Source organism: Alosa pseudoharengus, unplaced genomic scaffold (genome assembly GCF_046254945.1).
Source record: "Alosa pseudoharengus isolate Yale_2024_CS ecotype anadromous, Long Island Sound unplaced genomic scaffold, YU_APseudo_1.1 YU_APseudo_1.1_scf_1, whole genome shotgun sequence".
In the NCBI taxonomy this organism is placed as follows: Eukaryota; Metazoa; Chordata; class Actinopteri; order Clupeiformes; family Clupeidae; genus Alosa; species Alosa pseudoharengus.
This window is the reverse complement of record NW_027468564.1, coordinates 1,357,501-1,582,500: the sequence shown is the minus strand read 5'-3', so window position 1 is coordinate 1,582,500 and position 225,000 is coordinate 1,357,501. Positions and strand designations below refer to the sequence as shown.

Below are 225,000 nucleotides of genomic sequence, written 5' to 3'. Positions count from 1 at the left end.
TATCAGTGCAGGGTCCAGTGTTGGGCACTATGTTCAGTGCAGGGTCCAGTGTTGGGCACTATGTTCAGTGCAGTGTCCAGTGTTGGGCACTATGTTCTGTGGGGCCCCTATCAGTGCAGGGTCCAGTATTGGGCACTATGTTCAGTGCAGGGTCCAGTGTTGGGCACTATGTTCAGTGCAGTGTCCAGTGTTGGGCACTATGTTCTGTGGGGACCCTATCAGTGCAGGGTCCAGTGTTGGGCACTATGTTCAGTGCAGGGTCCAGTGTTGGGCACTATGTTCAGTGCAGTGTCCAGTGTTGGGCACTATGTTCTGTGGGGACCCTATCAGTGCAGGGTCCAGTGTTGGGCACTATGTTCAGTGCAGGGTCCAGTGTTGGGCACTATGTTCTCTGAGGGCCCCTGTCAGTGCAGGGTCCAGTGTTGGGCACTATGTTCTCTGGGGGCCCCTATCAGTGTAGGGCCCTTGGAATCCTCCCAGCCTTCCCCCAACTTATGGTGTCCCTGCCTCCAAGTAAGCAGAATAGAGGAGAGAGCAGCCTGACACTTTACTGGGTACGTTTGGAGTGCTACTAGCCAGATCTCTACTCTAGATCTGATCGATAAGGTGAAGGCACACACACACACACACACACACATAAACACACCCACAAACACCCACCACCACCCACCGCCACATGCACAAACACACACACACACACACACACACACACACATATACACACACACACACACACACACACACACACACACACACACACATAAACACACCCACAAACACCCACCACCACATGCACAAACACACACACACACACACACACACACACACACACCCACACACACACACACACACACACACACATCAGTTTCCGGTTGATAGAAGTACAGGATGAGCTTGGCAGAGCTCTCACAGTCTGCCTGGTAGAAGCAGAACAGCACAAGCAGACTAAACTCCAACGCAAACACAGAACTCAGAATGGAGACTGCAGTGTGTGTGAGTGGATTTCTCCTGCTGGTCTTCATCACTGGCGTCCACCTCAGTCCAGATCCTGAACTCAGGTCGTTTGGGGTTGAAGGAGGCCGTTGTGAGTTCTTGTCCTCCTCCCTGATGGAACACTGGGTGGAACACTCCGTACTGTACAGGGTGTCTGCAGATAGAGATCTACTGCTGGCCAACTGCTCACAACCAGACAGACCAGCGCTAGAGGGATATGATGTGGGCTGTCACAGAAGGAAGGTTTATCTGCTGAATCACCTCAGTCTGTCCCAGAGTGGAGAGTACAGGGTTGAAGGCTGGAGAGAAGGAGACGTCATAGAACGCATCAGTTACCGTCTCACTGTCTGTGCAGAAGGTGATAAAAAGCCATCTGAGGTCAGATTAAAGTACGACGACAGTGCTGTGCTGTGTGTGCTGGACTCTACTCTGGGGAACGGCAGTAGCCTGCAGCTGTACCGGTCTGAACTCGGCACGACTCTGGTCCTGGACACCAGCTCCTCACTGGAGCCACTCGTGGAGGATCTGAGGGGCAGACTGCAGGTGGACCTCAACAACTCTCAGGTCACACTGTCTGGGGTTAGAGAAGCCGACTCTAAAAAGGCCATTGTTGAGTTCCTCTGTGTGGCATGGAGAGGAGCTCAGTGCCAAAGTTTTAGCAAAAGGACGCTGAGGATATTTCCTAAAAATGTCTTTGCTCATGAGAGGGAGAATGTGACTCTTTCTTGCATTTCAAGAGGAGAGCCCCCCGGCCAAGTGGGCTGGTCCACTCCCTCTGGGGATGTCCAGCTCACCAGTGACCAGACCCACCGACAGGAAGTGATGTACATGCTCAACGGCAGCCAGACTGGGGACTACTCCCTCATCATTCCCTCTGTGTCACTCCAACACTCTGGGGGGTATGTATGTGCGGGCCGTGACCTCTTTATAAAGAAAATGTACCTCTATGTTTGTACCATAGTCTCCCCCGTGGATGTGATATTTTCTGATGCTGAGAGTGTCTATCTGGAAGTTACTCCACACTTGAAATTTTCAGATGGGAAAGGGATACAGTGGTACCGTCAGAAAGTTCTGGAACCAAAGGTTCTGATTCTAGACTCTTTTTATAAATCTGAACTTTTGCCTGAGGATCTGAGGGGCAGAGTGTCTGTATTCAATATACGTACTAATCACTCTCTGGCCATATCCAACCTCACAGCAGAGGACAGAGGGCTGTACACATGGAGAGTCTATGGAGAGGAAGAGGATGGTGATGGATATGATGATGAAGATGAGTATGAGGGTGAGGATGGCTTTGTTTGTTCTGAGGGAGAGATCCGCCTTGTGTACAGGGATCCGTTTGGGGTGCACTCTCCTTTCTACAGAGCGTACGCTCCACTGATGGGCTGTGTGCTGCTGGGGCTGGTCACTGCTGTGATCTGGTTCAAGCTGAGGAGCAGAAGAGGAGAGCAGACCTCTGGACGTCAGAGCAGAGAGGGTCAGCAGAGTGGAGATGAAGACGTCTATGATGACGTGGAGATGGCTGAACTCAGCGCCTGAACTCAACACGCTTCTCTCTCCTGTGTCTGCTGTACATGGTGTAGTAAGATCATTAGTGTACAGTATGCTGTATTGTCATATATTAAAAGTGTGGAAATATTAAAACAGAGTCTGGAAATAGTTTTAGGAAAGCTTTTATGATTTTCAAAATGTTTTGAAAAGTATCTAGACATCTGTGTTGTTGCTAAGGCTCTAATTGGATAATTTCTCTTCTAAATAAGTGTAACCACCTGCTGTAAGTTAGCGTACATACTGATCATGTGATATTCATGACGGCTTGTATTTGAAATACCCGTCTGTTTTATTTATTATTTTTGTGTGAATTCTGAAGTTTTTTACACTCAAGATATTACAGAATTACATAATTTAGTGTGTCCCAGTTTTCTGCTAACAATAAAGTTTTTCTTTTAATTTGCCATGTTGAAATTGGGTATTTTTTACATTCTGAAGTCTAGAGGAAAATTAATCAGTGTGTTAGCATGTGTGATTGTGTTTATGTTTGTTTGTGTGTGTGTGTGTGTGATAGATAGAGAGATAGAGAGAGAGAGAGAAAACAAAGTTCAGCAATTGAAGAGAAAAAACAAACTCTGTGTCTGTAGAAGAAAAGAAAAGTGCCTCCTCGGAGAGAAAGGAGAGTCCTTAACTACCCACAATGCAATGCTCCAGAGGTGCTCTGTCGTGTGCTAATTCTGTCCCTGCACCAACAGAAAAAGGCTGGAAGGGGGCTCAGCAGATCATTGCAATAAAAGATGGTTTCAATTCATCAGTTAATTGGTTATATTCCCAATACACACAATTTCACTCACAACTTTTCTGCTTCCATCACGACTGGATATGCAGTGACTCTGGTTTGCCTGTAGAGGGAGCCAGAGTCCACATGAAGAGTCAGTGCAGCTCTGCACAGTAGTTCCCATTACAGGATTTGACCTCTGACCTGGAGTCAGGAAGTATTAGTGACTCATAATAAAGATGAACAGGAAAGTATTTATGGAGACTGGAGTCAGATCAGATGAAGTTTCATATTTTTGTAACTTTTATGTATTTTCAGTCGGTTCCAACACTGCAGATTAAGACAGATTTTTTTTGGCAGACTGATTCATTCATATATGAGGTATTTTTTTCTTCTAAGTTCATCTTACATATTCATCATGTGAAATTCACAGCTTGCATTTGACTGCTATTTTTATGAAGATAGATTAATTGTGTATTCTGACCTTTTGTACACATTACATTTGTAGAATTGTTTAGTGTGTTCCAGTTTACATGCCAACGGTAAGGTTTTGTTTTCCCTTGGAAAAGTGGAGACAAAAGCAAGACAGAGAGAGAGAGAGAGAGAGAGAGAGAGAACAAAGTACAGCTGTTGAAGAGAGAAAACAAACTGTGTGTCTGCAGGAGAGAAGAAAAATGCCTCCTAAGAAAGAGAGGGGAGTCCCTTAACTACCCACAATCCCCTGTTCCAGGAACAATCTGTCATGTGATTGGATAGGAAATGTAGATTCCTGATTGGCTAACCAAACCTGGACATCACCATTGGCTATTCAACCGGAAAGCACCAGAATAGTCTCAAAAAGATTTGTAACTCTAGGACAGGTTTTGTTTCATAGAGCAAAATATTTGTAACTGTTGGATGACTTGTAGCTGTAAAACCAATCCATACCGGTAGAATAGATTTTAAGTGTAGTGCCTATTTGTAAGATTAACAATTTCCTGTACATTTTTACAGTTACAAATAATTTCTGCAGTTTCAATACACGATACCCACATACGAAACATATGAGTCTGTTCTAATTCCATACTCTGGCTGCCATGCCAACAGGCCTTGCTCTTTGGCATTGCGGTCAAGCTGACATCAGAGACTTTCTAATGAGGAGACACAGCACTCAAAAAATCCTCCATAGAAATGCATGGGGTTAGTTTGTGACGTAGTTGTCTACACATATCCCACCCCTTCCGCGGCAAAACGTTGACATGTGAATACATTGAGCCAATCATGTGGTGTGTTGTGAATGCATTGAGCCAATCATGCGGTGTGTTGTGAATACATTGAGACAATCATGTGGTGTATTGTGAAGACATTGTGTCAATCATGTGTTGTGATCTCGCATCTGGAGTAAGGTTGGTGTCTTGAGGCCTTCCGCACGCACATTTCTGTCAAAATAGATGCCCGATAAGTGTCCAAAAAGCGTTGCAATATTGCCGCCGAGTGGAGGGACTTGCCTAAAAGGACTTTGCTGACATTGCTGGTACCTTGGAGACTAGGTGGGGTCACTGCTCTCTCTCTCTTTTCTACATACACCCACACACACGTAACCACTGTTAATTTCTCTCTGGAATGAATGCAGTTACTCTAGTCAGCCTGTAGGGGGAGCCAGAGTCCACAGTCAGTGGAGCTCTGCACAGTAATTCCCATTGCAGGATTTGACCTCTGACCAGGAGTCAGCTGGTATTACAGTTTTGTTTACAACTGCTTACACACACTTTCAAATCTCTGTGTTGTTGTTTTCAAAAACTAAAATTGCTCACTCAAAATACAAAATGCCTCACACCACCTGCAAAATGAAACACTGCATTCAGATGTTATAAACTCCTAAAGCAAGCATTGTAAACACTTTTGCCTTAAGATTATAATTTTGGACACACAGTACCATATAGCCTACTCACTGTTGCTCTGAAACTAAATCTCGGAGGTCTTTCATAAGCTTCTATGTATATTTCCATTCACCGTAACGAGAGGAAGGAACAGTGAGTTTCCCCCAATAATGTGCTGTTCTAGAGTATTCTACAGTGAGTTTCTCCCAATAATGTGCTGTTCTAGAGTATTCTACAGTGAGTTTCCCCCAATAATGTGCTGTTCTAGAGTATTCTGCAGTGAGTTTCCCCCAATAATGTGCTGTTCTAGAGTATTCTACAGCATACACAACAAACAGCTACAGTAGTTGGACAGAAACTAAACACACGTTTGAAAAGCTGATTTGAAAGAAATTGCTGTGTGTGAGTGTGTGTGTGTGTGTGTGAGAGAGAGAGCAAGAGAGATTGAGTGAGTGAGAAAGTGAGTGTGTGTGTGTGAGAGAGAGAGAGAGAAAGAGAGAGTGAGTAAGTGAGAAAGTCTGTGTGTGTGTGTGTGTGTGTGTGTGTGTGTGTGTGTGTGTGTGTGTGTGTGTGTGTGTATCTGTGTCTGTTGGTAACGGGGGACAGTTGGGTGCGTATCTATTCATAAAAGCAGTGATTGGATGGTGATCAGCAAAGTAATGAGTGTTACATGTGAGGAGGGAGTATGAGGCTGGTGAATATGTTTTGCATTTTGAGAGTGTGTGTGTGTGTGTGTGTGTGTGTGTGTGTAAACAGTATGTGTGTGTGTGACACACACACAGACAGACACACTTGTCTTTCACTTTCAGTAATAGTGAAGCAAAATAACAAGTGTTTGGGTGGAAACTTGGGTGGAAATGTACACATGGCAAATGTTCCACAAGTCACATAACAGATAAAGCTCCACTACCCAGAATCCCCTGAAGTGACGCACAGTCATTGAAAATTAAAAACACACTCAGAAGAAATGTACAATTATTTGCCTGCTTGATTGGTGGTTATGTTGCAGATCAGATCATAAACAAAGCAACGAAGAGGAATGACCGAAGAATTTGTTGGTAGAGAAACCATCATTGTGGAGTGTGGAGGGGTACACATGTACGCACAACCTCACTCATCCTCCTCGTCCTCCTCCACCTCTAATCTCCCCCTCTCACCCTCACTCTTCCTCCTCTTCCTCCTCATCCTCTAATCTTCCCCCCTCAACCTCATCTTCCTCCTCCTCTAATCTTCCTCCTCCTTCCTCATCCTCATCCTCCTGGCAGCCACATAACTGTAGTGTTCCGTTTGCAGAGCATCTGCTGCAACAATTAGCTTCCACTGTAATCAATTGAACTGGCTATACCAGATATAGCGGTGTGTATATTTTAGTAAAACAAATTAGACCTCATGGTCTCATAAAACCATTTCACAAACAGAGCGCTTCAGTTGTGGACCCGGTGTAGTCTGGGCCTACTGAGCTGAGGTCAGTGCTGTGTGTGTGTGTGTGTGGGACTTTATCCAATACCACTAGAGAAGAGAGTAATAGTAGTCTGGGCCTAAGACTCTAAACAAGCCATATGAACAGATCTTGTTGGTAGACCAAGCATCTCAAACATAGAACAGAGATTTGAGATTTGTCTTGTAATTAGTGTGACCCTAATGTTGAAGCCGGTTGTCATAACTGAATCAGGAGTGTGCAGGTAGCCCATACTGTGCTGAGGTCAGTGTTGTGTGTGTCTGTGGGAGTTTATCCAATAACACTAGAGGAGAGAGACTGAATCCAGATCAGCATGGCGCCTCATTTAGTCTATCTGGTATCAGAATATGCTGCCAGTGAGATCTGTGCTCATGATAAGAGTCAAGGAGGAGATGACAGCATCATCAAGTCTGTAAATCAGTTACTAAGCAACACTGGAACACTGGGCTCCATTTGAAAGCCTTCAACAACAGGGTCTGGCGTCAGATTGCTACTCATGTACTGTATGCAGTTAACAAATCATACAGGGATCTTAATATTTGAGTGTGTTAATAGACTAATATGTTCACTTAAGCAAACTATGCTTAACTTATGGTAACTTCTTGAATTTCCCCTGGGGATCAATAAAGTATCTATCTATCTAACTTGACTAAATATTAAATAACATGAACTTAATGTTAAGGTTCAATGTTTTATATGTACAGAGAGCTTGAAACATTAAATATTTTTCAGCTGTGATTCAATTCTAGACTTAGAGAGCATGTTACACTTCAGTTCAGGCTTAATGATTCTCTAGTGCTGATTTCCAGTAAGTTCCTTTACAGCTCTTGGACATGAGCCATCGACCTTTGATTCAGCATCAGCCATATTTGAGCTGACAAAACAGGGAGAGGATGGACTTCGGGGTTTGGGGGGCCTTGCAGGCAAACTAGTGGCATGGATATGTACATGTTTCATAATATGCCTCTTAGAAAAGGTTTCGTTATTTGATAGAAATAAGGAAACCAAAATGGTTTCAAATAGAACACCTTTTATGAGTTCAATGTTCAATGTAGTTTTATGGGCCTTTTTTCTTTTGTAATGGTTCTATGTGGAACAGTTTGAAGTTTGTTCCTCAGAGCCTCACCTTGCATGTTGGGCCAGATGTCTATTATTTATTGTCATTTTTGTTGTGCATGTGCATACTCATTGCAAGCAGAGCACTGACCCACATAGTCCTTGATTTCACCTTGCATGTTGGGCCAGAAAAGGGTCTGGCGAGCTCGTCCGTAGCTCGTGACATTCAGGTAGTCGGCCTGATTTATTTGTTTGCGTCTGCTCCTACGTGGCTCCAGTGAATGCGGTGCAGCATTTCAGGACACAGCTTCTCAGGGATGATGACCCGGAGTTGGTCACTTTTGAGTGCAGGTGCCCCAGCCTGTCGCGCCACTGCTGGGGCCGGAGTCGGTCACTTTTTTGAGGGTCTGAAGGTGTTCATCCTTCTCTGTGTGTTGCCTGATTTGGGCTAAGCACTGGCTTGTAACATTCAGATAGTCAGCTTGATTTATTTGTTCGGCGTCCAAATGGTCCACACTGCTCCTGCTGTACATCGCATACAGAATGATGTTTGTATGGCTGGTCTGTGCTGTGTGAAGATGCTGGTCTGTGCTGTGTGGAGGTGCTGGTCTGTGCTGTGTGGAGATGCTGGTCTGTGCTGGTCTGTGCTGTGTGGAGATGCTGGTCTGTGCTGTGTGGAGGTGCTGGTCTGTGCTGTGTGGAGATGCTGGTCTGTGCTGTGTGGAGATGCTGGTCTGTGCTGTGTGGAGATGCTGGTCTGTGCTGTGTGGAGGTGCTGGTCTGTGCTGTGTGGAGGTGCTGGTGTGTGTGGAGGTGCTGGTCTGTGCTGTGTGGAGATGCTGGTCTGTGCTGTGTGGAGGTGCTGGTCTGTGCTGTGTGGAGGTGCTGGTCTGTGCTGTGTGGAGGTGCTGGTTGTACTAGCTCTGCTCAGTACATCTCTGAGTCTGGTTTGTACAGCACATTCAGGCAGTGTCCTTGTAGAGTGAGATGCATGCTTTGCGGTTGCTTTGGAGCACTGAGGAGTGGCTTATTGAAGATGGCAATGAGTGGTTTATGGTCTGTCTCAGCAGTCACATCCCCTCTGCCTTAGAGATAGCAGCGGAAGCGTTGACAAGCGAAAAGCATGCTTAAGCTCTCATTCTGAATTTGTGCATCATTTTGCTCTGACGATGTGAGTGGACAGCGTCGCATTGGACAGTGACTGTTGACAGGACAGGACTGGCATCGCTGACACTAGACCTTTCATTTCTGTGATGACAGTGTCATATTAAAGTGATGGTTCGGAGTGAATTTCACCCTAGGGTCATTTGCACGATGACCACGAGCCAAACACACCCCCAGAAGCTTTTTTTTCCCTTGCACAATTCCGGGTTGAAATAATCAGAATCTTAGAAATGAAATCATGTATGCAGTCAGACTGCTGCAGGCGGCTACATGAAGTCGAATCCCCCTAATAATTCCTTTTAGACAGCTTTCTGAAGTTGTGTTGCTGTAGGCCTATGATTGTTTACAGTCAAAAGTATTGTGAGGGAATGCAGAAGGGGCTCTAAAATCAATTCCCACCTTAAAAATGCTACATTCCCATCATGGTCCTTCTGGGGCTCCATAGTTATTTATATTAACGTCCCAATGCATCTCCTCACATGTACACTTTTCATGCCAAGTGCATTCTGGGAAATGCGGTTCACATAGCAACAAACTTACCCTGATTGACCTTGACCAGAGACTTTCTAATGACGAGACACAAAGAATATCCTATAGAAATGTATGGGTTTAGTTTGTAACGCAAACATGGCAGTCGTCTACACATATTCCGCCCCATGCGCCACCAAAAGTTGACATGTGAATACATCATGCCAATCATGTGCTGTGATCTCTCAGCTGGAGTGAGGTTGGTGTGTCATGATGATTCGTGAAGCATTGTGCACACGCAGTTGTACCCGAAATAGATGCCCGATAATTTCTCAAAAAGCGTTGCAATATGGCCGCCTGGAGGGACTTGCCTAAAACGACTTTGCCCGAAACAATTGGGCCAGACTACCAAACACAGCACCCAAGATTTCACTACTGGACTGTACTGAAGAACTTTTAAATTAAGCAACCTTTTTTAAGGTTAATTGTGTAAAATCCCCCCTCCTACCTACTCTACACCTATGTCATGTATTGTGGGTTGGTACTGTGTCTTTAAGGAAACAATTTCAACACTGAAGGATGGGCTTTAGTGCTGTGTGAAGTTATCTAAGCTGTAAAACCTTTTATAACAGCCTCTTGCAGGAACACTAAGTTCACTCTGTAACAGGTATCAGCCAGTACAGGTGGAATATATCTTCGGTGGTCAAAAAGATCTCAAGGTGAGTGCCTTTAATTATAATATATATATAATTAAATATATATAAAGAATCTGATATGCTTTAATGACAAAATTAAAAAGGTTTGTTCATTGTAATTTATGCATAAAAAACAGATGCTCTTAACAAAAGCATATAGTGAAGGTACAGTATGTACACAAAATCTTACACTTAGACAACTTTATGAATGGTAACCAGTGACAGAAAATAATATTTTGTAGCTGCTTGCTTGTCTCAAGGGTTGAATGGTGTCCTTGAGCTGATTTCCTGCGTATCCAATGTCATGTGACCCCGTACTGGAACATGCTCCTAACAGAGAAGCTTCACCGGGCACGTAACTGAAGTGTTCCATTTGCGTAATGGCTGCTGCAACATTTGTCTTGATTTGTCTTGTAATTATTGCCACCCTAATGGTGACGCCGGTTGTCACAACTATCAGGGCTGTGCAGGTAGACCATACTGTGCTGAAGTCAGTGCTGTGTGTCTGTTGGAGTTTATCTGGTAGCACCAGAGGAGAGAGGCTGACTCCAGATCTGCATGGTGCCTTATTTAGTCTCTCTGGTATCAGCATATTCTGCCAGTGAGTTTTGTGCTCATGATAAGTCAAGGAGGAGATCAGGTGCTTGTAGAGAACAGCTTGACCAAGTCTGTAAATCAGTTACTAAGCTCCACTGGAACACTGTGCTCCATTTGAAAGCCATCAACAACAGGGTCTGGCGTCAGATTCCTACTCATATGTATGTAGTTCTCAAATCATACAGAGATCTTAATATTGGAGTGTGTCAATAATATGTTCACTTAAGCAAACTATGCTTCTTGTAACTTGACTAAATAACATGAACTTAAACATTATGTGCAATGTTTTATGTGTATAGAGAGCTTGAAACATTAAATATTTTTCAGCTGTGATTCAATTCTAGACTTAGAGAGCATGTTACACTTTAGTTCAGGCTTAATGGTTCCCTAGTGCTGATTTCCAGTAAGTTCCTTTACAGCTGTTGGACATGAGCCACCGACCTTTGATTCAGCATCAGCCATATTTGATCATGGTTAGACAAGAAAACAACAACTCCAGCATTTGAGTATTTCCTCTTAGCTATAATTATAAGTATATACTCTTTTGATCCTGTGAGGGAAATTTGGTCTCTACATTTATCCCAATCCATGAATTAGTGAAACACACTCAGCACACAGTGAACACACACACTAATCCCGGCGCAGTGAGCTGCCTGCAACAACAGCAGCGCTCGGGGAGCAGTGAGGGCTTAGGTGCCTTGCTCAAGGGCACTTCAGCTGTTCCTACTGGTCGGGGCTCGAACCGGCAACCCTCCAGTTATAAGTCCGAATCGCTAACCAGTAGGCCACGGCTGCCCCCACAACACGGCTGTAAACACACTGCCAATTTTATGTATCTTGTCTGTGCACATTTTCTACCAGTCTTAGACAGTTCTTTATCATTCCCGACTTATATTTTGATTGAGCTGTCAAAACAGGGAGAGAATGGATGTGTTTAATGCTTAACCTGTTGAGGAGTGAATTATTTTCCTGGTTCCTTCTAGAATTCTACGCAAACAATCTATAGTTTCATTGTTCCTTATACAGTCTATGGGGAAAATCTCTGAGGGTAATTGTGACATCATAATGTGGAACTCTCGGTTTGAGAACAATCTAATCACATATTTGTGACCGTACTCCTCAACAGGTTAATGTTTGGGGGCCTTGCAGGCAAACTAGTGGCATATATTATTGTTGAAAAACATGGATATGTACATGTTTCATAATATGCCTCTTAGAAAAGGTTCTGTTATTTGATACAAATAAGACACCCAAAATGGTTTCCAATAGAACATATTTTATGAGGAACTATATAAGGCGCCTTTTTTCTTTTGTAATGGTTCTATGTGGAACCATTTAAAGTTTGTTCCTCGAATGCCACAGCCCCAGTCCACATCTTAAAGAGATTACATATCAATACTTTCTGAAATGTAATCTTAAAATAAAACACATCACTAAGTGGCAGTGACACTAAAGGCTTTATACTGTTGCTGTCATGTCTGTTGTAATTATTTGTTGGTGCCACAAACCATCAAGTAGATGACCACCCACAACACCTTAATCCTGCATAGGGCTAAAGTATTGGTTGTGCTGGAGGCAGGGACAGATGTACACACATTTAGATGTGCAGTGTTGACAGTGTGAATATTTTTTTTTTGCTTTACAAATATTAGTCCTATTTGTACAGCTTTTATATTCATAGTATAAGGTCCAAGAATCCTCACCTTATATGGCAAAATCAACTCCATCCCAGGAGGAAGTACACAGACACATAGTGCAAGTAAGCATTGAGTGCCCATGCAGCATTGTGACACCTCCAAGTGGGCAGGTCAATGTTAATTGAGAACATAGAACCCAGAAAGGAGGTATGTGTTCCCGCTAAAAAGTCATGTCAAGAATGGTCTCATCCTTAATGGAAATCCTGACAATACTATTTTTCTGTGATGACAACATCTTGTAAAACAAACTCCTTATTATTGAGAATTATTTGACTTTTAACATTTTGGAAACTTGTGCAGTTGCATGTCACCGCAGTGTCTGGCTTTAAATGTAGGCTAGTTGTGTCCATGTAGTAAAGTGACAGGGAGGGTGGGGTGCGGGTGTCTTTCAAGGACTCAGATTACTGTGAATAATAATGTTAAAATGTTGTCACAAAATTATGGTATTAGGTATCCTTGCCTAATATAAGTGGACATACTGAAAAGATTATGCTTTTTACACTGTAAAAAAAGTTGCCCTTGTTGTTATCTTAACCCTTAAAACTCAGCCGGCACGGCAAATTCTTTTCAAATATACACAGGAGAGATGTTACATGTAAATTCCTCGTGCTATAGGTCGGATTTCACACAGTGGCCAATCTACAACCAAGCCTACCGTCAAAACCAAGATCACTAACCAATCACAAATCACTAACAAAAACATCACCAACAGAACAGGCTTCAAGAACATTTCACTGGGGTTATCAAGCAGACACCCTTCTTCATAGGTATTTCAATGAATTAGGCCCACAACACCTCAGCAGTGATCACAGCTCAACTGTTTTTAACTGTTCCTCACGGATGAGAATTACATTGGCCGCTCAAGGGTTGAACGTGTATTGAACGATAGACAGACTGGTGAAGCAATTTTTTTTATTACGAGAAACCATGATTAATCTGACTCCATCGAATTAAGAACTCAAATTAAGATACTGGCACCAAAATAATAGGTCTGCATAACCCAAATTTACAAGAACTAAACACTAAGGCCATCACACATATTGCTTATGCAATATCCCTGGACATTACTCAACCACTACTTCTCACCCCTACCCTCTGGCAGGAGGTTTAGAAACATAAGGTGCAATAAAGCCCGCTCCAGCAAAAGCCTAATCCCCTCAGCCATCTAAATACTCGTAAATATATATAAATATATGTTTTTTCCCATGAACCCCCAATAATATAAATGTCTGTGTCAAATGTCTTGACTCTATGGTGTATGAAATATGTCTATATTATGCCTTATGTATTATGTATAGAATGTCTGTCATTCCTATGTCTGTGACCAGGTAGGATGAAAAGCGGTATGGAAAATGTGAACAAGAATTTCCCTAATGGGACAACTAATAAAATAACTAACTAACTAATTGGTGGGTGAATTAACAATTTATTAACCAGTAAACCATAAAGGTTAATGTGACCAATATCACTTAAGTTGAATGTAAGTAAAACTCTGTTTTAAAACTCTGTAAACATACTGGAACAAAGGAACAAAGTAAGCTTAACCAAACAACAAACAACAAACTAAAATGTAAACTTAACAACTTAAGTTAGAATGTCAAATACATCAAATAAAACAATTCAAACATAAAGTAAAATACAGACCACCCAAAAGCAGGGGCACTTGCAGGAATGGATGCACACCCACCTACAGACCCCTCAGATACCAACTATCTGTATTTGTCTGTATGACAGGTGAACGTCATGGCTTTGGACATTCTGCACCTGCTCATTACAACTCTGGATGACTTGGGGTCTGAAGACCTGAAGCGGTTCAGGACGTACCTGTCTGAGAGTACGGTGGAGGAGTTAAAGCCCATCCCCAAAGGAAAGCTGGAGGACAAGAATTCTACTGAGGTTGCCTCTATGATGAAGGAGGCCTATGGGGAGGAAGGCTCAGTGAAAATTACTCGGACCATCCTGAGGAAGATGAACCTCAATGACCTTGCAGTCAAACTAGAAGAGAGGTAGATATACACAACTCTCTCTCTCACACACACACACACACACACACCTGTACCTGTTATAATGACTGTGTGTGTGTGTTTGTGTGTGTGAGAGAGAGAGATAGTCTAAGAGGGGGTGTTTTGTAACATTAACTGGGTCACATTCATTCTATTAAAGGTCAGCGATTGCAGGCCCAAACATAAATGATCACATTCATCTAATCTTTCCTAACGATCCGCTAGCTCGCAGGCCTTCAAAAAAACGTGTCTCTGTAGGCAGCCTAGGCTCTGAGATCTGCACACAAAAACAATTGCTACCAACAAGTGTTGCCAACCGCTCGAAGGCAAAATAAAGTGTTTCAACTAATAACCAACTAGATCAGTGGTCCCCAAACTACGGCCCGCCACCTCATTTTGGGTGGCCCCCCAAAACATGTCTGTGGTATATAGCAACCGGCCCGCACGGGAGTACGACATCGTCAAACTATAACCTGCGCAATTTCCCCCATTTATTCTCTATGGCGAGTCTTAACAGTACACATGTAATACTCTTTTTGTCCACTGGTGGTTGTTTTGGCGCTGTTTCGCATTTGCCATCAAAAACGGAATGAAATGTAGGCCTATCTGCAAACAATGTAAGAGGCCTATGCTGACTGCATCAGTGCTCAAAGTATTCTAAAAGTTTATCAATGAATTGTTAATAACTAACTAACTTATATTCAAGTCATTTTCTGGGACTTTCTGGGATAATTATTTTTATTTGTTCAAATGTTCATACAATGTTCACAAGTTCAGGTGAGTGAAAGTTAGAATGGTGGTCATTTCAGACCACTTCAGCACTTCATAAAATTCTCATAGTTTGAGAACTTTACATTTTCAGAGTTCAGAGTTCACACATTTTTTAATTAAATATACTTTTGGGACTACCTGCTAATACTTTTAGGAATGCAAAAGTCTTTTTATTAGTATTATTTAATTTAAGTTACATTTTACACTGATATGGCATGATGGCAATATAAACACAGCTAACAATGGTATTACATTGCAATAGCCTATAGATTAAATGTAATGGAATATTCAACTAAGGTAGACTGCTGTTGTTCACAGCACTAAGCTATTTATGGTTACTGATATACTCCGAGTCTCTGGCCCTCTCTTACAGCCAGGCATAGTAAGCTGGCCCTCGGAAGAAAAAGTTTGGGGACCACTGAACTAGATGCACGTTTAGGAGAGTTTCATTTGCAGAGGGAGGGAGAGGGAGTAGCAAGCTAGCTCTCTGTTTTGTTTGAATGTCAACAGAAGTGACGTTACCTCACCATCGCTGATACTACCTTTAATGTTGATTTGATGCATAGTTTCTTTTTTGTTTGCAGACCACAGACACAGACACCTCCATCTCCAGTGCCCATGAAAAATGATGAGTCCATGCCTGATCCTCTTACCTTCAAACAAAACTGTAATAAGGTTTGTGAAACCGCATGTTACACATGTCGTGGATCTTAAATGGTGGGGGAGTTGCACATGTAAACAACACCTTATTCAGAATTTTGTCTTCAGAATATGCAGTCTTTTGACAAATACAACTCGATAAGTTGCAGGCTTTTCAAATAGTCTTCAACACATTCTTTAGTGCATGTTGTATAGTCTCCTGTAGTGTTTTGAGACCTCCCAGATTAGATTAGACTAGATTCAACTTTATTGGCATTGTGCAGAGTACAAATATAAAGACAACGAAATGCAGTTTGCATCTAACCAGAAATGCAAAAAAGCAGAAAAGTGCAATGTGATATACAGAGTATCGACAGGTGGTGCATAGACAGAACAGAATATATAGTGCAGTGTAGACAGTAGTATACAGGTGGTTTACAGTAATATAAATTAAATATAAATATGTGAAGTGTATTAGCAGTAACCTTATAAGAGCAGAATATGAATATGGCCATGTAGTATGAACAACATGTACAGATATGTGCAGCGTAGTAACCTGCACATAGGCTACTGTAACAATAAACTTACCCTGACTGACCTTGCTCGGAACTGACGGATTTATGAACACAATTGGGCCAGACTACTGAACACAGCACACATGATTTTACTAGGAACTTTACATACAGTTCTCCCTTCTACCTAGTCCATGCCTATCCCATGTACTGTGTCTTTTAGGAAACAATCTCAACACTTAACCCGATGAAGTGCGATGAAACATTACATCTACCCCCGGTTACTGTGTTGCGCAACTCTAAACCTCCTGCCGGCTGCTGCATGGCGTAGCATTTTGTATTCGTCATCCTTTTCATGATTCATGCAGCATAGAACTGTCATTGGTTCAAATACACATGAGGCGGGTCTTGTTGATTTGTTAAAGACCATGTGACCACCTAAATGTACTGTGGTTCGCTGAAAATCACGTCAATCAATCAGACATACATGTGCATTTTGTTTGGAGAGACGCGAGCAAGAAAATTACAACAACAGAGGAGGATTTTGACAGCGAGGGCAGTGACATTGAGTTGGAAGACAGTGAGGAGTTTGAGTTTGATAGGGAGGAGGTGGTAGAGGATGGTTATGATGAAAACATGCTGGATGATCCTTTGGAAAGAGCACAGAAGTGGGATTTGTGGGATTGTGGCATATTAATTTATATTTTTTTTGTTCTTCCCCATATGATTTTGAGAATTTTTAGAAATATGTGTTGGTATGTTAGTGCTAAGGTAGCATGTTTTAATAAAACCTGTGATTCTTACCTTTACAATACTTCATTTCATTTTTCTATGTGCTACAGAGGCTTAGATATTAAGGTTTTGGTAGACGTTGACAATTCTTAGTATTTTTTCAGAAAACCAGAACCAGAAAGGATATAGAATATGTAGCAGGGCAAGAATGAACCGAAGGCAGGAATGCAGTGAAAACCCGACAACACGGGTGTGTTTATTTTTTTGTTCAACACTGTGGTAGCTTGGTGGGTGCAAGTGAAGGCCCCTCGTCGTGGTCCGGTGCGTGGGGAGAAGGTTCTTGGGGAAATCAGCCAGGCAGGCAAGGTGCAGATGAGGGGCTCACCACTGTGGAAATAAAGGGAGACTGGAGGTCACCACTGTACACAAGCTTCGGCCAGTCGGGGCTCCAGTCGTCCGTGTGTAGCCCTCCTTTGCACAAAAGGCTGACAAATAGAGGAAGGGTAAGTCTTATGTAAGGTTAAAGATTAATTATAAATACTCACTGGGACCAGCAGGATCAGAATTTCTAGGAACGCCTACAGAGCCAGGTGTACCAAACAATATTACCAGATAGAACACTCAACACAGTAGTTTATCTTTGGAAGGGCAGTAAACCACTTCCTTTTAATATAAAAGATGTATGTAGTTAAACTATGAAAATAAATAATTAAAGCAAAAATAAAAGAAGTATTACCCGGGTAACAAAATAATAAACAAAATGGTAAAAAGATATCTAAATTCCTAAATCTACAATTCAGAGGTTCTAATTCTACAGTTCAAAGTTCAAAGATTTCTTATTCTACAGTTCAAAGTTTTCTTATTCTACAGTTCAAAGTTTTCTTATTCTACAGTTCAAAGTTCAAAGGTTACTTGTTCTACAGATCATTGTTCAAAGAGTCTTCTTTCTTCGCATGGAATTCTTCACAGGTTCATGGGAGGCTCGCCATCAAACTCAATCAAATCCATGCAAAGATAAAAAACCTGACCAATGCGGGATCAAGCGTCGTATATGGGCGAAGACAGGTCGCCGGGTTGCTCAGACAGAGGTCAAAGTACCAAATAGATGCAAATAAAGTTTCTCATGTTGTTTAAAGTAGTTAATTTCGTAAGATGTTAAGTTCATGGATGATCCTGGGCTGTTCGCTTCAAAGTTGTTCAAAGTTAAATAATGGTGGTCGAGGTAAATGTAGTAGCTTTCACCACCTCGACTGTCTTCTGTATCGTTCAAGGAAGAAGTGGGCTCCGGTTCTAACGTCTCGCATAAGACTATCAGCTCACGCGATAGACTTATTTTCAAAAGAAAATATTAAGAAATACATTTCTAAAAATGTTTAAAATATTAAAAATAATTATAATATGGACGTTTGTGGTTTATCTAGTTGCAGATACATTTTAGAAGTGTTTTTTTGCAGTCCTTCTACCTGCTCTGATGTCATGCCTATTCACTACTGTTTAATAGGCTGACTAACCAGGGTTACACGTGGGTCGTCTTTTTTAGGCGCCTCCTGTGGAAAACAGATATGGGAGTGAGGGTTAGAAAATCCAGAACTCACATCTCCTCGACGGCGCTGCTCCTTTTGTGCTTGGACAAACGAGGTCAAATGCGATGCAGGTGTGGGTGGCTGATGATTGGCTGCCAGCCGTGCCTCGTTGAAGCTGTTTGCGTTGGCCATGTGCTTCTGTTGACAAACCCCGTGGTTTTAGCCGTGCATGCCCACCAGAGGGTGCTGAAGCGACTCTTGGTGGTGTGAGCCCGGCATGACACCCGTAAAAGTCCTGGCAGGAAGCATGCATAAGGATGTAGATCCAGGAATGCACTAATATTTTGTTCGTAGTCCAGTTTGCAACAATTATAAGTTAACACTAAGTTGTAAACACTTCGGGAAAAAAATATAAAAAACTGGATATACCAAAAAACGTTGATGTAATCGCTTCCTGCCAGGACTTTTACGGGCTTTTCCCAAATCACGGAAGAAACGTTGACGCAGCGGTATAGTAGCAGATAATCAGGCAAGTGTTATTTAAATAAACTCCTTAAAACTCCTGGTGCACTTACAAACCTTCTAATGCCTCGTTACTGGACTAAAGGTCATAGTTGTACTACTGTAAAAGTTTCGTACCATTCAGGGCGTTATTAGTGGGGTAATTTACGAGATAAATGTGTGTTCCATTACGACTGCAGAACGTCATTAGTTTCTGACAGGGCTACTCGACCATAGCCTGGGTGCCATTCCGAACTTAGTCATTGAGTATGACTACTCAGGCTAACTCGACCAGGGTTCATCAGGGTCATGGTGCAAAGGACCCTAGGGTGAAATTACTCCAAACCATCGCTTTAAAGAAACACGCCACCCAATGTCAGTAGTAATATATGTTCTTACCTTAACTTTCACGAGTTGAGTCATACCTCTCCCGTGTCCGTACGTGCACTCAAACGCTCTGGTGCGCGGCTGGACTGTGTTAGCATGTTGCTATGCTAGCGGGCTTTGACGGCAACTAAGCGTAGAAGTAATCAAAAACATCCACGTTTTACCGACTTAAATACAGTTGCACGAGTAGTTGATAGAAATGCTACGGCCACGTAACATGAAACGTGGCGATTTTCCAAGCGAATAAACCGGAGAACTACAATGTGTGGCGCAATAGCACTTGGGAGTACTTCGACCTAGCGTAGTAGTATTGTTAACACCTAATTGTAGATCCTATCCACCACAGAGTTTAGAATCCATGCTGGATCGACCCTCAGCCTCTCCCTCCCCTCTGAGCGAGAATAGGCACACACACTAGAGATGCGCTGATGGGCTATTATTTCAACCATAACCGCATAGCAAAACTTATCATCCATCAGCCATCCATCAGCATCAAAGTTTTTTAACCATTTTTCGAAACGGCACCCGCCCACCATCCGCTGGTTGTTTTAATGTAGGCTATATGGGTGATGCAGCGCTGCTGACGTGAGGCTAGAAAGCCCTTGCCTGTTCTAGGAAGACTGATCCAATGCAGCAAATATATTGAAAGGCTAAAGTCGTACATTGGCTATGTTGTAGTCTATCCCCAGAATATCAGCAGCAAACTCAGTCTCTGTCTCGCAAAACAGTCTCCAAATAAAACGCACATCGGCCTGTTGCCTATACTGCCAGCTTGTGACAATATATCGTCCAAAATGCTTGATTGCATTGCATTCTACACATTTTTAGTTACATTTTCATGTATCACATCAGCATTTTTGTTCAGTGAATCTTTTGTAAACTGCTTTAAAATGAATTGCGCTGTCTGTCTGAAAAAGACGCGCTCGTGCAGTCAAAATGAATGGGAGTCTTCAGAACAGGCTTTCAGTCACCCTGACATAACAGTGTGTAAAGTAGCCTATAATGTGAATGACTTGTTATTTTATCAAGGATTTCTTTCTTTTTGCAAAAAATAAAGTACAATAGGCATTAATTAGTAGGCCAGGAGCGTGTTGAAATTATGTGGCAAATTGCGTTTTTTATTACAATGATAAAATTGTAAAAGGACGTGACCGAAGCTGAGGCAAGCCAGGCAATAGGCCTATAGGCCCGACGGTAATTGTAAAGCAATTTACAAAAGATTCACTGAACAAAAATGCTGATGTGGTACATGAAAATGTAGCTAAAAATGTGGAGAATGCAATGCAATCAAGCATTTTGGACGATATATTGTCACAAGCTGGCAGTATAGGCAACAGGCCGATGTGCGTTTTATTTGGAGACTGTTTTGCGAGACAGAGACTGAGTTTGCTGCTGATATTCTGGGGATAGACTACAACATAGCCAATGTACGACTTTAGCCTTTCAATATATTTGCTGCATTGGATCAGTCTTCCTAGAACAGGCAAGGGCTTTCTAGCCTCACGTCAGCAGCGCTGCATCACCCATATAGCCTACATTAAAACAACCAGCGGATGGTGGGCGGGTGCCGTTTCGAAAATTGGTCAAAAAACTTTGATGCTGATGGATGATAAGTTTTGCTATGCGGTTATGGTTGAAATAATAGCCCATCAGCGCATCTCTAGTGTGTGTGCCTATTCTCGCTCAGAGGGGAAGGAGAGGCTGAGGGTCGATCCAGCATGGATTCTAAACTCTGTGGTGGATAGGATCTACAATTAGGTGTTAACAATACTACTACGCTAGGTCGAAGTACTCCCAAGTGCTATTGCGCCACACATTGTAGTTCTCCGGTTTATTCGCTTGGAAAATCGCCACGTTTCATGTTGCGTGGCCGTAGCATTTCTATCAACTACTCGTGCAACTGTATTTAAGTCGGTAAAACGTGGATGTTTTTGATTACTTCTACGCTTAGTTGCCGTCAAAGCCCGCTAGCATAGCAACATGCTAACACAGTCCAGCCGCGCACCAGAGCGTTTGAGTGCACGTACGGACACGGGAGAGGTATGACTCAACTCGTGAAAGTTAAGGTAAGAACATATATTACTACTGACATTGGGTGGCGTGTTCCTTTAAGTGTCTTCTAAAATAATTGTCTAACAGTTGCAATATTGCTAAGTTGGCTTGCTGAAAATTGTATAAAATGTGGAGTAACTTGTGCCCACAATATCTTCACACCAAACCACATCAGAGTGTTCCTTTAACAAGCTAGAACAGGGGTGGGCAAACTGCGGCCCGCAGGCCGGATCAGGCGAGCCATTTATTTAGGTTATGCTACTCGCTATTTTTTTTTCTTGCGATAGAGACGGCGTTGGTTAGCTTTACTGCAAACTTCTTTTCACTCTTCTTAGAGAATGTTGAAAATGTCAATGTCAAAATGATGTTGATTACAATGTCAATGTCAAAACAATGTCTTTGTTGTCTCCTTTGCAGCAGATCTAACTTGAACGTTATGCTACTCCGCGTCTGAGCGCTCACGAGAGGGAGACAGTGACAGGTTTCAGCTGGCTTGTCATTGTTGATAATTGATATCTCCTTCTTATAAGAAATTTTAAAAAGGAAATCATGAAGGCAACAGTAGTTCCCAATACTGAGCATTTATAAACTGTGAGAGGGCACAACTAACTTGAACGTTATGCACAGCCATAGGTAGCTACAGCACTAGCCATAGCGGAGCTGGCAGAAGATCATTGAGAACTAAACGTGAATTGTTCCTAAAGCGACGGTGCACAATTTATAAATTTGTTAAACAATATCAAATTAGCAGTATTTTTTGAGCAATTAATATTTTAAAACAAAATTACTTTTGATACTAAATGATAGGCTATAAAAAATGTTATGATTTTTGCCAATTTTCAGAACCCAATGTGGCCCTTGAGCCAAAAGGTTTGCCCACCCCTGAGCTAGAACTACAATAGTGATAAAGACTAAATGGGTACTGTGGCAAACTGTCTAGACCCCTCAGAGACCAACTATCTGTATTTGTCTGTATGTCAGATGAGCATCATGGCTGTGAACGCTCTGGAACTGCTGTGCGAAACTCTGGATGAGTTAGAGAGTGAAGACCTGAAGCGGTTCAGGACGTACCTGTCTGAGAGGACGGTGGAGGAGTTAAAGCCCATCCCCAAAGGAAACCTGGAGGACAAGTGTGCTACAGATGTTGCCTCTATTATGAAGGATGCCTATGGTGGGGAAGGCTCAGTGAAAATGACTCTGACCATCCTGAGGAAGATGAACCTCAACGACCTTGCAGACAAACTAGAAGAGAGGTAGATATACACAAGTCTTACACACACACATGTGCGCACGCACAAACACACACACACACACACACACACACAACTGTATTAATCCAGTACTCTCATTGTTGGTGACTTTAACATCCATATATGCTGTCCCACTAAACCAATGAGTTCATAAATGAGAGAGTCTTTTAACCTAATTCAGTCAGTGTCTGGTCCAACTCATCAAAGGGGCCATACCTAAGACCTTGTTCTCTCCTCTGGTTTTGATGTGGCCAATCTCACCATCTCTGATATTGCTATATCAGATCATCACATGATTGAGTTTGAGTCCAGTCTTCGATTCCCGCCCCGTGGTCCTTTCCGGATCCCACCCCGACTCTCTCTCCCACTCACTTCCTGTCTTTCTCCACTGTCCTGTCTAATTAAAGGCATAAAAAGCACCAAAAAATATACTTTAAAAAAAAAAGCCGACGGTTAATCAGCTGTGTTCTAATTAAGCAATAAGCCTCGAGAGGCCGTAGGTTACACTGATTCTACAACAGCTAAGGGGCGTTGTTAGGCACGACGCGCTAGCGGAATCAGTGTAACCTACGGCCTTGAGTGGCTTATTGCTTTTCTAAAACTGTTACTATAAATACCTGGCAAAGTTTCATAAAGTAAAGGCACAGCAACTAGAAATATACAGTAACGGGTTATTCCTAGATAATCATTCTTCCGCCAAGAAATATATTTCCTCTATCTGAATGGTTGCCAAGCAACGTTGAGATGCAGCTACTATCAAGTTATGGTAGCGCAGTAATATAGAACGAAATGCAGTCAGGGTGTATGTTTATGCTGGATTTTACAACGGCATCAAACGTGATTGAGCCAATCACAATCAAGGACCGGAACTATCAGTTTTAGAAAGAATGTTTGATTCAAGTTCAGCGTGTTTTGTTGCGAACTATTTGTCTCTCAGCAAAAGACATAATGAAACGGTAACAAATAGTCTGTGTAGGCTAAACAGTCATATCGTGGGGAGTTTAATGTTTCGTTTTGGCAAGTAGCCGTGTAATAAGCGTGTCGGGGTCCGGTTCACCCTGTCGCGACTTATTTGACCGGCGTTCCGGATAATGACCCGATAATGACCGGCTTTCTATACATTATCCCTTACTTGAATTTTTGTTTTCCTGTTTACTCTATTTTACCTGTTTTACTCCATTTTATATCATATTTATATTTAAATTTTATCTATTTTATTGATCTAATATTTTTTTTAAACTCATGTAATATTGTTTTTCTTCTTACTTATTTTATACATTACTTTAGTCAGACCTGTGTATTTCTGGGCCCCTTTCTATATTTTAACTGTTTTGCCCAACCTCTCGCGCCACGTAAAGCACTTTGGGTCAACTCCTGTATTTTTTAAATGTGCTATATCAATAAAGGTGACTTGACTTGACCCGTGACTTGACTTTTAGCGGCCCTTTGGTGGGGAAGGACCCAACACACATTTACAGTAAAATTAATTATTATTAGGCTACTACACGTCTCCCCTGCCCACATGAGAGTTCATCAGGGCCATGCCACTCATGCCACTGGAGGAGGGGCCGCTCATTTACTCCCCTAAATTATTGCAGATATAGACTTGGTTGCGACTTCCAAACAGAGCTACTTCGTGGGAAACTGTGATTGAGGGGCCGCGAGGGCGGAGCAAATGAACTTTGGAAACAATAGCAGAAATAAATACATTTAAGCTCACAAAATGTTAACTACACACCGGGGAATTCTCCCAAAGCTCCCGATTAGCCTCTCTAGGCCTGAACACACACACAGACAAACACACACACACACACACACACTTTACACAACATTATTTCCCCAGTACTCTTATGAATATTCTGTTGTATGTATTTAAGTGAATAATTTACACGCATTTATAATTAATTTGCATTGTCTTGTTTAAGTGAATAATTTACAGTAAATGCATTTATAATGAACTTGCATTGTCTTCTTGTCATGTTTCTCCAGGGCAGAGTCAGCAGAGAGAGATGGTGAGACTTTAACACATTCTACACCTTCCTGTACCTCATGTGTGAGGACTTTTCACTGAGTGCACTCGAATGAAACTCTTTGCTTTTTGGATGAGAGGGAGCAATTGTTCACACTGTTGAGAAGGAATATTTTCAAAACGTCTTCCGTTACAGAATGCAGAATGCATAGCCAAAAATGTAATTTGTAACGTATTCCATTACGTTACTCAATCTGAGTAACATATTCTGAATACTTGGATTACTTTCGCATTGAATTGCATTTTGTAGATAGATAGATAGATAGATAGATACTTTATTGATCCCCAAGGCCGGGGAAATTCAAGAGGAATGTGGAATGTAGGAATGCGGCATCAAATCCTGCTTACTAAACAGGCCTGTTCTGGTGTGTTCTTCTGTTCCAAATGGCTGAAGTGTTAGGCCCACATAGGAGACTGTAAAGTCAACTAAGCTACCTGATACAACTGTAAAATAGCAAGGTGACAGCAGTACAGCGACTAGGCTAATAAAAAAAAAAAAAAAAAAAACTTAGGCTACTTTAAGTGGCGTAGTCAGAAATTATAATTAAGGTGTGCCTGTGAGATTTTAGGTGGCAACACTATACTGTATATCAGTGCTCTCAAAATTAACGTGATTCCGTAATGACAATCAAAAACCGCATGTTAAAATATGCTAGGCCTACTCACAAGAATAACTCTTCAGAGGCTGGACCACAATTCATTTTAAAACTTAAATGTAGATCTGATTAGAAATAAAAAGCCATAAAGCTATTTTAAGTTAGAATAAAAAAACTCAGAATGCAGTGCCTATTTAAGAGATGGGGTTTATTGTAAGTCTAAATCAACACGTGAACTAGGCTTTGTTTATTGATTAGCAAACTGTGTAACCGATTGGCCGAAGTAAGCTAATACTTGGGAAAATATCCTTTGAACAGACATCAGGAACCACAATCAGTGAGGAACAGGAGTTACCTCCACTTACTTTACTCCTAATTTGCTGTGTAAACAGTCATTTCGGCACGTCCATAATGCCCTCTGGCTGCGTTTTGACGGGTGCAGTGTGAGGCTAGTGCAAGACAGCAGAGCTTGGATTTAAGCATGGAAACAATTTCATCATAGATTGCTTTCAGGAGCTTCTGGGAAATGCATGGAGTTGCCTTAATTTATTTAGATAGTGAATAGACTTATGAAACAGAGAAGTATCGTCATGTAATCCATTGATTTCAACAATGTAACTGTATTCGAAATACCAACTGTAAGAGTATGGTCGAAATCGCGTCGGCCGGTGAAACACTTGCATTGGAGGAAAAAGACCAGATGCAAATGAAACATGGGGACACGTCCTCACTTTAAAGAGAGAACAGGCCCACAGCGCCTCTCACGTGTGTGTTGGGCCGTTCTCCTGTTGATCGCGTGTCTGAACAATAGACACGCTGGTGAAGAGTTAATTGGTAACTGTTATTATTATAAACTTGTTTAATCTGACTCCATTTAATTAATAATTTGTATCTCGAATCAATTACCAAGTAACTAGTTTATCAGCTATGGAAGAGCATGGCATGGCATACTACGACTCTACGAGAATTGAAGTATACTATTGGTAAGCAAATTAAACTATTTATTTGGCACTAAGCCTAAGGTAAATGTGACCAATATCACTTCAGTTAAATGTAAAAGTAAACTCACATAGTCTACTGTAACAAAGTAAAGTAACAAAGTAGCAAACAAAGCTTATGAAAACAAACTTAAGCTTAACAAAATAAGCTAAGAATAGCAGATACACCAGATGAAACAGTATACCAAATTCATGAAACTACAAACCCATATAAAATTATAGAAAGATAGAGGGAACGAAAGGAAGAGAGAGGAAGATAGAAAGAAAGAGGGAGAAAGACAGTGAGGGGGAGAGGGAGCAGGCAGAGCCTGGCCAATCTAAGCAGGATCAAGAGAAGAGAGCGAGCTGAGAATATCCTTTTATCAATGACTTGGGCCACCCCTGACTCATCAGGGCCTCTGTTATCTGAGAGAGATGGGTGTGGCCCAGGTGTTATCATACCTTTAGACTACAGTGCAGTTCTTAGTCTACAACTATGTACAGATACATTAAATTGTAATGGAACCATAATCAGACTATTGCCCACATTACAACTATTAATTCAAGACCAAACATGAATGTATTATTCACAACACACATTTACAGAGATTTCAAAGGTAATCATCAAGTTTCCACTGTATGTAGAGAGGAGAAAAGAGGTTGCTTGGCAAGCGGCTGGGGAGTGGCCATGGCCAGCTAAGAGAGCAACAAGTACCCACACATATGTAAATTGACTGCAAAAGGCTTTCTTTAGAAATGCAAAAGGTTTGACAAAAGGCTGGTCCTTACACAACTATTATATATTATTATATATATTATAATTTGTAACTGAATATGTAGCGCCGGTAAAATGTATTCCGTTACTCCCCAACACTGATTGTTCAAGACTCAAATAAGGAAGATGGTTAGACTTTTAAAAACAAACTAATGAAATATGTACGGAATAATTATGATGCAGTAATAATGAATCATAATTATGATCATTATGGACATTGATTTAAGTTTTTCCATGAAACTTCTCATCTTAAATTAAAATATACACAGTTTGAAAGTGAGCACATACAGTAAATGTATAGGTCATGCAAAAATATGTGTGAATTATTCTAGCTGAGTACAGTGGATTGATTTTTTATTGCGCTTCTTTTTTTTGGTAGATGCCATTCTGCAGGAAGTCATAGCAAAACACAAAAAGTGGATGATTGAGAAGTTTGGTGAGATTCATGAGTGTATTGAGGATGGGAAGAACAAAACACTCCTGAGTAAGATCTACACAGAGCTCTACATTACAAAGGGAGAGATTGAAGGCGTCAACACTCAACATGAGATTCACAGGTTTGAAACACAATCAAAATTCCAAAGGGCAAATGAAGACAAAATCAACTGTATTGACATCTTTAAGTGTTTACTGGATAATGAGAAAATCCGAACTGTGATGACCACAGGCATTACTGGCATCGGAAAATCTGTATGCGTGCAGAAGTTCATTCTGGACTGGGCAGAAGGAAGGGCCCATCAGGATGTTGATTTCATATTTGCACTTCCATTCCGTCAGTTAAACTTGAAGCAAACAGAGTCATACACTCTTCTCAAACTCCTCCTTGACTTTCATCTGGAACTGGATGAAAAGGTCATACATCCACAAATGCTCAAAAAGTCGAAGATCATATTGATCTTTGATGGTCTGGATGAGAGCAAACTCTCCCTGAATGTAGAACAGAGCAAAGCCATACATGATCCCTTGAAGACTGCATCAGTGGATGTGTTGATAGCCAACCTCATCAAAGGCAATCTACTGCCTAAAGCGCTTATTTGGTTAACCTCCCGACCAGCTGCTGTCAAACAGATCCCTCGTAAGTACATAGACAGGTGGACAGAAGTACAAGGGTTCGATGACCAACAGAAGGATGAATACTTCAAGAAGAAGATTGAGAATGCAACTGAAGCCAACAAAGTCATCGCTGACATTAAAAGGTCAAAGAGCCTCTACATCATGTGCTACATCCCTGTCTTCTGCTGGATCTTAGTCACTGTGCTTCGGAAAAAGATCAGTCAAGCCAGCACTTTTCACTGCCCTGAAACATTGACCGAGGTCTATATATATTTTCTGCTCACTGAAACAAACAGGAAGGGCCAAAGATATGACGAAGTCCTTGAACAAGATGATGCAAAACGCCTGGAGTCTAACAGAAAGGTTATTTTAAAATTATGTGAACTAGCATATAAAGAACTGCTGAATGGTAATATCCTGTTTTCTGAAGTCAGTTTGAAAGAGTGTAACATCAAAAAAAGTGACATTTCATTATTATCTAGCATGTGCTCCGAGTTCTTCAAGAGTGAGGCTGGAGTCGACCAGCATAAAGTCTACTGCTTTGTGCATCTGAGCATTCAGGAGTTTCTGGCTGCTTTGTTTGTGTTTCACTCCTTTGTGAATAAGAACAAAGAAGCCCTTAGACAATTTAGCTCACAAGAATCTGTCTTTAGACGTCTGATTAGGCTATTTAAGGGCTCGGGAGCCATGGCTGAGTTTTTAAGAACTGCAATAGATAAATCCATGCAGAAGGAAGATGGACATCTGGACCTTTTCCTCCGCTTCCTCTTGGGCATCTCACTTGAGTCCAACCAGAAACTCCTACAAGGCCTTCTGACATGCATGGAGAGCAGTTCAGACAGTCTTAAGGAAACAGCCAAGTATATCAAAAGAATTCTGAGTAAGAACACAAAAGTCCCTGAAAGATGCATGAATCTGTTGCTTTGTTTATTGGAGATGAAGGACAACTCCCTTCATCAGGAGATTCAGCAGTACATAGACTCGGGAGAAGAGCTCTCAACTGCCCAATGTTCAAGTCTGGCCTACATGCTTCTGGTGTCAAAGGAAACACTGGATGAGTTTGACCTGGCTAAGTACAAGACATCAAGTGAGGGTCGTAAGAGACTGCTTATAGTAGTGAAGGCTTGTAGGAAAGCACGGTGAGTAACAATAGCAGCTCTGTCATGCATTTGAATCTGAATTATAATAAACAGAGCAACAAAATAGTAACTGTAGGCCACTTAATACAGGTGTTGTATTGAGGGGTATACTGGTGATGTAATATCTCATTACATTTAGATAAATAGCAATAATCAATCTGCTACATGTGTTATGTTACTGCAGATTGGTTGGTTGTGAGCTTGAAGATGATTTCTGTGAGGCCCTAACATCTGTTCTTCAGTCAGAAAACTCCCAGTTGAAAGAGCTGAACCTGAGTACTAATCCTCTGAGGGATTCTGTATTGAGGTTGCTGTCTGTTGGGCTGAAGCATACTAACTGCAAGCTGGAAACACTGAGGTTAGTGATGTGGTTACAATATGATGAGGTCCACAAAATAATAACTGTAGGCTACTTAACACTGGCATTGTATTGGAGGGAATAGTGGTGATGTAATATCTAGTTACCCTGACTTACCTTTTATCTGTCTGATGTGTGAGTCACTCACTGCTGCTCCAGACAGTGCCGCCGTCCCACCACACACTGTGCGTAGGGCACCAAAGGACAGAGGGGGCACCCAAATTTAGCCAATTGTGACCCTGCAAGGCAAAACCGGTCGTCTTGCGCACAGTGCTATTTTGAGAAAATCCACGATAAACAAACGTACAGGTTAAAATGTTTAATTTCACATTTTTGCATAATTCAACAGTATACAGTCTACACTTTCATATTGTGAACAAATTTCACGGATAAACATACGTTTTGACTGTTAAACCCTGACTTTATTTAGGTGAAGATTAAACACATTAGCAGTCATTCCATTTGTCCACGCCGCTATAAGGTTTTACGGTAGAACTAAAATGTAGCCTACTCATTAGGCTTCTGGTTAGGCTACTCAATGTGCAAGCTCTCTATCGTTCTTGGCAGATGTAATCGAATATGGATGTGAAAGACTAGCCTTTCAGGGCACGGACGGTCAAAAGCACAAACTTTTAGAAATATCCTGGCGTCATTTTATGGACCAGGAGAAGTTTTCCATTGACGTAGCAGTATCACATTTTAAAAGTGGGCCTATAGCCTACACAATCTGTGTACATATGTAACAAGGTGGACCTTAAGTGTGTTGCAGGTGGCCCAAATAAATGGATCGGAACAGAGCGCTTTGGTCAATAATTGTTGCTTTTTATTTCTCTTTAACTGCTCCAGGGGGGGAAAGGAGACTTGGTCAGGGAGAATGTCAGAACAGAAACAAACAATAATAACTCAATAAACTTGGGGATAACACACAGACAAGGACACAGGGAAAATAACTGGGTACAGCTGTGACTGTCTTTTAAGCACTAGTTAGCAAAATACCATACGCAGTCGCTCGACTAGGAGGGAACAAAACTGTGCTCACACGCACCCACAAGTGCCACTACACTGCAATCATCAGGAGTGAGTAATCAATCACACTAAAGAACTCATGAAATGGTTTGAAACCCACACTGGCCACTAGGGCATATACTAAGAAGCCTACTGCTATACAGGCATTGGCTATCTAGCAGAATGTTACAATCGGTCACAGCTAGGAGGGGCAAAGAGACAAGAGGAAACAAAAAAAAATAATAAAAAACTCAAACCAATAAAAGGGAGAAAAATCAGGAGGGGAACATTAACTGAGGCAGCCCTCGAGCAGGTGGTTAAGAGGGCTGCTCAAAAACACTGGCCGACTAGGCCAGTGCCGACAGGGTAGGAGAGGGGAAAAGCAGAAAACGAACAAACTGGGGATGAACAACCAACTAACTCACCCTGACCATAAACCAACCTAGCGCTACTACTTGGCGTTGGAAGGCACAATAATGGGCTAAGGACAGAGCAGGTCACCACTAGGGGCATACAAACAAAAAAAAACACAAACTAAATTTAATCAGGGGAAAACAGTGGTCAGGCTGTCATGCTGACAGCCAGCTGTGATCTATAGCAAACAAGAAAACAAGATTTTACTAATAACATACATCATCTTCAATTATCACAAACATGCTACATAAGTCATAATTTTACAGTTATCAATACAAATAACTTTTAATCAGTACAAAATCTTAAAATATAAACAACATACAAATACACATATTTTTAAATCCATGTAGCAACTAGGGATGTGACGCTCGAAGCTGACGTTTCGAAACGTCGAGCTTCCGAAACGCAAGTGTTTCGAACAGTGTTTCGAAGTGTGGTTCAAAACGCCCATGTCACGTGACCATGGCTTAGTGAGGCTTCGTGGTGTTTCAATTTGGTTTGGACAGGTGGCACACTTGCCGCGCGAGCCAATTACCCGAGTAAACTTTGATCTAAATTACAAAGTCCCAGAATGCTTAAAAGTCATTCAAACACATCCTATATTTGTGGGTTTTTTGTGAGGAGAGAGATTGAGAGATATAGAGACAGACATATAGAGATATAGCGCATTCTTGTGATTGATAGGTTAGTGATATAGATTAATTGACAGGCTAGAGACAGACAGTGAGCGATAGTTTAGATAGATATAGTCTAGTGGCGTTAATATTTAGATAGTAGCAGAAGTAAAAAAAATATATGACTGATGCCTTTATTTCAAGAACAGCTGACCCTTTGAAATACTGGCAGGAGAGGAGAGTGGTTTATCCAAACCTAACTGTGATGGCAAAAAAATATTTGTGCATGCCAGCAACAAGTGTGCCTTGTGAAAAAAATTTCCAAGGCTGGGGAGGTTTATTCAAAAACAAGAAACAGATTAAATGCCAAGACGGCAGAACAACTGTTATTCCTAAATAAAAATGTATGTTGACATACAAAAAATGTGTTGTTTATTTTCCCCGTGTTGTACCTGATTAGTCTAACCTGCTTCACATGTATCCTTTATTTCCCTACAACAGTGGTCGCCAACCCGTCGATCGCGATCGACCAGTAGATCTTTAGGACTTGCCCAGTAGATCCCGAGAATAACAGGACAATTAAAAACAGTCACCAAATTCCCACATGTTCGCCAACATTTACAGGGCGTAGCCTACATTTCAGCGTGGGATAGGATAGCGCATGATTTATTCAAGACCTAGCCATCATAATGCGAGAAATTCCTGCATACATTTACAGTGCTGTCTGATAACGTTAATCTAATAATGGAGCAGCGTAAATGCGGGACCGGACGAACCAACTTCTGACTTGAACCGAACGTAACCCCATGCAGACACACACACAGCACCATTTTGCAGTTTTTCTCTCTCTCTCTCTCTCAACAGGACATGTCACCGCTGAAGTCAAATTATGTTAGGTGCTTCTATATCAACTGCTAACTGAAATAAAAAACAAAAAGTTCAGCGATCAGGAATTTGTTCTCCATTTGAAGAATGTAATCGATTGCGGACGTGCACAGACACGGAGTGCATTGTAGGCCTATAGGCTTAGGTTACTTTCACTTTCTAGAGTACGCATTAATTACGTGAAAGATGCTTCATACCAAAACAGCGATCAAACATCAAATTTATCATGACGTATTGTCACAAACACTTACTCCAATTAGAAAATCATGTAAGTAAAGACTATGTTAAAGTGTTGTTATCTCATTGACGCCTGTATAAGGGGGTGGAGGATGTGATATTTTTGACCTGATACATTTGCCTAAATAAAAGGCCTTAAATTGGAAGTATTTTAGCAAAATGCTGATTTATCTTGCCTTTGTTCAGGGCGAGGTTGGGGATCTTGGGCTCAAAAAGGTTGGTGACCACTGCCCTACAACATGTTCCCAAAAAAAACCCTGGGCCATAAGCATATACATTTTAAAACCATTGTAGCATTTTCCTCTCCAGCATATTCCAAAGGATAATGTACTATGAAACTGAAATAACAAAACATCTAACTGGCAGATATAAAAATGTTCTAGTCACTGAACGCATACTAGTCTGAAATTTCTAAGCACCAGCAGGGAGTCGAACACCGGCCGCTCCGGCCAAATGCAAGTGTGTTAACCACTGAACCACGTGGCTGTGGACAAAATCTTGCGTTCCATGTTGGCTATTTATATTCTTCGTCTGAAGCAGTTGTGCTTCACGGTCAAAATGTGATGTTAGCAAAACTGGCCACTAGATGTCACCATGGAGTTACGTGTCAGATTGTTTCGAAACCTTGACACATTCCGGCGCAATTGCTTCGAACGTTTCGTTGTTTCACAAAGCCTCGTTCTGCCCATCCCTAGCAACCCCAATCATTATTGCATGGTTAACTGGCAGTACAAGTAAGCCATTGCTGCCTTGGCCTTGTTTGTGCTATGGGCAAGAGGCCCGAGGAGTCAGAGTGGAGGAGGGAGGGCGCGTCAGCTATAAATGGAGAAAAAGGAATATTGAGCCAATGTACAGGGCATGGCTAACGTAAAGGCAGGGCCTGGTTACGGCAAGACAGAACAACAGCTGTAGACGTCATTGCTGCAAACACTCAACTATGCTACTTGCTAGGCTCATTAGCATGCATCGCCTACCTTGATGAACATGGGTAGCCTACTAGTCAAATGTCGGGTGAAATAAGGCAGGATTCCAGGGAGCTTTCGTCACACTGCAGTGAGAATGGGCCATACGGAACAGCACAATCAGCCAACATCCTTAAAGGAACACGCCACCCAATGTCAGTAGTAATATATGTTCTTACCTTAACTTTCACAAGTTGAGTCATACCTCTCCCGTGTCGGTACGTGCGCTCAAACGCTCTGGTGCGCGGCTGGACTGTGTTAGCATGTTGCTATGCTAGCGGGCTTTGACGGTTACTAAGCGTAGAAGTAATCAAAAACATCCACGTTTTCCTGACTTAAATACAGTTGCACGAGTAGTTGATAGAAATGCTACGGCCATGCAAAATGAAACGTGGCGATTTTCCAAGCGAATAAACCGGAGAACTACAATGTGTGGCGCAATAGCACTTGGGAGTACTTCGACCTAGCGTAGTAGTATTGTTAACACCTAATTGTAGATCCTATCCACCACAGAGTTTAGAATCCATGCTGGATCGACCCTCAGCCTCTCCCTCCCCTCTGAGCGAGAGAGAGGCACACACACTAGAGATGCGCTGATGGGCTATTATTTCAACCATAACTGCATAGCAAAACTTATCATCCATCAGCCTGATGGATGATGCAGCGCTGCTGACGTGAGGCTAGAAAGCCCTTGCCTGTTCTAGAAAGACTGATCTAATGCAGCAAATATATTAAAAGGCTAAAGTCGTACATTGGCTATGTTGTAGTCTATCCCCAGAATATCAGCAGCAAACTCAGTCTCTGTCTCGCAAAACAGTCTCCAAATAAAACGCACATCGGCCTGTTGCCTATTCTGCCAGCTTGTGACAATATATCGTCCAAAATGCTTGATTGCATTGCATTCTCCACATTTTTAGCTAAATTTTCATGTACCACATCAGCATTTTTGTTCAGTGAATCTTTTGTAAATTGCTTTACAATTACCGTTGGGCCTATACGCCTATTGCCTGGCTTGCCTCAGCTTCGGTCACGTCCTTTTACAATGTTATCATTGTAATAAAAAACGCAATTTGCCACATCATTTCAACATGCTCCTGGCCTACTAATGAATGCCTATTGTACTTTATTTTTTGCAAAAAGAAAGAAATCCTTGATAAAATAACAAGTCATTCACATTATAGGCTACTTTGTTATGTCAGGGTGACTGACAAGCCTGTTCTGAAGACTCCCATTCATTTTGACTGTCTTTCAGACAGACAGCGCAATTCATTTTTATAGCAGGCCATCGGACAAATATGACGCCTCGATATTAAAGAAACTCCGACTCCATTCATTCTGAAAGTCCACCGCACAACAGTGCAATGTGCATGTTCACATTTTTAGTAACAACCGCCAAACTTGCTTGCTTGCCTTACACATCTAAGTTTTCCGACTATTTTTCTTACCTTCTTTTTCCGCTGTGGATGTTATTGAGTTTGTAGCTCTTACGTTCTGAACATCTCGCACTGCCATCGCCCGATGTCATTTCTGAGTCATATCACTCTGTCTCTCTTTTAAATGCCTATTCCCTGAATGGTAGGCTACAATTATGTGTTTTATATATAGGCTAATATCGAAACAAAATAACCCAGGCAGTCTCATCTAGGATAGCCTATAACACAGGTTGAAGTCAACGTCAAGTTGGTTCTATTTAGGGAGGTGAATGTGTGTAAACATCTGTAGATGACTCAGAAATGACATCGGAAGACAAGGAGTGAATAGCCTAGTGGCAAGAGGCAAGCCGAAGGCTGGTGACAAGGGCCCGACGCTATTGTAAAGCAATTTACAAAAGATTCACTGAACAAAAATGCTGATGTGGTACATGAAAATTTAGCTAAAAATGTGGAGAATGCAATGCAATCAAGCATTTTGGACGATATATTGTCACAAGCTGGCAGAATAGGCAACAGGCCTATGTGCGTTTTATTTGGAGACTGTTTTGCGAGACAGAGACTGAGTTTGCTGCTGATATTCTGGGGATAGGCTACAACATAGCCAATGTACGCCTTTTAATATATTTGCTGCATTAGATCAGTCTTTCTAGAACAGGCAAGGGCTTTCTAGCCTCACGTCAGCAGCGCTGCATCACCCATATAGCCTACATTAAAACAACCAACGGATGGTGTGCGGGTGCAGTTTTGAAAATTGGTCAACAAACTTTGGTGCTGATGGATGGCTGATGGATGATAAGGTTTGCTATGCAGTTATGGTTGAAATAATAGCCCATCAGCGCATCTCTAGTGTGTGTGCCTCTCTCTCGCTCAGAGGGGAGGGAGAGGCTGAGGGTCGATCCAGCATGGATTCTAAACTCTGTGGTGGATAGGATCTACAATTAGGTGTTAACAATACTACTACGCTAGGTCGAAGTACTCCCAAGTGCTTTTGCGCCACACATTGTAGTTCTCCGGTTTATTCGCTTGGAAAATCGCCATGTTTCATGTTGCGTGGCCGTAGCATTTCTATCAACTACTCGTGCAACTGTATTTAAGTCGGGAAAACGTGGATGTTTTTGATTACTTCTACGCTTAGTAACCGTCAAAGCCCGCTAGCATAGCAACATGCTAACACAGTCCAGCCGCGCACCAGAGCGTTTGAGTGCACGTACCGACATGGGAGAGGTATGACTCAACTCGTGAAAGTTAAGGTAAGAACATATATTACTACTGACATTGGGTGGCGTGTTCCTTTAAAAACCACCATAAAGCTAAACAGTATGCGTCATCCCCCCCCTTACCGTCACTAACCAAGCAGCCCAAGGTTTGTTTGTTGGTTAGCAAGAGAAACAAACATAGCTAAAGCCCACCGACTACGATACTGCAGTTCAAGGTGAATCACAACCGCATACGTTAGCATAGTATAAAAGTCCACCTACCGATGCCCAGCGTGAAATAAGCACAAGAAAACGCTCCTGTCCTCCAGAGTAGCCTACTGCCAGCGACGGCAACTTTCATCCTACGAGCCTCACAGAACACTATTATATTTCCAAGGAGTGATGTGCCCATTGGTTCAGTGTCATGTCCACAGGTGGGCACAATTAGTGTGCGCCTAATCAGTAGGCGTGCTCACACATAGAATATCTTCTCCCCTTACTTCCCCAAACTATGTTTCACTCTTCCTCGAGAACGTTTAGGCCTACAATGGGGTCATTCCAAATGAACAGAAATATTGCATGACTGTAGATGTTATATGATGGATGCTATGTGTCCCAGATATCTCTTTTGACTATATCTTCAAGCAGAACCACATCAGATCTTTTACATTGCTAGATATAAAATGCATGTTGTAGTGAATTATTAACAAGTAGAAATATGTCTGTAATCGAAATGTATGATTTATGACACGTTAAAAATGGAAAAAATAATTTCACATTTACACTACCACTTAGAAATGTCCTTTCCACTACTGTAACATTGTGTATAATATTGTGGTACAGACTCAATGCTCTTAAAGTGACAAAGCACCATTTATAAGTCAAACAGGATTTCTTCAGAAATAATGTTTAAAACACACAGCAAATTATTAGGCTTTTTATTTTTACTTTAGGTGTTTGAGTTATCATTTGTTGGCACAGGCTCCAGATTTCTCAACCGCGATTTTCATGAGTTTGAAAATGCTCCCTCCTCTTCTGTTATGTAGCCAAGATAGCGTCTCTTGAGGGCGAAGTGTCTCATGCATAAGCGGAGGGAGCGGGGGGGCAGGGGGGCGGTCGCTCCGGGCCCACGACCGCAAAGGGGGCCCACTTTTGGCCAAATCTATCTTGATTAATTGTTATATTTACCGATGCTTATTTGTACTGATTGCTGGGGGGAAATAATAATGAAAAATGTTAGGCCTACTAAAGATGGCACTGGTCCGTAGAGTGCGCTCACAATGGGAGTTCGTCTGTCATGCTGCAAATTAAATAGCCCGCACTCTCCCTCTCGCTACACTGTTGCGTTTTAAAAGCGAAACTGATGCCACAACCGGTCTGGGTTTGCCGAAGTAGCCTATGCTACAGGCTGCATTTATTACAGAAAATCAGCGACATAGCATGTAGGTCTAGTCTACACTGTGCCTAGAGACAGGAGCATAGGTCTAAGCTTGCCGCGACAACAGCAGTCACTATCAGGCGCGCCAGCAGGAATGAATGGTAAGCGCACCATCTACAGTACCCCTCCGCGTGCAACAAAACATTGAAAGGCTTAAAAATATATGTCCGTTTCCCGGTTTCGTTCGTGCATTGGTCACCTAAAAAGTAGCCTAGTACAAAATCCATATGCAACGCCTAATAACGACCTATTCATTTGGACAACTTTATACGGCCCTATAAAGGGTAAAGCTACCTTTAGGGGCCGTGCACACGACGCCGGTTTTTGTGAAACCGGTGAGGTTTTGTTAACGGTTACGCCTTGCATGTACACGACGCCGGCAGTTTAGGAGACTGAAACCGATAGCTTTTGAAACCGGCTTCCGAAGTGGGAACTTCTGAAACCGCCGGCTAGACCGTGCCGTGTAGACGTGTGAAGCCGGTGTTGCACCAAATTCTGTGACCTATCGAAATTTGTGACTCTAGAGGGCGCTGTTTTATTGGAGTCTATGAATGTACTGAGCTGTACTGACACACTGACAATTCTGGCACATAACTGGCAATTCTGTTATGTGTATAATTCTTCTAATAAACTTTGTACATTTTTGAAACATGGAACATTGACTGGGTGTGGGTGTATTATTCTAGAGTAGAGCTAAAGCCTACCCCTCACCACTCCTGTGAACAGATGGACAGGACAGGTCACATATTATGATAGGCTACTGTCAAATTATGTCACTGTAACTGCAGAAAAAAATGCTGTGGAGGTCACTAACTGTCTCCTTAAGTTTGTATATCAGTTTGAGGTGCCAAAAAGTAAATTAACAGACAATGACAAGGAGTTTGTCAATAATGTAAATAAAGTGTTTGCTGATGTCAATGACAATGTACAATATCAGTCCATTTCTGCAGAGTTATAGTGGGGTAACATAATTTGACAGTAGGCTTATCAACATATGTGACCTGTCCTGCTGAAGTCCACCTCTTCGCTGGAGTGGTGGGGTAGGCTTTAGCTCTACTCTATAGAGATAGTATAGAGAGGAAGATACACAGGCAGGCCTGTGGAGTAATACACCCACACCCAGACAATGTTCCATGTTTCAAAAATGTACAAAGTTTATTAGAAGAATTATACACATAACCGAATTGCCAGTTATGTGCCAGAATTGTCAGTGTGTCAGTACAGCTCAGTACATTCATAGGGCTGTATTTTGGGTCACCAGCGCATGGCGTAATACTCGTTATTCACCCGCGGAAAGTTGAATTCGGTATTTTGCACGTTTATTTTTTAAGCATTGCGCCCAGGGGTGTGGCAATTAACAACCTAGGGAGGGGACTCGCGCATTGTCTGAAAATCGCTATCATACACCACCTAAACCTGGTCAGAAGTCAATGGCGAGTTGTTCATATGCTATTTTAAGAGCGCATGTCAACAGTCATATTGGCAGGTGCACGCACCATCCTTCTATCATTCATGAACGCACACCAGCGCACGTCCATACAAAGCATTACAAATTGCACGATTACAATGGAACACATAATTAGAATAAAGATATTACGAAATACTGTACATCTCATAATTAGTAGTTATTCACCATCATTTGCAAATTGGTAATGACTGTTAAAAGTGATTAGGGGAGAGGCGAGAGACACGTATGGAGCACAGCTGAAGACGCACTGTCACGAAGCAACTCCTCTGCAGGATAAATGTTGTTTTATTCAGTCATTTGAGCAACATTAGGGTAAGTGTTGCTTTTTCCAGCCTATGTTTTCGATGGTAACCCATTGTCAGTCAATAGTGAAAGTAACTGCATATAACTGTCTTGTTGTTGACTGACTCCTTGGTGAAGTTAGTTTCACTTTGCCAATGAGTTCAAATAATAGACGAGTGCAAATGCGTGAAGGCTATGCTAGATTTTAGTAAAGCATGGTTTAAGAATGACTATTCTATACGATCTAGCAAGCAGCCTCCTTCAAATGCGCCGTTGAATGCCAAAATACCGATGCATTTATTTGACATATCGCGCGTTGCGCCGTTAAAGGGAATGACAGATGTCATTCTCATTGGTTTAAAATGATGTTACGCCCCAAACACACCCATATGACTGATTAAAAGACCTAGGAACACCTTGTTACGCCATGCGCTCCACTTTTGAGAACGAAACCCCTCCCAATGTGAACTGGACATCCTACTAAATTTGAATAGACTTTTGACGAGTGACGATGCACTTTAGAATGTCATGATAGGGCCCATAGACTCCAATAAAACAGCGCCCTCTAGAGTCACAAAATTCGACAGGTCACAGAATTTGGTGCAACACCGGCAATCCTATGACGACATAGCCAGCCCCACCCCTAACCCAGCCAAGGCACTCGACCTGACATGTACTTGTCAAAACAAACCGAACCATTTATTTATCATATTAAAATGTTTTTCTTTCCCCTGTCATGATTTATATGCACAATGTAGCCTATCAGCCTTTAATGGCTAAGTTAGAAGCACACGTTAGCTTAACCTAGTTAAACATTAGCTTACTGCATGTTAGTGTTTTCTCCAGTGGTGCTCAGACCTAATGCAATGCGTATTTGAAATTTCACATAGCAGTCACATACCTTGAAAATGAACTTTATTAGTTTAACAGTTGAATTGAAAACCGAATTGTCTGTAGTCTCCTTATTTCATGCGACTGCTTAACCAGAGCACTTATTAGACATTCTCTGGCTTAACAAACTGTTTAAACAATGTTTTCTTCTACGCGATTCACGCGAAAATATCGTGAAGCTTCTGCACAGCGGCGCCATCGACTGGTCTGGCATATGCACTACAGCACATTTAGCCGGTTACACCTCTGTGTGTACACGCCAGGTTTTTTCTTGCCGGATTCGTTAAAGGTGTGAAAGCAGTAAGAGAAAATCCACCCGGCGGTGTCGTGTAAACGGCCTCTTAGTTTTGTTCTAGTTTACCGTTGTGTATGGCTTTAAACAGCGTTCGCGCTTTAACATCAGTAAACATTATTCAGTATAATCCAGATGTAATGCTAACGTTTTGACAAGCATTTTGCCTACCTTGTTCATCTGAAATAACTCTAGTTTTGCTGCCTCCATCCTTTGCTACCTCCACCCTTTCATTGTTTCCAAAAAACGTTTTATATCCATGATAGCCTTGAAGTCTTGAGTTAGTGAATTAGCTTAACATTGTGTGTTGATAACAGGCAACCATAGTAAAAGAAAGCAACAAGTTGCCTAGCCCACATCTTCTGTAATTGCTGCGTGCGTTTGTTAGGCTATTATTCCATTTCCTGCTCAAACAAAAGGTGCGTAGCCTACATTAAAGTTTATTTTGACAACGCGTGTTTACAAATTTTAAAGAAAATTGTAAATAGCCTATTGTCGAGCAGTTAATGTGATACTGCACAGTTGTGAAGCAGTTGGGAAGTTATGGTGGGCTAACTTTGTGTGAACACACACAGGGGAAATTCTCTCTCTTTGAGTTGCCTGATGGTACGCACAGTGCGTACGGCCATAGGCCTAAACCTGCAGGCGCGCCTGATCACTACAGTTCGCATCGTTGCAGGCCTAAGCTGCCCCGATGCACAGACTAAACGGTAGGCTAGGTCATCAGGACATAAACAAAATGCCTCAGCCTCTAATAAGCACAATATGGAGTAGACTAAATAAAAACATGATGTTGGGATAAACACCGACAGTATAGGGGCCCACTAAAGATCGTCGCACCCCCTATAGTGAACCATTAGCTCCGCCCCTGGTCTCATGTTCCACACTCTGCCGTTATGAGTGCACCATTTGGGGACTAGCAGGGCACTTTGTGTTGTCGGAATTTTCAAATTTCAAATTTCAGAAGTACGCCATCTGAGACACAGCTCAGTCCAGTGTCTTATTTGCTGTTGTTAAATTACGGTCACCACACCAACTCCTACAGATGGAGGCATCAGCACCTGTTTTTTGTGAACATGAAAAGACATAACGTTTTGTAGAATTATACACCTTGCCACATTCTGAAGTTCAGCTTTTGTCTATCAGACTGCAGTTTCCATTGCAAACTGCAGACCTAAAAATTTAAATGAAAGTGATACCCTTTTTCACATTTGGTATCCATTCGCCTTGCATAGTATTTTGTCATTGTAAGATCAAACTAACAATTTTAAAAAGTGGGTGGATGTTTTGTAAGAATTATATAGAATATAACTTATATTTTAACTTTTAAATGCATCAATCTGGTGCACTTTTAAAAATAAATTCAGAGGTCAGACTTGCTTATTTTTATGGAAATATTTGTGCTGTAGCCTAAGCTATTTTGCACTTCAGAATTATAACCATGCATACACAGGTGGAATAGTTATGGTGATATTGCAATAAGTATTTGACCTACCAGGTTGACACTTCAGCGTGAAAAATACTCAATAATACTCAAAGCATACCTGAAGCCGGGGAAATGCGGGGGGAATGCGCCTGGGATGGCTTCTGAAGTAGCATCGCAAATGAGAGAAAATTTAGAAAATTCCACAGACAGGGGGTGCTCTTGAACCCTCTCACCGTCTCTGAAAGCATAACCGTGGCTCAACAGGTAGATCTATAGGCTAAACTCATTTTTCAGGCATCTGACCGACTGGGTTGACACTTCAGCGTGAGAAATCGTGGGTGTGGCGTGTGAGTGTGTGAAACTAATCAAATGCGTGTGTCTCACGGCCAATGCGTGAGAGTTGGCAGCTATGACAATATGTGTGATACCATGAGAGGTTTTTCTTTGAAGCAGGCAGGATGTAGGGCAGAAAACAGCCAAAAGTTTTATTTTAGAGCAGAATAGTCCAACACAAAACATTCAATCTAACTTGTAAGATTTCCATGTAGCAAACTAAATATAACTTCACAAAGTCCAGAAAATTAGGATTTATAAAGTCTGTCTCCCTCTACAAACATCTGTGTTCCACTGTATTCCTCTGGGCTCTTCCATGCGCTCTCTGTTCTCTGCTCCCTTTGTTCTCCGTCCAGTGGTAGCTCCTGAAAAAATTCTCAGGGATTTTTTCCGATAACGATTAAGGTGGCCCATTCAATGAGTATGTTAAGCAAGACAATATCAATTTGTTGCTATATGATTAAGTCATACAGTGATGCCTCTTGTGTCCACTAGATGACAACACACAACATAAAGATTTCCCCTCTAGCTACATAAGTTACAGGTGGAAAGTGTTGGATTCCCTGGTTGTTGCGTTGTGTTTTAGTTCTAATGCCTGCATTGAAGATGGTCAATAAAGCTTGACGGCTGGATCAGGATCGGCGATTAGATGATGATTTATTGTATTTGGTAAAACAATGAATAACAGAACACAGGCTAAGTCTCGAACAGTAAAACTGCGCAAAGTCTAACAGTAGTGGTTATTAGAAGCTACTTGAGCTTTCCAACAGAAGATGCTCCTTGAGTCGCTTCCTTGATCCGTCTCAGAGTCAAAACCTAAGACAAAGCCTGTTATATAAAACATACAAACATAAATCATGTCAATGTGGCAGGTGCCAACCAGTGTATAAAACCGGCTCTGACCAGATGGAAATACTAGCCCGAACAGAACAATACGCTCCTTTAGCCCATGTTATCACTGATGTTCCTCGAATGTTCCTAAACACAGGGCCGTATGGCTTTCTTGATGGTAAATAGACACAGGCCTAAGACAAAGTTATGTACAATGGTATGAACCTCAACCCGTTGTATACTACACACAGAACTAACATATGAACACATCAGAATACAGTGAGAACACCCAGATTTCTACAAAAGCTATGTAAGAAATGTTCTTTTCTTATGTAAGAAAAAATGACATGGCTCCACAATGAATTATTCCACTTATTCATTACTTACATTCATCCAATGTTATGTGATGTAAAAATGGTATTTATTGACTGATCTTGAAAGTATTGGCTTACAAAAGCAAAATAAGTTTTCAGAGTGGTATATAGATAAACAAATAATCCAGGGTGTTATTTTACATTCCTCAACGCTATAATAATCTGCATTTCCATAAACAAATGACAAATGACATGTAATGGTATTTGGTATTTGTAGAGATTGCAGGATCAGCAAAAGCTTTTACCACCTTTACAACATTTCAAAGGTAGTACAGCCTAATAATCTTTTGGAGTAAAGGGAAGTGCACACTTTAACCAATAAATAGTAACAGCATGTCAATAACAAGTAGACACATTGTTGAGAGGAGTGGATCTTTACAACTACAATTTAGATTAGATTAGATTAGACTATAGTCTTTATTGTCATTGCCACTTTTTACAAAGGTATAACGAGATTGAAAGTGCTGTCCACTCATGAGGTATACATAAGAACAATACATAGTTTAAAAATACACATATATAAGAATATAAAAAGAATATAAACATATATTGTGCTGGTTATGACCAGGAATGGTTCTGTACAGATTTCACTAGGTAAAGACTATATACATCATTATACTGGTGATTAAAAAGTTGTACAGATTACACTGGTAAAACATTTGCTGAATGGGTTAAGGGCCAAGAACAGACTATTTCAAATTTGAAGAGTTAAGGGCCATGATGCCTTCGGATAGAAACTATTTTTTAGACGGTTTGTCCTGGTTTTCATTGTTCTGTATGTCCTGCCTGAGCTGCAAGAGCTGTAAGTGACAATGACCTGGGTGTGAAAGGTCTTTTGAAATGTCTATTGCCTTCCTGCGGCATCTGGAGGTGTAGATCTCTTCCAGCGTGGGGAGGGGGCAGCCTATGGTCTTCTCTGCTGCCCTGACGACCCTGTGAAGCGCCTTCCTCTCTGAGGATGTGCAGCTACCGTACCAAACACACAGTCCATACATGAGCACACTCTCTATGGAGCAGTGATAGAAGGCGAGAAGCAGATTCTGGGGGAGACCGCTCTTCCTGAGAGTTCTCAGAAAATACAGTCTCTGCTGCGCATTCTTCAGCAGCTCCTTGGTGTTGGCGCACCATGTCAGGTCGTCCTCCTGGTCAATGCCCAAAAACCTGAACCCTCTCCACACAGGCCCCGCCGATGAAGAGTGGTTGAATGTCAGACTTGTTCTTTCTAAAGTCAATAACCAGCTCCTTTGTTTTTGTGGTGTTGAGGAGCAGGTTGTTGACTGAGCACCACTCTGCCAGCCGCTCCACCTCGTCCCTGTATGCTAGCTCACCCACCTTGGCCGAGATGAGTCCAACTAACGTCGTGTCATCTGCGAACTTTACAATCTTGTTGCTGATGTGGGTGGAAACACAGTCATAAGTATAAAGAGTGTAGAGTGCTAAGCACGCAGCCCTGTGGCGAGCCGGTGCTGAGGCTGAGAACAGTGGAGGTGTTGGAACCCAGCCTGACCCTCTGGGAGCGGCCTGTTAAAAAGTCCAATATCCAACTGCAGGTGAGTGGTGGGAGCCCAAGGTCCGCCAGCTTGGACACCAGACGTTGTGGAAGGATGGTGTTGAACGCCGAGCTGAAGTCCACAAAGAGCATTCTTACATAGCTCCCTTGTTGTTCCAGGTGGGTCAGCGCGGCATGAAGTGCTGTGGAAACAGCATCCTTTGTAGATCTCTTTGCTTTGTAAGCAAATTGAAAGGGGTCCAGGCCAGCTGGCAGGCAGGAGATGATATGACTCTGCAGCAGTTTCTCAAAGCACTTCATGATGACTGGTGTAAGTGCCACTGGGCGGTAGTCGTTTAGGGTGGTAATGCAGGTTTTTTTCGGTAGTGGGACAATTTCTGGAATTTAGGATATCACCAATGTGCTACTTAGTAAAATCAAAATAAAGTTGTCCCAAATAAGTGAATGAACAAGTGAGGCTTGACGTAGTGTAGTTTGTGCATCTTGATTTTACACATTGAAGACCAAACCAGAATGATGAGGTGCTGCTAAGTTTAAATAGAGAATTCTGACATGAATTACTTTCTTCAAAAAGGCCTCATGGTTGAATTGTAACCATGTGTAAATATTGTAAATTGTAAATATGAGCTTTTGATAGAGGCTACTGAAAACATTGATGCAAGTTTGAAAATGTAGGTAAAGCATTTGAAAATGTAGGCAAACACAGCTATTTGTATGGCTTTGTAAATACGAACAACCATATTCTGGTTAATTGTATAGACTTGTGAAAATGAACAACCATATATTGGTCAGGATAATTTGTTATACAGTTAAGTAATTTTAGGCCAGAGGGCAACACCAAAATCACTTACCAAGACATCCGCTGTGCAGATCTTTCTCCTCTGTGTGTGAGAGACTCCTGTTGGAACGATGCGATGAAGTTGCACGAGACTTTAGAAAAGAGCATGTGTGGCCTGCAGTCCGCAATGCATGTGTCCTGCGTGAGTATCAATCTTTATGATGCTCCACGCACCTGGCGCAGATATGGGAACAGGTATATCCACTATACGGACCTATTGCGGACTTGACAACACCCGCCCCATGTGTGTTCTTAACCTATCTGCGTGAGTATCAATCTTTATGAGGCTCCACACACCAGACACAGATATGGTAATAAGTATATCTACTATACAGACCTATTGCGGACTTGACAACACCCGCCCCATGTGTGTTCTTAACCTATCTGCGTGAGTATCAATCTTGATGATGCTCCACGCAGCTGGCGCAGATATGGGAACATGTGTAGCCTACCCATTATACGGACCTATTGCGGACTTGACAACATCCGCCCCAGACTTAAATGCTGTCTGTGATGCCAGTGGCAGTACCTTTCAAACATATCTGTTTGCAGTAAGGTAGCACTCACAAGGTGGCCAGTGAAAAAGAACCTTGCTTTGGCGTGAGCCAGGATAGTGTTGCAGACCTCTTCAGACAGCCTCTTCTCCTCTTCTCTCAAAGCCGTTCTGGGTCTTGTGGCTCCTGTTGCTTCTTGCAGCTGCTGTTGAGAGGAGTCCCTGAAGGCAAACAGACCAATGTGTTTGTTGGGCTATGTACAGTACTGTAGTCTATGTGATGCACAGGTATACACAATTTATCCACTTAAAAAGTACAAAGATTTCATATCCACTTAAAATGGGCAGGGATGCATTTGTGTTGCCTGGATGTTCAACACGGTATACAGTATACACAGTATATAAAGCAAACTAGATTACACCACTGGCCCTATATTATGAGAAGAATGCAATTTCTAACACAAATGCAGTCTCCTTTCATGCATACATTTTCACATGACAAAGCTCTGCTTTTGGAACGATTGAATAATATTTAATCTTACCTTAAATGGCCTTTCACTGCTTGTGAAGTGTCGAGGGCACGTTTGATGAAGACAGCATTGATGTCCTTCTGGAGCTTCTGGTATAAAGAATACTGACGTATAGGGAATGATTTTGTGAAAAAGCCACAGGAGAAAAATTAAATATTCACCATGTAGCATCCTCACGTAGCCATATAACAGAGCACCTCGAGTGCTTCAGATGGAAGTACTTCTCTAAAGAAAGGTACATTTACTACAAAAAATCACAAAACGTCAAATCAGACATTTGGCAGTCTTTTTCGGTTGTTCATGATGGAGAGGGGAATCCACTACATTTTGCCTGTTGCGATAAATGTTAAAAGGTGTTAACATGCAACGGACACAAATCTGGGACATCAGTCCTGAAGCGTCATGTACGCACAGTCTTGAAAGGACAAAGATTGTTGGAGTTCAAGGGAAACAACTTGAAAGTGTCAAGTGCTCTAAAGGCGAAGGCAATAGACAAATGTGTGGACTTTGTTTCTGCTGGCTTCTGTCCATATGGCAGCATTGCTGGTGAGGGATTCATTCAGTTGACACAACACTTAGTTGACACGGCAGCCACAATAGGCAGATATGATGTGGGAGATATTCTGCCTCATCCAACAACTGTGCCACGCCATGTAGATGACAGGGCACACAGATTTAGAAGGGCTGATTTTGAGAACTGAGACAATTGTGAAATATGGATGTGCTGTGACAACTGATATTTGGACAGAAACATATGGTAACACTTTACTTGGCGGGTGAGTTCATAACACATTCATAGCAGCTGCTTGCTTACGATGAGACTCAGGCTGCGCAATCGGCACCCGCTACCTTATTTGGGTTTTGGGTTGCCAGGTTTTAGCCTATGACAAAACGGTTGAAATTGAAACTAAGTGATCGTGTATGTATAGGGTGTATTTCATACACAATCTGGCAACTTGGGAGATGTCAGACTAATAGAAAAAAATGAATGGATCAATGATTTTAAAATGAAGTCTGATGACCATGCAAATTACGGGAGTTTTCCGGGAGAAATAACAAAACGGGAGGGTGCTGGGAGATTACCTTGAAATACGGGAGAACCCGGGAAAAACAAGAGTGTTGACAGGTATGCTCAACATTCATACAAAACCTTTCATGAATGTGGAAGACAGAACGACGAGAACATGTCAAAATAAAAGTCCAAAGTCGCAAAGCAGCATTGCCGTTTTTGGTCCAAACCTCTTACCTGATCACATCACATCTGAGTCAATTGGCTACTCCAGTGCCAAAAAGACAGAACATGGTCAAGCAAATCATTTTTGCTTCATAAAAATGCATTTGTTTTATGATGTAACCTTTGCAGATGATTTCTCATCTTTTGCTACTGGGAATGTCCAACCGTTCCAGGTTACACAAATACGGGTCAGCTGAATGTAGGCTAGTTTACCTCCCAGTGTTAAACTCAGTGATTACGAATACTTCACAACTTGTATAGTAAAGTGGCATTCAATGTAGACTTCATAAGATATTCATGAAATATTTACAAAGGCTGGAGAGATTAAATTAATGGTATCCAGGTTACACAAATACAATATTGGACTTTTATTTTGACAAGTTGTCATCGTTATGTCTTCCACATTCATGAAAGGTTTGGTATGAATGTTGAGTCATGTCTCATGAAACAGTCATGAATGCTTTATGTGCAGTTTATGACAACTGTTATGAATGTGTTATGAACTCACCCGTCAAGTAAAGTGTTACCAAACATATAAACACACTAATTTAGATTAACATAAATTCAAAATGGCTCCTACAATATGTGACTGAAGCTGTGAAAGTGCTGATTGAGGACTTGGGGTTTGATGTTCAAGCTGAGGAATATTTGGAGCCACCTCCACCTAAAAAGGTGACATTTTGTGATTTCGAAGAATGGGAAGATGTACTGTAGGTGCTACGGGTACTGACTCACAGATGTCTTTAGATTCGAGATAAGAGGACTATTTGAAAGTCAAAGATATCCTCCTGTGGTGGAAGAAATATTCCTATAAATTTCCCACACTTTCCAAACTGGCACGCCATGTACTATGTGTCCCAGCCTCCAGCGCACCGTCCGAACTTTCAGCATTTGTGGTCGCATACTGGCGCAAAGACGCAGTGTGCTGTTTCTTTTACCTTTATTTTGATCATTTTCATTTAGACATGCTGGTAGCATCCTGCTGAGTTTTTTTTTAAAAGGTATAGGCCTAGGTTATTTTCAGTTTAACACCTGCACTGAGGCTCAAAGCCCAAATAGTTTTTTAGTCTAAATGTTTTACGAATGTTCATGGCTAGCCTATAATGTGACCAGAGGTAGCCTAATTGAATAGATATTATATTTCTATTTTTGGTTATATTAGCCTACTATTGTGAATATCATGCTGTTCGTAATATGGGGCTGTTTCGTGTTTTGTGATCACATTTTAAATGTTTAAATGTTCTAGGCTAACCCCACCATCCCACCCAAAAACCAAGCCAGCCTCAGCATCCATCCTTGCAGTAGAATCTCTAAGTTGAGACCTTGCTTCAGCCATTTTCCGTAGCTCTCTGGGCCATTCAGCTTGCCCACTCTCTCCCTCTCTCTTGACATTCGCCGCAGAGAAGAAGCTTTCCATGACAATTTGTTCAATTTGCTCAGCTCAGTCAATGTTCAGTCACATAAGCAGTAGCAGAGTAGCCTTCCAAGCTAACTAAACTGTGACACACAAGAACACACAATGCTCACATCAATAACACACAGGTCGTTACAGTATTATTTCAATTGAACTATTTCCATGTTCCACATTTTATAGATATGGCATGATGGCAATATAAAATAAACACAGCTAACAATGGTATTAGATTGCAATAGCCGATAAAATATGATTAATTAAATAATACATAAATCTTGCCTGTGCCTGTCGAGAGATGGATGCCAACCATGGCAGCCTTGACAGGGACTACAAGGAGGTGGACATTGTGTGGACACCCAAACAACAGACCTCAACTAAAGTAGACAGCTCACAGCACTAAGCTATTTACGGTTACTGATACTCCGAGTCTCTGGCCCTCTCTTAAAGCCAGGCATAGTGAACTGGCCCTCTGAAGAAAAAGTTTGGGGAACACTGATGTAGCGGTTCTTGCTCACCTCATTGTTGTGGCGACGGACAGCTAGCCTGTATCCCTCATCCAGTTGATAGATAGATAAAAACTTTACATCTTTGGCACTCTGGGGACATAAAAACACAGCAAACAGACAAAATAAGTTAAGTTGTATAGTTACAGTTATAGATGAATCTATAAATACTAGTGCAGTTCTCGGTACTGAACATTCTCATCATCACCCTGGCTGGGTGGTGCACGAGTAAGTGGGGAGGGGGTTATTTTAGTGTGCCTTGGTTCAGGATAGAACAAATTACTTCTTGTACCTATTTTTTCTGCCCATTGGGACCATCAATCTTCTGCAAGATGGCAGTAGCTGAAAAGATGAAGTAGCTGAAAGTAGGAAGGGCTGTTGGCGTCCTGTAGGCAGGCAACAAGGGCCATGTCATCTGCATATTAGATGCATAGAGTAATTGTTGTTGTAGTTGACCTCATTGGTATATACTGTATGGAGAACAGAAGAGGGAACAGGACACACCCTTGTGGGACCCCGGTGTTTAGGACAAGACAGTTAGAGATGGTATTGTTCATACGGATGTGCTGGGGCCTTCCCCTCAGAAACTCCCTAATCCATAGAATGAGACTATGGTTGACATTCAGGGCACTCAGCAGAAGAAGGGGCTGAAGTATTGAATGCTGAGGAGAAGTTCATAAAAAGTACACAGTTGTATCGGCCTTCCAAAGGTTCTTAAAAATCCAACTTAAGGCCGTGGATCGAGTGAGCAGGTGGTCCCCTTTGCATGCACTTCCGGCATTTTCTTAATGAAACATTATATCCATTTATTGGTAAAAAAGATGAACAAAAATGGCTTGATAATTCCAGTAATATTCTAAATTAAACGAAAGTTAACTGCTTTCCAATCCAGCATGAAATGTTACAAAAAGTGAGACAAGTGGTCAAAATTTGCATTGCCTGTTTCCTAACCAAAACCAAAGGCCCAGTTGCACATATATTACATATTACCGTAAAACTAAGAGTAAACAGGCACACACATTCAAATCCATACCAAATAACATATACATTCAAAACCATTAAACAATAATTATAGAATAACTTAAGTGCTGTTATTCAGAGCCTGATTATGCCTATTAGGGTCAAAAATAACAAAATGGCTATGACAACGGTTGTATGTTTGGCCATGTCTAAGTGACTGAGTGAGAGTGGCATCCTCCGCACTTTCATCAGCTTTATAAGCAAACTGCATGATGTCCATGAGCTCAGACTTTTGCAGTTTTAGTTCTCTGCACACTAGACGCTCCAAGCACTTGCATAATGAAGAGGTGAGAGCAATGGGTCTGAAGTCATTGAGTGACTTGCGTGGGGCGTGTTGTTTTAGGCACTGGGACAATGGTCGCCATTTTCCAGGCCTGAGGGACAAAACTGATGCTGAGGAACAGCTGGAATAGCTGGGTGAAGATGGGACCCAGTTGAGTGGCACACTCTTTCAGTACCCTTCCCTTAAGGCCATCTGGTCCAGGGGCCTTGCGGGGGTTAACACGCTGGAGGACTGAAGCCACATCCCTTCCCCTCAGTGTCACAGGCATAGCTCTCATCCCCTCACAGGCAAAATCACATTTGGCACTAAAGTCATGTTTCTCAAACCTAGAATAAAAGACATTCAGATCGTTTGAGAAACTGACAGGGTCTTCATACTGAGGTGTTACTTTATGATTCCTTCCATTCATAGTGTTAAGTCCTCTCCAGGCATCTCTTGCATTCCCATTCCTTAATTTCCCCTCAACCCTGTCTTTATGGTTAAACTCCTCAATTCTTTCTGTAGTTCTTTTACTTTTTGCTGATCTTCCCTTAAAAGGTTTTTTTTTCTGGTTTAAGTTTTGTTTTTATACCTTTACTAACCCATGGTTTATTATTGGGATAGATTATGACCCTTTTTGGAGGATCCTCACAGCAAAGTTGAAGCACTTCAGTATGTACTCTAACAGAAACCTCGACCTGCTGTCTGGATTGCCATGTATTCATTTTTCAGACGTTGTGTTATAAGTGAGGATACATGAAATTGTATTCATTAGCCATTAGCTCCTACGGCATGTTCTCCACACAGAACAGTACAATCTGATGATGGGAGAGTCTCCTCCTCTAGCACATCATTGTCTTACTTTTCAGCCAGAAGCTACCTATCCAACATGTCCATGCCATTGTGGTCCTTGGTCATGTTCGCCAATTACCTGGAGCTCATCAGCAGTCGGCTGCTTCCACCCTAGTTGTGCATATTTCTCTCCCTCAATCTAAAATAACGCAAGCAAAAAACACAAGCCTGACAGTGAATAGGTTGTTTAGTTTTATACATCACTTGCACATAATTTTAATCACACCAAACATGACTCTTTACACTAAAAGTAGTGTCACTGGAGGAGAGGTAACTTAAGTGTCAGAGCTCACTACTAAGTGTCATTCCTTTGGCTTAACCAGCTAGCTTACAAGCAAACATTGAATCATTAGGAAGGAGATAATGACATAATACATCTAGACCAGTGGTTCACAAATGGGGGTATACGCGTACCCCTGGGGGTACGTGAAGGCACTCCAGGGGGTACGTGAGATTTTAAAATATACATAATTTGCAAAATATACAATCATTTGCAATAAATTTAGTCATGGATTATTAAAATTTAAAATGTTCAAAATATTTTTTTTCCAAATGTTTGAATTTTGTAGGCCTATGTGTTTATCAGTTCCAAAGTTGAATAAATTAGACAATGATGGCACAGTGCTCTGTTTTAAGTCTTTTTTTCTCAACTAAAAATGTTTTGCGCTGGTTAGGGGGTACTTGGCTGAAAAAATATTTAACAGGGGGTACATCACTGAAAAAAGGTTGAGAACCACTGATCTAGACAGTGTTTGTAGATAACCCACCCACTATTTACGTCAGTGTCATTTGTTTATTTATCATAGTGGTGGTTGCTAGTCATTATATTATATTATATTATATTATATTATATTATATTATATTATATTATTACGGTTTCTATCATTTTCCTTCTTTCGTATCTGGCACGAGCGATACACATTCAGTTTGTCATGCCTACGTCACTTTTGGAATATATACTGCAGCGCGCAGCCGTTGAAGTTATTTCTGAAATATTTTTTTACAAGAGCGAACCACACCGACTCTGCTCTGCCTCATTTTGCTGTTGAGACGTTAAGAAAATTCTTGAATCTTCTCGTCAGGTAGGCCATGAACTGTTATTCCTGTCCTTTCAAAAAATATTATTATATTCAGTACGTCTTAATTATTGGGTTAATCAATTATGAGTTATTTAGGGGAAACTGGGGAAAGGACGTTGGAGCTTACGGTTGACAGCTCAACGTTTCGGGTAGAAGCTAACGTTAACGATATTGTTATGCTATGCCGACTGTCTAGCTAACCACAACGGTGTTAACTTTAACGTTAGACTGGTGAAATCCATGTCAGGGGAATGAGAATGGACATAACGGTGTTTTTTCCCCCATCATTCATTTGAAGTTTTTGTTTTTAATGGTATGTAACGCCCGTTTGCGTCTGTGAATGTTGTCCAATGTTAGTGTTTCACAAAGTAGTTCAACAAGAGTAAACCGCTCTGATATGCCTCCTCGTAGTTGAATCTTTTCGCCAGCTTTGAGTAGTTTTGTGTCTGCTAGATCTGCTGTTTTTAAGTTTGGTGCCCAACGACCAGTGTTGGGAGTAATGCGTTACAAAAGTAATGTAATTACTGTAATATATTGCTGTTTGCGGTAACGCGGTAATGTAAGGCATTACAAAAAAAAAATTGGGTAATATTTACTCGGTACAAACTTCAGTAACGCGCGTTACAATGCAGTTTAACCCAAAATTAGGTGCTTGTTTTGTTTTGATACATATTCGCAAACACCACGCGAGAACAACAGAGGAGAAAAAATCCGCGCAAAATAGTACAACGTTATCTCCTGATACTGGTTGAATATGACTGGCTGCAGCAGACTCGCAGGCGGACTCTATTTGCTGGATGGACATAAGCCTACGCTCATTATTTTCAGCTTGTCAGAGACAAGGCTATGAAGAACATAATAGTTAGTGCACTTTGTGTGCGAAACCGAAAGATCTCTCAGCTCGCGAAATAGCACAAGTAAATTAATGAAACATCTAAAGTAGTGCCACGCTAATCTTTTTGATTCTTGATAAAGCACAAACTATGCTGTTGTGCATGGCAGCTTTGTGCTGTGAACTTGAATTGAAGAGAATAAAGGGATAGAAATGCAGAAAAAGATTGTGTAGCCTGGCAGTGCCACCGCTCCCACCACGCACATCACGCACTTTGCGTTGGGCACCAAAGGACAGAGTGGGCACCCAAATGTAACCAATGAATAGTAGCTTTACTGCAAACTGCGTTTCACTTTTCATCAATAACGTTTACAATGTCAAAATGCACTAACACGATGTTACATGCAAGTTTGATACCTTTTGGGTTCTCTCAATCACCACGTAGTACTAGAATTGGTGGGTCTTCAATCATTCGTTTTCCAAGCATTTAGGCTACATGAAGCACATGATATGCTGAGTCGACTGAAACGCATTCCATTCAGGTGGATACCAGGCTCATAATTCACTTGTATTCACGAAATGTGAAGCAACATGTCATATACTTCCATTTCCAAAGCAATGAAGGTTGCTTAAAACAACTTAACATTGTGCATATTATTGTTAATATTGTGCTATCAATGTAACTCAAACAAATAAGGCTTGTAAACAAGAGCTAGCAAAAGGGCATTATGACAACGTAAAGATCAATGCTCTTAAAGTGACAGTGCACCATTTATAAGTAAAACTTCAGAAATTAATGTTTAAAAATACACAGTAATGGTCTGTAAATAATAGGCCTTTTATTTTACTTTAGGTGTTTAAGTTATCATTTAAATGTCACTCACTCAAAGCCACTCACTTAGGGCACCGAAATGGCCAGCAGGCCACCATCTTGACATGTCTTTATTAAAGGAACCGTATGTAAAAAATGTATTTCAATTAATCATAAAATTGCCCTGATATGTCACTAGACATTAAGAAATCATGTTCATTTCAAATACTTATATCACTGACAACAGTAGTCTGGCCAGGATATTGTCATTTAAAAAGTGAAGTTGCAGCCCTCAACTGATGTTGATGTTGTCATGTTGTGTTTTGGCCTAATGCGCCACCCTCCACCTATCTACTAATCACAAAGTCAGTAGTGTTTCGTCATCCGGTTGCCAACTCTGCCAGTCAGAGGGGAGGGGAAGGGGATACACCGCTCTACAGTAATTTGAAAGTGATTGTAGTACCCGTTTTGGCCACAATCTTACATACGGTTCCTTTAAGCTTTGATTTACAATATAGTAGGCTCTCTATTGATTTTAATGAGTAGGCCTAGGCCTTAAAGTTACAGTATTTCTATCACAATTTACCAGACTTTGACCTTTTGTCGGTTTTTAACAAAATTCTGACTATGATTGTTCCTTGTATTGCATTATGAGCACTGCGCCTATTGCATTCTACTGTTGCCTTAAGCCTAGCTCAGTTATTATGCTATACCACATCTCCCTCCATTGGAAGAGCAAGCTGCATTGAGTGTAATAAACTGCATTTAGAATGGCAAATCCATATTTCTAGATATTTTGGTGAAAGTAACTTAAAAGTAATGCAATAGTAGTGTAATGCCTTACAATTCAGAGACAGTAATATTATAATGTAACAAATTACTTTGAAATGACAGTAATAAGTAATGCATAGTACATTACGATTTTGAAGTAACTTGCCCAACACTGCCAACGACCGACTTGTGGGGATCCAGCGGCTGCTTTCGCCAACGGCTTGTGTGTGTGTATGCGGCTCGAGCACCGAACGTTTGTGTTTCTAAACAGTTAGCTAAATTTGAACGATTTGGTTCCATTGATTACAATGGAACATTCCATTGTAATCGGTATTGCCAGAGAATGTCTAATAAGACAGCCCGTAGACGGGCTCTGGTATTGGTTTATTACCTTCGTCAAGCCCACGTCCAACTTGTATGTTTACGTAGACTTTGCGAGTGTTTGCAGACGTTTGCCAAAAACTTGTTTACCTATTTGAACCCACCTTAAGACAGATCGTGTCTACACACAGTGTCAGCGGCTACAGAGGGGGGGTTTACAGGGACTTGCAACAGGATATTGGATTAATCCAATTTAATTCATCCTAACCAAATAAAATGGACAATGTGTAAGAAAATATAAAGTATATTAAGAAAAGAGAACGAGAGAGAGAGAATGTGTATAGGTTATAATATTAAAATAATTTAATTTAACAAGTCTTCCCTGAAATCTAATATACAATATGTAGGCCTTCATGAACTCATATCTTAGCTCCTGGGCAACTAAACTCTTTGAGGTAGATAAAGAAAATAGATTAACAACAATTAAATATGGCCATTACAATAAATAAATAATGGTATGTAACAAAATACATAGCTGCAGCGACAACATGTGGGGGAATCTACTAAATCAAAGTAAGTTTATTCTCTGAACAGCTGCCGACTCGAGTATGGCGACAGTAGCGATCTGATCTGATGGTGTGTTCTTGATTTTTATTTATTTATTTATCAGGGCACTGTGTAAACAGAATATCGTCCATTTATTCATGTTATCTTTTGTTGTGTCCTTATGCAGGCTTGCTGACTGTAAACTCACAGATAAATCTTGTGAGATTGTGGCTTCAGTTCTACAGTCACCAAACTCCCTACAACAGCTAGACCTGAGTGACAATGACCTGGGGGATTCTGGAATTCAGCTTCTCTCTAAGGGACTGTCCAGCTCCAATTGCAAAATACACACATTAAGGTGGGTGCAGACATTTTTTGTCTTAAATTTCATAATTAGTTAAAAGAACTAGTGCTGGGCGGTATGACGAAAAATGTATATCACGGTATTTTTCTAAATTCTTACGGTTTCACGGTATATGACGGTATTTTTTTTTCCATGAATAATCAGATGTTCACAGCATTTTCTACAGGTTGAGAGAGGAATTGCTGCAGTACATTGACTAAGGATGGCCTATTTTACTGTCATGATGTAGAATAACGCCACACTAGTGGTAATGCAGTTTAGCATGGCCCCAGAAAATGATGCTGTTTACAAGCCACTCATGATTCTAATGAAGAATCTAATCAGAATGCAAAGACAATTGCAGTCAAAATACAGAACTTTTACTGTGCAAATTTCACAAACATCTTTTAGCCTATAAAACCAATACAAAAAGTAGTGCAACTTTATACTTTTTTGAAAATTATATAATTTAAAATTAAACCTCTCTGCTAATATGCTTACTCTGTCAAATAGGCCTATCAGAAACATGCCTTATTGTTAGGGGTAGGCTAACGTTAACTTCATGTGGATGTCTTGTTAGCCTGCCATGAGCTTCGGTTCGGTTCGCTAGGCAAAACATTAACAAAAAAGTTCGTTTTGGTGCACTGATGACAGTCAGGATCATTTCTAACTAGCCAGCTAGTATTGCTCAGTGCATGTCTATAACATGCTTTACTTGCTACCTGGATAATTTCAGCGAATATTCTTAAGGTGAGATGAATGATAAGCTCATTAAACTTCACTGTGTTCGGTGGGTTGCTAACTAACGACATCACCTATTAGCCAGCTAGCTACAGCTGTTGAACAATCTCAATAGAATTTTCGTGACGGTAAATCCCTTTCAATGCAGTATCCCTTAACGTTTTTCCTTAACTAAAGAAACAATTTAAGGTATTCTGTGCAACACCCTTAAATAAACCTCTTATCTAAGGAGAAATTAAGCCTTAAGGGTCATACTTCAGGGGAAAAACGTCAGGTGTTTTGTGTTTACCCTCACTATGCCTGCAGTGGCATCATGCGTGCGTGTGAAAAAAGTCCCGTCTGAAACACTGTCGCGCGGCGCAGCGTTCCAAACGTTGTGTAATCAAATACACCGGTATGGCGGTATATTAAAAATTCATATCATAACGAAAATATACACTGGTATACGGTGTGAACCGGTATTCCGCCCAGCACTAAAAAGAACCAGCAGAAAAAGCAGCAATTAACATCCCACCTTGCTTATTACTTGTTTATTTGTCTTAAAATGTCTGTTTGATGTCTGTGAACTGATAAAATCTGAGTGGCGTTGGTAGCACATATCACCATGGCTTTTATTTGGCCTTGTGCTGCAGGTAATCACAGCCATGGAAATATCTGCCACCGACACCAATCTGACTTGTGCCATATTGCTTTCATTTTTCATTCATCCTCCACCCTAAAACGTTGTTCCAATCTTTCTATAGTTCCAACGCAACACTTCACTAGACAGCCAAGTTCAGTGAGAAGGCTATATGTGCTTGAGCACACAGTAATTGGCAGAGCCTACTTTCTTGTCTATATTATAACATATCATGTCATATGCTAAAATGAACATTTACCCTAATCTATTTACTCTATTTTCTCACTCAATAGCTGTCAAATGTGGTCGTTGTTCTCTAACTTTGAATGAATGGAGTGTTCACATTGGACAATTCAGTGCAAAAATAGGAGTAACAATGAAAAGGACAATCTCTCTCTCTCTCTCTCAGGCTCTCTGATTGTCTCATCTCAGAGAAGGGTTGTGGTTTTCTGGCTGCAGCTCTGACATCAAACTCCTGTCATCTACAACAGCTCGATCTGAGCTACAATTATCCTGGAGAATCAGAACTGAAGCTGTTATCTGCTAGACTGGAGGGTCCTGTCTGTAAACTGACGATACTTAAGTATGTTCAGAAAGAAACCCCAGTGAATAGCCCATAGTTATGTATGTACTGTGTAGTACTGTACTGTATGTAGTAGTCTATTTTCAAATGTATATTGTAATAGCTGCTCTACACTGAAGTATATTTGTTATCTCTTTGATGCAGCATCCAATAATGCAAATATTTAGAGGTGCGTTCAAATTCGTAAACATTTAGGAACCTTTTGCAAAGTTTTCTTTGAGTCCTCCACGCACATTTGTGAACACTCTAAGGGATCTAGACTAAAGGTTACTGTTAAAATGGAATCTTTACACCAAATAGTTTTGAATCTAACTGTTCAGAGAAAGCATATTTTATATACGATAACACATTAATTTCTGTGGGATAATAAATCACCCTCTATTTCACAGGTGGCACAAACAGAAAAAAACAGCAGTGGTTGACATCAGTCAAAATGGTACGTGTGTGTGACATTTTGTTTTTCTTACAGAACTGACCATTCTTCTGTAGGCAGAGCTCGACCACGTTTGCTGAGATGTAAGTTGTTTATTCAGTATTTGTGATCCTTCACATTCACATGTTTTAGCTTGAATTTCTAATAGGTGTGTGTGTGTGTGTGTGTGTGTGTGTGTGTGTGTGTGTGTGTGTGTTGGTAGGGTGTGTAGTGAGGAGTTTGTGTTGGTAGGGTGTGTAGTGAGGAGTGTGTTGTGTGTGTGTGTTGGTAGGGTGTGAGGAGTGTCTTGTGTGTGTGTGTGTGTGTGTGTGTGTGCGCGCGCCTGTGTAAGGGTAGGGTGTGTAGTGAGGAGTGTGTTGTGTGTGTGTGTTGGTAGGGTGTGTTGTGTGTGTGTGTTGTTAGGAGGAGGAGTGTGTTGTGTGTGTGTGTGTTGGTAAGGTTTGTAGTGAGGAGTGTGTTGTGTGTGTGTATTGGTAGGGTGTGGTGTGTGTGTGTGTTGGGAGGGTGTATAGTGAGGAGTGTGTTGTGTGTGTGTTGGTAGGGTGTGTAGTGAGGAATGTGTTGTGTGTGTGTGTGTGTTGGTAGGGTGTGTAGTGAGTAGTGTGTTGTGTGTGTGTGTGTTTTGGTAGGGTGTGTAGTGAGTAGTGTGTGTGTGTGTATTGGTAGGGTGTGTAGTGAGGAGTGTGTTGTGTGTGTATTGGTAGGGTGTGTAGTGAGGAATGTGCTGTGTGTGTGTGTGTGTGTGTGTGTTGGTAGGGTGTGTAGTGAGGAGTGTGTTGTGTGTGTGTTGGTAGGGTGTGTAGTGAGGAGTGTGTTGTGTGTGTGTGTGTGTTGTTAGGGTGAGGAGTGTGTTGTGTGTGTGTTGGTAGGGTTTGTAGTGAGGAGTGTGTTGTGTGTGTGTGTGTGTATTGTTAGGGTGATGAGTGTGCTGTGTGTGTGTGTTGGTAGGGTGTGTAGTGAGGAGTGTGTTGTGTGTGTGTGTTGGTAGGGTGTGTAGTGAGGAGTGTGTGTGTGTGTGTGTTGGTAGGGTGTGTAGTGAGGAGTGTGTGTGTGTTGGCAGGGTGTGTAGTGAGGAGTGTGTTGTGTGTGTGTGTGTGTTGGTAGGGTGTGCAGTGAGGAGTGTGTTGTGTGTGTGTGTGTTTTGGTAGGGTGTGTAGTGAGGAGTGTGTTGTGTGTGTGTGTTGGTAGGGTGTGTAGTGAGGAGTGTGTTCTCTGTGTGTGTGTGTGTGTGTGTGTGTGTGTGTGTGTTGGTAGGGTGTGTAGTGAGGAATGTGTTGTGTGTGTGTGTGTGTGTGTGTTGGTAGGGTGTGTAGTGAGGAATGTGTTGTGTGTGTGTGTGTTGGTAGGGTGTGTAGTGAGGAGTGGGTTGTGTGTGTGTTGATAAAGTGTGTGGTGAGGAATGTGTTGTGTGTGTGTGTGTGTTGGTAGGGTGTGTAGTGAGGAGTGTGTTCTGTGTGTGTGTGTGTGTGTGTTGGTAGGGTGTGTAGTGAGGAGTGTGTTCTGTGTGTGTGTTGGTAGGGTGTGTAGTGAGGAGTGTGTTCTGTGTGTGTGTGTGTGTGTGTGTTGGTAGGGTGTGTAGTGAGGAGTGTGTTGTGTGTGCGTGTGTGTGTTGGTAGGGTGTGTGTGTGTTGGTAGGGTGTGTAGTGAGGAGTGTGTTGTGTGTGTGTATTGGTAGGGTGTGTTGTGAGGATTGTGTGTGTGTGCGTGAGTTTGTAGGAGCGTAGTGAGGAGTGTGTTTGTAGGGTGTGTTGTCAGGAATATGTTGTGTGTGTGTGTGTTGGTAGGGTGTGTAGTGAGGAGTGTGTTGTGTGTGTGTGTGTGTGTGTGTGTCATGAGGAGTGTGTTGTGTGTGTGTGTGTAGTGAGGAGTGTGTTGTGTGTGTGTATTGGTAGGGTGTTTAGTGAGTAGTGTGTGTGTGTATAGTGAGGAGTGTGTTCTGTGTGTGTGTAGTGAGGAGTGTGTGTGTGGGTGTTCTCATTTTCTCCCCTCACCTGTTGCACATATCTGGTGTGTGTGTGTTGATTTTGTGTACGTGTGTGTTTGTGTTGACGTGGTGTGTTTGTGTGTGTGTGTTGATTTTGTATGTGTGTGTGTTTGTGTTGACATGGTGTGTGTGTGTGTGTGTGTGTGTGTGTGTTCTCATGTTCTCTCCTCTTGTCTGCAGATGCCTGTGATCTCACACTGGACCCAAACACAGCAGACAGACGTCTCTCTCTCTCTGAGGGGAACAGAAAGGTGACACGTGTGAGAGAGAAGCAGCCGTATCCTGAACACCCAGAGAGATTTGACTCCAGGTTTCCTCAGGTGTTGTGTAGAGAGGGTCTGACTGGACGCTGCTACTGGGAGGCTGAGTGGAGTGGAGATTACGGAGTTCGTATATCTGTGGCCTATAAAAGCATCAAGAGGAAAGGGAGGAGTTATGACGTCACAATGGGACTGAATGCCAAGTCCTGGAGTCTGAGCTGCTCTGATCACAGATACTCTGTCAGGCACAATAAGAAACGCACTGACATACCTGCCCACTCCTCCCGCTCCAGAACAGTAGGAGTTTACCTGGACTGGCCGGCCGGCACTCTGTCCTTCTACAGCGTCTCCACTAACACACTCACCCACCTGCACACGTTCCACTCCACATTCACTGAGCCCCTCTATCCAGGGTTTGTGGTTTGGGGTGAGGTGTCCCTGCGCAAGATCACATGAGCTCGTCCTCCAACCGGTACGTCCACATGTCACCCTTTCTCTCTACTCCCCCTCTCTTCTCTTCCCCTCCCTTCTCTTCTTCTCTTCATCTCTCTCTCTTATCCCTTACTCTCTACCTCTTTTTCTGACCCTTCATTTTCTCTGTCTCCTCCCTTTTCCCTCTTCCACTCATTCTCTCTCCCTCACCCCCCTCCTCCCTTTCTCTTCTTATCTCTCTATTTTTCATCCATCACCTGTTTAGGGCTGATCCATTTTCAGATTTGTGTGTGTGTGTAAGAGAGAAACTGTCTATTTCGCAGACTTCATCATCACCCTCTTTCAACACTTTTCTCTTTCTCTCTTCCCCTCTTCTCTTCCTTCTCTCTTTCTGTATAAATGAGGCCATTTCACCAACTGCAAAATTAAGACACAAATTCATCAACACAAGACACTCCGTAACATTCCGCAGTAGCCACGTAACCGTAGCAACATCCAACTTAAATTGCAACATTCCGCAGTAGCCATGTAACCGTAGCAACATTCATTCTCTGTGGCCCTGGCAGTTGAGCATGCTGCAGGAACACCAGAGTCACACACTCCTGTTCATACACATGTGTAATGCTGAGATGCTATTGAGATTATATTATAGTATTTATTTATATTCATTAGGCTATTGATTGAATTGACATTGGTGTTTATTATTGCCATTTTCCTTAATGTAGTCTTACCAACTTTTTAAATTGTTTACTGTTAAATTTTTACAAAATAAATTACAAAGCTATTGTAGTGTTGTAATGTGAATGTCGTTTTGGACAAAAAATGCATCTGCTAAATACCATAACCATATTGATATTTATTCAATGTATAGGCTACTGTTTGGGTGATACTATAGAAATGCTGATGTTGATTTCTACATATTCTGCACTTTTCCTAAAATGAATGTGTGGATCATAAGAATGTTTCAGCAACAACATGATGTGTTCTGTTCTCCCTAAAGTTTAGTTATTTGCTGAATTTCTTTGAAAATTATTTGCTGGTCTGGGGTTGTCAGTGTTTCTATATGTGTTCACACAGAACTATAAAACATGCTTGTTTTTCTGACTTGAAATATGTAAATAAAATGTGTTTCTGACTTTAAAATGTCTCTAAATAAAAAATCTGAAAGGACACGATGAACCTGTTGTCATTTCTTTGTTTCATTGTTTTCTGCCATAACAAAATATTATGAGTATGTGATCTCTTTCCTGTAGTTCATGACATGCATTAACCACCAAGGTCATCTCTCCATTCAGTGCAACACTGTACCAGATGCGTACATTGCAGTTGTATAATAACAGGTCACATTTCCATACTGTAGCCTGCAGGTAGATGAGTGAGGGCAGATGTGAGTTTGTCTCCAGAGAGACTCTTCAGGCATTCAGCAACTAGTCTGGTCTGAAAGCACACGGCCACTTAGGGGATACGACTCCTTGGGGGCAGCATTGCTGGGGATAACAGTGCTCCTGCTGCAGGGAGCTGGAGAGGCCTAGCAGGTACACATGGGAGGGGATCCCATGGATGAGGGGGGAGGGGTGGGATTGCTCTCGGCGTTGTGGCCTAGGTTCTCTTCACACTGCTTACGGTACAAATACGGTTCTGATGGGGGAACAGTGTTACCTCATGCAGAAACCAGGGGCATTGGTAGGTCATAAGGTTGCTGTGTTTCGGGTGTAGGGTAGTGGCACTATACTGGATGGTATATCGGTCAGAATATAGGACGAAGGAGAGATGGGTCTTAACTCTGTATTGTTCCAGCATTGATATTCAGAATTGCCAATATAGTATACACACAGTCTGAAATAATAAAAACAAAATACGACTTAGATTCTAATTACTTACAGTAATATTTCTGCAGCTCATTATACATAAATGCATCACTATTATGCTCATCAAGCTGAAATCATAGGCAGGGGCGGACCTGCCATTAGGCATGGTCAGGCAATTGCCTGGGGCCTCGGCCACCAGGGGGCCTCGTCATCCCCATATCGTTTTTTTTTTAAATAAATGATCACCGTATCCAAACAACATATTCAAATCCATAATAAAAATTGAAAAAAATATTCCTGTCATAGCAGCAACTAGCTAGTCTGAACGAGGTCTTGGTGAGGTGTGGAGTTGAGCGATTGACAGCAGCCATGAAACGTTTCCAGAATGGAAGTGATAAACGAAAAAGAAAAAGGGAGGAGGAAGAATTTAGAAAGAAATTGCCTAAATTAACCAACTTCTTCCAGTCGAAGAATTCTTCAACGGAAGAAAGTAATTTGGACAGTGATGCAACAACATCTGCAACATCTGCTGAGCTGGGTGGGCTAACTAATGCTAGCTGCAGCAGCTGTGGCACCGATGCACCACCACCGGCAACTTGCACTACATATTCTTCTACTGATGATGATGATGATTATGATGTTGATCTAAGTGAAACAGTCGTGAGGAACAAGATCACTGTCACTGCCGAAGTCCGCACTGGTGCTGTTGGTGCTGCTACGGACACCATTTCAGTAGCAGAAGCTTTGGGTAGCCTACAACGAAACCAGTAACGTGAGTAGCCCTAACACGATACCTAGCACTACAGTTATCAGTGACGACCCTGCATTATGGCAAGACACCGTAAGACAGTGTTTTTCAACCACTGTGCCGGGGCACACTAGTGTGCCGTGAGACATCATCAGGTGTGCCGCAGAAAATTACCCAAATGTCACTCACTGGTCCAGAAAAGTAACTGTTGCATCAAAGAATTTAACCACATGCTCTCATTGATTGTATGATTGCACTATTTGTGGTATGCAGGCATTGTACAACGGGGGCCCCATATCCAGTATTCACAGAATCATCACACATCCAGTTCATAACAACAATTAAATTAGATATAGTCACCTACAAATGAAACAGAGGGCGCTTGTTTTATTGAGCAGGTCTTGCATAGAAGCCATAATAAGGCCATATCTGTGTATTATTTGAAATTTTAGGCTATGGTATGTTTATTTTTTCTTCACGCAGGATGTTAGTGTGCCGTGGGACATTTTAAGTGTCAAAAGTGTGCCGTGGCACAAAAAAGGTTGAAAAACACTGCCGTAAGAGATGCAGAGCGGGTTGAAATCGTTAAAAAAAGGCCCCGTGCAAATTAATAACTTTGAATTCCCCAAAAATGCAGATAAACCACCCAGAAGATTCACGGTTGAACATTATTACATGACAATGAAAAATGGAGAAAAAATAAACAGAAAATGGCTAGTTTATTCGGTCAGTGCATACGCTGTTCATTGTTTTGGATGTCGGCTTTTTGGAAGATCGAACACCTCATTTAGTTCGCACGCACACACTCATTCTCACTCTCTCTCTCTCCCTCTCTTCTACACATAGCCTACATGGACAGACTCTCATACAGTAGCCTACATAGCTACATAGAGTATATTCACACACAGAGACCCCAAAGCCCTAGCCTACACACTCTCTCTCTCTCACACACACACAGACAGACACACACACACCATTTATAATTGTAATACTTAGGCTACTTTCAAATGTTTTTACAACTGTTTCTTGATTGTCATCTATGGCAAAACATATTTGTTGTATTTGAGTATGCCTCAGCGTCCCATTATTACAGAATAAAGTGTGTTTTAGTTTTAGGGTTGTGGTGTGTGTGTGTGTGTGTGTGTGTGTGGGAGGGGGGGGGGGGGGGGCTCGGAATCCTTTGCCTTGGGCCTCAAAGTGTCCAGGTCCGCCCCTGATCATAGGCTTGAAACACGTACAATAACACTAATTCCCTTCCAGAACTGTAGAACTTTTGTTTGTGACTACAATTATTCCATGGTCAATGTTGCCATCTAGCGGCGTAAAACGGTACTGCGTAATGACGGTAGCACATAGGAGATGCTACGTTCTTACAGCAGTAGAAACGCAGGTGGTAAACACATGAAATATTACAATCTCATAGAACAATTACACTATATTACTTCAAGGAAACTATAGCAAAAGCAAGTTTAACTATGTTAGAAAACCTCTTGCACCAGTGTGGATTAACACGATTTAAACATCATACGAACTTACTTTTCGTCAATGACTCGACTTGATTCCCATTTGTTTTTCTCGGACCGGGGGGGGGGGGGGTCCATGTTCCGTGTTGTGCATGCATTACTTGAAAAGAACTAGCTCCAGTTATGTATGAACAGTGAAGGTAACGAACTCTTAAACATGTGAAAAACGTGAACTTGAAGAAGTGAAAATTGAACAATATGAACTATGAAAATTGAACAACTTGAAGCTACATCTATCATGTGTGAACATGCTTAACAAAATATGGTAACAAAACATGGGAACTAAACGTGCATTACGAATATAATCAGTGGGAGCCCTGTGCTTGTTTCCCTGCAACAAGGTTCCATCTGGGGGTGATGGAAGACAGTGACACCCTCAGTGTGTTTGAAATGTCCAGTCGATTGCGCAATTTGGTCTTAGTTGCAGTCATTGCCGAAAACCTGGCACAGATACGTGGTGGGAAATGGTAGCAACGTTTTCAGCGCTTTTACGGCTATCTCGGGATATTCTGCTTTGGTTTTCATCCAAAAACCCGCCAGAGAGATTTCCTCATACACACTCTTAAGATCACCGTCATTTGCAATTTCGATCAACTGCTCTTCCTCCTGCGCTGACAAGTTCTATTCGGGATATTGACAAATGGGTTGCAGACCCACTCATTGGTTTGCCTTGGATCTTTGGAGGATGGGAAGTAACGCTCAAACTCATTTGAAAGCGCAACAAGGTGATGAGAAAGGGCCCTGCCTCAGTCTCTCCCAAAACCCCCACTACTGTTTGGAACATATCAAATACACCCCGATCCACTCGTCGTACCCACAAATCAAGCTTGGCTTTAAATGCAGCGACTTTATCTGCCAGTTTAAAGACAGTCGTCATTCTCCCCTGCAGTGACAGGTTGAGGTCATTAAGCAACCCGAATATGTCACACAGGTAAGCGAGTTTTGACACCCAGCCCTCATCACTAAAATATGCAGCTAACGGTGACATTTTTTCTGTAAGAAATCTCTGCAGCGGCTCTCGCAACTCAAACACTCTGGCCAGTGACCTGCAACCAACCAACTTGGATAGCGTACCACGGTGACCCATTCACCCTCTCTAACAACTGTGCCTCAATATCCTCTTGTTATATCTCAACTTTACTTATGAATTAAGGAGATATTGCAGAATTTAATCTTAATAATATGGACCACACAAAGACACGTCTGTTGCTTACTGAGCACGAATTTAATGAACTCCACCTCATCCGCTCTAGCCATAATATCCCTGGACATTCTGATAGGGTGTGTTACACATGGACATGACATCCCCCCTTTTCTTAGAATTAAACTCTTTCAGTTACAGAAAATAAAACTCAAGATCACAATTCACATTTCCGGAATTCTTAAATCGTATACTTTCTGGACAGCCAGATCTGTAACATAACATCTTCACAAATGAACATGTGCTTAGGTTATCAGCATCACTTCAATGCTTAGTGAACATAGTATTGCTCTCATTTAAGAAATCTTCCATATCATGAACTGCAATATTTTCTTCTATTGCTAGAAATCAAACACATTCTGTATCTTACATACAGGTTACACATCAAGAACAATGTGAAAACTCCTTTTTTTTTTTAATCATTTGAGAATAAAATCAGACAACCCCTTGGGTATTTGTTTGACTCTTTGCGGCCTGGATGACGTGTGTGTTTGTATCTGAGTGTCTATGTCCTTTTTGGTTTGTGGGCTCTGTGTGTCTGTGTCAGTGGTGTGTGTGTGTTCCTCTAACGCCTCGCTGGTTCCGGCATCATCCTCGACTTCCTGTATTTCCCCCTTTTCTTGGAATGTCCCTCAAGTAGTACGTGTTGGCAACAATACCTCAAGCAGCATCACACTGAGCACAGGGGCCCCCCAAGGCTGCGTGCTCAGTCCGCTGCTCTTCACCCTGCTGACGCATGACTGCACTGCAACCTACAGCAACAATCACATAGTGAAATTTGCTGACGACACAACTCTGGTGGGTCTCATCACCAAGGGCGACGAGACTCAATACAGGTTGGAGGTCGACCATCTGACCACGTGGTGCAGGGACAACAACCTCCTGCTGAACGTCAGCAAGACCAAAGAGATTGTTGTTGACTACCGGAGAGCTCACACCTAACACCTGCCACTGACCATCGACGGTGCTGTGGTGGAGAGAGCGAGCAGCACCAAATTCCTGTGGGTGCACATCAGTGAAGACCTCTCCTGGACCACCAACACTGCATCACTGGCGAAGAGAGCTCAGCGCCGCCTGTACTTCCTGCGGAAACTCAGGCGAGCAAGTGCTCCACCAGCTATCATGACCACATTCTACCGAGGCACCATTGAGAGCATCCTTTCCAGCTGTATCGCTGTGTGGGGCGGAAGCTGTACTGAATACAACAGGAAAGCCCTGCAGCGCATACAGTGGGTCCCCGTTAAAAATTGACACTTCATTCACGATCATGGTGAATGGTGAAATGTAAGTACAACTGCAGCTGCTTGGGGGCAGCAGAGAAACGCACTGAAAACTCGGCCAATCACAGCCCTTGCTGTGGTCTGGCCGACCGTGGAACTCCACAGCGGACTATGCGTTTTTAGCAGCCCCTGCAACATGCTAGTCCACTGTAGCCTAAGCCTTGTACATAATGTTAAACATAGTTTTGGATTCAGTGGCAAGATTTCTTGATTGTACAGTGTCTGTCTCTCAGTAATGTTTTAAAATGAGAGCTTCGTCAGCTGGCAGTAGGCTACTTTGTCGGTAGTCATGAGAAGTTCGCTTGCTAACAGAACATAAAAATGCTGCCCAGAAACCTTGTGAATAGTTCTGACACTAACGAGGTTGAAATATAGCTTTTGCCTACAGCATCTCCTTAACAGTAGCCTAATGTTAACAAAATGACAGCATTCATATGACAAAGGAAAACGAATCCGGTCACTCAAGACTGTGCCGCAGCTGTGGGGCAGAAGACGCTTGGTGGCCGTCCACAACGTTATAAACTTAACCTAAATAGTCGGCTGCTGTAAGCTACAATCGGATTTTATTGTATACCCCTGTTGTCTCAATGATAATAACATCTCATTTCCTGTAGTGAACACAGCTGGAAGGATTATTGGTGCTTCACTCCCCTCCCTGAAGGACATTTACACCACCCACCTCACCCGCAAGGCGACCAAAATTGTGAGTGATGCAAGTCACCCCGCTCACAATCTGTTTGATCTACTGCCCTCTGGGAAGAGGTACAGAAGCCTGCGCTCCCGCACTACCAGACTCACCAACAGCTTCATCCACCGAGCTGTTAGGATGCTGAACTCTCTCCCTCCTCTCCCCCCTCCACCCTCAGCTACATAACATCCTGGACATTGGTCCCACAATGGCCGCCTGCACTACTCCACTTGCACACTTGTACACTTTGCAACTTGTTGTTGTGGTCCTGAAAACACAACACTTCTGCTGCTCTTACATAACTTGCACCACTATGCCACTTTCTTTCTTACTTAGGTCAAACAGAACTACCTCAGCCTTTTACTGGCCTGACTTTGCACTAGTACTTTATTGACTGTCTATGCACAATTTCAACCAAATTTTGCTGCTCTTATTTTTTCATTATATGTGCCCTCTTATTTACTTATTTACTTACTTTTTTGTTTACTTGAATGTTATGTTTGTCTGTGGACTTAAATTGGTAAAATATGTCTTGTCTTCACCGTGGGATAGTGAGAAACGTAATTTCGATCTCTTTGTATGTCTGGAACATGTGAAGAAATTGACAATAAAGCTGACTTTGACTTTGACTTTGTTTAAGTCCATTCCCTTCGTACTTCTTGACAAAAGTGTTATTTCTTGCATACCTCGCTCCAGTTGGCGATTCCACAACCACCTTGTTTCCTGTCTTGCTAATGATTTTGTGTGGTGTTGCATTGAATGTGGTGGAGAATTTGTCAGTCTTGTCTTGTCTCAGGAGCACTGTGTCGCCAACACTGACCTCGGATAGCTGTGCACCTCTGCGAGTGTCTGCATACAGCTTGCTCTTTGTCTTTTGCTCTGTGTCACGATCACATACTTCCTGATCAGTATGCACTTCAATCAGTTCAGGCAGCTTTCCTCTTACTTTCCGATTGAAAAGCAGTTCAGCAGGGCTTTTACCTGTTGTTGGATGGATGATGCTCCTATAGACTGACACATACTTTCTCAGTTCTTTCTTCCAGTCCAATCCATCTGATTGCGCAATCCTGATCCTTTTCATGAGTGAAGCGTTCTGACGCTCAACCTCTCCATTGGCCTGAGCATATCTTGGAGTGGTTTTCAAGTGTGTTATGCCATTTTCTTCACACTGGCCCACTGGTTAGCACTCTGGACTTGTAACCGGGGGGTTGCCGGTTCGAGCCCCGACCAGTGGGCCGCGGCTGAAGTGCCCTTGAGCAAGGCACCTAACCCCTCACTGCTCCCCGAGCGCCGCTGTTGATGCAGGCAGCTCACTGCGCCGGGATTAGTGTGTGCTTCACCTCACTGTGTGTACACTGTGTGCTGTGTGTTTCACTAATTCACCGATTGGGTTAAATGCAGAGACCAAATTTCCCTCACGGGATCAAAAAAGTATATATACTTATACTATATACGTGACTGGCAATCCGTGTCTGCTGAAGATTGACTCCAGACTGTCGATAACTTTCTCTGCTGTGGTGGTGGTCATAACATCATATTCATAATATCGACTAAAGTAATCTACTACCACCAGAATCGAGTGATTGGACGGGAGAGGTCCCAGTAGGTCAACTGCGACGTCCCGCCAGGGTCCATCAGGTAGCGGTGTGGGCCTCAGTGGTTCAGGTGGGTCAGGTCTAGCAACTATTTGACATCCGTGGCAGGCTTTGCAATGTCTTTCAGCTGCTCTGTCCACACCCGGCCACCACACTTTAGTCCTTAGATGTTGCTTTGTTCCCACTATGCCCAAATGACCTTCGTGACCTTCTTGCTAGTGCAAGTGCACGTGTTCGCAAGGCCTGGGGCAGCACTATACGCGTGTCTCTCAGAACAAGATATCCTATTTTGCACAGCTCGTTTGCAACGACAGCATATGGTTTGCATTTCTCAAAATTTCCAGTATCTATGGCTTTGCGCACCTCTTGGAGCTCTTGATCAGTGGCAGATGCTTCCTCCACTTCTCGAGTGGTGAGTGCCTGTGGAGTTGCGTTCACTGCCACAAATCTTATGTACTTCTCAGCCCCGTGCACATGTTTTGCCTGTTCCCCCGTGTTTGGCAGAAGTCTTGATAGCGAGTCAGCGATATTGCTTTTTCCTGCTATGTGTACTACTTTGAACTGGTATGGCTGTAGGCGAAGAACCCACCGCTCTATTCGTGCACATGGTTTTGAGTGGGGACCGTATATTACTTCCAGTGGCTTATGATCTGTGACTAGGTCAAACTGTCGCCCGTACAGGTATGGATGTAGTCTCTCACAGGCCCATACTAGACCTAGTGCCTCTCTCTCTGTCTGGGAGTATCTCCGTTCGCAATCGGTTAGGCTACGGCTTACATAGCACACAGGGACTTTAATTCCTTTCTGGTTCTGCACTAAGACTGCCCCTAGCCCCACAGGGCTTGCATCAGCTATTACCTGGGTTGGTGCCTCTTTGTCGAAGTAAGCAAGGGTGGTTGCTTTTGCAAGTGCTGCTTTGAGAGCGCTGAATGCTTGTTTTTGTTCTGGCCCAAAATCGAAAGGTATGTCTTTCCTGGTCAGGCGCCTCAGTGGCTCTGACAGAGTTGCAAACTGTGGGATAAACCGGCTGCTGTATCCAACGAGCCCAAGGAAGCTATGCACCTCTGTGGCGGTCTCCGGCTCCCTTGCTTCTGTCACAGCTCGCACCCTCTCCTCTGTTGGACCAATGCCCTTTTCTGATAGCAGAAGGTCAAGGTCAAGGTCAAGGTAACTTTATTGTCCCCGAGGGGCAATTAATTGCACAGCCAGCAGACAGACATAAGGACAGACACACAACAATACGTAACAATACAACAATACATAACAACACAACAATACATAACAACAACAATACATAACAACACAACAATACATAACAACACAACAATACATAACAACAACAATACATAACAACACAACAATACATAACAACAACAATACATAACAACACAACAATCCATAACACAACAATACATAACAACAACAATACATAACACAACAATACATAACAACAACAATACATAACAACACAACAATACATAACAACAACAATACATAACACAACAATACATAACAACAACAATACATAACACAACAATACATAACAACAACAATACATAACAACACAACAATACATAACAACAACAATACATAACAACACAACAATACATAACACAACAATACATAACAATACAACAATACATAACAACAACAATACATAACACAACAATACATAACAATACAACAATACATAACAATACAACAATACATAACAACAACAATACATAACAACACAACAATACATAACAATACAACAATACATAACAATACAACAATACATAACAACAACAATACATAACAACACAACAATACATAACAATACAACAATACATAACAACACAACAATACATAACAACACAACAATACATAACACAACAATACGTAACAACACAACAATACATAACAATACAACAATACATAACAACAACAATACATAACACAACAATACGTAACAACACAACAATACATAACAACAACAATACATAACAATACAACAATACATAACAATACAACAATACATAACAACACAACAATACATAACAACACAACAATACATAACAACAACAATACATAACAACAACAATACATAACAATACAACAATACATAACACAACAATACATAACAACACAACAATACAACAATACAACAATACATAACAACAACAATACATAACAATACAACAATACATAACAACACAACAATACATAACAACAACAATACATAACAACAACAATACATAACACAACAATACATAACAACAACAATACATAACAATACAACAATACATAACAACAACAATACATAACAATACAACAATACATAACAATACAACAATACATAACACAACAATACATAACAACAACAATACATAACACAACAATACATAACAACAACAATACATAACACAACAATACATAACAACACAACAATACGTAACACACAAATGCCCATGAAAATCAGTCTGTTCATGTTGAATTGGCACTTTTCCGGATTCAGTGTTAATCCTGTGTCCCTGAGTCTTTCCATGACTGCGTGCAGCCGTCTGTTGTGAGTGTCTTGGTCAGGTGCGTGTATGATCACGTCATCAGATATGTTCTCTACTCCTTCAATACCAGCTAATGCGTTGGCTATCTCGTGCTGATACTGTTCGCTGGCTGATGACACACCAAACAAGAGTCTTTTGTACCTGTACACTCCGTTATGCACGGCAAATGTGGTGATGTCACGTGAATCGGGAGTCAGTTCAAGTTGATGGTATCCCCATTTTAAATCTAACTTGCTGAATACAATTGAGCCGTTCATGCCCTGAAGTAGCTCATCCACCGTGGGGATTGGAAAGCGTTCCCTCACTATGGCTTCATTGGCCCGCCTCATATCCAAGCAAAGTCGTACATCATTCCCAGGTTTTGGGACAATCACAACCGGGTTCACCCACGGGGTGGGTCCGTCCACCGGCTCAATGATGTTCAAGTCCACCAATTCTTTGATTCTGGACTCTACAGGCCCCCTGAGGTGGAATGGAATGCGCCTGAGTGGCTGGGCTACTGGTTTCACCTCTGGGTTAATGTGTAGACTGACCGGTCTTGTTTTCAGTTTCCCGACTCCACTGAACACTTCGGGCTACTGCTGCTGGAGTGCTTGTTTAATGTCTGTAATAGCAGCAATGTTGGCACCTATTCTTAAAACCCCCAGTTTCATTGCTGTCTCCTTCCCCAGCAGTGGTTCACCACTTCCCCTGATTACGATGAACTCGAGCTTGTTCTTTCTTTTTTCCTATGGACACCTCACACATGAATGCCCCCTTGACTGCTAATGGCTGATTAGAAGAATATGAGTAGAGTTTCCTCTCTGTTTTAGGAACATAGGAGTGGCACTTAATGTTTTCTGTTTTCAATTTTTCCCATGCATTTTCTCCCATAACATTACTTGTTGCCCCAGAGTCAATCAGCATTTTAATATTCACTCCCCCGACACAAAAGTTAAGTCTCTCTGGCATATGGTTGTTTTCAATGGCAAATGCAAAGTCCTCACGAACATCTACATTGTTCACATTTAGTCTCGGTTTCCCGCTCTTAGTGCGGCATACTTTTGCAAAGTGATCTTTCCCCTGGCACTTGTGGCACGTTTGCCCTCGTGCAGGGCATTTTGGATCACGGCCAATATGATCAGTATTCCCACATCTGTAGCATTTTCCATCATTTTTATTGTCTCTGTTCGGTTTACCTTTTGCGTTTCCATATCCATGCTTTCCCTTTTTTTTCTTTTAGTGCAATCCGGTTAACAGTGTCCGTGGAATGTTTAGCTGACGCACCCGCCATGTCCGCCATCTGTTTGTCGATGCACTCACAACGGGCAGCTATATCCAGTGTAGATGCTAGCGTCAATCCACGACCCTCTTCTAAAAGTTTCCTTCTCACATAGTCCGACGTTCCTTTGCTTAATATTGCATCCCTTATTTGATTGTCAGAATCACCCCAGGAACCACAGTCTCTCACAGCTTGTCTAAGGCGTGTAGCAAATTGCTGCACTTTCTCACCTGGCTTCTGGTGCAGTTTTTGAAAAAAAATGCGTGCCTTGCTAGCGCTGTGTTGACTTTAGGTACGAAGTATGCGTTCAAAGCATCCACTGCCGTGCCATATTGGGTTGCCTCACCCGTGTCCGGTAGAGTCGAAAAAAATGTCCTGTACGTCTGGTCCAGCGAGATGGAGAAGCATCATGTGAATCCTCGGTTACACTCGATCCACACACACCATGTCAACACACACACACACACACACACTAAACACACACACACACACAACTTCTCCTTTGCTTCCTCGTCACTTCCACAACCATGTGACGGCGCTCCAACTCCTCAGTCATACTGTCAATAAGGAAAAAAAGATATGTGAATATGGCAAATGAACTGAAGTATGAAAAAACTCAAACTCAAACTGTGATGGAAGAAAAGACAGATTTGATTTTGGAAGCATGGTGTGAAGGCCTTTCTACACACACTCACACAGCATCACAGAGCTATCAACCAGAATAATAGGAGGACCATTAATCCTCGGTTATGATGAGCCCCTTGCCATCCGCATACAGTTCAAACGACGTTAGCCATCGCTTCCATCTGGAGCCTAGCGTGGCTGGCTCGGTGTAGCATGCAAAATGCTGAATCCCGGATTTCTCCATACTAACTAGCTAAACTGTAATTTTTAACTAACTAACAGAAATGAATCCTCGTCGCCAATGTTATATCTCAACTTTACTTATGAATTAAGGAGATATTGCAGAATTTAATCTTAATAATATGGACCACACAAAGACACGTCTGTTGCTTACTGAGCACGGATTTAATGAACTCCACCTCATCCGCTCTACCCATAATATCCCTGAACATTCTGATAGGGTGTGTTACACATGGACATGACACCCCTGACATATCAATTCGCCTATGGACAGTGCTTGCAGAAAGCGGTACCTGAGCTATTTTTTTTAGCTGCAGCCTCCCCAAGGAGTTCATTGCACATGCCTTTACCAGCAGGCAGAATTAACTCTTCCCCAATAGTAAAGGGCTTCTTAGATTTACCAATCCGACTAGCCACTATGAGGCTTTTAGCGCAGCCACGTTCACCGATGTGGTTGCTTTACGCACTAGTTTTTTGTCCTTCTTGCTCGCGTTTCTTACGCTCAAAGAACTCAAGGGGTTTGTCTTTAAGTGTAGGATGCTTGGACTCTAGATGTCGAATTAGCTTTGATGGTTTCATTGCTTCGTTTGACAACTTATCACCAAATACCACACATAAAGGACTTGGTGCATGCGAGTACCGGTCTCTGCAAAACCATATTTTAAATATGACTCGTCATATTTCGCATTGAATGACCCCTTCTTTTTCTTTAAGGTATCTGGCTCACCATCGTCAGTGGGTATTATTGCGAATGTGACATTATTGCGAATTAAATTGAGTTTATTTAGTTTGCATGCATTTTTGCACCAGTGTGGATTAACACGATTTAAACATCATACGAACTTACTTTTCGTCAATGACTCGACACTCTGAATGGTAACTGGATTACTCAGGACAACTTCTGGTAAGTAGCCTAGGCCTAACTTTATATTTCTTGGAGCACGCCGAATTTGCACGTCTTGTTCCACGTGAGGGCGCTCGTCCACGAGGGCAGAATGACTGGAGGTCTATGGAGCTGTACCCCTCAAAATCCACTTTTCTCGGGATATAATTTTTTTGTCTAGTAATTTGAATATTGCATTTGAAAGGGGAGGCAAAGAAAATACACCCTATTGAGTATATATTTTTAAAGTTACTTAATTTTTCTTAAAAGCCTTTCAAAAGTGTCAATGATGTCATTTATTAGCACAATGCTAGCGTGTTATAGGAATCAATCAACTTTTATTTCCAGACTCATGGTCCAATAAATACACATACCAACACAAACAACAGCACATACACAAACAACAGCACGTACACAAACAACAGCACATACACAAACAACAGCACATACCAACACAAACAACAGCACATACACAAACAACAGCACATACCAATACAAACAACAGCACATACACAAACAACAGCACATACACAAACAACAATTAAAAAAGGCAATGATAAAGCTTTTGGTTACAGTTAAAGCTTTCCCTGCCAGGTAAAAAGATGGAAAGACTAAATCCTTATCTTCTTTTTGCTTTTGTAGTTAACATGAAATTTGACACCATACTCAGTACATATGTTCAGCATCTCTTGAAACCCAGCACTGCTAGGAGAAAAATAAATCATCGGCATACATTTATTATTGCCGACCATGCATTCCCCCACTTGACCTGCATGCTCTGGTTAGCATACCAATATGCCAGGATCCTAATTATGCTATTGGGCACACCTCTTTGACTGATCTTAATGAACAACTTAAAATGATTGACTCCTTTGATGCATCAATAAAACAAAACTGAAGAATTCTGTCTTCTTTACATTTCAACCACTTCCTTCCTTCCTACATAGATCAGTACCATGCTTAGACTGGTTGTCTGTGGTATCAATATAGAAACTTAGTCTATCTAATAAAACTACTTCCAGGACTTTGGATAACACACTGGCTAAAGCGATTGGTCTATAGTTATCCAAGCTCCCCACCTTGTCTGCTTTGTCCTTGACGACAGTTGCCAAGGTAACAGACAACATGGAGTGCGGCAATAGACCATGAGTCATAAAGCCTGTAAAGCAGGTTGCAAGCAAGCGGCAACATTCTAATTTGAACAATGAAGCCTACCCGGAAATGCGAAAAATTGCAATACATCGAAAATCCGCTAGGGGCAGGTCCCAAAAGGGAGCAAATGTCCATAGACCCCCATGTTAAAATGTCCGTTTTCACAGCATAAATTCATACTTTTACAGGTTGGTCCCATGGACTTTTATTGTATTTGTTGGTAGTTCCCGAGTGCCTGACAACTGTGAGGGGGGTGAATTTTTTTCTAACTCGTTAGTTTAGATCGCATCTAGATATTAAATGTATGAATAATTAAGGGCGTGGTTAACTTGATTGACGGCTGGTGTCGAGGCAGCAGACGACGTCACTAGCTGAGTGGAGGAAACTCCGAAATTATGTCTTGGCTGTGATCCAACACACCACATTCTTTCTGAAAATGTTTATTCAAATCTGTCATAAAATGGGTTGCTATTAACTGAAGCCCACTAACCGACACTTTAAGAAGACTTCGCTCCAGTTTTTCAGGTAAGTGACATTCCACTACTATTTCACGTAGATGTTAGCATTATAGCATCCATGTTATTGGGCACTGTAGTGCTAGGCTACGTTAGCGTCAAATCATTTCAAATAAGTTTCAAATATGTCGAAAATGATGACCGAATGGCTGAAGCACACACATACATTTAGTTAACTTGAATAAAGTTAACGTTAGTGAAAACCGATTGTGCTCCCGTTGTGAGTTAGCTTAACGTTTGCCATACTAGCCAGGTGTTTGAGTCAATGATCAGACAGCTGTAACGTTAAGCACGTTAGTTCACAAACATACTGGGGTAACAAAGCATGTGTTCTCGTCAAAAAAACTTTTGTAAATACTCTCTGTGTGAATGCTTAGTCCGTTGTCAATTTATATAGTCTTTGGGTTGTCACATTTAAGATAGAAAAGCGTTCGTTCAGATGATAACTTCAGCCGAAGCATTAGCTAACGTTAGTGGAGGTAAAATTGTGAACCACTATGAACCATTGACTATACGTTGAACATGGAGCTGATAACGAGCGATAACGTTAGCTAGTCACCATAACTGTTGTTAGTTATAACTGACGTCTGAAACTCTTATTGATGCCGTTTATTTGTGAAACACAAATTTGAAACAACACTTCTTGTCTATGCAAAGTTTCCCTGTAGGTGATCCAGACAGGCTGGGTGCTGGAGAGGGCTCTGGACTCCTAACTTCACTTCTCGTCTGTGCAGTCGACTCAGAAGCATCACTTCAGTACTGATTCCGTGGTACTTTTTTCATACATTTAAATGGAGCAACCTACTGGATTCAATAGGCCTAGTTGTCTATTCCAGACATGGTTAGCATACTGAACAAACATGAATGCATTTCAGACATTTAGAGTGGCCTTTTATTGTGAGCAGTCGGGGGCACATCTGTGCAATAATTATCATGACCTCTTTTGATAAGTCACACATGGAAAGTAGCCTTTAAATCAGCAGGTTTTGGTTGGATACAGATTGGATAATTAAAGAATATGGCATCAGTGACTGGCTATTGTTTGACTGGACCTTGGCCTAACTATTAATAACTACCTCAATGGGGTGTAGATATGAGCTTACACTGTTCCACTGAAAACATTAAAATACAAGAAATGGATGTTCTACAGAACTTTGAATACACCAAATTTGGTTTTGCTTATTGCCTGCATAAACAGGACATTTGTTGAATACGCCGGTCCTGTCCCCATTCAGCTAAGTGTTCTGTGAGTTTGTTCATTATACATATTGGGAGTATTTTTTAGCTTAATTTGTGAGCACTTGTTCATAGTTTGCACTAAGTTCAAAGATGTGACATATACCAATATTTCTGTTTTCAGATCTGGAACATCTTGAAATCCTACCAGATGGGGCACAAGTCATTGAGCAGTGGCAGCTTCTGACTTCAAAGACTTTGTTCACCAGCAGACCCCTTGATTACCTTTATTTACAGCATTTGCATCTGTCAGTCTTTAAAGTGATCTAATATGTATTGACTATGTACTAGCTTAGTACATATTAGTTTTTGTTATTTTAGTTTTGCAAATTCAGTGGTTACCTGTAATGCTCAAGATATACAAGTAAAAAATCACCTTTACTTCTGCATCTGGGTCTTCAATTCAACCTACCGACTGAAGCTGACAGATTTGTATAAATGTTTTTTGAGAGCACAGGCAAATTGGTTTGATAGATAGATAGATAGATAGATAGATAGATACTTTATTGATCTCCAAGGGGAAATTCAAGGTCTCAGTAGCATACAGACATCACACACAACATGCACTTACAGCAGAAATGGTAAATATAAGTATAAACATATAACAAAACTCCACTGTACAATACAGTTGAAGATAAGAAAAACTAACAAAACTAAATACTGGCATGAGTTTTAATGTAATTCACAGTTCAGAAAAGTTCCATAAACATTTCCAAGTTTAAGTGTAGTGCCATTAACAGTAAGTTTGCTTTCTGATATTTAAAGAACAGAAATGGGTTTGGCATAAGTAAAGGGTAGGTGTAACATTCATCAATAGACATAAAGTTAAATGTACTGTATAGTCTCAATGGGTTCAATATCACCACACCCCAGCCAAAGCACTTCACCTGGACCTCTAGTCCCAGGTTAAGAGCCCATGGACCTCCTTGCCGCCTCCTCCCCATGGTGAACTGCAAAAACAGAAAGGTAAACATTTTATTAGTCATACCTACTTACAAAATGATACAATAATGCAAACCAACACCACTTGTTGTAATCAACAAAAGTACAATGCTGTAGTACTATTGTGCGATTTGAAATAGATCTTAAGTGACAAAGTACACTAATATTGGCATTGTTATGCCAAACACCGGACACTAAGGGACTGTACGATATTTACCGGGGGGGGAGGGCCGGTCGTCAGGGGGGGGAGGGCCTAAGAGAATTTTTTAAGCCTTAGGGGAAGGCCCAGGAGAATTTTTTTGGCCTGGGGGGAGGGCCGAGGAAAATTATTTTTTCCTGATACATGATATTTTTTCCCCCTGATCAATGATCCGTTTTCGATATTTTAAAAGGTTTGTAGGCCAAAACATGATTCACGTCTCTTTGACAGAGTGGGCGAGTCCAAAAAGTCGCAACCCTACCTGAATCTCCCACAACTCCCCTCGTAAGCTTGCAGGTCACCCGCGGTTATGGGTCATAAACCAAATATTTTAATGATATTCGGGTCATTTGCTGGCGGGTCAGTTAAAATTAATTAAATATATATTTTCTACAAATAGGCCTACTTAAAATATCACGAGAAGGCTAGCATCAATACAGTAAAGCATCAATACAGTAGGCTAAGTCAACAGTAAAGAAGCTGAAGACGCGAGTTAAAATAATAAAGACACTCTTCAGGAAAAGCGATATAGGCTATGGGAAATATTGGGAAACGTTCTTAAAGAAGATGACAGTAGTACAAGTTATGGTCTATGTAGGCCTACTTCTTGCGAAGCCATTTAAAAGTATGACAGCCGAAACGGGCAGCCTGCAGGAATAAATCTTATGGCACAGACTACACAGCCATATCTACCGGTATGTATAGGTTCGCGCATGCATAAAAGCTTAGTTCGTTGTGTTTGTGACTTTAAACAGTGGATGTGCTTTAGTAAAGCTTTGTGCTTCATTCAGCATTTTAAACCAGTTCTTACGCTAACGTTTTGACCAGCAATGTATCTCTCTTGCCTAGGCTACCTTGCCTCCCCATTTCTATTTTCGAAAGAAGTATGTCCATGGCCAAATCTTATCCTAGTGTTCTAATCCTTGGTGGTTGCGTGCGTCTTATTCTCATTCTCTCTCCTGCGCAAACATTAGGCCTATGTCCTGCATGCCTGCGTGTAGTTCTACTGCATAAAGTTTCGCAAATAAATTAGTTTGTTTTACAGAAATGGACTACTGCATGCAGGCTATAACCAAAAGCACACATTTTGTAAATAAGCGGGTCGGATCGCGGGTCGGGTATAATTTTGTCCTAATTAATATTCGCGGTCCGAGTTGCGGTCGGGTTGATTAAAATATCGGGCGACCGCGGGCCGCTTGTGACCAAACCTGCGCAACACTGGTTTGTAGCCCCGTGTGTGTGTATGTGTGCTTATGACATTTGCTGGCCGTTTTAACCTTGTAAACGTCATTTTTCGACCAGTTTTATTTGATTCACGTAGGGGGGAGGGCCTAGGAGAATTTTTTTGAGCCGGGGGGAGGCCCCTGGAAAAAAAAATTTGACCAGGGGGGAGGGCCAGGCAGAACATTTTTAACCCGATCGTCTGGCGACCGGCCCTCCCCCCCGCTAAATATCGTACAGTCCCTAACTGGATTTAACGTTTTGATAATAGCCTGACAAGGGGAAATAAGGCAAGCTAACCGAACATGAACACTGGATCGTGAAATGGCCACCGATGAGAAATTTCAATGTCATCTTAGACCAAACTACCACTGACAACTTTAGAGCAATATAGCGATTTCAAAACGTGATATTAAGAGTTAATCAAAAATAATTAATGATGTAGCATTACAAGTTAACTAATACCCTACGATTTTGTTATCAATTCACACCATACGTTGACAGATACAGCGAGGCATGGCTGATGTTATCGTAAATTAATTAACGTTACAATGATGGCTGCCACTGAGGATATGAGATGGATAACGTTAATTACAAAACAATAAAGGCAAAGATACATTTTTGTCAGTATGAGTTGCTGAACCTGTAAACTGCTAAGTTACTCTACGTGAGTTGGTGAACCTGTAGCCCTAACGTTAAATTACTCTACGTTAGCAAGGGAGGGATAGCTAACGTTAGTTTATTTTACCTAGAAGCTAGAATCTGCAAACTCAACTCTTCATTCTCAACTTTTCAACCGTTCATCCGAATTTAACCTTTCAGCATACAACATTAAAAAGTGTCTGAACATGGCATTAAGAAACATACATGAACTTCACGTTAGCAGATCAAACTTACCAGCAATGTTACAGCAATGTCTGTGCCAGTCCATCTTGTAGGCCTAACGTTAGCTGAGGCTGCTCGGCTGACGACGAGGCGGGTCCACCGGCTTGCTCAGTCTCATACAAAGTCCCGCCCTTTTACCCATATATGGATTGGCTAGGAGGTAGGCGGGGTTAGGATTTCCCAAGGTTTCCCAAGATGGCGCCGCCCATACCCCCCATAAACGGCTTCATAACCGTTCTTCAGAAAATCTATGGGTGACGTCACAGACGCTTTGTCCATATTTTTTACAGTCTATGGTTGCAAGAAGAGCTGCAGCCCTCGGACTTGCAAACTTGAGGTGCTCTGCAGTGATCTGATCTAAGCCACTTGCTTTGTTATCAGCTGGCGGTGTAATTGCTTGTTGCGCCTCCCTATATGTGATTCCCACTGTGTCACTGTTGGCAACGTTGCCCACTTTGTAGAGATCACTTTTAACACAATTGAAACGCTCAGAGTAATGGATAGTTCTGCTTCATTTTCTCGTCAAGAAAATAAATAAAGCTCTCGCTAACTTGACGCAAGAGGGAGAAAGGACCTTGGTACGTTTGCAAAATCTTTACGCAGTATGGGTAGTGAATGCAAGGCCGTAGTCATGATGTCAACACTGGGGGGGACCAAATCTGTGGGGGTGTCTGGGGGACCCCCAAACAGAATTTCAATACATTTCCTGCCATGGACAAATATTATTTGATTAAAAATCACAAACAATTCATTAGTTAAGTCAGTCAATTATAGGGTATTCCAAATTAATGACGGACATGGGCATGGATTATGAACCCCTGGATACATATGCAAAAAGCACCCCCTAGAACAAGATAGGGGGGGTCCGGGGGCCTGCTCCCCCAGAGAAGTTTTTTTTTTTAAATGACCCTTTAAACTTCTGGTGATTTGTGTGGAAAGAGAAAGGAAGGGTGGAGAAGAAGCAACATCGCACAAAGGCTTGGGCTTCAGGGCCCCTGACCTCTTGGGCCAATAGGCCCATTCAGTAATCCATCCCTGACCTCTTGGGCCAATAGGCCCATTCAGTAATCCATCCCTGACCTCTTGGGCCAATAGGCCCATTCAGTAATCCATCCCTGACCTCTTGGGCCAATAGGCCCATTCAGTAATCCATCCCTGGACATAGACCAGTGGTATAACTTAATTTGTCTCCAAAATGTATATTTTAAATGATAAACTAGAGTATCTTTGTTAACCTCTATATTACACAGAATACAATGGCTCTTTGACTAATTACTTACACCCAGGGCATGAAATTGGCACCCGCCCACACGCCAAATGCGGGTAACTTTTGTGATTGGCGGGTGAAACTGTCAATCTACCTGCCACGTTGGCGGGTAGCCAATAAGACAACACAACACTGAGCAAGGAGATGCACTGTCGGGATTGCCGTAGGAAATGTACTCTTTACTCCGCTACATTTTCAATTGCCTTTCGTTACGAAAACAAGTTTATTATTGGAGAAAGTATCTCAAGGGAGAAAAGAGCACCTCTCCCCGGTAGGCCTACACAACGGCGTGGGAGAAAAGAAACAGGTCTTCAGAAAGCATTGCTACGTTTCCCCGCGATTATAAAAGTAATGGCTGGCCTATGTAGCCTACTACACAGAAGTAGATGTTCTATATAGCTAACAACTCAGTTAACGCAATGACGTCCTGCCAGTTGCTGCATCTTCTGGTGAGGCTGCCAGAGTGCCAACGAGACTAGAGGTAGGCCTATGACATGACACGGAAACTTCCACATATATTCATTTCTGGCCAGCATCGTTGGACAAAGAAAGTAGGCCTACAACTTAATTTACAAGCAAAGCAAATGCACTGGAAATCGAGCATACAAGTTAGAAAAAGCCTAGCATTCATTTATGTAGCCTCAATGTTGCAGGACATGACATGAGACGGTCGGCTGAGAAAACAGATAGCCTGCTCTGTCGCTCTGCCCGAGTGGATATGCCTAGGCTATTATAGCCTAAATATAGGTCTACCCATAATATAGCCATTGTTTTTAGGTTACATTGTCTGTATGGTTAAGTTATAACCAGACTTCTAGCAATGCAAAGCAGAGGAATCAGCTGCAATGTATTGGAAGACTGCTTTTCAATCCATAGCCACGTAATGCTTATTCTGGCTATGACAAAGTATATTAAATAAAATATATTTGAATTGGGCTTTTAAAATATGTTTGACTATATGATTAGCCTACAGAGGAGGAGAAAAGCAAATAGGCAAAAAGGATAGGCCTACAAAAAAGTAACTTGTTAGGCCTACTTGAGTACTTTATTATCAAAGTACCTTTTTTGCTTTTACTTGAGTACTGTAATGTGTATTCTGTACAAGTTCAAGAACCATTCTTATGCATTTTCTGAGTCATTCACCTTTATTTTGGGCACAAAATAATTTTGGCTGGTAAAAAACCACTGTGGCAGGTGGATTTCAAAATTCACCTGCCACAGTGGCTGGTGGCCAAAAAAGTTAACTTCAGGCCCTGCTTACACCTGAGTATTTTTAAGGCTTACATAGGCTACATAGGGTTGGATCTATAGCCTAATAAGATTTTGTATTTGTGTTTTGATTTTATTATGCTGGCGGCTAAGCACACAATTTTAACGTAGTTTGAAAGGGACATGATTCAGGAATAGGCTACTATGACAGGACCCTCTTCTGTCTGACTCACCTCACGTTACCCCATGCATTATAGCCTGGTTTCTGACAGAAATTACGTTTTGTGCCAACATGTAGAAACAATACTACAGCTTTTATTTGAATGGAGGTGCGATTCCTTTCTTTGATTATTGTCCGCGATTCACATTAACTGTAGGCTATCACCGCCAGCATTGTAAACGTTCTTTCCTAAGTTGTGTGCCGTCGCCACATGACTGCATGGATGCGCGATTGAGTTGCACCTAAATGTAACATGCAAGATACAACAGCCAATACTAAGAGGCCTATAAACAGGTTCATTTCTGACATTACTAATTTAGATAGCGCTCGCCACTAACGACAAACGCAAAGCCATCAGGACAAACCATTCAGGGGTGTACTCTCTCTTGAACCATCACTAGGTTACTCATATTATGCGTTACTTACGTTTGATGACATTTCAGACGATGGTGTAGTATAGCGTTTTCTTTATTTATTTTTCTATGTCCGTATATTGGGGGGGGCATTTTGGTCATATCTGAATATTGGGGGGGCAATGTCTATGGTGACTACGGCCCTGAGTGAATGCATAGGGCACTCTGGCTCGGTAGCCTGCATGTCAGCTCATCGTGGTCATTTCCAGGCCGCGGGGAGTGAGAAGTGAAGCGCTGCAGTCTCACGGTGCAGGCTGCTGGAGAGCACAGCAAAGGACACATTCAAACAGCAACAGCAAAGTGCCCAAGTCTGCGAGCACAGAACAAGAGCACACCATCTACCACAGTGCTGGTGCTGAAGGTTTAGATGGAGAAGTGGGCAATGAAGATGCTATCTCACTCACAGCAAAGGACACATTCAAACAGCAACAGCAAAGTGCCCAAGTTTGCTATCTCACTCACAGCAAAGGACACATTCAAACAGCAATATCGTGCGCTTTCTAAGATCACTCACAGCAAAGGACACATTCAAACAGCAATAGCATGAGTTTTCTGAGATCACATCACAGTAATCAGACCGGCCCCAAAACGCCACCGGCCCACCGAGAATCCTCCCGACTCTCCCGATTACCACTACGCTACTGTCTGTGTGTGTGTGTGTGTGTGTGGATCTGTTCGTGTGTGTGTACAGTATGTGTGTGTGTGTGTGCCAATAGGCCCATTCAGTAATCCATCCCTGGACATAGGCCAGTGGTATAACTCCATTTGTCTCCTGAATGTATATTTTAAATGATAAACTAGAGTATTTTTGTTAACCTCTATATTACACAGAATACAATGGCTCTTTGACTAATTACTTACACCTGAGTATTTTTAAGGCTTAGATAGGCTACATAGGGTTGGATCTATAGCCTAATAAGATTTTGTATTTGTGTTTTGATTTTATTATGCTGGCGGCTAAGCACACAATTTAAACATAGTTTGAAAGGGACATGATTCAGGAATAGGCTACTATGCCAGGACCCTCTTCTGTCTGACTCACCTCACGTTACCCCTGTATGCATTATAGCCTGGTTTCTGACAGAAATTACGCTTTGTGCCAACATGTAGAAACAATACTACAGCTTTTATTTGAATGGAGGTGCGATTTCTTTCTTTGATTATTGTCCGCGATTCACATTAACTGTAGGCTATCACCGCCAGCATTGTAAACGTTCTTTCCTAAGTTGTGTGCCGTCGCCACATGACTGCATGGATGCGCGATTGAGTTGCACCTAAATGTAACATGCAAGATGCAACAGCCAATACTAAGAGGCCTATAAACAGGTTAATTTCTGACATTACTAATTTAGATAGCGCTCGCCACTAACGACAAACGCAAAGCCATCAGGACAAACCATTCAGGGGTGTACTCTCTCTTGAACCATCACTAGGTTACTCATATTATGCGTTACTTACGTTTGATGACATTTCAGACGATGGTGTAGTATAGCGTTTTCTTTATTTATTTTTCTATGTCCGTATATTGGGGTGGGGGCATTTTGGTCATATCTGAATATTGGGGGGACAATGTCTATGGTGACTACGGCCCTGAGTGAACGCACAGGGCGCTCTGGCTCAGTAGCCTGCATGTCAGCTCATCGTAGTCATTTCCAGGGCACATCACAGTACTCAGACCGGCCCCAAAATGCCACCGGCCCACCGAGAATCCTCCCAACTCTCCCGATTGCCACTACGCTACTGTCTGTGCGTGTGTGTCTGTCTGTCCGCGTGTGTGTGTCTGTGTTGGCATTCATGCTTATGGAAAACCCATCCATACACTAAGACTTAAGTTCATGTTGTGTTGTGCATCAATCTATTCTACATTTATTCATGTGTGTGTGTTGATATGTATAAACTCATATACATGTAGTTGAGCTGCTTTTGCAGAGCTGCTCGTTATCCACTCCCTCTGGGGATGTCCAGCTCACCAGTGACCAGACCCACCGACAGGAAGTGATGTACATGCTCAACGGCAGCCAGACTGGGGACTACTCCCTCATCATTCCCTCTGTGTCACTCCAACACTCTGGGGGGTATGTATGTGAGGGCCGTGACCTCTTTATAAAGAAAATGTACCTCTATGTTTATACCATAGTCTCCCCCGTGGATGTGATGTTTTCTGATGCTGAGAGTGTCTATCTGGAAGTTACTCCACACTTGAAATTTTCAGATGGGAAAGGGATACAGTGGTACCGTCAGAAAGTTCTGGAACCAAAGGTTCTGATTCTAGACTCTTTTTATAAATCTGAACTTTTGCCTGAGGATCTGAGGGGCAGAGTGTCTGTATTCAATATACGTACTAATCACTCTCTGGCCATATCCAACCTCACAGCAGAGGACAGTGGGCTGTACACATGGAGAGTCTATGGAGAGGAAGAGGATGGTGATGGATATGATGATGAAGATGAGTATGAGGGTGAGGATGGCTTTGTTTGTTCTGAGGGAAGCATCCGCCTTGTGTACAGGGATCCGTTTGGGGTGCACTCTCCTTTCTACAGAGCGTACGCTCCACTGATGGGCTGTGTGCTGCTGGGGCTGGTCACTGCTGTGATCTGGTTCAAGCTGAGGAGCAGAAGAGGAGAGCAGACCTCTGGACGTCAGAGCAGAGAGGGTCAGCAGAGTGGAGATGAAGACGACTATGATGACGTGGAGATGGCTGAACACAGCGTCTGAACTCAACACGCTTCTCTCTCCTGCGTCTGCTGTACACGGTGTAGTAAGATCATTAGTGTACAGTATGCTGTATTAACATATATTAAGAGTGTGGAAATATTAAAACATAGTCTGGAAATAGTTGTAGGAAAGCTTGTATGAATTTCAAAATGTTTTGAGAATTATCTGGACATCTGTGTTGTTGCTAAGGCTCTTATTAAATCATTTATCTTCTAAATAAGTGTAACCACCTGCTGAAAGTTAGCGTACATACTGATCATGTGATATTCATGACGGCTTGTATTTGAAACACCCGTCTGTTTTATTTATTGTTTTTGTGTGAATTCTGAAATTTTTTACACTCAAGATATTACAGAATTTAGTGTGTTCCAGTTTTCTGCTAACAATAAAGTTTTTCTTTTAATTTGCCTTGTTGAAATTGGGTATTTTTTAAATTTTGAAGTCTAGAGGAAAATGAGTCACTGTGTTGGCATGTGCGATTGTGTTTATGTTTGTTTGTGTGTGTGTGTGTGTGTGTGTGTGTGTGTGTGTGAGAGAGAGAGAGAGAGAAAAAACAAAGTTCAGCAATTGAAGAGAAAAAACAAACTCTGTGTCTGTAGGAGAAAAGAAAAGTGCCTCCTTCGAGAGAAAGGAGAGTCCTTAACTACCCACAATGCAATGCTCCAGAGGTGCTCTGTCGTGTGCTAATTCTGTCCCTGCACCAACAGAAAAAGGCTGGAAGGGGGCTCAGCGGATCATTGCAATAAAAGATGGTTTCAATTCATCAGTTAATTGGTTATATTCCCAATACACACAATTTCACTCAAAACGTTTCTGCTTTCATCACGACTGGATATGCAGTGACTCTGGTGTGCCTGTAGAGGGAGCCAGAGTCAACATGAAGAGTCAGTGCAGCCAAAGATGGTTGATTACGAAGAGACTTCCTGAGAGGGCATTTCCTGTCCCTGGAAATGTATGCAAATAGGGTAGCAGTAGTACACGCCCCGCACGAGGGGGGGCCACTATCCCCCATTTATGCAGTGGTCGGGCTCCCTTTTTAACATTGAGGTCTATGGCAGAATCCAAGAATTTCCCAGAATTTGTCAAAGCCTTATCGGAGCCTTATCTCCAAACCCTCCTCCCCATTTCAGGAGAATGTCATGACAGTATGACCCTCCAGTCGGGAGAAAATCAACATTAATGAATGAGTACACCAAGTTTTGTACTCCTGCTTCTGTCTGGCGTGGAACCGAGGCGTTCAAACGTCAGTCATACGTCAGTGACACGCCCCTGTGCAGGCGGGGACTGAACCAGAGCCCGTCTCTGACTGAACTCCACTTTGCCCTCATAGACATGAACTAGGACAACCCATCTTGCTACGCATTAATTATCTTTGGTGCAGCTCTGCACAGTAGTTCCCATTACAGGATTTGACCTCTGACCTGGAGTCAGGAAGTATTAGTGACTCATAATAAAGATGAACAGGAAAGTATTCATGGAGACTGGAGTCAGATCAGATGAAGTTTCATAATTTTGTAACTTTTTTGTATTTTCAGTCGGTTCCAACACTTCATATTCATGCTGAATTCGATAGATAGATAGATAAATACTTTATTGATCCCCAAGGGGAGTCCTTGCTGGAATATCTGAGAGGCTCCTTCCCTTCCACCCTCCCTTCCTGCACAGTGTGATAGTTCTAGAAGCACATTCTTTTTCTAGACTCAGACAAAGGACACGTGTCCTTGCTGGAATATCTGAGGGGCTGAGTGAATGGGTGCAGATCATCTCTCTCTTTCTCTATTGGTCCATCCTCCCTTCCTCCCTCCCTCATTCCCTCCTTTCCATCCAATAAGGAATGAGATTTGAATTGGGTTGTGGAAGAAGATTGACAGCCCTAGTATCCACCACCTCCAAAGCTCCAGAGCTGCTGTCAGATTATTCCGAGGACACACGTTCCCTCTTGTGTATCAACAACACTCAATAACAGCTTATGTGATGTGTTAATCACAACATTTCTTCCCTGACAATTTGACAACAGCTAGTTGTGAAGTAGGCTATTCAACTAGCCCGCTTGCTTACGAGAAAAAATTAATGGATCAGTGATTTTAAAATGAAGTTTTCCGGGAGAAAAAACAAAATGGGAGGGCGCCGGCAGATGACCTTGAAATACGTAAGAAACCCGGTAAAAACAGGAGTGCTGGCAGGTATGAATAAGACGCTGCAGATGTTTTGCAGGTAGTTTATCAACAGCAGTGGGTCTCACACTGGGCAGCTGCTTCTAGGGTCAACTGCACGTGACTATTGGCGTAGACGAGTACAGAGCCGCATATATAAAGATTGGCCAACTCAAATCATGGGCACCATGTTGGATACCATTGTCAGATGACTCTACAGTGTAACCCTATGGGGTGAACATGTTGAAATAAATCGCTTTATTTTCACCATTATAACAGGCATAATGTTATCATCAATGTTTGTCAATATGTAAAAGGCCCTTACATGAATACTGGTATCTAAATGGCGCCCATTTCATTCCCTAGTTGGCCAAACTCTCTCTATATATGACTCTGGACGAGTGTGGCTAACAGCACCCCCAGTGGCAAACTGTACAACTGCACGTGACATGGATATCTGCGCTCAACATTACATTTTGCGTGTCCTCTTGCTGCAGATCAGACATCCCGCTGATAATTCAGTCGCAGTGGTGGTGAAGGCAAACATTCGTCCAAGAATTTAATTGATTAATAAATTGATCAATTTAGAATTTCTGTAGTTGAAATTCTCGTTGTTTAAGAAAGGTTTTTGATGGAGATGTCCACCTTTAGGGTGGGTGTAACGCAGGCAGACTGAGCTAGTGTGCTAGTTACCCGTGTAAATCCTCACAGCCCTAACCTTAAGAACGCTTCTAACCGCTGAGTTGGAAGCCTCGGTGGTTAGAGCGTTCGTCTCCCATGCCGGTGTGTGTGTCAAGGTGGCGGGTTCGAGGCCCGTAAGCGGCGAACAAACCGACCTTGTGACATAGGCCTGAAGTTGAAAATCACCTTAGATTAAGTGAATTCTTTGTGGAATACACGAGAATGTTAGCCTGACGTCATCATACTCAATTCTAGTCAGAATTTCAGTCTAATACTGCTCCATTGGGACGTGATTATGGGGCGTGCTTTAACCGAAACGGGGGAAATGCCTCTGCACTCAATTGGATAGACCTAACCAATCAGAGTAGCGAAATAGCTTACCGTGAGTTGTAGGAAGAACACCCAAACCATCCTTCTTTTCCACAAATGCATTAACATTGTTTTCTGCTTGTTTTTTTAAAGTTATTGCGCTGTAAATATCATGTACAACACCAGATAGCGAAATCTAAGACCAAAAAATTTGTAGCAGGGTAGGCTATTTGGAAAAGTGGATATTTCTCTTCCTCTGTTTTTGAAAATAATTCCGTTCACACCAATGCTAAAAACAGCTAGGGAAGGGTGTCACAAGCCAATCAGAGGTACAAACAAACAAGGGAACAACATGTAACAATGCAAAAACGCCTTTTTCCCTGATGAAAGGTAAACCGGTGTTTTCCCACATATCCACTTTAGGCCGGAGTTTTCAGAAATAATCGTTTTCAGTGATAAAACCTCCGTTTTGGTGTAAATGAAAGGCCAAACAGCATGGAAATAAAAACATTTTCCTACAGTATGTGTAAACGGGGCCTTAGAAGCCATCTGTCTAGCTCTAGCCACAGCGTTTTTGTTGCAAACAAAATCAACCTAAGCGTGCTCAGATGACGTGATAGACGAGACACCGTTGCTCATCTGTCCATCATCGTACAAAGCCCAATTTGATTGGTCCAAACAGCTCTGGTTCGGGCATAGTTGCTCCACAACTGAAAAAGTCAGGACCGAACTTCCCGACCTCAAATGTTGTGGGCGGGGCTAAGGTCGACTGGCATCCTGGCTACTAGAATGTATAGTATAGTATAGTATTAAGTATATACTCTTTTGATCCCGTGAGGGAAATTTGGTCTCTGCATTTATCTCAATCCGTGAATTAGTGAAACACACTCAGCACACAGTGAACACACAGTGAGGTGAAGCACACACTAATCCCGGCGCAGTGAGCTGCCTGCAACAACAGCGGCGCTCGGGGAGCAGTGAGAGGTTAGGTGCCTTCCTCAAGGGCACTTCAGTCGCTTCCTACTGGTCAGGGTTCGAACTGGCAACCCTCCGGTTACAAGTCCGAAGCGCCAACCAGTAGGCCACGGCTGCCCCAGAATGTGAAACACACTAGGCATTATACTGTATATGCCACCATTATGAGGCATTGAGATCACTGACTGTAATACAGAATATTTGCAATGTTTTGGTCCATTGCTGATGGATGGTTGAACAATATGAATACATTTGATGTTCTTTCATAACCATGAAAACAATAATTGTATTTGCCGTTTTGTAAATTACTGTTTTCTATTTTAGCAAAGGATGTTCTGATGTTGTCAGTTTACAAGGCTCAATTGTGCTCAGGTGTCACAGGTTTAGTAGTAGTGGTTACGTTACTTTACAGTTTACAGCAATTCATTACTAAACTTTTGGCTGTAATGAAGCACTCCCCTGCACCCACACACAGACTCAGAGAAATAGGTAAGAAAATACAAAAGTCCTTATTTTACAATTCATTAATACTAATAGATAATAGAGTTAAAAAGTCCAATGTCATTTCTCTGGCCCTCCACTCTCCTAATCCACTGCCGACTTTGAAGAGGGTCCGGTCCTTTCCTGTCTACAGGAGGCCTACGCTGGAACACACAAGTGACAAACACACAAACACACAAACCTGTCATACAGCACAACGGGAAGTTTAACCCTACACACTAACACTGGGTGGCACTACAGGAAATTGAGGGGCTCACAACCCATGAATACAGTAGATCCCCATCCCCAAATACAAAGTGCTTTCAGATATAACCTCCGGAGTATATGCGGAGGTTTGTCAAACGGAGGTCCTTCCCTTCGGATGATTCAGATATGATGCTAACCTGCGGACCTAATACTGACCTTATACGGACGTATGTGTGAACGACATACACGCACATTACAGAATCTCCGTGTGGTTGTCGAGTGAGGGGTGGGGGCTTGTAGAGTTCACAAGATGCGAGATATGACGCAGAATATATGCGGCCGCTGCCTGTCACAGCTGCTTTTTGTTTACAACCTGTAGCCTATGCATTATGTAGGCTAAAGAAGACAAATCTATTGTGCGTAGGCTAATACTTGAAGTAGGCTAGCCCTTTGCAGACCGCACGTTCTAATTTCGGTACCCCAGTACCGATGACGTTCAGTCTAATAACTCAGCCATACCCCAACCAATTTTATCAATGAAAACTTCCTCAAAAACGTCACATCATAGGCTTTCTGGCGATATGATTGGTTAAGGGATTTGTGGCGCGAATTTATTTTACTACGTGAAGGAAAAATCAAGAGTTGATGTCTCCCTCCACTAGAGGAAAAACGGCAGGAAGCACTATGCATCTTGATCTTGACGTCGTCTAAAGGAGAAACTACTGGATCATCTGAGGTAAAAACAAGTCTTTTTATGTTATTACTACTTGTTATCCATGTTATTACTTCAAAATCGTTTTTAAAAGTTATTTTTGCTGGTAATTACACCTTGTATGCATGGCCGTAACATAATGCGCGTGTGTGTTCACTTCAGCTGATATGACAGCTGATATTTTAGCACACCGTAATCTTTAGTAAACTCATTATTTTCAGTAATTTCTGGGGGGTTACTATATGTCAACCAAGATTACAGACCTACTAGGACTGACATTTTAACGATTTGTTCTATTTTGAACGATGTTCCTTGCTTGTCAGCTGATACAGAAAACTAGCTAAGTTAGGTAACGTTAGCATCAGAAGAGGCTGCAACATGTCCCTGACGCGTAGTCGCGATAAAGTTCACTCCCGTGCTTCATGACTGCCAACTTTATGTCAAGTACACTTAATCGGTATTTTATTGTCAAATAAACCTTTCATTCCTTCGTAATATGTATAGCACAATTTACAGTTGTTTGTAAGTGCGGTAAAATTAGAATGATTTTGGATATTCGGCAGACATTCGACTGAATTGATTTACTGTTACAACGTTGCTTGTTAATCGTGTGTCGCACACATCTAAGATTCTAGGCTTATAAATCACACAATTAAATCCCGTTTACAGAGGTCTCCAGCCCACATTTGGTGACCAGAACCTCATTTGGTATTTTGCAGCCACAATATTTCACTTGTAATAACATGCTAACGCAAAACAGTAGAAGCACGCCGCAAACGTTATACACAACCTATTGCTCTGGACTACCTTTCACACCAGTTGGTTTTTCAAAATAATAGTCCCCCTTCTGTATTCAACGATGCACACAATATTCCCATGCCAATATTTCACGCTGTGGTGCACTTGTGGCCAAATAATGCACACCATTCTAACCCTCTTCTGCAGCTCTTCATATCACAGCCCATATTTTTTGGAAATAAGACTTAATTTTGTGTTTGGGGGCCACTTGAAACATTTCACTTGTAATAACTTGCTAACGCAAAACAGTAGAAGCACACTGCAAACATTATAAAGAATCTATTGGTATGGACTACCTTTCACAGCAGTTATTTTTTCAAAATAAAAGTCCTACATCTCTATACAACAATTGACGTAATTTTCCCACGCCAAAATTTCAGGGTGTGGCGCAATTGTGGCCAAATAAATTACACCATATTAGCCCTCTTCTTGAGATCTTCGTATCACAGCCCATATTTTTGGAAATAATTATTTCACTTGGTGTTTGGGGGCCACTTGTAACATTTCACTTGTAATAACACGCTAACGCAAAACAGTACAAGCTCGCCGCAAGCATTATAAACGATCTATTGACGTAGACTACCTTTCACAGCAGTTGGTTTTTCAAAATAATAGTCCTACTGCTGTATTCAACAATGCACACAATATTCCCATGCCAATATTTCAGGCTGTGGTTCACTTGTGGCCAAATAATTCACACCATTCGAACCCTCTTCTGTAGCTTTTCGTATCACAGCCCATAATTTTTGAAATAAGACTTAATTTGCTGCTTGGGGGCCACTTGTAACATTTCACTTGTAATAACACGCTAACGCAAAACGGTACAAGCTTGCCGCAAGCGTTATTAACAATCTATTGTCGTAGACTACCTTTCACAGCAGTTGGTTTTTCAAAATAATAGTCCTTCTTCTCTATTCAACAATGCATACAATATTCCCATGCCAATATTTCAGGCTGTGGTGCACTTGTGGCCAAATAATTCACACCATTTGAACCCTGTTCTGCAGCTGTTCGTATCACAGCCCATATTTTTTGGAAATAAGAGTTCATTTTGTGTTTGGGGGCCACTTGAAATATTTTACGTGTAATAACACGCTAACGCAAAGCAGTAGAAGTACACCGCAAACGTTATAAAGAATCTAATGCTATGGACTACCTTTCACAGCAGTTGGTTTTTCAAAATAAAAGTCCTACATCTCTATTCAACAATTTACATAATTTTCCAATGCCAATAATTTCACGCTATGGTCACTTGTGGCCAAATAAATCACATCATTCTAACCCTTTTCTGGAGCTCTTCGTATCACAGCCCATATTGTTTGGAAATAAGACTTCATTTGGTGTTTGGGGACCACTTGAAATATTTCACTTGTAATAACATGCTAATGCAAAGCAGTAGAAACACACTGCAAATGTTATAAAGAAACTATTGCTATAGACTACCTTTCACAGCAGTTGGTTTTTTAAAGTAAAAGTCCTATTTCTCTATACAAACATTGACATCATTTTCCAATGCCAATATTTCAGGCTGTGGTGCACTTGTTGCTCAATAAATCACACCATTCTAACCCTCTTTTGGAGCTCTTTGTATAACAGCCCATATTTTTTGGAAATACAACTTCATTTAGTGTTTGGGACCATATGTAATATTTTACTTGTAATAACACGCTAACACAAAAATGTAGAAACACACCACATATGTTATTAAGAACCTATTGTTATGGAATATCTTTCACAGCAGTTGGTTTTTCATAGTAAAAGTCCTACTTCTCTATTCAACAGCTTTCACATGCCAATATTTCAGCGTGTCAAACGTGTCAGGAAATAGGTCACATCATTTTATCGCTCTCATAGAGATCGATCTTCATGTCACATCACATATCTTCTAAAAAATGTAATTGTGTGGTTCTGTATGGCAATTTGCAATATTTCACTTGTAATAACATGCCCAGGCTTGAGGCATGGCACAAATATGACAAAGAACCTATACCTGCACAGTACCTTTCACACAGGTTTTTTTAAAACAAAAAAGTTCTACTTTTCTAACAATCAACCTAAGTTCCCTCGGAAGGTGTAAAGCTGTGATACGAAGACCTCCAGAAGAGGGTTAAAATGGTATGATTTATTTGGCCACAATTGCGCCACAGCTGGAAATATGGGCATGGGGAAATTACTGTATGTCAATTGTTGTATAGAGATGTAGGACTTTTATTTTGAATAATCAACTGCTGTGAAAAGTAGTCCATACCAATAGATGCTTTATAATGTTTGCGGTGTGCTTCTACTCTTTTGTGTTAGCGTGTTATTACAAGGAAATATTACAAATGGCCCCCAAACACCAAATGAAGTCTTATTTCCAAAAATTTGGGCTGTGATACGAAGAGCTCCAGAAAAGGTTTAGAATGATGTGATTTATTTGGCCACAAGTGCGCCACAGCCTGCAATATTGGCACGGGAAAATTATGTAAATTGTTTTATAGAGATGTCAGACTTTTATTTTGAAAAACCAACTGCTGTGAAAGGTAGTCCATATGTAACAAGGTGATACATAGGAAGGGCCAATGGGCCAATCACAGTAGCCTGACTACGCCACCCTAAAGCCTAATGCGTCAGGGAATCTTTACGAGATTGTACCGCTTTCAGGTTCGTAACTACACAGTGGAGACACGAATTCCAGGAAAACAATATTTATTAAGACAAAAGGTTGGGCAGTGGGGATCTGAGGGTGGCAACTATGGATGTCCACACCAATATTTTACATGCAAGCATCAAGAAAGGCTCACCTGTTACACAGCAAAGGTACACCGCAAAGCGATAAGCAATACACAAAACCACACCACACGTGTGCTTAGACTAGCCCCCCTCAGAGCCACCTCCCTACTAAATAAACATAAAAGTTACAAACAAAAGGACAAGACAGGCAACACAAAAACCAAACACAAAATAACCAAAGCAAAGAAAAGACAAGACAAGACAGCAGCACGACCCATGTTCCCCATCAGCATGACCGTGCTGCCTAAAAGAACAGAACACAGAAGATTAAACAATGAACACCACAATATACATAACATAAAAAAACAAATGTTTATGGGGAGACAGCATACCTGACGGTAGCACAGACAGGGGGTACACCAGTGGAGTCTACATTACTACTGCCCCTCTTAAGTAGCACTCCACTGGTGCCAGATTGATTATATGCCCCGCCCCCTTCATTAGCACTTGCAGGTGCTATGGTAAATAGCAGGCAGAGAAGGTCTACCTGCTACAATCCACCCCCCCATTAATTGTCGTCGCCCCGACGACAAGCCAACCACAAACTGTCCCCGGTCTAAAACCAGGGAGCTAAGGCACAGAACAAAATTAAAACATGGGGACACCTTAATTGGGCACGTCAAAACCCCTTAACGGGGCACAGAACACCTGGCCAGTGGACCCAACCCTGATACAGAGGGGACCCAGTGGACTAACAGGGAAACAAGTAAAAGTACATATAAGGTCCCCAATATACAGAGCTCAGAAGCTAAAAACATTAAAACATAACTATTGGCATTAAGACCAAATACTTGGAGACCCGGCAGTCCAACCCCGCTATCCAGAACACATTGGAGACCCGGCAGTCCGGCCGCCGCTATCCAGGACACAGTGGAGACCCGGCAGTCCGGCCGCCGCTATCCAGAGCCCAGGAGACCCGGCAGTCCGGCCGCCGCTATCCAGGACACAGTGGAGACCCGGCAGTCCGGCCGCCGCTATCCAGAACACAGGAGACCCGGCAGTCCGGCCGCCGCTATCCAGAACACAGGAGACCCGGCAGTCCGGCCACCGCTATCCAAGACAGTGGAGACCCGGCAGTCCAGCCGCCGCTATCCAGAACTCAGTGGAGACCCGGCAGTCCGGCCGCCGCTATCCAGAACTCAGTGGAGACCCGGTGGTCTGACTGCCGCTGTCCATGTCACATCCCTGCCAACTAGTAGGCCAATGCCACACCAGTGGTCGCTACGGAGGCTTCCTCCTGCAACTCAGTCCGCACAGGGTTGGTCCAGAGGAGGCACCAAAGACTTCCAGAGAGCCTGAGGATGGTAAGAGAGGTCCACAGGAAGGCTGGTCGGTAGAGCTCTCCAGATCCATAATCTCCTGGCCGGCTGCTGTCTTGTCTTAGAAATAAAAAGCAAAAGAAACACAAAAACAATCTGCCAACAAATTAACATACCTGGAATTCATGTCTCTTGTGTCCTGCCGACTTACGCCAAAATGTAACAAGGTGATACATAGGAAGGGCCAATGGGCCAATCACAGTAGCCTGACTACGCCACCCTAAAGCCTAATGCGTCAGGGAATCTTTACGAGATTGTACCGCTTTCAGGTTCGTAACTACACAGTGGAGACACGAATTCCAGGAAAACAATATTTATTAAGACAAAAGGTTGGGCAGTGGGGATCTGAGGGTGGCAACTATGGATGTCCACACCAATATTTTACATGCAAGCATCAAGAAAGGCTCACCTGTTACACAGCAAAGGTACACCGCAAAGCGATAAGCAATACACAAAACCACACCACACGTGTGCTTAGACTAGCCCCCCTCAGAGCCACCTCCCTACTAAATAAACATAAAAGTTACAAACAAAAGGACAAGACAGGCAACACAAAAACCAAACACAAAATAACCAAAGCAAAGAAAAGACAAGACAAGACAGCAGCACGACCCATGTTCCCCATCAGCATGACCGTGCTGCCTAAAAGAACAGAACACAGAAGATTAAACAATGAACACCACAATATACATAACATAAAAAAACAAATGTTTATGGGGAGACAGCATACCTGACGGTAGCACAGACAGGGGGTACACCAGTGGAGTCTACATTACTACTGCCCCTCTTAAGTAGCACTCCACTGGTGCCAGATTGATTATATGCCCCGCCCCCTTCATTAGCACTTGCAGGTGCTATGGTAAATAGCAGGCAGAGAAGGTCTACCTGCTACACATAGAAATAGATTCTTTATAACGTGTGAGGTGTGTTTCTACTGTTTTGTGTTAGCGTGTTATTACAAGTGAGATATTGCTGCTTCCAAACACCAAATTAAGTCTTCTTTTAACAAAATGTAGGCTGTGACATGAATAGCTCTGTAAACGGGATTGGCGCCTAGAATCTCATGCGCCACACACAACTAAAAACGCATGTTTGTAACAGTAAAATCAACTCAGCCGAATGTCTGCTGAATATCCAATCTGAATCTAATTTTACCGCACTTTGTTTGTAGCCAAGTTGCTTAGCTTACTTAGATAGAAACATCTGACATGAATGACAACGTTAATGTTACGTTACCGACGTGAAGACTGTGTTGATCACCGATGGTGTAACGTAAGGATTTTATTCATTGACTGCTGTTTTCATGAATACATGACTGAAGATTTGTTATAAATGTGTCTTAGTATTGTTTAGCTTTTAGGCTGTAAGGTTGGCTGCTACGATTATGAGGTTTTTGGGTGGCTAACTATGATGGGAGCTCATACACCCAAGCCTACTCGTCGACACATTATTTTCTAAGGGGGTGTTTTGTCTTTACGCAACTGCAGTAGCCTATGCACGGTGTGTATGTGTATGCATACGCTGTTTAGATGTTTTCTGTCATATCTCCTGACTCATGTTCATGAATCAATGTTTGCTTGTAAGCTGGTATGCTATGTATGGTTTAGCCAAGGCAATAACACCTAGTGAGCTCTGAGACTAATGTTACCTCTCCAAGCAATATTGTCCTCCAGTGACAATAATACTTTTAGTGAAAAGAGTCATGGTTGGTGGTGATTAGTTTTATTTTACATTACTTCCACATAATCTTAAACAACCTATTTACTAACAGACCTGTGATTTTTTGTTATTTTAGATCGAGGGAGAGAAGTATGTGCAACTGAGGTGAAAGCAGCCGACTGCTGATGGCAAACATGACCCCAAGGACCACGGTGGCATGGACATGGGACATGGATGGGTAGTTTCTGGATGAAGAGGAAGACAATGATGTGGTAGAGGAGAAGAGTAATGTCCCATCATCCTCAGCTGGGTAAGCATGTTTGTGCGTGTGTGTGTGTGTGTGTGTGTGTGTGTGTGTGTGTGTGTTCGCCCAACTGGGCGTATGCACATTTCTGGTTGTGATAAGAGTGTTGCTTATAACAATAATGACAGGGATTATAGTGATAATAGTTTAGTTAGATTTGTAATTCAATTTCTAATTTTCTTATCTGACAATTTCTTTATTTTGAGCTTGGTCAAGTCCCATGTTAGGTAGAAAGCATACACTTTGCCTATCCTTCTAACACAGACAGGGACACTAACTCCAGTAGCATTTACACCTCATCGTCTGCTAGGCTTAGATGGACACACACACACACACACACACACACACACACACACGGATCTGGTGTGAATGCGGCGTTAGTGTATCACCTTATGTGTAGGGCAAATGATATCGAAAATTCTATATTGTATCAAATTATATGCTGTATGGTTGTTAAATGTATTGAATTTCTTCTAATGTTTAATTAATTAACACTTATTAGTGTGAATGTTAATATGAATTGATGCTTTGTTCATCATGTTAAAGTATTTTGTTGATCTTTGTTATACTGTTGTCTTGTCATTCTTGTAGTTCTAATAGTTACTGCTTGTTTGTAAACATATGTTTTGTTATTTACCTGAAGTTGTTGTTCCTGATTATTTAATGAAATTGTTAAAGACTTATCTAAATAAAATGATTTATTTCTTCTTTCGTAAACCTAACACATGTGCCAGTGTCTCTTATTCTTGTTTTCATAGTAGAATGAAGCACATGGAGAAGCAGTTACCATCTGGATAGTCTTTATTTCAGCCTTTATCTTTCTTCCCCACAATTGATTTAGCCTCTTCAGAGTACAGTAAGACATCCTATATTTAGCTATGCATCTTGTTTTGATGGTAAAACATCTTATATTTGTTACATGACCATTATATCTGTGTATTTTTGGTCAGATGTCAAACCAGGAAAGGAAAACATCCTACTCTTTAAAAATTCTACATGTTACTGCGACTTGCAGTTATGAGTAAATTAATCATAACTTCTGAACCAAAGTTGATAAATTGATTCTGTTTTTTTCACTGAGGAGATCACAACACTGTCTATCTTTCACACACTATATCTACAATAGACATTAGGTGAAAAGCAAGATTCATCTTTACAAATTGATATTTTCGTGTTTTTTGATGTTGAATTTTGAAGGTATTGTTTAAAAACAATGTGTGTTACACTCAAACTTATTAACTATGATATGTACCATTTTAAAGGGCTAGTTCTCCTGATTACAATGGTGGGTATACTTATCTCTGCCATGTAGCATGGCCACACAATAAGCCTTTTTGTCTCACAAGGGCATCAAGTATGAAAAATCGGAATGTTTTGTGCCGTCTGCAAAGGTCTAATACATTTATCATAACTTTTGAACAAAAGGTGATACATTGATTCTGTTTTCATCACTGAGTAGAGGACAAAATTGTGAATCTCCCATACACTCTAAGTTTTTCTCTATCTACAACAGAAATTGGGGGAAAAATGAGATTAATCTTGACAAACTGATAGTTTTGTGTTTTTTGGGGTTGAATTTTAAAGATATTTTTTTAAAAATATGTGTGTTCTCCTCAAAGTTATTAATTATATTTTATACCATTTGAAAGGGCTATTTCTCCTGATTATAATGGTGGGTAAATCATATCTCTGTCATGTAGCATAATCACACAATAAGCCTTTTTGTGCCATAAGGCCATCGAGTATGAAAAAATGGAATGTTCGGCGCGGTCTGCAAAGGGCTAGTCAAGTAAGAAAACAGTATTTGTATGTGTGCTTCGAATAAACACATTTATCTGTTTTCAACGTTATGTACCAGAATTACTTGGCTATAGAACCCAACATCTGGTTTGCGTTGGAGAGAGAGCATGCACAAACTTTATGGTAGGCTACCAGCCAATTCAGTAGGCTAACTCAAGACTGCAAGGCCATCATACAACGTTTTTAAGCAATAAACAAAATACTAACATAACAGTGAAGTTGTTCGTTTTTTCATGGTTTATTTTTTCCAAAAGCATCCTCTCCCCATGTGTCTATTGCTTTTACGTAAGGAGCTTGTAACAAAGTTGGCTTTTCTTCGTTTTCATTTTCTCTAGGCATATATGCTCAACAAATATCAGCGAGCTCAGCGAGGTATCAATGAACAGAAAACCGTGTTGGCTAACAATTTATTAAATACTCCTGTTATTGTCGTCAACGACGTCGCTGTAGGCTACTGCCTTTTCAGCGCCTTCTGCTTATGGTGATTCAGTCTTTTGAATTCGTTTGGCCTTGCCATGCAGTTGTAGGCTACAACGTCTCCTGCCGTTCCCTTCATGTGTTCTATCAAAATGTTGTATACCCTCATGGACAGTAGCTCCGTGATGTCTGCATCTTTCCAGGTCGGAAATTTTCTGGACAGCATTATGCCACTCCATCATAACACTGGCATTTAAGTCAGATCTAACCACATGGACGCACGAAAGAAACGTCACCAACACGCCCTCTCACTAGGTAATAATAATAATAATAATAAGCTTTATTTGTATAGCACCTTTCATACACAGAATGCAGCTCAAAGTGCTTTACATTTGAAGCATGTAACAAAATAATAGTCAGTCAGTCATTATCAATCACATTTCTTCATTGCTGGGCCGTTTATGATCCACTCAGCAACATAACAAAAATATAGAAAATTACATGTCATAAGACTGGCAGCCTTAACCCTTTACCCCCCATAAGCACGCCATATGGCAACTGTGGCAAGGAAAAACTCCCATATTCCAGGAAGAAACCTTGAGCAGAACCTGACTTAATAGGGGGAGCCCATCTGCTTTTGACTGGCTGCGCCCTCCAATAGCAACAGATGTAGAATAATCTGAAAAAGTAGTCTACAGGATAAGATGAGTTAACTAAAAGCTTTCCTGTACAGGTATGTTTTCAGATCTTTTTTAAAAATATTTACTGAACTGGCCTGCTTGATGTACAGAGGCAGGGTGTTCCATAGTTTGGGGGCATAATGGATAAAAGCAGCTTCTCCACTTTGTTTGTGGAACTCTTTGGGTATGATTAAAAGATTAGAATTGGATGATCTAAGTTTCCTTTGTGGTTGATAAGATATTAAAAGCTCAGAGATATATGAAGGTGCTATGCCATTCAGAGCTTTGTAAGTAATTAACATAACCTTAAAATCAATTCTATAGGAAATAGGGAGCCAGTGCAGTTCAGCCAACACAGGGGTGATGTGTTCTCTCTTCTTAGTCTTAGTTAAAAGTCTAGCCGCAGAGGTGTGATCTTAACCGCATGTTCTACGCTTCATTCAGACACAGCACATTTACATAATGTCCGGAGGAAATACTAGGGGGGGAGTAGTATAAACACCGGGTGAATTCGGACTTCCACATGACCGGTTATGTCGTTCAGATATACGGCCCCACCGTTTAACATCGGCAGAATCTCCGGTCTTACACGTATATCTGAAAGCGCTTACATAGTTTATTAAGGAGCCCCCATAAGCTGTACTCCACCCGCTACCCACGTAAGCTTCAGTCAACTGAACGATAGCCAATGCTCCGCTCACTACGTTATACTATCCCCAATTACACACAAGCAATCCCACACTAAAACTACGAGGGGAAGGGCCACTTAGCTCAATGTGGGGGGAAAGCTCCACACTTCTCTCCCCCCAGGCAGGTGCGCAAAGGAGGTGCAATTCCACACCGATCACTGATCCAGCAGTTTGCAATTCACAGATCTGTCGTCACCGAGCTTTATAAGTATAAGTATATATACTCTTTTGATCCCGTGAGGGAAATTTGGTCTCTGCATTTATCCCAATCCGTGAATTAGTGAAACACACAGTGTTTCTCAGCACACAGTGAGGTGAAGTACACACTAATCCCGGCGCAGTGAGCTCCCTGCAATGACAGCGGCGCTCGGGGAACAGTGAGGGGTTAGGCGCCTTGCTCAAGGGCACTTCAGCCGCGCCTACTGGTCGGGGTTCGAACCGTCAACCCTCCGGTTACAGGTCCGAAGCGCTAACCAGTAGGCCACGGCTGCCCGTAATTCCGTTATTCCGATGTCCTCCCCAACGTCGTCGTGGCCAGTGGCGTTCCCGGATCAAGCAGTCTGCACCCCTTCTCAGGACTCAACCAGAGGCCTGTCTGCCTGAAAACTGCTTGTCCAGCCGGCGATATAGTCCATCCACCAGTCCGCTATAGCGATCCACCACCACCATGCTGCAACACACAAAACCAGGCCAGAGACACTGAAGGAACCTCCCCCCACCAGCACACTCACACTGGCCTATCAACACACCTCTCGCCCCTTCCTACCAATCACGTGTGATCCAACAACCCGCTGCAACCAGTAATCAGGCCTCAACAAATAAGCCACAGCTGGCCAGTCCGCCACCCAACTACCCCCCCCCCACGGTTCCCTGACTCCACCCAACTATCTCCCCCCCCCACGGTTCTATCCCCCCCCCCCCCCACGGTTCCCTGACTCCACCCAACTATCCCCCCCCACGGTTCCCTGACTCCACCACATGCCAGAGGTACTTGAAGAAGCACAAAATACTAAAATTGCTGTTCGGAATGGCCACCTGGCCACCATACTCTTGCAGCCAGTTTACTTCCTGGGTTCATGTTCAACAGTTGCCATAGTAGCACAAAGTCATACTCGTGTTGGCACACCCCCGAGACAGACAGAGTGGGGGAGGGTGAGCAGTGGCTCTTACAACGTCATGTTGTCACAGCTGCTTAGACAGGCTTGAGAAAGGTGCTGTGGTGCTCTATGCTGTTTGGACCCAAACTATACATTTACACCTCAGACAACTATCTCATTTTGTGGGAAAGAAGATAATATGGGACCTATAGTTATTAATTTATAGGCTGACTGTTTGGGTTTACAGTGCTGGGAAACTATTTTCTGTTCTGTTTCATTGAAATATGAGTAGATGTACTGTATAAGAACAATCTTTCATTGAAGCCTTTATGGCAAAATGAAAGTACATCAGGGTGCTGTATTGATGCTAATTTCAAAGAGTGATGTCCATGTGTGTATAACTGTTTTCTAAAGGTCTGAGGCATGCTTGCTTAGATGTTCTAAGAATTTGCCAACATGAATGTGAACAACGGAAGTGGTTTGTGGACACTGAGACCAGCCATGTTGTTAGAGCAGTCACTCTTACTGTAACGCTTTACACTGAAGCCAGCCATGTTGTCACAGCAGTGGCTCTTACAACGCTTTAACATTCCACTGCTGTAACAACATGGCTGGATTCAGTGTAAAGCGTTACAGGTTTTTGGTCTATGATGGAGGTTCAACACCAACATGTGACTGTGTGTTGTTTAAAGGCAAGAGTCACCATTGCCCATGGACTTATTAATGATGTCTTTATTTGTGTCAAACACTTTGCTTGGGTTGCCAACTTTCTCAACCCCAAATGAGGGACACTTTCAGCACCCCCCCCCCCCCCCAAACAAAAAAAAAACCCATTGTTTTATTCAGATGATAAATGATAATAATGACAAAGTAATTTTGTTTGTAAATATAATTTTCTTAAGAAATACTTATTTGTAAATGGTGCACTGTCACTTTAAGGACATTGCCTACTACACATTCATAAGATTTTGCCAGCTCCATTTACAGTTTTTTCTGAATGTTTAAACACAACTGTGATTCTTATAGCACAATTTCTAAAACTATTAATACTTATAGCAAAACCACTCACTGAGTTCGCAAAGCTAAAAGCACAAACACTGCTTTGCACTCAGTTTGCAATTTTGTAACACACACTTTGCACAACTGTAGGCACAATGGCTATTATTTACACTATTTTGCCAACTCTCTGGCACACTTTCTCATGTGAAAACTGTTTTAGATAATTAGTCCACTTTGCAATCAGCCTAAGCACTATAAATAAGCCACAGGTAATGTACAATGGGTACAATGGAGTGAGCAGGAAGAGTGAGAAGAGAAAGAAATAGCCCTTTTACAGACAAAAAACAGTCTACATGTAGGGATATTGTCATGTCAGGCCTGGATACGTCATTCCAGAATATATTTTTCCCGGTGCCTTGGACGAGGACATTGCATGTGATGTAGACAGAATTTTGAGAGAGACGACCCGATGTAGACTGATTTGTTTTGTCTCAGTGAAATTGCTATTTTGTGTTTGTTTTGATGTGTGTAAATAAATACCAATACTTGTTTGGATCCCTGTATGTTTACAGAACTATGACAAAAGTATGACCTCAAACTGACATAGTCTACCTTGTGCACAGAGAAAGCAAAAGCCAGATGTGTTTTTTATTCAGACCATCAGTGTGTAGTTGGCACATTGTGTGCTTACTATTGTGATGGCTTGTGTTTACTGTTTGATACGAAAACACCATTTTTACGAAGGTGTGAAGAGTTAAGCAAGGTGTGTTAGCTTTTGCAAGAGAACTACAATGTTTTGCTGATTGGGTGAGAGCCATAGTTACAAAAAATGTGCTTAAGCAATCAGAAAAAACTGTAAATATATGGCTAGTCCACAAACTCTAACATTGTTTATGCCACATGTATAACACAGTATTTATTATGATAAGCACACTATTAAGTTGGTATTTCAACCTTCATTCCTTTGGAAATAGAATCATGCAATGAGATGATGCTTTCTGTTTGCAATTATGAACCTGGTAGCCACCTAGCTACCTGAGTGGAATGTATTTCAATTGGCATATCATGTGCTTCACGTAAATGCTTAGTTAAAGGTAAACAAATTATTGAAGACTTCAAGACTCACCAATTCCATTACACAAATGCAAAGACCTCTCTTCATATTCTATCACAGTCCAAATCACAGTGCGTGCAGCCAGTCAAAGTGCCCTCTCACATTTTATAAATGGGCAGTAGTGGGAACCGGATAACTCCGCAATGTCGTTGTTTTTGTTGTCCTCATGATTTCCTTTTAAAAGTTTATCATATTAAAAAGGAAAAATCCATTATCAATAATGACAAGCCAGCTGGAACCTGCCGCACGTTCAGACGCGTTCTCAATTAAGACGAGTAGGATGGATAAATAGATAGATAGATACTGTAACGTCTGTGTCTTCCGGACTGAGTGCTATCCTCCCAGAATGCAACGTGTGTGAATGCTGGTTTGTGTAATGTCAGTTTTAGTGAGTATAATTGCGTTTACCATGTCATGTATGTGTTAGCTTTTGTAGTCTTTCTTTACGTTGTACCTCGTGTGTTTTACCCGGTGTATTGTATGTGACTACCCTGTTCGTATATCGTGCTTGTTTTATTGACTTCCCTTGTGTTTCCTATGTAATGGTGTCTATGTGTTAGGCTGATTCCCGCTTCCGCGAATAAACCTTTGATTGGACAACTGTGTGTGTCGCATCAAATGGTACAATACTTTATTAATCCCGAAGGAGAAATTCAAGGATAACGTTCAAGTTAGATCTGATGCATAATGGAGACTGCGAGAGTACCCAAAAAGTATCATCCTTATGTAAGATGCTATTGGTGCGTTTTGACATTGTAAACATTCTCTAAGAAGAGTGAAAAGAAGTTTGCAGTAAAGCTAGTCTGTCTAAATTGTGGTGCTCCCTGAGCGGGTCTGTCCCTTGGTGCCCTACGCACAGTGCGAGATGCGCGTGGTGGTAGCAGCGGCACTGGACACTTTGTTCCAGGTGCGTTTACAGTAGCCTACTATTGGCCACTGACAACCACAGTAGACAAGGCTGACAAATCAAAATCGCCCAAAATACGGGATGTGCCCTCATCGGTGTGGCAAAGATTGTTAAGGCGGAGCAAGATACTTCGTCGTAGTTCATGTCTATGGGCGCGAAATGGGGATCGAATCCTGTCTGCATAAAGAGGCGTGTCAATGACGTATTGATGAGCGTACGTTGCAAACTGCCAAGAGCAGCAGCATAAATAACCGGCGCACACCTGCTATAAAGTCGATTTTCTCCAGAGTGGAATGCTCAAAAATGCTACAAATGTACCTGAAATGTTCACAAGGGTTTGAGGATCATGAAAACGTGCCCGAATTTGACATTCCTAACTCTATAGAACTAAGACCTTAGCATATGTGGTAAAATTCTGAGCTATGCCTATAGACTTCAATGGAGCAGTCGCTGCCTCTGCTCTGCATAAAGGGGGATTTTGAGCCCCCCCTCGTGCGATCCGGGTTCCCGGAAATGTCTCCTGATGAAGTATCTTGCTCCGCCTTAACAATCTTTGGGTGTGGCTCATGTGACATGTTCTACATGATCTACCTGCTATCACTTCATTATTTGACACTACCCTACATGGAGACATTTCTCATATTATAAATGAAGAAATCATTTCAGAAATTATGTTTGGTTGCATTGTGCACATTGGTTAGCAGGCTACAATAAATTGCCTAACAGACAACAGTCGCTGATGGGACAAATCAAAATCACACAACATACGGGATGTCCCGGACAATTTGGGACTGTTGGCAACCCTACTTGAAAGAGTATAAATATACTGTAATTTAAGGGTAATCTTGTGAGTCACGTCGCTCTGCCCGGCATTTGGTTTCTGTTTATTGCCAATTATTTCTTAATGTGTCTGTTTGTCTTGATGTCTGTGTGTGGAGTGCTTTGGGTGGCAGCTATTTGTGCGATGTAAATAAACATACCTTACCTTACCTTGTAAGCTTAACTATTTGATGAAAAAGGAAACAAATATACTCAACCAAGTGCTCCTCCCACTGACTGTTGACAGGAAATGTGGGTGTGTTTCTGCTCACATACAAATGCTCTGTCTGTGCACACACACACACACATTTTATTCACTTCCTGAACATTGGGGTCTGCAACACTGGGCAGTTAGGTAAGACACTCACTTACATCTATTTTATTCAGTGGCAGTGAATGGAATTTTGTATATTTTTAATGCAAACAAGAAATTAAAAATTACAAGCATAAGAACAAAAGAACAAAAATGAAGGCACACTTTTTAAAGTCTTAAAAAAACAAGTGATTGAAATGTGAGTAGATGTACTATGAGAACAATCTTTCATTGAAGCCTTTATGGCAAAATGAAAGTACATCAGGGTGTTGTGTTGATGCTAATTTGAAAGAGTGATGTCCATGTGTGTATAACTGTTTTACAAAGGTCTGAGGCATGCTTGCTTAGATGTTCTAAGAATTTGCCAACATGAATGTGAACAAAGGAAGTGGTTTGTGGTCTATGATGGAGGTTCAACACCAACATGCGACTGTGTGTTGTTCAATGTCAAGAGTCACCATTGCTCATGAACTTATTACTGATGATGTCTTTATTTGTGTCAAACACTTTGAGTAGCCACTATGCTTGAGAGAGTATAAATGTATCTTACCTTTTTGTTTGTTTTATTTTGTAGTTTTTAATATCTGTTAATGTGTCTATTTATGTCTTGATGTCTGTGTGTGGAGGAACAATGGCGAATTGGCGTCTGCGGCTTAAGTTTATAATGTTTTGTCCAAAAGTTGAGTCGGTGTGCATGGGCGGATTATGAACTGTCGGGCCCCTGGGCCCAGATGTATTAAGGGCCCCCCACTAATTGTCGTATATGTGGGAGGGGGGGTTTGGGGGTCCTCCCCCAGAATTAGTTTGATGTGATTTCCTGTATTCTGGTCCATTTTGGGGATGGCCAATACTAAATTCAATCAGATTCATAGCCTACATCCTGATTTGTTGATATTGAGGCAATGATTCCATGCAAAGGCTTGGGCTTCAGGGCCCCCTGACCTCTTGGGCCCCTGGGCCTGGGCCCGGTAGGCCCGTGCAGTAATCCATCCCTGGGTGTGTGGAGTGCTTTGGGTGGCAGCTATTTGTGCTATATAAATACCTTAACTTACCTTGTAAACTTAAATATTTGATGAAAAAGGAAACAAATATACTCAACCAAATGCTCCTCCCATTGACTGTTGACAGGAAAATATGTGGGTGTCTCTCTGCTCACATACAAATGCTCGGTCTGTGCACACACACATTTTATACACTTCCTGAACATTGGGGTCTGCAACACTGGACATTTAGGTAAGACACTTACATTAATTTGATGCAGTGGCAGTGAATGGAGTTTTGTGTCTTTTTAGTGCAAGCAAGAAGTAAAAAATTCCAAGCAAAAACACAGTTTTGAGCACAAAAAAAGTCTTAAGAAATGATTGTGAACCCATCCTCTTTCCTTTCATTTCAAGTCAAACACTTTTGCTTTGGGTCAAAATGTTGTTGTGGGTCAACACGTTCTATTTGAAACATTGTAAGCAGTAAGCAGCATTGTAACTCCTGGCTAACAGCACCCCCAGTGGTAAACGGTGAAACTAAGAACCATTACCTCTAATATAGTGGTAATGTTGTGGAGAGGAAGTGAACATCTTGTTCATCAATTCTATCTCACCTTTAAAGACACAGTTGGCCTGCAGAAGACCCTGGGAGATATGTGCATAAAGTGGACAGGATGGGAAACTGCTGATGTAAAGGGCTGCTTCCTTTTTGGACACACAAATGTGAATAAAGCCCCTCAGGTCCATCAACAGAAGGGGTGGGGATGGTGTAGTGGTTAGAAAACTGGGCTTTCAAGTGGAACATTTTGGAATTGATTCCTGGCTGCCACCGTTGGGGACCTGGGTAGGGCATTTGGTCCCAAGTTACTCCAGGGGAACTCTCTGTACTTTGCGTTGCTCTAGTGTCAGATAAATCAAACTTCCCGTTTTGCACACGCAAGATGCTGACAAAGGCAATCTTTTGAGGATGTAGTTATCAACACTAGATTTAGAGGATCTGAAGCTACTGGTTGAGACATAAACTTCACTATTCTGAGAAATGTTGAAATCCATTTGTTTTTTTTTTAGTTGCTTTAGGCCCCGTTTGTTAAACACACACACATAACAGCACATCCAATGTCTCAGATCTTTTGCAAAATGAAACACTTCAGTCATATTTATTAACTCTATTGTGTTGTCAAATAACAAAGACATCCATCAAATGATCTGAATATGTTTGAATCAATTATACACTAATGAACTCAATGCAAAACACATTTGACAAAAAGTTTTCTATGGATAGAGTGTCTTTTTTTCATTTGTCAGAAATATTGTTTGAGTAGGATTAGAGGATACTTTACAGTACATGAACATACGGTAACACTTTACTTGACAGTATCGACATAAGAGTGACATGACACTGTCATGAACACATGACACTGTTATGAGTATGACACATGAAACCTAATCCTAATCCCTCTACCCTAATTCTAACCCCAACCCTAATCCTAACCCTAACCATAGCTCTAAAAGTAACCCTAAACCCAACCCTAATCCTAACCCTAACTTGTTATGACAAAAAACGAATGTCACTTAATAACGTATCCATTCATAGACCTTGCATTAATTTGAACATGTCTCGTGACTTAACTCAATCTATAAAACCAATGTTGCTCAAACCTCATCTCATACATAAATATGATCCTTTTCTTTGTTTACATGCTCTACTTGCTAACTCTTCCTCACCCTATTCCTCTTCGTCTACACTCTTCCTCTCAGTGCTAGATTGCCTTCGATTTGACGATCTGACGCACACACCACTTTCAGAATTAAGTGGGCGAGATGACAGAGACAGGTGCAAAAGAAGACAAGGTGCAATGTTTCCACTGCAAAGACAAACAGCACGTCAACAATGATTCAACATCTGAACCGAAAGCATCCAGTTATTAACACCAGGGGCTTGTACTACGAATCTCGATTAGTGGGTTAGCGAGGTATGTTGCGCTCAAAGCAAGGCTATGCTGTGACACGAAAGTGGATCTGTTTTAGTGTCGCTATATCACCATGGTATCTTATGCTGTCAACCAAACCTGGTCGGGAGGTTATAGCTAAAATCGTGTAATCTACCGCACACTGACCAATCAATTGTCTTAAAAACGAAGTTATCTCACGTGTAGAAATCTGTCATATATCTTACAGGTGGAGCTCCGCCTCTACTAACATTTTGGATCTCGAATGCGCTTTAATAGTAACCTGACTCTCGCCAGATGAATGTCGTTCCGCTTAGCTCCGCCTAGCTTCACTCACATCCATCTGGAACCTCTTCCATTGAGAGTGATTTCTCCAACCAACTTCATGGTTTAGCCAATCAGGACGCAGGGCGGGAGTTTCATAGATGTGACATAGCGTAGAAGCGACTGTGAGACTGTTATCAGCGTCACGGGTTGGCTTCGATGTGAGTGGTTGAAGTAGCACGTCAATAGATGACGGACAAGTGGCTTATTCAATCATATGCAAGCATTTTTTGATAGTTTTTTCTGGTAGTGCGCTCCCGCACTACCAGACTCACCAACAGCTTCATACACCAAGCTGTTAGGATGCTGAACTCTCTCCCTCCTCTTCCCCCTCCACCCTCAGCTACATAACATCCTGGACATTGGACCCACAATGGCCGCCTGCACCACTCCACTTGCACACTTGTACACTTGCAACTTGTTGTTGTTGTCCTGAAAACACAACACTTCTGCTGCTCTTACATAACTTGCACCACTATGCCACTTTATTTCTTACTTAGGTCAAACAGAACTACCTCAGCCTTTTATTGGCCTGACTTTGCACTAGTATTTTATTTTATTGACTGTCTATGCACAATTTCAACCAAATTTTGCTGCTCTTATTTTTCCATTATATGTGCCCTCTTATTTACTTATTTACTTACTTTTTTGTTTACTTGAATGTTATGTTTGTCTGTGGACTTAAAATTGGTAAAATATGTCTTGTCTCCACCGTGGGATAGTGAGAAACGTAATTTCGATCTCTTTGTATGTCTGGAACATGTGAAGAAATTGACAATAAAGCTAACTTTGACTTTGACTTTGACTTTGAGCTAGGCGGAGCGAAATTCATCTGGCTAGGGCCAGGTTACTTTAATAGTGCTGTGCGTGCAAATATCCCACTATGGACGTGCATACCATACAACAACTGATGACAATTGATTTATTTGATGTTATAGACACAAAAAAGATGTTATAGACACAAAAAAGACCGCAGTGTAGATTAAGCTATCGCTCATGAATGCGGAAGTAATTGTTTTTAAATAGAGGCGATCTTGTGCGTCTCCACGTTTCACGATTGGCCAACGTCATCCCAACACCGAGAACGCGCACAGATCTGAGCTGAAAGCCTAGTTTGACAAATATATCACATAACTGCTATCGTAGTATCACTTAACGTATACCCCTGAGTCAAGGCTTTGTCAAGCCTCGATATGTCTACATAGCCTAGATATGTCTAACGTGCTTCGTAGTATACCCCACAGGGGCCTGTACTACGAAGGGAGCTTAACCTACCCAGATGTAACCCAGGGTTACTTTGTTAAACCAGGGTTGACAAAACCTGGTTATCTTAAGTGGTGTTAATCGGTACTACGACGCTGATTATGAAGTTGATTTGTTGAGCCAGGGTTAACCTAATTGGAGTTTGTGCGCGTTCACATAAAAGGGGCGGGTTGCAGCGCAAGTCACCACTTTCAATGATGACGCGATCACCTTATTTTACGGATGAGGAATGCACAATTATTATGACAAGTTATGAGGAATTAAAACCCACTCTACGACAAAAATATGTCGGCAGTGAACAAAGCAAGGCTGTTGGCAACGTATTGCAGATCGGGTAGCCTAAATGCCTAAAAGTAAAGTTTTATTCCCACATATGTGTTACGGAGAATTAGTAGCTTGCGGAATGTCTGAAATGAGTTGAAATAATTAAATAGCCTATTTTGAGTTCATAGAAAGGCCTACAGATGCAACCCAATTCAGAAGTGGGCATATAGATTACAGTAATAAGGATAATTTAATGTTTAAGTAGCCCCCATTGACTGATTTAGTGTATGCCTAATCCTGTGAACATTTCAGATGCAACACCATTGCCAAACGCACATGGCAGCAGGTGAAAATGAAACACAAAAACATTATTCAGAATAGTAGGTTTATATAGTTATATCTTGCATTAATATTTCTTAATTATGAAAACATGTAGGCCTATCTTATAGCCTTCACTTGGCCTCTGTTTTACAGCTAACAAGAAAAAGGTGTCTTTGAACACTACTGTAGGAGGAAAGGCACCAGAGTGTTTTACAGTAGCAGAAGAGTTGGCCATCGCAAATAATAGTGGAAGGCCGATTATGGAGGGGGTTGAGGGAGGCATTCGGTCGGATTCTGGTGCTGTGGAAATGTGTAGCCTTTATGTGCAGGGTACAGTAATATGACATTCAATTCAACAAGTTTGTTAAAATTGTGATTTTAATTTATTAGGCCTACTGTAGGCTATGTCCGATTTATTTTAGGCTATTCTTGCTCAGATGTTTAGCATAGGGGAGACCGGGGCTGGTTGGAACAGGGGCAGGTTAGAACACTGTTAATATCCAGGCTACTAGAGGGAGCTGCAACAAAATTCCAACACTAAACTGACGGCCTTATTGAGTAGAGTAAACTCACGTATGTAACTCAAAGATTGTTAAGGCGGAGCAAGATACTTCATCAGGAGCCACTTCCGGGAACCCGGATCGCACGAGGGGGGGGGGGGGTCATAATCCCCCTTTATGCAGAGCAGAGGCAGCGACTGCTCCATTGAAGTCTATGGGCATAGCTCAGAATTTTACCACATATGCTAAGGTCTTAGATCTATAGAGTTAGGAATGTGAATTTCGGGCACGTTTTCATGATCCTCAAACCCTTGTGAACATTTCAGGTACATTTTTAGCATTTTTGAGCATTCCAGTCTGGAGAAAATCGACTTTATATCAGGTGTGCGCAGGTTATTTATGCCGCTGCTGTTGGCGGGTTGCAATGTACGCTCATCAATACGTCATCGACACGCCTCTTTATGCAGACAGGATTCGATCCCCATTTCGCGCCCATAGACATGAACTACAACGAAGTATCTTGCTCCGCCTTAACAATCTTTGTGTAACTGGTCTCCAGGTCATTAACCCTTTAGGTGAGAACAACTTTTTGATTTTGTAGTGTCAAAACTTAGAATATGCACCTCCCACTAAATACATCCTAGAAGGGTAATAGTTAGGGATATATAAAAAATATTCATTATAAATAATTGATTGCTAGGGGACTCATCTATAATTTAAAATGAAGTTTAAAAACCTGAGGTGACTGATATTAGCAGGCTAACAGCATTGGTGCAAAAAAGTTTGACCTAATGTGGGCGGGGCAGGTTGGCACACTGATTTTGGGGTTGGTTGGCACATACATTCTCTATGGCTATTTTGTGACAAATCTATAAACTTTGTATTTTACACCAAAAAACATTATCAATCTTTATTTTAACATTGTTATTATAATTACTGAACATAGTTTTACATTTGGAAGCATTTCAGAAATTTTTAAACATTTGAAGTAAAAAAAATCGGTAGGGACCAAATTGGTCTTGATGGTGGGCCCTACTGAAGAAAAACACACAGAAAAGAAATCAGCAAAGCCCTACAGGTAGTGATATAGATGAGCACTTCAAACAAAAGCATAAGGAGTACTGCAAAGGACTATAACATAGGTGTTCCAACCAACCCCGACTACATGTGCCAACCAACCCTGTGCATGGGGCAGGTTGGCACACGTGCACACCACTTTAATCATAACTCAAAACAAGGGATCATTTGTTGACATTGAATGTATACATTTTGTAGCTGAGATCCCAAGCTTTCAGTTAATGACAATTTGACCATTTCAACGCATTGTAAGACGGAGAAATATAACCGAGAGTGAAAAGTGTTCCAACCAGCCCCGGTCTCCCCTACTGTAGGCCTATGTCCGATTTATTTTCGGACATACAGTATTCTTGCATCACCGATGGAATACATGAATGTCCACGTACGGGCATTGCTATGAGACGTCTTCCTAGATCATCTGACAAAGATAACGAATTCCCTCGGCTGACAATCTATATCTTCATAGAGAATATCGTCCGGGTAGGCTATATTTTTCTGGCGGTCTCTAAAACCTCTCGCCCTGCGAAGAGAGTCCCTCACGATTTGCGCTCCAATGTCGTATGGATCATCCAGGTACGCCGACATGTCTCGGGAGAAATTTTTAGTGGAGGGGTGGTACTTATAAAGGGTGTGGTTAACGGAAACCTCGGGTTAACCAAGAACATAACCTGGTCGGAACAGGTTTGAGATGCAGCGTAAATTGCCATGGCAGCATACCTCGGTTAAAACCTATCCACCTTTCGTAGTACGGGTTAATCGGGAAGTTACGCCACATGTGATCAAGTTACTCTCGAAGTTACCCAGATAAGCCAGTAACCCCGCTTCGTAGTACAGGCCCCAGCTCATCAAGCGTAGCTGACACACATCAACGTAAACACTGATATTATGATGTTAGCTGATTTAATGTATTAGATAGTTAGAACGTACGGTATTTGTAACGGCTGTAGCCTAATGTTGTGAGTCGATATGATGTTAAGTTGTGAGATTTTTAAGTAGTAAACTAGTTAGGACTGAACGATTATGGAAAATAATCTAGTTGCGATATTTCTCACCAATATTGCGACGCGATATACGACTATTTTTAAGCTCTTTATCTTCTGTATTACTCAACAAAGACAAGCAATATATCATTCTATAATATGACCGACACAATATTGGATAAATTCAACATAAACTGTTCTTTCCTGGAACCCAGGCCTATGTTGTGATGGCATTAGGTTATTGAATATGATTGATATGAATTTTTTTTTCATTTAACTACTTCAATCACATTAGTAGGCCTATATTTGTTGAACTTCCAGCCTTGTAAACATTTAATGATTCATATAATTCTATTTTTGTTTCTATTTTATGTACATATGATCTTCTTTCGTGAGTTAAGGCCTACATGCAGTGGCACTGATACGACTTCTCCTTGTCCCGGGCTCTGTCTCGTACACGCATGCGCACACACACACACACACACACGCACACACGCACACACACACACACACTCCTCTCCTCTGTACGTGCACGTGAATCGGAACAAAGTAGATAGTTGCAGCACAAAATGCGCCTGAATGACCGTTCAGCTCGGTGTAAAGGTTAGCATCATCAACACTGCAGCGCAATACGCATGCCTGCAAATCTAGTTTGTTCTTACCACAACACCCAGATAGCAAAATCAGATTGGTAGATAGTGGACTGCTGGTGGTCCGCCAGCCTCTTGCTATCTGGGAACAAAGCCAATCGCGGAGACAAAAACTATTTAAACAGGCAAAGTTATCAGCAGTCAGCAGCATGTATCCTAAGAGCCTTAGCTGGTAAGCTAATGTAAGAACAGTTGGGATTTTGGTGGTTAGCTGTTTCAACTACTCGCGGATAACATTATGTATGTCCACAACGCACAAAATCTCAATTACCTCACTTCCTGTTGGGCGTGGCTAATGCATTGTACAAACGAAAGTTGTTCATCTTGGGGAGATACACACACCTACCAAATTTGGTGTGTCTAGCTGAAAGTATGTGCCAACCACTGCATCAGTCACCTAAGGGGGCGCTACTGAGTCCCGGGGCCAAGCCTTTATGCCTGTGTAGCCATTGTGATACCAGATGTGTGTGCCAAATTCCAAGACTTTTCAACCATGTTAACCACCTCAAAAATAGCAAAAAGGTGAACTAATAATAATAATAATAATAATAATAATCCTTACAAAAACAATAGGGCTTCGCACCTCTTGATGCGCAAGGTTGTCCTCGCACACCGTCGGTGCTCGGGCCCTAATAATTGCTTATTGTTATGGACTTCTGGAAAGTTCAGAAATGCAAAATAATAAAAAAAAAAAAATTAATCATGTGATAAAATATACAATTAATCACGATTAACTATAAAAATTCAGCGATTAATCAAGATTAAAAAAATAATCGTTGACAACCCTAATCCATAGTAAACGTATAAGGTCCAAAAATCTTCACCGTATAAGGCGAACATCAACTCCATCCCAGGAGGAAGTACACAGACACATAATGCAAGTAAGCATTGAGTACCCAGCTTTGTGAAACCTCCAAGTGGGCAGGTTAATGGTAATTGAGTCATTGAGTAATCAATTTTGCACCCAGAAGGGAGGTATGTCGACTCTCTAAAAAGTCCTTCATATTTCAAGAATGGTCGTATCCTTAATGGAAATCCTCTCTTTTCTCTTTTCTGTGATGACAGCATCATGTAAAACAAACTCCTTAGACTTTTTTGGAAACTTGTGCAGTTGCATGTCACCACGTTTGAATGAATTAGGCCCACGACACCTCAACAGTGATGACAGCTCGACTGATTTTAACTGACTTGTCGGCTGAGACTACACCAATGTAGACTACACCACTGTCATGATCCCAAAAGTCCAGCTGGTGTCTATTTAAAGGGAAGGGTACAGGCCTGCGTATCACGTCTGTGATGTATGGTGATAGTGTGTGTAACCCCTTCTTAATGGTGTGCACAGGTACTAGTTACAATCAGTATGTTAAACAATGGCGCAAACAGGATCCTGAAGGTCTCAGCGGTGGAATGGTGAGCTGGCTGAGATTCCTGAATACCAGTAGGCTAATAATTAAAGACAATAAATGTAATAGCGCGGTGCCTCCACTGTAAAAATACTACACTTACCTTAGGCTAGTGTATAATGTATTCCTACAGAATAAAAATATATAATGTATGTGTAAGTAGTAATTACACTAGTGGTGGATGCATACAAAAAAGGAATTGCCAATACACCTAAAGTATAATGAAATATAATAATCAAATATTTATTTAATAATAATGGCAACCCAAAAGCTGGCAAATGTCAGGGAGCGAACAATTCACTCAAGGTCAGGGGCGCAGCTACCCATTTTTGAGGGGTATGCAACAACAATATTGGCGCCCCCCCAACCCCCCCCCCCCAAAAAAAAAAAAAAAAAAAACACAAACACAAACAACTAAAGTAAAACAAAAGGCCAATAATTTACACTATTACTGTGCATTAGTGTCTATTGAATACGTTTTTAAAGAAATGTTGCCAATTTGATGTTTAACTTGATGTTATACTTGATAAGTATTGATAAATGGTGCATTGTCACTTTAAAAGAGTCTAAACGGTTCTCATAACGTCTTTTTGCCTGCTATTGCTCACAATGGATAAGGCTGATAAGCCTAATCTAGCCTTCTTTGTTTGCACCACATTGACAACACAATATTAAGTTATTACAAGGAGCCTTCATTGTTAGGATATGGAAACATGTAATGAGGTGCTGCTAGCGTGACATTTCTGTTTGCAGTTGGCCATTAAAAGTGCAGTATGAGCATGGTAGCCACCTAGCTATCTGAATGGAATAGGCTATGTTTCAATCGGCATTATGCTTAACAAACGCTAGTTAGTCTGTTAACATTCATATTTGCAAGCCTCCAAGCACAGACGTCATCACTTTAAATCCTACCTGTTGCCTTTCACCGTCCACGTATTTAACTGCTGTTGCATCCCTTGACATGCCATCTCCTTTTCCCTCTTTCTTTTTCTATTTTTAGTCGCCAACAGCTTTTTTTGCTGTGTCCATCTTTTTCCATAGACGGCAACTCACTACTCGTAGGCCTATCTGCTCGCCCAGCGCTCACGGCGCCCCCACTCCCTCTTCTATGTCAAAATTCTAGATGGAATCTTATGAGATAGGGCGCCTCTAGCCTGTTAGTCCTCTAAAATGTTATAGAACATTGAGAACATGTTAAAATGATTTAGAAACGGACAGCAGTAGCTACATATAGAAAAAAATGTTACCATCGCTTTGGCGCCCCCATGGAGCTGCGCCCCTATGCGCCGCATGTAGCGCATACCCACTTTTTGCGCCACTGCTCAAGGTTAACGTTAACAGGATAAAACCGAACGTTAACGAATGATAATGTTAAAGATTAACATATAATGCTATGTTAGCTTAAGCTAAACAGCCCCAGTGTGAAAGACAGACAACAATACAATATACCTATCATTCAATCACAACAATATACAAATCACAAAATAGTATCATATATCATATGATGCCATAACCCAACCCAAGCGCTGGCCGTTGGAGCTCGTTGGTGCACTGAAGCGAAGTCAACTCTATGAGCTGAAGGCAGGGTAGCAACTGCTACAATGTCCGTCCGACTCGCCGGTCGCTCAAGGCGAAGACCGTGTGTGTGTGTGTGTATCAGTGTAAGTGTACTCACGAACAGTTTCACTCCACTCAGCCAACAAGCCGATGACCGTTATCCCGATGTAGAAGGGAGGCAAGCAGCGGCCTTGAGCTAGCCAAGGCAGCCAGTGACACCAGCAGTAGCAGGGCGGTTGGACCTCCGGTGGGCTCAGCACCGGTGGTGAAACAGTCGTCCTGGGGAAGGTGTAGCTCCGGTGGGCTCAGCACCGGAGGTAACAGGTGTCCTTCAGAGGTCGGGTAGCTCCGGTGGGTCCAGCACCGGAGGTATAAACGAGTTCGTCTCCGAAGAACTGCAGCAAAAGCTAGAGTAGCTAGTAGCTAACGACAAGTAGCACTAGCTAAACAGTAAGCTCTGAGGCAAGTTGAACAAGACCCGACGAGAGACACGAAGCCAGTCCACACCAAACCGATCACCATAAATGTGACTCACTCGCACAGTTCACCGTTCGTGGGCCGGGGTACATAAAAGCACCGCTAAGTCTCCACGAAACAGCACCGGCGGACAGAGCAGGAACAGTGACCTCTCTTTACTCCGGGCAGACTGGGACTCACAAGTCTTCTCCTCTCTGAGGAGATGGAACCTTCACATTACCCGCGATTCCGCGGGCATAAACAAATAACAGATAATGATTTGCTGCTTAAACAATTCAAATAAAAGCAAAACAAACAAAGACATTTGATTGGTTTACACGTATAGAATGTCATAAATCACAGAAGCAAGTGAATCACAAAGCATTCTGGTACATGGAGTAAATTCATACAGTAACAAAAGGGTAGTGCAAGGTTATTAATCTGAAAAACGTCAATTTTATAGGTGCTTACATGTGTAATACTCCTTATCTGTGGGTGGCGTACTCCGTAGTGTTGGTCTAGGAATGTTACCTGTATAACCATAGAGATACGAGATCAGTATTGATTGATAAAGTGATGGTCATGCTCCTGACCAGTTAGTCCAGTATAGAATATCACAACATAGACTACACCACTGCCATGATCCCTAGAAGCGACTCACTCGACATGAAAATTACCATCACCACACAGATATATGAAGGTGCCTCATAATAGAACTGATAGAAACACCAATCCACTACTATTACCACTGCTAGGTAATAAGAAAGTACTGAGCATTTGAGCAATACTGAGCCAGCTAACTCCAGACGCACCAGAAAATAAGTGGTCAGGATTATAGTGCACCCCTATGGTTGCCTTATACCTTCCCAGAATGTAGAAAATACTGTATGATAATGTTATTTGGAGGTGGGTCCAACAGGAAAGAGATGGATTTTAAGACAACAAAGTTAAACAACAATGAACAGAGTGTAATGTAACATATTTCTCTTTATTTTACATCAAAGTCCAGTACTTTAAAATACCGGGCCCTATCATGACATTCTAAAGTGCATCGTCACTCGTCAAAAGTCTATTCAAATTTAGTAGGATGTCCAGTTCACATTGGGAGGGGTTCCGTTATCAAAAGTGGAGCGCATGGCGTAACAAGGTGTTCCTAGGTCTTTTAATCAGTCATATGGTTGTGTTTGGGGCGTAACATCATTTTAAACCAATGAGAATGACATCTGTCATTCACTTTAGCGGCGCAATGTGCGATATGCCTTCATACAGACATACGATGCCTTCATACAGACATACGCTACCTCCAGACCGCTGCGCTCCTCAGACGAACGACGTCTAGCTCTACCTCCGGTACGCTCAGGCCAATCCAAACTTTTCTCATCTGTTGTTCCTCGTTGGTGGAACACACTGCCAGTTCCTACAAGGGCAGGGACATCCCTCTCCATTTTCAAAAAACTCCTGAAGACCCAGCTCTTTAGAGAACATCTCCTCTCATAGCAACACTACAACAAGTCTTGCTGATCCTAGCACTCACCAGCCGTCTTAAACGGACACGTAACTGTTAAAAACAGCACTAACTGATGCACTTATTCTTACTGTACTTATTCTTATGTTTTTTTAAATTGTCCGAATATTGTTGAGAATCGCTCTAAAACTTAAACTGTTTACCATGTTGTTAGTCGCTTTGGTTAAAAATGCGTCAGCCAAATGTAATGTAATGTAATGTAATGTAATGTCAAATAAATGCATTGGTATTTTGGCATTCAACGGCGCATTTGAAGGAGGCTGCTTGCGAGACCATATGAAATAGTCATTCTTAAACCATGCATTACTAAAACCTAGCATAGCCTTCACGCATTTGCACTCGTCTATTATTTGAACTCAATGGCAAAGTGAAACTAACTTCACCAAGGTGTTAGTCAACGAAGACAGTTATATGCAGTTACTTTCACTATTGACTGACAATGGGTTACCATCGAAAACATAGGCTGGAAAAAGCAACACTTACCCTAATATTGCTCAAATGACTGAATAAAACAACATTTATCCTGCAGAGGAGTTGCTTATATCTCGTGACAGTGCGTCTTCAGCTGTGCTCCATACGTGTCTCTCGCCTCTCCCCTAATCACTTTTAACCGTCATTACCAATTTGCAAATGATGGTGAATAACTACTCATCATGAGATGTACAGTATTTCGTAATATCTTTATTCTAATTATGTTTCCCATTGTAATCGTGCAATTTGTAATGCTTTGCATGGACGTGCGCTGGTGTGCGTTCATGAATGATATAAGGATGGTGCGTGCACCTGCCAATATGACTGTTGACATGCGCTCTTAAAATAGCATATGAACAACTCGCCATTGACTTCTGACCAGGTTTAGGTGGTGTATGATAGCGATTTTTAGACAACGCGCCAGGCCCCTCCCTAGGTTGTTAATTGCCACACCCCTGGTCGCAATGTTTAAAAAATAAACGTGCAAAATACCGAATTAAGCTTTGCGCGGGTGAATAACGAACATTACGCCATGCGCTGGAGCCCAAAATACAGCCCACCAGGTTATAAGACAGTGTGCCTTCCACGGCACACCTCCCCCCCTCTCCCACCTCCCCCCAAGATTCTAAATCAATTGTATGCACCATATTGCTATGTAGCATAGTCATATTATACACCATTTGAAAGCTTGGGCTCTTGGGAATCCATATACTGTATGACAACCTTTTCATGTACAATCTGTATAGTCCTTTACATTGTCATATTAATCTTACTATGTACAATTAAATTTAATTAAAAATGGAGTACAAGTACAGAGACAACAAAATGCAGTTTGTGTCTAACCAGAAGTGCAAAAAAGCAGAAAAGTGCAATGTGATATATAAAGTAGTTGGTGCATAGACAGGACAAAAGATATAATGAAGTGTAGACAGTAGTGTACAGTTGTTTTCAGAAGGTGGTTTAGAGTAGTATAAATTAAATATAAGTATGTGCAGTGTATTAGCAGTAACCTTATAAGAGCAGAATAAATATGGCTATGTAATATGAACAAGTAGTACGTAAGAACAATATAGATATATGCAGTGTATTAAAGAAGCACTATGCAACAATTTTAGCAAAAATGACCTTAATTATGCAGGTTGAGAGTCGTTCTGATGGTTCTACAACACTTTCTGGGTCGTTTGATGGGTGCTTCATCTCCCCCTATCGCTTCTCCGTGGAAAAAACGAATATGCAACTTTCTGTCCGGGTAAATCCGGATGTGACTCAGCGGAAGTATCCAAGCACGCCTCAAAAATGTAGTCAGATTGTAGTTTCGAGTGAACATAGGGCGAGCTTTTGTGGAATGGCATGAAGTGAGACACTCTGAAGACTGCAAAACAGACGCTGACTTGGCTTTGCTGTTGAAATTGTAAGCCTACCCTTGGGTGAACTTCGTCTTTGTAATGTGGTTTGATAGTCTCTTGAACAATGTGTATGCTCAACCGTTTTATTGTGAGCCCTGTATGTGTTTAGCTTGGTTTCTTGATGGCTAGCTCGCTAGCTAGTGGGGGTTTAGCGTAGCAGTCACTTGCTACCGAAGCTGCAGGGGGAGCTGTGTAGTGAAAAATGTGAGCCAAAATCCAGCGAAAAACCCAAAAACAGCGAAGGAATAACCAGACCTGCATAGTGATTCTTTAACAGAATATATTACAGAAAAACTGAATAAATATGGATATTTAGTATGAACCATGATCAAAACTGTTAGGTGTCTTCTAAAATAATTGTCGAACAGTTGCAATATTGCTAAGTTATTATGGCTTGCTGAAAATTGTATAAGAAAATGTGGAGTAACTTTTGCCCACAATATCTTCACACCAAACCACATCAGAGTGTTCCTTTAACCAAAAAACAAACAACAAACTTAAATGTAAACTTAACAACTTAACAAGTTAGATTGTCAAATACATCAAATAAAACAATTAATCAAATACAAAGTAAAATACAGACCACCCAAAAGCAGGGGCTCCTGCAGGAATGGATGCACACCCACCTACCAAACCCCCGTTAGCAAAAAACGGATGTAATGCTAGCCTAACATTTTCACAAGCACACACAAACTTCTCTAATAATTGTCTAACAGTGGCAATATGGCTAAGCTATGGCTTGCCGAAAATTGTATATAGGAAAATGTGGAGTAACTTGTGGAAACAATATCTTCACACCAAACCATATCAGAGTGTTCCTTTAATGAGATAGAACTTCAATAGTGACTAAATGGGCACCGTGGCAAATTCTCTAGACCCCTCATAGGCCAACAATCTGTATTTGTTTGTATGACAGGTGAACGTCATGGCTGTGAACTCTCTGGACCTGCTCTTCAGAACTCTGGATGAGTTGAAGGCTGAAGACCTGAAGCGGTTCAGGACGTACCTGTCTGAGAGGACGGTGGAGGGGTTTGAGCCCATCCCCAAAGGAAACCTGGAGGACAAGTGTGCTACAGATGTTGCCTCTAAGATGAAGGAGGCCTATGGGGAAGAAGGCTCAGTGAAAATGACTCTGACCATCCTGAAGATGATGAATCTCAACGATCTTGCAGTCAAACTACAAGAGAGGTAGATATACACAACTCACACACACACAAACACACACACACATCTATGCCTGTTATAATGATTGTGTGTGTGTGTGTGTGTGTGTGTGTGTGTGTGTGTGTGTGTGTGAGTGAGAGAGAGAGAAAGAGAGAGAGAGAGGCGGGGGGGGGGTGTTTTGTAACATTAACTGGGTACGCATTCAACTATTAATGTTCATTTGTTGCATTGTGTCTTTGTGTTTGCAGACCGCAGACACAGAAACCTCCATCTCCAGTGCCCAGCTGTGTGTCCTTGAAGAATGATGAGTCCATGCCTGATCCTCTTACCTTCAAACAAAACTGTAATAAGGTTTGTGAAAAGCCTACAGGAACCACAGCATAGCCATACAGTTTAAGTTCACCCACACTTTATATAAATAAAGAATGTTGACAGTGCAAATACTGCTGTTGCATATATATACTGTGCATTAGTTTTGAACATTTGAACATTTGCAAAAACACCACCGTACCATAAAATCCAATGTCAGCTTCTTCCTCATGAATGGAGGATGAATTGATGGTGTACCTGGGAAAGTAATTGAAAAAAAAATCTGAAATTACCTGTGAAGTACGTTTGACCATTTCACTGTTAGCATATTGGAAAAGGTCGTTAACAGCTCAGCTCAGTGAGAGAAATTCACTCAGTGGAGGTATCCTTAGGAAGAGCCTGAGGGCTGAGAAATTTAAGCAAAGCACCTTGAGGGAGAAAGAAAAGATATGTTAGTATTTCCATATTTTGATATTTAGAAGGGATGCAGCTGCTTTCCCAACTACTAATGCTTATTGTAAAAACATCCCAAGCTAATGTTATACATTGACCTAGGCCTACTTGTAGCTTAACATAGCATTTAAGCATTCTGCTGTTTGAGAATTAGACAGACGCACCTGGTGCTTTGAAGACCGTAAACAGCTGGCGTGCATGAATACTGCTAGACATGAATGTTCCAGTCTGCTTTGATGCACGAATTTATGTTTTTTTTATACAATGAATTTATCGTGTAGTTTTCCTAACCCCCATTTGGTAAATAGATTATCACGGTCGAATAATTAGTATAGCAGAGAAGCTATGCCACTTTCATCAAAACCTATTACAAAGCTATAACAATGTTATGTCATTAAATTTGATAAACAGTGATTCTGGAACAGATCTCCGTCTTCCTTATCCCGTTAATAAACATATTACAGTATGTAACCATATTCCGTCCGTTCGAAAAAAAAGTTGCGCTAACTGTTCTAGTTTGTTACAAGCAGCATGGGCCGTCAGACAGGTAGTTAACATAAACATTTTTTGCTAGGCTACCCTTCCTGCTGCGACATTACACCATTTGTACAAGACAAGTAGAGCTATTTTATCCAGTGTAATTTATCACTTACCACTGCCTCTTCCTTTCTCTTCTTTTTTTTCTGGCTTCCGGACGCATAACTCCACTTCATTATGACTGCCGAGGTTTTATATTTTCCCGGCAGCAGAGATCAGGAACCTGGCTGGCTGGCTGCTGTCAGCGACTACTGAGAGGGGCCCCCTTGAGGGGGATCCCGGTATTGCCGGTAACAGTGTCGTTGCACTTTACTGCATTGACTATCAAAGGGGCGCTCACAGTTTGTCATCTTATTCTTAACCAGTCGTTGTCTTGGGGCCATTGGCCAGCTCGGGGCCCCAAGACAACGACGGGCCTGCTGCTGTGTAATGCTTGGTCAGTTCATAATAACATCTCCCAGGTGATTTCTACGGCGGCGATAACTAATCCTAGTCGTCCATTATGCTAGCAGCGTTACCTAAACTGCTACTCTGGTCAATAAGTACAATAGAAAGGCTATGCGGATCAGAGCATAACAATTTATTTGTCAGGTATAAGTTACTTATCCAATACATTTTAGAAAGTACATCTAAATGAATAATGTGAAAGTTACGAAAACAGGTTAAAGGAACATTTAGGAAACCTTATGAAACAATCATAGAATGAACATACCAGCTCAGAGGATGATGGCTACACACCAGAGGGGTGCGGGAGATTCTGACTACAGAATGGCTCCTAGAATCATCCGTGAACTTCACTTAAATAAGCTACTTAGTTTGTGGTTGGTTACATTGATATGGATCACATGATTGGAGGTCAGCTGATTTGGGATCACATGAGGAGGTCAGCTGATGAGACTTATATATATATATGTCAGGTATAAGTTACTCATCCAATACATTTTAAAAACTTATACCTGACAAATATATATATCTGTATATATATATATTTATATATATATATATATATATATATATATATATCAGTATATATACTCTTTTGATCCTGTGAGGGAAATTTGGTCTCTGCATTTATCCCAATCCGTGAATTAGTGAAACACACTCAGCACACAGTAAACACAGTGAGGTGAAGCACACACTAATCCCGGCGCAGTGAGCTGCCTGCAACAACAGCGGCACTCGGGGAGCAGTTTGCATCTAACCAGAAGTGCAAAAAAGCAGAAAAGTGCACTGTGATATACAGAGTATAGACAGGTGGTGCATAGCCAGGACAGGATATATAGTGCAGTGTAGACAGTAGTATACAGTTGGTTTACAGAAGGTGGTTTACAGTAATATAAATTATATATAAATATGTGAAGTGTATTAGCAGTAACCTTATAAGAGCAGACTATAAATATGGCCATGTAGTATGAACAACATGTACAGATATGTGCAGTGTAGTAACCTGCACATAGGCTACTGTAACAACAAACTTACCCTGACTGACCTTGCTCGGAACTGACTTGGACCAGACTACAGAGTTACAGAGTTTCCCAGTTAGGGGCTCGTCATCACATTTGTCGTTACGTTGTAGTTCATTTGTAGGCCTTTCTTGTTTTCAACAGTTTTAATGTGAACTTGGGAATTTGCAGTTTTTGTCCCTTGAAAGCTGCATAATCTTTCTTTCATAAGCGTCTTACACTATATTTTAAGCAAATACAGTTGCTTATTTAAGATTAGTGATCGTATGTTTTAACCTTTGTTGTGGCATGTTTTTCACACATTCCAATGGCAAGAACACTCGTGGGAAAAACAAAGTAATCACTTGTCATTCCCAGGTGCCATAAATGCGAGGACAGCACACATGACTTTACTACTAGGGACTTTACATTTATTTACATGTACAAGTAAAACAATTCATGAAACATAAAGTAAAATGCATACCACCCAAAAGTAAGGAAAGAGAAAATGATAAGGAAAGAGAAAGATAAGGATAGAGAGAGGGAGAGAGAGAAAGGCTGAGAGGTCAAAGAAAGGGGAGAGTGACCCCCAGCCCCTGTAGCAGAAGAATAAGAGACTTTCTCTCTAAGAGCAATCCTGCTTTATCCAGAAGATCATCTGAATATGCATGACCCTCCAATCCGGCCTGCAGTTCATTGGTCATGTGGTGTGAAAACATGGGTGTGATATTCACATACAGTGTATTTCTTAGTCTACTACAACTATGCACAGATACATTAGATTGTAATGAAACCATTATCAGACTGTAGCCCACTTTACAAGTATTAAGTCAAGACCATACATGTGTTATATTCACAAAATACATTTACAGAGATTTCAGAAGTGGCCATCAAATCAGTGGGGTTTTCACTGTATGATAATTAGGTAGGCCTGGCACTCTGTGCAGTGAAGGAAAGTCCTTTGTTTGAGATGGACGTGGCCATTTGGCTGCTTTGGCACAAACTCCTGGCCTTACAGTAGACAAAATAGGTGGAAATGTGCCCTCTGAAGTAGGCACAGTGAAATGTCAGGGGAAAAGTCTAGAAATGGCCTATACCAGATCATGTTAATAATGTTGAAATATGGGTGTAAATTTATGATACACTTTTAAAGTGTGTGGTACAACGCTTTGATCAGAAACCAATGCCAAAATATAAAAGCAACAGTTTTGCTCCCATTGCTGTGAGATGATAGATAGACTCAAGGGGAAATTCAAGGTCTCAGTAGCATACAGACATCACACACAACATGCACTTACAGCGGAAAAATTAATATGCATATTATAAAACTCCACTGTACAATAGAGACAGTAGAAGATAAACATGATACTAAAATACTAAATACTAAATATACTATATAAACTAAATCAAATATCAACATAGTGTGCTTAAGGATGATCAAGCATGACAGGGCAGGGACTGAGCCTGTAATTCAGTGTGCATTGTAAGGTGCTCTATGAGAGTGAGTGTCATGGTGATGGTGCATATGAGTAAGTCCAACAGTGCGACAGTGCATGAAAACATGTTAGGGTCATTCCATGCCAAATCAACAGATTTTACAAAATATTTCCGTCTGACCATCCTGGATTTGCATCAAACTTTGTGTCAATAATCTTATTGTACCTAACAACATCCATGCAAAAGTTTTGAATAATTCATGCTAGATCCTTGGAATTTTCAGGGATTGATCAACAGTGTCTTCTAAAATAATTGTCTAATAGTTGCAATATTGCTAAGTTATGGCTTGCTGAAAATTGTATATAGGAAAATGTGGAGTAACTTGTACCCACAGTATCTTCACACCAAACCACATCAGAGTGTTCCTTTAACAAGCTAGAACTTCAATAGCGATAAAGACTAAATGGGCACCGTGGCAAACTGTCTAGACCACTCAGAGACCAAGTATCTGTATGTGTCTGTATGTCAGGTGAACGTCATGGCTGTGAACTCTCTGGACCTGCTGCTCGAAACTCTGGATGAGTTGGAGACTGCAGACCTGAAGCGGTTCAGGACGTACCTGTCTGAAAGGACGGTGGAGGAGTTAAAGCCCATCCCCAAAGGAAAGATGGAGGACAAATGTGCTACTGATGTTGCCTCTATGATGAAGGAGGCCTATGGGGAGGAAGGCTCAGTGAAAATGACTCTGACCATCCTGAGGAAGATGAACCTCAACGACCTTGCAGCCAAACTAGAAGAGAGGTAGCTATACACAACTCTCACACACACACACACAGGTCCGGAGTGGGACACTTAAGTTTACCAGGAAATTACAAGTTCACATGGCCCTTTTTTTTTGGGGGGGGGGGGGGCTACTTGAAACTGAATGTTAAATCAAATGTTAAATTAAGGAGGACCCAACACACATTTTAATAATATTTTATTTGTGAGGGCTTTTGAGATCTGGGGTTATTACCTTACAGTAAAATGAATTATCATTAGACCTACTACACGTCTCCCCTGCACACATGAGAGTTTGTCAGAGCCGTGCCACTGGAGGAAGGGCCGCTCATTATTGCAAAGACTTGATTGTGACTTTGTGTGAAGGCTACGTTGTTGTTTGGGGAACTGCGAGTGAGAGGCTGCGACTGAAGTGCCGTGAGGGCGGAGCAAATGAACTTTGGAAACAATAGGCCACATTTATATTCAGACCAAAACATTAACGGCCCACCAGGAATCCTCCAGAAGCTTCTGATTAGCTACTCTCCGGGCCCACACACACACACACACACACACACACACACGCGCACACACGCACAACAGTATTTCCCCAGTACTCTTAAAAATATTCTGTTGTATGTATTAAGTGTATAATTTAAATGCATTTATAATGAATTGGCTTTGTCTTCTTGCATGTTTATCCAGGGATGTTGCAGACTCAAGAGACATAGATGGTGAGACTTTAACACATTCTACACCTACCTGTACCTCATGTTTGAGTACTTCACACTGAGTGCACTTAAATGATTTTTTAAGAAACTTTTTTCTTTTTACTTTTTGTATGAGGGAGCAATTGTTCCAGACTCAAATAAGGAAGATGTTTAGACTTTTATAATGACACACTTATAAATTATATGTACAGCATAATTATGATGCACTAGTAGTTATGTATAACTCAGTAACATTTTATATTAAGACACGCATATTCACCATTAATTAGCTACTTACTAACATGTGTATTAGTATAGCACACTAGCCTTTGTTAGTCATTATAAGTCACTAATTAATACCTTATTCTGCAAGACCTTATTCTGCCCTTACTAGACCCTTAATTAAGAATTTGCCCTATGTAAGTTCCTAATTACCCATTATTAATAGTTATTAAATAAGTTGTTGCATATGAATTATGACATAAATTTGCATGGCTCAATATGGGGCTTGTAAGGTGGTAGTACCACAAGAACAGTTATCACCCCTAATAATACTTATCAAAGATGGTCTATTCATATGGAACAAGACACAAAACCACAAGTGCTAATAGTGTACAAATAACTCATAATTAAGTCTTTGTAATGCAGAATATGTTCCCTATTCTAAAGATGGGTCTAAAATCGATTTTTGTATTTGTGCTAACTTGGCTGTCTGCTTGTTGTGTAGCCTACTGTGCAGTGGTACGAAAGGTACTACCACCTTACAAGCCCCATACTGAGCCATGCAAATTTATGTCATAATTCATATGCAACAACGTATTTAATAACTATGAATAAGGGGTAATTAGGAGTTTACATAGGGGAAAATCTTAATTAAGGGTCTAGTAAGGGTAGAATAAGGTCTTGCTGTAATTAGATAGATAGATAGATAGATAGATACTTTATTGATCCCCAGGGGAAATTCAAGGTCTCAGTAGCATACAGACAACACACACACATTCACTAACAGCAGAAAAAGTAATTAAAGTATATAATATAAAAACACAGTTAAGCAATAAGGACAGTAGAATATAAAGAATATACTAAATACACTAAAATACAAATTATAATAACTAACACTTAATCTCAATTCATTCTAAAAAACAGTATCCACATAGTGGTGATTAATCAATCAAGAGGCGCTTGTAATGACTGAGGCAGGGACTGAGCCTGTGATTCTCTGTGCATAGTAAGGTAAGGTAAGGTGCTCTGTGTGAGTGAGTGAATGTCATAGTGGGTGATAGTGCAATGGTGATAGTGGTCATGGTGATAGTGCAAATGAGTAAGTCCAACAGTGCAACAATGCAGAAATAAAGTCTATATATCTATATTTTATATATATAACTATTTTAAGAAAAGGTATAAGTGTGGCCACAGTTCGGCTGTGGCATGGAGGGAGTGGTTATGCATATGTGCTAATGTGCTAATATAGCACGCAAACAGTGAGGCAGAAAGACAGTGGTAAAAGTGGCTAGTGGTAAAAAGTGGCTAGTGGACAGACAGTATCCAGACATGGGGGGGGGGGTGAAGAGGCAGACAGACTATGCAGAGAAGTCTATCTCTCCTCTTCCCTTAAGTGAAGCATTGAACAGCTCAATGGCCCTGGGGACAAATGAATTTCTCAGTCTGTCTGTTGTGCAAGGCAGTGAGCGAAGTCTCCAGCTGATCAGGCTCTTCTGCTTAACAATAGTGCTGTGGAGTGGGTGACACTCATTGTCCAAGATGTTGATCAGTTTGTTCAGGGTCCTTTTGTCAGATAGTGAAGTGATGCCCTCCAGTTCAGCTCCCACTACAGAGCCAGCTTTCCTTACCAGCCTGTCAATTCGCCCCGCATCCTTTTTCCTTGTGCTTCCTTCCCAGCATACTACTGCATAGAAAAGGCAGCTGGCAACAACAGACTGGTAGAACATCCTGAGGAGCTTGCTGCACACATTGAAGGACTGCAGCCTCCTCAGGAAGTACAGCCTGCTCTGTCCTTTCTTGTAGAGTGCATCAGTGTTGGCTGACCAGTCCAGTTTACTGTCCAGGTGGAGACCCAGGTACTTGTAGGTGCTTACCACCTCCACATTGACCCCATCAATGTGGACTGGTAGCAGAGTGGGCTTAGACCTGCGGAAATCCACCACCATCTCCTTGGTCTTTGAAGTGTTGAGTTGAAGATGATTGAGTTTGCACCATTGCACAAAGTCATCCACCAGGCTCCTGTACTCCTCCTCCTGCCCGTTCCTGATACACCCCAGAATTGCAGTATCGTCAGAAAACTTCTGCAAGTGGCATGACTCGGTGTTGCAGCAGAAGTCAGATGTGTACAGGGTGAACAGGACTGGAGAGAGCACAGTTCCCTGTGGCGCTCCGGTGCTGCTGATCACAGTGTCAGAGAGACAGTTCTTCAGTCTGACGAACTGTGGTCGCTCGGTCAGGTAATCTGTAATCCAGGTTACCAGGTGAGCGTCCACACCCATCTGCAAGAGCTTGTCTCCCAGTCTGAGGGGTTGGATGGTATTAAAAGCACTTGAGAAATCAAAGAACATGATTCTCACAGCACTTTTCCCCTTGTCTAGGTGAGAATGTGTCCTGTGTAGAAGATAAGTGATGGCATCGTCCACGCCCACTTTCTCCTGGTATGCAAACTGTAGCGGGTCTAGTGCATGGCGTACCTGGGGTCTGAGCATGCCTAAGAGCCTCCACATCCTGGGGTCTGAGCATGCCTAAGATGCCTCCACATCCTTGTGATGTAAGAGCGACAGGTCTGTAGTCATTAAGCTCACTAGGGTGTGGCTTCTTAGGGACAGGGGTGAGAAATGATGTCTTCCACAGTGTTGGAACTTGTCCAAGGCGTAGGCTCAAATTGAAGATGTGCTTCAGTGGCTCCCCTAGTTCAGCAGCACAGGCCTTGAGTAGCCTTGGACACAGTCTGTCAGGCCCCGGTGCTTTATTGCTGCGCAGTGTTTTTAGTTGGGCTCTCACTTGAGCTGTTGTGATGATGGGGGGTGTAAGGGGGGAGGGGTGCATCTGGGATCTGTGTGTCTGATGGCTGTTGACTGAGGTCGTTGTCACCTCATTGTTTGTGATCGCCATGTGGGGGAGGGGTGCAATATCCAGTGATGGTGGGGGTACGATAGCCTGTGATGGTGGAGGTGAGTGTTGCACTGGTATTGAGGGGGGGTGGGGGCTGGGGGGTGGTGGACAGACCACCGCCATTGGAGCTGGAGCAGGGCAGTCAAACCTGTTGTAAAAGTGGTTCAACTGGTTCGCCCTGTCCAGGTCCCCCTCCACAGAGCTGCTGCTCTTCTTCAGGCCAGTGATAACTTTCATGCAGTCCCATGTCTCCTTCAAGTTGTTTTCCTGCAACTTCTGTTCCATCTTCCTTCTGTAGTCCTCCTTAGCCTGCTTCAGCTTGAATTTGAGTTCCCCTTGCACACGCCTCAGCTCTGCCATGTCCCCCTCTCTGTACGCCATCTTTTTCCTGTTAAGAAGGGTCTTGACATTGCTGGTTATCCAAGGCTTGTTGTTGGGAAAGCAGCGTACAGTTTTGGTGGGAACAACAATGTCCATGCAGAAGTTCAGGTAGTCAGTTGTGCACTGTGTGACCTCCTCTAGGTCCTCTCCATTCTGTAACACACTCCAGTCAGTGCACTCGAAGCAGTCTCTCAGAGCCTCATCCGCTTCAGGTGTCCACTTCCTGAAGGTGCGTGGGGCAACTGGTAGCCTCTGTACTTTGGGCTTGTACATTGGCTAATGATGAATGAGGTTGTGGTCTGACTTTCCCAGTGGGGGGAGGGGGTTTGCACTGTATGCATCCCTCACGTTTGCATACATGAGGTCTATTGTCCTGTTTTTCCTTGTAGGGCAGTCAACAAACTGGTAGAAATTCGTGAGTGTGGAATCCAGTGTTATGTGATTGAAGTCGCCAGAGATCACAAACAAGGCCTTGCGATTGTGGAGTGGATGACGTCGCACGCTGTATCCGGGAGAGCTCGAGGTGGAACGTAAACACAGACAGCAATTGCGTGTGAGAACTCCCTCGGCATGTAGTACGGACGGAGACTAACCGCTAATAACTCCACATCCTTGCAGCATACAGTCTCTTTCACTGTAACATGTCCGGGGTTGCACCATCTATTGTTAATGTACAGCACCAGTCCACCTCCCTTCTTTTTGCCAGAAAGTTTACAGTCTCTGTCCAAACGAGCTACACTGAAGCCGGGCAGCTCAACGTTAGAAGTGGGGATATGGTTTGTTAGCCACGTCTCCGTAAAGCATAACAAACTACATTCCCTATACAACTTCTGGTTTCTTACCAGGGCATCCAGTTCGTCAGTCTTGTTAGCCAGTGAGTTCACGTTTCCCATCACAATCGATGGAACTGAGAGCTTGTATCTCCACTTCTTCTCACGACGCCTCGTCTTCACTTTTACTCCCGCTCTGCAACCCCGAAAGCACCACAGTTCCTCTGGGATGTTGTCGCGAACACAGCCAGCATTCCGTCGTAGTGCGATCAGCTGATTCCTTGTGTACACAAGTTTGCTGTCGCTGGAGAGTTGTAATATGTCCGTATCTATAGGATAGAATAAAAACACTCCTCAAAGTGTGTAATCCAAAAAGTTGCGAAGTAAAAAGTAAACAAAAGACGTAGAAACAAACTCAAAGACACGGAGCTACTAAGAAGGCTGCCACACTTGTCGGCACCGGAATCAATGTGTGTCTTATGTCAATTAGTGACTTATAATGACTAACAAATGGCTAGTATGCTACTAATATACATGTTAGTAAGCAGCTAATTAATGGTGAAATTGTGTGTCTTAATATAAAGTGTTACCACTAAAATATAATAATGAATCATAATTATGATCATTATGGACATAGATTGAAGTTTTCCATGAAACATCACTCATCATAAATTAATACAGTTACAAAGTAACTACATTTCAAATACAAAGTCAGTGTACAAAGTAAGTACATACAGTAAGTGTATATGTCATGCAAAAACGTATGTGTGAATTATTCTAGCGGAGTACAGTGTATTGATTTCTTATTACGCTTCTTTTTTTCCCGTAGATGCAATTCTACAGGAAGTCAAAGCAAAACACAAAACTTGGATGATAGAGAAGTTTCGTAAGATTCATGAGTGTACTGAGGATGGGAAGAACAAAACACCCCTGAATAAGATCTACACTGAGCTCTACATCACAGAGGGAGAGAGTGAAGCCGTCAACACTCAACATGAGGTTCGGAGGATTGAAACACAGTCAAAATCCCAAAAGGCAAGCAAAGACAAAATCAACTGTAATGACATCTTTAAGTGTTTACCGGACGAAGAGAAAATTCGAACTGTGATGACCATAGGCATTGCTGGCATCGGAAAATCTGTATGTGTGCAAAAGTTAATTCTGGACTGGGCAGAAGGAAGGGCCCATGAGGATGTTGATTTCATATTTGCACTTCCATTCCGCCAGTTAAACTTGAAACAAAAGGAGTCATATACTCTTCTCAAACTCCTCCTTGTCTTTCATGGACTGAATAGAAAGAACATAAATCCACATATGCTTGGTAAGTTGAAGATCATGTTCATCTTTGATGGTCTGGATGAGAGCAAACTCTCCCTTAATGTAGAACAAGACATGCATGATCCCCTGGAGACTGCATCAGTGGATGTGTTGATAACCAACCTCATCACAGGAAATCTACTGCCTAATGCGCTTATTTGGATAACCTCCCGGCCAGCAGCTGTCAAATGGATCCCTCCTAATTACATAGACAGGTGGACAGAGGTACAAGGATTCAATGACCAACAGAAGGATGAATACTTTAAGAAGAAGATTGAGGATCCAGAAAAAGCGGACACAGCCATCGCTCACATTAAAAGGTCAAAGAGCCTCTACATCATGTGCCACATCCCCGTCTTCTGCTGGATCTTAGCCACTGTGCTTCTGAAAATGATCAGTCATACCAGCACCAGTGACTTGCCTCAAACACTGACTGAGGTCTATATCTGTTTCTTGCTCACTGAGACAAACAGGAAAGGCCAAAAATATGGCAAAGGCTTTGAACGAGATGATAAAAAACGTCTGGAGTCCAACAAAGACGCTATTTTGAAACTATCTGAACTAGCATATGAAGAACTGCTGAAGGGTAATATCTTGTTTTATGAAGACAGTTTGAAAAAGTGTGGCATCAATGAAGAAGACATTACATTGTACTCTGGCATGTGCTCTGAGTTCTTCATGAGTGAGTGTGCTGTCGACCAACATAAAGTTTATTGCTTTGTGCATCTGAGCATTCAGGAGTTTCTGGCTGCTTTGTTTGTGTTTCACTCCTTTGTGAATAAGAACACAGAAGCCCTGAGACATTTTACCTCACAAGAATCTGTCTATAAACGTCTGACTAGGTTATTTAAGAGGGGCTCGAAAGCCTCTTCCAACCTTTCTATGGCTGAGTTTTTAAGAACTGCAGTAGATAAATCCATGCAGAGGGAAGATGGACATCTGGATCTTTTCCTTCGCTTTTTCCTAGGCATATCACTTGAGTCCAACCAGAAACTCCTACTAGGCCTTCTGACACGCACGGAGAGAAGTTCAGACAGTCTCAAGGAAACAGCCAAGTATATCAAAAGAATTCTGAGTGAAGACAAAAAAGTCCCTGAAAGATGCATGAATCTGTTACTCTGTTTATTAGAGATGAAGGACAACTCCCTTCATCAGGAGATTCAGCAGTACATAGACTCTGGAGAAGAGCTCTCACCTGCCCAATGTTCAAGACTGGCCTACATGCTTCTAGTTTCTGAGGAAACACTGGATGAGTTTGACCTGACAAAGTACAAGACAACAAGAAAGGGTCGTAACAGACTGCTTGTAGTATTGAAGGCTTGTAGGAAAGCAGGGTGAGTAGCAGCTCTGTCATGCATTTGAATTATATTATTATACATTATATTGAATTATTATAATAAACTACAGAGCAACAAAATCGCTACTTAATACTGGTGATGTAATATCTTTTAAAGGAACCGTATGTAAGAAATGAAATTCAATTAATCATAAAATGGCCCTGATTTGTCACTAGACATTAGGAAATCATGCTAATTTCAAATACTTATTTCACTGACAACAGTAGTCCGGCCAGGATATCGTCATTTAAAAAAGTTAAGTTGCAGCCCTCAACTGATGTTGATGTTTACATATTTGTGTTTTAGCCTGATCCGCCACCCTCCACCTATCTAGTAATCAAAAAGTCAGTAGTGTTTCGGCATCTGGGTTGCCAGCTCTGCTCTAGTTACCACATCTGCGGTGTACACCGCTCTACAGTATTTTGAAAGTGATTGTAGTACCAGTTTTGGCCAAAATCCTACATACGGTTCCTTTAAATTTAGATCATTAGCAATTATCAATCTGCCACATGTGTTATGTTACTGCAGATTGGTTGGTTGTGATCTCAGAAAGGAGTCCTGTGAGGTCCTAACATCTGCTCTTCAGTCAGAAAACTCCCTGTTGAAAGAGCTGGACCTGAGTTCTAATCCTCTGGGGGATTCTGGAGTGAGGTTGCTGTCTGTTGGGCTGAACCATACTAACTGCAAGCTGGAAACACTGAGGTTAGTGATGTGGTTACAATATGATGAGGTCAACAAAATAGTAACTGTAGGCTACTTATTACTGGTATTGTATTAAGGGGTATAGTGGTAATGTAATATCTAGTTACCCTGACTTACCTTTTATATGTCTGGTGAGTCACTCCCTGCATGTAGTTGTTAAATAACACTGTTAATTAACACCAAGATACCCCAGTTGGCATCAAATTTGCAAATCAATTTGACATCAAGATGTCATTCATACCCAATCACTCATTCTCACTCACTCATACTCACATACTCATTCACTCATTCTTACTCATGCATACTCATACTGCACTGGTATTTCCTGTAAATAAATATCTGGTTATATTTTGCTGTATATTGGCAAAGCAAAGTAACAATATAAACTTACTCTATTCCCTGCAACATGTATATGTGCAGACTGGGAACATCGGTCACTGTGTCTCAGATGGCATACTTCCGTCAGAACACTTTCATTCAGTGCCCTGTGTGCACTGTGTGCTGTGTGTGGAAATTTCAACAGAATTGTGTTTTTTAAAATCAAACACCAACTCTGTGCACTTAACGGAAATTACATTCGCAACATTTTATCATGTTATTAGTGTCAATAGTGAGACAGTGACATGGTCGTACTGTGTCAACACATGAACAGTTTATGTTATAACGTGCTTGTCCATCTGTAAAGTGTGTTTTCCACCGCTGCTGCTCCAGACAGTGCCACCGTCCCACCACGCGCATCATGTACTGTGTGTAGGGCACCAAAGGACAGAGGGGGCACCCAAATGTAGCCAATTTAGCACTACAGTAGAAGTTTTACTGCAAACTGCGTTTCACTCTTCCTCAAGAACGTTTACAATGGGGTCATTCCGTGCCAAATGAACAGATGCCTCCCGTCTGAACATCTTGGATTTGCTTCATAATGCCCAACAACTACTGTGCAAAAGCTAATATCTACTTTATTTTTCTGAAATATGGAGGATTAAAACAGGGTCATTAGTCTTATAAAATGTTGTTGTTTTTTAAATGTAAAATTCCTTGGGTCATTACTTCTGAACAATTCATGCCAGATGCTTTACATTTTCAGAAATATTGCATGACTGTAGATGTATTAGATGATGGATGATATGTCCCAGACTTGAATATTTGTCAAGTTATGTTTTTCTGAATATGGTATTAAATTAAAAACATAAACTTTTGACCACTATATCTTCAAGCCGAACCACATCAGATTGTTTATATTTCTATATCAAATGCATATTGTAGTGAATTATTAACAAGTAGAAATATGTCTGAAATCAAAATGCATGATTTATGACACGTTAAAAATGACGAAAATAATTTCACATATACACTACCACTTGGAAATGTCCATTCCACTACTGTTACACAGTTTATATTATTGTTAATATTGTGGTAAAGACTCGATGCTCTTAAAGTGACACTGCACCATGTAAGTCACACAGCATTTCAGAAATTAATGTTTAAAACACACAGTAATGATCTGAAAATTATTAGGCCTTTTATTTTACTTTAGGTGTTTGAGTTATCATTTTTAGATATCACTGCAAACTGCAGACCTAAAAATGTAATTGAAAGTGATACCCTTTTTTACATTTAGTATCCACACACCTTGCATAGTACTTTGTCATATAATATTGTTGAACTCTTTTGCAGACTTGCTGATTGTAAGATCGCGCATAATTCCTGTGAGATTGTGGCTTCAGTTCTGCAGTCAACAAACTGTCTGATAGAGCTGGACTTGAGTGAAAATGACCTGGGGGATTCTGGAGTTATCCTTCTCTCTGAGGGACTATCTAGTCCCCATTGCAAACTGCAGACATTAAGGTTGGTGCAGGGAATGCATTTCCTGATATTATTTTGTATTTGCTTGTGTACTCAATCTTTGTTGTTAATAATATGTGCGATATCATGAGAGGGTTTTTCTATGAAGTAGGCAGGATGTAGGGCAGTCAACAGCCAAAACGTGAAGCCGAGCAAACAGAGCAGTCTTTAAGTATTAGTCCAATACAAACATTCAATCTAACTCAAAAGATTTCAGGGTAGCAAACAAAATATAACTTCACAAAGTCCATAAAAATTAGGATTTACAAAGTCGGTCTCCTTCTACAAACTGTCCTGTCCCTTTGTTCTCTGTCGAGTGGAGGCTCCTGAAATAATTCTCAGGGGGGGGCAATTTTTCTGATAACGATTAAGGTGGCCCATTCAATGGGTACGTTAAGCAAGACAATATCAATTTGTTGCTAGATGACTAACTCATACAGTGATACCTCTTGTGTCTACTAGATGGCAACACACAACAGAAAGATTTCCCCTCTAGCTACATAAGTTACAGGTAGAAAGTGTTGGATTCCCTGGTTGCGTTGTGTTTTGGATCGGCGATTAGGTGATGATTTATTGTATTTGGTAAAACAATGAATAACAGATCACAGGCTAAGTCTCGAACAGTAAAACTGTGCAGACTCTTCTGTTGAGCTTTCCAACAGAAGATGCTCCTCGAGTCGCTTCCTTGATCCGTCTCAGAGTCAAAACCTAAGACAAAGCCTATCAGGAAATGAATGGCAGTACCTTTCAAACATATCTGTTTGCAGTAAGGTAGCACTCAGAAGGTGGCCAGTGAAAGAGAACCTTGCTTTGGCGTGAGCCAGGATGGTGTTGCAGACCTCTTTAGACAGCCTCTTCTCCTCTTCTCTCAAAGCCGTTCTGGGTCTTATGGCTCCTGTTGCTTCTTGCAGCTGCTGTTGACAGGAGTCCCTGAAGGCAAACAGACCAATGTGTTTGTTAGTACAGTACTGTAGTCTATGTGATGCACAGGTATACACAATTTATCCACTTGAAAAGTAAAAAGATTTTAGTATTAGATTTCAGTAGATTACCTACTTAAAATAGGCAGGGTTGCATAAAGTCTTTAATGTTTAAAGATGAACTGAACTGAAGTAAAGGTGATATAACAGATGTATTTTATTTCTTCTCATTGGTACAATGATTAAAATGGCTGAATTTATTAAAAGGGATAAAATTGTACGTTGAAAGTGTTGTTGTTGTTACACGGGCGCCGCCATGTTGGATTTCAACAATCGGCTACGTCACTGGCATGGTAAGCTACTCAGCACTAGCACTAGCAGCCATAGCAGATAATGAGTCTGAGGCTAGCTGACATGGCTGAGGAAACTAACATTAGGCCTAGCTGAGTTACATATTGGCCATAAGCCGTTTATCACAATAATAATATCACAAAATCTCATACAAAATGAAACCAAACTAGTGAAACAAAGGCGAACACTTTAACAGGGGAAATTAATTGGCCATGAATCATACTGAACGCTATTTTGTCAATGAGCAGAAACACACACGACATTCAAACTATTGATAAGATGTGCACTATGGAAACTGGTCTGTAACTTTGGACGAATAAATGCCATTGACTCGCCATATCCTGACTTAAAAAACCCTTTTCTTGCTTACTTTATCGCAAACTCGGTGGGGCAGCTTGTAGTCTTTTTCAATTCATAGAAGGGCGAGCCCACAGTCTATGTGCCATGGAGCCGTTTTTAACTTCGGCTTCGTTCACCCAATGCAGTCACTGGTCGCAATTACAAAGTCCGGGAAGGTTTGTTCAATCGTTTAAAGTGCAGTGCAATAGCCTATCTGTCCCCTTTGGAATAATATCTCGAAGTAGCCTCAGATGAGGTCCAGTGTTAGGCTACCATACGATCCAACCTAGGAAAGGCAGCTACCCAGCAAACACACTAACGTGGCCGCAACGTGATTTTCCAACCAATGTTTACGTTGCCGCCACGTTAATTTCCAACGTGGCGGCAACCGGAAAAGTGAAAGACGCCTTGATGTTGCCGCCACGTTATTTAACAACATTACCGCGACATATCGGCGACATGCAGGCAACCTTCCTGCAACTTAATGGCCACGTAACCGCAACGTTATAGCAACATTGAAACCCATGTTGGAGGTCGCCAGAATGTTGTCAGGATGTTAAAAAAAAACAGCTCTGGGCGGATCTGCAGATGCAGTCCTCATTTGCCCACTCACTTGGTTTAAGAAGAACAGAGCGACATTTTACATTTGATTACACCATTTATTTAAATTCATTTAATTTGGGAGTTCCTGCCGATGACTTGATGTGCTGCTGCTGCTGCTACTCCTCCTCCTCCTCCTACTGCTGCTGCTGCCGGGCCTGCAAGCAAAGAAGAAAACCTTTAGCTTTCAGGTAAGAGCTGCACTTTTTTTGAATTTGTGCAGACTGTCCCGAAGTTTTACTTACGTTTTATTGTGCTGCATACTCCAGGTTCCGAGCAGTGGCAGCTTCTCCTTCCCCTTCAGGTTGCTGCCTCCAAATTTAGTAGTGTGGGCTACAGAAAACAACATTTCAATTAAGAGAGGCACAACATAGCCAACGTTTTCTGTCACCAACCATGAGAGAAAGGGTTCCACTTTCATCTCACACACACAGGCTACTAGCTCGTGTCTTAGAACATGCCAAACTAACGTCTTCTCTGGGGAGTCCGTTACTGCATATATCTCATATAAAATCATAGCACACCATCTACTAATTACACTTGTCATATTCAATAACATTCACATATCATATTAATATTAAAACACTAACATTACAGTTAGGGTTGCCACATTTGATTTGTGAAAATCCGGGACATTGATTGCCGACCCCCCCCCCCCAAAAAAAAAAAAAGTTATGATTTTGATTCATGTTAAATGCCTTTCATTATACTAGGCCTATTACTGGTTTTAAATAATAATGTATTAACAAATGCTGTAAATGGTAGGCCTATAGCCTACTGTTTAACTATAAATGGTGCATTGTCACTTAAGGTTGCTGAGTCTAAACGGTTCTTATAATGCCCTTTCACCAGCTATTTTAAGATATAAGGCTAATCCATAAAACATTGACAATACTATGCATAATATTAAGTTGTTAGCCTACCCACTCCGAAAAGTTACCCATTTTCACCCTGACGGCGTTGTGTAGGCCTACTGTGTATCTCTTTTTCTTCGCCGCTGGCCCTGACTTTGATTGTAGGCCTATATCCTCCTCCGTCTCGCGCCCCATTTTATCAAACCAAATCGACCCGAAATTTCTTCTTTTTTTTTTACTAGGCTACCCTCTCCAATCTGTTGCCTACCCGCACGCACTCACTCTCTTGTATGCTGGCTGCGCGCGGCCGGTTGTTAGGTGATGCTGTCAGTATATCTATGCTGAGGTAAACTTTCGTTTCGCAGGTCTGCATTACAACCAATCAAATAAGCGCATGCCTGCCTCCGACAGCAGGATACAATCAAGATAACTTAAGAAATATAGTAGGATTGCAGGAGCGGAACGTAGGTTTTATTGAAAGTGAAACTAGGGAATACTTAGAAGAAAAATAGAAGTGCCTTTGCACCAAAAAACGGGACATTTGATGTCCAAAGATTATCAATTTTCCGGGACAGACATTAAAAAAAGAGAACAATCCCGGGAAAACCAGAACGTGTGGTAACCCTAATTACAGTACAGCAAAGTACAGTAACAAAGCAGTACAGTAAACGTAATTCTCTGATTGTTTTTTTTCAAAGTTATCCTAGCATGCTACATGCTAGCCCCATTCTAATGCAATTGCTGCTACGCGATGCTAATCACTCGCTAGCCTTAACAATCTTTGCTAGCAGATAAATTACTCACCGGCGTTCAAATGAAGTGGATAAAGACGTGAAAACAATGAGGGAAGATTAAGGACAAAGTAGAAATAGTAAAACGACTTAAGAGGTATTAAAAATGATTCACGATAGAAAAGTGTCAAGGAGTAAAAGGTTTTGATTCAAAGTCTATTCATTCAAGTGTAACGTTATCGAGTCCATTGAACGTAAAATAAACGAATTCTGGTAGCCAAGCAACACGCTTGTCAAAATAAAAGCATTTCCCGTTGACTAGAAAATCGTATGTCCTTCTTCTGGATTTTTAATTATTTTGTTATTTATTCAATTTATGTACCTATTTATTTAACATTGGCAACTCATTTTGGGTTTAGTAACCAATGCTTAGGTGGGTTACACCTTCACCCCTCTCCATCGACTTTGTTTGTGCATGCACATAAAAATGTCAAAGCAAAATAAGATTTAGGTAAGCATAGACAATTTACTCTTAACCTAATGTTACATCTAAAAGGCAAGCTCAAATTAACAATGTTTGGTCTCCTCATTGCCAATGCACATGCTGCAGAAGGTGGTACTCCTCACATCTGGTGTAGAGTAGAGTTACAGGCATAAAAACAAGATTAGTCAGACTTTCAAATGAGGAGACAGCACTCAAAAAATCCTTCATAGAAATGCATGGGGTTAGTTTGTAACGCCAATATGGCTGTTGTCTACACATATCCCACCCCTTCCTCGCCAAAATGTCGACATGTGTATACATTGAGCCAATCATGTGGTGTGACTACATTGAGCCAATTATGTGCTGTGTTGTGCAGACATCGTGCCAATCATGTGTTGTGAACTCGCCACTGGAGCACACTGGTGTCGTCAAGGCCGTAGCCAGGATTTTTCAAATACCGAGGTCAGGGGCGTCGCTAGAAATTTTGGGCACCCCCCCCCCCCCCTTTTGACAACAATCATATATTTGTTCAGACTATAACATGTTTTGTTTATAACTTGAACCAACACACTTTTCCACAATATAATTTTTTTTAGATGCACCTATATCTGAGCCTTTTCCCAAATTGGCTTTGGATATTTATACTGGACCCTGCTCCATCTGTTATTAAGAATGAGCTGCTTCTCCTCATCAGTGTAGCAAATGTTGCATAATTTGCAGGGTCATAGGCTGCAGATCTTGTAGGCTACCTTCTGACACAGTGAGTGTCACATCTTGACTCTCACTTGGGAGGGCCCTTCACCTATCATTTCCCTCTTCTCCTCTTTCTTCTCAACTGCCTGATTTCTATCCCTTGTCTCCTGTGTTGGATTTCTTAAAACAACAACAAGTCTCTAAATTACTGAACAATAATTGATATCATTTGACAATAGGTAGCCTAATATTTGTGCCATGAGATAATATCCTTCACAACATTATCCATCCTATATAACATTGATGTAGCTTCGTTTTCAATGCAGGTTAGCTAACTGCATCTCCACTGAATTCCAACATACATTTTCATTATTTAGCATCTCATTGGTAGCCCTAGGCCTACATTTCTCACCTTCCCTCCTTCTCTGTCTGCTCTTCTGCTGGCTTTCCAAACGTTAACTTTGTGACAGCCTTTGTTCAGGTCAGGTGAATTAAGATTAGCCTACTGGCAGAAATTAACAAGACGTCAAGTTTATTTTGAAGTTTATTTTTAAACTATGTGAGCTGCGTTGCGTTCGTTAATTAGTTTAGGACACACTCCGCGATAGCCGACTCGACTCTACTTTCGTTTTGACATGTCCTAGGTAGGCTATCACGTGACGGTCCGTTGATGCAAAGATAATTGTCTCGTCGGCTAAGCCTATTTGTAGCCTACTTAATAAATGAAACGAAACTTGAAGAAAAAAATACCGAGGACATGACCTCGGTGTCCTCTATGGTAGCTACGGCCATGGGTGTCGTGAAGCCTTGTGCACGCGTATTTCTGCCGAATAGGATGCCCGATGAGTACCCAAAAAGCGTAGCAATATGACTGCCGAGTGGAGGGACTTGCCTAAAAGGACTTTGGAGCAGTCAAACTCAGCTAGCTAGACACAATTGTTCTTGTATAGCTGTCTTTGCAAACTTTTTCATTTCGCTTGATATTTTATTAAACTGTGAGTGTGTGAACAGAAAGTATTAAGACATTCTTACCTTTTTTTTCTTTTCCAGGGACGGAACTGAAGAGGGATCGATCCACCATTTTGGAGACAACCGGAGGCAACATTGATAACCCTGACTCAGTTGCGACAGCAGAACCAGCATCTCTACGGCTTAAGGACAACTTCAGCTTGATAGAAAACTTGCAACACTTAATTGACATATGAACTGATGTTGGATTGGCACCACTTAGCCTACTTGCTGATCGAATAATTTGGTGAATACAATAATAATTGAATTATAATTAAGCTGGTGTTGTAATGTAGAATTATTTTCTCATGCTATGATTTCATACAACATTTGGTTATATGGAATTATTTGTTTTCTTATTGGACAGGAGACAGCTATTCCCAAAAGTGGGAATATCCCAGGTCAATAGAATAATCTGGTGTTTTAAGGTTAATTAGTCGGCGGCAGAATTAATGTATTGAATAAACACAGTATTTGTGATCGCAGGGTTGTTACCTTCGCCACTCGGCCTCAGAACCTTGAGGTTACAGCCAAACAAAACACCTTTGATTATATCATTACCCAACACTCCTACTCACACAATTTCAAATTGCTTAACCTCTTTTCAGCCTTGGTAACTGAATACTAAAATTAAACTTAGGTTGATTGTCAGTTATCAGTCTTATCCTGTGGGTCATGTGCACTGCTGTTATTTTCTTATAACTTAAATTTGGACTATAAAGCATAGTTTGGATTGGATTCTGATTAGCAGTCAGTGGTTTAGCTACTCTCCACCTCAGCCTCTCCAAGGTCTTTATGCTCTCTCCTGGTTGACCAATGCCTACCCTGCAACGTGGTTTGTTTGGACACATCACTTGAATTCATGAAACACATGAATTTTACTTGAAATGTTAATAGAAAGAATTGTCAATGTGATTTATTAATGTTTTCCCTACATGCATTTAAAATAAATGATTCATCAATTCAGTATCTGAATATATTTGATTGCTATTTTTCAACTGGGTCAGAGTTTGTGGAAATTAGAAAATTGTAGTTCTGGATGGTCAACATTAATCTCAGTTTAGCATTATTTTTGTGGGGATGAGTCATCAGGTAGTAAATAAACAGTACAAACCAGTGGTCCATTTTTCTGGCTGGAAGATAAATAAATAAAATCTCTGATTATTATTGCATTTGATATAACCTCAGCTAACAATTGGACAAAATGGCAACGTTACCAAATGACCATAGCGCCACGTTGCGGCCACGTTATTTACACCACCAAATGGCAACGTTACCAAATGACCGTAGGGCCACGTTATGGCCACGTTGCTCAAGTCACCAAATGGCAACGTTACCAAATGACCAAAGCGGCACGTTGCGGCCACGTTATTTACACCACCAAATGGCAACGTTACCAAATTACCATAGGACCACGTTATGGCCACTTTGCTCAAGTCACCAAATGGCAACGTTACCAAATGACCATAGGGCCACGTTATGGCCATGTTATTTACACCACCAAACGGCAACATTACCAAATGACCTTAGCGCCATGTTGTAGCAACGTTGCTCAAGTCACCAAATGGCCACTTCATAGTGGCAACGTTGTGGCCACGTTGCAGGAAGGTTGCCAGAATGTTAGTTGGCCGTGACCAACTGGCAACTTATAGGCAACGTGGCTGTTTAGTTGTGTGTTAGCTGGGTAAACACCTTGGAAACACTCTTATGTCAAACTCCACAAGCTAGCACTCCGACCATAGAGAGTATAAACCATGACTCCGACGATATCACAGATCGATAATAATGCGTTTACTAGCTGGTAACTAAACCACAGCGGGTCTGTAAACAGAATCCAATGTCCCATTCTACTCACCCTGAAGCCAGTTGTTCACCGTCTCAGGGCAGATTGTTGATGCGAGGGAGTTTAACTCGCAGTGCTGCTATCCAAGAGACTCGTGCAATATCAACATCCACAAGGTAAAAATCTGCAAACTCTCCACTAATGTTAGCCTAAAATAAACGGCAAACTCGTGTATCCTCCGTGTATCTGGGGTCAACTTGGGGTAACGAAGTTTTTAACAGTTTCAAGGGAGGGAGAGAGAGAGCCCGTGTGAGTTACGAGTGCCAGTAGTCCAGACTGCGTTAGCTTACATTGCCGTGACAATGCGTGTTATATAGCTTATTTGTATATGCACCGTAGCCTTCGCATAGGCCTAATGTAGTGGTGGTGAGTGAGTATGCAGTTGTGTGGAGGATGTACAGTAGGCAATGTGTGTGTGTGAGGGATGGAGGGAGACAGAGAGACAGCGTGCGTGTTGCTGTCTCAAGCGCCCCTCGTCCAGTTTTCTACATGACCTGTAGGCTAGGTTTACAGTAGCCTATGTTGTTCTGCACAAAATGTGTCTATGTTGTACATTGCACAAAATGTATACCCCCCGAAATAAACACATACATAAATAAACATATTTTTCCCGTCACTTTGGCTTCCTCGAACATTTTCCCTACGTTTCGCCACTGCTTTGCAACAGATAGATTCCAGTGTCCATGCTCCGGCAGCGCCCACACAGTCATTTTCACCCAAATGATCCTACTGAAGGTTGAGCTGGAGCCTGAAACCGATCGTCCCCCATGTAGTGGTAGTCAAGACACAGGCCTGTCCCTCACAGGCTCAATTGTGTAACCCATGCCATTAAAATTACTAATTTTCGTGTATACATAATATGCTGCAGCTGTTGCCTATAGAACTTCTCAGGTCCTACCATGCCAGTGACGTCATTGAAACTGGCAGCGTTCTAATACTAACAAACGCAATTTTGGTGTTGCTTAAAAAAGGCTACGTATTGATTTTTTTAATTACATTTTTTAGTGTCATTTATTTTTAATTGTCATAATCAACACATTATCAATGTTGATTCTTTCAGTTCAGTTCATCTTTAAAGGAATATGCCACCCCTAGGTGAAATTGGGTCACTCCCCGCAGTCCCTAGAGTTGGAGGAGTGAGCCAAAGCGTTTTATAGCCGACTCAGCCATTGTCCTAATCTAGAAACGGCCCGGTTAGCTTTAGCTTAGCGTAGTCGCTGTAATCCGGCGATTCCAGCTAGCATGTCGTTGCAAAAGTGAATCAAATAACTAAAGATTTTTTATAATTATTTCTCGTAACCTGTACATTCACATCGAGTACAAATATCAATGCAAATTAACACGAAGGGATTTACTAGACCAATTTAGATTTGGAACTATTTTCGGGCATAGCACCGGCAAAGCACCGCTGCCAGGCGCAAAGACATCACGCAGCATCTCTTCGGGAGCGTTGCCCACCATCGATGGCAGTATTTTATCCCACTCTGCACAGCACAAACACTCCATTTCAGTCGGCATGGGTTGGCACACTCCACACACACCACCAGTTCGTGTTTTCTCTCGTTCTCTCATCCGACTCGCCTTGACTAGTTGCAACGTCCTCTCTTCCCTATGGAGGTAAATTTGTCTCAATAATATTTGTATATGCGCAGAGGGGGATCCACAAATATTTCTTGATTTGCATGTGTGTTTTGATATCTACAAATAAAAAAATCATATTTGTAACTCGTATATTGATTTTTACAAATATAGATGTGCATTTGTAAATAAAATGCCTTAAAACCGAAAATTTCATTTGTGAAATGTGATTCTGCATTTGTGGATCACCAGCACACGCATTCTTCGCTTTCCAAAGTTACGTGTTTTTGAGACGTTCTTCACATGAAAGTCACACAAATCCACACGTAAATAGGCCTACTTTAATTCACCGGCACACAGAAATCGAAATCCAGTAGATGGCGACATCCACAAATATTTCTTGACTTGCATTCGTGTTTTGACATCCACAAATAAAAAAATCATATTTGTAACTTGTAAATTGGTTTTCACAATTGTAGATGTGTATTTGTAAATGAAATGGAATTTGTAAAACTGAAAATTGCCTTTGTGAAATCTAATTTTGCATTTGTGGATCACCAGCACACACAGTTTTCGTTTTCGCATTTGTGGATCAGCATTTGTGGATCACGTATTTTTGAGACAAACTTTGCGCAGAGAAGCCACCCAGATCCACAAGTAGCCTGCTGACACTTTCTAATCCAGTAGATGGCAGTGTTGTTCTATTGGACTCATAACCAAAGATTCTTTGCTCATAACACACAGAGCTAGCGAACCTAGTTCTTAAATCTAACAAGTTATGCCTTTTACAACAAGCTTTTTGATGGAAAAGTGGTGTTTAATTTCCATAATCTTTGTTTAGTAAACGCATAAAACCGTCAGTTTGCAAGCGAAATCAAGAATTACGATCTTTGAGTTTGTTTATAGTTACCTAGCAACTGAAGCTTTAAGTGTTAAAACCAAAGATTCTAGAACAGAGTTATGAACATCAGATGCTTGAAATCTCGACCTTATTAGTGATTGATAGCCTTTTATGCGCGGTGTTTAAGCAGGCCGTGAACAAAGGGTTAACTTATAGCCTACAGGTAGAAAAAAGAAAAAATGGTGATAATATAATGTTAGCTAAGTTAGTTTGCCTGCTAGCTAGCTTATCAGTAGGCAAGGGAATTTATGTGATCTATTTACCAGTGCAATAGCTACTTCTGTCTAAATAATAGGCCTATTTACCTCTCCTTATTCAGTGGAAAAAGATCAATTGGGCCTTTCACACGGTCAGTTCTTGCAGTTCATTCCTGAGTAAAAAAAAAACGCATAAAACCGTCAGTTTGTAATATAGGGCTACAAGAAATGTGGTAGCACAGTGGTTAGAGGAGTGAGCTCTGACCCCAAGGATTGTTCGTTCAAATCCAGGCTCAGCGCAACATCATATAGCAAAGTAACAATATGAACACACTCCATTCCTGGCAACATACTGTAAATCCTCAAATTATGGCTGGGATTCTATTTATAGCCGGGCCTCGGATAATAGCCATGGTCGTGGTCGATTTGGACAAATAAAGGGCTATCAGTAGGGCTATCAGTCCACGAGCACTAGAAGACAATGTTTCGATTTAACTCAATCAAATAAAAGAGCTCTTCTTAATATGTTATATTGTTGGTTGGTTTAATATGATTGAGTATACAAATAAGTCGTTGTACACCATGGGTCTCCAACACGTTGCTCTCAAGATACCAGTCGCTTGCTACCCCCTTCTGAGTTTGCAAGAGGCTGAAGCAGTTAGGCTACTAGGCTTAGCCTAGGCCCACTACATTTAAACATAATTGTTGCCGCGAGGCATTCCAGCCTTCAAATTTAATAAAAAGTAAATCATACATAATTAAAACTCAATTTAGGCTACTTGGCTACACAATACAATTTCCATTAAACACAGTGCACGTTCACAGCACAATAAGCGGGTGGAAATCCCAACACTCTTTCAACTACATAAAACTTAATAGTGAACTATCAAATATCCCCCCAGATTTCAGTGTCCATCAGTCCCAACATTTAGCAATATAATCAAATCCCAAACCAAACTGACAATCTTCTGCTTTTTCTTCTGCTTTTTGCCTACCTATCCAAACGAAACGCAAGTCTCCCAATAAAACGCCTTAACTTGCCTTTATCTCGCCAATTTGTTAAGGCGTGTCTGGCAAGTTGTTATTTTATGAGTAACCTTTTACTTTATTTCTAAGAATAATAATCTACAACAGATCGCCTAAGAAGTAAAGGTCTGCCTCGGATACAAGCCAGCCCCAAATAAAGACCTGTGCTTTGCGCAGCCTAAGTAAATACAAGACCCCGATCACAATTTGAGGATTTACGGTATGTGCAGACTGAGAACATTGGTCACTGTGTCTCATATGGCATACTTCCGTCAGTACACTTTCATTCAATGCCCTGTGTGTGCTGTGTATGTTAATTTCAACAGAATAGTGTTGTTTTAAATCAAACACCAACTCTGTGTACATGACATGTGTAAATGACATTCGCAACATTTAAGTATCATGTTATTAGTGTCAATAGTGAGACAGTGACATGGTCGTACTGTGTCAACACATGAACAGTTTATGTTAGAACTTGCTTGTCCATCTGTAAAGTGTGTTTTCCGCTGCTGCTCCAGACAGTGCCGCCGTCCCACCACACACATCATGCACTGTGCGTAGGGCACCAAAGGACAGCCAATTTAGAAGCTTTACTGCAAACTGTTTCATCTTCCTCAAGAACATTTACAATGGGGTCATTCCTTGCCAAATGAACAGATGCCCCCCGCCTCAAAATCTTGGATTTGCTTCATAATGCTATTATACCCAACAGCAAAAGTTTAAGCTTGTATCTACTTTATTTTTCTGAGATATGGAGGCTTAAAAAACAGGGTCATTAGTCCAATAAAATGGTTTGTTCTTTTTTAATGGCAAAGTTCCTTGGGTCATTAGGCCTACTTTTGAACAATTCATGCTAGATGCTAGCCTGGGTTTTCCCATGCTGCCTTATGCGCGCGATCTTATTCACGCCGCTAGGCAGCGTTTTCACCTCAATGAAGGAACCAATCACAGAATGGAGGTGGGACAGCAAGACGATGACGACATACCAAAATGGTTATGAGCTACGTACAGACGATGTTTGGAAGTTTCAGCTCTGTGCTGCATTTGCAGAGCAATTGCCACGGCCCTTTTTTCCTTTGACACTCATTTCCCCATTCAGTTCACTGCGGGTCCAACCAATTAGCCCAATCAGCCACAGACTTTATTAGGCAACACCTGTGCCCACAGCCCTTCCTTTGTTCAAGCCACATGGAGGAATCCTTGTTTGTTGCTGCTGCGAATGTCGTGTCCTGCCTTGTGTGCGTTTTTTTAACTATAGACCACACACACACACACACACACACACACACACACATACCTACTCCTGCTCCTATCCAGACAGTCATACACACACAACCATAACCATACTGGATGTAGCATCAATAAAAAGGATTGTGGAATTACAAGTGACTGGACTAAACTGTTCTCACAGACACCTCCACTGGTATCAAGCCAGCCACCTACACCTCCCTCTCAAACCTCCTTTTCATGGTCCTTCGAGCCCGGAGTCTACTGATGACCAGTGGAGATGTCCAGTCACTCCTTGCCCTCGCTACTTCAGCCTGATCGTCCACGCCGCCAAGCCCAGCTTCCTGCCCGGTACGATGACTTCATCCTGCAATATAGTCAGCGACCACAACATCCTGCTGAAGCACCAGAGCCACAACCTCTTTACTCCGCAGACATCTTTGGTGTTGGACCTCAGTATCAACCACAGCATGAGGATGAGGAGGAGGAAGAGCCACCTCAACTACCCAACGAGTATGATGAAGAGGAAGAGCTGGAACCACTGCAAGAGCCGGAGCCAGTGACAGAGAGAGAGACTCAGGCAGACTCTCCAAACCCTCCCTCATCTGTCTCTTCTGGAAGAGCCTCAGCTTTGATTCCTGACCCTCAAACTGAGCTCTTACAGCAGTTACTCGTAGAAGTAAGAAATCAAGGTAGACTAATCCAGCGCTGTATGCTTAGTGGCCAGTCCTCACGGTCTCGTTCACTGCCATTCCCTTGCCCTGATAACCTTGGCCCTCAGTTAGTAGCATCACCAGCCCAGCCTGCTGCAAATCCACCTCAGGCTACCACAAGTGACCATAGGCCCTTTCCTCCCCCACCTCAGCAGCAGCTTTCTTTTTCCCTTCCTGTAAGCCGTGCCTCTTCCATTCAGCCCCTAGCTCAGTCCTGGCAGCCCACGAATCCTCTTGACCATAGTCAGTTTCCTGCCACCTCTCAAGTCTCAGTCTCACGTAACCCCTTGCTCCCAGCCTACACATTGCCACCTCAAACTGTCCCTGCAGCAATGGCCCGCTCTGCCCAGTCAGTGTACCAGTCCCGCAATGTGCAGCCTCACCACCTTACTTCTGTGGCCTCTCCAGGCCATTTAGCTCCTCCTTCAGGCCGATTGCAGTCATATAGAAAGGTAGAAGGTCCCTCATTTCCTTATCTTACTAGTGAGGATGAAAGCCAGTATATGATGTTAAAGAAGGCCCTATCTAACCTGTTAGACCCAGGAGAGTCTGAGCAGTATAAATACCACATCTTATTGGATCACTTAAAGGTAGATCAGGCGAGGCGACTTGCATTAGCTTATGTCCATGCCCAAGATCCCTACACTCAAGCTATTCGGGCCCTAGATGAGCGTTATGGTCAACCCAGACAGCTTGCTCTGAGAGAGCTCCGGGCTATAATGGAGATGCCTGCTATCCGGATAGGTGATGGTAGAGGTCTAGATCAGTTTTCCCTTAGAGTACAGGCCTTAGTGGGTCTCCTCCAGTCCATGGGCCACGAAGGCCTCTCTGAGCTTACATGTAGCTCACATGTTGAGAGGCTACTAGAGAAACTACCCAGTGAGCAATTTTGCCAGTTTAAGAGAAGCATGAGTTTGAGCAGACCAGGTCCCCTTTCCTATAACCTCCTAGATTTCTCCTCCTGGCTACGACATGAAGCCCGCTGCCAGCCCAGAAGGGAGAGAACCCTTCAGCCTGTCCGGCCAAAGCAACCACCCTCTCACCCCTTCAGAGCTACAGCCATACTCCATGGTAGTAAGACTTCCTCTCAAGTGAACTCCCCTAAAGTCCAGATTGCTCCTCCTAAAGCCTGTCAGCTTCCCCCCAACGCCTCATCCGAACGCTGTCCAGTGTGTGCTTACTGTAACTCCCCTGAACATCATGTCAGTAAATGTGAGGACTTCCTCCACCTCACAAAAGATCAGAGAACTAGTTGGATCAAAGAGCAGAAACGCTGCTGGCGATGTGCACGAGACCACTTTGCAACCCAGTGTGATCTGAAGGGACGCTGCAACCAGTGCAACGGGAAACATCTGCAGGTCCTATGCAACATCAACCAGAGGCAAGTGCAGAATTTCTACCTAGACCATCCTAGCGATTGCAATAAAGTGCTGCTGAAGGTGGTTGATGTGACCCTGCGCAATGGAAACAAGTCCCTAGACACGTATGCCATATTGGATGATGGGTCCGATCCTGCTGTATCCTGCTGCCCAGAAACTTCAGTTGGAAGGAGAGCCTGAGAGCCTGACGCTGAGGACTGTGAGACAGGATATCCAGACTCTTAACGGTGCCGACGTGTCCTTCACCCTCATTCCAAAGGCCCATCCAGAGAAATCCTATGCCATCAGGCACGCATTCACTGCTGACCAGCTTTCCTTGTCTGAACATTCTCACCCTGTGAAATCCCTCCAGCGGCGCTATGCTCATCTCCGGCAGATTCCCCTGAAACAACATGATAATGTAAGCCCTCTGCTACTCATAGGAGCTGATCATACTCACCTCATCACTCCAACCCAGCCTGTAAGGTTAGGCCCTCCTGGAGCCCCTGCAGCAATCAAAACCCGTCTCGGCTGGACGCTACAGGGTCCTGCTAGAGATATTGTTAGCTCTCCCTCCACCAAGTGTCATTATACCTCTTTTAAATGCCCACCTGATGACATCCCCCACAATGTGAAAAAACTGTGGCAGCTGGACACTTTACCTCTGAGGAACACGAAAATGGTTGTCCGCTCTAAACAGGACCAAGAGGCAATTCAACAGCTGGAGACTCAAACCATTTGAGTTCAGGTCGATGGCGTCCTACGGTATGCCACACCTCTCCTACGAGCAGATCCCTGGCCCTCTCTGAAAGCTCCCAAGGAAGCAGTTATGTCCCGTCTTCGCAGCTGTGAGAGGCGACTCCTCCAGAACCCCCCACAGGCGGAGACCTATACCAGAGAGATCCAGAAGTTAGTTGATGCTGGGTATGTCAAGAAGTTATCGTCATCTGAAGTAGCTGATGCTCCCGAGTCTTGGTACATACCTCACCATATTGTGCGTCATAATGGAAAAGACCGCATTGTATTTGACTGTTCCTTCTCCTATCAGAATCAATGCCTGAATTCACAGCTGCTCCCTGGTCCAACCCTTGGGCCTTCCCTCCCTGGTGTTCTCCTCCGTTTCAGGCAGCACAAGATTGCCATCAGCGGAGACGTTAAGTCCATGTTCCACCAGGTGCGCCTGCTACCCAGAGATAAACCCCTCCTTCACTTCCTCTGGCGTGACCTGGACAGTAGATCCCCTCCAACTGTGAATGAATGGCAAGTCATCCCATTTGGCACAACCTCCAGTCCATGCTGTGCCATTTACACCCTCCAGAGGATCGCCAAGGATGCACAGGCAGATGAGCACATTACCCATTCCATACACCAATGTTTCTATGTGGATAACTGCCTTTAAAGTCTTCCCACACCAGAGGAAGCTAAGGACCTCCTTCACAGCCTGCGCACAACCCTCTCCTCTGGTGGCTTTGAGATTAGGCAATGGGCCAGTAATGACCCCAAGGTCATCTGTGACCTCCCTCCAGATGCCAGGTCAGACCAGGCAGAGCTCTGGCTGTCACACCATCCTTCCCTTGATCCCATGGAGTCTACTCTAGGCCTTCACTGGAATTGCCATACAGACACCCTGAAATACAGACACAGAGCCATTGAAGCTACTATCCCAACCATGCGTCACGTCTACAGAGTTCTTGCGAGCCAGTAAGATCCCCTTGGCTATATCCTCCCCACAGGTGAATGTGTCCTTCCTAATGGCGAGGTCCCGCGTTGCACCCAAAAAACAGCTATCCATTCCTCGACTTGAATTGTGTGCAGCCCTCATTGGAGCTCAGCTACTCAACCTCCTCCAAACAGAGCTCACCCTCAACATCAGACAGGTTACTTTATGGAGTGACTCTACCACCGTCCTCTTCTTCCGGCTTCTCTCAGACTCATGCCGCTATAAGGTCTTTGTTGGAACCAGGGTGGCTGAAATCCAGGAGCTCGCCAAAGGCCAGGAATGGCGCTATGTGGATTCCCAGAACAACCCAGCAGACGATCTAACTAGAGGGAAGCAGCTGTCTGATTTAGCTAAGCCCTGCAGGTGGAACCAAGGACCTGCCTTCCTCCTGCAACCCCCTGACCTGTGGCCAATTAGCCCCATCATCGATCAGTCCGAAGATCCAGTAGAGCTACGTAAGCCCAGTTTCTGTGGTGCTGTATTTCTTGGCCCAAACCACTCCATTCCAGATCCTACCCAGTTCACTACCTTTCAGGATCTCCTTGACTCTACCGCTGCCTCCTGTCATAGGGCGGCAGAGACTCCTGCAACACCATCAGCAGAAACCTTCCTCGATGCAGAGATTTCCCTCCTAAGACAGACCCAGCTGGATTCCTTTGGGAATGATCTGGCATGCCTTCAGACCCACAAACCCCTTCCAAATTCCAAATAGTCTTCTCTCCCTTGCTCCAGAACTAGATTCAGTATCAGGTCTCATCCGAGTAGGTGGAAGGTTACGGCAAAGCAGTGACCTGCCTCCTGATGCCATACATCCAGTTGTGCTGGACCCTGCCCATCCGATCACGAAGCTTATAATTAAAGATTGTGATGACCACTTACACCATCCTGGTCCGGAGAGACTTTTTGCTGAGCTAAGGAGGCGGTTCTGGATCCTGAGGGGTCGTGAGGCTGTCAAGAAACATCAGCACAGGTGTGCTAAGTGCCAGCAGACCCGTGCCAAACCCCTTATTCCCCAAATGGCTGATCTCCCCCTTGCTCGCCTACGCCTCTGTGAACCTCCCTTCTATTCCACCGGTACAGATTGTTTCGGGCCCTACACTGTGAAGATTGGCAGAAGAGTAGAGAAAAGGTGGGGAATTATTTTCAAATGCTTGACAACTAGGTGTGTACATCTAGATTTACTCAGTCACATGAATACAGATTCCTTTTTGATGGCACTGCTCGCAGGGGCAAACCTTTTGAGTTGCTTTCAGATAGAGGTACCAACTTCATCGGTGGCACCAGAGAGCTACAGGAGGCCTACCAATCCCTGACTCCTGACCTCCAGGCAATCCTGGCCAAGCAGAAGATCTCCTTCAAGTTCAACCCCCCACACGCGCCCCACTTTGGCGGGACGTGGGAGCGTGAAATACGCTCAATCAAGATTGCCCTGCAGACCACCCTAGGTGCCCAAGCTGTCGCGGAAGAGGTGCTACGCACAGTCATGATTGAAATTGAAGGTATCCTCAATTCAAAGCCCCTAGGTTATGTCTCCTCTGATGTTGCTGATCCTGATCCGGTGACTCCTAATCTGTGGCTTATGGAGCAAATTTGCAATCCAAATTTGGGGGCGGCTGTTTGGAAGTTTCAGCTCTGTGCTGCATTTGCAGAGCAATTGCCACGCCCCTTTTTTCCTTTGACACTCATTTCCCCATTCAGTTCACTGCGGGTCCAACCAATTAGCCCAATCAGCCACAGACTTTATTAGGCAACACCTGTGCCCACAGCCCTTCCTTTGTTCAAGCCACATGGAGGAATCCTTGTTTGTTGCTGCTGCGAATGTCGTGTCCTGCCTTGTGTGCGTTTTTTGAACTATAGACCACACACACACACACACACACATACCTACTCCTGCTCCTATCCAGACAGTCATACACACACAACCATAACCATAGTGGATGTACACCAATAAAAGGATTGTGGAATTACAAGTGACTGGACTAAACTGTTCTCACAGACACCTCCACTGGTATCAAGCCAGCCACCTACACCTCCCTCTCAAACCTCCTTTTCAGACGCATTTGATAGACATTCGTAGCGCCCAATAAATGGCTCTGGGCATTCGTAAACCAAGTCTCGAATACGAAGAAAATGTGTAGTTCCCAGACCCCATCTCAATGAGATGAGGTTTTGCATTAGCCAGGCTAGCTAGATGCTTCAAATTTTTAGAAATATTGCATGACTGATGTGCTCAAAGTCAAAATGATATGTCCCAGACTTGAACATTTGTCAAGTTATGGTTTGCTGAATATGGTATTAAATGAAATAAATAACCTTTTGACAACTATATATTCAAGCCGAACCACATCAGATCTTTTACATTTCTACAGTATATATAAAATGCATATTGTAGTGAATTATTAACAAGTAGAAATATGTCTGAAATCAAAATGTATGATTTATGACACGTTACAAATGACAAATATAATTTCACATCTACACTACCACTTAGAAATGTCCATTCCACTACTGTAACATTGTGTATATTATTGTTAATATTATGGTAAAGACTCAATGCTCTTAAAGTGACAATACATAATTTATAAGTCAAACAGGATTTCTTCAGAAATTAATGTTTAAAACACACAGTAATAAACTGTAAAATATTAGGTCTTTTACTTGAGGTGTTTGAGTTGTCATTTAAATGTTGGCACTGGCTCCAGATTTCTCAACCGCGATTTTCATGAGTTTGTAAATGCTCCCTCCTCTTCCGCTATGTAACCAAGATGGCGTCTGTTGACGGCAAAAAGTATCTAACTTTCCACACTCAGCCATTATGAGTGCACCATTCGGGGACTAGCAGGGCACTTTCTGTCATCGGAATTTTCAAATTAGGTATTGTAACATATGTCACGACTACCTGGGTCACAGTAGCAATGACATAGGGGAGACCACACCGTTTGTTAAGTTAAATCCAAAATAATTTATTAAAACATTAACTTATACGATGAAAACATAATTTGAATAAATAAATGTATCAAGTCAGTAAATGAGAAGCAAGAGAAAGCTAATCAAACGTGTAGTGCAGATCAGTAAAGTGTAGGCTATGTGTAATGCAAAAAGGCAAAAAGGATGGTGCTGCCGCCAGCATGGAGGCCAGAGCAAAGCCCAGCCGAGCAGTGAAGACGCACTCCGCAGAGCAGAGCCAAGCATAACTGTCGTGACATAACTGCAGAAGTACACCATCTGAGACACAGCCTGTGTCTTATTTGCTGTTCTTAAATTAATTTAGGGTCACTACAACAACTCCTACAGATGGAGGTATCAGCACCTGTTTTTTGTGAACATGAAAGGACGTGTGTAACGTTTTGTAGAATTATAAACCTTGTCACATCCTGAAGTTCAGCTTCTGTCTATCCGACTGTAATTCTCATTGCAAACTGCAGACCTTAACATTTAATTGAAAGTGATACCCTTTTTCACATTTGTTATCCAAACACCTTGCATAGTATTTTGTCATGTAATACTGTCAAACTCTTTTGCAGACTTGCTGATTGTAAAATCACACATAATTCCTGTGAGATTGTGGCTTCAGTTCTGCAGTCAACAAACTGCCTGATAGAGCTGGACTTGGGTGAAAATGACCTGGGGGATTCTGGAGTTATCCTTCTCTCTAAGGGACTATCTAATCCCCACTGCAAACTGCAGACATTAAGGTTGGTGCAGGCTATGCATTTCCAGATATTATTTTGTATATGTTTGTGTAATTCATTTTTTTTGTTAATAATATAAGTATATATACTCTTTTGATCCTGTGAGGGAAATTTGGTCTCTGCATTTATCCCAATCCGTGAATTAGTGAAACACACTCAGCACACAGTGAACACACAGTGAAGTGAAGCACACACTAATCCCGATGCAGTGAGCTGCCTGCTACAGTGTGGGGTTAGGTGCCTTGCTCAAGGGCACTTCAGCCGTTCCTACTGGTCGGGGTTCGAACCGGCAACCCTCCAGTTACAAATCTGAAGCCCTAACCAGTAGGCCATGGCTGCCCCTATGTGTGATATTATGGGAGGTTTTTCATTGAAGCAGGCAGAATGTAGGGAAGACAACAACCAAAACCGAGCAAACAGTTTTATTTCAGAGCAGCAGCCTTGCCCCTAAAATTATAAAATTCCAAGCCTGGTGTGCACAGTGGCTTGTTTATGTTGGTGCACACTCTCATTACCCTTGTGAAGAAGTTTAGCATACAATGGTAATCTCTCTGAATGTCAGTTGAAAGCTGCACACTCCATGCTACTGGTTAATGTCTCCGAATCATGTTAGAAATATTGGTCCTTTAGTGTAGTAGATATTTGCACTGGGTGTAATGGAACACTGTGTTTTACCACTGTCATTGTGAAAAAAATCATATATGATCTGCAACATTTTCTGTAATGATGGGTAATAAGGAAGAACTCCTTGCATTTGACTAATCTAATAGTGACCGAAGATGTCAACTCACGATTGCACAAAATCCAAATCTAGTTCGTAAATTTCCTCTTGTGGCTCTGCAGTTGGTCTGCATGATGTATTTCAGAACTCTAGACAAATTTTGAAGTCACACTTTTGGTGAAGCTTCATTAATGGCACCCGAAGATATTTGATTGGATACCTGAATTTTCTATTTTCTTGAGATTTGACCTTCAGGCTTCCTTTAGAAACACTTTAAAAGCCTCTGAAATGTATATTAAATAGTTCCAATGATGAAGGAAATACTTTTGCCTTGCCTTGTCTAATCTTAAAACAACACAACATTAGTAAAGAATTTGTCGAAAGTGGATATAATTGAAAGCGATACCCTTTTTTACATTTAGTAACCACACACCTTGCTACAGTGGCGCATTGCATTCACATAATAAAAAAAAATCAGGTTATCTCGTAATATCTCATATCATATCTCGTATGAGATAATTATCTCATATTTACAAGATAGTATCTCATAATTATGAGATAAGGACAGGATCCGTGCTGAGGATCTAAACAGCCTTTCAATAAAAGCAAGCACATATTTCTAGCCCTATTTCCTACTATAAATTATTTCCTACTTTGAGAGATTAACATATCTGAGTGGCATAAAAAAGCCTGTCAAATGGCCAACAACCCCAAGGGCAACAAATTGTTGGATGTTCACACAGTCCTAACCAGTAAGAGGTACTACCTAAGTGCATACCATCCACGTCATTGGCATGCGTGTTACAACCTAGATGGTATGCTGTTTATTTTGTGCAGCTACTTCATTCAAGTGGCATTGATGAGTTAAACAGTCACATTTTTTCCTACACAGTATTATATGAGAAAAACATTAGCATTTGAGTATTTTAACAGTCAGTTGTAAACAAAGAACTCTTATCTTCTTCTATCGATTATGCTAACCGTTAGCATCTCGATGAGATTTCTCATATACAATAGCCATAAGCTAACGCAGTTGTTTCTATTCTGTAACTGGAAATGCCTACATGGTTGCTCTTAAACAAACATTGAAGGAAACTAGATGTACCGCAGAGCGGTACAAAATATGACCGCCGCCCAGTCCAGCACATTTTTTCCACAAAAATAAATCACGCTGAAAGGCCTATATGATTCTAACTGTCTCACTAAATTGCATTATCCACACTCAATTCTCACTGATATCTGCTAGAAAACAAGTACCAAAACATGATTAGTTCATAGATTTCACAACATCTTGCCTGTTCATAATTCTGAGAAATTCTTGAATTGTGTGCATGTGTGCATGTACATGTTTATGTTATGCGTGTGTTTGTGTGTGTGTGTGTGTGTGTGCGTGCTTGTGTGTGTGCCTGCGTATGTGCCTGTGCATGCAAGCGTACATATGTCTACTGTGTGAGTATGTGTCATACGTATGATTACTGTGAATGTATGTGAGTGTGTGTGTATCTGTTTGTGCACATGTGTGCACATGAAATGGGTTAACATGACCCCTGGAGGCAAACATACGGAAAAAAATGGTCATCCTAGGCCCTACAGTTCTCAAGATATTCACAGAGAACTGTGTCTGCCCTACCCTTCTTTCGGGGGGTCAAGTCCAGCGGGGGGGCTACAGATCAAAACGAAAAATTACGGTTCCATGCTATCCATGTGGGGGTACATGCCCACCAAGTTTTGTGTACCCCGGTCTTTCAGTGTCCCGGGAATCCTTGTTGGTGTACGTCACTAAATGTACACATAAATTATTTTATTGTAAGGCCCCCCATGAACGAAAGTACACAAAACTTGGCATGCATTCAGAGGGTGTCATAATGATCCTACACTTTTAATTTCATGCAGTTTTGACCTTGTCAGCCAGAGATATTGTGATGAAAACACCTAATTTTTTGCTTTTTCATTTTTAACTAGGTGGCGCTATACATAAAATAAGTGGTAATGGGATGGGTTGACATGCCCCCTTAAGACCAACATACATAAAAAAGGTGGACCTCCTAGGCCCTACGGTTATCGAGATATTCACAGAAAACTGTCTCCGGCCACCTACAGGCCAGTTGGTGTATAGTAACATAAATTAATTTATTGTGTGGCCCCCCATGAACGGAATTCCACGAAACTTGGCGTGCATACAGAGGGTGTCATAATGATCCTACACTTCCAATTTTGTACAGTTTTGTCTTTGTTAGGTCACAGATACCTTCAATTACAACACCTCATTTTTACTTTTTTGTGTTTAACTAGGTGGCGCTATACATGAAATGACATGGCCCCTTGAGATCAACATACAAAAAAAAATGGTCCTCCTAAACCCTACGGTTTTCGAGATATTCACAGAAAACTGTGTCTGCCCTACCCTCCTTTCGGGGGGTCCAGTCCAGCGGGGGGGCTACAGATCAAAACGAAAAACGATGGTTCCATGCTATCCATGTGGGGTTACATGCCCACCAAGTTTCGTGTACCCCGGTCTTTCAGTGTCCCGGGAATCATTGACAGAAATTTGGGCATGCGAAAAAAAAAAAAAAAAAAAAAATATGACTAAACCTATATGACCGCCGCTTCGCTGCGCGGCGGTCATAATTACTATGCTGTACATAGGACTCTGGTATACTCTCATTTACAATACAATTTTTGGACCGATTTTAGACCAATAGTGGCAAAATATTGGGCAGTTTGTCTGCAACCCGCCAGCGGACCGCAAGAGAACCGATGAGCAAAATGCCAGCGGACCGCCAGCTATGCCCCCAATGGACCGACAGTGGTCCACCAGCCTCTTGCTATCTGGGTGGATAGACCATGTCAATGCCACACACACAATTGGGGCAGAATTGGAAATGTGTCATAGATCGTAGGCTATTATCTCGTAATTATGAGATAATTATCTCTATCTCATAATTATGAGATACTTTTTAGAATTTTTTTTTAAATGTGAATGCAATGCGCCACCGTACCTTGCATAGTATTTTGTCATATAATATTATCAAACTCTTTTGCAGACTTGCTGATTGTAAGATCACACATAATTCCTGTGAGATTGTTGCGTCAATTCTGCAGTCAATAAACTCTCCCATAAAGCTGGACTAAAGCCCCACTGCAAACTGCAGACATTAAGGTTGGTGCAGGCCATGCATTTCCGGATATCATTAGGGGCCAAGCAGCGAAGCTGCGAAGGCACCCATTGTGTTTCTACGTATTCTTATTATTCATCTTTCCTCTGCCATTGAAGTCTATGGCAGCCCATAGAACCGTCTGGTAAAAAGTTGTGAAATTTAGCACCCTGATTGGGGACAGTCCCATGATTCATTTCAGCAAGTTTCATGTCGCCACCTAGAGCACTCTAGCGCCACCAACAGGCCAAAATTTGACGTGCCTTCACGCACGTAACTTTTGACCCGTTGGCCCGATTTTAAAAAATGAGGCACCATATGAATCCTTGAACCAGGCCGAGTTCAATGGACCCTATGACGTCAAATTTTCCGCCATATTGGATTTTAGCAAAAGTGAAACTAATTTTTCACAGGTCACAAATTTTGTCCGATCGTCACCAAACTTGACATACATGATCTTCAGACCAAGCCTAAGAAAAGTTGTGGTGTTTCGTCTTCGGAACTAACACCGTTCACCTGTAACATCCAATGGAAATTTGCGGCGAAGCCGCCAAACAGGAAGTGAGCTCATATCTCAACAACCCTTGCATGTATGAGAGCCAAACCTGGTGCATGGACTCAGGTCCCAATCACAGGGACGCTAAATAAATCTGGTGACCTTTGACCTCTAGGGGGCGCTTTAATTAAGAATCATGCCTTTTGGCCTGTAGCTGCTGTTGAGCTTAGAATCAAAACGCACTAGTGGTGTCTGGTAATACTGTTGGAGGTCCTTAGGCCGACCCAAGCCAACATGTGATGTCATCGTAATTGATGCGGCCACCATATTGGATTTCATCAAAAACACGTACAAGTTTTCGCAGGTCACAAATTTCAGCAGATCCTTACCAAAATTGGCACAGACCATCTTCAGACCATGCCTTATCAGTGCATTACTTTCTGGAACAATTGACAGAAGCATTCGGCTGTAACAGCCAATCGAAATTTGCGGCGAAGCCGCCAAACAGAAAGTGAGCTCATATCTCAGCAACCCTTGCATGTATCAAAGCCAAACTGGGTGCATGGACTCAGGACCCAATAAGGGGGACACTCAATAAATCTGGTGACCTTTGACCTCTAGGGGGCGCTGTAATTAAGAAACATGCCTTTTGGCCTGTAGCTGCTGTTGTGTTTGGAATTAAAATGTACTAGTGGTGTCTGGTAATACTGTTGGAGGTCCTTAGGCCGACCCAGGCCAACTTGTGATGTCATCGTAATTGATACGGCCGCCATGTTAGATTTAATCAAAAACATCAAAAAGTTTTCACAGGTCGCAAATTTCATCTGATCTTCACCAACATTGGCACAGACCATCTTCAGACCATAACCTATCAGTATATTGCTCTCTGGAACAATTGACAAAAGCATTCGCCCGTAACAGCCAATCGAAATTGGTGGCGAAGCCGCCAAACAGGAAGTGAGCTCATATCTCAGCAACCATGCCATGTATCATAACCAAACTTACTACATATATTCATGACCCCATTAGGAGGAAGCTTGGTGACCTTTGACCTGTAGGGGGTGCTGCAATTAGCAATATTGCATTTTGATGTGTAGTTGCTGATGTGTTTTATCAATGTTTTATTTTTTGATGTGAAACTGATGACAACATGTTCCATCCAGTTAATTCTAATGCGTGTGTGCAAGGGCAGGGCAGGACGGGGTGGGATGGGCTGGGGTGATTAGGTGGGGGGGGGCTGGCTGGCGGAGGCGGTGGCAATACTCAGCCCTGTTTCAGCCCTGTTGATCCCAGGTGTCTGCTGAGTTCTATCTTGTCACCGTGGCTACTCCGGCCTATTCTGCTTGGCCCCCTCATTGCTGCTTGCAGCTATATTTTTGTATTTGTTTCTGTACTTAATTTAATGCAAACTAAATATAACTTCACAAAGTCCAGAAAATTAGGATTTATAAAGTCTGTCTCCCTCTACAAACATCTGTGTTCCACTGTATTCCTCTGGGCTCTTCCATGTGCTCTCTGTTCTCTGCTCCCTTTGTTCTCCGTCCAGTGGCGGCTCCTGAAAAAATTCTCTAGGGGTGCAATTTTTCTGATAACGATTAAGGTGGCCCATTCAATGGGTATGTGAAGCAAGACAATATCAATTTGTTGCTATATGATTAACTCATACAGTGATGCCTCTTGTGTCCACTAGATGGCAACACACAACAGAAAGAATACCCCTCTAGCTACATAAGTTACAGGTGGAAAGTGTTGGATTCCCTGGTTGTTGCGTTGTGTTTTAGTTCTAATGCCTGCATTGAAGATGGTCAATAAAGCTTGACGGCTGGATCAGGATCGGCGATTACATGATGATTTATTGTATTTGGTAAAACAATGTCTATCAGTTGTGGTTATTAGAAGCGGGCTACTTGAGCCTTCCAACAGAAGATGCTCCTCGAGTCACTTCCTTGATCCATCTCAGAGTCAAAACCTAAGACAAAGCCTGTTATATAAAACATACAAACATAAATCATGTCAATGTGGCAGGTGCCAACCAGTGTATAAAACCGGCTCTGACCAGACGGAAATACTAGCCCGAACAGAGCAACACGCTATCTCCTTCGGCCCATGTTATAACTGATGTTCCTCGGATGTTCCTAAACACAGGGCCGTATGACCTTCTTGATGGTAAATAGACACAGGCTTAAGACAAAGTTATGTACAATGGTATGAACCTCAACCCGTTGTATACTACACACAGAACTAACATATGAACACATCAGAATACAGTGAGAGAACACCCCAGATTTCTACAAAAGCTATGTAAGAAATGTTCTTTTCTTATGTAAGAAAAAATGACATGGCTCTAGCCTGGCGGGCCATCCTATATCATTGAAATGTATAGTCTGGAATCGACCCATTCACCTCGCTTAATCCAAGGGGCGGGCAGAGAATTGTCTTTCAAACTGCCTAGGCATGCAATAGGCCAGCGCTGCGACCAATCAGAACAAAGAGCCGACGTTAGCCCGGTCGGCAAAACGGCAAATACATCCTTCTTCGAAAGGAATGACTTAAGTGCATTGTGTTGCTCAACTTTCAAAGAAAAGCACAAGTCCAACTCCTCCAAAGTTGACGCCAACGCTGATTCAAACAACCGCTCTTCGTTCGCCATAGCCACCTTCCTTGTTGTTCACCGTCGCAGGACTGTCGTCATCCTTAAGCCTTAAGACTCGCTAACAAAATAGAGCGCTGTGATTGGATGACGTCCACGGCGTCAGCCAATAGAAATCCCTATGGTTTGCTACTAGACGTACAGGCTGAGCAAATTAATTTGCCGCCACTAGGGTGCGTCTAGATTTCTAGGCTAACATGGCTCCACAATGAATTATTCCACTTATTCATTACTTACATTCATCCAATGTTGTGTGATGTAAAATTGCTAAATAGGACACATTTAAAAATATATATATGTTGTTACCAGAGGTATTTATTGACTGATCTTGAAAGTATTGGCTTAAGCAAAATAAGTTATCACAGTGGTATGTAGAAAAACAAATAATCCAGGGTGTTATTTCACATTCCTACACTATATTCCAACACTATAACAATCTGCATTTCCATAAACAAATGACATATGTAATGGTATTTGGTATTTGTACAGATTGCAGGATCAGCAAGAGCTTTTACCACCTTTACAACATTTCAAAGGTTATGGTTATGGTTATGGATTTAGCAGACGCCTTTGTCCAAAGCGACACATAAATACAAAACAACATAATAATATTTAAAATTGAACAGGGAACAGATTAAAATGTAGGTCAAATATAGTAAGGAGAATAGTTCTAGTACACAATAATATAAATTCAATCAATAGCCTAATAAAAAAGCAATGTAAAAAAGGGGAAAGGCAATAATAAAACAATAATGTCAATTCAATCAATAATATAAAATGACATGCTAAGACTACATTAAGGAGAATATCAATAATAAACAATAATGTCAAATTAATTAACGGCCCAATTAAAATAAAACAACATTATATAAACCATAACACATAAGCGCTTAAACAACTAAGTATATGTTGAATAGGAATGTCTTTAGACCCCTCTTAAACGACCCAAAACTACCACAGGAACGGAGAGCACTGGGCAGTTTATTCCACCAACATGGAACCACTGAAGAAAAGTCTGGAATTAGACCCAGTTTTCATGACTGGTCGACACAACATACGCTCACCAGAAGACCGCAGTGGGCGGTTGGGGATGTAAGGCTTGATTATTGAATTAAAATAACTAGGAGCAGATCTAGTTAGTGTCCTATAGGCCAAAGTGCGATTTAAATTTAATTCTGGCTACTATAGGGAGCCAATGGAGAGTAACTAGGAGAGGAGTTACATGTGTCCTCTTTGGCTGATTGAAGACCAGGCGTGCTCCAGCATTTTGAATCAGCTGTAAAGGTAGTACAGCCTAATAATCTTTTGGAGTAAAGGGAAGTGCACACTTTAAACAATAAATAGTAACAGCATGGCAATAACAAGTAGACACATTGTTGAGAGGAGTGGATCTTTACAACTACAATTTAGATTATATTATATTAGATGAGATTAGATTAGATAGTCTTTATTGTCATTGCCACTTTTTACAAAGGTACAACGAGATTGAAAGTGCTGTCAACTCATGAGGTATACATAAGAACAATAAATAGTTTAAAAATATACATATATAAGAATATAAAAAGAATATAAACATATATTGCACTGGTTATGACCAGGAATGGTTCTGTACAGATTTCACTAGGTAAAGACTATATACATCATTATGGGTCATTCCACGTCAGTTCAACCAGGGCCCACGCACTTAGGTCTCAAAAAATTCTGAAAAAATTACCAGGTGTACCTATGTTACCCACACTGTAAAATTACTCTTATGTAAGATCAATACTTTCCAAGATACAGCCAGTTTTACAGGGGGAGGGGGGTGTCGATTTATATAGAGTCACCACACTGCCACCTGTGGTTGTATAGAGTAACCTGTGGTAGCTCTATACAAAACATATTGATGTCAATGGTGCATTTTGCCCATGTTCAGGGTGGAAAGTGAAAAAGAAAGATTTGCATAAGACAAGTCAAATTGGTGTTTTAAAAAAGAAAAGATCATGGAGAATAAAGAAAAAAATATTTGTATAATCCCACAAGGTGTTGGGGTGCTCTGAAAATGAGAACCAAAATTATTTTTTAGACTTGTAAAGTCTGCTGTTCAGACCCTGAAGGAATTTATTTCCTGTTCATTGTTTTTTGTGAGAGTGTTTCTACTTATCTCAGTAAGGAAAATAAATCAAGAGCCTATGTTGAGTACAAATATGTCTTCTGAAGGCTTAAACAGAGCCCAGCCAAAAACTCAACTTTGAGGGACAGCTATGGCCATGCAGGATTATCCAGACCAAACGTGACGATTTTGCTACATACTATTCCTATTTATGTACCAGCATGCAAAATTTGAGCCTCCTACATGGTTTAGTTCTTGCGCTGTGGGCTTGTGAACTTTGACAAAAAAAAGAGGCCGAACAAAATCGACACCCCCCTCCCCCTGTAAAACTGGCTGTATCTAGGAAAGTATTGATCTTACATAAGAGTAATTTTACAGTGTGTCTCCTGGGTAACATAGTAATTAACCTATTAATAATTAACCTGGTAATTTTTTCAGAATTTTTTGAGACCTAAGTGCGTGGGCCCTGGTTGAATTGACGTGGAATGACCCTTATGTAAGGGATACTGGCCGTCGAGGGGCAAAAAACTCCCCGACGCCCGGTTCGGCACCTCCGCCCGAGTTCATTAATTCCGTATAACTGGACACACCTCGAAGGCCGTTATCCCGCTTATCTCCCGGTTGCCACTGTAAAGCAAAGGAAACACACGGTTCCATTTAAAAAGTTGTACAACTTTCGTTGGCCCTATAACAGGGATGGCATGGACAGTTAGCTTACAACTTTACAGTTGATTCCATTGTTGCGAAGCCTGCCTCCAGGCTCAACCATCGTCCTACTATCGTTGTTATAGTTACCATTCATAAGCATTGATATGGAACAGCGATTACATTTTTTTTTACCAGATCTACTTCATAGGTGTCCGTTATTCAGAATTAAAAGCCACCCCGCCAGTCAATCAGAAAATAGTATTTCTTCTCTCCGGTTGAAAAACTGGTGATAAAAAGTTGTACAGATTACACTGGTAAAAACATACTCCACAATAGAAATTGCTCAATGGGTTAAGGGCCAAGAACAGACTATTTCAAATTTGAAGAGTTAAGGGCCATGATTGCCCTCGGATAGAAACTATTTTTTAGACGGTTTGTCCTGGTTTTCATTATTCTGTATCTCCTGCCTGATGGCAAGAGCAGAAAGTGACAATGACCTGGGTGTGAAAGGTCCTTTGAAATGTCTGTTGCCTTCTTGCGGCATCTGAAGGTGTAGTTCTCTTCCAGCGTGGGGAGGGGGCAGCCTATTGTCTTCTCTGCTGCCCTGACGACCCTGTGAAGCGCCTTCCTCTCTGAGGATGTGCAGCTACCGTACCAAACACATAGTCCCTACATGAGCACCCTCTCTATGGAGCAGTGATAGAAGGCAAGAAGCAGATTCTGGGAGAGACCACTCTTCCTGAGAATTCTCAGAAAATACAGTCTCTGCTGCACCTTCTTCAGCAGCTCCTTGGTGTTGGCGCACCATGTCATGTCGTCCTCCTGGTCAATGCCCAGAAACCTGAACACCGGAACCCTCTCCACACAGACCCCGCCGATGAAGAGTGGTTGAATGTCAGACTTGTTCTTTGAAAAGTCAATGACCAGCTCCTTTGTTTTTGTGGTGTTGAGGAGCAGGTTGTTGACTGAGCACCACTCTGCCAGCCGCTCCACCTCGTCCCTGTATGCTAGCTCACCCACCTCGGCCGAGATGAGTCCAACTACCGTTGTGTCATCTGCAAACATTTGAAAATTTAGGTAAACACAGCTATTTGTATGGCTTTGTAAATACGAACAACCATATCTGGTTAATTGTATAGACTTGTGAAAATGAACAACCATATATTGGTCAGGATACTCATAGATCATAGTTTTTGAGCTTTGCCTTGTTCAGCATGGGGTATGCCAGTGGCAGTACCTTTCAAACATATCTGTTTGCAGTAAGGTAGCACTCACAAGGTGGCCAGTGAAAGAGAACCTTGCTTTGGCGTGAGCCAGGATGGTGTTGCAGACCTCTTCAGACAGCCTCTGCTTCTTCTCTTCTCTCAAAGCCGTTCTGGGTCTTGTGGCTCCTGTTGCTTCTTGCAGCTGCTATTGAGAGGAGTCCCTGAAGGCAAACATGCAGACCAATGTGTTTGTTGGGCTATGTACAGTACTGCAGTCTATGTGATGCACAGGTATACACAATTTATCCACTTAAAAAGTACAAAGTATCCACTTCAAATGGGCAGGGATGCATTTGTGTCTCACCTAGCCTGGATGTTCAACACGGTATACAGTATACACAGTATATAAAGTAAGCTAGATTACACCACTGGCCCTATATTATGAGAAGAATGCAATTTCTAACTCAAATGCAGTCTCTTTTCATGCATACATTTTCACATGACAAAGCTCTGCTTTTAGAACGATTGAATAGTATAGTTTAATCTTACCTTAAATGGCCTTTCACTGCTTGTGAAGTGTCGAGGGCACGTTTGATGAAGACAGCATTGATGTCCTTCTGGAGCTTCTGGTATAAAGAATACTGACGTATAGGAATGATTTTTCTGAAAAAGCCACAGGAGAAAAATTAAATATTCATCATGTAGCATCCTCACGTAGCCATAGAACAGAGCACCTCAATTGCTTCAGATGGAAGTACTTCTCTAAAGAAAGGTACATTTACTACAAAAAATCACAAAACGTCAAATCAGACATTTGGCAGTCTTTTTCGGTTGTTCATGATGGAGAGGGGAATCAACTACATTTTGCCTGTTGCGATAAATGCTAAAAGGTGTTAACATGCAACGGACACAAATCTGGGACATCAGTCCTGAAGCGTCATGTACGCACAGTCTTGAAAGGACAAAGATTGTTGGAGTTCAAGGGAAACAACTCGAAAGTGTCAAGTGCTCTAAAGGCGAAGGCAATAGACAAATGTGTGGACTTTGTTTCTGCTGGCCTCTGTCCATATGACAGCATTGCTGGTGAGGGATTCATTCAGTTGACACAACACTTAGTTGACACGGCAGCCACAATAGGCAGATATGATGTGGGAGATATTCTGCCTCATCCAACAACTGTGTCACGCCATGTAGATGACAGGGCACACAGATTTAGAAGGGCTGATTTTCGATGAGAACTAAGACAATTGTGAAATATGGATGTGCTGTGACAACTGATATTTGTATGTACTAACCCAGCTTATATCAATTTGCACAGATAGGAGGGATAATTTCTCTAACTACTTATAGATTCCAGTTTGTTCCTTGCCATTTCTTGCCTTTGAGTACTGTTTTTTCTTAGCGTGTTCAATACTTTTTCCCTGTGCCATTCCACTTTTTAACTCATAACTTTACTTTTAGACATTAATGTTTGGATTTTTATATATGTGTGGATTACCTAAGTTAATACTAATGTCCGGTAAAAATTTCATGCGAATAGCCTCACTGTAAGTATACTTACTGAAAAAAATATTGACGTGTTCAATACTTATTTTCCCCGCTGTATAAGCAGTAGCAGAGTAGCCTTCCAAGCTAACTAAACTGTGACACACAAGAACACACAATGCTCACATCAATAACACACAGGTCGTTACAGTATTATTGCAATTGAGCTATTTCCATGTTCCACATTTTATATAGATATGGCATGATGGCAATATAAAATAAACACAGCTAACAATGGTATTAGATTGCAATAGCCGATAAAATATGATTAATTAAATAATACATAAATCTTGCCTGTGCCTGTCGAGATGTCCACGACCATGGCAGCCTTGACAGGGACTACAAGGAGGTGGACATTGTGCGGACACCCAAACAACAGACCCCAACTAAAGTAGACTGCTGCAGATCACAGCACTAAGCTATTTACGGTTACTGACATACTCCGAGTCTCTGGCCCTCTCTTAGAGCCAGGCATAGTGAACTGGCCCTCTGAAGAAAAAGTTTGGGGAACACTGATGTAGCGTCTCTTGCTCACCTCATTGTTGTGGCGACGGACAGCTAGCCTGTATCCCTCATCCAGTTGATAGATAGATAGATAAAAACTTTACATCTTGGGCACTCTGGCGACATAAAAACACAACAAATAGACAAAATAAGTCAAGTTGTATAGTTACATAAGTGGTTAAAAAAACATGAATCTAAAAATACTAGTGCAGTTCTCAGTACTGATCCTTCTCATCGTCACCTTGGCTGGGTGGTGCATGAGTAAGTGGGGAGGGGGGTTATTTTAGTGTGCCTTGGTTCAGGATAGAAAAAATGACTTCTTGTACCTATTTTTCCTGGCCATTGGGACCATCAATCTTCTGCAAGATGGCAGTAGCTGAAAAGATGAAGTAGCTGTAAGTAGGAAGGGCTGTTGGCATCCTGTAGGCAGGCAACAAGGGCCATGTCATCTGCATATTTGATTAGATGTATAGAGTCATTGTTGTTGTAGTTGACCTCATTGGTATATACTGTATGGAGAACAGAAGGGGGAACAGGACACACCCTTGTGGGACACCGGTGTTTAGGACAAGACAGTCAGAGATGGTATTGTTCATACGGATGTGCTGGGGCCTTCCCCTCAGAAACTCCCTAATCCATAGAATGAGACTATGGTTGACCTTCAGGGCACTTAGGTGTCCCAGCAGAAGATGGGGCTGAACAGTATTGAATGCAGAGGAGAAGTCCATAAAAAGTACACAGTTGTATCGGCCTTCCAAAGGTTCTTAAAAATCCAACTTAAGGCCGTGGATCGAGTGAGCAGGTGGCCCCCTTTGCACGCACTTCCAACACTTTCTTTATGAAAAATTATATCCATTTAACAAAAATGGTTTGATAATTCCAGTAATATTCTAAATTAAACGAAAGTTAACTGCTTTCCAATCCAGCATGAAATGTTACAAAAAGTGAGAAAAGTGGTCAAAAAAATTGTTTTCAACCACCGTCACCTGACCCGACATTTGCGTTGCCTGTTTCCTAACCAAAACCAAAGACCACTAGGCCTTTCCCAGTTGCACATATATTACATATTACCTTAAACTAAGAGTAAACAGGCACACACATTCAAATCCATACCAAATAACATATACATTCAAAACCATTAAACAATAATTATGGAATAACTTAGATGCTGTTATTCAGAGCCTGATTATGCCTATTAAGGTCAAAAATAACAAAATGGCTATGACAACGGTTGTATGTTGTATGACTGTGAATTTTTTCTAGAAGAGTGAGAGTGGCATCCTCCACACTTTCATCAGCTTTATAAGCAAACTGCATGGGGTCCATGAGCTCAGACGTTTGCAGTTTTAGTTCTCTGCACACTAGACGCTCCAAGCACTTGCATAATAAAGAGGTGAGAGCAATGGGTCTGAAGTCAGTGAGTGACTTGGGGCGTGTTGTTTTAGGCACTGGGATAATGGTCGCCATTTTCCAGGCCTGAGGGACAAAACTGATGCTGAGGAACAGCTGGAATAGCTGGGTGAAGATGGGACCCAGTTGAGTGGCACACTCTTTCAGTACCCTTCCCTTAAGGCCATCTGGTCCAGGGGCCTTGCGGGGGTTAATACTCTGGAGGACTGAAGCCACATCCCTTCCCCTCAGTGTCACAGGCATAGCTCTCATCCCCTCACAGGCAAAATCACATTTGGCACTAAAGTCATGTTTATCAAACCTAGAATAAAAGACATTCAGATCGTTTAAAAAACTGACAGGGTCTTCATACTGAGGTGTTATTTTATGATTCCTTCCCATAATAGTGTTAAGTCCTCTCCAGGCATCTCTTGCATTCCCATTCCTTAATTTCCCCTCAACCCTGTCTTTAAAATCCAGTTTGGCCTTTTTGGTTAAACTCCTCAATTCTTTAGTTCTTTCACTTTTTGCTGATCTCCCCTTAAAAAGTTTTTTTTTCTGCTTTAATTGTGTTTTTATACCTTTACTAACCCGTGGTTTATAATTGGGATAGATTATGACCCTTTTTGGAGGATCCTCACGGCCAAGTTGAAGCACTTCAGTATGTAGCCTACTCTACAGTAACAGAAACCTCGACCTGCTGTCTGGATTGCCATGTATTCATTTTTCAGACGTTGTGTTATAAGTGAGGATACATGAAATTGTATTCATTAGCCATTAGCTCCTACGGCAGTGGTCGCCAACCCGTCGATCGCGATCGACCAGTACATCTTTTGGACTTGCCCAGTAGATCCCGAGAATAACAGGACAATTAAAAACAGTCACCAAATTCCCACATGTTCGCCAACGTTTACAGGGTGTAGCCTACATTTCAGCACGGGATAGGATAGCGCATGATTTATTCAAGACCTAGCCATCATAATGCGAGAAATTCCTGCATACATTTACAGTGCTGTCTGATAACGTTAATCTAATAATGGAGCAGTGTGAATGCGGGACCGGACGAACCAACTTCTGACTAGAACCAACCTACCGAAACCCCATGCAGACACACACACGCGCACAGCACCACTTTGCAGGTGCGCTCTCTCTCTTTCTCTCGCAACAGGACTTGTCACCGCTGAAGTCAAATTATGCTACGTACTTCTACATCAACTGCTAACTGACAGAAAATAAAAAAACAATTGCCAATTACCTGGAGCTCATCAGCAGTCGGCTGCTTCCACCCTAGTTGTGCATATTTCTCTCCCTCCATCTAAAATAACGCAAGCAAAAAACACAAGCCTGACAGTGAATAGGTTGTTTAGTTTTATTATAAATATGATATACTTTGGGGCAGCCGTGGCCAACTGGTTAGCACTTCGGACCTGGTTGCCAGTTCGAACCCCTACCAGTAGACACGGCTGATGTGCCCTTGAGCAAGGCACCTAACCCCTCACTGCTCCCTGAGTGCCGCTGTTGATGCAGGCAGCTCACTGCGCCGGGATTAGTGTGTGCTTCACCTCACTGTGTGTACACTGTGTGCTGTGTGTGTTTCACTAATTCACGGATTGGGATAAATGCAGAGACCAAATTTCCCTCACGGGATCAAAAGAGTATACTTATACTTATACTATACATCACTTGCACATAATTTTAATCACCACCAACGACTCTTTTCACTAAAAGTAGTGTCACTGGAGGAGAGGTAATTTAAGTGTCAGAGCTCACTACTAAGTGTCTGTTTTTGTAAGTAAGTATTTGTTTGTAGGTAACCCACCCAATATTTACGTCAGAGTCATTTGTTTATTTATCATACTGGTGGTTGCTAGTCATTATATATTATACATTATATTATATTATTATATTATTATGGTTTCTATCATTTTCCTTCTTTCTTATCTGGCACGAGCGATACATTCAGTTTGTCATGCTTACGTCACTTTTGGAATATATACTGCAGCGCGCAGCCGTTGAAGTTATTTCTGAAATAATTTTTTACAAGAGTGAATCACAGCGAGTAACCCTGCTGTGCCTCGTTTTGCTGTTGAGACGTTAAGAAAATTCTTGAATCTTCTCGTCAGGTAGGCCATGAACTGTTATTCCTGTTATTCCCTTTCAAAAAATATTATTATATTCAGTACGTCTAAGTTATTGGGTTAATCAATTATGAGTTATTTAGGGGAAACTGGGCAAAGGACGTTGACGTTAGCCTAGAGCTTAGCAGCTAGCAGCTACAGTTGTCAGCTTAACCTTTCGGGTAACGTTAATGTTAACGATAATACGAGGCTGAAGTTAGCACCACTTTCAGATCGCGGGGGAGACCACTTTCAGATCGCGGGGGAGTTAATTTTCCGTTCCACCTTAAATAATGCAATTTTCTACCGCGTCCACAAGGGGCCAGTGTTGACCGCAAATCCGCGATAACACAGGCATGTGCCTGTTGCAGATGAACAGGCATTGTTCACAGACGTTCAAAAGCCTGTATATCTTTTTTCTGTTGACTCCACTGCCAAATGTTTTGAGAAATGTTGCCTTTTGTGTTCTATTAAATAATTTGGTAATTTAGAGGGGGGGGGTGTATGTAGAGAGTGGCAGATTATGTAGTTTTTTCTTTATTTTCTGTGCTGGATCTTTTGATACATGTTGTGTTATGTTTTCTATTAAATAATTTTGTTCATTTTACACTGGGGGGGGGGGGGGTTATGTAGTTGATAGCAGATTTTGAAGTTTTTCTACAGTAAATGTCCCTACGGCCTACATGTCATTTTGCATCGGATTTTTCAACACATTCTAAAACTACACTCTCTCCTCTTTCCAATGACACCCCACTTGTGAAATTCTATGGTGGAAAATGCCATATTTAGCCCCTCTGAAAATATAATATGTATTTGTGAAATTGCAGAATTTCAGCACTTGAACAGGGACAGATATCCCATGAAGGATTTTGCAAGGGATCTTTCACCACATTCTGAATCTACACTCTCTCCCCTTTCTAATGACACCCCACTTGTGAAATTCTATGGTGGAAAATGGCATATTTAGCCCCTCTGAAAATATAATATGTTTTTGTGAAATTGCAGAATTTCAGCACTTGAACAGGGACAGATATCCCATGAAGGATTTTGCAAGGGATATTTCACCACATTCTGAAACTACACTTCCTCCTCTTTCCAATGACACCCCACTTGTGAAATTCTATGGTGGAAAATGGCCTTTTTAGCCCCTCTGAAAATATGGTATATATTTTGTGAAATTGCAGAATTTCAGCACTTGAACAGGGACAGATATCCCATGAAGGATTTTGCAAGGGATCTTTCACCACATTCTGAATCTACACTCTCTCCCCTTTCCAATGACACCCCACTTGTGAAATTCTATGGTGGAAAATGGCCTTTTTAGCCCCTCTGAAAATATGGTATATATTTTGTGAAATTGCAGAATTTCAGCACTTGAACAGGGACAGATATCCCATGAAGGATTTTGCAAGGGATCTTTCACCACATTCTGAAACTACACCCTCTCCTCTTTCCAATGACACCACCCTATATGAAATTCTATCGTGAAAAATGGCCCTTGAAAATAAAATGTATTTGAGAAATTGATGATTTTCAGCACTACATTTGGTCTAGACTTCCCATAATGCATTTGTCATGGGAAATTTATTTTGGCCTATTTTTCTGATTATACATTTTCAGCACTACATTTGGTCCCCATCACTTAACCCTTACGAGCCCGACCGTTCTAATTTCGTTACAAAAGTAAGATGGCCAATCGTCTAATATCTCAGCTGTCCAATGACTGATTTTTTTTCTGAAATCTTCCCCGTAATGCTGACAACATAAGCTTCAATTTGATATGATTGGTTAAGGGGTTTATGGCGCGAAATGTTTTGGATACTTGAAGATGAGTCTTGAAAAAATATTTTCACTTGAGTCGGTGCATTTGACGTGGACAGCCGGATGCCACCTGCACTTAAGTTGGAGTTTACCTCGACTGGAAACAACACAGCTGGATAAACTGAGGTAATATTGTTTTTACATCGGTTCTAGTTATGGTTTGTCTTAATTTGAAGTCCTTAAATCATGTTATTTGACAGTAATATGCTTTCTCATCAGCGTCAACATTATGGCTTAGCGGGGGGCTAGTGCATCGTCACGTAACTTTAGCTAACTGTATAATTCTGAACTGCTTGCAATATTATCGTGTGCTTTTGATGTCAGTTATTTTCATTTGACAGTTTCATTTAAAAACCTGTTGGTATATAACCTGTAGGTAAGTTTGTTTTCTAGTACCAATTTGCTTGTTAGGTAAGCATTATTGGTAAGACAGTATAGCAAACCAAAGCTGAATAAATCAATGGGCGCCGCGTTTCTAAGTTGCGTTCTCTTACATGAAATAAGTTGAGCGATATTTTACTCCTCTCAATATGTAACGTTAGTTGTAGAAAATAAGATGTGAAATCACATATTCTGTCAGAAATGTAATTCACTTATTGCTTTTCCTCCGGTTGTTATCTGTAGTGCAGTCTGTAGTGAACTATTTTAGCTTGCTAACTTCTAAATGACAAACATCAGACGTGCTTGTCTCAACATTTTCTAAGATGGCATGACATGAAATAGATGAAGCACAACTCCTCTCAATATTTAGTTATAGAAAACATGATGTGAAATCACATATTCTGTCAGAAATGTCATTATTGCATTTCAGCAGTTTGTTACTAGGTGAAATGCAATCTGTCTTTATCTTGATGCCAGCCAGGCAATCAGATTTAGGGTAGCTAAACCCATGTGTAATACAATGACTTTTCATAGGCCTACTTAGAAATATTTTGAGTATATTCTGAGGGTGCTTCAATAGTTTAGGCTACCTCTTCTTTTGTGTGCATACATGCACAAATCTGTAGTTTTGTGATTTTATTTTTGACATTAATAAAGGTATTTGTATGATTTCGCTCTTGTTTCAGATGGAGGATGACAAGACCTACACAGACCTTCTCGCAAGCCTGAAGAGGTAGCTGACTGCTCATGAGCTTGCGCTCACAATGCTGAAGACCATGAGGGGATGGAGGAAGAAGGTATAGATTTATGTGCCGTGTGTAGGATGGTGCAGACTAAAAAACTGTGTGAAATAGACTTGTTATGTTCTTTTTTACTCACATTGTTGTCCCAGGCATATGTGGTTTTACCAACCGGAAGGAATGGGAGCTTGTGCTTAGTAGGCAATCGTATGCAAACAGTGCAGGGGCATGGGACAAAGACCCCAGAAGAGTTTCACAGGTTTCTGGGATTGATCATTTACATGGGGTTCACTTCCCTCCCTAATATCCATTGCTACTGGGGAACCAAGTCTTGGCAGGGATCAGGGGACATTGACCAAATGATGAATACATATTGTGTACTCCAAAAAACGCAGAATACCAGAAAGCACTTTTTCTCCATTGACATTGCCGTTGTCAGTAGCTTCTTGTTATTTCAAGTTTGACAATGCAATGCAGAATCTGGTGTTGAACCTAGGTTTGGTAGCTACAACCAGAAATAATTTGGAGGAAATCTATCACAACAGCTGGTAGGCATTTCCGTTGAAATTTCAGCCTCACCTTCAGCTGCTCCAACTACTACTCTGTCGTCTTTCCATCAAGTACATATTCCTGTACAGCAGGAGCTTGTTATAAAAAATGTACATAATAAAACTAAAGTAGCTTGTATGGCCCTGGAGTGTAACGGTAGGCAATTTTTTTTTATTGATAAACATATTGCTGTCAGATTTGGCATTCTGCAAAAGGGGATGCGTTTAGTAATGAGTCAGAGCTCTTCTGTGTTCAACCTTCAGGTTCCCCACCCCACCTTTCCCTATCCTCCTCTGTAAGTGTGTGTGTGTGTGGGTATGAGTTTGTGTGTATATGTGTGTTTAGTCTCCACAGGCTTGTTCTAAGTATGTAATCCACTTTCAAATGTTTAGAACACATTGAGTTTTGAGTGATGTTGATTGTATTCCTAGCTTTTCATGAATAATAATACATTTTATATATGTATATAATTTTCATATTATGCTGATTTATATAAGGAAGTTGTATTTGTTGAATCAAATGTATTTTATGTCTCTTTTCCGAAATGGTCTTCAATGAATACAGTATACTTACTTCCTGTATTACTGGTAAGGTACAGTATGTTTTTTTAATGTCATTCTTATTGACTGTAGCATTTGCTTATATACAAATAAATGGTTTATTCTTATAGACCAAATACATCTAAACCATTGTTTCTGACTTGGTTATTTGTTTTTATGCATACTTTTATGTTTTTGGTGAGAAAGTGAATGTGAATTCTGTCAACATTCTAAATCCCGTTTCCTGCATTTTTTACACTGATCACTAAAATTATCATAACTTTTGAAAGGTTAATGATATTCCAATACAGTCTTTTTTGTTAAATAGCCCACAACTTGCTGAACATTTCATACACTCTATATTTTTCTCTATCTTGTAGAGAAATATGATGAAAATCCATTTTTATGTGAATGAAATTAAATTTTGACAAATTCCGGATATACATTTGGAGAGGATTTTCAAATACTGTTCATTACTATATCAACATTACCATATGTATTTTACATAATTTCATAGAACTGATCCTTCTGATTACAATGATATGTATATCCCATTGATGGTATGTATTATACTCAAGAAATAAGTTTTTTTGTGTGAGGAGGTCATCCAGCACCAAAAAAGTATTTGAAATGAACATGATTTCTTAATGTCTAGTGACATATCAGGGCAATTTTATGATTAATTGAAATACAATTTTTACATACGGTTCCTTTAATAAAGACATATCAAGATGGTGGCCTGCTGGCCATTTCGTTGCCCTAAGTGAGTGGCTTTGAGTGAGTGACATTTAAATGATAACTCAAACACCTAAAGTAAAATAAAAGGCCTATTATTTACAGACCATTACTGTGTATTTTTAAACATTAATTTCTGAAGAAATGCTGTTTTACTTATAAATGGTGCACTGTCACTTTAAGAGCATTGATCTTTACGTTGTCATAATGCCCTTTTGCCAGCTCTTGTTTACAAGCCTTATTTGTTTGAGTTACATTGATAGCACAATATTAACAATAATATGCACAATGTTAAGTTGTTTTAAGCAACCTTCATTGCTTTGGAAATGGAAGTATGCAATGACATGTTGCTTCACATTTCGTTTTGCGAATACAAGTGAATTATGAGCCTGGTATCCACCTAGCTATCTGAATGGAATGCGTTTCAGTCGACTCAGCATATCATGTGCTTCGCGTAGCCTAAATGCTTGGAAAACGAATGATTGAAGACCCACCAATTCTAGTACTACGTGGTGATTGAGAGAACCCAAAAGGTATCAAACTTGCATGTAACATCATGTTAGTGCATTTTGACATTGTAAACGTTATTGATGAAGAGTGAAACGCAGTTTGCAGTAAAGCTACTATTCATTGGTTACATTTGGGTGCCCCCTCTGTCCTTTGGTGCCCAACGCAAAGTGCGTGATGCGCGTGGTGGGAGCGGTGGCACTGCCAGGCTACACAATCTTTTTCTGCATTTCTATCCCTTTATTCTCTTCAATTTAAGTTCACAGCACAAAGCTGACATGCACAACAGCATAGTTTGTGTTTTATCAAGAATCAAAAAGATTAGCGTGGCACTACTTTAGATGTTTCATTAATTTACTTGTGCTATTTCGCAAGCTGAGAGATCTTTCGGTTTCGCAAACAAAGTGCACTAACTATTATGTTCTTCATAGCCTTGTCTCTGACAAGCTGAAAATAATGAGCGTAGGCTTATGTCCATCCCGCAAATAGAGTCCGCCTGCGAGTCTGCTGCAGCCACAGTCATATTCAACCAGTATCAGGAGATAACGTTCTACTATTTTGCGCGGATTTTTTCTCCTCTGTTGTTCTCGCGTGGTGTTTGCGAATATGTATCAAAACAAAACAAGCGCTTAATTTTGGGTTAAACTGCATTGTAACGCGCGTTACTGAAGTTTGTACTGAGTAAATATTACCCAATTTTTTTTTGTAATGCCTTACATTACCGCGTTACCGCAAACAGCAATATATTACAGTAATTACATTACTTTTGTAACGCATTACTCCCAACACTGATGGCAGCACATACAAATGTACATAGTAAAATGCTCAAACTTTGCACACTTATTCTACTCAGGCCACTGACCAATTTCACCAAGTTACAGCCCCCAAAACCTCAAATATCTAGGACCACCAACTGGTCAAAATCCATCAATGTTTTAACAGCATTAATGCAAATAGCTCTGCAATGCTTTGATCGATCAAGCTCAAACTTGATCAGTGGATTAATGCAAAAGGTAAGGCCCCACCCATTAATTTACAAGACTTTATCATGTGCACTGTAGCGCCACCAACAGACCAAGGTGAAAACTTTCCAAAAGCTTCACAGCTCTTGAATTTTGTCCATTTCTCTCTAAATTTGCAGCTCTGCAACTATATTTGGGGGCCAAGCAGTAGAGCAGGAGCTGTCATGGCAACACACACACACCCACACTCACACTGATAAACCCCCTCCCCCTTACACCACATAACCTCTCATACCTAGTTTAGTTTTGATACGTTAAAGATTTGCTGAGATATGAGCTAATTTCCATAACTCTAGCACCCCCATAGTGGTCACAAGTCAACATAATATTGTATGTACATCCTCAGGATTTGGTCCCTAGCTCTCACACCAAGTATATGTTAGCATACACAGCCCCATTCTCATCAATGGGACTGAGGTGGAGTGTGACACCAGCTTCGAGTATGATTCTACGTCTGCGTCACGACCCTGTATAACATCTGTGCTGTTCTTCTGAACATGGATAATGTAAGGCGCCAGTGTTGATATCACTTGTTGTTTGTCTGATTTGCGTCAACAGCCATTTGTGTCATTGATTAAGGTAGCCTGGATGATTCCTGACTTTGCCACTGTTACTGTATGAATATCTATGCTTTGCTGTACTTAAACCCTGTATGATTCTCATGGATTTCATGTTTCACTTTGGTATGTAATATTTTGCCAACAGCATCCTGGTGACAACCAACCAACTAAGCCAGCAAAGACCAGCTAAAACGAGCTTCCAGAATAAGCTGGTTTATAGCTGTTTTTTTTTCAGCAAAGTAACAGAGTACGGAAAGACCACACATGGAGTAGCAATACATATATTAGATTTATTAAATTAATAGAACTTAACAAAAGGGAGTGGTTGGATTTGGAAAATAAAAGTGTAAGCAATCAGTATAATGTGGTGCAGTGAATAATTTCAATTTCAATTTCAACTTCAATTTAATGTCACTTATAGAGCGCCAAAACATTACTCATGTCTCATGGCACAACATTCAGAGAGTGCCTATGAGTAACAGGGACGAGTAAAAACTCCCTAGAATTGGAGATACATATAGGAAGAAACCTCGAGTGGATACAAGACTCAAGGGCCTGACCCATCTGCCTAGGGTCAGTTACAGGGCAGTAAGGTCTGTACTGTATACATAATAAATGAATAGGTTAGTTAGGTGTACAGAATAGAACACAACAACCTGAGGTATGTTACAAAGAGGTAAGATGGTTACATAACCAGTACGATGTATGCATGAATCCTATTTAGTGTCAGAAAATTCAAATAGTCCAATGTAGGGCATGTATTGTCCATAGGGATTAGGAATTGTCATATGTCAAGTACTGGGTAGCTAGGCTGCACGGGCCAGGAATCCAGACAAGGGGACTGCAATAGGTAGACTTGTAGTCAAGACCGCCTAAACCGAGACCAAGACACTACCAAGACCAGAGGGTATCAAGACCGAGACCAAGACGAGACCAAGGCCAAGACAGACTGAGTCAAGACCAAGACAAAGTCGAGACGAGACCGAGACCAAGACCGAGACCAAAAAAAAAAAAAAGCGAGCTAGTGTTACCAAAGTCCTTTTAGGCATGTCCCTCCACTCGGCGGCCATATTGCAACGCTTTTTGGGTACTCATCGGGCATCCTATTCAGCAGAAATGCGCGTGCGCAAGGCTTCACCACACCAACCGTGCTCCAGTGTCGAGTTCACAACACATGATTGGCACAATGTCTGCACAACACAGCACATAATTGGCTCAAAGTAGTCAACTCACACCACATGATTCGCTCAATGTATACACATGTCGACATTTTGGCGAGGAAGGGGTGGGATATGTGTAGACAACGGTTGCAAACTAGCCCCATGCATTTCTATGGAGGATTTTTTGAGTGCTGTGTCTCCACATTAGAAAGTCTCTGGTGTTACACCATAACTTGCATCAATTGAATAAGAGCAGCATACTGGGGCAGGGTTCTCAAGTTTTGAGCTCAGCTTGGAGTGAGATTGGGGGGGGGGGGGGGTGCACTCACTCACTAATTATAAAAAAAAATTGGAAAAAAGCATTAACCCTTTGAGACCTTGAATTTGTCATTGTAATCTATACATCCTATATCTTGTTTTTGTCTGGGAAAGTATAATGCATTGCCTATGTCTCTTATGTCAGCCTTATCAAGGGAAACCATTTGTTTTTTTATGTCACCAGGAAGCATGTCAGTAGAAATAACTTTTCATATTTAGGTGGGATAGATTGGAATCTTGAAATATAATAATCGTGACGCTGGCATATTCTATGGCTCACCAATTTACGAGATGTGAGTGAGACAAATATTTTATTTATTAGGCTAATTGCTTTATTCACTTGAGTAGCCTATATTGTCACTGAATCATTAGACTAAGCATGTGCATGCCGAAACCGAGGACAGCAAGTTCATTATACATTATGGTGGTTGGCAGGTCATTGTCTGCAGCAGTCCTGTATGTTTAGAAAAAAATGTAGGCCTATGTGTAGCATACTCGCTCAAATTGATAACACTCGTTAATAATAAGCTAATTTTCATTCATTGTTGACATGGTCCATGGAGGATCAGATGGGTGTCCCGGGACCTGATGAACACGGCGCTAAAAAGCACAAACGAGTGCGAAAGTTGCATCCGTGACGACAGGGAAAGTGCAGGCAGCCACGAGAGTGATTGGTCGTGTAAAATGAACGTTGCTGATGTCTGGCTTACACAAAGCTATAACGACACAATCATTAGGTTTTCTTAATGACCGACAGTTTAGTTTAGTTTATAGATAAGAAATAATTTTACCATAAAGTAGGCTAGGCCAAATGTTCGTGAAAAGGCTTGATTTACACACCCTGTATAAAGTACCATAAGTAGGCTGGTTTACCAAATGACAGACAGTTGAATTTCTGAATAAAAAGAATGTTGGTGCAGTTTTGAAATCTTAAACTTAAACTATGTAGGCTATAGCAATTGCATGACAATGATGAGAGAGAGAGACTTTGCAAAACTTGCATTTTGCAGAATGCTTCTTTCTTGCCCCTGGACTGCAAATTTCTTTATGTTCCGTGAATGCAAATTTAATGATGGCGGAATTCGCTGACATTATTATTACTAGGTCTGACTGAGACTGACAGCTACGACGTACAACGTTTCGCGCTGGCTATACTTGCGTCTTTTGATTGGATGAGCGCCAGTTTCTTAATCACAACAAAATACATGTATGTCATTGATTGTTTGCATTTGAAGGGCGTGAAAGGCGAAATAATTTAATGTTGCATTATCGAATGTTATGTTTTGTATCATGGACATATTTGTTGCAAATCTCCCGACCACTATGTCGACCCGAGACCGCAAGACCAAGACAATGAGACCAAGACAAGACCGAGGGATCCGAGACCAAGACAAGACCAAGACCAAAGACGGTCGAGACTGTGACAAGACCGAGACCACGTAAAAGTGGTCTCGAGACCGGTCTCGAGACCAAGCCCTGCCCGTGCACTGACAGGAGAAGGCCTGAAGGGGCACAGGGTCATCACATAGGGCAGTCATAGGGATGGGACTTCAGGTGCGATGAGGGCCAAACACAAGGATGGCTGATGACTGGTAATGGTTTATCTCACAAGTGAGGTAAGAGGGAAGAAAGAGAGATAAATAGTAGGTATTACTATAAGTCATGATGGTTAGTATTAATAAGTATATCAATGGTATTATATAGTGTTATACTATAGAGACAAAAGGCAAGAGAGGGAGAGAAGAGGGAGTTGAACTTGCCTACTGTAGGAGAGAAGAGGGAGTTGAACAGCAAGACAAAGACAAGAGGTAAGAGGGGGAGTTGAGAGAGAGAAAGAAGCAGAGTTGTACAGCGTGACACATGAAAAGTCCATGACAGCGCTATGCTACGGCAGCATACCTAAGGCATGGTGAAGGGTAGTCAGTTGCCACCATGACACGCATGACTAGGGCGCCAGTCACATGAGGACACAGCAGAGGTGGTCCATTCCAATAAAAACCCTGAAGTTCCACACTACACCATACCTATCTATGGGAGGCACTAAAAATGTATGTTTTAAGTCTAGACTTGAAAATAGGGAGGGTGTCTGCTAATCAAATTGATGGAGAGAGTTAATTCCAGAGGAGGGGTGCGCTGTAGCAGAAAGCTCTGCCTCTACTGTTGGGATTACAAGAAGTCCAGTATTCTGTGATCGTAGCAGTCTAGGTGGGTAATATGGTACTAAAAGATCTTTAATATAGGTGCCCAGCCATTTATGGCTTTGTATGTTAGGAGTAATATTTTTAAGTCAATGAGACTTTTAACAGGTAGCCAGTATAAAGATGCTAGGATGGGGGAAATGTGTTCATATTTTTTGTGAGTGCTTCAGTGTTGACTGACCAGTCCAGTGTATTGTACAGATGTATCCCCAGATACTTGTAAGTGCTACCACCTCCACATTGACCCCCTCAATGGTAACTGGGAGCAGAGCGGGCTTAGACCTCCGGACATTGCACAAAGTCCTTCACCAGGCTCCTGTATTCCTCCTCCTGCCCATCCCTGATACACCCCACAATTGCAGTATCATCTGAAAATTTCTGCATGTGGCATGACTCTGTGTTGTAGCAGAAGTCAGACATGTACAGGTTGAACAGGACTGAAGAGAGCACTGCTCCCTGTGGAGCTCCAGTGCTGTTGATCACGGTGTCGGAGAGGCAGTTGTTCAAAGGTCACATTTCCACCATAGAATTTCACAAGTGAGGTGTCATTGGAAAGAGGAGGAAGTGTAGTTTCCGAATGTGGTGAAACATCCCTTGCAAAATCCTTCATGGGATATCTGTCCCTGTTCAAGTGCTGAAATTCTGCAATTTCACAAATACATATTATATTTTCAGAGGGGCTAAATATGCCATTTTCCACCATAGAATTTCACAAGTGGGGTGTCATTGGAAAGAGGAGGAAGTGTAGTTTCCGAATGTGGTGAAACATCCCTTGCAAAATTCTTCATGGGATATCTGTCCCTGTTCAAGTGTTGAAATTCTGCAATTTCACAAAATATATACTATATTTTCAGAGGGGCTAAATATGCCATTTTCCACCATAGAATTTCACAAGTGGGGTGTCATTGGAAAGGGGAGATGGTGTAGTTTCAGAATGTGGTGAAATATCCCTTGCAAAATCCTTCATGGGATATCTGTCCCTGTTCAAGTGCTGAAATTCTGCAATTTCACAAATACATATTATATTTTCAGAGGGGCTAAATATGCCATTTTCCACCATAGAATTTCACAAGTGGGGTGTCATTAGAAAGGGGAGAGAGTGTAGATTCAGAATGTGGTGAAAGATCCCTTGCAAAATCCTTCATGGGATATCTGTCCCTGTTCAAGTGCTGAAATTCTGCAATTTCACAAATACATATTATATTTTCAGAGGGGCTAAATATGCCATTTTCCACCATAGAATTTCACAAGTGGGGTGTCATTGGAAAGAGGAGGAAGTGTAGTTTCCGAATGTGGTGAAACATCCCTTGCAAAATTCTTCATGGGATATCTGTCCCTGTTCAAGTGTTGAAATTCTGCAATTTCACAAAATATATACTATATTTTCAGAGGGGCTAAATATGCCATTTTCCACCATAGAATTTCACAAGTGGGGTGTCATTGGAAAGGGGAGATGGTGTAGTTTCAGAATGTGGTGAAATATCCCTTGCAAAATCCTTCATGGGATATCTGTCCCTGTTCAAGTGCTGAAATTCTGCAATTTCACAAATACATATTATATTTTCAGAGGGGCTAAATATGCCATTTTCCACCATAGAATTTCACAAGTGGGGTGTCATTAGAAAGGGGAGAGAGTGTAGATTCAGAATGTGGTGAAAGATCCCTTGCAAAATCCTTCATGGGATATCTGTCCCTGTTCAAGTGCTGAAATTCTGCAATTTCACAAATACATATTATATTTTCAGAGGGGCTAAATATGCCATTTTCCACCATAGAATTTCACAAGTGGGGTGTCATTGGAAAGAGGAGGAAGTGTAGTTTCCGAATGTGGTGAAAGATCCCTTGCAAAATCCTTCATGGGATATCTGTCCCTGTTCAAGTGCTGAAATTCTGCAATTTCACAAATACATATTATATTTTCAGAGGGGCTAAATATGCCATTTTCCACCATAGAATTTCACAAGTGGGGTGTCATTGGAAAGAGGAGGAAGTGTAGTTTCCGAATGTGGTGAAACATCCCTTGCAAAATTCTTCATGGGATATCTGTCCCTGTTCAAGTGTTGAAATTCTGCAATTTCACAAAATATATACTATATTTTCAGAGGGGCTAAATATGCCATTTTCCACCATAGAATTTCACAAGTGGGGTGTCATTGGAAAGGGGAGATGGTGTAGTTTCAGAATGTGGTGAAAGATCCCTTGCAAAATCCTTCATGGGATATCTGTCCCTGTTCAAGTGCTGAAATTCTGCAATTTCACAAATACATATTATATTTTCAGAGGGGCTAAATATGCCATTTTCCACCATAGAATTTCACAAGTGGGGTGTCATTGGAAAGAGGAGGAAGTGTAGTTTCCGAATGTGGTGAAACATCCCTTGCAAAATTCTTCATGGGATATCTGTCCCTGTTCAAGTGTTGAAATTCTGCAATTTCACAAAATATATACTATATTTTCAGAGGGGCTAAATATGCCATTTTCCACCATAGAATTTCACAAGTGGGGTGTCATTGGAAAGGGGAGATGGTGTAGTTTCAGAATGTGGTGAAATATCCCTTGCAAAATCCTTCATGGGATATCTGTCCCTGTTCAAGTGCTGAAATTCTGCAATTTCACAAATACATATTATATTTTCAGAGGGGCTAAATATGCCATTTTCCACCATAGAATTTCACAAGTGGGGTGTCATTAGAAAGGGGAGAGAGTGTAGATTCAGAATGTGGTGAAAGATCCCTTGCAAAATCCTTCATGGGATATCTGTCCCTGTTCAAGTGCTGAAATTCTGCAATTTCACAAATACATATTATATTTTCAGAGGGGCTAAATATGCCATTTTCCACCATAGAATTTCACAAGTGGGGTGTCATTGGAAAGGGGAGATGGTGTAGTTTCAGAATGTGGTGAAATATCCCTTGCAAAATCCTTCATGGGATATCTGTCCCTGTTCAAGTGCTGAAATTCTGCAATTTCACAAATACATATTATATTTTCAGAGGGGCTAAATATGCCATTTTCCACCATAGAATTTCACAAGTGGGGTGTCATTGGAAAGGGGAGATGGTGTAGTTTCAGAATGTGGTGAAATATCCCTTGCAAAATCCTTCATGGGATATCTGTCCCTGTTCAAGTGCTGAAATTCTGCAATTTCACAAATACATATTATATTTTCAGAGGGGCTAAATATGCCATTTTCCACCATAGAATTTCACAAGTGGGGTGTCATTGGAAAGGGGAGAGAGTGTAGTTTTAGAATGTGTTGACAAATCCGATGCAAAATGACATGTAGGCCGTAGGGAATACATTTACTGTAGAAAAACTTCAAAATCTGCCACCCTCTACATACCCCCCCCCCCCCCTAAATTACCAAATTATTTAATAGAACACAAAAGGCAACATTTCTCAAAACATTCGGCAGTGGAGTCAACAGAAAAAAGATATACAGGCTTTTGAACGTCTGTGAACAATGCAACAATGCCTGTTCATCTGCAACAGGCACATGCCTGTGTTATTGCGGATTTGCGGTCAACACTGGCCCCTTGTGGACGAGGTAGAAAATTGCATTATTTAAGGTGGAACGGAAAATTAACTCCCCGCGATCTGAAAGTGGTCTCCCCCGTGGATCTGAAAGTGGTGCTAACTTCAGCCTCGTAACGATAATGTTATGCTATGCCGACTGTCTAGCTAACCACAACGGTGTTAACTTTAACGTTAGACTGCTGAGAATCCATGTCAGGGGAATGAAAATAAATGTAACGGTAGTCAACTCGTAAATAACTTTGAGTTTTTTTCCCATCATTCATTTGAAGTTTTTGTTTTTAATGGTAGAAGCTATGTAACGGTTTGCCTCTGTGAATGTTGTCCAATGTTAGTGTTTCACAAAGTAGTTCAACAAGAGTAAACCACACAAGTCTAATATAGACAGGTCATCTGCTGGAAACATTAGGCCTAGTTTTTGGTCAAAGTTTTCTCCATGGATTCCTGGTCAGAACCCCTATTGGAACAGATTAAAACTTGGGGCCTGTTGAATTTTGTCCAAAAATCCAATATGGCCGCCATATTCCAAAATGGCACATTTTTACACACTTTTTCCTATGCTATGGGGACATTTCCAGTAAAAACAGTGTCATTTTAGCAAAAAACTGTCTTTTTCTATCAAATACATATTTACAGAGGTTAACTGATGATTTTAAAACCCTAAGTATTTTTCTAACAATGTTAAATCATTAAAAAATTATAATTTTGTCAGATACCGTAAAACTTCAAATAATCGCCGAGTCCCTAAGAGACGCCTGTCTCTTTTAAACGCCTGGCGTGGCTACAGGTTTGGGTTAAAGGCCGGTCTCCAGTAGAGGCCTGGTCTGTTTTTTAGTTTCGGGTTGTATTTAACCTTCTAAAACCCGTCAGATCGTCTGTTTAAAGATTCGCAATGACACGAAACCGTTTCAGAAAGGAGGTTACAGCAGTGTGAATTAGATGTTGCACGTCGGTACAAGCCGTTGCAAAGCATTCACATGTCTGGTCACAGTTGCAAGGTTTTAGAATGTTGCATCAAGTTGCTGCTCATCTCTTTGCGAATCTTGGGTGTGGTTTGGGCTTAAGTATGGCGCAGACTGCGCACGTTATGATTAGATGGCATTAAAAGACTGCGGTGGGGAAAAGCTAGAGTTCCAAATTGTATGACTTTTTTTCCAATATGAACTATGCCTATATGTCCGACTTCGTCATCGTTCAATTCATCCCTTGTGTTTAAAATTTGCCTATAGGCCGATGGTGGCTTGTTTTTATGCTGGCAACAAAACCAGAACGGTTTGCGAACGTTATTCTTTATTCTAAATGCCATGGCGAAGAGAAAGAAGTCAGAAAAGGAATATAGGCTACCTTAGACTAGGCTATATCAGAGCCCGTCTACGGACATTCTCTGGCTATATAACCTACTGAAATAGGTTAATGATGTAAAGTCAAGTGCGCTTCTATGGGACTGATGTGTGCGCGCGCAGTTTTTATTGATGAGTTGGAGTGGCAAGTGCTGCGCATAGTTGCAGTGGAATGTGGCTGCCCAGGGCATTATAAAACTTCTCACTCTTAGACCTACTCATACACGGCGGTGAAATGGCGTATTTAGCTGTCTAAATTCGAATCATATGCTGGGGGAGAAATCGTCGGACATCCATGATTATTTTGTTATTCAGCACCCCTGGTCAAAAATATGTTCCCGCGCGCCTGGAAGTAGGCTATGATTTGAATGTAGACTGTTGACAAATTTGGCAAATACAAAACGGGAGAAACAATATGGTTTATGCGCTTTTTAATGCTGTTTCATTCGTTCCGAAAAGGAGGGAGAATTAAACATTAAGCACGTTCCACTTTTGCATACATAATTCCTGAAGGGTTTTGGTCAGGGCTGATAATGCAACTGTATTTGACAAAGGACCGATATAGGCTATTTGCTAGTGACAAAATATGAGCTTTCAGTGTGATATGACCTCTTTGTAGATTACGTTTAATTAAAACGTGTTTAATCTGTTCTGGCTATCCCCGCTATTTGGATCTTACTGTATCTCACTCAATGAACAACATCTCAACACTAAATGAATGATCCGTAATTGTCATCAAATAGCCTAGTCATATAGGTAGACATTCAGTGTGTTTGAAATAATTAATTCGATAATATTTTCCATCTTTGCAGAGGAAAAGTTTTGTGTAAAGGGAATTAAAGGCCTGTCTCATATAGACGCCTGTCTCTAATACTAGCCGGTGCAGTTTGGCGATTTGGGAAAATAAAAGCCCGGGCTATTATTTGGAGTTTTACGGTATTTGTCAGATATCAGAAATCATCAAATTTCCTTCAAACATAAACCTCTTACAGGTTGAATACAGTTCAAATAAATTGGGTACCTTAACTTAAATAGATTAAAACATATGGCATTTAGACATTTTCCCGAAAACTCAATATAAATTCAATAATATCCCCAAAATGGTGAATTTTTGGGTCTACACTTTTGGCTAAGCTAGAGGTTTTTTTTTTCGATTAAAAACATTTTGACAAATGTTAATTGATATAAGAAACAAGATAGTTCCATAAAGGTGATGGAATTACAAAAAATACTATTTTATCACTCAGCTAGATATATTGTTACTATTACTTTATTAATGATAGTTATACTTAGAGCTGCTGAGAGAAAATGACGTAAATCCAGAGATGGAAATGGTTTTAGTAACTACCAGTCTTTGCTATCATCTTTGTTAAATGGGTGTTGGGTTGGTAAATAATTGTAGGACTGTATGAGGAATGATGTATTTAAGATGGGTGTCTCACTGGGGTGTCGATCAGAACACAAAAGAGTCGATGCAATTCAATCCAGCACTTTACTTGAGGTGTTGAAGGATTTACACAGCACAGCAAGCACAATAAGGTACACTGCTTGTTATGTTCCAATGGCTATATGTATGTATATGTCTGTTTCCGTGTATCAGTGTATGTATGTGTGGTCTGGAATAAACAAGAATAAACGAGAAATAATGTGTCTGTTAATTTCCCATTATAAAGTTACATAATCATTGGCATCACTTGCATTAATACACTATAAACTGACATTACTCTATTATAATGACTAATTCTAATGTAAAACAGTAATTGCCATTGAAATGCAATACAATAGTGCCACCTTGTGGCCAGCTGAATTACCGTTTGACTGTAGGTTAGGGCTCTGGAATTTTCCACGAACGTGGCCACTAATCTAATTACAAACACGTTACATCTTACACATGGCATACATCGTCAGAAACGGGTCTAATAAGGCAAATAATGTCACATATAAGTGCTAACATAGTGTAGATATGAAACAGGTTACAGTTTAAGGAGATAGCAACATTAATCACGAACTACAAGGAATTACAAGGTGCATGTGATCTCCGTAAATGCTAGGTTCTATTGACGAGCTATAAACATGTATCTAAGCAAACTACGTGACAACACTCAAACATATATCACATACAATGCTCAAACCATTCTAAACATACAGGAATTATACAGAACAACTCACTTTTTCAGCATTGACGCACACCTCACACACAAACGTTTTCTCCCTCTCACTCCGCTGCTGCATCTAACTTGAAGTGACGGCGGGAAAATGTTCATACTGGCACATGCGCACAGACACGGCCTTTCCAACAAAGCCGCCCCCAAATTTGTGCCCAAATTTGTGCCATGGAAAGGCCGCCTAGGGTCCATCCGGATCATCAGGGTTGTCGTCTTGGTCTTGGACCTCTGGCAGCACAATCAGGCGGGTGATAGGTCGGGTGTAAACTCTGTCCTTTCTCTGCACTTCAACAGTCCTCACTCTGCCATCAGGGCCTGGAAAGACCTTAGTCACTTTTCCTATTGGCCATAATGAGCGTGGTAGCTGGTGGTCGATCAACATCACCACCATGCCAACTTTGACGTCTGGAGATGGATTCTGCCACTTTCCTCTGGTTTGCAGCCCAAGAAGGTAATGTTTGATGAATGCTGTCCAGAACCTGTCTGCCAACACCTGGGAATGCCTCCATCTCCTCTTGCCCAACAATTCAGATTCTGGATAAACAACTTGAGGTAAGGAACCATCCGGCCGCCCCATAAGAAGGCAACTAGGCGTTATTGGATCGGGATCTGCCAGGTCGGCGGACACATATCCTAGGGGCTTGGAGTTTAGAATGGCCTCAATCTCAGTAAGGACGGTCCTGAGGACTTCTTCTGTGACTGAATCTGAGCCAAGAGTGGTGTAAAGTGCTGCCTTAACTGAGCGTATCTCTCGCTCCCACGCTCCGCCAAAATGTGGGGCAGCAGGAGGGTTAAAATGAAAACTGATCTGCTGCTTGGCAAGGTGTTGTTGCAGGTCAGGGCTAAGTTGCTTGTAGGCGTCTTTCAGTTCAGTTTCTCCCCCGCGGAAGTTAGTACCTTGGTCAGAGTATAACTCTGCAGGCTTTCCACGGCGGGCAATGAACCTTCGAAGAGCCATGAGGAAGGCGTCACTGTCGATAGAGGTAAGGATCTCCAGATGCACGGCTCTCATAGTAAGGCATTTGAACAGGAGGCCCCACCTCTTTTCATTACGGCGCCCCACCTTGATCAGAAAGGGGCCGAAGCAATCCATTCCACATGAATGAAATGCTGGTTTAAACAGCCTGAGGCGAGGAGGTGGAAGGTCCATCATCTTCTGGCAAGCTGGCTTAGACCTCCACCTACGGCATTCTTGACATATCCGTTGGTGTTTTCGCACAGCCTCTCTGCCTCTTAGGATCCAGAATTTCCGGCGGAGCTCTGCAAACACTCTCTCTGGTCCTGGATGACACAACAGAGTATCATATTCCTTAATAAGCAACCGAGTGTTCTGGTGACTGGGATCCAGGACAATGGGGTGCACAGTGGCAGGGTCAAGGTCCTCAGTCAGCCTTAAACGGCCTCCCACTCGGATGAGCTGAGTGGACTCATCAAACTCAGGAGAGAGGCAGATTAATCGGCTGTTAGGATGCACCGGTTTGGCTTGTCTCAGGAGCTGATAGTCTTCAGAGAAGCAATCCATCTGGACCCTTCTCAGCACCAAAAGCTCTGCTTCCTGGAAGGTGCTTGCAGGTGGATGACCCGTCAGACCCGCCGCCCCATGAAGCTCCTCAGCTACTGCCTCCAGTAATTCCTGCCAGCTGCTGTGCTTGGATCCGTCTGTCACAGGTGGTAGTGAGGTGATTAGCCCACAGAAGACTGTCTTTCTTAGCTCTACACCGTCATCACCAGTTGGTTCCGAAGGGTTCAATGGCCATTCACTGGGAGGCTGTAGGAGAAACTGTGGTCCTTGGATCCATCTATTTTCTCCAAGCAAATCTTTGAGACTCTTTCCTCTGGTGAGATCATCTGCAGGGTTCCTGGCAGAGTCCACATATCTCCATGACTTCAAGTTGGTCACCTCCTGAATCTCTGCCACTCTGGTACCCACAAATACCTTGAAGTGGCAGGACTGGGATTGCAGCCAATGGAGAACAGTTGTGGAATCTGTCCAGTAGGTGACTTCTTGTATTGGCAGTGTGAGCTCATTCAAGAGGAGTTTCCCTAGCTGTGCTCCAGTTAAAGCTGCGCATAGCTCGAGTCGGGGCACTGAGTGTTGTTTCCGTGGGGCAACACGGGATCTAGCAAGGAGAAAAACTACGTGTACATTACCATCAGGTGCTGTTGACCGGAGGTATGCTACAGACCCGTATGCCTTCTCTGAGGCATCAGAGAAGATGTGGACATCATGTGTCACCTGAGCATTGTCCATTACAGATGGTAAGTAACACCTTGGCAACATCAAGGAAGGTAAGTACTGAAGTTCGGATTCCCATACTCTCCAGGCCTGCAAGAGGTGTTCAGGGAGTTTAGGATCATCCCAGTCCCGATGTTTGTCCCAAAGCTGTTGGACAATCACCTTTGCCCGGGTGGTGAAAGGTAGGAGGACACCCAGGGGGTCATATTGGGTTGCCAACACGCGGTAGATGTTCCTCATTGTAGGAGCACTATACGAGACAGGTCGATGTTTGAATCCTAGGGCATCAGTGTCGCAAGACCAGCCTAGACCCAAGGTGGATTCCTTTGCTTCAGCTTTGTCTTGAGAGAGCCATAGCTCCAGTTTGGTAGATCTGGCATCTGACGGGAGGTGACTAACAACGTCTGGCTCGTTGCTGGCCCACTGCCGGATGTCAAAACCTCCAGATGCTAAGAGGTCCCTTAACTTGTTGAGCAGGTGGCGTGCTTCCTGAGCAGATGTAAAGCTCTGTAGACAGTTGTCTACATAAAAACACTTCTCCACAGAGAATATCACATCTTCATCTGGTGTATTGTGCATGGAGACGTGTCTCTGTAGAGCGAAGGATGCACAGCAAGGACTACAAGTAGTCCCAAAGGGAAGTACCTGCCACTCATAAATGTCAGGAGGGTCTTCTCTTCTCATGTCACGCCAAAGGAAGCGTAGCAGAGGCTTGTCTTCAGGTAAGAGCAGTACCTGATGAAACATGCCACGTATGTCTCCACTGATGGCTACGCTATGCTCCCTAAAGCGGAGGAGGACACCCAGGAGAGACGGGCTCAAGGTAGGGCCAGGCAGCAACCACTCATTGAGATTGAGACCTTTATACTGAAAAGAGCAGTTGAAGACTATTCGGTCTTTACCATTGTGGTTGACCATATGGTGTGGAATGTACCAACTCTCTTCAAGAGTAAGGCTCTCAGAGGGAAGTTTGACTACAGCATTGGCAGTCACCAGCTTCTCAATTTCTGCATTGTATATGGTTGGCTTGTCCGGGTCTCTTGCAAGACGTCTCTCCATGTTCCTGAGGCTAGGCATGACGGCTTCCTTGGGAGCCTGGAAGCAGGGGAAGTCCTTCTTGCGCAACAGCGGTGTGGCGTAGCGTAGGACACCACTGACCTCTACCCTTGTTGTCTTAGCATCCAAAAGGTTGATGGCTTCTTGATCTTCTCTCGATCTTGTCACCTGCTTCTCACACCGGTAAGGTAAGACGTCAAGTTGCCACAATCTCTCTACATTTCTTTTCAGCTCCAACTCTGCAGGACTAAGAGAGAGGAAAAGGCATTGTTGTGGCTGCAGCTGAGTTTGGAGGAGTCGAGCAGGTCCTTGTAGCACCCATCCAAGCCGAGTCTTTATGGCGGCTGGCCCAACTGGTGATCCAAGACGAACAGGTGCAACTGGGGTTATCAAGTGGGAGTGATCGGCTCCAATGAGCAGTAGGGGACGCACTCAATCAAAAGGCTGCAGGGGAAGATCTTTAAGGTGCTTGTACTTGCTCAGGAGTGAAGGAGGATAAGAATGGTCAGCCAGTCCAAGGCATTTGGCAGTGAAGGCTGCTTTGATCTGAAAGATCTTCTGAGGCTGACCTGCTGGAGATAACTGGAAGGAGATGGAGGAACCAGTGATGGTTTGGACATCTTGGCGAATTGTTCTCAAAGATAAACTCTCACCTGTGCCTTGTATGCCAAGTTTGAGAGCAGCTGTGGAGAGTAGGATAGTACGCTCCGATCCGTCATCCAGCACTGCATAAGTGTCGAGTGTCTTCCCTTGGTAGTGAAGCAGAACTCTGATGACCTTGAGAAGAACCCTTCTGCAGTCTGTAGGCTTATCCAAATACAAGGTTTCTGTGGCTGAACTCAGCAGGCATGAATCTCCTCTGTTGTTGGAACTCTTGGAGTTGACCTCATGTAATATCTGTAGGTGTTTGCCTTTACAGATGCTGCATGGCTTCTTCAGTGTACACTGTGCGGCCTGATGTGCACGCGCGCAACGCCAACATCGATGATTAATCCAATCAGACATCTGGTCTTTACTGAAGGCTTTAAAGGTGGTACACTGACTGAGATAATGGTCTTCTTTGTTGCAGTAAGGACAGAAGGCTTTGAATACTGCTTGCTTCTTAGCTGACTGTGTTGGCTTGGAGGAGGCTGCTCCAGTGCTCTGATTCTCTGCAACCTCATTAGCCCCATGCAGTATGGTGGTAGAGCGAGCTGTGGATTTGACCTCGTGCTTCCGATCTTGTCTTTGCCCTTGTCTCTGCTGCTGTTTACTGCTGGTCTGGGATTCAGAGCTTTGACACCATGCCTCATAATGGAGCCACTCTGATAGGTCAACAAGAGTGTACACAGTCCCCGGACGGTGACCCATCCGTCGGCGGAACTCTGACCTCATCTCTGCTGGTAGCTTACTCAGAAGTCGCTCCACATGCGATCCGCATCTTAACTCTGCTTCACCTTGTGGGCCCAGAGTGTTGAGCATGCCTACAAGAGATCTGATTTGCAAAGCAAATCTCTCGAACGCTTCTGTGTCTCCCCGCCGGATATCTGGGGAATCCATCACCTGGGCTATCTTCTTGAGAGCCAACTTGTGAGGCTGGCCATATCTCTCATTCAGAGCAGCCATGGTGTCGGAATAGGGGAAAGGGGAGTTCAGAAAGGAATCGGCTACCAAGCGAGCTTCTTCTAGCTTCAGATGATCCATGAGGATTTGGTATTTGAATAGCTCGGTGGCCTTTGGAGGCAAAAGGTTGTCGAGAGCTATCTTCAGACGAGTAAACTCACTGGGATCCTTAGTGACAAAGTCTGGGATAGTTGGCTTTGGACCTCTGTAGGTCTGTTCTTGGACTGCTGGGTCGGAGGGAGGAAGCACTGGATTGCCATTGTAAGGCCTTTGGAAAAGGGGATGAGGCTGTTGCAGGGGTACATGTTGTGGTGGAACATATACAGGTCCGGATGGCGGTACCTGAGGTTGATGATACCAGGCATAGTTAGGCTTACTTGGGTCAAGAGCAGGAGGAGGTTGTAACGAAGGCTGTTGAGGATAGGAATAGATACCATCAGAGTGCTGCACAGTAGAGGTATCATAGTAAGGCACATGGGCTGCTTGCTGGACTGTGGCTGACTGAGGTATACTAGGAGTCATGGATGTAAACTGGTCTCTCATGCTCTGCATCTCACTCAACATTTTCCCCAGGAAATCATATAATATCTCATCCTTCTCTGGATTCTCTGAATTTTGAGGGGAGGGGTTAGAGGGATAAGGCTGATGACCGGTCGCCAGACTCGAGTCTGGAGGACAGCTGTAGCTAGGCTGTGGAGGTTGTTGATGCGCCGCTGCCTTCGCTGCAGTTGTGTAGGTAACCCGAGGTGGTTGACTGGGTAGATACAGGGAAGAAGAGTGAGGTAACGATGATACATATCTAGGTGCAGGTGGATCAGGATGCTGTTCCTGTCTGTATTGAGGAGGCAGGTGTGACCCGTATTGGCTGTGTGGAACCTGTGATGACTGCTGGAGACTTCTTTCCCATGGCCGGTGGTAAGGCGATAATGGTGCTTGACGAATAGGTTGTAGGAGTGGACTAGGAGGTCCAGGAACATGATGTGAGGGTTCTATGGTCCGCTAACTTGCTTGAAGCAGTCCCTCCTCGAAGGATTCGGTCAAGGCACGCAGGGGGTCCAATCCACTTTGACTCATGGGGCTGGAGGCTCTTGAGTGTGGTGGAGTCACCATCCTTGCTCCCTCCTCTGACATGTACTGTTGCCTCTCTTCAGTACCTTGTGCTTGCTGTTGCTGTGCTGTGTACGAATGATTAGTATGTCTTCGGCTAGTGCCCAGCTCATAGTCTTGAAGATAGGATGGTGGATGAATCTGGCGCCGTGGCCTGACAACCTCTAGACGAGATGAGTAGGGTTGCATATTGCCGAAAACTCTTCAATCCAGGGATAACACCAACCTCCGGCTCGAAGGACCTCTGTTAAATGGGTGTTGGGTTGGTAAATAATTGTAGGACTGTATGAGGAATGATGTATTTAAGATGGGTGTCTCACTGGGGTGTCGATCAGAACACAAAAGAGTCGATGCAATTCAATCCAGCACTTTACTTGAGGTGTTGAAGGATTTACACAGCACAGCAAGCACAATAAGGTACACTGCTTGTTATGTTCCAATGGCTATATGTATGTATATGTCTGTTTCCGTGTATCAGTGTATGTATGTGTGGTCTGGAATAAACAAGAATAAACGAGAAATAATGTGTCTGTTAATTTCCCATTATAAAGTTACATAATCATTGGCATCACTTGCATTAATACACTATAAACTGACATTTCTCTATTATAATGACTAATTCTAATGTAAAACAGTAATTGCCATTGAAATGCAATACAATAGTGCCACCTTGTGGCCAGCTGAATTACCGTTTGACTGTAGGCTAGGGCTCTGGAATTTTCCACGAACGTGGCCACTAATCTAATTACAAACACGTTACATCTTACACATGGCATACATCGTCAGAAACGGGTCTAATAAGGCAAATAATGTCACATATAAGTGCTAACATAGTGTAGATATGAAACAGGTTACAGTTTAAGGAGATAGCAACATTAATCACGAACTACAAGGAATTACAAGGTGCATGTGATCTCCGTAAATGCTAGGTTCTATTGACGAGCTATAAACATGTATCTAAGCAAACTACGTGACAACACTCAAACATATATCACATACAATGCTCAAACCATTCTAAACATACAGGAATTATACAGAACAACTCACTTTTTCAGCATTGACGCACACCTCACACACAAACGTTTTCTCCCTCTCACTCCGCTGCTGCATCTAACTTGAAGTGACGGCGGGAAAATGTTCATACTGGCACATGCGCACAGACACGGCCTTTCCAACAATCTTTTTTATTCACTGTTACACTTGCAAAAAAGACATTCTATCAGAGCAAGGTTGAGAGCGCAACTGACAGTAGAAAACGTTTTCAACTTTCAAGTCTTTTCTCAATCCTCCACCACTGCCATACTTCACTGTCAGCAGATGACCTTGCAACATTTTCACTGAAAGTTGCTTCACCCTCCTGTTGTGTTCGTTTTATGTTTACTAGTTTTGTGTTCCCTGGACAAAATTCAACAGGCCCCAAGTTTTAATCTGTTCCAATAGGGGTTCTGACCAGGAATCCATGGAGAAAACTTTGACCAAAAACTAGGCCTAATGTTTCCAGCAGATCACCTGTCTAAATAGCTCTGATATGCCTCGTATTTGAATCTTTTCGCCAGGCTTTGAGTAGTTGTGTGTCTGCTAGATCTGCTGTTTTTAGCAGAGTTTGGTGCCCAACGACCGACTTGTGGGGATCCAGCGGCTGCTTTCGCCAACGGCTTGTGTGTGTGTATGCGGCTCGAGCACCGAACGTTTGTGTTTCTAAACAGTTACATTTGAAGGATTTGGTGTTAACATTCCATTGTAATCGGTATTGCTTTATTACCTTCGTCAAGCCCACGTCCAACTTTTATGTTCACGGAGACTTTGCGAGTGTTTGCAAACGTTTGCCAAAAACTTGTTTACAAACTCTCGGTTCTTAAGACGGAGATCTTGTCTACACAGTGTCATCGGCTACAGAGAGTGAGGGGTTTACAGGGGCTTGCAACCGGATATTGGATTAATCCAATTTAATTCATCCTAACCAAATAAAATGGACAAAGTGTAAGAAAATATGAAGTGTACTAAGAAAAGAGAGAACAAGAGAGAGAGAGAGAGAGAGAGAGAGAGAGAGAGAGAGAGAGAGAGAGAATGTGTATAGGTTATAATATTAAAATAATTTCATTTAACAAGTCTTCCCTGAATTCTAAAATGTACACATATGTAGGCCTTCATGAACTCATATCTTAGCTCCTGGGCAACTAAACTCTTTGAGGTAGATAAAGAAAATAGATTAAGAATAAATAAAACAACAATTAAATATGGCCATTACAATAAATAAATAATGGTATGTAACACAATACATAGCTGCAGCGACAACATGTGGGGGAATCTACTAAATCAAAGTAAGTTCATTCTTTGACCAGCTGCCAACTCGTATGGCGACAGTAGCGATCTGATCTGATGGTGTGTTCTTGATTTTTATTTATTTATTTATCAGGGCACTGTGTAAACAGAATATCGTCCATTTATTCATGTTATCTTTTGTTGTGTCCTTATGCAGGCTTGCTGACTGTAAACTCACAGATAAATCTTGTGAGATTGTGGCTTCAGTTCTACAGTCACCAAACTCCCTACAACAGTTAGACCTGAGTGACAATGACCTGGGGGATTCTGGAGTTCAGCTTCTCTCTAAGGGACTGTCCAGTTCCAATTGCAAAATACACACATTAAGGTGGGTGCAGACATTTCTTTGTCTTAAATTTCATCATTAGTTAGAAGAACCAGCAGAAAAAAGCAGCAATTAACATCCCACCTTGCTTATTACTTGTTTATTTGTGAGTCTTAAAATGTCTGTGAACTGATAAAATCTGTGTAATTTTAGTTTATAATGAAGCAATATGACACAAGCGAGAGTGGCGTTTGTAGCACATTATCACCATGGCTTTTATTCGGCCTTGTGCTGCAGGAAATCACAGCCATGGAAATATCTGCCACCGACACCAATCTGACTTGTGCCATATTGCTTTCATTTTTCATTCATCCTCCACCCTAAAAAGTAGTTCCAATCTTCCTATAGTTCCAACGCAACACTTCACTAGACAGCCAAGTTCAGTGAAAAGGCTATATGTGCTTGGGCACACAGTAATTTGCAGAACCTACCTTCTTGTCTATATCATAACATATCATAAATTTCCCTCACGGGGTTAAAAGAGTATATATACTTTATACCATGTCATATGCTAAACTGAACATTCACCCTAACCTATTTACTCTATTTTCTCACGCAATAGCTGTCAAATGTGATCGCTGTTCTCTCACTTTGAATGAATTGAATGTTCACATTGGACAATTCAGTGCAAAAATCGGAGTAACGATGAAAAGGACAATCTCTCTCTCTCTCTCTCTCTCTCTTTCTCTCTCTCAGGCTCTCTGATTGTCTCATCTCAGAGAAGGGTTGTCGTTTTCTGGCTGCAGCTCTGACGTCAAACTCCTGTCATCTACAACAGCTCGATCTGAGCTACAATTATCCTGGAGAATCAGGACTGAAGCTGTTATCTGCTAGACTGGAGGATCCTGTCTGTAAACTGGCGATACTTAAGTATGTTCAGAAAGAAACCCCAGTGAATAGCCCATAGTTATTTCTCCATACTGTATGTAGTGGCCTATTTTCAAATGTGTGTTGCAATAACTGCTGTACACTGAAGTATATTTGTTATCTTTTTGATGCAGCATCCAATAATGCAAATATTTAGAGGTGCGTTCAAATTCATAAACATAGTTACCAAATGTTTAGGAACCTTTTGCAAAAAGCTTCGCTGCGCGGCGGTCATAATAATGGAGAGTCACTGTTGGAAAGTGCATTTGTTATTCAGAAGTAGTCCTCAGGTTGCTCACTAAATCTAATCTAAAGTACAGGATAGACAGTGTCAGGGCTTTTTACTTCATAATTGTCTCCTTCGGAGAACCTTGGATGCCTTTGTATGTGATAGACAGCTGGAAAGACAGTTACTTCTTTGCGTTATATCATATGTATACGGAAATAGATATGATAACACATTATTGTCTGTGGGATGAAAAATCACCCTCTATTTCACAGGTGGCACAAACAGAAAAACAGCAGTGTTGACATCTGTCAAATGGTACATGTGTGTGACATTTTGTTTTTCTTACAGAACTGACCATGATTCTTTAGACAGAGCACGACCACGTTTGCTGAGATGTAAGTTTTTATTGTTTATTCAGTATTTGTGATCATTCACTTTCACATGGTTTGGCTTGAATGTGTGGATGGGTGTCTTAAAGCAGTGTGTGTGTGTGTGTGTGTGTGTGTGTGTGTGTGTGTGTGTGTGTGTGTGTGTGTCTTCAAAATGTGATGTGCCACAATATAGGAGTGTGTGTGATGTGTTGGTAGAATGTGAAGGAGTGTGTGTATTCTCCTCTTGTCTGTAACATGTTTTAGCATTAGTTGTATATGGGTGTCTAATTATGGAAAGCGGTTTAGGACATAACGTCTGTCAAAATAACGCCACCACGTGTAGATTTTTTACCTCTTCAGGAGTAAAAAATAGACGTCTGAGCGTCAGACGTCAAATTTTTACGTGTGCCACGCGCAAAAAAATTGCGTCTGACGTCAGAAGTAAAAAATGACGTCTGGGTGATTTGCTGCAATGCCAGAGCCTTTGTGCCAGAGTAGACACAGCATTGGCTGCTGGAAACAGGAAATGCAGCCGCTATAGTTGGAGCAGAAGAAACAAGATGCCAGAGCAATGTGCAGCATATTCCTGCTCAAATCCATCGCAAACAGGGCTCGGGGGATTACTTTTCACAAGTAAGATTTAACATTATCGTACTATTGGTTGTATTTTGTGAATGCAATATTACCAGAGAGTTGAAAAGGAATAATAATAAAAATAATTTTACACAAGTGGCACAGACTGTAGCCTATTATCAGGCAGTTGCTACTTGTAGCTTAGCTAGTAATAAGTGTGTTGGTGGTAGCTTCACTATTTCCTGAATAAAGTAACTTTTCAATAGCTTAACTTCTTTATATGAAGTAGCTTGGCCAAACAAGCTACACTTTTGTCATGTGAAATTAGCACAATTTAAAGTAATTTCACATACTGCCCAATAATAGGCTACAGTCTGTACCACTTGTGTAAAATTCGCCGGCCAATGTTATACTAGTAATATTTGATTCATTTCTACAATAGCATTCTTGTGTCAGTTGTAATTTAAGTCAGTGTTATGGAATATGACTCATCAAGTCTCAGTTCATAGCCGGGTGAACACCTGAACACCTAGCAAGTAGCCTAGCTAGCTGGCTACGATTTACATACAATAACAAAGATCCTTGCTCCTTTTCAACTCTCTGGTAATATTGCATTCACAAAATACAACCAATAGTACGATAATGTTAAATCTTACTTGTGAAAAGTAATCCCCCGAGCCCTGTTTGCAATGGTCCGCCGATTTGAGCAGGAATATGCTGCACATTGCTCTGGCATCTTGTTTCTTCTGCTGCAACTATAGCGGCTGCATTTCCTGTTTCCATTCCAGCAGCCAATGCTGTGTCTACTCTGGCACAAAGGCTCTGGCATTGCAGCAAATCATCCAGTCGTCATTTTTTTACTTCTGACGTCAGACGCAAAGTTTTTGCGCGTGGCACACGTAAAAATATCACGTCTGACGTTCAGACGTCAATCTTTTACTCCTGAAGAAGTAAAAAATCTACACGTGGAGGCGTTATTTTGACAGACGTTATGTCCTAAACCGCTTTCCATATCTAATACCAGTGTGTGTTGGTAGGGTGTGTAGGAGTGTGTGCGTTTTATGCGTGTGTTTGTGTGTGTATATATGTATGTGTTGGTAGGGTGTGTGTGTGTGTGTGTGTGTGTGTGTGTGTGTGTGTGTATGTTGACATGGTATGTGTGGGTGTTTGTGGGTGTTGTGTGAGTGTGTATTCTCATGTATGGTGTGTATGTGTGTACATATTCTGATGCTGATGCGTATTTGTTTGTTTGTGTTGACATGGTGTGTGTGTGTGTGTGTGTTGGTAGGGTGTGTAGGAGTGTGTGTGTGCATGTGTGTGTATGTGTTGGTAGGGTGAGTAGGAGTGTGTGTGTGTGGAGTGTATGTGTTGTTAGGAGTGTGTGTGTGTGTGTGTTGACGTGGTGTGAGTGTGTGTGCGCGCGCATGTGTATGTATAAGCGCTTTCAGATATAACCTCCGGAGTGTTTGCGGAGGTTTGTCAACGGAGGACCTACCCTTTGTATGAGTGTTTGTGTGTGTGTGTGTTGGTAGGGTGTGTAGTGAGGAGTGTGTTTGTGTGTGTGTGTTGGTAGGGTGTGTAGTGAGGAGTGTGGGTGTGTAGTGAGGAGTGTGTTGTGTGTGTGTGTGTTGGTAGGGTGTGTAGTGAGGAGTGTGTTGTGTGTGTGTGTGTATTGGTAGGGTGTGTAGTGAGGAGTGTGTTGGTAGGGTGTGTAGTCATGAATATGCTGTGTGTGTGTGTGTGTGTGTGTTGGTAGAGTGTGTAGTGAGGAGTGTGTTGTGTGTGTGTGTTGGAAAGGTGTGTGGTGAGGAGTGTGTTGTGTGTGTGTGTGTGTGTGTATTGGTAGTGTGTGTATGTGTGTTGGTAGGGTGTGTAGTCAGGAATATGTTGTGTGTGTGTGTGTATGTAGTGAGGAGTGTGTTTGTGTGTGTGTGTTGGTAGGGTGTGTAGTGAGGAGTGTGTGTGTGTGTTGGTAGGGTGTGTAGTGAGGAGTGTGTTGTGTGTGTGTGTGTTGGTAGGGTGTGTAGTGAGGAGTGTTTTGTGTGTGTGTGTGTGTGTGTGTATTGGTAGGGTGTGTATGTGTGTTGGTAGAGAGTGTAGTGAGGAGTGTGTTGGTAGGGTGTGTAGTCATGAATATGTTGTGTGTGTGTGTGTGTGTTGGTAGGGTGTGTAGTGAGGAGTGTGTTGTGTGTGTGTGTGTGTGTGTTGGTAGAGTGTGTAGTGAGGAGTGTGTTGTGTGTGTGTGTGTGTGTGTGTGTGTGTTCGAAGGGTGTGTTTGTGTGTACATATTCTGATGCTAATTTGTATTTGTTTGTTTGTGTTGACATGGTGTGTGTGTGTGTGTTGGTAGGGTGTGTAGGAGTGTGTGTGCATGTGTGTGTGTATGTGTTGGTAGGGTGAGTAGGAGTGTGTGTGTGTGAAGTGTATGTGTTGGAAGGAGTGTGTGTGTGTGTGTGTTGACGTGGTGTGTGTGTGCGCGCGCATGTGTATGTATAAGCGCTTTCAGATATAACCTCCGGAGTATATGCGGAGGTTTGTCAAACGGAGGTCCTACCCTTTGGATGAGTGTGTGTGTGTGTGTGTGTTGGTAGGGTGTGTAGTGAGGAGTGTGTTTGTGTGTGTGTTGGTAGGGTGTGTAGTGAGGAGTGTGTGTGTTGGTAGGGTGTGTAGTGAGGAGTGTGCTGTGTGTGTGTGTGTTGGTAGGGTGTGTAGTGAGGAGTGTGTTGTTTGTGTGTGTATTGGTAGGGTGTGTATGTGTGTTGGTAGGGAGTGTAGTGAGGAGTGTGTTGGTAGGGTGTGTAGTCATGAATATGTTGTGTGTGTGTGTGCGTGTGTGTTGGTAGAGTGTGTAGTGAAGAGTGTGCTGTGTGTGTGTGTAGGAAAGGTGTGTGGTGAGGAGTGTGTTGTGTGTGTGTGTGTGTATGTAGTGAGTAGTGTGTTGTGTGTGTGTTTTGGTAGGGTGTTTAGTGAGGAGTGTGTGTGTGTAGTGAGGAGTGTGTGTGTGGGCATTTTCTCCCCTCACCTGTTGCAGATATCTGGTGGTGTGTGTGTGTGTTGATTTTGTGTACGTGTGTGTTTGTGTTGACGTGGTGTGTGTGTGTGTGTGTGTGTGTGTGTGTGTGTGTGTTCTCATGTTCTCTCCTCTTGTCTGCAGATGCCTGTGATCTCACACTGGACCCAAACACAGCAGACAGACTTCTCTCTCTCTCTGAGGGGAACAGAAAGGTGACATGTGTGGATGAGCAGCAGCCGTATCCTGAACACCCAGAGAGATTTGACTCCGCATGGTCTCCTCAGGTGTTGTGTAGAGAGGGTCTGACTGGACGCTGCTACTGGGAGGCTGATTGGAGTGGAGATGGATATAATGGAGCTCTTATATCTGTGGCCTATAAAAGCATCGAGAGGAAAGGGAGGAGTGATGACGTCACAATGGGACAGAATGCCAAGTCCTGGAGTCTGAGCTGCTCTAATCACAGTTACTCTGTCAGGCACAATAAGAAAGAGACTGCCATACCTGCCCCCTCCTCCCGCTCCAGAACAGTAGGAGTTTACCTGGACTGGCCGGCCGGCACTCTGTCCTTCTACAGCGTCTCCACTAACACACTCACCCACCTGCACACGTTCCACTCCACATTCACTGAGCCCCTCTATCCAGGGTTTAGGGTTTGGGGTGAGGTGTCCCTGCACAAGATCACATGAGCTCGTCCTCCAACAGTACGTCCACCTGCCACCCTTTCTCTCTCTCCCCCTCCCTTCTCTTCCCCTGCCTCTCTCTTTCTCTCTCTCTCCCCTCCTCTCTTTCTTTCTGTCTCTCATTCCCCTCCCTTTCTTTACATCATCAGATCTGGCTCTGCTCTGGTCTGATCCATTTTCAGATTTTTGTGTTTGTGTGTGTGGGTGTTTGTTTGTTTGTGTGTGTGAGTGTGTTTTGTATGAAACTGTTGTCTATTTGCAGACTTAATCATAGCCCCTCTTTCTACACTATCTACTCCCCTCTTTACCAACTGCAACAAAATTCAAACATAAATTCATCAGAACAAGACACAACATTCCGCAGTAACATTCCGCAGTAGCCACGTAACCGTAGCAACATTCATTCTCTGTGGCCCTGGCAGTTCGCCTTATTCACCTGGCGGCCATTTTGAAAATTCGAACGCCGTTGAGGGGTACACAAACCCGGAAGTTTGACTCGGACGCATACGATTCAGCAGCACCAGCAATGGACACTCCAGAATGGACCACCAATCTTTCCTGTCTGCCCGAATTAACGATACAAAATGTGGAGCAGTGGGCCAGTACCGACTGCAACACCCCCCGGGTTGTGTTAATTAAGGGATACAGTAACTGTATCGAAGGTTTTATCCACGACATTGAAGGTAAGAATGGACGCTAATTTGCCTCAATTTCTGCTAGCTTGGAGCAGCTAGGGGTAACTTAGTAAGCTTAGCTGTGATATGTTGACTGTCTGTACTATGTTAGATTTTATTTAACACTTAACATGTCTTTAATCGACAGTTAATAGGAGCCCATCACACATATTTGTGAGGGCTATGTATTTTCCCTCGGTGCAGAAAAATGAGGCACCTTACAACATAGCTATCAGGTTATCATAGTGCTAAGTGGACAAACTGCTCAGTTCGCATAGCAGTTAAACCAGCTTGCTAAATGTTCATTATGAGTTTATATCAACAATGTACCTTTCCCTGTCTGACTGAAAATAACATGCCTATTTTATCTTATTACATGTTATCTGTAGTTGATGTAATATCACATAAGCCTCATTGATACCTACTCAAATATCTTGTTTCAAATTAGCAAAGCCAGACAGGGCTAGGTGCATGTTGCTATTGCTTGTTGACAATGAATGACAGTATAACTATTAGGTAAGTGATAAGGTAAGGTAAGTATTAACAATCATGTTAAGATAAGAGTTCTTGGAGCAGTGTATCCAGGGTTGAGGAAGGTTCTTCAAAATGTAATTAGTTTACAAATCACTTGTCTGTTTAAAATTGACATAGGATGAAATCCATACTGTTCAATCTTAATATGAGCTTTTCCACAACCCAGACTTCTTTGTACAAGATATTACGTATCTTTCAAGTTGTGTTCGCAAGTATCACATCTGTAAACAACCTACCACTACCAGCATGTAGCTGTAATATTTTCATGGCAGATCATTTCAATGCCAGATGTACCTAATTCACTGCACACTCAGTGTATGTGCGTGTGTGTGTATATGTATATATATATATATATATATATATATATATATATATATATATATATATATATATATATATATATATATATATATATATATATATATACACACACACACACACACACACATGTATATGCCATATATTTGTTAATAGCAACTCTGAAGTGTCAAGTGTCTAAAGTTTGATTATCTTTTCAGGTGGAGCTGTCACTTGAGCAGCCATTGATAAGGGAGACGCAGTGCAACTACTTCTATGTACAGGGTTACTTACAAACCTAGACCATTGTGCCTATCAGTGTTTTTTGAACAGCCTGTTTTCTGATGTTCTAGTTCCTTTTCCATGCTTACAGTATACAGGCAGGCCTTTTTACATTATTCCCCATACCAACTTCTATGTACAAAATTACCTTTACAAACCTAGACCATCAATGTTTTTTTTTTTTTTTATGTTCTCTGATGTTCTGGTTCCGGTATATTAAATTATAAAGTTATGAAGGACATCATCCATGTGTAATACAATTGTACTTTATTCTCTAGATAGATAGACATCCAGTAGCTTATACATACACACACACGTAAACAATCAAATCACTCACAGGTATGTAAAAGTAGAGAGCATGAGAAGTGATTATAAGGTCTGACAGGTACTGATCCTGTGATACATTGACCATGATAATGTGCTATGGTAACAATACAAGTTCGCATATTGTATAGATTTTGTAAAGATGAACAATAATATTGATTAAGGTTTTGTATTCATAAAGATGAACAATAATGGTGGTTAAGGTTTTGTATAGATTCATAAAGATGAACAATAATGGTGGTTAAGGTTTTGTATAGCTTCATAAAGATGAACAATACTGATGGTAAAGTATGTGTATAGATTAATAAAGATGAACAATAATGGTGGTTAAGGTTTTGTATAGCTTCATAAAGATGAACAATACTGATGGTAAAGTATGTGTATAGATTGATAAAGATGAACAATAATGGTGGTTAAGGTTTTGTAGATTAGTAAGATGAACAATAATGATGGTAAAGTATTTGTATAGATTAGTGAAGATGAACAATAATGATGGTAAAGGTTTTGTATAGATTCATAAAGATGAACAATAATGATCCCACCATATTTTCTGCAGTAGGTTTATGGGCCATAAACACAGCTTTAAATGTATCATAATCTGGGAACCCTGTATAAAATGAAATCTGTTTATCCTCACCTTGAAAATTTGAAATCAAAAACTGTTTTTGTTGAAGCTCTAAAATGAAAAGTTCTTGATCACCGACGGTCTTGCTGGCTTCCCCAAGTTGATCTTGAAGTGAGGGAGGCAGTGCAGCATATTCATGGTCTGGGTGCGGAGGGGGTGTATTCACTGGAAGTATAAGAGAAACATATTGATGGACACAGTAGGTGTTTTACAAGGATATTCATGCTCAATTCATGTAACCAATTACAACATGTCGATCATTGAGATCCGTGGAAACATTACTGGAAATCATCAACAGAGAAATACTGTCACTACACAGTTAATAAATGCATTACAAACTAGTATCTTAATTCATCTAAACAACACTCCTCTCTGGTCTGACAGAACTCCATGCAAACACAGTTGGCACAGCTCCCTGTTTCAACTTGGTAATACCAGTCTTGCTTTTCACAAGGCAGTCTGGGAGGAAATGCTCCGAGCACACTCGTGTACGTGTTTATCTGCATCAGCAAATAAAATGTAATCATATAAGCATTTTTACATGTACAATTTTATTGATCAGACTCAATGTGACTCCTGTACATCCTCCTAACTAGGAAAAATGATGTGACGTGTTCCCTAGGTTAGCTTGTGACTAGAAGCTAACAAGGTCACTCAGAATATGCTTATACTAGTGAATCTGTGGTGGTAGATTTTAATAACATACTACTAATTTTGGACTAGGCTGTATATTTCAACAACCTGTCTCTCTGCCTTAATCTATCTATTAAAACGTGCTAGTTCTAGCTAGCTGCTAGCGATACAAGCTAGTTATGGAGACTGCTCAGCCTTACAGCACCAGACATATAATAAAACTTACCTTAAAATTACGACCAGGATCCCTTCTGATGTTTATTATCCATTGTCGACGTAGTCCCTGATCTTTGGGGAAACGGTGAAACGTTTGTCCTCTGTTTGATGTTTTCCTGTGTGATGAAGTGCATTGGGGAAGGCGGCAGTGTGAGAATTCGCGTTGTGAGAAATCCCGGAAGTGGTAAGTGTACCCCTCAGGCTCGGTGGAACGTTCGAGGTGAATAAGGCGAGTTGAGCATGCTGCAGGAACACACTCCTGTTCATACACATGTGTAATGCTGAGATGCTATTGAGATTATATTATAGTATTTTTTTTTTCATTAGCCTATTGACATTGGTGTTTATTATTGCCATTCTCCTTACCAACTTACAACTTAAATTGTTTACTGTTAAATTTAACTATGTGTTGTTATTTGTATGTCGCTTTGGACAAAGGCACCTGCTAAATACCATAACCATATTGATATCTATATTCACTGTATAGGCTACTGTTTAGGTGATACAAATGCTGATGTTGTGTTCTTCATATTCTGCGCTTTTCCTAAAATGAATGTGTGTATTACAAGAATGTTTCAGCAACAACAACATGATTTATTATGTTCTCTCTAAAGTTTAGTTATTTGCTGAATTTCTTTGAAAATGATTTGCTGGTCTGAGGTGTCAGTGTTTCTATGTGTTCACACATAACTATAAAACATGCTTGTTTTTCTGACTTAAAATATGTAAATAAAATGTGTTTCTGACTTTAAGATGTCTAAATAAAAAATCTTAACTCTGTATTGTTCTTAACTCTGTATTGTTCCAGCATTGATATTCAGAATTGCCAATATAGTATAGGCTAAACACACAGTCTGAAATAATAAAAACAAAATACGACTTAGATTTGAATTACTTACAGTAATATTTCTGCAGCTCATTATACATAAAATACATCACTATTATGCTCATCAAGCTGAAATCGTAGGCTTGAAACACGTACAATAACACTAATTCTCTTCCAGTTAAGAAGTAGAACTTTTGTTTGTGACTACAATTATTCCAATTATTCCATGGCCATCTAGCGGCGTAAAACGGTACTGCGTAATGACGTTAAGAACATACAATCTCTCCTCCATTAGGAGATGCTACGTTCTTACAACAGTGGAAACGCCAGGTGGTACTGTAAGCTAAATTCCTGAGCTAAACACATGACATATTACAATCTCAGAACAATTACACTATATTACTTCAAGGAAACTATAGCAAAAGGAAGTTTAACTATGTTAGAAAACCTCGTGTGGATTAACACGATTTAAACATCATAGGAACTTACTTTTCGTCAATGACACACTGGTAAATACTGGATTACTCAGGACAACTTCTGGAATTGTCTAACAGGTAAGTAGCCTAGGCCTAACTTACACGCCGAAGTTGCACGTCTGGTTCCACATGAGGGCGCTCGTCCACAAGGGCAGAATGACTGGAGGTCTATGGAGCTGTAGCCTACCCCTCAAAATCCACTTTTCTCGGGATATAATTCTCGGGAAGTAATTTGAACGTTGCATTCGAAAGGGGAGGCAAAGAAAATACACACTGTTGAGTATATATTTTTAAAGTTACTTAATTGTTCTTAAAAGCCGTTCAAATGTGTCAATGACGTCATGCATTAGCACAATGCTAGCGTGTTATGAGAATCAATCAACTTTTATTTCCAGACTCGGCAACAATTAAAAAAGGCAATGATAGGCTACCAGTGTTTCCACATGGATGACAGTACTAAGACCAGGGTTTGACAGCAGCATAATGATAAGGTTAAAGCTTTTGGTTACAGTTAAAGCTTTCCCTGCCAGGTAAAAAGATGGAAATATTAAATCCTTGTCTTTTTGCTATTGTATTTAACATCAAATTTGACACCATGTTCAGCATCTCTTGAAACCCAGCACTGCTAGGAGAAAAAAAGATAGCTAAATCATCGGCATACATAAGGTGGTTTACCAGGGTATTCCTGACCATGCATCCAATGTTTTTTAGCTTTTAGTTGGTCAGATAGATCATTCATATAATTATTAAAAAGGGCAGGTGAGAGTAACCCCCCCCCCCCCCTCATTCCCCAATCCCATTACCCATACAGTACCAAATGGCGTAGAGACTGCATTCCCCCACTTGACCTGCATGCTCTGGTTAGCATACCAATATGCCAGGATCCTAATTATGCTATTGGGCACACCTCTTTGACTGAGCTTAATGAACAACTTAAAATGATTGACTCTGTCAAAAGCCTTTGATGCATCAATAAAACAAATCAAAACGGAAGAATTCTGTCTTCCTTCAGGGCATAGCTACATAGATCAGTACCATGTTTAGCCTGGTTGTCTGTGGTATCAATATAGAAACTTAGTCTAGTCTATCTAATAAAACTACTTCCAGGACTTTGGATAACACACTGGCTAAAGCAATAATGGTCTATAGTTATCCAAGCTCCCCACCTTGTCTGCTTTGTCCTTGACGACAGGCGCCAAGGTAACAGACAACATGGAGTGCGGCAATAGACCATGAGTCATAAAGCCTGTAAAGCAGGTTGCAAGAAGAGCTGCAGCCCTCGGACTTGCAAACTTGAGGTGCTCTGCAGTGATCTGATCTAAGCCACTTGCTTTGTTATCAGCTGGCTGTGTAATTGCTTGTTGCGCCTCCCTACATGTGATTCCCACTGTGTCACTGTTGGCAACGTTGCCCACTTTGTAGAGATCACTTTTAACGCAATTGAAACGCTCAGAGTAATGGATAGTTCTGCTTCATCTTCTCATCAACAAAATAAATAAAGCTCTCACTAACTTGACGCAAGAGGGAGAAAGGACCTTGGTACATTTGCAAATCTTTACACAGTATGGGTAGTGAATGCAAGGGCGTAGTCATGATGTCAACATTGGGGAGGACCAAATCTGTGGTGGTGTCTGGGGGACCCCCAAACAGAATTTCAATACATTTCCTGCCATGGACAAATATTATTTGATTAAAAATCACAAACAAGTCATTAGTTAAGTCAGTCAATTATAGGGTATTCCAAACTTATGACGGACGTGGGCATGGATTATGAACCCCTGGATGGATTATGAGCCAAGATGCAACAGCCATTACTAAGAGGACTATAAACAGGTTAATTTCTGACATTGCTACTAGCATATGATGCATTATTTATGTTGTAAGACATGTGAAAGAAATGACTGACACGGGCACACTGTCAAATTCATCATTTAAACTAAAAGGGCACTTAGTTTCACTTTCGCTATCTTTGTGAGAAAATAATAGGCTACAGAATGGAAAATGCTTCAAAGTTCCCTTCAAGTCTGATCGGGTCAAAAATTGAATGGGGTTTCCTTAGCCTGTGCTACACCTTTCCAACAAGTTTTGTGAGAAATGTAGGCCTACCGGTAGCTTTTGCGATATTGTTTATAAGCCTACCACACCGCAGTAAATGGAAGCTTTAGATAGCGCTCGCAATCAGACCGGCCCCACTCCTCTACTGTCTGTGTGTGTGTGTGTGTGTCTGTTCGTGTGTGTATGTGGGATAATTTTTATCTCTCTCATTGAATGTTTAGTATACCTTACATACATGTAGTGAAATCTAATTGTCATCTCCTTACTCTGACCCTTGTGTTTTCTGAAACTCCTATGTGGGAATGTTTAGTTAAATTAACCCCTGTGTCACCGAACTAGGATGGGGGGTTGTAAACATTTCACTGTGGGTAACCCTCAGGATGGGGGGTCGTAAACATTTCTTATCTCTGTTAAAATACCAGATGGTTAAGTGTCACATGTGTGTGTGTGGGTCTGTCAGTGTGTGTGTCTGTCCGTGTGTGTGTGTGTATGCGTGCGTGTGTGTGCGTGCATGTGTGTGTGTGTGTGTGTGTGTGTGTGTGTGTGTGTGTGTGTGTGTGTGTGTGTTGGCATTCATGCTTATGTAAAACCCATCCATACACTAAGACTTAAGTTCATGTTGTGTTGTGCATCACTCTACTCTACATTTATTCATGTGTGTGTGTGTTGATATGTATAAACTCATATACATGTAGTTGAGCTGCTTTTGCAGAGATGCTCGTTATCCTAAACTCAATCAGTTTTCATCTAGACACACACACACACACAGACACAATTAATGTTTAGTTTGTTTGTGTGTGTGTGTGTTTGTGCCTGTCATGTTGAGCGTGGCTTTAGGCCTGGCAGGTTGCCAGATCTTCTCTGTCTGAGTGCTATGTGTTGCCTGTCACAAACACAACACTCTCTTTCTATGTCTCTCTCTTCCTCTCTCTATCTATCTATCTCTCTCTCTCTCTCTCTCTCTCTCTCTCTCTCTATCTATCTCTCTCGTACACACAAATACCACCCCCCACACTATCTCTCATTCTCTCTCTTGCACACAGACATACACACAGGTGTCAGGGCTGCCAACTCTCACGCATTGGCCGTGAGACACACACATTTGATTAGTTTCACACGCTCACACGCCACACCCCCGATTTCTCACGCTGAAGTGTCAACCCGGTCGGTCAAATGCCTGAAAGATGAGTTTATCTATAGATCTACCTGTTGAGCCACTCGTAATCGACTAGTTATGCTTTCAGAGACAGTGAGGGGGTTCAAGAGCACCCCCTGTCTGTGGAATTTTCTAGAATTTCTCTCGTTTGCGATGCTAGGCCTACTTAACAAGCCATCCCAGGCGCATTTCCCCCCGCATTTTCCCGGCTTCAGGTATGCTTTGAGTATTTATTATTGAGTATGTTTCACGCTGAAGTGTCGACCTGGTAGGTCAAATACCTGGCAGATGAGGTTCAACTAAACTAAACCTATACAGATATCACATTTGAACATGTGAACGAGCGGAATCTAAGCTTTCCAATGATATTAGCGCCAGGTTGCTGTGATAAATGGTTCGCGAGAAAATTAACATATCTCACTAACCCTTCACACAACACAAGGCAAACCCAATATCACAAATAAACAGCAAACCGTAGCCTACCGAATACGAGGATATAAAGCATGGCTCTGTGCAATAAGTGGTTCCTAATCCGGTTTTGAAATTGCAACACATTTCTACATAGGCGAGTCTCATTGGGGCAAAATTATAATGTATTCTAAAGTAAATTATTTGTCAGTTCCAGCCAATCCTACTTACACAGATAAATTAATATATTTCTATTGGCATGCTCCCTAGTAACATTAATGCAAAAAGATGACGAAAATCAAATAATGAGACACAAATATTTTTCTCTTGATATAAAGCCTGACATAAGCCACATGCAAACATTCACATCATAGTTGCCAGATATGGGTACATCCTGAAAAAGGAAGAGCATGTAGGCTATAGACTAGATGGCCATTACAATGACCAATATATCATCTTAAATGAACTAGCTGAATAACGCAGGTGACCACTTCTGCATAATTTCATGGAGTGCTGAAATGTACACACATTTTTGACCATTTCGGAACTGTGAAATGTAGCATATATGTTTTGTGGTTGTGAACTTATTGCAATATCACCATAACTATTCCACCTGTGTGTGCATGGTTATAATTCTGAAGTGCAAAATAGTTTAGGCTACAGCACAAATATTTCCATAAAAATAAGCAAGTCTGACCTCTGAATTTATTTTGAAATAAATGCATTTAAAAGTTCAAATATACAAACATTTCTTAAATTCTTACAAAACACCTGACGACACAGCATCAGATGAACGCAGGTTCAGGCCGAGGTCCTAGTAGTCCACTGATGTAGTTGTTTTTGCTGTACGGTAATAATGCTGCTGAATAAGCCAAACAAAGATTTCCTATGTAGCCTACGCAGCAAATCTCACTCCAAGGTTTTTTGAAAAGTTGGCAGCCCTGCAGGCGTTTATTCTCCCTCTTTTTCACAACACACTCTCTCTCTCTCTTTCTCTGTATCTATCTCTCTCGTACACACATATACATCACCCCCCACCCCACACACACACACACACTATCTCTCTCGTTCTCTCTTACACACACAGACACACACACACTATCTCTCTCGTTCTCTCTTACACACACACACACACACACACACACACACACACACTATCTCTCTCGTTCTCTCTTACACACACACACACACACACACACTATCTCTCTCGTTCTCTCTTACACACACAGACACACACACACTATCTCTCTCGTTCTCTCTTACACACACAGACACACACACACTATCTCTCTCGTTCTCTCTTACACACACACACACACACACACACTATCTCTCTCATTCTCTCTTACACACACACACACACACACACACACTATCTCTCTCGTTCTCTCTTACACACACACACACACACACACTATCTCTCTCGTTCTCTCTTACACACACAGACATACACACACTATCTCTCTCGTTCTCTCTTACACACACACACACACACACTATCTCTCTCGTTCTCTCTTACACACACAGACACACACACACTATCTCTCTCGTTCTCTCTTACACACACACACACACACACACACACTATCTCTCTCGTTCTCTCTTACACACACACACACACACACACTATCTCTCTCGTTCTCTCTTACACACACAGACACACACACACTATCTCTCTCGTTCTCTCTTACACACACACACACACTATCTCTCTCGTTCTCTCTTACACACACACACACACACACACACTATCTCTCTCGTTCTCTCTTACACACACACACACACACACACCCACTATCTCTCTCGTTCTCTCTTACACACACACACACACACACACTATCTCTCTCGTTCTCTCTTACACACACAGACACACACACACTATCTCTCTCGTTCTCTCTTACACACACAGACACACACACACACTATCTCTCTCGTTCTCTCTTACACACACAGACATACACACACTATCTCTCTCGTTCTCTCTTACACACACACACACACACACACACTATCTCTCTCATTCTCTCTTACACACACAGACACACACACTATCTCTCTCGTTCTCTCTTACACACACACACACACACGCACACTATCTCTCTCGTTCTCTCTTACACACACAGACACACACACAGGTGCATATTCTCCCTCCTGTACTTTAATGTTTCATTTCCATAGAATATTAAACAAATGTTGAAGAGTGGCAGCTTGAATAATGTATATTTTTATTCAGCACTTCAGACGGTTAGAAGGAGTAAACCCGTTCTGCTGACAGGAGACATTTCCAAACCAGGTGCCAGGGGTTAGCTTATGCTGTGGCTTAGCAACCGCACAGCGTCCTGTTTTCTGACGCGTACATCTCGGAGTGGAAAAACAGCAATGAGAGAATCAGATGAGTTGATGGGAGGATGTAAACCTTGTGGTTGAGAAAGAGAGAGAGTGAGAGAGAGAGATGAAGGGAAAGAGAGAATCTAAAATTATTACATACATACATACATACATACATACAGTAGGTGCATGATTACACACACATACACAGGGGGCTGGGGAGACGTTTGTACGTGTGTGTGTGTGTGTGTGTGTGTGTGTGTGTGTGTGTGTGTGTAAGAAAGAGAGAGAGAGAGAGAGAGAGAGAGAGAGAGAGAGAGAGAGAGAGAGTACTGAGGAGACTCTTCCAGACCCAAACTCCTCATCACCATGTGAGGCTACAAGTGGTCCTGACCAGGTCCAGTGTTGGGCACTATGTTCAGTGCAGGGTCCAGTGTTGGGCACTATGTTCAGTGCAGGGTCCAGTGTTGGGCACTATGTTCAGTGCAGGGTCCAGTGTTGGGCACTATGTTCTCTGGGGCCCCTATCAGTGCAGGGTCCAGTGTTGGGCACTATGTTCTCTGGGGCCCCTATCAGTGCAGGGCCCTTGGAATCCTCCCAGCCTTCCCCCAACTTATGGTGTCCCTGCCTCCAAGTAAGCAGAATAGAAGAGAGAGCAGCCTGACACTTTACTGGGTACGTTTGGAGTGCTAACAGCCAATCAGATCTCTACTCTCTAGATCTAATAGATAAGGTGAAGGCGCACACACACACACACACACACACACACATAAACACACCCACAAACACCCACCACCACCCACCGGCACATGCACAAACACACACGCACACACACACACACGCACACACACACACAGACACACACACACACACACATCAGTTTCCAGTTGATAGAAGTACAGGATGAGCTTGGCAGAGCTCTCACAGTCTGCCTGGTAGAAGCAGAACAGCACAAGCAGACTAAACTCCAACGCAAACACAGAACTCAGAATGGAGACTGCAGTGTGTGTGAGTGGATTTCTCCTGCTGGTCTTCATCACTGGCGCCGATCTCAGTCCAGATCCTGAACTCAGGTCATTTGGGGTTGAAGGAGGCCGTTGTGAGTTCTTGTCCTCCTCCCTAATGGAACACTGGTTGGAACACTCCGTACTGTACAGGGTGTCTGCAGATAGAGATCTACTGCTGGCCAACTGCTCACAACCAGACAGACCAGCGCTAGAGGGAGATGATGTTCAACACTCCGTACTGTACAGGGTGTCTGCAGATAGAGATCTACTGCTGGCCAACTGCTCACAACCAGACAGACCAGCGCTAGAGGGAGATGATGTTCAACACTCCGTACTGTACAGGGTGTCTGCAGATAGAGATCTACTGCTGGCCAACTGCTCACAACCAGACAGACCAGCGCTAGAGGGAGATGATGTTCAACACTCCGTACTGTACAGGGTGTCTGCAGATAGAGATCTACTGCTGGCCAACTGCTCACAACCAGACAGACCAGCGCTAGAGGGAGATGATGTTCAACACTCCGTACTGTACAGGGTGTCTGCAGATAGAGATCTACTGCTGGCCAACTGCTCACAACCAGACAGACCAGCGCTAGAGGGAGATGATGTGGGCTGTCACAGAAGGAAGCTTTATCTGCTGAATCACCTCAGTCTGTCCCAGAGTGGAGACTACAGGGTTGAAGGCTGGAGAGAAGGAGACGTCATAGAACGCATCAGTTACCGTCTCACTGTCTGTGCAGAAGGTGATGAAAAGCCATCTGAGGTCAGATTAAAGTACGACGACAGTGCTGTGCTGTGTGGGCTGGACTCTACTCTGGGGAACGGCAGTAGCCTGCAGCTGTACCGGTCTGAACTCGGCACGACTCTGGTCCTGGACACCAGCTCCTCACTGGAGCCACTCGTGGAGGATCTGAGGGGCAGACTGCAGGTGGATCTCAACAACTCTCAGGTCACACTGTCTGGGGTTAGAGAAGCCGACTCTAAAAAGGCCATTGTTGAGTTCCTCTGTGTGGCTTGGAGAGGAGCTCAGTGCCAAAGTTTTAGCAAAAGGACGCTGAGGATATTTCCTAAAAATGTCTTTGCTCATGAGAGGGAGAATGTGACTCTTTCTTGCATTTCAAGAGGAGAGCCCCCCGGCCAAGTGGGCTGGTCCACTCCCTCTGGGGATGTCCAGCTCACCAGTGACCAGACCCACCGACAGGAAGTGATGTACATGCTCAACGGCAGCCAGACTGGGGACTACTCCCTCATCATTCCCTCTGTGTCACTCCAACACTCTGGGGGGTATGTATGTGAGGGCCGTGACCTCTTTATAAAGAAAATGTACCTCTATGTTTGTACCATAGTCTCCCCCGTGGATGTGATGTTCTCTGATGCTGAGAGTGTCTATCTGGAAGTTACTCCACACTTGAAATTTTCAGATGGGAAAGGGATACAGTGGTACCGTCAGAAAGTTCTGGAACCAAAGGTTCTGATTCTAGACTCTTTTTATAAATCTGAACTTTTGCCTGAGGATCTGAGGGGCAGAGTGTCTGTATTCAATATACGTACTAATCACTCTCTGGCCATATCCAACCTCACAGCAGAGGACAGTGGGCTGTACACATGGAGAGTCTATGGAGAGGAAGAGGATGGTGATGGATATGATGATGAAGATGAGTATGAGGGTGAGGAAGGCTTTGTTTGTTCTGAGGGAGAGATCCGCCTTGTGTACAGGGATCCGTTTGGGGTGCACTCTCCTTTCTACAGAGCGTACGCTCCACTGATGGGCTGTGTGCTGCTGGGGCTGGTCACTGCTGTGATCTGGTTCAAGCTGAGGAGCAGAAGAGGAGAGCAGACCTCTGGACGTCAGAGCAGAGAGGGTCAGCAGAGTGGAGATGAAGACGTCTATGATGACGTGGAGATGGCTGAACTCAGCGTCTGAACTCAACACGCTTCTCTCTCCTGTGTCTGCTGTACACGGTGTAGTAAGACCATTAGTGTACAGTATGCTGTATTGTCATATATTAAAAGTGTGGAAATATTAAAACAGAGTCTGGAAATAGTTTTAGGAAAGCTTGTAGGATTTTCAAAATGTTATGAAAAGTTTCTGGACATCTGTGTTGTTGCTAAGGCTCTTATTGGATCATTTCTCTTCTAAATAAGTGTAACCACCTGCTGTAAGTTAGCGTACATACTGATCATGTGATATTCATGACGGCTTGTATTTGAAATACCCGTCTGTTTTATTTATTATTTTTGTGTGAACTCTGAAATTTTTTACACTCAAGATATTACAGAATTACAGAATTTAGTGGGTTCCAGTTTTCTGCTAACAATAAAGTTTTTCTTTTAATTTGCCTTATTGAAATTGGGTATTTTTTACATTCTGAAGTCTAGAGGAAAATGAATCAGTGTGTTGGCATGTGTGATTGTGTTTATGTTTGTTTGTGTGTGTGTGTGTGTGAGAGAGAGAGAGAGATAGAGAGAGAGAAAACAAAGTACAGCAATTGAAGAGAAAAAACAAACTCTGTGTCTGTAGAAGAAAAGAAAAGTGCCTCCTCGGAGAGAAAGGAGAGTCCTTAACTACCCACAATGCAATGCTCCAGAGGTGCTCTGTCCCTCTAATTAATTTTGTGAAGGGAATGAGGAAGGAACGAGAGGAGGATGGAGGAATGAAGGAGAAGTAGATAAGAGAGATGAGACGTCCTGCTCACTCACACATCACTAATAAGAGATGGCTAGAATAAACAGGTGCACAAATCGCAGAGACGTCCAAAAAAGCAGAAAAATGCAATTTGATATACACAGTATATGCAGGTGGTGCATAGACAGGACAGGATATATAGTGCATTGTAGACAGTAGTACACAGTTGGTTTACAGAAGGTGGTGTACAGTGATATAAATCAAATACAAATGTGCAGTGTATTAGCAGTTACCTTATAAGAGCAGAATAAATATGGCTATGTAGTATGAACAATGTATGAACAACATGTACAGATATATGCAGTCTAGTAGCAGTAAAATGAACTTGAATATGACAACAATATATAACAGAATGAACTTACACCATCATAAAACTTTTAAGAGATGCCAATTACTGATGATGCGGCCTCTTCCTACAATAAACAGGCTATTTTATACGCAAATTGTAGAGAATATGAACTTATACCAAAAGCCTCAAAATATCATCTAAACGTGAACATAACAGGCATTAACTTTGTTTAAAGTTACATGGTAGTTCATGGTAATTCCAGCATATAAAGATATTTTCTTGGTCTATCTACTCATTTATTGCCACTACTAAATCGCTACGAACTTGTTTGAAACCGAAAGTTGACAGACGTGGGAAGGAACTTTTCACCTTGGGAACTTGGACAAATGATCACACAATTACGACTGAAAACATTTCCGCGTAGGATGCTCTCGTGCGTCCTCGCGTATCGGC

General features: G+C 41.9%; 2 protein-coding genes and 1 long non-coding RNA gene across 7 annotated transcripts; all 3 read left to right on the top strand.

Annotated features, from left to right (window-relative positions):
• The first annotated feature begins 22,564 nt into the window (after positions 1-22,564).
• On the top strand, positions 22,565-214,078 carry LOC143119887 (NACHT, LRR and PYD domains-containing protein 3-like). Of its 5 annotated transcripts, none has more exons than XR_012986330.1 (14): positions 109,607-109,663; positions 125,664-125,935; positions 126,160-126,262; positions 130,619-130,890; positions 131,554-131,582; positions 136,656-138,477; positions 139,009-139,182; positions 140,857-141,027; positions 161,092-161,262; positions 203,831-204,001; positions 204,695-204,868; positions 205,443-205,489; positions 209,193-210,414; positions 211,458-214,078. XR_012986330.1 is itself a non-coding variant. In XM_076281339.1 (14 exons), exons 2-13 carry the CDS (start codon positions 125,673-125,675, stop codon positions 209,735-209,737), a joined length of 3,942 nt encoding a protein of 1,313 aa, XP_076137454.1. In that variant the 5' UTR covers positions 109,607-109,663; positions 125,664-125,672; the 3' UTR covers positions 209,738-209,752; positions 210,154-211,288. The 5 variants fall into 5 exon arrangements, 3 of the variants coding, with proteins under 3 accessions (XP_076137455.1, XP_076137454.1, XP_076137453.1); XR_012986331.1 differs by lacking the exon at positions 211,458-214,078 and adding an exon at positions 210,854-211,288; XM_076281339.1 differs by lacking the exon at positions 211,458-214,078 and having other exon boundaries at positions 209,193-209,752; positions 210,154-211,288.
• Positions 49,950-62,337, top strand: LOC143135262 (stonustoxin subunit beta-like). Its single transcript, XM_076295982.1, has 3 exons — positions 49,950-50,033; positions 59,366-59,453; positions 61,535-62,337. Exons 1-3 carry the CDS (start codon positions 49,950-49,952, stop codon positions 62,068-62,070), a joined length of 708 nt encoding a protein of 235 aa, XP_076152097.1. The 3' UTR covers positions 62,071-62,337.
• LOC143120211 (uncharacterized) lies at positions 77,628-79,733 on the top strand. The gene is made up of 3 exons (XR_012986337.1): positions 77,628-78,120; positions 78,768-78,880; positions 79,471-79,733. It is a non-coding gene; the product is annotated as an uncharacterized LOC143120211 (long non-coding RNA).
• Positions 214,079-225,000: the final 10,922 nt, after the last annotated feature.

What these genes read in the sequence shown, in the direction of transcription:
- LOC143119887 (XM_076281339.1), top strand. Translation starts at nt 125,673, where the DNA reads ATGGCTGTGAACTCTCTGGACCTGCTCTTCAGAACTCTGGATGAGTTG. An exon ending in GCAGTCAAACTACAAGAGAG is followed by an intron (nt 125,936 to 126,159) that starts GTAGATATACAC and finishes TTGTGTTTGCAG; the next exon opens with ACCGCAGACACAGAAACCTC. An exon ending in TGCAAACTGCAGACATTAAG is followed by an intron (nt 161,263 to 203,830) that starts GTTGGTGCAGGC and finishes GTCCTTATGCAG; the next exon opens with GCTTGCTGACTGTAAACTCA.
- LOC143135262 (XM_076295982.1), top strand. Translation starts at nt 49,950, where the DNA reads ATGGATGCCAACCATGGCAGCCTTGACAGGGACTACAAGGAGGTGGAC. An exon ending in AACAACAGACCTCAACTAAA is followed by an intron (nt 50,034 to 59,365) that starts GTAGACAGCTCA and finishes GGTTGACATCAG; the next exon opens with TCAAAATGGTACGTGTGTGT. An exon ending in TCGACCACGTTTGCTGAGAT is followed by an intron (nt 59,454 to 61,534) that starts GTAAGTTGTTTA and finishes TCTTGTCTGCAG; the next exon opens with ATGCCTGTGATCTCACACTG.